The sequence below is a fragment of the Macrosteles quadrilineatus genome, unplaced genomic scaffold (genome assembly GCF_028750875.1).
Source record: "Macrosteles quadrilineatus isolate MER2022 unplaced genomic scaffold, UCM_ALF_1.0 Scaffold_1__1_contigs__length_201487025, whole genome shotgun sequence".
NCBI classification, from domain to species: domain Eukaryota; kingdom Metazoa; phylum Arthropoda; class Insecta; order Hemiptera; family Cicadellidae; genus Macrosteles; species Macrosteles quadrilineatus.
The window spans coordinates 127,931,028-128,175,371 of NW_026542594.1; the positions used below are offsets into that span (position 1 = coordinate 127,931,028).

General features: G+C 34.1%; 6 protein-coding genes across 10 annotated transcripts; 4 read left to right on the top strand and 2 right to left on the bottom strand.

Annotated features, from left to right (window-relative positions):
- Positions 1-10,612: 10,612 nt before the first annotated feature.
- LOC128984605 (plastin-2-like) lies at positions 10,613-68,784 on the top strand. Of its 2 annotated transcripts, none has more exons than XM_054403944.1 (14): positions 10,613-10,781; positions 40,237-40,404; positions 43,910-44,018; positions 45,436-45,589; positions 47,483-47,690; positions 48,189-48,343; positions 50,528-50,633; positions 51,110-51,323; positions 53,031-53,169; positions 57,052-57,191; positions 57,778-57,929; positions 60,023-60,124; positions 60,820-60,921; positions 64,500-68,784. In XM_054403944.1, the coding sequence occupies exons 1-14, from the start codon at positions 10,689-10,691 to the stop codon at positions 64,566-64,568; spliced, it is 1,911 nt and encodes a 636-aa protein (XP_054259919.1). In that variant the 5' UTR covers positions 10,613-10,688; the 3' UTR covers positions 64,569-68,784. The 2 variants fall into 2 exon arrangements, with proteins under 2 accessions (XP_054259919.1, XP_054259925.1); XM_054403950.1 differs by lacking the exon at positions 10,613-10,781 and adding an exon at positions 38,669-38,755.
- A 7,965-nt stretch (positions 68,785-76,749) lies between these two features.
- On the bottom strand, positions 76,750-107,561 carry LOC128984621 (ERI1 exoribonuclease 3-like). Its single transcript, XM_054403959.1, has 6 exons — positions 106,913-107,561; positions 93,861-94,043; positions 84,949-85,080; positions 83,311-83,520; positions 78,994-79,090; positions 76,750-77,957 (listed from the first exon to the last, which is right to left on the bottom strand). The coding sequence occupies exons 2-6, from the start codon at positions 94,017-94,019 to the stop codon at positions 77,887-77,889; spliced, it is 669 nt and encodes a 222-aa protein (XP_054259934.1). The 5' UTR covers positions 94,020-94,043; positions 106,913-107,561; the 3' UTR covers positions 76,750-77,886.
- A 4,967-nt stretch (positions 107,562-112,528) lies between these two features.
- Positions 112,529-139,645, top strand: LOC128982974 (uncharacterized). Of its 4 annotated transcripts, none has more exons than XM_054402092.1 (7): positions 112,529-112,707; positions 115,085-115,219; positions 116,028-116,120; positions 119,657-119,719; positions 135,542-135,702; positions 136,918-137,018; positions 139,084-139,645. In XM_054402092.1, exons 1-6 carry the CDS (start codon positions 112,593-112,595, stop codon positions 136,987-136,989), a joined length of 639 nt encoding a protein of 212 aa, XP_054258067.1. In that variant the 5' UTR covers positions 112,529-112,592; the 3' UTR covers positions 136,990-137,018; positions 139,084-139,645. The 4 variants fall into 4 exon arrangements, with proteins under 4 accessions (XP_054258067.1, XP_054258070.1, XP_054258069.1 ...); XM_054402095.1 differs by lacking the exon at positions 119,657-119,719 and adding an exon at positions 134,207-134,233; XM_054402094.1 differs by having other exon boundaries at positions 115,112-115,219.
- Positions 139,646-148,523: 8,878 nt separating this feature from the next.
- LOC128984632 (oxysterol-binding protein 1-like) lies at positions 148,524-201,625 on the top strand. Its single transcript, XM_054403970.1, has 14 exons — positions 148,524-148,832; positions 150,000-150,205; positions 173,130-173,377; positions 176,079-176,244; positions 182,967-183,097; positions 186,988-187,080; positions 189,224-189,326; positions 189,942-190,144; positions 190,392-190,637; positions 191,797-191,944; positions 194,921-195,090; positions 198,086-198,249; positions 199,044-199,264; positions 201,207-201,625. Exons 1-14 carry the CDS (start codon positions 148,708-148,710, stop codon positions 201,347-201,349), a joined length of 2,367 nt encoding a protein of 788 aa, XP_054259945.1. The 5' UTR covers positions 148,524-148,707; the 3' UTR covers positions 201,350-201,625.
- Positions 201,626-203,447: 1,822 nt separating this feature from the next.
- LOC129000515 (alpha-tocopherol transfer protein-like) lies at positions 203,448-212,619 on the top strand. The gene is made up of 7 exons (XM_054427480.1): positions 203,448-203,458; positions 204,462-204,586; positions 205,009-205,165; positions 206,310-206,562; positions 208,865-208,975; positions 209,480-209,588; positions 212,468-212,619. The coding sequence occupies exons 1-7, from the start codon at positions 203,448-203,450 to the stop codon at positions 212,617-212,619; spliced, it is 918 nt and encodes a 305-aa protein (XP_054283455.1).
- A 2,845-nt stretch (positions 212,620-215,464) lies between these two features.
- LOC128984642 (signal peptide peptidase-like 3) lies at positions 215,465-238,426 on the bottom strand. Its single transcript, XM_054403979.1, has 13 exons — positions 238,272-238,426; positions 235,257-235,314; positions 234,525-234,602; positions 233,164-233,276; positions 228,161-228,280; positions 227,045-227,123; positions 226,302-226,414; positions 225,520-225,671; positions 224,887-225,048; positions 223,673-223,788; positions 223,028-223,172; positions 220,899-220,993; positions 215,465-220,486 (listed from the first exon to the last, which is right to left on the bottom strand). Exons 2-12 carry the CDS (start codon positions 235,280-235,282, stop codon positions 220,925-220,927), a joined length of 1,173 nt encoding a protein of 390 aa, XP_054259954.1. The 5' UTR covers positions 235,283-235,314; positions 238,272-238,426; the 3' UTR covers positions 215,465-220,486; positions 220,899-220,924.
- Between the last annotated feature and the right edge of the window lie 5,918 nt (positions 238,427-244,344).

Here is a 244,344-nt window from a genome sequence, read left to right on the forward strand (position 1 = left end):
AATTTGTTTGGGGAAGTCATTAGTCAATAAGATGAATAGAATCGGGCCTAATACAGAGCCTTGTGGAACTCCTCTCGTCAGCTTGCTTTTTGAAGATTTGAAACTTTCTGTGACTTCATTTGATGAGTTTTTCAGTTCCACGACTTGTGAACGTCCCGTTAGGTAGCTTTTGAACCATTCTAGCGCAGAGTTTCTTATACCGAGTCTTTCAAGTTTCTTGCATATCAGGTCGTGGCCCAGGCAGTCAAAAGCCTTACTGTAATCAAGGAAGATGGCGGAAATGTATTGTTCGTTTTCTATCTGGTCTAGGACGTACTCAATTAGTGCTGTTATAGCTGAGGATGTAGATTTATTCTTCCGAAAGCCATGTTGGTTGTCAGTTAAGAGTTTGTTATGATTAAGATGTGCCATTAATCTAGCCAGAGCAATTTTTTCTATGATTTTAGAGAAACTGGAGATGAGAGAAATGGGCCTGTAGTTTTGAGCATTTTCAGTTGGTCCTTTTTTATGTTTGGGGTATATTTTACTGACTTTTATGGCGGATGGGAATTTGCCTTCTTTAAATGATTTATTTATAAGATAAACCAGAGGAGAGATGAGTTCTTGAGAGCAGTGCTTTATCATCTTAGAGGAAAACTCATCTATTCCACTTGATGTTTTGGCTTTTAGGGAGTTTATTATCGTTTTAACTTCTTTATAGGATGTTGAAGTTAGGGTAAGGTGTATTGGGCAGACTGGTTCCTCTCCACTCAGCACTGTTTCAGGGTCTATAACGATTGCTCTGTTTTGGTCAAGGGTATTTTCTGCTATATTTGAGAAGAATGTGTTGAAGTGTTCGGCCATTTCTTTTGTGTTGTTTGTGAGTTTGCCATTTATTTCTAATTCTGCAAGGGTTTTCTCTTCACATTTTCCTTTCCTTTCCTTGTTTATAACTTGCCATAGTGCTTTTGGTTTGTTGTCAGCTTGTTCTATGAAGCTAGCTGTTGAGGACATTTTTAGGTTTCTTAGTTTCATGTCGTATATCCTTTTTCTATTAATCATTTCTAATTTGTCTTCATTTCTGTTCGTTAACTCAAACTTTTGCAGAGCTTTCAAAAAGTTCTCTTTAAGGTATTTTGCTTCAGGATCGTAGTACTTCATATGTTTTTTGTTTTTAATAATTTTAGTTTTCTTTAATGGGCATGTATAATCCAGTGCTGTTTGAAGAATATTATGAAATTTGTTGTAGGAGGTTTCAAGATTGGGTGAAGAGTAAACATGTTCCCAATTTTGTAGATGGAGGTGGGCCTTCAGATTGTTTAGGTTTGTGTTGTTTAGGCTTCTTTTCATTACAAATCTTTGGGAAGTGTCTTCTTGGTGTGTTTTCAGCAGGCACAGCTGCGCAGTGTGGTCAGATAGACCAGTATGCACAACTTGTCCAGTAATATACGCACATGGTATGTTTGAGCATATACAGTCTATTGAAGTGGCTGTGTCATGGGTTATTCTGGTGGCCTCTAGAGGAAATCTCCAGATGTTTTGTGTGGTTAACTCTTCTTCCAGCATGGTGTTTTTGGAATCTTGGGTGAGCCTGTCGATATTTATGTCACCGATAAGTATTAGGTTTTTCTTGTGTACTTCTTGTAGTTCTAGCGTGTCTGATAGGAGGTCAAGGGCAATTCTTGCATTTTCGATTGGTGGTCTATAGATTCCCAGAATGTAGATATCCTTTTTCTTTGTTGTCTGCATGCGAATCATTGCTGCTTCGAAAATTAACTCCTGGCATGTGTTTGATATGTTAATAGCTGATACTGTATCAGCAAGGGATTCCTTGGAATATATTGCAACACCTCCAAGTTTATGTTCTTCTCTACTAAAGTGGGTAATTAAAGAGTAGCCGGGAATTTTTGTAGCTTCTAGCTCTGTTTTTTTCAGTCCGTGTTCAGTCAAGACTAGAATGCTTGGTTTTGTGTCATTGAGAATATGGTGTAGTCTGTTCGTCTTTGTAGCAAGTCCTCTAATATTTTGGTGCATTATTGCTACACAAGAATTATTTGGAGATTTGCAGATTTTTCTTTTGCTTTTTTCAGGCTGTTTGTTTCTAAAAAAGGGGTTATAGTATGGGGCACTGTAGAGTTATTAGATTGTTGACTTGAATTGGGTTCTTGCAGCTGCTCATGTTTCTGTTCTCCTTGAGAAGAGAGGCAGTCCATCTCGGTCATGTTTAGTCGCTTGGTGTGTGACAGAATATTCTTTTTATATAGGTCTATATTTTTCCAAAAGAAGTCTTCAATGGTCTCTCCCGGCTTAAGAAGCTTGGCGGTGATCGGGGGTTTCCCTGTGTTCTTTGGTTTAGTTGATTTGTTTGGGGGAGATATAGTGCCCTTGAAAGTAGAGCAAACTTCTTTTGGAATTTTGATGGCCTTGGGTTTTTTAATATTTTGATTTTGTGTTTGTTGTGGTTGACTTTGGTGTTCTGGTGCTTCTTTCCTCAACTTGCTTTTTGCTATTTGCAAGGAAACACTGAAATGGGTTTTCTTAGTAGTTGCCAATTTGTTTTTATTATATGAAACTCGTCTTGGTGTGTTAATTGGCTTGCAAGGAGTCTCCTTTTTCTCAGTTATTAGTTGCTGGGAATCTTCTACTGTTATTTTATCTTCTAATTTCTTCATTTTTGACTCCATATTAATCGATTCACCAACAAATTTAATCATTGTATATGGACATTTGATACAAGAATTTGCATGTCTTTTAAAATGTCCAACAACATTTGTTTTACAGAAATTACAAGTCTTGTGATTTTGTAATATATGTGATTTTAAAGCCACATTATTATCACAGATTAAATTGCAAACTTTGCACAGTTTCACATTCATTTGATGAATTACCTTGTAGTGGCGAATCAGGTTACTTTTGGTGGAGAGCGACACGGAGCAGTGTTGACAGGTGGGCCTCATGGTCCAGAATGAAATATCACCCGAATGTCACTTCTATTTATAGACTTTTCAAAAATTTCAAAATTTTTTAACCAGAAATTGTGAAATTTTCAAATTTTTTGCTAGAAATTAAAAATTTTCAAACAATTTAACTAGAAATTACTTCAACGAGAGGTCACTCACCCAAGACTTAATCAAGAGCTACCACTAGAGACGAGAAAACCAACCATGGGTCAGGAGCGGGAGCCCGGAGCATGCCCGCGCCATGAGCCGAGTTCGCGTACAAACCTCACTCGATTTTGAGAATATACATGTGAATGGATGTGGATTTGAAATAGTAATGAAGTTGTACAATGGTATTGAACATTTATATAGGCTTGTATAGGCCGAGAGCTGGATTTTTAAAAAAGTGGTCAAAAAAAGCTCACCATGTTATTCTTATGGGGAAAACGTGCCTAAAGTGGCGTTAAACCCGTATATTGCCTCTACTGCTAGCAAAAAAATATCCCCCCCAAAATCCCCTAAAAAAGTCCCCCCCCCAAAAATTCCTGTGGCGCGTTTGCACCACAGTTACCCCCCCCCCCTCTGGGCACCCCTGAAAATAAATATACGCGAAGTAGTCAAATGATTATTCGAAAAGAGAGGAATCTAATGTAGTTAAATTACGTTTTAAAAAACATCCTGAAATAGTGGGACCATGTTCTAGGTTGTATTTTATCAAGCTGGGGAATCAATTTAATTGGTAGGTATAATATGATGAGGATCTGAATGCCAATATGGAAGAGGTCTGTAATTTTCTTTTAGATTACGTAAACTCGCCAACACCAATAATGAAGTTATAAAAAAACGCTATTGTTTTACTTTTAGGTAAGCGATTACAATAATTAACTCCGTTATACGAAAGCATTTTCTCGTAAGTTCTTAAATTATTCCCAATGTAAGCCGGTTGAATACTTATAAAAGATTTCAGTTTTGGCCATCTTTCAAAATTTGGTTTAACTTTGAAGAACTAATTGAAAATAGTCCTGATTCATATTTATCCAGTCTTTTCGAACAATTTCTTTAGATTTGAATCATAACATGATGGGGACTTATTTTTTATTCAGTTGCATTAACCATCGAATGATTGGTTGTTGTGTCATCAAGAAGACAGTCCAAAAGAAATGTCTCATGGACATACGAGCGCACATACGTGACATTACGTCAGAATATTCTTTCTTAGTTTGATGTTTCTTCTTAGCTGGTTTGATCGCCATAGGTTTATGTCTTTGCTTCACTGTGCGTGATGTCTTCATCTGTCCCACCTCTTGTTGAAACTATGCTTCCATGGGGTATGCAGTCTCTTGACTCATTCTATGGGGTTTGTATAGTTCGTCATTAGATGGACATTATTCCTCCAATTCATTCTCATATCTTTCGATTATTTTCCCTTTTCCTAAGCACAATAAGTCAATTCTTGTTTTCTTTATGAGATTAAATCGACCCCTGTTATGTTTGTGTTTCTTGTCTGTCTTTTAATAGTTCTGACGGGTAGCTTTAACCTAGAACAATTCTCATCGCACAATAACAGTGTTTTCATTATAGCACACTGAGTGTTGGAGGGAATTTCCCGTACCATTCTTAGACTCTTACAGTCATTTTTATATAGGAAGCGGTCAAGTTAAAGGGACTATTTTTAACAAAGAAATTCTTTGTCTGTAGTGTGATAAAATGATCATAACTTGTCAAATGTTGAGGCAACAGACATCGGCTACATTGAAATTCAGAATTTTTTCTTTCTCTTGTTCCACAAAAATAATCTTGACCGTTAGTAAATGTTTACCGTGAAATAGAAACTCAATTCGTAATTCCAAAACTAAATGAATGCGTAGTTATCAAATTAATGTTTCCTATTCCTAAGTGGTTATTAAAAAAAAGATTAACTAACATAACCGAACCCATAAAATATTGACATTTCTTGTTAAAATTAAAACTGATGATCATTGTACTAAAAGATCAATAGGGATTTTGTTACTAATATAAAGAGAAACATGGTTCATCAGTGATTATGTTTAGTTTGAAAGCATCGTATAATGGGATTTAGGTGTTTTCTAGTAGTTATTAAAGGTTTTAAGTAAAATGTTAGAATTAAATCTCTTGAAATATACAACAGTTTAGGTCCAATTAAATAACCATGAAAAGCTAATGGATTGCAACTCGGGGAGCGAGCTGGTTTAGTTGTTAGAGCGCGGGACTTCAGTACCTGAGGTCCCGGGTTCAAATCCCGCCCAATCACCAATGGATTTTATCCAAGTGATATTGCCGCAACCCCTAGGTCTGGCCTGAAGTAATGTGAAAAACAATCCCAGGCTCGGTCCTAGCGTCTTAGGACAAAAAAAAAGGATTGCAACTAATGTTTGCAGAAAAAAATGTTTGCACTACATACTGCTTATATTGAAAAAAAAATGTTTCCCTGGCCTTATATTGACTGCTTCTGGTTGGTAACATATTTAACTGTTCTTATGCGATGCATTTTTAGTGTACCGTAACCTGGAAGTGTATTCGCATATTTAAATAATATGATTATAATCTATTTATACCTCCTTATTATAGCCAAACTTCAGTATTACAGTTATCCAGATAATCTTGATACGTTAACATGTCCAGCACTAATCTCCATGAACCCTCTGGGACAGGTTGTCCGCCCCCGCAAACATATTTTACAACTGACTCTTGGCCAGGAGACCCTGGGAAAGGTCGTAGACCTACCATTTGGTCGACCCTTGACAAAACACAGTATATCTGTTAGATGGGAGACGATGTATCATAAACCAAAGGTTAATTAATTAATAATTGCCTCATGCTAGATTTGATTTATTGTTCTGTTGTTAAACACATTTATTATTTTATAAAATATTTTGTTTTCAATTGTTTAACAAAATGTTAAGAACAATTAATTATTAGCGGTCCCGATTTTGTTTTGACTTATGACAAGGGACTCAGTAGATTATTGATTTTTGTTGAACAGTACCAGGTATAAGTAATTCATTTGTTCAAATCAAATCAAATCATATCGTTTATTGTTCTGGTTTATTGTTTTGGCTAGTTTTATGATTAATTGCAACACACTGCTGATGTCTGCCAGTGAGGTACGATAAAGCCAACACTCTCCATTTAAATTTGTTAAAGTTATATGATTCTAATGGTTGTATAACTGAGCCGTTTATGTGCTCACCTGGAAGTTACAAGGTTAGAGGTTCAATTCTGATAAAAGCCTTAATTGTTAAGGGTTCGAAACGCAGCTGTCCTTGATCAGGGGCTTTTAATTAAATGTTACTGACTAAAGAGCCAGCTGTAGACAGTAACAGAGATGTAACCTCATTCATTCAACTTTCATGTTTACCCCCGCCCCCTTTAAAATACGCGCCCTGATGAGTTGGCAAAAGCTACCTCTGAACAAACAATTGAACTTCAACTTACCCTGTGTAGGATTGTAGGCTTTGTTGTAGGCTTAGAACATACGTAGGCAAACACTGGAACAAAAATGAGGAATTTGTTAGAAATGGTTTAAGCTAAAAATACGTAGAATTCAATGAATTGAGAACAAGATATCAGTGTTGTACCTGCTACCTGGATGGTACAGATAAAATCTTTATTTTCAACTATCAATTCTATGTCTAATCTTAAGGTCGATTGATAGAAATTTCGATAAGCTAAATAAAATAAAAGTGTTTTTGACCTTTTTCTCATAAAATTTCCGTTATTTAGTACTGTAATTAAGTTTACATGTTTGGGATTTTCAAAAAGTAAATTGGTCCCGGGAAAATATTGTGCTCTTATGAAAATATAGTATCTGGAGCTGTATTATATAAAGATATACGCTTACTTGTAAATGCTTTCACTTTTTAGAAAATATTAATAATAATAATATTCGATTTTGATTATTAGTTAAAACGGGCCTTACAGCTTAGGGTGGTGTAATTTGACAAAAAGCACACTTACTTATTGTTTTTAATGACACTTCAAGAGAAACAAATTAGAATTTAGCAAGTCCTCTTTGCCTGCAGTTCATTCATTTAGTAAAATTCGAATTCACGCATTACGTATGACAGTAGGCAAAGAGTGGATTTACTAACCGATTAGTAGTCTAAGTCTAGTCACAAGTGGTGAACTATTAGCACAGCTTATAGGCCAATCTTCGGTCCCAGGTAAGGGACACGAATCACGGCCTTTTAAAAATTGAACTTTTTGAATGCGAATAAGGATAAAACAACACTTGCAGTTTACGTGGTATAGTCTTGGAGCTTCCAAAGAATCAATGCGAGTGTCAACGTATTCAGAGGCTGTATAGTTAACTAAAACCACTTTAAATTGAAAGATATTTGCCATATTTTGAATATTTAGTTTGTATTTCTTCTCAAATCACGTTTTTTTGTTTTATACTTTATAGAATTAAAATTATTTAAATATAAAAGTAAAACTACAGTGTGATAATAACAAACTGTAGACTGCAGCGCCCCTCTCGGTGACTTAGCGAACTGCTTTCGATGAATGACTCCTAGCGGCGAATAGACGAACTGTTCGTTCAGTAGTTGTAACCCCATTTCCCCACACGGCCACACGGTATCAATAGTCAACCATCGATGGTAACATCGACATCAACCATCGATGTACCGATAACATAATTGCGAAAATATCGATGTTTTCAGATTTTCGTCTGCTTTTTGAATACTCTAGTAACGGAAAAATCTACATCTCAATACTTGGCCAAAAACATCGATGTTTGACGAAAAAATCGATGTGAACAAAAACATCGGTAACCTACCATCGATGTAAAAAACATCGAACAACGATGTTTCGAAAACATCGACTATCGATGCTCATCCCTACCACACGGACAAGGCCAAAACAAATACAAGAAAATCCAGTTTATTATCATGAAAGTCCCGTTGATCCCAGATGAATTTGTTCGTTCAATCCCTAGTGTTACATGTGACGTATCTTGTTTAAATAGTTGTTTAAACATTGCTATTATATTTGATATTGTGTTAGTTTTTCTCTAAAGTTAAGTGAGTCCTCTTTACCTACAACTCATTAAGTAAAATTACAGTAAGGAAAAAGTAAATTAAGTACCGGTATTAAAAGTCCTCTTTACCGCAGCTCATTAAGTAAATTTCACAGTAAGTTTTAACCAGTTACAAAAACATACTACAGACAGCTGGTATTATTTGGCAACTGTTGCAGTAGGTGTCACCAGGGGCTCATTTCATAATAAACTACAAGTTACAAGTTACAACTTGTAACTTGTAGATTCCATTAGATTTGCATTGGGCGATCAGCTGATTTACTGATAATATTAGTTTGTACTTTATTATAAAATGGGCCCCAGGTGTAACTTTACCCGTTCCATAGTTGAAGACACTTAAATAATTGTCACTCTCAATTACCATTTTTGTAATAAAAAAAAAATACCACACTTATAGTTGATTTTTAAAAACAAAAGTCAAGTTGTGAGTTTTGAAATATGACCTCTAGTTTCATTTAAGCAGATATGTACCCAAAACACAGCCACTAGTAATCGCAATGTATAAATACCCCCTCCGCAGCAAACCTGCAGACTAAGCGAATTTCCATTTGCCTGATTGGATTTATATTAAATTTTCTCCTTAAAAATATCACATTTTTCCCTACTGTATTTAAATAGCATCAGTTTTACAAGTACTTACCCAAGTAGCAAGAAAATGTATAAACAATATTGTAAAATATATTGAATCGATATTTACCCAATATTAAAAACTATTTATTTAATATTGCAATAATATTTTACAAATATCGATTTGAAACAAAAGACATTTATCGGTAAATATTTGAGTCAATATTGAAATATATTGAAACAAGTCAAAATAAATATTGTTTAAATGTTGTTTCTTTAAGTATTTAACATGGTTTCTATATTGTTTCAATATTTCAGCCTAAACATAAAAACACAAAATAATAAAGATTTAGTATGAAAATCATTATTATCAGTTGAGTAAAGTGATTAAATAGGTCATAAAAACAAAATTTGTAAAAAAAACTAGAACAAAATTTCATTGTTCCAGGGTCTCGAACCCATGACCTGAGACCTAAGAGCCCGATTCCATAAGCCGGGTTTACACAATGCCAGTTGGCGAGACAATTGTCTTTGCCAATTGGCATCACGTGGTTTTGGAATTGTCGTAGGCCAGGCAAGTTGAACGAGAACCTGTTCACACGTGGCCAACACTTGCCCAGGCATTTTACAGTGAACCAGGGTACTACTGCTAAAAGACAAGACAGTGCTATTTTGGCCTCTACACCATTTACACGGTGCCAATTGTCACGACAACTGGGTTTTCGAGGGGTGGGGGCCTCACTGGGCCCAGCTCATTGTCCTCAGTCTACTCCCGGAGACAACTGAATTTCGGGGCAATTGGCGGGCCAATTGGCCTGAAGTGTTTACACGAAGCCAGTAATTTCAAGCCAGTCAGTTGTCTCCTGCCAATTGTCTCGCCAACTGGCATCACGTGGTTTTGGAATTGTCGTAGGCCAGGCAAGTTGAACGAGAACCTGTTCACACGTGGCCAACACTTGCCCAGGCATTTTACAGTGAACCAGGGTACTACTGCTAAAAGACAAGACAGTGCTATTGGCCTCTACACCGTTTACACGGCGCCAATTGTCACGACAACTGGGTTGTTGAGGGGTGGGGTCCTCGCTGGGCCCAGCTCATTGTCCTCAGTCTACTCCCGGAGACAACTGAATTTCGGGACAGTTGGCGGGCCAATTGGCTTGCCAATTGGCCTGAAGTGTTTACACGAAGCCAGTAATTCCAAGCCAGTCAGTTGTCTCCTGACAATTGTCTCGCCAACTGGCATCGTGTAAACCCGGCTTTATGGTGGGGGGGGGGGGCTGGTGCCTAATTGAGGGGAGGGGGGTGCGTCATGAGTCTAGGTGGGGATGGGCACCCCTGACTTCTGTGCCATCACAGACTTTTCCTGCCCCGAAATTATATTTTTGTTTATATAAAAGAGTATCAAATTAGTTGCCAGCGCTCTAGTTTAAGAGGGCTCTAAACCTATCCCGAACGGCTGAAAAACACACCTCCGTATTACTCAAATTCTGAGCTTAATTTATTGAACAATCGTGTTGGTATGTGCATGAAAGTGTACAATAAGTTGGTCAATAATGAAAACAAATATGCATCCACAAAAAATATGTATTAAAAAAAGCAGCCAGCTCTGAAGAAATTTCGTTTAAATTGACATTGAAGTTTGAGGAGTATGTTTTATCTATGATTGAAGAGTTCCCGCAACAATATGTGGTAAATTTGTACCGTAACGTTACATGTTTCCTTTTGGAGATATGTAATCAATGCTAACTCAAACCGAGCACAGTATCAACTGTTATGCACATCAATATATTTTATTTACTGAATATTTTATTTTATTCATAGAGACAAGTAAATTAATTTATGTGAGTTTGATATAGTACTGATGATCAAATTAACGGCGAATGGCGTCAAAATCAAGACAGCCCTGGGTCCGCCCACTATTCACACTTCTTATTCTTATTCATTCAACAGAATAGAGAAACAGTGAAACGAAACAGTGGGAGTGGGAGTGGAGTGAAGCAGAAACACTCAACACTGCACTGTCCTGTCACTGACGGAGTGTCACTGTCACTAAGCTTACTTTATAGTTACTTACTTTACTACACACACTAAACACAACATAGACACTAGACAGAAGACACTGAAGACAGACAAGGTCGAGCATGGCGTCAACTGTTGACAGATACAAAGTGATTTCGAACGGCAACGGTAAAATGAGTGACGAAAATTCGGAACTTAAGGAGACTTTTGATGCTGTAAGTGTTTATCTGTTTTTAAAACCAATTAACAAATGTTTTAGCTGTAGTCACAGATATGATAATGCAAGCTTTTTGCATCTCTTCTTTCGATACCTTAACCTAAACCCTAAACTTGCAGATTTGTCTCCCATGAGTATCACCAGGATCTCTTTGGACAATTCTTACGAAAAATTACCAGTTTATATCATTTGTAGGCCTAGTTTTAGATAATTACATATTTACAAGCAGTTTACTAAGAGTTATTTTCAATCGTGGATGTTTGACCAATTATTGTTATACTTAACGAAGCGGGACACCCCGATCCGGGGGGTCTGGGGATCCTCCCCCGGAAAGATTTAAAAAAAATATAGCTGTAAACTAGTGTTTTTATGCAATCTAGACGTAATAATTTTTAAAACATAAATTGTTTATTAATTGAGTTTTTATCATATTTAACCTATTTGTAAGTTCATTGGACGGAACATATCTTTACTTAGGAATCTCCTCAAAAGTGGATAGCTTCACCAAGTGCATGTAAACACCGGGAACTGAGCGAAGGACACTCACAAATGGTGGGTCACATCACTTTTGTTCGTCTCAAACTTATGTTTAATAAACGGATATTTCGCTTGTAACTCACTATGAAATGTGCATTTCCGTTTGGTCATTATCTAATGCACAATTGAACAGTAACTTACAATAATCAAATCACAAACAAACTTTCTTCGCACCGAATATTATCTAAAAGTTAGAGGTTAAGGTACTGTAAACAGCTTGACAGTTTACTGACAACAGTGACAACCTGCGTCTTTTGAGGCCGTAGCCGTAGTAGCCTACAGCGCTTCAACACTCGCGCAGAAATAAATTGTACTAGTGCCGATCGTTGACGAGTATACGAGGTTGGCAGCATTTATCAACCGCATACTTAAATGAAAGGTCTTGATGTGAATAATATCAGTTTTTGGATAAACCCTCTCCTAAATGCAAGATCCTAATTAAAGACATGCATTTTTAATCACATTTAAAATATTGGAGATACCTACATCATCTGTTGGAATTTGTTTTTGTTAAGTTCATTGTTGTACTTTTAAAAACACAGCAATTGATTTAGCTGGCAAATTTTGTGTAAGTTATTATAGTCAAGTGACACACGAACTATAGAGATTGGAAGGAGTCGTTATGTGTCTGACTGAGAAAAAAAACACATTTTCCTCGTAACATGGACATAGATAATAGTTATTTGTGCAACTAGTGAGAAAAGTGAGCAATTGACTCACTCGAGAGAAATCCTTACTCACGAGCCGTAGGCGAGTGAGGCATGGGTTCTCGAGTGAGCAATTGTACTTTGAACTCGAGTTGCACATTATACTTTTTCTACAGTTACCATAAAACAAATACATTTGTGAAGAAACATAACCAATTTTTACACAGAAGTGAACTTTTAATATAACATTTAATGTGAAGTGACAAATACAATAGTACAACAGCTGACCAGCTGATTTTTAGCCAGTGATGCCAACGTATTTCGCGCGCATACGACGTTGCCTGCATGTTACGCGCTCACTATTTCGTGCCTTCACGTTGCAAATCTGGAGTGAGACAAAAGAATTAGGTCTCACTGATGAGCGAATTGGCCACTTTGCTTTCTCAAATCAGTGAGAGAACTTGTACATTGTTAGGTAACTGTAGGAAAAACTGATTTACATAAAGAACAAGCGCTTAATAATCCAGCAGTTTTTCATTGGACGATCCAGTAAATAATCGTCATATATCTTCTCTGCGTTCTCTCCCCTTGGGGAGGCACGGGCAGAACAACTAGCTTTTAACGTTAGGTTAACGAGTACTGCCGGGCCTACATAGATTTGCTGCTACAAGGAAGAAAAAAAGTGTTTTGGGTTAAAACGTTAACAGTAGATAACTTATTGTGAAATAAATTTATTTGCCAAATTTTATCAAAATAGGCCTATATCCGTAAACAAGCAAACTACAGCCAATTACTTGTTCTCCATAAGAATAAAATGGGAATTATAAAGTTAGGCCTACAGTTTTTTAATTTTCTACGTAACCATTAATCACACAGCAACACTTCAACATACAAAATTATTTGTTTTTTAAAGCTCTATTATGATGGGTATAATGAAAATTAGACAATTTGATATTCAAAGGGTACAAATTTGTTAAGAACCTAGTCTTAATTTGAAAAAAAAAATTAAAACCCTTATGTCATCCTGTTCCGATTAGCCGATCTTCCTGACGTTGACCAGCTCTACATGAAACACATACATGCCATCAACATCGGACCGAAATTGCTCTAGTTTTCGTGTTCATCGTCACGCACACTGATATACAATGCTCGATTTGCGGGAGAATGTGGCAGAACGGAGTTCCAGTACCGGTACCTCTCTTTCAGAAAGATCAAAATATTGACATAAATAGGTACTAATCACATTAAATAGGTTTACAGTTCCAGCATCTTATTTTTTTCATATTGAGCACTGCATATATATATATTATTACCTTCTTTCCTATAGAGAGGGAAATTCGCTACAAGGTTAAATTACCTGTTGTTGCCTTATGGTCTAAGTTTCATCATAATCATGCACATTGCACATGCCATCTTCAAATCCTTAAAAGAATTAAATCTAGCCTGACGAGATGTTTCAGAAGTTAAAAAAACCCCACCGCAGCAAACCTGCAGACTAAGCGAATTTCCATTTTCCTGATACACTAAAATGTCTAGGCCTACTTAAAAATGTTTAACAAGTACTTGGTTTGGTGCATCAGGGAGGGTAAAACTGTTTTTTGTTTTTTTTTTTGCAAAAAATGTTAATAGTTAGTTTGAAATAAAAACATTTTCCAAATTTGATCAAAATATATTCGTAAACAAGCAAACTACATCAGTTTACTTGTTCTCCATAAAAATAACATGGGAATTTTAAATTTACATTTTTTTGGAATTTCCTCCGTAACCATGAGGCGCATAATAACGCTTCAATATACTAAATTATTTTTTTTTTTAAGCTTTACAAAATGGTTTGGAAAGAAATTGCTAAATTTGAGTTTTGGGTCAAAAATGGGAAAAACCTATTTTTACCCCATAAAACCCCCCCGTAAACCCCCGTTCCCAGAGTCCGATCATGCTGGTTCGTGATCTCCTTCGAATAAATGTAGGTTTACACGTTTATACCAAATTCCATCAAAATCGGATCATTTTTGCTCGAGTTATCGTGCTAACGGACACATATATATATATATAACTTATACCTATATATATATATATATATATATATATGAATTCGAACAGATGGTGTTTTTGGCCTCTAGGGACCTCAAAACGAAAAAAAATCGGTCCCGCATCCAGGTCTTACCATGAGTAGAGGTCGTACGGAACGAGGTGAAGCTTGGAGGGGAATAGTGGTGTGGTGGGGGAAGTGTCGCTATGCGAGGCGACGATCGGCTCGTCTCCTACCCCCACCATGGATTTCCCCGCTTTAGACCGTTCCCGCCGAAAATCTCAGGCTTCACCTCGTTCCGCACGACCTCTACTACGGTAATAGCTTATTCCCTAAATGGGAAATTCGCTTAAAAGTACATCAACATAAAACACTAATCGACTTATTCAACAAGCTTTTACTAGGCCTATTCTATCGTAACACAAAATGTGTAGGCCTATGCATGCACCTCTTAAGGCAAGATTAGTTCTTATAAGGATCTGATAATGATAACTTAAAAGTTTGATTAAAATAGCACAATTTTATTTTTATGTAACTTAACCCTATCGAACATGTGAAATGTACTAAATTATTTGTTAGTACAATTGAATGAAACTAATTTCTCAGTGTAAATTGGCTGAATGTATTTTAAATTCAAACTTAAATGCAAGTTCATATGAATATTTTGCTACCCTGGATTAAAATGCATAAGGAGGGATGGATACATAAATTATGAGACTGTCCCAAAAATGTAGGAAGGTTGGCTACCCTGATAATAGCTTTGGGGATAGAATTTCACTCTCAGCATTTTCCCATATAGGGAATATTGGCGAATTTCCCAAATAGGGAATGAGCTTTTACCGTAGGTCTCATGGTAAGACCTGGACCCAGAGCCGATTTACTTTTCCGTTTTGAGATCCCCAGAGGCCAAAGACACCATTCGTTCACATTCATATAACCTAAGTTAAATATATAACTCACACACATAACACCGTAGTTTTTAGCGAATTTCCCACATAGGGAATAAGCTATTACCGTAGTACTCATGGTAAGACCTGGACCCAGGACCGATTTACTTTTTTGTTTTGAGGTCCCTAGAGACCAAAAACCCCATCTGTTCAAATTCATATATATATATATATTTATATTTATATATGTGTCCGTTAGCGTGATAACTCGAGCAAAAATCATCCGATTTTCATGAAATTTGGTACAAACGTGTAAACCTACGTTTATTCGAACGAGTTCACGAACCAGCATGATCGGACTATGGAAACAGGGGTCTATGGGGGGTTTTATGGGGTAGAAATTGGTTTTTTCCCATTTTTGACCCTAAAAACTTAAAATTTAGCAACTTCTTTCCAAAAAATTTTGTAGAGCTTAAAAAACAAATAATTTAGTGTATTGAAGCGTTGTTATGCGCCTAATGGTTACGGAGAAAATTAAAAAAAACTGTTAATTTAAAATTCCCATGTTGTTCTTATGGAGAATAAATAAACTGTTGTAATTTGCTTGTTTATGAACATATTTTGATCAAATGGCAAATGGAAATTCGCTTAGTCTGCAGGTTTGCTGCGGCGGGGGTATTTTTAATTTCCTCTAAACTGATACAACACCGCTTCAATGTAGGCTACTAAGTTATTTCTTTTTTGTAAGCTATAAAAAAATGTTAGAAAGAAATTGCAAAACGTTATATTTTAAGGGTCAAAAATAGGAAAACCCATTTTTACCCCATGAAACCCCCCATAAACAGCCCCGGTCCCATAATCTGATCTTGCTGGTTCCCAAACGTATAAACGTCTTTGTTTTACACTTTTAAACCAAATTTCATCAAAATCTGATCTTTTATTGCTCGAGTTGACGTGTTAACGGGCATATATTTATATTTATATTATGAATTTGAACGGAGGGTGTTTTTGGCCTCTGGGGACCTTAAAACAAAAAAGAAATCGGTCCCGGGTCCAGGCCTTACCTTCATGATGTTATTTATACTATTAATATTAGCTTATTAATAGCTCTCTATGGGAAATATGCTAAAATTTACATGCAGTTTTATATTCCTATTTGATATGTAGACCTATATTGTAAGATGTGAATAGTTTAGGTTGTTAAAAAAAACAAATTCCCAGTTCACTGTAACTAAACTTTTTAGCGAACTTCCCATATAAGGAATAAGAATAAGAATATGTTTATTGTCTTTCAGGCTACATAAGCATTAACAAAGTCAAATTTACAGCAGAAATGCCAAGTCTCTATACTAATTAGGCCTAAGGGTAATATCACATATCATAGAAATATACAATTCATAGGAACTATACAAGAATAAAAAATTATACATAACAGATTTTAAACATTAAAATTCTATATGTTTTAATAAGAAAAACTCACTAAGTGAATAGAAAGGATTTTTAAAGGAACCACTCAAAAATTTGTTCTTAAAAACTTTAACAGTATATTTTTCTTACTAAGATTAATAACCTTATTATATACCTTAAGGGATAGTACTACATGACTAAACAGTGATTTGCTGAGCCTATTGTACTCAATTGCTGCTTTATCCCTATTACGAGTGTTGTAACTGTGCATATCCCCAGTGAGTGTAACAAGATATTACTTATAGATAAGAAGCTATTACCGTAGTACTCATGGTAAGACCTGGACCCGCGACCGATTTATTTTTTGTTTTGAGGTCCCTAGAGGCCGAAAACACCATCCGCTCAAATTCATGTGTCCGTTAGCACGATAACTCTAGCAAAAATGATCCGATTTTGATTAAATTTGGTGTAAACCTACATTTATTCGAACGAGTTCGCGAACCAGCATAATCAAACTATGGGAACGGGTTTTAAGGGGGGGGGGTTATGGGGTAAAAATTGATTTTTCCCATTTTTGATCCAAAAAACATAGAATTTAGCAATTTCTTTCCAAACCATTTTGTAGAGCTTAAAAAAACAAATAATTTAGTATATTGAATTTGTATTATGCGCCTTATGGTTACAGAGAAAATTGAAAACAAAATGTAAATTTAATATTCCCATGTTATTCTTATGGAGAATATGTAAACTGTTGTAGTTTGCTTGTTTATGAACATATTTAGATCAAATTTTGAAAATGCATTTATTTCCTTACTAAACTATTAATATTTTACAAAAAAAACTAAAAGACTTTTTTACCCTCTCTGTTGTAGCAAACCTAAGTACTCGTTAAACTAATTCTATTTAAATAGCCGGAATAAATGTGATATTTTTAAGGAGAAGATTTAGTATAAATTATATCGGGTAAAATGGAAATTCGCTTAGTCTGCAGGTTTGCTGCGGCGGGGGTATTTGATAATTCTCTCAGAGGTTTAAGGATTAGAGTGTTACATAATATCAAGCACTCTGATGATAAATATGATAAGTTTATCTATATGACAGGTGATATGACACTTTTGATGACCGAGTATGCCTTTATAAGTTGATGATTTAATGAATTGCGATAGACATATGACATACATAGTAAAAAAATACACTTGCTAACCAAGCTATCTAAATGATATTTTACTGTTTATTTGAGAACCAGATAAACATTTCCTTTGTCATTAATAAAAATTAGACATACTGTTAGTCAGTTTAGGCAGTTTAGAGGACGTGATGAAAGTATATAGACTGCAGTTTTGATAACTTAGAGATCTTTAAGAGGAAAGCATAAAATAAACTAACAGAAATTACAGGATGTAGCAAATATGTTAAAAACCAAATCGAATAATCCTTCCTACTCCACATCTAAAATTAGCATCTCAAATATTCCACTCCAGCTGTTATTAAATTTGTATTCCTAGGAGCTAAAGACGATTGAAGGTATTTCTCTTACCGGTGTATGTTGAGAGCATTTTTTAACTTTTACTACTTGTGCTTAACCATTGTTGAAATTATATTTAAATAAATTAGAAATAGTAAGGTGTTGTTTCCTGTGATATAGCCAAAGCGCAAAACCGTCAAAAGTTATACTCAATTAAAATAAGTTGATTTTACTTATATTGTCCAGACTGTGTACAGCTTCTTAAACGAATTAAGGTTTGAATCCCTATGACATCATAGTTTTGTATAACCTAACAATATATTAGAGGCTGTTTTGAGAAAATTTGAGCAACTACACAAATAAATGAATGAACAGTTAGTTAAGTTTGGACATCTCATATGAAGCGATTAAACTTTCAAGTCATCAATATTAACTAAAGCGTTTCTAATGCTTTAGGATAATAATAAAAATAATAATAATTATTATTATTATTATACCTTCTGTTGTAAATGTTTCATGACAGTTTAAAATTGTTATTTGATTACCGGTATTAAAAATTTTATTTTATTTGTAGTCCATTTTGTTTATACCAAACTTCGAACCTTTCCATGAAATGAGGGCTGGTCAAGCGGTCTTGTCGTGTAGAGCAGGGTTCAAATACAGCAATACAGCCAATAACCAATGGTGTTTTCGTGTCGTACCATCTCATCCAAAAACCTATGTTATTGTTCACTTGGCAGGTCTGCAAAAACTCGTAAAACGTTTTTACAACAGTAGCCTACCTTTATAATTTTGTATTGTGTTTATTTGCCCTTACTTTCTATCAATTGTCAATGCTAGTCTTTACCTCTTGTACCGTTCATTGGTAATCTTATAATTCATTACGACTGAGACTGTAAATTATAGTTTTTTGCCATACACCTAATTTGACTTGAACTTAAAAAATTCAGACCAGTTTTAGGGGGGGTGGGGGGGGGTTTAGTTTTAAGTTGGTCACCATATTAGAAATTCTAAATTTTAACTTTCGAATGGATACACCTCGAAAAAGAAAAGAGTAATGAAAATACAAATAACAAAAACGTTTTCAAAAACGGGTAGAACTTTAAAAACCCATTGTATTTTATGCGTTTTCCCCCCGAAATTTAAAAGTGGCTCACCATATTGTAAAATGGAGGCATTGTCAACATTATAACAATTGGCTGTGTCCATGAAAAATAAGGAGATGCTTAGAGTAACTTTAAAACATTGGAATAAAATAACGACCCCCCCCCCCCCACAGTTAGTTAGTTGTCAGTTTCTTTATGATAATGTGATTTAGAGTGAACATGCAAGTCATAGAAATGTGAAATGGAAGACATTTCATTTAATATGTATGAACATAAAATTTCGGGGATCTCTGGATTAGTAACATCCATAAACTTGGGAATTTTATTCCTTTTTTTTACGTCGAAAAGGTTCCTTTCGTGTGAATTTGCAGGAAAGAGGATGGGGGGGGGGGAATTGTATCATCATTTATGAAATGGATTGATTTGAATGCAATTTTGGTTTTGAGATGTATTCTCCTTCAGAATGTTTGAACTCATTTTCAGTGGCCTTTCACAGTCAATTTTTCACATTACTAAAAAGGTTTAATCTTTAAACACAAACCAAGTCTGGCAATGCAAAAAGTGGTATTTCGCCTTGTCAATTGGTTTGACTATTAGCTTATTTTACCAAATTATATACATTGTGTACAATATGCTGCTAATGCGTTTTCATCGTATGTACAAAAGGGAAACCATTGATTTCAGCTTATTGTTCCCACACTTCATTCCATTTTTGAATACAAAAGACACTTTTATTCAAAAACTTAAACGCCTCCTGAATGTTCTAACTGTTCTGTAGCCCTTGATATACAATTGTTTATTAGAATGTATTTTTTCTCTCTTCCTACCTAAAGTCGATTTTTAAGTCTTTGGGATTCCTTAATCACCGCCAGTAGCCACCTTGTAAAATTTTCACGTGAATCAAATGACACCAAATTAGTGTGTTTAATCAAATGTTAATATTCGGGACGAGATATCATTTGGATGAGATTGCACCAAATTGTTTGGTTGTGTGTAAATGTCGTGATATGTTGGTCCACAAATTTGAGGTCAATCTATTTAGAAAAATTAAAAGTCTTTAACGCGAGGAGAACATTCTTTACACAAAAGTCCTACATTTTGCTCTTGATCACCATTTTATCAAGTCACAGTTTGAAATTGTAAATTTCCCAATGGTTAGTCTTTTCCAAATGACTAACACGATAAATGACTAATCCTTGAATCGTGACTAAGCAATTTATCTGTGCCACTGCATTGCGATGTCATAAAACTACATGAACATTAAAAACTGAATGTTATCGTTGTAGGTTATTATTCATTGTTAGTCCATTTTAGTTTGTAAACAATAGCGAAAGAGAACTTCAGTTCCAACCATACCTCTTTGAGATATCCCTTATATGTATAAAAATCATAGATGTAAATTTTACTCACTTATTTTAGAGTGTTTTAATAATCGCGAGTCATTGGCATTTTCCCCATGCTATAGCCGTTGGCGGCACCATTGACAATTGGATACTGAAGTAGACTTCCTATCTATATGTACCATCTGTTGCCAATTTTTTACCTAAAAAGAACGTATTTGTATGAGCCAGTCACAGAATGCGCTAGTGTCTAAAATTCTATTTTATACCTCATTTTATGTTGCTGACCAGGTTGATGGGTCATAACAGTTGCTATGTCATTCTCTAAGTTTGACTCGGTAAAAAGGATTGTGTACTCGACATAATTTAGTAGTTTAGATCAGCGCAATCTGTATGTGGCTCACATCAACTACGAAAATTTGGATGAAAAGCCTGGCTATAAATGTAACATGGGGATGGAATTTCTAGTTGTAAAAGGCGGCACGGACCGATTAACTTTTTAATTTTGATGTTCCCAAAGGCCAAGACACTATTCGTTATACATAGTGTGTGTTTGTGTATGTCTGTGTGTGTATTCATGAACACGATAACTTTGCAAAGAGTCGGGGCCTTTTTCAATTTTTATTACAGCCTCCGTTTAGAGCTTAAAAAGAAACATAACGAAACATAACGTAACATAACGTATATTGAAGTGTTGTTGTAAGTTTAATGGTTATGGAGAAAATTTCCCACAAGATACTGTATTACTGTACTGTATTATTCTATATTTATTGACATTAAAAAACCCCAACACATTTTTTCCATTCCCGTAGCAGAAAACCTGAGTGTTCGTTTGAATTCAAGTTATTTAAGTGGGGGCTTTTGTAAGTTTTCTATGGGGCGCACGATTAAAAAAAACGCGAGTTTGTATGTTTTACCGGTACAAAAGTAGATCAACAATAACTAAATGAACGAGTTCACTAGAATAGCATAAATCGGGAGACGTTATATCAATTATCAGTCTTATCTCATGTTTCCTGTCGTTTTGTCGAATTTCCGGTAACATTCAAACATGTTAGACATGTTAAATAATTCGCTTTTCTACACGAAAAAAAGGTTGATTAGTTAAATTAAAATTATGGCCTATCTATATGCAAAACTTAGTTAGGTTGAACCATCGAATTATCCAACGACCCAACGTGCGAAGACCAAACTAGTGAATGACCAGAATGAGTAATTCTTTTGTTTGTTAGTTTTAACAATTTGAGATTTACTACTTTTTCTTGACCTTTTCTTACGGTGTTTAAAGTAATAATGACAAAGGATTTATGTAAAATCAGTAGGTACATAACTGGTGATTTTCTTCAATTGTCCAAGTGTTAAACGTTTTTGCTAAATTGGGATGTTTTAATGAATCCTTAAAAACTTTCGAATCAGTCAACATGTATTTCCTACTGTGTATACGTACCCCGTTCGGAGTTGAGTTATGGCAGTGAAATTCACACATAAATTAAACTTCATTTTATTGTTCAACAACTAGCCGCCAACCTCTACAAAACTGTAAAATTCGTAATCGTTATTTTATTGTTAACTACTCAGTACTCATCTACGATTTTAGCCCAGTTATATGAGTAAAAATTCGTTATAATTTTAACTACTCATAAGTATCACAACATGCTGTGTACATTTGGAAATGCTAAGAAAGTTCAACCACAGGCGTACTATAATAAGTTATTCATTAAATACACGTCTCAAAACATTTACATTATCGTGAACAAATAAATCAGTACTAATCACGAATACTAGAAAAGACCCGCTATGGATAATAAACATAAGCAAATTACGTTTTTGGCCCGAAAGTAAACCAAACCATATGTTAATCAATGCTATTAGTATAATGGTTTTGTTTACTTTCGGGCCAAAACCGTCATTTTTTTTGTTTATGATCCATACCGGGTCTTTTCTAGTATTCGTGGTACTTTAGTATTGATATATAACAATGGTATATTGATGGGTAACAATTATGTTACAGTATTTACTCGTACACATACGGGATTTCATAAAGGCATTTATTATAATTCAATCAACCATGCACATATTTTCAAAACATGCGATCTATTTGTAGGCTGATGTGTGGCCTCTAGTATTATAACAGAAAGGAAAAGCTCAAGTTCGCCAAACCTGGATTAAAAGACAGTTTGTTTGACATCAGTGTACAAGATTTTTCAAGATTTTCAAGATTTTTTATTCCAACATATAAATTAACATTAAAATTCAATTTTAGAACTAGAAACTAAATTAAATCATTTACTATAAAAAAACAAATATACAATTCAAACAAATAAGAAAAAATATGTGGTTAGGTATCTCATGAAATTAGTACATGAGATACCTAAATTGTGTTCTATAAACGTTAAACACACGTGTAAAAACGTTATACTGAATAATTAAATAACCTCTTAAGGGGAGTCGCTACTCAAATTAGTGAAAAATCTTCAAAAATTAAAAACTTTTTTTGTTCCTAAATTATTATATATATCTTTTTACATCATAAAAACCACCCAAAATCATTTTTACATACATGTACCTAGGAAAAAAAAAATAAAACAAACTGTTTTACGGTGCGACAAAGACAAGTAGGCTAATGTAAACAAAGGCTTATAAAAAGGTATGTGCATATGTTATTCCAACTTAGCTCTAAATAAATTGTAGTTTATAGCTTTTTGCATTCTTATTTGTTTGTTACCATGGCATTGTAAAAAAAACGTTACCAAAAATGGTTTTTATTAAAAAATGCCAATTATTTTGTAAAGTAAAACAAATTTGCCGGAAAACTTCCGTTTCCCGAAAGTTGTGTTTTCCATGTTTCAGCCTAAAAACTTGTATATCCCAAAAAAACTACTTGAGCTACATATCTGAAATTTTGTACACACCTTTTGCATATAAAAACCTAAAAGAACACGTATTTTGAATCCATTTGGTAAAATTGTTTTTTATATATAAATTTAAATTTTTTTTTTTAAATTAAAAATATTTTTAAAATTTGCTGTTATTTAAAAAAAGGAAATGTTTCTGTAATACAATAAAAATACGTGATATTAAAGTAAATTTAATGCTGAACAAAAGTATACCATTTCCATTTGTGTAAGGTTTATGGTTTTCTTTAAATATCAATGTTAAAAATGTTCCGAAAAAACAATAAAATCCACTTTTAGGGCCCTTAAAAAAATATTTTTTATCAAATTTTTTTTTTTTTTTTTAGGTCTTTCTTAAGTATAAAAGCCATAAAAGCCTGATACAAAGTAAAAATTAGTTAAAATAACAATTTTAGCGATTTCAGTAGCGACTCCCCTTAATTGGTTACTACTGTATTAGTTTTCAAAAATGTGGTTTATTTACTATTTACTGTATTAATTTTCACTAAAGAACCCTTAAACATTTTTTTTATTATGATCAACGACCATTATTTGAAACTATTGATTGTTACTTTAACTGAAGAGTGGGGAGCGAGCTGGTCTAGTGGTAGAGCTCGGGGCTTTGGAGCCCGAGGTCCCTGGTTCAAATCCCGCCAATCACCAATGGATTTTATCTATGTGATAATGTTGTGACCCTCTCATCGATGTATAATAGGCTACTATACACAATATTTGATCTTCCGAAAACACCATATTGAGTCTTATTCAGAATAAATTACTCAATAACACTGAAACTCATCGATAAATATGCAACAATGCATATCAGCTGTTTGACAATGAAGTAATGAAAACAGGGATTACAAAATGTGAGCTTGTTTTGTCGTTTAACGGTGTCTTGCGGTACAATTTGGGTTGCGTTAAAACACCCTGCATTGTATACATGAGTCGATATACCCAGAATTCGATCATTATTCGTTTACTGGTATCGTTTTTGATAAGTTTGAACCCGTTCTGTATTCTCACTTCCAAACTTGAATATTCGACCAAATGGCGAACTAGCCCTGATCGTCGGGAGGGGTGAGGGGAGGGGTATACTGAAACCATGAGTCACTTGCTCCACGCGACATACGACAACGTAGGTACACGTAACGCTGATGACTCAGTAACTCTGACTACACGGAAGTGTTGTATGTTTGTAGGCCGTCAGAGAAAACTGTGGAAGCCCTTTTTACTAATCGATAGGACGAATACCTGAGATCGGGACCGATGATTCATGGCGTTCTTCGTCCTGAAAACTAGTCATGTGCCGGTACCGGTTCCTGACCAAACTCTATTGTCGGTCTTCGGTGCCGTTATAAAATTAAAACAATGTGGAACCTCGATAGCAAACCACCCTTTATAACAATGTAATTTTCAAATCCCCTAGAATTTATTTTGCCCCTAATCACGTACATGTGAAATAAAATAATTTGTAAAATAAAATAAATTGCAATACATGTATTGCAAACCTCGTAGATTGATGTGGAACCTCGTAGATACAAATTGTATATTGAAAAGTACAATAGTGTATAGGCTGCGTGAACAATATTGAATAGTCTCCATGAGAGTTTTGCTATCGAGGTCCAACTGTAGTATATTTGTTTGTAAGTTACAAAAGTTGAAATATAAACAACATTATATTTGTAGTAATCATCAAAATATATAAAATCTTCATACCATCTGCCATCTGATTTGATGATTTGTGTTTTTAATGCAATGTAAATTTGGTGCTGAACTTATAAAGTGTGAATTGGAGATTTTCTTCTAAAAATTATCTCTTCTGATATTTCAATCTGTTCTATGGTAAACAAGATTATTTAACTTTTGAAATGTAAAAAATAATACAACACTTATTTATACATTGTCGGATATTTTTAGCCATAGAAACCAATTTGCAAAATCTCCTTATGTACCTACCAGATCATGTTATATCATATAACTAAAGCAAGCAATGAAAAACTATGACTCTCGAGCAACCGAGACTTTAGTATAATCCTGTTAATGTTAATACTGTGTGTACATACTTCAATAGGATTACCCACGAATACCCGATCACTAACAAGCGCAACCGTCAATATAATAAAATATTTCAATCGGCGACACTTTGAGCTGCAATGTTATTCCTCAGTACCCCATAAATAAACAAATAATTTCAGTCCTTTCAAGTTGCTGACTACTGTATGTTTTTGACACTGAGCAGAGAGCAGTATAGCACGGACTGTCACTGACATTGTATCGTCAGCAGCCCAGTGCAGGGCCTTGGTACGTTACAGCTTACATGTACAGGCTACTGACCTCAACCTTTACTGTTTTATTTGACAACATTTCCAGGGTTACGATTCTTTCAGCAATTTCCAACTACACTTGAATGTCGACTTGAAACTTGTCCTCACACCATAATTCACTCCCACAACACTACTCAATATTACTAATACTACAGCCTTGTACATAATGTATAGGTGGTTTATATTGTGTTTTCGCCATTGTTTTGAATTTGTTGTAGGGGTCAGTTCAAACCCTGGCCTTTTTACTATATCGTCGTCCTTTTGTCGAATAGCGCCGGGGTTAGAATCTCTTTTTACTTTAAATCAAACCAGCGACCTTCTAAACATACATGGATCAATGATGTCCGACCAAAATGCGTCTGTCCCTTGTGTGTGTAAAAGGGTTAGGACTGTAACCTCAATCTGAAACTAAAGTTTGAGCTAAATACCCCCCCCCCCTGCAGTAATAGTTTTGGTGATAAGGTTGCAGTGTTCATGAGGTACAGCATTGTAGTGGTGATATACTGTACTATCAGTAATGTCGCCATGTCCTGTGCCGGCGACACAGCAGTAGTAGTTGATGATAAGGTGCAGTGTTCATGAGGTACAGCATTGTAGTGGTGATATACTGTACTATCAGTTATGTTGCCATGTCCTGTGCCGGCGACACAGCAGTAGTAGTTGGTGATAAGGTGCAGTGTTCATGAGCTACAGCATTGTAGTGGTGCTATACTGTACTATCAGTAATGTCGCCATGTCCTGTGCCAGCGACACACCAGTAGTAGTTGGTGATAAGTTTGCAATGTTCATGAGCTACAGCATTGTAGTGGTGATATACTGTACTATCAGTAATGTCGCCATGTCCTGTGCCAGTGACACACCAGTAGTAGTTGGTGATAAGTTTGCAATGTTCATGAGCTACAGCATTGTAGTGGTGCTATACTGTACTATCAGTAATGTCGCCATGTCCTGTGCCAGCGACACACCAGTAGTAGTTGGTGATAAGTTTGCAATGTTCATGAGCTACAGCATTGTAGTGGTGATATACTGTACTATCAGTAATGTCGCCATGTCCTGTGCCGGCGACACACCAGTAGTAGTTGGTGATAAGTTTGCAATGTTCATGAGCTACAGCATTGTAGTGGTGATATACTGTACTATCAGTAATGTCGCCATGTCCTGTGCCGGCGACACTCCAAGGTTTTCTGCCGCAACTTAACCTTGGTAACCTTATCACACACTCATCGATTCCGCAAACGCGAACGTGACTGGTTATAGCTTCGCTCGAAATTGCGTGTCAACTCGTGTTACACTGTTTTAAACAACTTGTTTTTCTACGATTTATTGTGACATTGAACATGTTTATTACATAAATAATTGATTTGTTTTGTTTATTAATACAAACAGGATGAATAAACATTAGAAGGCAAAAGATTTATCGAGATACAATCATCGATGTATAATAACTCTTACAATATGCTAACATAGTGTTTTACGATGACTTCTTTAACAAAATAATTAAAGAATTTTTGTTCAAACAAACACAATAGTCATCGGAAAGCTAAAAAAAAGGTATCATTTAAAATGTTAACAGTTAAGAATCGCCTGCAGTATGATAACTTATCACATAATCAATAACATGTTTGAAAAAATATTAAATCATCGTCATACCTTAATTTCACTGACTATTGCATAAAAAATGTTAACAAGTGTGTACTAATGTGTAACAAATAACTTAATTCACAAAACGATATCAGCGTTATAAAATTCGCTGGTTTTATAAAAAATGTTTCGATAAACAGAATTAGCAACTTGATAACTTAATTTACTTCGTATTTATTTAAATTCAATACAAGGCCGTATCCAATTTACATTTAGGCAAATTGTTTGTGGGGCGCAATTTTAAGAATACTGTATAATCAAAATTTTGATCAAGAACAATCAAAAATCGTCAAGGTAATTATGGATGAGTGTGATTAGTGTAAATTATGCCGCACGCTTCTCTTCATTTTCTGTTGTTCAATCGTCTGAAATGCTCGAAATTATATGTGCTATGCTATGAAACTTCTGGTAGAAAATTATTCTACACATATAACTATATTTTAACAATATTCAATTGTAATAAGAAAATATATAGATTTAAATTTGTTTGGTGTCAACTTTTGTCACAACCACGAGAGAATAATTTAGTGTTTACTCCACCTAATTCAATACAGTATTATTTAAACCACCAATATTTATAAACCACTACCACTATATGTTATCTAATCGAATCTAGCCACATAATGGAGTCGGCGGTGTGTTTTAAAAGCTATCAGTTGCGGGTTTGAATTGTCGATTGGCAATTGATCGATGAACCTCTTAATCGCTCTGAGTCACTTTAGGCCAGTTTCAGATAGCGGTTTACGGGGTTTCTCGTGAGTCATTTAAGTGAGATTTTACTTGTATACATTCGAGATAACGAGGAAACATATCTGCATATTAAGCGTGAACAATAAGATTATACTTAACTGTTCTTGCAAAAGCAGCACACGTGAGTGAGAAAGTTTCTCCAAACACATATAGGCTAATTTGAAACATATCCTTTCGTTCTATGGTGAGTCCATAACGGACTGTGAGGGTAAAATCTACAGTAAAAATGCATAGATGTCTTGAGTTCGCATCCCGCTTCTGCCTCTTAAAAAGTAGCACTACACTTTATTCTTTTGCCGTTTCACATCTTGATTTACTTGACATTCAACCCACTGGCATTTGACCATGTGGATCGAGAAATTCATTTTTAGAAGAGTCGTAAGCACATGACAAAATTAACACATGTTCATAATACGTGTTTAAGATATTGTATAGCTAGGTAGTAATAGATGAATCGGTAGTTTTCCCTCCCATCTCCACTGAATCTTTACTGAATTAGCTTTGCTTTGCAGGAACCTAATTTAAGAGTATTCGTTGCAAATAATCTATGTAATGTTTCTATTTGTGAATGAAATTGAATTAATTACTCAATGATCAAAATCGCTACGAAAACTGTTTACGAATAAATAAAGCAACTCATTATACACAAAACGCAACGTAGGCTAGCAGCTATGCGGGTATTTAGCCTCTATTAGCCAGAGTGTTTATGAATTCAAGATTGTTTGCAGTTAACAGCACACTTGTTTGTGTCTCTGCAATGTGATCAGCCGGCTAAAGTGTTCAGTAGCAATAACATTGCAAGTTTGTAAACATTGCAATCAAGTCAATCGCCTTCTGTTGTGGCGACGAGTTGCGCTACGTTTGAATATAGCAAGATTGCTGTTATTCATCTATCATGTGACCTTTATATGAGGGAGTTTCCAATTTAGAAATTTTTCTCTTCAACTGAGAACCATATTTTTCATAAATGCATTGGACTTAAAAATACTATCTTGAACCGAAGCATAAGTCTTAAACAAGATCACGCCAGGAAAAGTAACGAATGGACATTTAAAATATTTTCACCTCAGTAGGAATGTTTTTAGTGAATCCGGTACTTTTCACCCAAACAGTATCATAGAAACATTTAAGTAGTAATACACAATCAATTTATCCCACAGCCATTCCATGGAAAAGTAAACCCTGGAAGTGAAATTCAGAATTTTTTTTATACTCACAGTGTATATATTACTATAAAGAGAAAGGTCTAAAATAACAAGTTCAATATAGTTTTTTTATAAATTTTGTGTTTTTCTGGTTTTATAAACGCTTAATGTTTCATGTTCCTGCAAGCCTCTCTAAATGTGAAATTAAGGTTAAGTTTTAAAAAAAAATAAGAAGAAGAATATCATAATCACCTGTTTGCTATAATTTGGAGGGAAAACCTTGTTAACCCTTCTTTTCAGTGACTTAGTTGTTTTGCTTGAAGTTTTTAGTTATAAAGGTGGAATTTAACTACTTTTTAAAGACTTCCTAGATGTCCCGTCCGTAACAAAAAAGGTAAGAAAGTTTTTATAAAAGAATATAACTATATCATACTTATGTTTAAACCAAGAATCCTGTGTTTAAAATGTATTTGGAATCTAACCTCAAAATATTATTTTTTTTGTAGTTGTATTTTGATTTATATTGCTTTTTGAAATTTGTCCCGTCCGTAACGCTTTTTCAGAAAGTCATTTGATAAAGCTCTCAAAGTATTTATCTTTATAATAAACTGATTTATTGCAACCAGTTCTGATAAATAGGCCTAGACCTACCTCTGACAGACAAAAACATATACATTTTTATATATTTCTTTATCAAATTATCAAATTTGTGTGAAAGATTGTTTATTAACAAATATTACTAAATTCACCTATGTTTAAACAATGAATCCTGTGTTTATTTAGAATATACTCAAAATCTAACCTCAAAATGCATAGTTTGCTTTGTATAGGCCTACTTTTTAAAAATTTGTATTGCATTTAGAAATTAGTCCCGTCCGTAACGCTTCTTTAGAACGTCATCTCGCAAAGGTTTCAAAGTATTTCTCTTTGCAATAAACTGATTTATTGCAACCAGTCTTGTTAAATAGGCCTAGACCTACCTCTAACAAACAAAAATACACAGGCTACATTTTATTATATTAAGTATGAACTTATCAAATTTATGTGTTTCTTTTAGATGGCTTCAAATGTGGAGAAAGAGGCTTTGGAGAGAGAAAAAGTCAGACTGCGTGTTCAAAAACACAGGAATAAATTTAAGCTTGATCAAGAAGCGTACACTAACTATTTGAAGAAAGATGCAGAGAGAAAGAAACAAGAAAGAGCTAAGCAGAAAAATGAGTTAATGACAGGTAGATCAACGAAGAGAGGTAAGATAGCAGTAGAATTAAAACGCTTAAAAGAAACTGAAAGAAAAAGAAAATATCGACAGAAAAAGAAGGAACAGAAGTCGAATAATAAAGAAGTTAACAATGTGCTAGGATCATTTTCTTCCGTTCAAAGCTTAGGAAAGGCATTTAGCCGTGTTAAAAAAGTTTTACCTAAAAGCCCATCAAAGAAACTTGCTGTAGTAAAGAAACTGGTCTATGCTACTACACAGTTACCTGAATCACAACGTAAAGCCTTATTTAATGAAGTGAGTAAAGTAAAAATCACTGCAGTTTCTAAGGAAACAGAGGAAAAAGTCCATGCTTTTTTTTGTCGAGATGACATTAGTAGGATGGCTCCTGGTAAGAGAGACTGTAAAACAGTAAAAAATAAATATTCAGGTAACAAAGAAAAAGTTCAAAAACGCCATATGGTAATGACAGTGAAAGAAGCCTACAGTCTGTTTACAGAAGAAAACCCTGCTATTTCTCTGAAAAAGAGTAAATTTTATGAACTCAGACCTAAACATGTGCTTTTAAGTACAGAAATGCCACACAATGTTTGTGTGTGTAAGCTGCATGCAAACTTTAATTTCATTACAGAAACATTGTCTAAGACTTTAACTCATTTTCCAACAACGGGCAAGGAGTTACTGATTCAGATTTGCTGTGACATAAAAAATGAGGAATGTATGACTGAAGGTTGTGAAAAATGCCAAAATAAAACTGTAGAAAGCTTATGTTTAAATGAATGTGACCTGACAAAGGAAGTTTCATGGAAGCAGTGGGGAGAAGTAAATAAACGTCCGATGTTAACCACTGTGAATGGTACGGTTGAAGAGGCAATAACAATGCTTCAAAATATGTTGCTTAAATTCAAGACTCACTGTTTTGTGAAAAATGTCCAAAGTCAATATTTTGAAGAAAAGAAGAACCGTTTGAGCAAAGGGGAAGCTGTGCTTCAAGTCGACTTTGCGGAAAATTATACCTGCGTCGCTCAAGACGAGATACAGAGCGCTCATTGGAGCAATACTCTTGTAACAATTTTTACCTGTGTAGCTTGGGTTCCTGATGGTAAGCAGTGCTATGCTATAGTCAGCAACGATTTAACTCATAACAAATTTTCAGTGTGGTGTTTTTTAAAAAAAATTATCAGTAATCTCAAGAGTGAGCATGGAGTAGAAGAAGTAACAATTTTTTCCGATGGGTGTGCTGGCCAATTTAAAAGCCGATATACTCTATCAAACCTAACATTTATTTATGAAGACTATGGAGTTACTGGAGAATGGGCATTCTTCGCCACTTCACATGGGAAGGGCGCAGTTGATGGAGTGGGCGGAACAGTGAAGAGGTTGGTCTGGGAGAAAGTAATAACCAGACGGGTTCCAAATGTGTCCTCAGCAGAAGAATTTTTCAACTGTTGCATAAATGTTTGTTCATGTGATATAAATATCATGTTCATTGATGGCCAAGAAATCAAGGAGTCTATGGAGATGCTAGAATCCCGGTGGTCATCAGTGCAGCCCATACCAGAGATACAGTCGAAGCACTACTTTCGGGCTTCTTCATGTAATGGTCGAAGCATTGTATCTGGGAGAACTGTGAATTCAGAGTTAAGTCTATCTCAACTATGGAAGGATGATGAAGAGGAGTCTCAAAACCAGTCCAACAGCGAACTCGATGAATTAGAAGACACCTCTCCTCAATCAAGTACGGCACAGCATAAGCGGGTTAGGTACTCGGAAGTATATTCAGACTCTGAGAATGAGGATCAGTTTCTTTTGGCTAAACGTGTGCCTAAGAGTGAGGTGAAGGCAAACCAATTTATTTTAATTGAACATCAGGGAAAAAAGGGAAGAAAGCAGAAATATGTCGGAATCACTCAAAGCGGGGTTGACGAAGATGACAATGTCGAGGTCATATATATGAATACTGTTTGTGGGGAAAAAAGTGAACAATTATTCAAGATAGAACACTCAAAATCCTATATTGTTTCATTTGCAGAAGTATGTGGAGTATTGAAGTCACCAGAAATAACAGATACAGGAAACAGAACATTTTATAAATTTGAAAAGCCAATCGAGTTGTAATTTGAATGAACAGACTATTTAAGTTTGAAATAATATTTTAATTGGCACACAGAGACATTTAGTTGAGCTCAAATACTGTAAAGTATTGTTAATTTTACTTTGATGATTAAAAATATTAATTATTGTACCTTTTTAATGTGTATTTTATCAATTATCCTAGGTGTCCTGTCCGTAACGTCCCGTCCGTAACATGTACCTTGTGTTAATTTATATATTTTCCCTTATTATAAAGATGCCAAAGTTTAAACCTACAGTATTACTTTGTAGATAAAGGTAAAAGTGTATCATTCACATATTTTATCAAATTTAATTTCAGTAGGTTTCACAGGAAATTTAACGTGAAGTTCATGTACTTTATCCTATGTCTCTTTTTCGTCCCGTCCGTAACGGGCCTTTAATAGTTCTTCACAGGTTTAAAAAAATGTATGTGGCATACAGGTTACTATCAGTATTTAGTAGACACTACCTATTAGCATACAAGCACAGTTAGAGTTAAAAATATCTATATGGTTTCTTTATATTTAATAGTTAATCCTTCAGGATGTCCCGTCCGTAACAATGGAATGGCTGACCAACAACAACAAAAACATGCACTCTTCAAAAGCACAAGAATGCTTTTCACATGAGAAGATTATCACAGCGAATGGGCATTCAAACGCGAACAAACATTAGATGAACACGAATACTTTGAACTTCGGGTTGTCGAAACAAATGGGCATTTAAACGTTTTTAAACATTACACGAATACGAATATTTTTCAATTTAGACTGTGGAAACGAATGTTCATCTAAACGTGACAAACACTAAACCACAAGAATGCTTTTCAAATTAGAAGATTATCGCAGCTAATGGGCATTCAAACTAGGACAAACATTAGATGAACACGGATACTTTAAACTCGGGTTTGTCGAAACGAATGGGCATTTAAATGCGTACAAACACTAGGACGTGCCCTTGGGTTGATGGGCACGATGTCATTACCATATCGGTGACTCAGGCAGGAGAGGAGCGGCATTCCTCTGCTGTGATGCGTCACGACCAGGATCAGCTGTCAGCTCCCAGGATACAGCAGCCGATACATTCTCACACTTTGCTCATAATCGATTTATTAATTATTTGTTCGTTTTTTTGCATGTTTTTGCTTCCAAATATTTTAGGTTTGAGCATGCAGCATTTTAGGTAAATAACATTTGCTTCGACATTTCGACATTAAACTTGTGTATTTAAATACCCGTATTTTACTATTCCGTTACTGAAGTGCTTACATTCCTCTCTTACAAGTACATCTACTCGGGTTTGCTAAATTAAAAACACAATTATATCTGTATTAATTTTTGTATAATTCTTTAGTCAAGTATGACAAACCTAAAACTTGCTTGTGTTGACAACCCATTGACCATTCCATCATCAACATATCTACTCTTGTTTTCGTAATTCGTGTTGTTTCTTTTTGAAGAAGCAATGTTACTTTGTCAATTGGACAATTCTGGCCGATCTTCGTCGTAGTATTTCCCATTTTATCACATTGTGATTTTGACAATTAAAAATAAATAGGTTTGGTAATATTAATCTATACGATAAAATAAATAAACCCCACGGTAATTGTTTTTGTCCTGATATAAGGACACACCATTCAAATTCAAATTCTTTATTAAGCATGTAGACATAGTTACAATGCATATGCCAAGTCAAAATTACAAAATGGCAACCAAATAAAACAATCCCTCTAAAAACTAATTATACATTTTCAAACTTATAAGTTAAAAAGGCATTTACTGAGTAATACATTTTTTCAATTAACAAACATTTCAACCTCCTCCTGAATACTGTACTACATAATCTTGAACGGATCTTAAACTTGGTGGGAGATTGTTGAAAAGAACTATTGCTGAATATTTTAAATGATGCTGAAAAAATGTGGTGGAGTGTGGCGGGATATTCATAATGCAACTGGGCTTACTTCTTGTTCCATAAGTGTGAGATGGAAGAAATTGACGAAAAAGATGGTAGTTTTTATGCAAAAATGATAAAGTTTCAAAAATATAAATCGATGGGAAGGTTAAAAGTTTGTTGGACGAGAAAAGTTTGGTACACGAGGTTCTGGATGAAACCTGAAAAATTAATCTTATAGTCTTCTTCTGAAGCCCAAACACTAATTTGGATCTGGTGCTCTCAGAGGCCCAAATTGAAACCCCATAGGATATTAGCTAGCAAAAGTTAAATACTGCATTCACTCTTTGCTTACGTCTAAATAGGCGTTGATTTCGCATGTCTGGGGCCTAATAGCCTATCATTACAGTACCGACCGGCGACCACACGCATATGACTCATAACGCATAACGCATGAGTTACGCATGATGAACACGACACATGTTGGGTTCGGCAAACTTGCAAAACCCAACGGAAATTGCTCACCTTAAGTTGGCCCTCCCTTTATGACTATTAGCACAAAATACTCTTTATTCTGCGCTAGTGTTGTTTCTAATTGCGGAAGCATGTCCCAGATAGGATGTTTATTTACTGTGGGAAAGTTTGAGATACTGTTTACATTTGCAATTACGTACCCGGTTGTAATAGGGACGGTATTGACGTTGTGTGGTATTCAAGTTCATATTTTTGGGATTTAATTTAGTTTATTTTAGTCATAAAAAGTAGAAAGCTATGATTAACCAGAGTTTACTTATAATGCATTTTCATTTATTTTACCTCTATTTTTTTATTTTTTAGATAATAATATTATTTTATTGTCAATATTATCTTGTGAGTTAAGGAAATGGATCAAAAGGTGGCGTGCACAACGGGATCCGATCGAGGTGTTTCAGTCATCGATGTATAATAACTCCCGTTTCAGTAGCCAAACTCAAATTTCTTAGAAAAACAGTATCACTTCGTCCCACTCGCTTTTACAGATGATTAAATAAGCTAATGGAGTAACATTTCGGCCCGACGAAAAATTGACAAGGGTTGAGGAACGCAGTTCAGGTAGTAAGAGGTACACGACCTGTATACTTTGCAACCACCCCCTCTGGTGGAATGTCGCCCAACCGTCACCCCTTGCATCCTCTGACCTCACATGACGGAGAATCGGTGGAATCTTACCTAACCTAACCTAACCTAACCTAACCTAACCTGTCAAATATTTTGTTGGGACGAAGTGTTACTAGTGGGCAGGTAGAGAGTTGGACCGTAGACCGTATTCCACATCTGAGGGTTTCGGGCCGAAATGTTACTGGGCCGAAGTGTTACTTGGGCCGAAGTGTTACGACACAGATAAACCCACTGGAACTGATATGGGAATTAAATGGCCCTTTTTTTAGTCAAAAGGCACAAATAAAGAGTTAAAAACTCGGGCGGCTAAGTGACTTCTGTAAACCTATATATCCTAACGCTAAATTAGGCATTGCAGTTTTCATAGGGGCGGGTGTCAAAGTTGTCTAATAAGTGCTTGGCCTATCCGACCTACTTGGTAAACGTTGTTACACAGTTGCTAGGAGATTAGCGATGGTAGGCAAACGTTTTCGAAAGTTACTCGCATTTTTCGATAAGCGAATTATTTCTTAAATGTAAAATCCATTCGACTTATGCTAAGTCTCTGTAAAGTATCAACATGCGTCATCCGAGGTTTTGAAACTTTGTTAACGTTCGTCAGAGTTCATTGCACACAGACTTCTCAGAACTAGTAATATCAGTCAATTTGTCATACCGGAATACGTAGCAGCATGCCGCGGAAATGAAGAACTCGTCATACTACAAGTAATCAACTTGAGTTACAACATGTTTACAAAAGTTGGAGTCAGAGCTAGGCCGGGATTTGCCGCTTGATTGGACGCGACTAGTCTTGACAAGACTTCTATCCTGTAGGTGCGGGTTCAAACCCCGCAAATCACTGGTTTTTATTTACGCTGTATTACCTCGACCCGATTGCTCAAAGCCCGCTGCTCAATCTAGAAGACATAAAAATGTCTCACGAGCATTTGCTCTCTATTGAAAAATCCTTCACTCAAACCCACGCTGTAATTTTACCCGCTAATTTGACTACTTGATGTTGGCAGTATGGGTAAAGTATGTTGAGCAGTAACTTTGAGTGTTTTGCTGTCCACGCACGTACCACCAGGACTGGCGGCAGTGGCAGTGGCCGGGTGCCTGGCATTGTATTGTTGACTGTTGGCATCGTGCCGTTCACTCCTACACCTACAACCTGTGCCTCCCTGTACCTCTCTCTCCCTCTCTCTCTCTCTCTCTCTCTCTCTTTCTTTAACCTACAAGCTGTCGAGTTATGACTCATTACTCAGTTGTACTTCCTGCCATCATATTGCCTGGGTTGTAGTGTTTTGAAAACACAGCCGTCTTGTATTAGAAGTAGTGGACGTTTTATACTGATGTAGTTTATTTTGCACTGCAAAAAGGAGGCGTATCTTGGAATAATGGTTTAAGAGTCCTTGGAGCCTAGACGTTATGACTCAAAAAATAATACAAAAGTAAAAGAAAATGTCTAATCCCACAGTGTACTAGATATTTAACAATAAATTGGTGTTTAAATATATTGAGATGGTTAATAACTTTTCAGCAGCTGTTTGAAATTAACAAAATTAAAACTGTTCTTATGGCGGGCAAATCCAAATGGCCGTTAACCTCCGTGGACTCCCTTGGAAAACAATTTAAAAACTACACAAAAATTCTAATCTCACATTGCACTAGATATTTAAATTACAATCACTATGGTTTTAAAATATATATATATATTTTTGGATAATAAATAACCCTTCAACAGCTGTTTGAAATATTCCAATATGGCCGCTAGCCTCCAAGAACAATCATTCATGTTATTAAAATACTTTTTTGTGATTCGTTGGTGATAGATTTGATGATTCAACGATTCAACCATTCATCATACACGTTATTTTTGCAGCAATGAATGAATTTGATTTGATTTGTAACGTTTAACTAAGAATATGATGTAAGCAAAATTACAGTATCTACAAATGCATCTTCATTGGTGTTTTTTTTTTCATAGGATTTTTTAACCTTCTGTTGTACAATACAAAATATTTATTTTTACAAATATTTAACATGAGCTGAGAATGGGTACCGTAAAGATTTTTTTTTTATTTGCCTTTGGATCATCTTAATGCCTGTTGATATGGTTTGATACAATATGAGTGGCACGTTGGACATCAAGCGTTGGGTTTTTGAACACTAATTTACACGAACACCACTATTTATATCATAGCATTGACTATATATACCTGTCAATGATCATAGTCACTGTTTGGTATGCGTTTCAGCACCGTCAATATAGAAGTGGTTAACAGTATTTTCTTTTATTTTAAATACATTGTTCAATTAATTATAATGTAGCAACTGTCGATATCAACTCTACTAAAAGCTATAAAGAATTAATTTAATTACACCTAGCAAAATTTATGAAACAAATACTATAAAAGTTATATCTTTCAATTTGAAATGCCCGACCGTTCTTCTAAGATTGCTACTGGGAATTAATGGAGCATGTTAGATAGTTATGTAGAAGGGACTGGCCGAACATTACAATTACCAGTAGGTCTGAGTGAAGAAGTGTGGACTAATGAATGAGGCTGAGATTGCAAATTACAACTGTTTCATTGTGTAGCCTGGGTCGTGGGACCGGGCCTGTTCTACATCCTCACTCACTTCTCATACTTGCCATTCCATAGGCGTAGAATCAGTTCAAAATACAATAGCTTCTTCGTTAAGTTTTGTCTTATTTCAAAGTAAAAATAAAAATCTTCATTCCACTTCTCCTGTATGATAAGATGTTTAGTAAATGATTTCAAGCATTATATTTGTTCGGCATAGGAGAAGAACTTAGCACCGTGTATAGAGAAATATATCTCTTGCACGTTTTTGAGAACTGCAATTAATCGGTGATAAATTTTTAATTATTGTTAAGGGCCAATTTTTTTACTACGTTGCTAAATAAATTCTATGATAGTGGGGAAAACAATAAATTTATACTATAAGTTTATTCCTCATGAGAGAATTGATTAAATATTGATAAACCTTTTTTTAGTTTACTAAATAGAAACAACATTAAATCTATTTTCCCCATGGCATTCCATAACCAAAGTATTCCATAAATTAGCAGCTATTTATATTTTCGTTGCTTGTACTGTACATACAATTCGATGTTGAATTGATTTAATCCAATAAGTAATCCCTTGAGAAACTCTGGAACCAAGGAACAGCTGGCACTTGTAGTATCTTTGGTTTGATAAGACAACCAGAATAGAGTTATCACCCTCATTGAAGGACAGGCTGTATTAGGTGATAAGAATGCTTATCAATAGGGAATGGTGCGGGAGTCGAGAAGTGGTTGGGGGGGGGAGGGGGGTGTTTGGTATGTCAGTTACTAGGACTTGTTCCAATGGGAAACATGAAATACTCTCAAGATGAATTTCTGGCTCAGGTTCCAGAAGCCTTTAAAAACGTGAGTCAGAGTCTCTTTGGTGCTTATCGATTAGCTTTCTTGTTGATATTATGCATTTTTTTTATATTTATGTGCTGATTTGATAGCATTTATTTCTAAGAGTATCTTTTATTTTGGGTGATTTAATATAGGCTGCTTCTATTAATTTGTTACCTACTTAATTTCTCACTCAGAGTACACATGAAATGATTATGTTTGAATTTGTTTATTAAAACATATAACTATAATATAAGGATCAGTTTACAATAAAATAATGTAGGCCCTAGTCCATGATCAATTGCTATGATCACTCCAAAAATTGAACTAAATCTTAATTAGCACATCATAATTGCTCTATGTGCCAATTAGAATAGATTTTGAATATTTTTTAAGGATTTTATTCTGTTTCAACCAAAAAATGTAGCGAAGTATGATAGTTGTGAAAAGATTTTTTAAAGGTTCTAGCGAATATCCACAGACAGTGTTTAGATATTGCTTAAACTTTTTGTTAGCACTTGACAAACCATGGCCACAATATGTTGTAATCAGTCTGCTGATAAAAGGTAATCAGACGTTTTACTTAAAAATTATCAAGTACTACTGTTCTTCATTATTAGGGAATTTACGTGTACTGGTAAATATGTTTTTTCCTAATCCTCATGGTTGGACCTATTCGTTTTGGGGTATCTAGAAGCCAAACTGTCCCATAAGACTACACTCCATTCACAAAATTTAGGCGGTTTTAGGGGAAGAAATCTATCCCCTCCACGTTTTGATCCTACCATTAAAACATAGCTCAACAGTTGAGATTTGTAAAAACGTCAATCCGATGCAACATACATGAAGCAGAAAAAAGTTGTGGGGGAACTTCCCCTCAAACCGCCTAAATTTTTTGAACGGACTAAAACCAAATGCAACAACTATTAAAATTAGTTTGCGAACCAGTCCTCGGCGGGGCCTCTTCTGTAAAAGGGGCAGGAGGGCAAGATATCTTAGGTTTGTTCGGGGTGCAAGAAAGAGAAAATTCCTTCACATGGAGAGGGAGAGGGGAGGCGCAAATATTTCTCTAGCCCATAGTGTATCATATGCAAACCACGGGCCTGGCCTTCCTACTCTGTGATCCCAAAATGACACTTTTTTACTTAAACTTAAAAAAATCTAGATTTGTTTATCATTCAAATCCCTTTGAAAACTAACAGTTTAGTTACTGTTCAGTAATATCAAAAATTGTACGCATAATTTTTGGCTTCCATGCAGCAATAAGTCAATTGCTGTAAATAGCTTGTTTATAGATATAGCTTTTGTAAAAATGTACTTTTGATAGTATAACCAAAATTCCTTCTAGTGGTTATCTAACATAGTTTGCAGGTTGGCTGAGACAGAAGTATTTTTATCCATCCTTGGCCTTCTCATCTGACTATGTACAATAAACCAAAAAAATGTTTAAAAAAATGTTAGAGAACCATTTTATTGTTTGTTGAATAACAATTTGGTTTTTTCAGATCGACACAAACGGAGATGGCTACATTGATTTGTCAGAACTCAAAAACGCCCTCGACCAATGCGGCTTCAAGATGCCCGGGTGGAAAGTCAGGAGGATGATAGAAGATTACGATGACCAAAAGAAAACACAGCACAAGGGAAGACTCACCTTCGACGAGTTTGAAAAGGTACTCCTCACATTTTGTTTCATTTATCTTTCTCTTGATGAAATATTAAAATTCAAAGAATCCTTTTTATTTTAATTACAAGTCCTTGTGTTAATTTTCCTGTTGGTTTCTTATATTAAGGACAAGGGGAAAACATCTTTACAAATACGTTTGTTATATTTTTAAAGTGAAAATTTGTACGTGTTGTTTTGTGTGAGAGTATGACTGACGATAAGATGCTAAAAACTGTTATTTCTTAAGGCAGTTTGGGGTAAAATTTGTCTTGTGCAAAATAAATTATAAACGAAAAATTCCCCTGGAATATAAAGTTGTATCATAGTTACTAATGTATATTACATATTTATTGCAATAAAAACTATATTTTTATCACAATTTTTAGGTAGTTGAAATTTCCCTAAACTATATTTTTATTCAAGATGTAGAAACTTTTTAAAAATATATATATATATATTACAAGGAAAAAGAAAGAGTATAAAAAGTTTGCCCATGTTGATCAAATTTATTATGAATTAATGCTGTTTTATAATTTATTGATAATGTGTTTAAATTAAGTCAACAAGATAACATTTTCCATTGAGTTTCAACTATTTATAACTGTAAAAATACCTTTGTAAATGCAGATCCAGTTAGTAAAATTGATGAAACGGCAAGTTTCCTGTGTCTAATCAATTATTTTTAATGAGATTACTTTTAAAGAAAATCAACGAGACTTCAAGTTTCCTCTTGGTAATTATTTGTTATAATATATTATCTTTGAGAAAAACTTATTTGATTTTATGTTCCCCAGTCTATAGTTTATTATTTGTTATAACATTGATTTTAAGAGAGGTGACTTTATATAAATTTTGTTGGTTTGGTTATTAAACTGGACACAAGTGTGAGTTACAGTGTAAGTAAACTCAAACTCTTGTTTCATCACTTTCCACGTACTGTCAACAGCTAATGGAAACACTTTTTCACCATTAGTGCTGACTGATAATGACATTTATGGAACTGTTAACTTGATTACTGACAAGTTTATAGTCATACTGACACTTTCTTTTGTAACTATTTACAATATAATATTATAAATGTGAAAGTTTGTGTGTTTCTTTGTTTGTTTGAATTCACACATTATCTACTGGTCGGATTGGTCTGAAATTTGGCATTACGATAGTTTATATTCCCGATTAACTTATAAGTCGTTTAAATCCTTTTGGGCCCCAATGACTCTGGAATTTCCCATGTTTATCTTATGAGTATTCATATTTAAAAGAAATTAAATAATTTTGACAATTGTTTCAACTTGGTCAAGTTGGTTCTGATATTCAATATCATTAAAAAGTACCAACAGGGTGCAGCAGTATTATTTTTTTGCATTTATGACAACAGACAATTTCAACTAGCAGCAACAAAAAGCTGTAATATACAATGAGAACTGTACCTGTATTAGAAGAGCCAATACAGCTAAAAGAACTATACTTTGAGAAGCTTAAGAGTCACTGCATTTTCAGTTTCAAGATTTTATGTTGTAAGATTTTCTAGTCGGAGACTAAACAAATGGTTTTTATTTATTTTTTAATTGTAAATCGCTGTAGAATTTTTTATCGTAACATGATTTTTTTTAACTGATGCAATGAATAATGATAATATCTTATTTTTATGATCGTTGCAGAAGCCACTACGGATAATTATTGTAATTATTGTTATACTCTGTTTGTTTCTTATGCTGTATAATATTTATGGTTATACCATCTCAGGGGAAGCCGCGGGTAGAAGCTAGTTTACAATGTTTCTTTATGCAATGTTTGTAAAATACTTCTACATATCTTTCTACTATATATAATGATTTAACTCATAAGGTATTTTTGCAATGACTTTCTCAAAATTAAAATAATTAATGACAAAAGCACAATTTTAAATTAGAGTGGTCATACGATCAGGATGCTTATTTACAAGAATCTGCTCATGTTAGCGTTAAGTTATTACATTTTATGTATAATCTTTCATGTAGGTCTAAAGATTTTATAACATGTAATTATCTGTTTATTTTAAAGATGCCTTCTTAATGCATTTTTACCTCACCTTTAGATCATATGTCATTACATCTTTATTCATTTTTACATCAATGATCAGTATTGTGGTTGGTTTCATTTGCAGATGAAGCGATACAGGCAATCATATTAAATCAATTGTAATATCAGGTGCTTAAAATGTTTATTTATGTTTATTTAAGACGCGATGTTAGGACTTGTAAGTCCTCTCTACCACTTAACTTCTAAAATATAAATAAATAAAAACTTATTCACTTATATAAGTAACTTAAAATAATCTAAAGTGCTACATTAATTAAGTAAACATGAAGAAATTAAATTTAGTAATCCTAAAAATCCCATTCACACAAGCCGCCAACAACCCCTCACACCAGCGCCAGAGACTCACTCAAGCCTGCTGCTCAATATAATAGATTTTTTAATCTCTTTAATATAGATTTAATCTCTTTAATATAATAGTTTTAATAATTAACTGTATGAGGTTTTTGTAGAATAACTTTTCAAGCTCTCTGGTAAATCAACCAATCCATACCAGCACAGCTCCAATAAAAGCAGTAAGCTGTAACTGACAGTGCTGCGACCTAAGAGTTGAGTTTACAACCACACTTGAGCTTTGTGTTTACCAGTGCTGAGTGGACTAAGACATTGGCTCTGGCTATAGATCAAGGGTTCAATCCCATCATTTAGTGTTCAACTCCTTTCTGTGGCAGAGCTCGGTTGTAATGCACTTGTTTGATTTTTTGCAATTTGCTTCTTGTATTTAGCTACGTTTTGACTATCCTTATTGAGTTTGTTAACCTTAAACTTTTTTAAGAATAATTTGGATTTCTGAGCACATAAAAAAGAAGAACACAATAAAAATAGTCATAGTTAAATTACTAAAATATCCCTGGAGTTTAAATGGTTGAAACTGTGCCCTATTATTTGTCAGACCGCTTAAGGATAAAAACAATGTGTAGAAACTAAATATGTTATGTATTCACAATGATGTGCCAATTTATGTCTACCTATTGGTATAATCAACAATAGTTAAACACCCGCACTCTACAATCTTGTTTTACACTCATTATTGCATATATTTTCAAGCGATAAACATTTTTTTCTAAACAATTAGAGGGGAATGTTGCTAATTAGTACCACCTGTCAAACAATTTTGTTAGTCGTGTATTAAATTAGGTACAACCTGTTCCCTTATCAATCGATTTTCAAACATCCATCCACATTCTGACATTTGTGTTTTGAATTAAATGTATATCTTAATAAATGGTTTTGTGATTTTGTTTTATTTTACATCTTTTAATTGTGCAGAAAGCAGTATCCCACTTGATGATTGTATGAGTTTCCATTAATGATCAGAACCAAAGATATTTTTTTAAAATAAATTCCTAAGTAGGTGATCTGTTCTAAAGTGTGATTTAAGGTTAGGTTATTATCAATGACAAGTCATATAATGTTGTATGTTTTGTCCACAGTTGTGTTTGGAACTGAAAGCCAATGAGGTGGGAAGCACGTTCAAACAAGTTGTCTCCAAGAAAGAGAACTTGGAAACTCTTGGAGGAATGTCTGATGCTTCCAGTGAAGGTTGGCTATCAACTGATTGTTGTATTTTCTACTACAGTATTGATGTTTATTGCAGATTTCTGGTGCAGGTGTTGGACTTAAACAGTTCCAATAATGCAAATGTGAAAATCACTAGTCAAGTCAATCACTATTGCCTTGTTCATATTAAATGAAAGTTTCAATACATTTACTTATTGAAGAGCACATTAAAGCACTTATTTGCATTGAATTTAACAATTGTATACATTTTTGTGATGGACACCATTGCTTTATTTATATTTTTGGTGAAGCCATCAATTTGATAGAAGTTTTAATTAAAATCAGCTGTCAGAAAACCTTTCATGTTATATTTTAATAGCATTGGAGAGTATAAATTTAAGCAGAATATAGTTTCACTGAACACTGATAGAATGTGCTACTGTCAACCTTTTCCAACTCTGTCCTCATGATGAAAATGTCACTCTTTACACCACACTAATCGACATCAAATCATTTAACTATGATTAAATGAGACTAATCACTATCACACGTGTGTCAGATGAGTGTAGCCGTTTGATGAAATTGAAATTATGTTTGACAAGAGTGCATTTTGTCAATGGTTTAATTCAACTACAGGAGGACCTAAGTATCTCGAAACTGAAGGGGGGCTAAAATTTGAGTTATTGAATTTTCTAATAATCTAGGTTCGAGTTATCAAGGTGTTGTACCAAAAATTTAAGATATTGAGGTGTTTAATTTTGACAATTTGTGTTAGGTCACATCCTTTGTAATCCAACTTTTACATGCTTAACCCTAATAATTCGAGCTCAAGCTCCCATTTCTCTGTTTTTTAATGGTAGAAGCAAGATAAATCGTTTATCGTGGATAACACAGTACAGTATTTATTATACAGCAATGGACATTATTAAAAGATAAATGTATGTCTAATTCTATGTACTGTACACAAAGTTAACAAGAATATTGTTCGGGACATAACAAATACAATAAAATAACACAGAACAGTTACTGGTTTGTTTAAACACTGTATGAAATACACAACAACGATTGTATGCACTTCCACAGTACTGTATTCGCTGTATAGTAATTGTGTAATTTAAGGTTGGACACAAGTCCGAATCATTTGACTTATGTCTGAATGTTCACATGCTAACTTGGCATGAATTTTTACTTTTGAATCTTTCTGGTTAGCCTAGTAAAACAAGGCTATAACTAGTGGTTATAGTGACTTATAGTTAGTTATAGTCAACTCATATTTTGTTCAAATCTGAAAGTTCAATTCTGGACCAAGATGCTGTTGGTCATTCTAGTCCATAAGTTAACAAGGCCAGGGCTTAGATAGAATTACAATTTGGCATGTGCAATAAAGATTGTTCAAATGACTATGTTGTCCAAGGGTTTAATGAGTTCAAATGAAACATGGTGTGTGGTATTTTTGCAGGAACGACACATTCTGTAAGGCTAGAGGAACAGTTGGCGTTCTCTGATTGGATTAACAGTAACCTAGGCAGTGATCCGGACCTATCCCATCTACTTCCTATAGACCCTGAGGGCAAACTTCTCTATGATAAAGTTAAAGATGGGATATTGCTGTGGTAAGAACTTTAAACTTTACAAATGCCAAACATGTATTACTTACACTTTTGAATATAACAGAATAATTGCTTTGTTTACATATAAGTTATCTATTTTACAATGTATACTTATAACAAGGGTATGAGACCATCTGTTATAAAGTTGGTGTTATTGTGTATAAGTCTATTAACCACACTTGGGAAATACATTTACTTGCTATATCATCAACTAATAATAGAAAATGCCCAGGCAATAACAAGTAGGCTTGGGTCTGCAAAAAGATTAAATTGATATTCAATTGATTTTGCATTATTGCTAGTGTTAGTTATTGGCGAAAAACTGTTTAGACAGCACTGATTAAAGATGATCATTTTATAGTATATGAATATTTAAGTGAGTGATTTTAAATATTAACATATTTTTTGTAAATCATAATAAAATAAATTATTTAAGGAAACCACTAAGAATAAACATTATTTTTATATTTACTTGGTAAAATCTTTGGACTAGAACTCTCAAACTACATTAAAATTATAATTTGAAAAATGTATGCAGCTCTTAGTTAGCAATTGAACCAATAAGCTGATGCAAGCTAGATGGGTCTATGACCTGATAATTCTGCTGAGCTATTACTCAACTATGCCTGGATCAGTAAAATCAGGTTACTTTACAATATGTATATTGATGATATTTTATCATTTACAATCTGGCAACTACAGTTTGACTTAGTCTGATTAGTGGTTTATTCTTGCAAGTAAGTGGTTAAGAAAATTTAAAATACTAGCCTATATTATAAAAAAATTGTTTCACTCCTCAGCTATAGATATACCCTCTATTAACTTATTTATTGGCATACAATGGATGCTTACTTACAGATTTAACCCTCTACAATGACTTGTGCTGTATCTTTGTACACATTTTACAGTTTTTAAAATTACTTCATAATATTTACAGTCTAACATTTTTAATTGTTGACACAAATCTTGTAGAATATTTTCTGTGATTGAGCTTTAACTCAATATACTAATATTTAGCTTTAATATTTGTTTGTAAAGTTAAGAATCATACCAAATTTGTTTTAAAACTAACTTCCGTGATGAACATATGACAAATAGTGTTTCCGCATTATATATAGGTCACCAAACATTTTTTCTATAATCAAACCTTTACTTTGCAAGTCTGAAGTACTTGAAAGCCAAAAATTGTTTTAAGTGATCCTTATAGGTTACTTTGGCAACGAAATAAAAACAAAAATCTTTAACATCAATAAGAGAATAGTTAGTACTCCCCAGTCGAGTCAAATATAACAGCTGATTATAAACATACCTTAAACCAAAGAGGTTTTTAATTTATGACTGGAGGTCAGCTCAGGTCCCCAGGTACTAGTAATAAAACTATTATATTGTACTTTACTGTGAAAGGTAAACAGCACCAAATTTGTTGCAGTAATAGATTGTTGGAAATTTATTTACATTTACACAAAGTAAAAATTGCTTGGAAACATTCCCAAAAGCCCCCTATATTTGTAATGCAGGGGTTGTAAACACCTTGTCTAAGACAAAGTCTCTTGCCATTAGACAATACTGTATATCAAGGGTTCGGATCCTGTTTCAGTCCGGTCAAGTGTGCAACCCAATATAAGTTTACCTAAGACAGAGTTTAGTAGGTAAATCCTACCTAAAATATGTGGTAGTGAAGACGGGTGGATGCTTTGTGAGTTGTACCTCAGATATTTTTCTCTTTACATTTTATTGCTGTGTGTAACTACCAATAACATTTATAAGAATTTTGAATTTTTATTTTTGTCTTCATAATATTAGGAAAAAAACATTATATAAATCGGCATAATTCAATCATTTGATACTTGGGGTTCAAAGTGTAAACCTAAGGATACATGTTATTTACTTTTTCAGCAAAGTTATCAACCATTCTTGTCCTGACACAATCGACCCACGAGCTCTCAACAGGAAGAACCTGACAGTATATAAGAAGTTGGAGAACTTAACGATGGCCCTCAACAGTAGCAGAAGTATCGGATGTAATATAGTCAACATTGATGCTCATGACCTGGCCAAGGGCAAACCTCATCTGGTGCTTGGACTGCTGTGGCAAATCATTAGGGTAAGTACTACTTGTTGTGCTGCCACTATCTTTGGTTGGTTCCAAATTGGCATCAGTCAATGAAATCTAATGGAATATTAATATAAAAAAACTACTTCCTTGTTAATGTTCTATTGGAAAAAGTGGTGTTATTGTTGTTGAGTTCGGTACAACCATTATCTTATGCTTTGGCTTATGAAAACACTTACATCCAACTCAACAACTATGACACTGTATCATGACAGCCATTGGTGTCATTGGCTTCAAGTGACAACACCATGTTGTGCCAATTTTTGTATGTATCATAGTATACACCATTGCCTTTTCTCTTTTTTAGTTTAGGAATTCAAGATATATAAACACATCACCTTTGTTTTTGACAGAAATTAAACGTAAAAAAATACAAATTCATATTTGTGAGTCAAGTCAGTTGTTGGCTCCACGACCCATGGTCCAATATCAATAGTGAATGTAGATATGCCAAAGAGCTTCATGAATTCTTGGTTCTATTCTCTACAGATAGGATTGTTCAACCAAATCAACCTGGAGAACTGTCCAGGACTCACGACTCTGTTGACTGATGGAGAGGGTATCGAGGATCTGATGAAACTCTCACCTGAAGCAATCCTATTACGATGGGTCAACCATCATCTGGAAAGAGCTGGAGTACCTAGGTGTGTACCATTCCAGTGTCTGCAAAAGATTGCTCCTTCGCTTGGAATAAAGTTAATCTTGGAGAGTTCCACTTATAAAAAATTTTGACCTTAATCCTCAAGAGGAACTCTTGTACCTAAGATTGACCTAAATCCTTGGGAAGAACTCCTCTTGTACCACAGTTTGGCCTGAATCCTTAAGAAGAACTCCTCCTGTACTACAGATTGACCTGAATCCTTGAGAAGAACTCCTCTTTTACCACAGTTTGACCTGAATCCTTAAGAAAAACTCATCTTTGAATCCTTAAGAAGAACTCCTCTTTTGCCACAGTTTGACCTGAATCCTTAAGAAGAACTCCTCCTGTACTACAGTTTAATCTGAATCCTTGAGAAAAACCTCCTTAGTACCACAGTTTGACCTGAGTACTTGAGAAGTAATTCTCTTTTACCACAAATTGACCTGAATCCTTAAGAAGAACTCCTCTTTTACCACAGTTTGACCTGAATCCTTAAAAAAAACTCCTCTTTGAACCCTTAAGATGAACTCCTCATGTACTACAGTTTGGCCTGAATCCTTAAGAAGAACTCCTCCTGTACTACAGCTTGGCCTGAATCCTTAAAAAGAACTCCTCTTGTACCACTGTTTGGCCTGAATCCTTAAGAAGAACTCCTCTTGTACCACAGTTTGACCTGAATCCTAAGGAGAAGTTGTCCTGTATTACAGTTTTGCCTGAATCCTTGAGAAGTACTTCTCACTTACCACAGATTGGCCTGAATCGTTGAGAAAAACTCCTCTTGTACCACAGTTTGGTCTGAATCCTTGAGAAGAACTCCTCCAGTACCACAATTTGGCCTGAATCCTTAAGAAGAACTCCTCTTGTTCCACTGATTGACCTGAATCCTTAAGAAGAACTCCTCCTGTACTACAGTTTGGCCTGAATCCTTAAGAAAAACTAATCTTGTACCATTGTTTGGCCTGAATACTTAAGAAGAACTCCTCCTGTACCACAGTTTGACCTGAATCATTAAAAAAACTCCTCTTGTACCACTGTTTGGCCTGAATACTTAGGAAGAACTCCTCCTTTACTACAGTTTTGCCTGAATCCTTAAGAAGAACTCCTCTTGTACCACAGTTTGACCTGAATCCTAAGGAGAACTCATCCTGTATTAAAGTTTTGCCTGAATCCTTCAGAAGTACTTCTCACTTACCACAGATTGGCCTGAATTGTTGAGAAAAACTCCTCTTGTGCCACAGTTTGGTCTGAATCCTTGAGAAGAACTCCTCTAGTACGACAGTTTGGGCTGAATCCTTAAGAAGAACTCCTCTTGTACCACTGTTTGACCTGAATCCTTAAGAAGAACTCCTCCTGTACTACAGTTTGGCCTGAATCCTTAAGAAAAACTCCTCTTGTACCACAGTTTGGTCTGAATCCTTGAGAAGAACTCCTCCAGTACCACAGTTTGGCCTGAATCCTTAAGAAGAACTCCTCTTGTACCACAGTTTGACCTGAATCCTTAAGAAGAACTCCTCCTGTACTACAGTTTGGCCTGAATCTTTAAGAAGAACTTCTCCTGTACTTCAGTTTGGCCTAAATCCTTAAAAAGAACTCCTCTTGTACCACTGTTTGACCTGAATCCTTAAGAAGAACTCCTCCTGTACTACAGTTTAATCTGAATACTTGAGAAAAACCTCCTAAGTACCACAGTTTGACCTGAGTACTTGAGATGTAATTCTCTTTTACCACAGATTGACCTGAATCCTTGAGAAAAATTCCTCCTGTATCCCAGGTTGACCTGAATCCCCCAGAAGAACACCTCTTGTACTACAATCTATCCTAAACCATCAAGAAGAATTTCTCCTGCACCAAAGTTATCCTAAACAATTGGGAAGAATTTCTCTTGCATCAAAGATTTACCTAAAATGCAAACTGGAACTCCTTACTTGCAAACTGAGCATTACACACAGTATTGTTTAAATTTAAAGTCTTATGTTTTTTTTTTTTTTTTTTTTTTTTTTTTTGGAAAGTGCTTTGATTTTGAATTAAATCAAAAAATAATTCTTGATTCTCCTTGGACCAAGGCTGTGTAATGGAAAATTCTTGCAATAATCTGTCACATAATGCAATTCTTGATGATGCTTTTAACCATTTTTGAATCCATTTCTAAAAATGTGTATGATTAATTTATATATTGATGTTTTCACAGACGATGCAATAACTTCCATGAAGACATCACAGATTCTGAAATATACTCTCACCTCATCAAACAGATTGCCCCGATTGAGAAAGGTGTCACCATGGAAGCACTTATGGTAAGAATTGACTATGATTGCACTAACTATGGTTCCACAACTAATTTTATTATTTCAACTCCTCTCTTGTGGCAAATTCTTCTATATCTTCCTCCCAGTCTCCCTCCATTTATCACCATCAACATTTTCTTAGAGATCTTTCTCTTCCCACACTCTTCTCTTATCTCGAAACTATCTTAATCTTGCTTTTTGTACTGACCCACTTCAGCTCTCTTCAGCCACCTTTCTTCTGATATCTTCATTTTTAACTCTATCCCTCTATCTGTAGTGGTGATGGTACATTAAATTTAAATATGTTTTAAACTCTAATATACAGTTATGTTCAGTTGAGAGCATAGTTGAACATAACAGAGAGGGACTGAAAGCTAAAAGTGAGAATACAGTTGGAGTTAGTACAGTATCTGAAACAGTTGGAGTTTGGGGGTGAAGTAATGAAAGTATGTATTATGTTGTCTCATCACTTCTTTTATTTGTAGGAGAAAGACTTGCTTAAGAGAGCTGAGCTGATGCTCCAGCAAGCTGGCAAGCTTGGCTGCAGAACCTTTGTGACCCCGAGTGACGTCGTCGGAGGAATCTACAAGCTTAACCTTGCGTTCGTGGCCAACCTCTTCAACTTCTATCCTGGTCTTGAACAGCCCGAGGAGAAGATAGAGGGCTTGGAAAACATTGAAGAAACACGTGAAGAGAAAAGTATGAACCAACTCTTTATTATTTCTTTCAACATAAATTACAACTTTGCGAGTTGTTAAACCTTGAGTCGCAAATTGTATTGAGATAGTTATAATTTCTCCTGACAGTTCTTCAAATAGGAGAAATCTTTATTTTACACAGTAAACTCCATTTTATTCAGAAGTTGTCTGGATTGAAAAAGTACAAAACATCAGTAGTAAACACAAAAAATTATACATTTTAAAAACATTGTATTAAATACAGTACACTCTCAATTAACTAAGGTCGTTGGGAATGGCACTACCTCGGTTACCGAGAATCCCAAATAACACTGAGGTCTCTTAGATTTTGAGGTTAGGAGTTACGTTACCACATTAGTAAGTCAAAGACTTGTAAAGTATATGTTTTAATAGTGAATACAAAATTATTATTAAATGTTATTTTTTTTTATTTATATAAGACAGTGTTTATAATAAATCAAACTACTTTAACACTTGTTAAATTGTCTTGGAAGACTGTAAATACAGTAGGCTACATATTATTAAATGATACTTAGTCAAAAATCTACAGGATTAAATAAAAACAGAATAAGGGTAGTCCCTATAGTTGTTAAAGTAAACTATTGATTTTTGTTTGAGTTTGACTTAAACTATAGGCCCTACTTGACACAATCATGACAATATTAAAACATTGTAATGACAAACACTGGCAAAAGGCTATATGAGCCGGCAATGCCCAAGCAGAAATGTCACTGCTTTTGTTGATGGTCTGCAGACGTCGCGTCCAGCTTACCAATGGTTAGCAGCCAACATAGTACTGTGTGTGATTTTCATTTTCTAGGTTACTGCAGATAATTTGTAGTATTAATTTTAAGAAATCACAAATTACTTGCTATTTTTGCTTTATTTTCAACAGAAACATTCCTTAAAAGGTAATTATTATTGTTTCCCAACCGGGAATAAAAATATATATATATTTAGGCCTAAAACGACATCAGATAACCTAAAGGTTCGGATAAATTGAGAGTGTACTGTATAGTAAATAAAAACAGCAGTAAAATGTATCAAATAGAGCTTTATGAATACGTTGTAACTTGTTTGTTTACAAGATTATTGACAAAGCAGCGAGTGAGAGAGTCATACTTAGATGGCCGACCAGGTATTTGAAGTCTGAATGGATTATAAAAAGAAGTTTACTTTACCTGGTTTTCCATATTCACCAATGCAAGTCTTATAATTTTGAAGTTAATATTTGACGGTTGTAAGTTTGTGTTACTTGAGGGTTTATTACTGCATTTTTTCATCACAATTAATCAAAAACAAGTTCTCACAACATTATGGTATCTGAAATCTGATCTTCTCCTTAGGTGAGAATCTACTAAAAACTAAAACATAACAATAATATTGCACAAGCTCAGCCAAAGTTGTAAAATCACTAAAGGAAGACCACATAGAAAACTTCATTATAACAAATAAATACAAACAAATTAAAATGTATCCATTATGAACTAACTGTGCTTACAGGCGATTGTGATTTAGTTTTGCAAGCCTGTTTTTTTATGCTTTTTAAGATTTTAATGCAGATATACTTTTAGATTTCTCTTTTTCAAAATATATAAGATCTATTTCCTTGAATTGGGTTGATTAAATAAGATGCTCGTTAGTCACAAATGTTTACTAGAACAGTTTATTATTTTTGTACCAAGACTTACCAATATTGTTTTTGCAGCATACAGAAACTGGATGAACTCCATGGGTGTAACTCCCCATGTCAACTGGTTGTACTCTGACCTTGCTGATGGCCTCATTATATTTCAACTCTATGACATAATCAAACCTGGCATTGTCAATTGGAACAGAGTACACAGGTAACTAACTATTTTCATATTATTTACATGTTTTATGTATTGTAGAAAGATTTAAATCTAAGAACAGACCTCAAAATTTCTTTTTGAGAGCAATTATAATAGGCTACTACTGGTTGGCTTCTAAACTGGTAAATTGGTCCGACTGTTTTGAATTGTTGAATGGTAAATTACTTTAACAATAGAATAAAGGTTTCAGTTTGATGACTTAATTTTCAATACACAATATGTTCATTCAATACAATAAGCTATGTTCGAATCGTACTCGTTTTTTATTTGTGTTTGTGCGACAGTTATGTTTGGGCTTTTGTCACCCTGATGCTGCTGTATTAACGGCAAAACATATGTAGGTAAATCAGCTGATCTCTACAATTGTGGATTAACTTACTTGAGAGGGTAAACTATCCCATCATATTGGCACTATACAGTAATCCAGGGGCCCTCAACATGGAATTTATTTTCAAATTAATGTACAACTACTTGAATGAATTCAATGTCCGAAAAGCTGCTTAAATTATGTTACTCTTTAAACTATGGCAACAATACTAACTTACTCACCCTAGTTATTTTCTTGAATATATTTTGAGTTCCTAGGGGAGCATATTGTGTTGACAAACTCTCCAATCATTCCACCGGTTCTTCCAGTTCTGTTGCCCATGTCTTGTTCTATCTCTATGTCTCTTTCAACAGTTTGTCCTAATGAAATTCTTAGTCCATTTCTTCTCCATCTTCTTGATTCCTGATAGGCCACTTGTGATCGTTTGATTTGTTGTTAATAGATTATGGTATTAAATCATGCAATATCAAAGTAGAACCATTAATGCAGTTTATTGCAATTTCCATATATTTCTGGAGATTTTGAGCAGGATTTAAATAGTTTTTGATTTCAAAATGGTTCCTTATCAATCTATTATTTGATTCAGGAGATCGGGTTTCATTGATTTATTTTCTATTCTTTTTTATTTATTTGTATCATTAACTTAAACGTCTTACTTGACTGTTGCTGTATGTTATTCAATATTATTGGCAGATTTTTCTGTGGTAAATTTTCATATTTGCAAGTATTAATTTTGTAAGTTTGCAACGTTTGTAGTGATATTATTAGTATAACTTGTGCATTTTAAAATAATTTGTTATTTATTTATAATTTTCAGAGTTGTTTTCTTTAGAAAATTTAGTAAGCTGGACCCATAGTAAAGATCCAAGTGTGTCCTTGTATTTTTTATAAAAAATAATATTAGTATTGCAATTCAGTTTAATTGGATTTAATTCTAAACAATTCTTTGACAGTGTTTCAGTGTTCTTTGACACAAATACAAATATTCTGTTTGGAAGAGGTTTTTTGTCTTTTTGCAGGCATTAGAATACTTCTAACTAGGCCTAAGTTAAATAAGACAATTTGAGTACCCGGTGAAAATAGTATTCTTTGGCCTCATAATATTTTCCAGATTCTAAAGAGGTTGAACGTACTAAAAGTGGTGTGTTATTTATTTCAGTATGATTTATTATTTGCTGTCAAATACAAATACAGGTATGTTAGTTGCATGCAAAGGTTGATATGAGTGGCATATTGCTTGTGATAAAAATATCCAACAGAACAGAAATAAATTTCTTCTACTGCCTGCCAAGAATAAAGTATCGGTAACCTCTATTCTGTATTTGAAACAATTGGAAAAATTGGCATTTATTTTGATTTTCAAGTTTGCCGGTACATCACTTTAATTAGACTTCCACATGCATAATAAATGCAAATAAGCACTACTTCATTGTGTTTGTCAATACTGGAAAAATAAAATATTCACCTACTTGCATTATTGTTCAATACCCTCACAAACCTTAAATATTTTTAAATATATTGATTTCTTTGCTTCGAGAAAATTTTCAAGCACGGCACTAAATAAAATTGTTATTTCACAATTTTAATACTTTCTATTTGTAAAATGCATTGCATTAACCCTCCAATGAAATGAAAGTTTCATTACTGCATAAACAGTAGTCAAAGGTACAAAACATTTGTGGTTCTCAAAACAAAATACAGTAGACCCCCTCTTAACCGACCCTAATGGGACCGGACCTAGGTCGGATAGCTCAAAAGGTCGGATAAAACGGACAATCCCTAAAATCATAACATAATGAAGTACTATTCATTTGGAATTATATAATAATTATTTTGAAGTCATACTTGCATTATTTATAAAATAAACTACTCTTATCTCCTTTTTCATATTGATAGAAAAGTCACAAATAAACACAAAACACAGTTAAGTCAAATAGGCCTACTTTCAGTGGAATATATTATTATAATACTAGGCAAGAGTCAATAAAATCCCTAATTTAATAACTTAAATACTGTAATGTATTAATTGATGCTTTCCAAATACATTGTAATACAGTACAGAACCTTTTGTCGACATTAAAGATACAAGCGACCATTTTGTTACAAAACAGGAAGTAACAGGACGTTACTTTATTTATAGCCTCTCACTGGAGGCTCCAGGCACAAAAACTATCTTGACCGTGGAGTTGTTAACCCCCTTTCCCTGCCTTCCTTACAAGTTGCGTTGTTTGTTTACTCTGGCGATAAGATAATCAGTTCTCAAAATCGTAACGCACTTTATGATGTTATAAATTTGCCGCACAGATAACAAATCAGATCAGATGTGCTCGAGCTACGAACGATGATGACAAACTGACAATAGGCTATGCTATATTTTTTGTGCTCAACACAAAATAGCTTATTGTTAGTCATATCCTGTGGAGATAAACGTATGGTTCAGTTCTCATCGCCCAGCGTGGGAGCGGAAATACCGAGATTCCTAGAAAGCGGCGGTTAAACCGAGCTGCTCTCAAATCAAGGTCGGTTAAAACGTTAAAACAAACTGTATTATTTTACGATCGAAGGCGGATAATCCGATTATCGGTTAATACGAGGTCGGTTAAGAGGGGGTCTACTGTATTTGCTCCTAGGTTTTTGGTGCCAACCGGGTACAGTGTATTGTTACCGTGTTGCACCCTACTATTTTCTGGTGAAAATGTTAAATTTTAACTTATTCATATCAACCGTGGCCTTGTTTGGACTTTACATGAACATAATAACTTACACATTCTTAATAATGATCATAATGTGCATTTTGTTGGGCCATCCTGTTTAAGGAATAGTGTTTCCTATGTTATTCTTGCCATCTTGTTACTTGTATTCAACTCTATAGCTTGCCTATGTTTGGTCCCCTTCACTTGTTAGTGTTACTAATTTGTTAAATATTTCAAGTTTTATAATATGAACTATAGCCATCCAACCTAAATTAAAATAGAGTATAAGTTATTTGTTGTTTATTCACATTAATAACAAGCAAATTACCCGTTTTTAACAATCAACGTTTTCCAAAGCATAGCTTGAACTGAATAACTTTATCAATGTTATTTTTACCTTTTTCTTACTGACCTTTTAAATCCAAATAATTGTTGTAACTCTGTTATTTTTGTTTTCATGTTCTTTCTAACATTTTATTTTTTATTTTTACCCATCATTATTTAACATAAGTTGTGAAAATGTAATATAATCAATGTAAAATGAACTTTAACTCCTTTGTTAAAATTTTTCAAAGAATAGGTTTTTATTACTTTTGTCCAAATTCTCAATAATATACCTGATATTTACTCAATTATACCTGTATGTACTAGCCTTTTAGTAAAACATATTCTTTTAAGAATAAGTAATAATTCCTATTCTCAAAATTGTTTTCCATAATTTTCTCTAAAATATGGCTCTTATGATTTTAATCATATTCACCAGCTAAAGTGAATAAGACATTAACTTTTTTATGTTTTTTTAATGTTATTTATTAACTCTATACAGGTTTAGTGACATAAATATTTTTGTTTCAGGAAATTTTCAAAACTGCGAAAGTTCATGGAAAAGTTAGAAAACTGCAACTACGCCATAGAGTTAGGAAAAGAACTTAAGTTTTCTTTAGTAGGCATTGCTGGACAAGACATCAATGATGGAAATGCCACCTTGACATTAGGTAAGGTTTTGTTGTTTCATATGGTTGCACAATTAATTGTAAAAAGACGACTATTCTTTGACAAAACACTAATTCTGTGTTGTCTTCTTACACCTTTTCAACTTTGACAATCATACAGAATTAGTATGCAAATTTAATTTACTTGACAAAATAATTTGTCCCTAATCATTAAGTTTTTAATTTTGGAATCATTTCTTAGAACAACGGGGAAATTAGGAGGGGTGTTTTCTTTAATAAAATTAATGGTAATTTGTTTGAAAGTCAAGTCAACAGATTTATATTCTCTTCAGTATTTGATTGCCTTCGCATGGCTCACTAACTCTCCTTTCTTCCATATACACTCATACTCCCCTGGAAGGGATAAGACAGTTCCTTTTATGAACTATATGAGTTTTCTTAGTGTAAAATGGTATCAAAATATAAATTTTGGGTCAGTCAACCATGAGAACTAACAGTAAGTGATTGTGGCCTGGTGCGTGCAAACACCTACATGTCTTTGGCAAGCAATCTAAAATTCAAGAGATTAGTGTATGGCTCTTCAAATTCGTAATTTGTTCTGAAACTCATGTATTATTGTTGACCGCAGCGCTGATCTGGCAGTTGATGAGAGCCTACACACTCTCCATCCTTACCCAGCTTGCCAACACTGGTAGTCCAATAGTTGAGAGAGAGATCGTCACGTGGGTCAACAACAAACTGCATTCTGCAGGCAAACCTACCACACTTAGGGGCTTCCAGGTTAGTAATAAGACATAAGCCTTTCTTGTACGTAATACGTTGTTCAGGGACCTATTATTTGTTGAAACTTTGCCAGTAGAAAGAGAATTGCATTCTATAGTTCGGCCGCTTAGAAAGCGACCTGCGCGCTAATGCTAACCAATGCTAGAGGAGGTCGCTTTCTAAGCGGTTGAATAGTTTTAACAATCAAACTAAAATTTCAAAGTGAGTAGCAAACTTACCATCATCCATAGGAATAACGATGAACCATAAGAATACCAACCCTCTGAGGCATGATAGTGTGTGTGTTAACATCTGTTGGTTAGATGAATACATATGTATGTGCGATTTACTTGGGCTCATACTTAGGACCCAAAGGACTTAACCTCCCCCCCCCTCCTATGTAGAGGGAAAGGAGGCTTAACTCCTGAACAGTGGCGTAACTAACGCCAATGCAACCAATGTGGTGCATTGGTGTGCAAGCCTTAGAGGGGCACAAAAAACTGATATTATGGAAAATGTTAAGAAAAGAAATATGTTGAAGCAAAACTCCCTGTAGCTTACCAAAAATAAACGTAAAAAAATATTTGTGGTACCTTATTCCATTACAGTCACAACAGAATGTTGGTGACCCTTTTATTTACTATTATCATTATCTCCTCCGCCGCCGACTGTACACATCTGCGCTTATGCGTTCTTATCAGAAGAATAGACAGTCTTGTTTATTTATCATTGTTAGCTACAAAAATAGATAGATAAAATCTTACAGTATTATTTTAGTAACTACGCACATGTCCCTGTCAGTCCTTGTTGAACAATCGTGCGGTTCAAACAAAGAGGGGCTTTGTCAGGGAATAGGAATTAACGTACATTGTTGTCACTATGAGCTGTAGGCAGCTCTCTGACTGTAAGAATGCATCATCTAGTAAAATTAATCAGTTTGAGAAACGGAACATGTATATTATATTTAGCTTGCGATATCATGTATGCTGTATATAGGGGACTGAATAAATATAAATAAAATTTAAAGTAAAGTAAGAAGAAGTCCCTATTTTATAATCTTAAAAAGTATGTTAATTAATTGTAAGTATGTAAAGTGATCTTTACTTCAGTTATGAATGGTGTTTGGAAATGTTTAGGAACTTAATTTTACTTTCAATCATTTTTTTTAATAATAACCATTAAAATTACTGCACATAATAAATTATATTTCTTTGAATAATCTTTCTCCAGTTAGATAGAGCTTGTACAATATCGTTGTGTAGTTGATAGTATCCAGGAAGTGTGGAAGTACGAGGTAAGGGGGGGGGGGGTAGAATGAGTCTACAAATAGGGGCGCACGTGTAATACTTGCATTGGGGCGAAGAAGACGGACTAGTTACGCTAATGCTCCTGAAAGGAAGTTATACTTTTATAAGAAAACCGTCCACACTTTTGTCCTGGCTCTGTCTAGCGTTGACATGTTGCCATAAAATATCATGAACACCTTAATATTACTGTAGTGTAATTAATTGAAGCTTCTTTATTTGTAGTCGTTTTAGATGGATCTGTGTCTGGAATTATGATTTGTAAAATTGAATTTTTGTACTTAAAAAAGAAAATAGTTATACGAGAATGTTGATTTCTTTGTTTATGTTCTCTGTATACCAACTGATGAATAGAGAACTTTCTTACCTATGTATTTAAAGTTTTTTGGCATTAACCTACCAAAAATGTTTCTTAGAACTTTTTATGCGAATTATTGGTGCATTGCTTAGCTTAGGATATAAAACATTATAAGATGCTGTCAATATGTTACATAATGTACAAGCTATTGACTGGTGTGACATCAGTAAGTCTAAATATTCGTTAGGTTTATAATTATAACCTTGTACTTGTCCTTATTTTACAAAATCAAGTATATTTTCATATTATTGCTCTCTGATTTATCAACTAGTTGTGTATTGTTGATTCTAGTAGGTGTGAAATATTTATTCTATTTATATTTAATTGTTGAATGTATCCATTTGTAATTTGTTGTATTGACTTTTTCCCTTTTTTTCAACAGAATGAGCAGACATGTTATACATTCATTTTTGCCAGTTCTTAGTTCTATAAAACATGTCATGTTTCAGGACCCAGTTATAGGAGATGCTAAAGTGCTCCTAGACCTCATGGATGCTATCAGACCAGGAAGCATCAATTATGAGAATTTCAGAGAAGGGGACACTGAAGAGGTGATTAATTACTTAGACATAAATTAATTTTACTAGTCAGTTGTGTTAATCCTTGAAAATAACCATGTAATAATTGCCACTAGAATTCAAAAGTAATATAGTAAACCCTTAAAATCCAGACCAAGGCAGATTAATGAAATATCCGTATATGACAAAATAATCTCAATATGGAGGAAAAGAAGCACTTTCCTGGGACCATTGTGTTACAATATGTCCAATATTGGTGTTGATGTATAGAATGGAAAACATTTTACAGAGAAAATATGAATAGTGTAATCTGAATTAAATATACAGACATTTATTGTGTAATGAGAAGTGAACTGGTCTAGTGGTAAAGCTTGGGACTTTGGTCCCTGAGGTCCCAGGTTGAAATTTGAAATCCTGCCAAATCACTAATTTTCGGACTAAACACGTTCTCATTTAATGTACATTACTCTTATGATAAATATTGTTAGACTGTGTGGATGAAGACTTGTCCTTGAATATCTAAATATTGTTCTAGTGACAAAAATAATTAATACAACACAGCAAAAACCTTATAATTTGTTAACTCCCTTATTATTTAGATTTAACCTAACCTAAGTGAAAGAAAGTCAATTAAGTTTCAGCATTTGTTGTTGGACAGATTCCCTTATCAACAGATGTTATTCAATAATTTGTGTTACAGAACCTAACAATATATCCTATGATTTCAGGACAAGCTTGCGAATGCCAAGTACGCCATTTCCATTGCTTGGAGGATGGGTGCAAGAGTATATGCCCTCGCAGAAGACATTGTAGAAGTTAAGCCAAAAATGGTAAGTCATGGATTGTTATATGCCAATAGCTTTTCTACAGAAACAATTATATTAAGATTAAGACAAGTTTTCGGATGGATATTATTTTTGAACAGGAGTTCAATACTATTGAACAAGTATTGTTAACATAAGGCAGCTTAGCTACATTAAAATGTAAACTTGTGTGGTATGAACTGTATAAGTAAGTAAGAGAATGTTCTCAATTTAGTTTGAGTGTTTGATATAGGTATAGTTTTAATTTATATACAGGGGGTTCACAAAAGATTAGTACAATTTCATACAGTAGCCGTGATGTTACGTTTCTACGAATTTTAAGACAGTGGTAGGAGGCCACTTTCTTTTTTTTTTGGATAGGATGTTTTTTGTGTGGTTCCCGGGAAATGTACTTGTCAATTGTTATTCCTATGAATTTAGCCAGGTTTTCCATTATAATAAATTATATCCGGCAGCCAGGTACCTCTTCTCGTCTTCTTCCTAATGCTAGCTGCCTTGTTTTTTACGTTTTTGTTATGTTTTTTATGTCTAACTTGATCACACTCGGCTGGTAAGCAAAAGAGTCCGCTGCTGCCGCGCCTCTCCCACTACTATCTGTGGGTAACGGAGCGGCCCACAACATTGAAGTAGCATTGTGACCGCCGACATATCACAATTTTTTACACCCGCTTTGCTGGCAAAATTTTAAAATTGGTTACCTTATTCGTGTTTCATATTGTATAAGTATTGTTCTATTTAGTGCAATCTATAAAATATTATTTTAAAGACCCAGAACACACCTTTAAAATTAGATTTTAAAGTCATGGATTTATAACAAAGTTTTGATGGTATGTGCATCGTTATGGACCATTGTATTCAGTCATGGTGGTTGGATAGTCCATCTGCTTACTTTAAATTTAAATTATATCACATAAAATGAATTGTTCACTTTTGAAATTTTGAGAAAACGTTGGCCAGTCCTGTGCAATACATTACAGTACTGCATTTCCTGTGTATAGCTACGCACAATGTAATGTAGAATAATCAAAGGAAATATAATTAAACAATATTTTTATTTGTGATCAAACTTTAATTTATCTAATAAACAATAAAACCTAAACATCTAAATTATTAGTCATTGCTAAACGTGACCAAACAAAATATATTTGTTTAGCTTCTGATTAACACCGAGGTTTAATTTTATGGTCTCTTCTTTGACACACTTTGGCAATATAGTTAAAAAAACATGCAAATCATTTTAATTAACATGAGGTCTTGACATTCTTCACTAAGATCTGTATTTTATTTGTGACCTCAGAACACATTACCTGCAGACATTCTTGACGCCGAAATACATATATTGTAAAAATTAATATGCTAAACTATGGTTTCATGTATTAAATATGTCTGAAAGGCTCTAAAATGTTTCTCTGTTTAAATATTTAGTAAAGGGGCTTGCATTAGCCATCGATCAATAAAAGCAAACTCTTCATATTGTAATTTACTGTTAATTAATTTACTAGTCTCGTTAGGAAAACATCACTGCTAAACAAAGGTTTTTTTATTGATATCTTTTACATCAATTATCAACTATTTAAGATGGGGACGCCACTATGTGTGTATTTTAACCCAAATATGAGTGAAGGATGAGTGTAGGATGAGTGACGCGATCTTGTAGTCTTGTTAGTGACTAAGGCTGACATGTTCCTTAGACACAGCTGTTAATTAATAGCCCATACAGCTAATGGCACCTAAGGGACCTACAGTTTATAGTGGAATCGGAACCACATTTTTTCCTTGTAATTTACGAATTGGTCTAATTATCAGGATAGTACTGCGGATAGTCGTAGTACTCACTAGTGCGGACGTTAATCCACACCAGGGAGCATCGCATCCACAGTGCATCCCTATAAATATCCACAATTCGTGACCTCCTAGTAGCTGAATTACAGGACGACACCACCCGTCCCAGTTAAATTTACATTATTTCACATAGATAGGGCATGCAGTACTGTACTGCACAAGACAAGCCTTCTTAAAATTTTAAAATATTTTTAATTAATATTATGTAATACGGTATATTTACAAGTCAAAACAGATAGACAATCTGAACTAAAATGACTGAATAGAATGATCCATAGCGACAGATACACCAGAAAACCTTAGTAGATTATAGACTACATGCAAAACTAATTTTTTAATAGTGTGTTCTGGGTCTTTATAGGCTATAATAGTCTTGATATCGAAGTAGAGAGGAAAATACATATTAACCCTTTCCACTCGGATTAGTTGACCCTCTTGTTGTCCCATACGCTTGCATTTATTGTCATGCAAAAAACATTTTTTGGGTTTTGTCTTCCTTAACTGACTAAAATAAATTATTTGTTGTACTTGAGGGCTGGATTCTTATTCAGCATAAAATTGTAAAGTAAAACATAAAATTAAAATTAATATAACAAAAAATAATTTTTTCCTACAGTCACCCGACAAAGTTGGCTTCCTTGTACCGTTTATAGTACAGAAAGCTGCTAATTACTGCATATTTATACTTTGGCACACATCAGGATTCCAATGAAACAACACAAAACAGCGTGGTTCTATTATGCAAGTAATCCGTGTACGCTTGGAAATAGGTTGGCAACACTTAAAGATAATAATACTATGAGCAGCTGATTGACTATTATAACTACGATTTAACCTGTCATTTCGTGTATATAGTTTTAGTATTTCTGAACTTTCTGGACTTTTCTTTTAAACGTTTTTAAAACATTCCTACCATCGTAATAAACAAGAAAATACCTTTAAAGCATTTTTTTTAGGCGCTGGAACCACTTCAGATTACAAAAACATACGGAACTATTTTCTCAAGTCGCGGAGCACATTGCTTGCCGAGGAAAAATAGCGGAGTGATGCGGACCGGGGACTACTTTCTCTAGGGCACCTATTTGTGTTGCCAGCTGAACCTAAAAACGTGTTGTATAGTGTTTAAAAGACTAATTATTTATATGCCTTATCGTGACTGTAGGAAAAATATAATGTGTAACACGGAGGCAAAAGGCCTTTTGCTGCACTCGAGATCATTCCGCACGAGCCGCTTGCTCTCATGTGCAGCAAAGTGCCACTTCGCCCACTAGTTACACAAATAACTATTGTGTGGTCATAATATAAAAAAAGCAAAATAAAATATACAAAATATATTTTTTTGGGGGCTTTTCAAAAAACTTAAACACATTTTCGGGATTTGTAAAACACTTTATTAACATTACATATCCAGTTTCAAATTCAAACCAACAATTACAAGAAGGGTTAGGTATATTTTTACTGAAAAATTTTATTTTCAAACTAAGGTTTTTTTGTGATTTTGGTCGTCATGGTTTCTATTGTCACTTCTTTACTCTTTACTCCACAGCAGACTAAATAACTTATAAATATTTTTTGTGCTACTAAAGACATGTAAAATGAATGATCCCAAACCAATCTTTCAAGACAGCTGTTGAGCCCACAGACCAAATTTCATGTGTCTAGCCATAACTTCCTTTAAACAAGATAACATTTTATTCGAATGAACTACATTGTTTTATGTCATGAGTGTTAATTTGTTCTAGGTTATGACCATGTTTGCCTGTCTCATGGCTATGGACTACGTTCCCAACATGGATTCCAAGCCTCAGTAACAACGATACCATTTGTAAATAACTACTAAACACGCAAAAGCTACGGTGCTTCCAGATCACTTGTATATAACGCTACCAATGCTCTTCATTATCCATTAATCTTAAGTATTTTGTAAGCTTTGTAGTCACCCTCATGAAAATTGATGTTACATCCTTTATCAGGTTTATAAATAATAAGAATTCAGCTACTGCTGCGAAGATTTGTTTGACATTTATATTTATTTTAGTGTGGTTTTCTATTTAAATATAATCAAACATTCCAAGTTAATCATTCAAATTATCAGAAAATCATCTATATGGAAATCGTTTTGTATGGGATATTAGAAAGACAATTTTTATACCAATAATCAAATGGCATTTATTTACTATCATTTTAGTTACATTCCAATAACAGTTTAGAATACCCCCCGCTGCATCAAATTTGTAGACTAAGCGAATTTCCAATTGCCTGGTTTACTGTAATTTACTCCAATATGTCAGATTGGTTGGGATATCATGTCAGATTTATTCTCTATTTAAATAGCATTAGGTTTAATGAGTATTTAAGTTTGCTGCTACAGGGAAGATGATGTTTTTAATTTGGTAAATGAAATCAAATTATTGCCAAAAATTTTCATAATATATCCATAAACAAGCTAGCTACAACAGTTGACTTACAAGAATCACATGGGAGTTTTCAATGTATTGTTTTTCCCCCTAACCTATAAGCGTGCAAACAATTTTCACCCCATAAAAATAGTCTGATCATGTTGATTTGAAAATATAGGTTTAGATGTTTGTACCAAATTTAATCAAGATCGGATCATTTTTACTCAACTTATTGTGCTAATGAACACATATATGAATCTGAACGACTAGTGTTTGTGGCTTCTGTGGACATCAAAACAAAATTTGTAAATCATTCTTGGGTGTAGTCCTTACCATGAGATCTAAGGTAATAGCTTATTGCCTTTAGGGGAAATTTGCATCATGTGAAAGTTTTTAAAAGATAATTGTTTTTAGACTATGTTTTACATTTGATAAACCAATAGTCTTAATACATTCCAACTTAAGTAATTTTGAAAGGCATTGTTTGAATATATTACTAATTTGTTTCCAAAATTATGTAAGAAACTAACAAATATCCTTACATATTGATAGTATAATGTACACTAACACAGTTCTAATAGACATAATAATTTAATAACGTCGTACTTAAAAGCTGTGTGTTTGCATTAGCAAAATTAAAAACTAGTTCAAGTAATTTTTGAGATGTTATCGTTACACGAAAAGTATTTTTGTTTTGTAACTTAGTTTGCTTAAAATGGTGCGATATGACAAAAAATGTAGTTTATCACACTAGCAAAAGTGACTTTTTTACCAGAGCTCAAGTTTTACGATGGAGTTGAAGCAGAGGTCAGAAAATGAGTGAGGATTGAAAAGATTCACTTTATGCCCTAGTGATGAAATATTTTATAATGCTGAAGTATTCTTTAACTTAACTCATAAGTAATGGTAAAAAAATCAGAAGTGAAATGTGTGAGCTATGTAACTTGTGTGTAGAACCTTCAACTACCCCCTAGTAACTTTACTTATTCTTCAACCAAGTAACTCATGGTGTAGATGTGTTTTTGTGTTACTTAATGTAAAACCTAACTGCTACAGTCTAGTACAAACTTCCATTAATACTGTGTGTGTGTGTGTGGAATCAGTGTTGTTATGAATGATAAGATTTTTTAAATTCTCGACTCAAGTATCTCTGTATAACATAATACAAATTTTGGTGTGGTGTTTTCGACATTGAGTGTTGGTATGGTAATCTTTGTAAGGGTGTATGTTACTATTAACCCGATAATAATTAAAATTGCTCACAAATAATTTTAAGATGTGGCGATACATTCAAACTCAAAGTACAATATTTATCAAGCTAGAGTTTATGGAAATCATTGTGTATTTTAATTACTTTATTGAATAACTCAGGAGTTATTTTTGTTTTTTTAGAGAAAATTTTGTTTCTTTGTGTTGGTTTGATATTTTACCAACGGCCGTTTTTTGAACTAGCAGTTTCAGTTGAGTTCTTGGAATTAAAAAGATTCACTTAACAGCATTGTTTTACTTAACCACACGAGGAGCGGACCAATGAGGTTCATGGATTGAGAGAAAAGAAGTAAATTTTTAATGCTTCAAACTCTAACTAATTAGCTGTTAAGACCGATCATTGTCAGTGGTAATGAGAGGTTATAAACGCAAACATTACCTCCCTTAAATGTTATGAGTAGTGGTTGTTAGTAATTAAAAAACGGTCGTAGGTAAAGTAGGGTACACAACTTGCATAAGTAGTGTTAACGACACTGGTAGAAGTTTTTTCACCAGGCCTTGTACCTTAAATTTCTACTTGTGTCGTTAACACTGTGATCGTTGCGTAAACTACCATCAACATTGACTTTGAATGCTACAAGTCTCATTCTAGTGTAAGGCTGAAGTCAATTTTGATGTATGTTTAATTTTGGTTATACCTATGTGTGCTGATATTGACTACATTTTTCTCCCTTATTTAAAGCCTATTTTAGGCATCTTACAATTTTTGCTTTATCCTACGGTTGTCATGCAAAAGGTCAATCAATAATTCAAAAATAGATTGTCATATCTATTTAAATATGCTTAGATAATAAGAATCAAATAGTGAATAAAAATGTGTTCTCTACTTCATTTTTAATTTGGTTAATGAACCGAACTGATACATACCTTAAAGTTGTCTTCAGCTGATCTATAAGGATGATAATTCAACAAGAGAGTATATATGTATAATGTATGTTTTGAATTAACAATGTTTATGAGTAACACAAGAGTGTGTTTTGAAATGAGCTAAGGAGAATGTTTCGGTACTGTCCAAAGTATAATGCTAAATACTATTGTGCAATTTTGAGTTTAGTTTAAGTCATAAAGGTTTTATTACATTTTTTTAAATATTCGGTATGTTATGGTTGGAATATTTTTATGCACAGTTACAATTTGTTTGTTATTTATCAGTTTGTTAAATTATAAAGTATATTTATTTTTTATTTGTGGAAAGTAGGTTTTATTTGATAAAGCGGAATTGTATAATAATAAATAAGCTTTGAGCTGCCAATTTTAAAAATTGAAAAACTTGTTTTGCTTATTACTTTTACTATTATAGTAGTGTGAACAGACTAAATCTGTTTAATGTGGACTCACAGTAGAACAATTATGATGTTCAGATTCCAAGCTTTTGTTTCTTCAGTACGGACAATAACTGGAGCTACCACACAAGTTCAGTGCATTTTCAGCCTTAGTTTGATTTTTATTTTAAGTTAGGTAATACACAGTGTGAACTAGATCTCAATTATATTGTCATACAAATACAATCTAAGGTTTATAATACAATGAATTTCAGCAGGGCCTTGAATGTCTGATTTGTCCCTCATGCAAATCTATATTTTGAATATACAAGGTTTGTCTGTTTGAAACCTGCAACTTTAAATATTTTCTCACATTCATATTTGAGTGTCTAATTATTTGGAAATATTCAAAGTTATAAAGTTTATGAACATGTTTTAACATAACTGATGATTTAGATCACCAATATATCCATTAAACAAGTTTAATGTTAAATGCTCGAGATTCCAATGTTTTGATCAGTTAAATTGATATTGCTTTTTATTTAATTGTTTTTTCACATTCTTTTTTTCTATTTGACTTTTGGATATAAAATATTTTTAACATTAATATCCCTTCACATTTTCAACATTCAATAATGTTTACTATAATAATGGAAACTATAAGAGTGTCAAAGTCTGTATTTATAAAAAGTACAATTTATAGACTTTTTAGAGGTAACTTTTATACATTTTGTAATTTAATCGGTACTGCTAAAGGATTTTAAACTTTGTAATGTTTAATTTAACTAACCAACGTGCTTCTCGACATTTGTCTGCCATAACCCTGGAGTTATTGTAATATGTTGTTTGGCCTTAGTTCAATTAAATTGTTGCTAAAAAGCTAATTTCCCATTTATTTTCTTTAGATATTTATTCTTCAAAAGCAATGTTTTTATTGTAAAGCTTCATTTTTGTGCCTAGCACTTGTAAGATATTTGTTACTATATTGTGTTTATCATTCCTGTATAACATATCTTATTTAATTAAGTTTTAATGAACATAATGTTAGTGCAAATAATTATGTTTTACAAAAATAAACTTTATAAATTTGTGGCAGACTATGTGAATGATAAAAACTTTTATTTTTCCTCCTTCATGTGAGAAAATCTGAGTAATGTGTGCTTATATAAATGGTAAGTGACTTTTATCTTTTGGTCAGTAAAAAGGAATTTTTTTCAAAAAATGGTTGGAAACACTTATTGGCTTTAAACCACCTCTTTGGTACTTCTTTTGTATATATTTTCCACAAATAAGTCAAGTTCACCCAGTCACACAAAGCGGGAGATTTTAGTGGCATATGCTGCTATCAGTTGCTTTAAAGTTTAAAGTGAGCGTTTGCTGTATTACTTCCGATGTCAAAACATGATTCCATCGGACCACTTCATGACATCAGTGTATTATGTTTTTATCTGCCAATTCAACTAGTTAGGTTGAAATATGAACATACAGACAACCTGTTAATATCCTATGACGCTGTTTTTAATAAAAAAAGTATATTGCCTAATGTTTAAGAGTTGAGAAAAAAGGAATTGCAGATTTTTTACTCAGACTAGACATGTTTCCCCAAATTGGCATTGTGTGGTACAGCAATGAGTAGACTTTTTCATTGACTACCATTGTTTTTCAAGTTGAAATTGATTAGGATATCCTAGGTATCACATCCACTAGCAATCTAAAAAGTTCACTACATCTACAACTTGACTGATTGCGCCTCTTATCAGTAACCAATAAGATAAAACCAATTACTTGCTATATTCCTGAGTAGTATAATCTGTAATATACATCATTATAGGGGATGACCAACAAGAACCAGATGATTTTTAACAAATAGTAGGTATACGTGTCACAATTACTGTCACGAGGGGTTGGGTCGTCTTTCATTGCAGGGGCGGCTCCAGGTACAATTTTTTGGTAGGCCTGACAAGGATCAAGAGAGAGTTTGATCGGAAGACGAGAGGTTTGAAGGGCTTTACCCGCAAAAAGGGGGTAATTTAAAAATTTAAATGCAAAATAATTAGTTTGAATGCTTTCCCTTTATTTACATATAATTCAGTTTCTTTTTTATAATTTTAAATATCCACCAACATTTTGGATAGGCCCACCTGGCCTGCCCTCTGGAGCCACCCCTGTTTCATTGATGTGTATCCTTCCATTTTAGTAGCCATGGAGTATTGGACAGTTCCATACCCTATGTTTGCATATGATGAGTATGTGTGAAATGGTAAACCCACGGCAGTGTAGCTATTTTCCTTGGTTAACATTCATCTTGGATGTCATGATATTGTTTACAGCCAAAATTCAATTAATTCTGAGGTGGGTTAACAATTTTTAGGCAAAGGGATCCAGAAAAAAGTAGCCTCTTGCTTGAAACAACTGTTACGATGCTGCAGAATGTTGAACCGGTGGTTAGGAAAACTTTGATTTGTAATATTTGATATGCTGGCACACTTTTAAGGTCACAGCGTTTCATAAACAATACGCTATCTTATGTATCAACAAGATTCACCGGGCACATTGCTCAGGATTCAATGGCTGTCGAAAGTACTGATTCCAGGAAGGGTTATTTCACGTTTTGGTTATATTCCTTGGCCCTAAGATCACCAGATTTGATCGTGGGGTTTTCTCAAATTTAGTGGATCTTATGAATACAATTAACCAGTGGCGACAACTAATGGTAACCGTGAATTGCTGGAACGCTGAATTACAAAACGCACAGTCGCTTAAGGTTCTTCTTTTTTAAGTCCTCTGTGAGCGCTTCAAATGCTTTCTCATAGTATCCAATAGTGGGCTTCCTAAAGTAATGAGCTTTTGTAACCAATCCATAGACTGTAGTGTGTAGAACAATCTTTAATTTGTTGACTGGTCAGGTGTTGGTTGATAAAGTCAGCCAAAGTTGGTTTGCCAAAGAAACTCTTGAAAATCACAGCGACACCTGCTGGCATGTTCTTAAGGTACCAAATATCTGCAGAGATACAATATGCAAAAGCTGTGTCTGGGTGGTTGGAGAGTTTATTTATGATTTCCACAGATGAATTGGTGCAGCACCATTATGGTCAATATCATTCAGCTGCTTGGGCCCTGTTCTCTACACACTTTATACAGCTGACTTCCCTAGCTGTGTACAAAACTCTACGGCACTTTTTATAGAAAAATAGAATAGAAATCTTTATTTGCCATTGACATTATACATGTATTAACAACAGTCAAGAATATAACTAGTCATAAGGTCATAAAATATAAAGCTTACAAGCTAAAATACAATTTTCTTCTTCTCTAAAAACTCTGAGAGGGAATAAAAGGGATTTTTCAAAAGCCTATTATAAAATTGTTTTAAAAACATTGAGTGTGTTGGATATGATTGAACAATTTTACTGAGTTTGTTATATATTACCTGTGACATCACTATGTGGCTTTTTAGAGTTAAATTTAATCTGAAAAAACTTCTTTTAATATTTAAATTGTTTCTCGTATTGTGTCTATGGATATCATTACATAAGGTTTGAAAGGGTAATTTTTTAAGGCTGTAAGCCATGATATCATATATGTACAAATTAATAGCTGTTTGGAATTCAAGTTTAATAAAAAGAGGTTTACAATGAGTATCAGGATGTTCATTACATATAATTCTAACAATATTTTTCTGAATCAGTAAAATATCCTGAATTCCTGAACTGCTTCCCCAAAATATCAAGCCATAGCGATAAATACTTTGAAAAAAGGCGAAATAAGACATTCTTACATATCTACTGTCAACAAGTGAGATCAGTCTTCTAATTAGATAAACAACGCGAGATAATCTTGTTGATAGATAATCTACGTGGGATTCCCAGCTGAGCTGGTTATCAATGTGCATACCTAGGAATTTCACACTGTGTTGTATATTATGAAACACGTGATCCGTGGGTCTTAAACTGAAAAGAATGTTTTGAGTTTTATTGTTGTTCAGAAGAAAATTATTTGACTGAAACCATGCTGAGGCATCACTCATTGCAGTTTGGGTTATTTGTTCTAATTCAATTATTGTTCTGCTCTTTGAAAAGAAAGTGCAGACGATTCTCAGTTGCACTTTTCTTTTGAGCCTGTTTTCATGAAAGAAGCAATTGACAAACTCAACGCTGACCCGGAGAGCATCGCCAAGTGGTCATTTGTCAATGGGCTCAAACTGAACCCTGATAAGTGCACTGTCTTGCATACAGCGCCTCTGGACCAAGTCCAGACCTTGAGAGATGATGGAGTGTCTGTCTGTCTCGACGGCCGGAGTCTGGTAGTGTGTGAGAAGGCAAAGACTCTTGGCGTTGTGATTGACAGATGCCTGAATTTCTCAGATCATGTCTGAAATCCCAGCGAGCCTTATAATCCAGTAACCTAACGCATTTTACCTTGCATGAAATGGGGTAGTAGGTTTCTTTTTTTTATGTTGTTTGTAATAGTACCGAGTTGCTAAATCCAAATTTTCGACCTCGGCGACCATCCGGATCACTTTCAAAAAGCTTAAAAATCGGCAGAATTACGCACTATTTTTACGTTTGTCCGATTTTGACCCTGAAGCATCACTTTTTCATCAAGAACAACAATAATCATTTTTAAAGTATATTAAATTACCTATCATATAAGACCAAAATGGTTATCACAGGCTTAATAGTTTTCAAGATATGACTCCGCAAACAACGGCTAAAATTACCAAATTTTGAATTTTTTTTAAGTTTGGCTAACGTTAACCCTTAAGCATAACTTTATCGTTATTTTTCATTAAAACAACCATAATTACTTTGAAACTGCATTAAATTACTCACAATTTAAGACCAAAACGGTAATTATAGGCCTAACACATTGAGAGATATGCCTCTTCAAGGTTCATAAAATCTTCCATAAATGTTTGTATTTTAAGATTCAAGTTGTTCAATTTGATCAAATTTTATAAAAGAACCATAATAAGAATATAAACAAATTTATTTCATTTCAACAACATATTATGCGTTTTTTTATGGAAGAAATCTATTGTAATTAAAATGTTTATACAGTACTATCAAGAGGAATTGATATAAAGAATGAAGATGCAACAGTGAAAAAAGGTTTCAACTTTGCTGTCGTTCTGCCATGCAATATATTACTTCTTTTATGCCAGGATTTACTGGCATTCCTCAGGACCTCCTGTCCTGTCTGTGCTGTATGAATTGAGCAGTAGTGGGGGGAAGGACCAACTTGTTCAAACTACAGCACTGACACTAGAAGGACATGGGTATAGGTATCCTTACATGAACCTGATAAGGAACTCTCACACTGGATCTGCCTGCCTGCATGCCTATGAATTTTCACAATTTCTTGATAAGGAATAAGATTAAACAACCTTTAGGTATGCTTTACCTTTAAGCATTAAATCAAGAGGACAAATTGTAACAAATTTCGAGAATTTAATTGAAATTAAGACCAATAATATGATTTAACGCTTCAACCCATCAGTATGGGATTAACTGCAGGATGTATATGATTCAAATATCTACAATATCTGACCAAAAAAAAAACTATATGTCATCATGAGTCATATCATGGTTGTTTGTAGGTAATAGCACAGAAAACGTACTACTATAACCCAGAATGCCAACTGCATGGTAAAAAGCATTAAGCGGTTTGAGAGAGCTTTGCCTGTCAATCCGTAGGCAGCCAACAATAGCAATAGCATAGCAACGCTGGTGGCGCTGCCTACCGATTGACAGGCAAAGCTCTCTCAAAACACTTAATGCTTTTTACCATGCGGTTGGCATTCTGGGTTATAGTAGTACGTTTTCTGTGGTAATAGTGACCACAGGTGTCCATAGTCCCCTTGGCACTGTGGGTGGTCTTTAGCTCTTTCCTATGTTAAAACTTAATTCTTGCGTAAACCATAGGTTTTTATTGGTATTTTTTAGTTTCTTACCTTGCTCCAACTAGTACTCTTTTGATATATGAGGTTTTAAAAAGTCAATCGTGAATAATTTGAAAAATATTAACAAATAATGTATGGTTTGTACAACAAAACTCGCTTAAATTCTTGTAAATCTGACTTTGTTTTTTAATTATGAAGCAAACTATTGACTTTTTATAGTCTAAATTGGTTCTATACCATTAAGTATATAGTCCTTCAGTAATAAAGCATTTTCAAGCGTTAAAAATATATGAACTGAAAGAAAATAAACAAATAAAGTAAAATGTTAGCAAAAATAATTTGAGTATTTTGTTTACGTGATGTTTTGCACTCATTAAATATGATTTTTTGTTTAAGTTAGAATTGTATTCCATTTATATACTCTTTGTGTAATTTATAATACCATTATCCTATTCAAAATTATTAAATTTAAGCTTTTTTTACCATTTTAAAGTTGAAATCAGAAAATCTGTTACGCAAAATCTGTTACGTAATGTTTTTCACCTATTAAATGAGCTTTATTTGTATACCTTTTAGTTGTATTCATTTTATACACTTTTTATGCAATTAAAAAAAACCATAATTGTATTAAAAATTATAATATTTAAGCAATTTTAAGCATTTCAAAGTTTAAGACACAAAATGTGTTAGGCCAAATTAATTAATTTACGTAATGTTTTTGACCCCTTAAATGGGGTTTATTTGGAAAAAATATGATTGTAATCCTTTTATACTTTCTTTATGCTATTACAGAAGCCATATCTGTATTCAAAATCATAGTATTTAAGCCATTATTAGGTATTTCTATGTTGTAAACAGTTTAATTTAAAATCAAAAATACGTAAAAATGAATACCGTTCGTCACAGGCCTGTCCGAGAACCAATTATTGTAACAATGTACGTGTGTGTTTATGTAGATAGATACAATAGATTTATTTCAATTTATAATAAATTAATTTTAAATTACTATTTTAAATTAATTTAAAAATAAATTGTTATAACACAATCTGTACTTGAAATGAAATAAATTTGCTTATTTATTGTTATGGTTCATTTATAAAACTTGACCAAATTGAATAAATTGAAAGTTGAATCTTAAAATACAAACATTTATGGAAGATTTTATAAACCTTGAAGAGGCATATCTCTCAATGTGTTAGGCCTATAATCACCATTTTGGTCTTAAATTGTGAGTAATTTAATGCAGTTTCAAAGTAATTATGGTTGTTTTAATGAAAAATAACGATAAAGTTATGCTTAAGGGTTAACGTTAGCCAAACTTAAAAAAAATTCAAAATTTGGTAACTTTAGCCGTTGTTTGCGGAGTCATATCTTGAAAACTATTAGGCCTGTAATAACCATTTTGGTCTTATATGATAGGTAATTTAATATACTTTAAAAATGATTATGGTTGTTCTTTATGAAAAAGTGATGCTTAAGGGTCAAAATCGGACAAACGTAAAAATAGTGCGTAATTCTGCCGATTTTTAAGCTTTTTGGAGGTGATCCGGAAGGTCGCCGAGGTCGAAAATTTGGATTTAGCAACTTGGTACTATTACAAACAACATAAAAAAAAGAAACCTACTACCCCATTTCATGCAAGGTAGACCCTGATTTTTATAACAAGGTTACTGGGTTATTAGGGAGACTAAGAGGTTTGTATAGGTTCAGAGGCTTGTGGCCTGAGGCTGCAAAACTTCAGCTCGTGCAGTCACTAATACTGTCAATATTTTACTACTGCTTCCCTGCATATGGCAACAGCATTTCCCGGGAAGACATGTATCGGTTGCAACGTCTGCAAAACTCCACAATCTGTTTCATTTTCTGTTTGAAAAAATTTGATCATGTCTCTCCCTTACGAGAAGTAGCTAGTCTGCTTCCCGTTGAAGCCATGTGCAGGTTGTTGACGTGTTGCATGACCCACAGAGCGATTCTCTTTGTCAGCCCGACTATTTACGAGAGGCTTTCTCTTCGCGACAAGGTTTCCCAGCGCAGGACATGTCATGGTGGGTGAAGAGCTTGGGAGGAAGAGCTTCTCATATTTTGGTCCCTCGTTGTACAATGGTCTACCCGACGGCCTGAAGGTTGTTGCATGTAGAAACCTTTTAAAGAAAAACTTAAAGATGTTTTTAAAAAATTTGTAATTATTGTGTAAGTTTATAATGGCCAAACAGTAGAATAAGATATTTAGCATAGTGACGAAAGTTGTTCTGAAAAGCTGGTGTACCAGAGAAACGCTTAATAAGACATTTTTATTTATTTATTTATTGTTACAAACAGTATTCAAAATATAAACACAATCATTTAAATAACAAAAACACTTTTTTTACCTCAAACACGTCCATTAGGTGTCCGAAGGATCCAAAAATATTGGTAGAAAGAAATTTGAAATTGACAGACGGACGCCGACAGAGCGACTGAGAGTACACGCCCAATGAGAGTAGATAACTGAATAGGAAATCCATTAAAGAATATTTTGGTTGACTGTGACATGACTGAACTGTGATGTACATGTGTGAATTGACTTCTCTAACTATAATCCTAAACAATAGTTATTTGTGCAACTAGTGAGAAAAGTGAGCAATTGACTCACTCGAGAGAAATCCTTACTCACGAGCCGTAGGCGAGTGAGGAATGGTTTCTCGAGTGAGGCAATTGTACTTTGAAATCGAGTTGCACATTATACTTTTCCTACAGTTACCATAAAACAAATAAATTTGTGAAGAAACATAACCTATTTTTACACAGAAGTGAACTTTTAATATAACATTTAACGTAAAGTGACAAATACAACAGTACAACAGCTGACCAGCTGATTTATAGCCAGTGCTGCAAACGTATTTCGCGCGCATACGACGTTGCCTGCATGTTACGCGCTCACTATTTCGTGCCTTCACGTTGCAAATATGGAGTGAGACAAAGTAATTAGAGTGAGACAATGTTAACATTGTCTCACTGATGAGCGAATTGGCCACTTTGCTTTCTCAAATCAGTGAGAGAACATGTACATTGTTAGGTAACTGTAGGAAAAATATTTTTTTTATGTTTTAAGGTTGAAAGGAATAGAAAAATAATCTAAATTTTTCTTTTATCAATGAAAATCCAAATTTATTTAGCCAGTTAATACTTTTAACAATATACATTGGCAGGTATGCTAAATTTATACTTAAACTAAAATTAATAGCTTAGTTTTTTTATACATACACTAAAGTCCCGCTTATCAGAGCCCTACTAAATAAAGAAATAGGCTAGAAACTTTTCAATTGTAAAATCTGAACTGAGATGGTTGAATCTGATCGGTTTACTTACAAAAAGTATATACACATAGAACACACTCATAGAATATATAGAACATATAGAATATATAGAACACACACATAGAATATATAAAAAACACATATAGAACATACAGAAAATTACTACTATAATAAACTGTATCAGCATTCTGACGCATACTTTCTCCCATAAGTTTGTCAACAACCTTTATCTATGTGTAAGCGGTGAGAGTAAATATATGGAAATGGGATTTGTAAAATTTTGTTCAGAATTTAAAGGACTATAACATATAACATTTTTATCAAAATTGTTTGGGCCAATTTTTCGGAAAATCCTATTTTTCCGTTATTTTATGGGGTTTTATGGGAAAATCCCCATTAAAAATAAAAATTTCTAAAAAATGAAAAAAGCTATCAAAATTGTAAGGACCATAACATACTACGTTAAATCAAAACCGGATTTTGTTCAAAAATCCTATTTTTCGTTGTTTTATGGGAAAATAACACAATTTACAATAACTTTTGAACCGTAATATTTACAGAAATGGGATTTGTACCATTTTGTTCAGAATGTAAAGGGCTACAACATACTAAATTTTTATCAAAACCGTTCGGGCCATTTTTGAGAAAATCCTATTTTTCCGGTTTTTTAAGGGTTTTTATGGGAAAATCCCCGTTAAAAATCAAAATTTCAAAAAAATGAAAAAACGCCTGGAGATACCATGCATTAGAACCTACATACCAAATTTAATCGAAATTGGACCACGGGTGTAGTCCCTAGCTCTGTACACATCCAGACACACACACACACAGACATCACTTCGAAAACCACTTTTTTGGGTCCAGGGGGACCCAAAACGAATATATCCACTCAAAATACAAACTCGAAAATGTTGACGATAACAATACTTTCTCCATATACTATGGTATAGGGGGGGAAAGTAAAAAATGTACAATATAATATGGTGAGAGTGTCAATTGCATTAGCTTCTCAAAAGAATCGAATGTCTAGCCTTTAAAATCCTCAAAATCTCCAAAATATTTCGGCAATCATCTGAAACATAGTTTTATTTCATTACAATCAAACAAATGGTAGATTTCAAATCAAGCAAAACAGATTAGTAAAACTTTGATTGCAAAAACACTAAGTACTCTATAAAGAAAAAGAAACAATTATTATATCCTTTGGTACATGAATATACGCCAGTTATTGAGCTTAGATAAATGGACCAAAGTTTGTTGATTTACAGGGATTGTCTGTAAATTAAGGTCACCATTGATCTCCTATCACAGTCAAGTGAGCTGGTTCAATTTATGTCCTTTACTTAATCCACTACGGTTCTTGATGGTCACTATCTCTATGTGGCGTTTGGTCTTGTAATGGTGGCTGAAAATTATATAAGGGAAAATTTGCGCTCTCGCAAGTATAACTTAAATCGTATCCTTAGGTTAGGTTTCTTTAGACATAGGCTGCAACAACTATTAAGTCCTTTGCCAGTTTGCGGACATAAATGGAGTAGAGTTTTTGGATGTATGAATGGACTTCCAAAGGTTGATCCATCTTTAAAAGAGAGCCCCCGAAGAGTGGCTAAACTATAGGTGAGAGAGTCATGTAGGGCCATCTTCAGAGAGCTGGGCCTGTTTACTTTGCCTCTCTGTATATCTTGGAAGCTGCCACATTTTCTTAACTCAAGGCCAGGACATACACATATATCCTTCTCGGGGCAGAGAACAATACAGGTTGGCCCGAAACAGGTCCCGAGCAGCTATAAGCTTGCCCTCTCAGACAAGTCACGTAGTAAATAGGCTCCTCCCTCAACTGCAGACTCTTGTGGACCGTACTGTAGATGGTCAAATGTACGGAACAAGAAAGTCCAAGGAGAAGATGGCTGCAGGATGTTGAGGAGGATTTGAGAATTCTGAGAATTGGGAATTGTAGACAGAGAGAAAGAAATAGAGAAGATTGGAGACAAATTGTGATGGAGGCCAAGGCTCATCGTAGGCTGTAGCGCCAGAGGGTAGGTAAGGTAATATTGTTTATACTGTTTTAAATTGTTGGTAAAAGTGTCGAGAAAACCCAAGATACTCACCTATGCCACTGTGTTCTCTTCCAGTAAACTTATAGTCAAGATGGTGACACATATCTTTCAGAGACTTGGGATAGTAATTAGTGTATTCATAAAATACCTGAAAAAGTACATTCAAATTCAAATTCTTTATTCACTCATAAACATCTTAAAAAGTACAACGTACAAGGATAGGAGTGTCGTCATAATAAAAAGTAAAAAAATAAATAAAAATAAAAACTATATGCCTGACTAATATATTCACACAACTCAAAATTATTACTACTGATATCAAGTAAAAGTTACAATTAAAAAAAAACAAATGAGATCAAAATCCTGCTAAAATTTATTAAAGGCATCAGGTATGTATTCAACGTGAATTTAGTTTGTAAAATTAAACTAAGCCTTGTCCGTTTAGAAAACATCAGAATAGAAATCTTCTATTTTATAATATGCCTTTTCAATTAATAACTCGTGTAATTGTTTTATGGGTATGTTTTCTGGATTGTTGGTGATTCTTTTCGGTAGTTTATTAAAAATTGTAATGTATTTTGGTGTATGTTCAAAAAGAGTGATGTACTGGGAATTGATATAAATGTTTCAGACAAGTGGAGTTATTATGTGTAAATTTGAACTCTTCGAAACTGTCTATATTGTTAACTAACCCAATGGCCTAGACTGAATATTTAGGTGTCCTGCAGTCACTGAGTTAGCCTATTAAAATTAGCCAATATGCAGGGTTTGTCTTTATAAATTTATAAAACGTTTCTTTTTGAAGATACAAGATAGCAAGTTATGTTTATTTACTCAAAATGTTATTGCCTTCAATAATTATTATATTTAAATATAATAAAGAGTAAAAAAAAATATTTTAGCCTAAAAAGATAACATTAAAAATACATTTATATTTTTTGAAAGTATGATAATTTTATTTCCCCAAAAAGCCAGTATGTATACTCTTTTGCACCTAACATGTGTTAAGAATACAATTCCCTATGCAAAAATACAAAAGAATTAAAAATTTAACATATTATGTTTTGGTAAAATACCAAAAATTATAAAATTAGCCTATTAATTTAATTTTTTTACCCTAAGCCAAAAAGACATAATTAATTGTATTTTCAAACAATTAACCTTAGTTATTATTATTTAAAAAAATTAACTAAAAATTACCAATTTAAGTGGCATTGTACTCATAGCGAAAATGTTCTGTGATACAAATTTTGAGCCCAATAGAGCCATCATGGAACAGTTCCGTGATAAAAGGCCAATAGCTTAAACCATTTAAAAAATGTACATACTTGCGATGGTTAAGATCCTTAATCTTTTAAAAAGAGGCCTACAGCTTTTTTTCATAGACACTTTAATCATGATTTGTACAATTGATTTTTTCTGCGTTAAGAAGTTTTTTTGTTTTGGAACTGGACCCCCAGATTACTATACTATACCTTTTTTTTTTTTGTGGGGGCTGGGGTAATGGCATACCCCTAGCTACTTCGGCCTGGAGACCTTTTGTAGCACCCTTTAATTCATTCTGACAGCCCTAGGCTCCTCAAGTAGCCCAGGAGCTGAAAGACACCCAGCTTCCTTATCTCTGTTGGTTCCAGGAATAACCTCCCCAGAGATGTAAGCCTTCTATGGGCCAACGCTGGACAGTCCAGCCATAAGTGTTCCGAGGTTTCTACCTCGTTCTCACAGAACCTGCACAGGTCTGTCTGTGACCTCTCTATGGTCCTGAGATGTTTCCTGATAGGATCGTGCCCTGTTAACACTCCTACTAGCAGACTAATGTCCCCTTTCTTAAGGCTCAACAAGTCTTTCCAACCTTTATCAGTGGGGTCAATTAGTAATTTGGACGTCCTCATACCTGGGTGGTTCATCCAGGCCAGAGCCTTTTGAACCTTGACCCAGTCTTGGACTTTGGCTACTCCTGAGCTTATGGGGGTACCACAGTAGGGTTCTGGTCCTGACAGTTGGTCTTCCGCACCCTTCCTGGCCAATTCATCGGCTTTTTCGTTCCCCTCATGCCCCGAATGTCCAGGAACCCAAGACAATTTGACTTGCTTTCGCTCTGCTAACTTTTTGAGGGTGTTTTTACACCCTTTTACTGTTCGTGACTGTGTCACACATGACCCCAGCGCCTTCAATGCTGCCTGGCTGTCAGAGAGAATAAGGATTTTACCCTTTCTTAGATTCTTGCTAATAATATTATTAGCACAGCACTCAATCGCCAGGACCTCTGATTGAAAAACTGTTGTTGTTCTGCCCAAGGCCAGAGATATTTTGGTTTTGTTACCATACACTCCCAGCCCTGATCTCTCATCCTTCCGACTTCCATCGGTGTAATAGACCAAGCATGCTCTGTCAATGCTGAAGTTACACTGTTGCCAGTTGTCTCTTCCCCCTATTGTAACTTGGTAAGGAATCTCGAAGTCGTATACTATACCTTATTATAGAATCAATATAGAAACAATAATATAATAATTTACATACTTCCCGAGATGTTGCCTCAATTGTAACACTTATTGCATAGCGAAAAGAAAATAATTTTTGTGTTAGATATTGAATTGGCCTATGATCTCCTCAAATTAATTTTGAATCAATTTGTATTCCTAATACTTTGTGGGAATCTGCCAGGAATAATAGGCTGCTATTTAATGAATTTGAACAGTTATCCCCCTTGAATTGCATAATTTGTGTATTTGAATTGTTTAACAATACAGTAGATCCTCTCTAATTTGGCACCCCAGCACTCCAGTAATCTGGCATCTTTTGACGGCTAAGGTCTTCTGCAATCTCGCCAAAATTTTGATTATCTCCCGTGGCCGTGTAGACATCATCCAATCCCGCAGTCACGATAGCGGCAAATCATGAACATCTCCCGCGGTCATGTAGACATTATCGTTGTCTTCCAGGGTCACGGCAAAAATCTTATCATCTCCCGCGGCCGTGTTAACATCCTTATTCGCTCCCCCGGTCACGGAAACGTCATCGTCGTCTTGCCCAATCGCAGCAAAGTCATTAACATCTAACGCGGTAATGGAAACGTTATCGTTGTCTTGCGCGATTGTGGCAAAGACATAAACATCTCCTGTGGTCACGGAAACATCATCGTCGTCATGCGCAATCACGACAAAATCATGAACATCTCCCACGGTCATGGACATTACAGTTGTCTTCCAAGGTCGCGGCAAAAATTTATCTTCTCTCGCAGCCGTGCAAACATCCTTATTCACTCCTGCAATCACGGAAACGTCACCGTTGTCTTGCGCGTTCGTGGCAAAGTCATGAACATCTCCCGCAGACGTTTAGAAACGACATCGTCGTCATGCTCGATCGCGGCAATAGCGCAATCGGAGACGTGTTTTAAGTGCATTTTAAGTGTTATTCATAACATTCCAATAATAAGGCATTTTCACTAATCTGGCAGTATAAAGGTCCTATATCTGCCGGATTACTGATATAGTCCATTTTGAGGGAACATTTTCTCTAGTTCTCTTATTGATTTCTGAACATCGATTTCCAATTGATGTATTTTTGAGACTTTTAATATAACATTTGTGTCATCTGCAAACAAGAAGAGTTCGCCTGATATATTACCGTCTATATCATTAATAAAAATTAAGAATAGTGTTTGTCCCAGATGACATAAACACATTGACTTAAAACTCTCTTTAGGCCTAAACTTAAATAACAAAAGGATTTTTTAGTTAGTGATATAGGAGTTTTTTATGTGATTATTAGAAAAATGTTTAAGTTTTTAACGTTTAGGAACTATTTTAAACTTTTTACAACGTTGAAATTGTTTTTAGATAGTCAAAATTCTAACTGTAATGAAAACTCTCCAAATTTACTATTCTATTTAAGCTCATAGATCCCTTCAAGAAAAACTTAGAAGTCTATGGTTGGAATTCAAAGGCTATTCTGGTTAAAAGACAACCGTAATTATTCACGTTATTGAAAATCTGCAACTATATACTAAAAATCAATTTCTTCAATCAATCAACAGCTGTGTCCTGTAGGTACTATAATTTCATCAAGATATGAGATCTGTGTTGTCGTCTGCTCCAGAATTACAATCTCTTAGCCAAGTCGGACCAACTACCCAGACCGTGACGAACGATTCCCATTAACTAGCTAGTTCTCTAATTGATTTAGATTTTTTATCATAAGGTTTCAGTTTGTTGGTGTGCGGTTACAAAGTGATTTACTGTGTATGGTTTTGCCTTTGAAATTAAGCAAATACATAGAACTATTGAAACTGCCATGTGCAACTTATTGTGGATATATCTTTTAGATGCTCAAACAAGCTATAGCTCAGTGATTACGTTTACAGCTTACCTTTTTTAGATTAAGCCAATGTGTCATGATTGGTGGGACAGGCAATTTAGAAAGTTTACATTGATTAGGCAGCATAACTTTCAGATCCCAGTCGCCACAGGTTATAAAGGTTTTGGTTTGTTGATTCCCAATAGTAGCCTCGGTATTCTTAATCCAAGTTAGAAACCTACTCAGCACTTGATCAAATGTTTCTTCTTTTTCAACCATTTCCTGCAACAGTTCATTTGAATTACTTTCTCCTTGAAATGTTAATATAAATAACACACAGAATTAACATTTATTTGAATAATTAATCTAGGCACTTTTTTACCACATCAACAAGAGCCTAAGTACAGAGTGAACAGCCAGCTACATGTGTGTATTGTAACACTCCAGGACATCCCCTCTGCAGTGAAAACCACATGACCAGCCAATCTCAACATCAACCTCTGGTAGCGAGAGGTTTCTAAATCCACTTGTTACCCAACACTACAAAATACCCTATCACTGCGTAGAATTGAATTATACTGATACACAAGGAAAGCTTCTGAATATTTCTTCTAAAACAAATCAGTACGTTAACTAATTAATGACAAAAATAATGTTACATTAGCTATTAATAAATATTTCAGATAACTAGTTAGATTAAAAGCTTCGATCTTAAATTTGCCTAACAGGTAGGGCCTATATTGAATATTTCAAAACCTATCTATTTATTTATTCAACAAAAAATGGGGACATGTGTGTTATACAATAGGTAAAAAAGCCATATAAGGTTTGTCTGCACCAACATGTTATGAAAATATATTTTTTAATTGGCCTAACATAAATAAAAGTTCAATCAGTAGTCAACACGGTTCTTTGAGTGTCCTACACGTTCCACTGAGAATTACCATGCATAATTTCAATTATTTATAAAATGACTGACAGTTGATTCAAAATCTCAGAAAAAAATTGATAAAATTTTATCAAGATAGGTAACTTACCTAATTTTTAACCAATAGCAAAACACTATTAGTTTACAGTTTTCCACATTACACCAAGTGTTTTATTTTCTGCTTTTGGCAAGTTGGTTTTCCTTTCAGTTTGATCTAGTTGCAATGTCCCAGCTAAATGTACTAAGATCTAAGGGTTACTAGGATGGTACGCAAAGCTTAACAGCCGCCGTCTTTCCAATTTCTAAATGTGAATCAAATTAGGGTATGTCTATTTTTCAGTCTACAATGATTCAAGGGATAAAGTTGTCTTTTTAAAACATTGACAATTTGCCAACATCAAGAAGACATAAAGATGACCGCCTAGTAGAAATTATAGCCTACACCAGACTACAGATTAAAATATTTTTTTTCAAGAGGTTGGTGGCTTTTTAATATTGTTTTTAACTGTCCATAGTCCTGTATGTGGAATCATGCAAAACAAGGGGTGAGCTGGTGTAGTACAAGAATATATTGTACACAAAAAATTTTAAGTGGTGGCAAAACACACGACATCGCGCTCAATTTTTACAGTTTGTCCCACGACCGACTGAGCTCAGATAAACAATAGGTCTACTACTATATTATCTCTGTACTACTATAGTCTTACAGTATGTGACTGACTGTTTTCTCTTCGCATATATCTTAAACATCATTAGTTAACACAGGGTTGCATAAAACTTACTTGTACAATTCCAGTTAGTTGAGTGCAAAAAGGTGTTAAAACTGGGTTGTATACAGGTTTCACATATTTGTGAAACGTTGAAACAACATTCAAATTTGAGTCCACCCAAATACAGGGAAATTCTATCACCTCCTGTAACAAAAGTTAGCTGATTAACAATCAATGATTTGACTAATTATAGAGGTTTGCATATTAGTCCTAATTGTAGTGTCAAATCGAAGTTGTTCACCTCTTGTAATTTTGAGTAGGCCTAAGTTATATATTTACCTTCTTACAGTGTACCTTTAGTCTATATTACCTTCTTACATCCCGCGGCCGTGTGGACACCATCATCATCTCCCACGGTCACGGAAAGTCATCGTCATCATGCATGATCGTGGTAAAATTGAAAACTTCCGATAAAAAGACCAAATTCACATATAATTCATGGTTTATCCCGGTTAAAAAAAAACAAACATGGGCGAATTGTCGGTTTACCAGGACGTTGGACATCCTGCAGTGAACAGTTGTGATGCAGAGGACCTGCCCGATAAATAGGTAAAATAATGCAATGCGGGAAATTACTGCACCAAAACAATCAACAGACTCGCTCGAGTCCACCAGCACCCCACACTCCAACTGGATACTGGTTACTGGTTACTGGGATACTCCAAAGGTGGATAGGTTTGTGTACCGTAATTAGATGATCAGAGCTCTGGATTATCCTACAGTATTTATTTTCATACAACCACTGACTAATAACAGCTTTTCGAGCAAGATCACTTTCTGGTACTACAGTAATAAATACCGTACTTAAGCGTGACTAGCCACCAACCTAGGAGGATTAACATTAAGGAGAGGGCACGCGAATAGGAATATAGGATACATGTTGTGGTGAAGCCAGCATTAGCAGAACACTAGAGGGACACACGGAGCCGAAGAGTGGCAAAAAGCCGCCACTACAACATAGGAGAGAGATAAGGGAAAAACACAACATGTGCTGACTTGAATTAAACTGCCGCTTAACTAAAACACCTTTGTTATTCATCGATGGTATACTTAAAGTAAATTAGATTTTCTATCGAATGGTGTTGGCCTAAATCTTTTCTGGGAAAACTAATATTTATTGATTACTATTGAAGATCAAAGTTAGATGGATTTCCCTGGAATTTGAACATATGATAGCTTTAATTACATTGAAAACAATATGATAAGTCCATAAAAATTAACAATCTATAGTTTCTCAAAATAAAAATATATATACTTATCCAAATAGATTTTTTATTTTTAAATAACTATTTATTTTTAGTTTTACAGTTTACAAACAAGCTTACAAAATTTAGGTTAAAATACAAGTTTTAATTTGGATGGTGAAATACAATTTTAAATTTAGTATACTTTATCATAGCCATTTATGTGCAACACAGGTGATTTTGAATAACCAAAGTTAAGAAAAGATCTAAAGTCGCACTTACTTTTAATACACCCACAGACGTTGCAGTTCATAAAAAGTCAAACATTTTCTTGGCCGATAAGTTCTTGATTTTTTTAATCATACGAGTCATATTTCATTGGTATGTTAAGAAATATCAAATAAATTTAGAGTAAAAATTGTAAAATTTGTGTACTTTCTCGAAAGTAACCGTTTAATTAATGGCAACCAACATGGAGTTAGGGCTAGAAAGTCGACCAAAACAGCAACTGTTCAATTTATTGAGTCCATTATTGATGCCATTGATAGGGGTGAAAAATGTATTGGACTATTCATGGACCTACAAAAGGCATTTGATAGAGTCTGTCATGGTACCATGATTAAAATGTTGACACAGTTTGGAATTAAAGGCAAAGCACTTGATCGGTTCAGATCATATCCATCCGATAGGCAACAGTTTGTTGAAATAGCTTCTACAACTAGTGGAAAACAAACAAAAATACAAAAAACACAGTGCATAAAATTTGGAGTCCCACAGGGGTCAGTATTAGGCCCATTATTCAATTAAATGGAATTAATGATATATTTGTGGATTAGAATGCCAAAAAAGTAGTTTTGTATGCTGATGATTCAAATTTGAAAGTTTCAGGTCCAACTGATGAACATATTAAAAGATCTGCAGAAGAAGAGTTAAATAACATAGTTTCATTTTTGACAAATCTAAACTTACAGATAAATTTAAATAAAATAAACTTTATAAATTGTAATACAAATAAGAACCAAAATGGTTTTTCAACAGAAATAAAATTAAATGACAACATTATTTCAGAAGTAACGGATGCAAAATTTTTGGGTTTAATTGTGGATTGCAATTTAAACTGGAATAAACATATTAACAAAGTTAAAGGAAAAATGAATTCAGGAATTTATGTCCTTAGAAGATTATCTAAATTTTGTGATTTAGCCACTTTAAAAGTAATATATTTTAGCTTGATTCACTCACATTTGGCATATAACATTTGTGTATACGGCGCAACAACTCACAAAAACTTAAAAAATATATTGAAACTCAAAAAGAAATGTATAAGAATCATGCTAGGTTTGAAGTACAAGGCTCAAGTAAAGGATAGGTTTAGTGAACTAGGAATTTTGTCAGTATTTAATTTATATGTATATGAATGTGTTATGTATGTGAAACAAAACATGAGTAACACTAATTTTCTTGGCCATAATCATACTTATAACACTAGGCACAAAAATAATTTGAAATTAGAAACACATAGATTAGAATAAAAAAAAGAGACCACATATAAGGGTGCCAAATTCTTTAATAGATTGCCCGAAAGTTTGAAAAGTGAGACTAACATTAAGAAATTCAATAAAAAATGTAAGGCTTTCATGATTGAGAACACTTGTTATTCTATTAATGAGTTTTTAAATAAAACAAGTTAAATGGCGTTGTTGGTAAAAAGGTGTAGGGTCTACTGTATTATACTTGTAAATAGTAGTGATGGTCAAAACCAAAAATTTCGAATCTCAAAACCGAAACCGAAACTTTAAAAAATCGAATCCCGAATCTCGAATCTCAAAACCTAAACGCGAAACTTTTTTACTTAGGTCAAGGTTACAAAAAAATACACATAATCATAAAATGTTAAGTATGCAATCAAAACTGAAAAAGATCGACTCCTGACCGTGACATAACATAAATATATGAATGTGACTTGTGACAGTGAATTTCAAATTTCCCGCGATATAAGTAAATCGCAGATCTGTCGTGGAGTCCAACAAGCGCCACCGTCATATCACTACCCTCCCTCTCCCCCCACCACGAGTCGGAGGGACACGGACTTCTCTAAGAGGTGACCAAGACATTCAGTGCCATACCGTCAAGCTATCGAGTAATGATTTTTCGAAGATGTGTAAGTGAGGGCAGTGTCGCTGATTACCGATCGGGGCATATTTCCAAATGGGTAAGTATCTCTTCAAAAGTCAAAAAATGTTATTTCTTTAACAATCTCATATTTTCAAAGTTTGTCTCGATTTTAATTTTTCAGTATCGAGTTCTTAAAGTATAGAACGTTCTCACTCTCGGTTAGAGACAAATGTCTCTCACCTCGAGGCTCTAAATTTTACACCATATAATCGAGCGGAGGCATATGTCTCGTCGGTTCGATTATAAAAGGCCCTCTTAATTTCAAGTAATAAATCATTTTGGTTGAGTTTTTTTGTAATGTGGAAAGTTAGTAGAAGTTTATTTCGGAGTGTACCATTTTGTTGTTTTAGAGTGTTATTTTATCATGTACTCCTCAATTAGAAGTTCCCTTTGGATTTGCGGTTCTATATTAGTGGTATTCTAATAACTCACAAAGTGTGTAATTTATTAAGTCGTGTGTATGTGTCGTGTCCCGTGTGGGGTACTTATCTCGCATGGTGACACATATACAGAGAGTGTTATTTTATCGGTAATTCTCCAATTTAAAGTCCCCTTTTGAATTGTGATCTTATTTTTGTATTTTAAAGTGCTACGAAGAGTTTATATAAAGTGTTACGTTACGCGTAATATTCCGTGTGGGGTATATGTCTGGCATAGTGATATTACCGTACGTTTGGGAATAATCTGTCTTAACAAAATCAGCTTAATAGGCGTTCAGTCGTAAGGTCGAGCTAATGTTCCTCTGTATTTTGTCTCTGAAGTGCAGAGGTCTTTTGGGTACTTTTTTACGTGTTAATCCGTGTGAGGCACATGTTTCGCGCGTCGGTAGTATATCCAAATTAATTATACCCGCCATCAAATTAATTCACGTATCAAGTCGTAAGGGGCATTTGTCTTGTACGACGTAATTTGTAAATATGATTTTATAGAATATCGGGAGGGGCATCTGTCTCTTCACAAAATCCAGTTTATCAATCATCCTGTAAATGTACCAATTCATTATGTATCGGTTATCTTGAGATATCGCATTACATGTAATAAAGTGCTACGATTCGCCCATGAGGTGTGAAGTGTGTAGTGTAGATTTGGCACGAGAAAGGAGCACGTTTCAACAAACTGTAAACCGTTGTGATTGAGTATCGTTTAAAACACATTTCTATGTATGTATTGCCGCAGTTGTAGTTCATGTAATAAATATCGATTAATTACTAGATGTGGGTAATATTTTCACCTCCTGAGGTATCTCCTTACCACCAGGCAAATTGTTACTATAAGGGTCGAACCCCCTCTGTGGGTTTATCCGAGGCAAATATAATTTACTTTGTATTGTGGGAATATTTGACAAATTAATAACGTTTACTATTACTATATTCCCATTACAGACTGATAATCTTAAAACCCAATACAACATAATTTTTCATAAACAACCAACAAACAAAAATTAAACTTCTAACACCAACATAAACATGAATATTAGATTAATTAGAACATTTAGTGGTCAATATATCTTTGTGTTTAGTAAAAATATTGATGTGAAACTGAATTGTACCAGTTATAGTATTTAAGATACCTTTTGAAGTTCAGAATAAAATTTACTTGTTTCATTACTGTTAATGGTGATGTTTGCTCTGTTTCTACCAGCTTGTTTGGAAACAGCATTAAAAACAATAACAATGGCACAAAAAAATGTCAGCAGTTTAAAAAATAAAACTGCCAAAATCTTCAATTTTGAAACTTTTGAATCTCGAAACTTGGTGATCTAGTCTCCAAATCAAAACTTTTCCTAAGTTTTGATGGTTTTGAGATTTGAGATTTGGTTTTGATACATCACATGTAAATAGATTAATTTTAATTTAGGTACTTATTTTTATTTCTCAGAAATAAGACCTGACACCATTCATTGTACATAAATTGTATATATTATGAATAAAGACATATTTGATTTGATTTGATTTAAACTTTCAGTTATTGCATCTTCTGATGCCATAGTGCTTTTATCATAGGCCTAGACATTTAAAGGACTTATTTTATTTCTCTTCACAGAAAATTGTTCAAATAGACACATTACTCATGATTTGAGTGTTGAAACCTGTAGAACGCAGTATGAGTGGAGGGAGACATAAAACGGCACTGATGGCAGCACGCGGCCACGCTGGCTTCAACGAAACTTCAAAGCGTCCCCTCCTTGAAGTTAATCCCCCTAGACACCACCTATCACCAGAATAAAAAGTCAATGGTTTTGGTGGGTACAGTAGACTCCCTCTTATCTGGACTGGCCTCGGCCCCGAGGAGGTTTTTCCGGTTAAACCGACGCCCCAAAAAACTTGTTTAAACGGACCGTTTAAATGCATACTGTATACAGTATTTGACTTAAATTTAGGAGAACAGTGTTTTTAGACACGTGATCACTGGTCTCAAATCTTTTCCACGAGAACAGTCGTTTCAGTACCGCCCACTTCCCGCCGATCTAGTCCGGTTAAACCGATGTGCTGATAAAAATTGTCCGGATAAAGAGATGTCACTTCTACCGAATCTAGTCTGGTTAAAACGAAGTCCAGTCAAAAGGTGTCTGGATAAGAGGGAGTCTACTGTAGGCCTATATATGGTAGTCACAGGATGAACTGCAGCCACGAAATACCAAATGCTGTTATGGAGAGAAGGCACCAAAGAAAATTAGTGTGCTCCCCAACTTTTAGTCGCCTCTTTATAATTTTATTCACCTCTAGCAGGGGATACTGCCGTCTATTCTAATCCTGGAGCCGCACGGCAGAATATATAGTTACTATGTTTAAACACTACCTAACAATTTTATATTATTATAGCAAAAACTGGAGAAAATGATCATGATGTTTAAATACCAGAAACAATACATTTTAATCACAGGCATGAAACCCGAAATGAAAATATATTTAGACTCCCCAGACACCGTTTGACCCTATATGAAAAATCTCCATTGTACGCTGGGCTGAGATTGTACAATGTGCTTCCGCCATGCTATAAGTCACTAAGCAAAACCAAATTTAAAGATACAATAGATAATTTTCTTATTGACAAGGCTTTTTACTTAATTGAAGATTTTTACAGAACTACAATTTAGAATTTTTTTTATTTTTTTATTTAAGTGTTTAGTTTTAAGTTAAAAGTTTTAATTTTAAATATTTTATGTATGGATTTAATTTTGACAATGCACCTATTCTAAATGTTATGACATGTATGGAATGTTTTGTGCAAATAAAGTCTATGTCTATGTCTATGTCTATGTAAACTGTTTCACGATAGTCCACAAACCTCACATCGGCTAGGCTTAGGCTCGCATCTAAGATTCAGAAAATAGGTACTTAAGGTGCATTGTCCCTGAAGCGACTCTTGCGATAGTAGCTGAGCGATAGTAGCTCAGCGATAGTAGCTGAGCACTGGTTAGCGTTGTTTCAAATGGGACCATTGTCCTTGACGCGACTGCGACTGGAGCGGCTAGCGGCTGAACACAGCGACTGTAGCGGGTCTGCTCTGAGGGCAGTCAGAGTCGCAGTCGCTGAGCGATTCGTGTTGTGTGTAGACTTGTTTTGCTCGTAATGTCTTCAAAGAAAACAAAACTGTGTTTTACCCCTAAAGAAGATATCAGATATGTACGTAATATTAAATCGCTACTATTATAAATCATAAATGAAAATACTTTTTAAAAATGCAACGTTTTTAAGCGCACTATAAAGTAAAAAATAATTTATAAATATGTGGGGAGAATAAATACTTGTAAGATTAAAAAAAAAAAACGTGGGCACATGCTGATTTACAATTATCTTTACCTATTGAACTATTATTATCTATTGCATGCACCCCACGTTTTTAGTTTTAAATATTTTAAGTATTTCCCTCCACATATTTATAAATTATTTTTTACTTTATAGTGCGTTTAAAAACGTGGCATTTAAAAAAAAGATTTTTATTTATAATTTATTTTCTACTTTTTAGTCTTTAATGTGTAAATATGTTAAATCTATTTCATATGGCCTGTTAATACATACCAAACCCTTATTATCTGAAGTGATATGTTTTATATTTCCTTTGAACTGCTTATTTTATATTTAGAATCTCTCGGGAGCAGAACCTGTACCTCTACCCAAGCTTTTCGAACTGTCGAATTTAAGTATTTACGGCTGACTTCAAAATGTAAACATGGAAAATTTGGAAGCCCATGGGGCTTAGCCCAAGGAAAATATGAAAATTAAATGTTATAGTATTACATTGTCATCCATTTGTGAGCTGTGTTCTCTAGTTTCATTTCTCTAGCTCGTCGGGAAGTTAGTTTAAAATTTATTGCAAAGTTTGTACCGGACAAAAAAGCGAGCTAGTAAAAACGTTTTAAAATTAGGAGGTGTCATGGCACTCATAGCACCAATTAACTCGAAAGTCAGCAAACTAATATACAGAATCGCTCTAGAACAATCGCTTCAGGGACAATGACATGGTTAGCTACTATCGCTCAGCTACTATCGCAAGAGTCGCTTCAGGGACAATGCACCTTTAGCCCTAGCAAGCCACAGCATTTCACGGCATGGTAGCCGTGCTGACAACCCACAGGCACTTAAATAATTGGTCAAATGTTACCTGCAAACACTAGTGTGTCATTCAGTCTTCAAACGGGAATAGGCCTACACTTTTTTATGAAATTATGGATGCCAGGTGTTTTGACAATACAAACCACTGACCAATAAGTAACAGTTTTTAAAGCAAGATCACTTTAACACGTTCGCTGCTGACCGCTAGATGCCGGGAGGGCTCCAGGAGCTGAACTAACGCTCGCCGCTGCGTAAACATTGCTGCCGATACACTGAATTACAGTAAAAACAACAGTAGTTGTACTGGATGGCAATTTTCTGCAATAAAACTGGCTTTGGACATAGTACTAAGTGATTCTGATAGATAGCAGCACTACCCAGGTTGCAGTCGGTAAAGTAGTGTCGCTATCTAGCAGGAAAGAGGTGGGACAAAGCCCTGTTCTAAACAACCCTGGTGGTGATTTTGGGAAACTACCTATATTTTTTATCGTCAGAAAAGTACGTCCCCACGAGCTGCAAAGAAATATAGGACGCTCGTGACAAGCTGGCTGCTCCATGGTAGCGTTAAACATCAATGAACGGCGCCGTGGCCCGTTTGACGTTCCGGAACGTCCGTAGCAGCGAACGTGTTAAGCATATACTTATTCTGTAACTATAAGTTAGTAATAAACTACAAAGTTTAGTTATTCACTGGTTGCAACATAAGTCACTCACAGGTAAGTTTACAATGACTTATGTAGGCTACAGTAAGTTAACTAAACATAACTTAACTTATTTGTTTTATGAAGGCCCTAGCCTTCACCACACATGACCTATTAAGTGAAAGCATTAATTAATTTGATATTATCCTATGAGCCTATAGGAGAAAATAATGAATTTAAACTGTTCCTTCAGTCCAGTGCTGCAAACATTTTGCATAACTCACGCTTAACACATTCACTAGGCCTACAGCAAATTATAACTAAATATTCTGATATGTTATTGCCATTATATTATATGGAACCCATACCTGATTTTTCAATGAAACCATGTATTCACAAGTACTTTCGAAGTCCAATATCAAATAATGGTACCTTTTTTGGAAGTTTCCAAACTTCATAGTTTTAGTAATACTACCTGATGATGGCATTTGTTTTCTCCAATGAAGCAGTGAATGATATCTCGCCATTTATCTGTATATAAGATTAAGGACCTACAAAAATGCGGAAAATTATATTCACACATTACTAGTAATGTTAAAGTAAATTTATCTATGCTGTGTTAGTGTGTTACTTAGTGAGAGCCAGGTGAGTGGTGCTAGTTCTGTTCTTCTTCATAAACAAGGCAGTGGCTATTCGCACGTCAGACTCGCGCCGCTACCACGCATGTCTGTTCCAAATGACGTCACATTACATTCCTAATCTAGTAACTGTAACAGTGAACACCTTTAAAGAGCCCTATCCACAATTGAGACCTCTCTAGCTGGATTACAAGACGCCATAATTCCAGTATAGAAGTACACATTAGACGATTCAATATAGAAATCGTAAAAAGCTTAAGCCCAGGCCTGATGTTAGTCTAATTAACAGGATAGGCCTAGTACTGCGGATAGTCGTAGTACTCACTTGTGCGGACATTACTCCATGCCAGGAAATATTGCACCCACAGTGCATGCCTTTAAATAGACCAATCCACAATTTGAAAACCTCCCTAGCTAGATTCCAGGGCGAGGCCACCATCCCATTAGAAATACACATTAATTAACAGCTGCGTCAAAGGAATATATCGGCATTAGTCACTAACAAGACTAAAAAATCGAACCACTCATCCTACACTCATCTCCTTTCATATATGGCTTAAGTAAAATAAGTAACTTACCTTACAGTAGTTGCAGCTAGTCTAGGCGCGTGCCCGCGCTAGGGCGGAGGGTGTAGAGGGGCGGGGCTATAGAATACAGGGGCTAGCTCACGTCTTTGATGTAGCACTTGCCGACACGGCCCCGCTCCCCCACCTCCTGTGACGTCACCGGGCTGACAGTCGGGCCTGTTTCCATTACGCGGCCAGCGAAAATCTCACTCTTTTACACGCTCCCCTACCGTTGTACGAACATATTTCTCATATGATACTTATATCGTTTTATTCTGCATTAACTGTAGAATCCAAATATCCAAACAGTTTTTAGTTTACCACAAGTAAATTGGTTTTATACCAACAAACGTAGAGAAACTACAATAATGAAACTTGCAAAAGTCACTAAGCGAGGAACATTTTAATTTTCGGGTTAGGCACAAACTTTCAGCGAGAGTTGTAGTCAATCAGTTCTTCCTTAGTAATTACTTAACAATTCTTAAATACCCCTAACAGTTCATTAATAAATCGTCTCAAAAGACAATTGTTACAACTGAGCGCTGGCGGGTAATTTTGCCGTTCGCCTCGCAAATTTTAGGTTGTTGTTATGGCAACACTGCATCAAATACGCGTAAAAACAAATTCGCTCTTTCATTGTTATTCGCGTCTTCCGTTTGTTTCTGAAGAAGATAGAAGAAAAATGATCAGAAGATGACGCTCTTTTACTTATTTTCTACGGATAAACAGTTTGTTTAACAGACAATATAAAATTACCTAAACCATTACACATTCCTAAAAGATGCCCAACCAAGTGTATTAGAATTATATGACAAGGGGTACCGGAATATCAAACAAGATAAAATAACATTCTAAGCCTTAAGTCTACACAATTCTTAAAATTCAGTTTTAGCACTAATTACTTGTTTCACTAATAGAAGCAGTGCAATTGTTTTAGGATCATAACATTTTTTTACTATCATGTTATAAACAGCACGATGCGGACATGTGCGGAACGATGTAATGTGATCGCCAAGTTTATAAAGCCTTACTTCCTGATAAGCAATAAACGACCCGTTGGTTTTATCGAAAATTTTCAGGCTAATTATTGAAATAGAACTATTAATGAATATTTTTCTCGCTCAAAGTTTGTTCCTATCCCAAAAATAAAAAAAATCCCCGCTTAGTGACTTTTTGTAGTTCACAGGTTTGTAATCGTTATAATTTTCCCCTTTTAAAATACATATTATTGATCATAACTAAAATATTTTTGGTCCATCAGATTCTGTAGTGAATGCAGATTACAACGATATAAGTTTTATAAGGACAATTTAATTGTGTACATTTAGGGAAGCATTTAAATGAGCGATTTGTATATGTGTCGCGCGCTAGCTAAACCCGTGGAGTCAGCGCGGTGACGTCACAGCCACACGGCAGTGGGACCACTTTGCTAGTCCACGTAAGCCAGCCCCTGTATTCTATAGCCCCGGTAGAGGGGAATGTTTATTGCTCATTTCCCAAAACATCTGACCCATACGGCTTTCTGGGGTTGTTCAGCGAGGCTGTGATGGTGAGCGAGCCGTTACTCTCAGCACGGCTAGTACACAAGGGTCCGCGCGCCCAGACTAACTGCGACTACTGTACCTACTTTGTATGGTCGCCATTTCAATGAAAAGTATTAGAAGATTCAATATAGGAATTGTAAAAAAACTTAATTCTAGGCCTGATGTTAGCCTACTTTACCAATCAAAGGCTAGAACTATAAAAGGTAGGGCCTAATTTGGGTACAGTTTCTTAATTGGGCTATGCTAATATTGATTGAAACTATACAATTGAAAATATTGATTAATAATCAATATTTTAAAATATATATATTATAAAATTATCTATCATAACTTAACCTAACCAACCAAACTTGCTGATTGTGAAAAAATTGCATGAAGGTTTACTAATCCAATCGATAGTTTCTATCCTGCAACATCAAACCTCCAGCCCTAACCCAAACCTAGAAACACCTGCCAACCCCCAACACTACCAAAGACCAACCACCTTACCAAAGATCTCTTACCCAACCAAACCTAGAATAAGATGACTGGGAGTAATGACTCTACACCACTATGTGCTATATGTAAACTAGATATAAGAAATGATGACAAAGCCATTGAATGTGACTGCTCAGTGTGGTACCACATTAAATGTGTAAATGTAACAGACAAGCAGTACAAAGGCATGATAAATGACAAACTTCTATTTAACTGGATGTGCAAGGACTGAACAACAAACTTAGACCTGCGGTGAGAAATGACAATGGACCTTGCAACTCTGGGCTAGGCCCAACCCCAGGAAAAAGTGACCTAACTCCCAACGCCTCAAGCCCACAAGAAGACACGCCTAATGAAACAAAACCTGACCAAATGGAAAAAATTGTAGAACTCCTCATGGAGGATATTAGAACACTACAAAAACAATTACGGATAAAAAAAATGGAAAATGACAAACTCTCCGATATAGTGGCCATCAAGATGGAAGTTATAATGAAGATGGAAGAGACTGTCCGAGAACTGATCAACAGCACAGCCAGCCACCTGAGCACTTACGACCATTTAAAACAACCCGATTTAAACTCTCACCCTCCAAACACTATAGACCTAATGAAGGAAATCTGTTCCACCCAACCTAACGATGCACATGAACATACTAAAAACATTAGCTGCGATACAGAAACCCGAAACAATACTAACCACCAAGAAAATAGACCTGGACTGACCAGCGACCCGATGAAAACACAGCATGAAGCACTACTTATAGGCGACTCGACCCTCAGAGCTGCAGCCAGCATCATCAAAAACAACTACAAACTAAATATCACAACAGAAATCATGCCAGGAGCACAGATAAGGGACGTAAGCAAATTTATAAGTGAGGCCAAACAAATCCCTGGGAAAGTAATAATAAACATAGGCTCCAACAACGTAGCTAGCGGAGAAACCCCAAACCATAGAATGAGACCCCTCTGGCTAACTATTGAGGCAGCCCAGAAAAAATTCCCAAACACTCAGTGGTTCGTTAACGGCCTTCTCTACAGAAGAGATGTTGGAGACAGATACATAAATGACACAAACGCTGCATATAGGTTTATGTGTGAACAATTAAGAATAATTTATATAGACACAAGCTCAGCCTGAGAAAACGACAACTACAGACCGGACGGGATCCACCCCAACAAAAAAGGAGCTACAACCCTTGCACACACCATCATAAAGAACTCCAAACTGACCTGCCCTAGGCCTATAGTGGAAATAATACAGCAACACCTCGAGTTGACACACACACAAAATGGGCCTATTCCCAAAGACAAACCAATTCATAACCACTGCTCCCTAATACAACCAACAACTGCGAAAATATAAATGTGCCCCAAATAACACATACTATGGCCACTGAATCACAAAGCAAACACAAACTTACTTTGTCCAAAGTGGGCCTACAGAGGATAAACATGAAGACGGCCACGAGACTTCAGCAACCTACCCTGAAATTACCCTGTCAAAAAACTCGCAAAAAATCATCACCATCGCTACTACTTAGACCTGGGGAGCGAGCTGGCGTAGTGGTTAGAGCGCGGGACTTCAGACCCTGAGGTCCCGGGTTCGATCCCCGCCAAGTCACCAATGGATTTTATCCACGTGATAATGCCGCAACCCCTAGGTCTAGCCTGAAGTAATGTGAAAAACAATCCCAGGCTCGTGCCTAGCGTCCTAGGAAAAAAAAACTACTTAGACCTGGAACAGGACCAGCCAAGCCAAATCAAATGCAACCAATCTGCCACAAAACCCAACAAAATTCACCACAAAAAAGAACTAACAGTACTATAGGTCTATATAAATATCCAAAGAGGCCTACAGAAAAAAATAAACCAGCTAGACATAGAACTTCACTCAATAAATCCTGATGTGCTAATAATTTCTGGACATGGCCACCTAGCTGAATGTATGGAAACCATCCACATACAGGGATACATGTTACTTAGCAACTACTCCAGAAAACAACACAGATGGGGAGGGATAGCTGCTTTCGTTAAAGAGGAAAATCAAAACAATTACTCCAAGATCAATACAGATGCCTTTTGCGAAGAACTAGTTTCTGAAATAGTAACCCTCAGCACCCAAGATCAAAAACTTATCATCATCGGAGCATATAGATCGCCATCAACAAACCTCGACAACTGCTTAAAATACATTGACGCACTTCTCTCAACATACTCAAAAAAGAAGAAGGATATTATATTTATGGGCAACCTAAACGTAAACCTACTTTAACCCCAAGAACCCGACACCATCAAACTTAAACATTTTCTACTGGAACGCAACCTGGAAGCTGGAGACATCCCCTATACAAGAATAACCCCCACCTCAATCAGTAGTAGGCCTATCGATCTCTGTGCTACAAATTTGGGACTAAAAAACCTGACCCTCAACACCCACAAATTTCCAATGTCGGATCATTTAGGGATTAAATGCAAGATGATTAACCACTCTGCTGAACAAAATAAACCAGTAAAAAAGCTCATTATACCAACCACAACAGACAGACTTGACCATCTGAAACTTAGCCTCAGAAACCAGGATTGGGAGGAAGTCTACTCTACACAAAGTGTTGAAGAGAAATACAAAAATTTCACAAGAATATTAATAATATGAGATAAATAACACCATGCCAAAAAGGTACATTACCCTAAAGCAGAAACCCAACCACGTCTTCTGGGACCAAAATCAAATCCATCTGAGGAACCTGGTAAGCACAGCTCATAACAAATTCATCAGGCCTAGACGAAATCTCAAATAAGATAATAAAACATTGCCAAGACAAACTGATTATACCCCTTCTAGATATCATAAACCCATCAATTATACAGTCAACAGTGCCTCAAGCGATGAAACAAGCTTTGGTCTACCCCAAATACAAGAAAGGAGATGACCGCCTTATGGAAAACTACCGCCCCATCTCGGTGCTGCCAGTGCTATCTAAATACCTCGAAAAAGCTATAAACCACCAACTAATCTCATTCTTGGAAGAAAACCACCTACTAAGCAGCAATCAATATGGTAATAATGGTTTAATTTACCTCTGTCAATATGGTCCTTGCGTGTAGTTTGTCACTACTGCAGTTTCGTGCTCGTGGAGCACATCATCTGGTGAAGGTAAAAAAGTTAAAACATTTTCCTCACGTGAAGGTCGTCAATTTTTGAAAACACACCGAAAAACACATAACACACGAACGGTACGAAAAAAACATTTATAAACATGGCCAATACATTAAAAACGTTACACACGGGGTCCGGCGCCGGTAGAAGACAAGTCATGACTGACGTGTGCCGTAGTCGGTAGCCCCTCCATCCTCACTTCTCTTATCAGAACCTTTTCTTTGGTCTTGTTCCAGGATGTGAATGGCGGTATTATAAATAATGTTAGACTGGAATGAGGGTTGTTCGTTTAAAATATGGTTTGGATGTACTTTAGCTGCTCGGTAAATCTCAAATTCCTCGATGGTGTCCATATATTTACTTTTATGACAAGTATGCATTACTTCTAAATTTGTTTGTATGTCGGTATAACTATGGTTTGAATCAATGATATGGTTGGCAAAAGCTGATTTGGAGTTCTTTCTAGGTAAATGTTCCTTAAATCTAGTTGCAAAAGAGCGTGATGTTTGCCCAATATAAAAACTGGGGCAATCATTACATGTTTTTTTTTTACACTCCAGTGTTGTTTAATTTGTCGCTATTGTCAGTTTGTCTTTCTTTTAAATTACTGGACAGTTTGTTTGTGGTTTTGTAAGCAACTGTGATATTGTTTTTTGCCAATTCTTTTTTGAGAACATTATTAAGTGCAATGCCATATTCCGCACTAACATATTTTTTGGGTTCTTTTGTATGTATCTGATTATCCTTTTTCTTGTTTCTTTGTTTCCTAATCAGTTTGTCTATCAGGGCACTCTCATATCCGTTAGATACTGCGATGTATTTTAATATGTCCACTTCATTGTTGTAATTTTCTGGGCTTAGTGGTATGGCAAGCAGTCTATGGACGTAGCTATTGTAGGCAGATAATTTATAATTATGGGGATGATGCGAAGTTGAATGAATTGTCTGGTCAGTGGTTGTAGGTTTCCGATAAATTTTAAAATCTAACCTGTTGTCTGCTCTTGTGATGGTAACGTCTAGGAAATTTAATGTCTTATTTTTCTCAATTTCAACTGTAAATGTCAAGTTTTTGTGAAAAGTATTAAAGTATGTGCTGAGTAGCTTTATCTGCCTTTCATTGCCCTGGAATACAATAAATGTATCGTCTACGTATCTGCTGTAATGGATGATTTTGCTCTTATAGCGATTTAAATCGGAGAATAGAAACTTGTTTTCAATTTTATTCAAAAACAGTTCTGACAGAACACTGGAAAGAGGCGATCCCATTGTCAGTCCCTCGTTTTGTTTGTAATAGGTACTTGTTATCAAACATAAAATAATTCTGTTTTAAAACACATCTTGTTAAGTTTATAATTTTGTTTTTAGCCTCGTTAGACAATGTAGAGTGTGTATTCAAATTATCTTTCAATATATCTAAAGTTTCATCGATTGGTACGTTAGTAAATAAATTTACAACATCAAATGAAGCGAGTATATAGGATCCCTTTAGTTCAATGTTAGATATTTTATTTACCAAATCAATTGTATTCTTTACACTATGGTCATTTTCTAACTTGGTTTCCCTCCTAATAATCTTATCTAATTTCTGTGCAATTTTATATGCCGGTGACGGTCTATAATTAACTAAGGGCCTAATTGGGACGTTTTGTTTATGTATCTTTGGTAACCCACGTAGAATTGGAGCTTGCGGTTTTGTCATTTTGTTTTGCATGATTTCCTCTTTAGACAAAAGGTTGGTACAGGATGAAATCATTTTATTTATATCCTTAGAATAAGATGCTGTGGGATCCTGTAACAGGAGATCGATGTTGTTGTTCTCAATGGAATCGTGGACTTTGTTTGCGTACTCCTGTCTGTCAAGGATGACAATACAATTGCCCTTATCTGCCTTCGTGATAACAGCGCTGTTCTGCTGTAGTTTGTCTCTGATACTGGCAGCAACCTGTTTCAGTGGCTTGAACCTCGACAGATACTTATTTCTAGGGATCGGATTATTATTAGTTTTTCTAACTTTATTTACAATCATTACTCTGGTTGAGTAACGAGCTTCATTAGTTTTTAACAGGGCCGGACTTAGGACTTCAGAGGCCCCGGGCGAATTTGCCGATGGGGCCCCCAGTATGATTATACGAGAACATATACGGTACACAATGTAACGCATTTACATGCACACTAATTTCAAATAGCTAATTTCAAGGTGAATTAATATGTAAACCTGTTGGAATGCTGTATTTTGCACAAACTAATTGTATGTAATATTTTAAGTCTGAAAATAGCTACAATGTACGGTGTTATTTTATGATTTGTTCTTGTTGTAATTATTGTATTTATAAAATTGTAATATACCTAGCAGGTACCTTACACATTTTTTGCAATACATTAAAATGTAATATCCTTTGCAACAAATAATGAAAACTATAGATAAAATAAAAATAAAATAACACGTACTTGTAAAAGGTTTAATTTAATTTATTTACTGTAATACACATTCTATTTGGTGCTTGAATGAAAACTCAAATGAAAAATAACTAACATTAATTAATGGAATAAGTTATATTTAAACACGTGATGTAAGTCAGAGATAATGCATAAACTTTTAAAGCTTTAATATATTTTATAACTTACTATAATTTTACTAACAAACCTTTTACTGTACTAAGTTTATAAGATACAAGTCAAAACAATTTTAAAGTTTACTTTTTATAGATTAATCATTATAAAGTTTAGAACATAGTTATTTTCCCTATAAATAAATGTCACTTCCTACTCTGATACGTTGGTCACGTTGGCATGGCAATTAAAACCTCCTGCTTTTCCTACATTTCTTGGCTGCACTAAAACTATAAAATCATAAACTATGACTTATGTTTATTTTCATAGTGGTTTTGGCATGGAATTCTCGTTTGTATAATATGTTAAAAGTCCTAGCATGAAAAGTACCATTAAGAACTTTTACGAGTTTGAGTTTTTTTCTTGACGAGTAAAATGTTACAATACAAGTCTAATAACCAATCACAAGCTAACCATTTATATGAGTGAACTGAAAGATGTTTAAATGTATTCAATATAAATTAATACAACACAAACATAACATTCAATACAACATTAATTTGTTCTTTGTAGTGTTTGCAGAATTAATAATAAAATACAACACAAATGTATGATAATGTCAACCAAAAACACACTGGGAGTGATTTAAATTGTTTTGGATTGGTGATAAGGCATTGTATGTATGTGTATGCGCGTGCGTGAGACATACAAGACTAGACAGGATCCCTTATCAGCTCATTATCATTAATTGTTGCAGCTGCTTGTTGAGCGCTTTTTTACGATAACGCTCGCCCGCTCCCAAATAATGTAATTTTTGTTAACATCAGACGACCCTAGTTGTCATAAAATGTCTATATAGATTTTTTATCCTACTGGCGCTGTATGATTTTGACTCTTTGATTTTGATTTTGATCGACTAAATTGAAGATCCGAATTTCGACGTATAGCTTAATTACTATTTTATAAAACCTTTTAATTGAATGGGTAATATAATACTTCTGCCCCTTAAAATCGTGAATGGCATATACTTAGAGGTAAAAGAATAACATCTAATAAAACAGATTTTTCAAACAATGTTTTTATTTTTCAAAAGTATTAGATCTCAATTGAATCTCCATTTAACCCCAACACAATTGTACAAGTTACGTTCTACGTTAGGACAAGAGTTTTCATATTATTTATTGTATTTTTTGCCCCAAGCGAAGGGGCCCCCTTCAACTTGATCACCACGGCCGTAGGTTTGTGTGAACGGCTTCATTGAAACTCAAACTGGTCCGTCACAGCCTAGCAGCTATGCTCGTGTAAACTAGGTCTAAGCGCGGGGCCCAGTGCAACCCTGAGGTAAAGTCCCTTAGAGTCAAGAATTTTGGTCCTAGTAATACCTTAAAGTTCATCTAACAATAACCTTAAATATAAGATAACGACAATAAAGCTGTTAAAAAAGAAGATCATTCGGTAAGTGTCTGATTAATTTTCGAAGATATTAATAAAAACTACTGTGCAAGGGGCCCCTTCGGGGCCCCCCTAGGCCCGGGGGCCCCGGGCGCTCGCCCCGTCCGCCCCTAGGTAAGTTCGGCCCTGGTTTTTAAGCATTTAACAGCTGTTTCAGCGTTAAAAATTTCTGCAACTAAACTGTTTCTCTTGTCATTAGGAAAATTAAAGTTTAGGCCTTTGTTTAGTAGATCATTTTCTGAGTTACTGAATTCGATGTTAGTATTGTTTATGACTCTTGGATGGAATGTGTGATTACATTTTATTGTTTCTTTTACTAGTTGTGAGTCTAATAAATAATTCAGTTTCTTAGTTTGTGATTTCTTTTTTATAAATATTTTCTTATTTATTTGAGAATCTAGTTCTAAGAAAACATTGTTTTGCTGGGTTGGATGCAAACTGTTGATCGACAAACTGATTAGGAAACAAAGAAACAAGAAAAAGGATAATCAGATACATACAAAAGAACCCAAAAGATATGTTAGTGCGGAATATGGCATTGTACTTAATAATGTTCTCAAAAAAGAATTGGCAAAAAACAATATCACAGTTGCTTACAAAACCACAAACAAACTGTTCAGTAATTTAAAAGAAAGACAAACTGACAATAGCGACAAATTAAACAACACTGGAGTGTAAAAAAAAACATGTAATGATTGCCCCAGTTTTTATATTGGGCAAACATCATGCTCTTTTGCAACTAGATTTAAGGAACATTTACCTAGAAAGAACTCCAAATCAGCTTTTGCCAACCATATCATTGATTCAAACCATAGTTATACCGACATACAAACAAATTTAGAAGTAATGCATACTTGTCATAAAAGTAAATATATGGACACCATCGAGGAATTTGAGATTTACCGAGCAGCTAAAGTACATCCAAACCATATTTTAAACGAACAACTCTCATTCCAGTCTAACATTATTTATAATACCGCCATTCACATCCTGGAACAAGACCAAAGAAAAGGTTCTGATAAGAGAAGTGAGGATGGAGGGGCTACCGACTACGGCACACGTCAGTCATGACTTGTCTTCTACCGGCGCCGGACCCCGTGTGTAACGTTTTTAATGTATTGGCCATGTTTATAAATGTTTTTTTCGTACCGTTCGTGTGTTATGTGTTTTTCGGTGTGTTTTCAAAAATTGACGACCTTCACGTGAGGAAAATATTTTAACTTTTTGACCTTCACCTGATGATGTGCTCCACGAGCACGAAACTGCAGTAGTGACAGACTACACGCAAGGACCATATTGACAGAGGTAAATTAAACCATTATTATTGTTGCTGTATGGTCCAGAGGCTAGGCCTACCCATCATGAAATCAATATGGCTTTAGACAAAAATGTTCTTAACACCGCTCTAAGCCAACTGTGTAACTCAATCACTGAAATTTGGGAAAAAAGCAACAAGCGAATGGTATATTTCTGGATCTCGAAAAGGCGTTTGATAGCTTGGACAGAAGCATTTTAATTGAAAACTCAAACTTATCAACATCACCGGCAATGCACTATCCTGGATCCAGAGTTACCTAACAGACAGAGAACAACTTGTAGAAATAGAATACAACTCAAAAAACATCAAAACAAAATCAAGATCCAAACTTAAAAAAACCACCACCAGAATTCCTGAAGGGTCGGTCCTTGGACCTCTTTTTTTTCTTATCTACATAAACGCTCTTCCAACACTCCTTCCTGAGGATCACACCTGTATCATGTTCGCAGATGACACAACCATCATCGTCCCTGACAAACCAACAGAAAAACAAAGAATAGATGAAACAATACAAACCGCTAGCGAAATCTGCCAAGACATCAACCTAACCATAAATAAATCCAAAACAGTCCACATTAAATTCACGACCAACAATAGAACGGACTCAGACACAAAATCAACCAAATTCCTCGGCATAATACTGGATGAAAACCTAAACTGGCAACCACACCTTGAGACCCTCCATAAAAAACTATCAACGGCCCTGTTTGCCCTGAGAAGAATCAGAGAGATCACTGATACAACAACCAACAACAAACAAAACGGCATACCATGCGCTCTTTGCATCCCACTTGAAATTTGGAAATATAGCTTGGGGAGGAGCTGGCGAAACACACCTGACACAAATTTTCCTACTTCTGAAAAAGGCAATACGACTAATAGACAAGGCTCACTACCAAGCCCACTGTAAACCGCTCTTCATTAAACACCATATCCTGACCCTGACTTCTCAATACATCCTGGACACCATAATCCACACCAAACTAAATCCGCCCCCATCCTGACATGAATGCCACAAATACAATGTCAGATCAGGGAAGAATTTAAACCTTCAACAGCATCGACCCCAAAAAACAAGCAAAACACCCTCATACATGGGAATAAAATTGTTCAACCTACTGCCAGAAAATATCAAAACCATAAACAACAATAACACATTTTCATTTTATGTTGTTTGTTGTTGTTCCGGATCGGTATGACATACAATAAAAGGTTAAATTACCTGTGTCCGCCAGTCGATCCTTATGTGCTGTGTCCTATTACACATTATAACACATTTGCTAAAACCCTCAAAACCTACCTGTTAAATAGGCCTAGACCTTATTATAACCTGAATGAATTTTATGAGGAGCATAAATATCACAACAGAAACTGAATCCAACCTAAGACACCTAACAACACCATTTAGACACTCACACACACACACACAAAATAGGCTACAACTTCCCACATCAAGAACTGACGACTCTCCAGTCTCAACGATTGTGAAGAGGAGGACCCATGGTAAATGGTAAATGGTATCGATATTAGCATAGCCCAGTTAAGAAACTGTACCCCTTAATTTTGATGGGCCTAACTTAGATAGCCCAGAAGTAGGCTAGGCTAGGCATTAAGATAAAATATTAATAAATCACCAGGCTGTCATCGGCATAAAGCTTAACATTTTACAGTGTAAGCTTACAAGTAAAATCTTAACCTTACTTAAAATCTTACTTTTGATTTGGCCGCTTTCCTGAGCTTTTACTTTTCCTTGTACCACTGTGTAGGTAGGTAGATAGGCTATGCATCTGTAGGTCAATTCATAACTTAATTATTTAAAATTATCATTTAGCCTATGTGTGTTTTGAGCATTTTTGATATCGTTATTTCATTGTGTTTCACCCACTATTTAATTGAGCAAAAACAGTCTGGAAGTAGCATAAATTAATGAGTCGGTTCATAATAACAGGTAACCTAACCTTTACCTTCCTAATCTAACCTCACTTCAAAACACTTAACACCTTTCTTTCTGGCTCCATCGATTGTTGGTCTTGAACGTTCAATCCATAACTATTTATTTGTGTTCCTCGTTTTCATTTTTTGAAATAAATTCTTCTAATGCTTCAAGATCAAGATCACAAAGTGTTGTAAAAGTACCTCCATCAGTCCATCTTGCTTGCTTGATCTCAAATGGAAACGAGTAGAAGAAATAGTTATTTGTGCAACTAGTGAGCAATTGACTCACTCGAGAGAAATACCTTGCACTTTGCACTCGAGTAGCGCATTATATTTTTCTTACAGTTACCATAAAACAAATAAATTGGTAAAGAATCCTAACATATTTTGAAGTGAAACTTTGAAAGAAGTGAACTTGAACTTTCAAACTTTGAATATGACATTTAATGATACAACTTACAACTACAACAGTACAACACAACACTAAAACAAAACAGCTGACCAGCTGTTTTACAGCCAGTGCTGCCAACGCCAACGTATTTCGCGCGCACATATGACATTCATTGTCTGCATATTACGCGCTCACTATTTCGTCATTTCATGCCTTCACGTTGCAAATCTGGAGTGAGACAAAGTAATTAGAGTGAGACAATCATTGTCTCAGTCTCACTGATGGGCGAATTGGTCACTTTGCTTGCTTTCTCAAATCAGTGAGAGAACATGTACATTGTTAGGTAACTGTAGGAAATAGTTATTTGTGTAACTAGTGAGAAAAGTGAACAATTGACTCGCTCGAGAGAAATCCTTACTCACGAGCCGTAGGCGAGTGAGGAATGGTTTCTCGAGTGAGGCAATTGTACTTTGAACTCGAGTTGCACATTATACTTTTCCTACAGTTACCATAAAACAAATAAATTGGTGAAGAAACATAACCTATTTTTACACAGAAGTGAACTTTTAATATAACATTTAATGTGGAGTGACAAATACAACAGTACAACAGCTGACCAGCTGATTTACAGCCAGTGCTGCCAACGTATTTCGCGCGCATACGACGTTTCCTGCATGTTACGCGCTCACTATCTCGTGCCTTCACGTTGCAAATCTGGAGTGAGACAAAGTAATTAGAGTGAGACAATGTTAACATTGTCTCACTCATGAGCGAATTGGCCACTTTGCTTTCTCAAATCAGTGAGAGAACATGTACATTGTTAGGTAACTGTAGGAAAAGAAAGTAGTGCAGTAGTAGTAAGTCTAGTCATTCAAAATGGCTTCAGTTCAGTAACTGAAACTGGACGTTCTGTTCTGAAACGAAAGTTCCCTTTGTATTGTTTTGTAATACTGTAACTGCTACTGAATACTGGAACTGGAGCTGGAATGAATAAAATAAAAATCCGGCGATTTAGGGTTATATAATATTCTCAAAGGAATATTTGAGTGGAAATCGAGCCAGGTAAATGAAAATTTGCATAGTCTGGTTGCTGCAGTAGGAGTATTTTTATGTTATGTTCATATATTGGTGAAGTTTGAATGTGCTGATTTCGAAATGTTTATCTCTTATTTTAAAGTAGATTTTGCTATTTGACTTTCCTATAGCCTATTCGAGTTATATTTTAGCCGACCTATATTTTCAATAACTTTGGGCTACAAATTTGTTCAGTTAGTATATTCTTAGTGCCTTGATTATACTTAAATATATAAAACCGTCAATGTAGCTAACAGCCACACTATGAGTTATCCACGCTCAGCTATCAATGCTATGCTATACCAGTTCACTATATCAAACGCGTCTCCTCGAATTGGACTTGCCTTTTATTAAAGTATTTTTAAGATTCTTTTAGCTAATAGTTTTTTTGTCTTTAAATCAGATCATAGGCAAAAGGAACAAATTCAGTTTGATTAGCCAGGTCAGTGCATAACTACTATACTATACTAAAACAATAACTAAAATAAATTATACTTTATACTTATACTTTATAGAGTTTTAAATATTCTATTCTATTTCTACAAATTGTTTTCTCTGTGAGAGGTATGAGCGAAACCATGCCAATTCGGTAGATTTTACGCCAAGATAGCTAAGGACCTCAATTAATTTGCAGTGTTCAATACTATCAAACGCCCGGGACAAGTCCAAGAAAATGCCTACAACTTTTTCACCCCTATCAATAGATTCGATGATGGATTCAACGAACTCAATACCACCTGTTATTGATGATTTGTTTGGCCTGAAACCGTGTGGTTGGTTATCCAATAACATGTTTGATTCAAGATACTTTGACAGTTGATCAAAGACAACTTTCTCAAGAATTTTAGAAAAACTGGAAGGAGTGATACAGTCCTATAGCATATAACATATAACATCTTCTGGAACGCCTTTTTTTGAAGATTGGGATCACCCTGGCAGTTTTGAATTGTTCAGGGAATACACCTGTTGATAGAGATTGATTGATGGATGACTATATATGTGTGTTAAAGGTGTACAGATGAATAGCTATGCTGCCTTGATGATTGATATCGGAATTTCATCATTACCTGATGAAGGTTTATTTTGTTTTTTATATCTCTCTCCGAAACTGTAAAAAATTTAAATGTTGTATTAAACTGAGTCATAAAATGATTGTTTGCAGGAGACACTGTGGTAATTCTAGGAACTATAAGATTTTCTACAGCATTGACAAAAAAAGTATTAAAAGTTTCACAAATATTTACAGAACCTGTCAAAAATTTACCTTCATAAAACAATTTTATGTTTACATTTGACTTTGATAATTTACCTACTTCAGTATTTATTAAGTTTCAGGTAGTTTTCACCTATTTCTAGAGTTCATCATTTTTTCCTCAAAGTATGTTTTTTTATTGTTGATAATCTCTCTATAGTTCATTTTTCTTTTCCCTAATCTGTATCTTAATGTTATTGTCTTTAAGCATTCTGAATTAAAATTTTAAATCAACTATTTCAGATTGTTTTAATTTTAATACACCATTAACCCACTTCTTTGGTTTACAAAAATTTTCTATTACATAAAGTTTAGGATAATTTACCTCAAAGTAATACTTAAATACATCCGAAACAAAAAGTTTCAGTGAAACATATTTTCAAAGATTTAAAAATATTTACAGTTATCGGCTTATACATTTATGAAACAGTAAAATTTACATTACTCAACAATAAAATTTCAATTGGCAACACAACCCATTCGTATAACACAAGAGCTCATCGTTTAGTAGAACAACACAAATTTGATTATTTTAAAAATAAACTCACTTACATGGGCAATATATGTTTTCATAACCTCCCTCAAAATATTAAATCAGAGAGAAACCATAAAAGGTTGTTAAAATTACTTAAAGAATATCTAATTAAATCAGCTTTTTACTCTCTCCAAGACTTTATCTCATAGCAACTTTATTTTTCTTGAAAATATATGATTTTAGCGAATTTCCCATATAGGGAATAAGCTATTACCACAGTACTCATGGTAGGACCTGGACCCGGGACCGATTTAATTTTGAGTTCCCTAGAGGCCAAAAACACCATCCGTTCAAATTCATATATATATATATATGTGTGTGTGTGTGTGTGTGTGTGTGTCCGTTAGCGCGATAACTCGAGCAAAAATGATCCGATTTAGATGAAATTTGGTACAAACGTGTAAACCTACGTTTATTCGAACAAGTTCGCGATCCAGCATTATCGGAGCATGGGAACGGGGGTTTGGGGGGTTTTATGGGGTAAAAATGGGGTTTTCCCGTTTTTGACCCTAAAAACAAAAAATTTTGCAATTTCTTTTCAAACCGTTTTGTAGAGTTTAAAAAAAGAAATTATTTAGTATATTGAAGCGCTGTTGTATGCCTAACGGTGACGAAGAAAATTAAAAAATAGTGTAATTTAAAATTCTTATGTTATTCTTATGGAGAAAATGAAAATTGTTGTAGTTTACTTGTTTATGGACATATATTGATAAAATTTGGCAAATTTATTTACTTCATCCTATACTATTGACGTATGGTCAACAAACACTTTTACCTTCCCCGTAGCAGCAAACCTAAGCACTCGTGAAATCTAAAGTTATTTAATAGGGAATAAATATGTCTTATTTATAAAAATATTTTAGTAAAAATTTTATCAGACAAGTTGAAATTCGCTTAGTCTGCAGGTTTGCTGCAGCAGGGGTATTTTTCCTCTCTCTTTCTCTCTGTCTCTATCCTCTTGTAGTTTTTGTAACTAATGTTTATTTTGTATCTTAAACATAATTTTTTAAATATTATGTTATATTGTATTTTAAAACTTAATTTTTATTTAAATTTTACTATGTTTACTCTATATTTTATTTCAAGGTTTCTTTTATGTAAATATTGTAAATACTGTATGATGTGGGAAACTCAGTTATACATGTGACGTAGTATGAAACTATTTTATATTATTTTACCTTATGTTAAATAACCTGTTATATTTACCTTATGTGTGTGACTCTTATTTGTAAATGTTACAAGAAACAGAATAAAGATGATATTGAATTGAATAATATGAGCTGATGTCACCTCACCTGTCTGTCATGTTGGGAAGTCTGTCACTAAACAACACCACTTGCGACGTTGCCAATTCTACCAGGCTGCGGTCTGTAGTTAAAGGTGGCCGTGGTACAATGAGTGTTAAATTTTTTTTAGGTTTATGATTTGGCAATTTAAATGATTGCACAATATGTGTATTGACTGTTAGTAGGAGAAGTTAAATTCAGAAAAATTTTGTTTCAAAAAGGTCAAAGATTCTAGAATGTAAATGGATGGTTATTATGAATTACAACAGGATAAATTATTATAAATTAACATGGTAAGGTTGTAATGAAATAAATAATTTCATATTTTTAACTTAGCTAATTAATTTTAAAGGTGGGTAGTTTTCCAAGCGAGGTAAAAACTAAGCAGCCAGTAACAAACTATACATACAAAACTCAACCATTTTATTCTCCCCCCCCCCCCTGTCACAGAATTATGACTAAATAGCATTAATAAAAAGTAAAACGTCGGCAGGAGTTGATGAAACTTCTCCTAAAATGCTGAATAAATTTGGCGAATACGTATAGACCATTGTGCCAGCTAGTAAACCACTCCTTTTTTAGGGGACATTTCCATCAGCCCTGAAAGGGGCAGAGGTTGTACCGGTTTTTAACGAAATTTGAGATACATAATCAATGATTGGAACTCTTCCCTTAAGCTTTTTGTTATACTAACTTACTCGGTTTAGTTATTATTCCGCCAAAAAGTGAAGAAGAAGAACTAGAGTATCCATTTGAGAGAGAACAGAGAACGGAGAACGAGAACACCATGCTGCATGCACCATGTTGTTAGACTAGTCGTCTCGTTCAATGCCTAATGCCTATCTTGTCTCCACATTGGGTTATAACATTGTTCTTTAACTAATTAGATTAATTTTGTAAATAGGCTAGTCACCTCAGCGATGTCGAAGCGGCAATGCCCTTTCAACGACGACCAGTCGCGTCAGTTCAAACAATTCATAACGCAGAGAATGCAAAGCATTAACTCTGACCAAGCATACATGGAACAAATCTATAGTAAGTAAAACAAACCATTTCGTTTTTTTTATTACCATAATCATTCTTTAACAATGAAAATATTACTGTCAGTTTTAGGGGTGGACTTCCATCAGATTCTGTTGCCAAAAACAACCGAAACTGTTTCAACTCAATCATTCTAGGCTAGGCCTAGGACTGTCAAGAAATTGATATGCCTCCATTGTAAGGCATAAGCCTTGTTTGGTTCTCAATTCTAGGCCTATTCTATATGTATGATATGTAGGCCTAACTTAGAGAATTCAGGATGGCTGCAAAACAATGTTTTGCTACACTTATATCTTAAGGAATAATTAGGCCTATCACAGAATACCCTAAGTTATGGTGAGAGAGCCTAGGCAAAGTTGTAGGCTTGGCTAGGCGTAGGTTTAAGTCATCTGTTCTAGGCTACTAGTTCTACCATATTTAGACAGTCATACACTTGCGCTATGGCTAATGGAGCCTACAAAGCTTATCCTATTATGGGTAGACCTATGCATTGGTAGCCTACCAAGGTAGCCTACATACTAGTCTCAGCTAAGCACAACCTGCAACTGTGTTTTACATCCCGATGTAAGTTACCTGAACCTAAATTGTGATAGGCCTTTTACCTCTGTTGGTAATTATGTCGACTTCCAGTAAACGCTTTACCCTCCGAGTGTTAAGCGACTCGTAAACATCGTTTTTTGGTTAAGGCTATAGGACTGACTGAATCGGATTGAACTGGATCGAGATTGGTATTGTTGTTTTAGGCAGATTCTAAGCTTGCTCCTGACATCTGTTTCTAGATGCTTTTCATTTTAGTTCTGATCATATTGTAACAGACAGATGACGTGCATATTTGTAAGCAAGTTGGTTAACCCATTGCCCTGGAATGGCTGGCCTCAGCTGTTTCTGAGTCAGCTTGTCATTGTTTACGCAGTGCCGTGCCTCTCAGGTCGTACGGCCAGCACTACTGGCCATTGTAGTTTTTCTGTTAGGTTGGTCACCGTTTACGTCTAATATTTTTATATTTTATTGAAAACTAATGAAATTGAATAACAAGTGAAACTAAAATGAAAGGTTACTGCTTAAATTCATACGTATCAGGTAATAAAATATTTAATTTTAAAAATTGTCAAAAGAACTACTGTTGCTATGGAAACGATGTAGGATTTCCCTTTCCCTATGAAACTAGGCCTTGAACTAGTTCATTTCTTAGCCTATATCAACAGATTAATCTAAAAACCTTTTTTAGTCATTCTACAGTTACCTAATTAATAATATTTTATCCTGGTAAATGTAACCTCACATCACAGTTTCACATGACAATAACACACTGACAGTTGAGGTTATTTTACAGTGAAAATGGCGTAATATGGACCTGTGAGGTACTGCATCGTGTAAACATGAGAAGCTAATTGGAATGTCCGTGGTTTAATAATGAAGATGGAAGTAAATAACATTTTATGTAACATTTTAATGTAACATAACATTTTACAGTTAAAAATGCCGCGGCCGATATGGACGGGACTAACATGGGACTTAGTTACATCACGGGAGCTCTGAGGAAAAGCCGGGAAAATAGGAGCGTGGTCAGGCTGTGTTGTGATTGGTCGACCACAATTGCGGCGACATCATGAACACCACTCACGGTCGTGTAGATGTCATCATTGTCTCTCGCCATCGCGGCAAAATCATGAACATCTCCCGCGGCCGTGTAGACATCATTATGGAATCCCGCAGTCACAGAAATGTCTTCATCGTCGTCTGCAATTGCGGGAAAATCATGAATATCTCGTGTGGTCATGTACATGTCATCACCGTCTTCCGGTATCGCAGTAACGTCATCATCGTCGTCTGCCATTGCGGCAAAATTATCTTCCACGGCCGTGTAAACATCATCGTTGACTCCGTTAACGTGTAGATGTCATCATCGTCTCCCGCGATAGCGGCAATATCATGAACATCTCCAGCGGTACGGAAACGTCATCGTCGTCATCCGCGATCGTGGCAAAATCATTTCCCGCAGTCACGGAAATGTCATTGTCGTCTTGCGCGATGGCGGCAATAACTTATCGGTTATTTTTCGGCATTATCGGTGTAAACCATTTCAGGGGCTAATTTTAATAAACCGTGTACAAAATGTAGGCTACGTCTTGTGAATTATTCAGCTCAAGAGTGGTGTAGTATAGTGAAAAATATAATTCATTACATGGTCAAAAAGAATCATCTGAAGAGTGCTGAAATCCATTTTGTATGGCATAAGTTGTTTAGATGATATCTGCAAAGACCTTTAAGTGGAAAAAGAATATACATATAGACATGGTGTGGGGGGGGGGGGAGCTTAAGAAGTTCTGCTCCAGGTTGTAAAAAAAAACTCAAAAAACATATGTTTTAGAAAGGACACATTCACTTCTGTTCGAAGGGGCGAGGATAGCAGCGGCTGAAGCCCAGAAGATAAAAGATGGCATGGGATCTGCAACTGATGTACCTGATGAAGATATGTGTTGCGAAGATGAAGATAGTGAAGTTGGTAAGTAACTTGCAATGATTACATTCATAATTTTAAATTTACAAATTTTTGTTTTTTGTTTAACGTGCAACTTAACAAAATAACATAGGCCTAAATAGGTTCCCTTTGAATTTTACTGCAATCTAGTTAAGTGTACAAAAGTAGTTTTGCTTGAGTAGCCTACACATTTTGCCTTCTTAGTCTTCAGAACTTTTGCATGGATTGGCTAGATATGTTGTGTAAACAATTGATCTTGTTTGCTTTCTTTGTTAGATGTCTTTTATATAGGAATAGTTTAGTTGTCGTCATGTTTTTTTTGTCACTTTTGTTTAACCACAAGTTTATAGCTTATTTTACTTTTTCTGTTCTAATATGGAGTGGTTATCCTGGTTATTTTGTCAGGACTAATAATTTCAGATGTAAAAAGGGTCTAAGCCCGATTTTTATAATTGAGTCCAATTAGGCTTAATATAAATGTTGTAGCCTAAGTAGTATTTTAAACAAATGCAGTGAATATTTCAGTTTTAAAACAATTATAAGCAAAAATACATGTGACGGTGACTTATTAGGGTGTTCGGACCTAAATTCTTTAGTACATGTTTAGCAATTCCTGTAAATTCTGTCCTCCCCTAACCAAAGTCTATGTAATATGTTGGTTCTTTTACTGTAAAAACAGAAATAATAATGTGTTTCTAAATGTTGAACTATTGGTACCGGTAACATATTTCAAAAAATCTTTTGGATGCAGTAGATTTTTGGCTATCAGGGTGGAAGTACCCCTCTTGTTAGTTTCTTGTGTTTGTTCATTATTGTGTTATATTTCCTACAGCTCAAATAACCGAAGCTAGTGGGTCAGGCACCCAGGACCCGTCACCTCCTCAGACGGTACCCTCTGATCTCAACCAAAGACCCACCACACCACGTAAATATCCTTTAATATTTCTATACCGTTAATGTTTTAACATTGAGATACTTATATCATTTGATCTAAATTCTTATAATCTCTAATTTTCACAGTTGGCTTTCAATAATATGGTTCTCATAGCTGTAGAATGTCAGACAAAAATGCGAATCTCCAAAAAAATCGTACTAAATTAAACTACAGAAAACCAACATATGGAGCTTTATTGTGTAATACTTTTGGGTATTCAAATTAATCAGTTAGGTATTCTAAAGAAACCCTATTTAGGCCTAATTTAGTTTACTAACTTATATACTCTCAACTTTTATACCATGTTTCATCGGTCTGCATATATTTTCAAGTTTAACTTAAATTCAAAGGCCTATTATTTTATTTTGCAAGTTCACATACTAAACAAATTCAGGTACTGAAGATTGAGTGACATCAAAACCTTAAGAGCACAATGTTGTAATGCAGCATCGGATTTACGATTAATGAGTGTCAGATTATTGAGAGTTAACTGTTTATCCTAATCAGACAACACTTTAGGGAATGTAACATTAGTCAAACTTCAAAGTAACTACTGTTTGTTAGTTTTGTTGATAGTGTAATAACTGTGATTGGTAGCCCTATTACGTTGTGGTAGTATTATTTTATCTGGTTTTAGTGCTTTGCTTTTCCTGTATCTTTAAGTTTTATTAATGTGGGTATGCACAGACATTTGTTGTGTTAAAATCTTACTCTGGTAAAGGTCATGTTTTAACTATCATATTTAATAAAAGCCTGATAGCTTTTATAATTTACCCTCTAAAAAATCCGTAACTTAAAAAATTATGTTTTATTTTCATCTCACATTATTCTTATTGTAGCAATTGAATACTTAATACGATTAACTGGTGATGTATTAAATTGTAACTCAGTAGATCTTTGTGTTGAATTTTCAAACTGTTCAGTTTATTTTGTCCATGATTAGCTTTAACTATAACCTCAAGCTTTCATTCATGTAGACTTCATTTTACTAACGGATAAAAAAAACTTATTTAGGGACTTGAGAAAATTATAATCCTGGGATTAAAATACAAACATAAACAGCCTCAAAGCATAGGCTAATGTTGATATTTTGTCAAACGTATAACTTTTTCAGAGAGACACAAAAAACAATGTTCTTTAAAATTTGAACGTCAGTGATCAGATGGTACCAGTGGTTGCCGTTCAAAATGTTGTCTTGTCTGTCACTGCTCACATTGCTAGCATATTACATCTAACAATTTGTTGCTTGCAACGTGAAGGGACGCTACTTTGGCTTATAAGCGTCAAATTATTCTGCATTTAATTAGCTTACACATTTAAGCTAAGGTGAGGTTTAAACATAAATTGGGAAAGAAAGAGAAAGTGTTGAATTTCTGGAGTTGGCTGGGTTGGTCCCACCTTCCAAATAGTGCACTGTATTAGTCTTGTTAATACAGATTTTTTTTTCAACACAAATAATTACAACTACCTAGAGACACTTCTTAATGACAAAGACAGCTCATATGTTGGTATCCCTGTTTTCTTTCTGATCATATAATATGCATTTGTGATATGCAGAAAACCCCCTTGCTTTTCATAGGTTATTCTGCATACGCACATGGGAGCGTAGCTTTATAGCAAACCCGAATCTTTAAACTTATTCTACTTTATGCTATGAGCTGGGTAGCTGTTCAATAAGAGAATCAGATTGTGTTCATCAAATAGGATTTTAATTTGTCTAAAGTAATCAAGCTTTAATACAGTGACAGTTACTCTTAAGTATAGCCTACTAACAAATGCCTGGTAAGAACCGCTCTGGAGGTAGCTTGAATCTTAGATTTATAATCCCCAAAAACGAAGTGAAACTATTCCCTTGTAATCTAATCAAATCAAAGTATAAATCCCCAAAAGAATTCCTTCAAAACAAAACACAAAACCCCAACTAACTTACAGTCCCCTTAAATCAAAACTTCACGTACAAAACTCCCGACTACAGGGCCTAACCCCAAGATAGAGAAACCAGTACTCACCCAACTCTCCTGGGCACCTTGCCCCGGGCAACTGACCCCTTTCTCTACCTCAGGTGGCCTATTTATTGATCTGACAGCTACTGAGTGCAAAGCCCTCAGTGTTTACAAAACACCTCCAGCACGCTTCACAGTAAGCAAGGCCTGACCACAGGTCATCAACCTAGCTTGCCCAGGCTACCCTCCTTTACACATTGTTCTATAGATTAGATATCATAGAGGTTTAGTGTTATTGAGAATTTATTGTAAATGAGACTCAACAAGGTATTTTCACAAGTTCAAATAGAGTATATATTGTAGTTCTACGTTTTTTACTTTCTCCCCCTATACCATAGTAGCCTAAATGGAAAAAGTATTGTTTTCGTCAAAATTTTGGTTTTCGAAGTGATGCTCGTGTGTCTATGTGTGCGTGTGTGTGGATGTGTACAGAGCTATAGACTACACCTGTTGTCCGATTTTGATGAAATTTTGTATGTAGGGACTAATTCGCAATATCTCCAGGGGGTTTTTTATTTTTTTTTTTAATTTTGATTTTTAATGTTAATTTTCTTATAAAATAACAAAAAAAATAATGTTCTCAAAAATGACCAGAACGATTTTGATAAAAATTGAGAATGCTGCAGCCCTTTAAATTCTGAACAAAATGGTAGAACTCCCTTTTCTGTAAAATTTACGGTTCAGTTATTGTAAATTATGTTATTTTCCCAACTAAAAACCCCATAAAATAAAAAATAAAATAATATAAAAAAATAAACAAAAAAATAAAGTACCTATGTCAAAATCCATATAATTCTAAACAACATAGTGCTACCCCCATTGCTGTAAAAATTATGGTTCAAAATGTATTATAACTTATGTTATTCTTCCATAAAAACCCTTTAAAAAAACCGAATATGGATAAAAAAAACCCGATTCTGATTGAAACTCTTCTGTTATGGTCCTTCTAATTCCAAACAAAATAGTGCATCCCTTCATTTCTGTTAAATTACTGTTCAAAAGTTAATGAAACTTTTGTGATTTTACCTATTAAATATCTTAGTTACTCTCATCGCTTATCCATGATAAAGGTTGTTACAAGCTAATGGGAGAAAGTATGTGTCAGATTGCTGATACCGTTTATTTGTTTATCAAGTTACGATTTCCTTAAGTTTTTGACAATTCAATGGAGTAGTTGATTTTTTTAGGTACTGGATTCACACATGGTAAAATAATTTCAAACTCTTCTTGGCATAAAACCAATGATTTAATTTTTAATGTACCTACTATTCATACTCTTTGAGCTTTCGGAACCCTTACTTGTTGTGAACTTGTTGAGTCTAATCCACAATAAATTCCCAATAGCTCCAAAACTCATAGATAACCATGCTACAATGCATATTAGCTGATATGCAATGAAGTAAATAAAACAGGGATACCAACCTGTGAGCTTGTTTTGTCATTAAAAGTATCTTATGGTATATATAATTTGGGCTCTGTTTTTAAAATCGGCCTATATTTGTGATTTTCTTGCATATGCTTCAGCCGAAGATCGTGAAAAACTGTGGCAAATGTATCCTGATGTGCTCCAGCGCCCATCTACTTCACGTAATTTTTTTTGTTTTATATTTTATTTAAGTTATTTAGTTTGTCTATGTACTATACATATTCTGAGCTATCGAAACCCCCATGTTGAGTCTAGTCGACTTCTCCATTACTCCAAAACTCATAGATAACCATGCAACAAAGCTTATTAGCTGATTTGTAAAGAAGTAATACCAACCATATGAGCTTGTTTTGTCAGGGTGTCCAGTGACCAGGAAAACCAGAAAGAGCGGGAACTCTACGGGATTATTATGAGGTTGGGAATTAGAGTATACAAAATTTCTGTAATTATGATATTATTTCAGTAATGAGAGGAAATTTGTCTGGTTAATTTTTCATTCTAAATATTCAACAATTATTAAGAGTCAGATAGAACACGTGTGAAATTTTTCTCGAAACGGGAAAATTTATTAGCGTAAATAGCAAAACGCAGCATGTTTTGTTGTGTGAAGACGACAGGCTACAAACACCATTTCCTCGAAGCCATCGAGCCCAGAGCCAGGATTCGTGCTACTACATCAGAAGAACTTACGGTTTCCAAACGACGACACGACGTGTGAATACAACTTTTACCTCTATGTCTAGTGGCATCTAATGTCTATTGTCTTGACTTTCTTTGACAACTCAGACAAGCGATATTGTTTTTTTTTTTTTTTTTTTTTTGTCTAACTGTTGTACAATTGTACAAAACACAAAAATATTGAATATTGTTTACAGCGAAAATGACACAAATAGTGCAGACCATATTTAATCGTTTTTTAATCAATTAGGCATAGTCTTAACTCTTCTGCCAATCTCCAATTCACATGGTATGAAAATTCTGACTAAAGTAACACTTGATGCGACACGAGGGTGAGAGCTTTGACCTTGATCCAGCGCTTCTTTTTTAGCGCAGTTTTACAATAGGCAAACAAACGGCAAGACGGACGCCGAGTGTAAGAGTATCCCTGACGACCCTGCTTAAGTAAATATAATTTACAATGCAGCAAGCTTTTAATTTTAACACATTTCTAGATTCGTTTTAACTGAAATTCACTGGAAATTATTTTTTGGAATTTCAAACCCGGTCTTAAATCATTTTGATTAGTTGGGTTTTAGTATTCAAAATAATTGTAACATAGAATTTTACTCTTTGTTGTAACTGTAGATGTGAATGGTACAGTGTAAAGTTTGCTCCAAATTGACTTATTATTGTAAATAACTCATTAATTTGTGACGTCCATCAAAATGGTGCAACAAATCACCAGCTCACCCTTAACCCACAATTCCGTGAAACTCGCCCAACTCCCAAGTGCTTTGTAATATTATTTTTGATTCATTCAATGCCAATGACCAATCTAACATGCATTTAAATACCTTTGAACCCACGTCACTAACCCTTGAAAATTCTTTAACATACCTACATGTATAAACAGCGTTGTTTATGTCATTAAAATGGTATTTTACTAATTTCTCACATTATACAAGAGTTTGCTTGTACTGAACAGGATATAAAGATAGACAAAATGTTTAAATTGCTATAACTATCCACTAAGGTTGGCAAAAAGGTGTTATTGCTTAACAGTGTAGTTTTCTGTGGAATATGTGATGTAAAAAAAAAAAAAAAAATTATAGTAGACCCCTCTTAACCGACCTTGCATTAACCGATAATCGGACTATCCGCCCTTGATCGTAAAATATTACAGTTTGTTTTAACCAACCTTGCTTTGAGAGCAGTTTGGTTTAACCGCTGCTTTCTATGAATCTCGGCATTTCCGCTCCCACGCTCGGTGATGGGAACCATACGCTTATCTCCACAGGATGTGACTAAGAGAAACATTTTGTATGTATGCATATCCAAAAAAATATTCCATATTGACAGTCTGTCAACATTGTTTGTAGCGTGAGCACATTTGATTTGTTATCTGTGTGGTAAATTTATAAAATCGTAAAGTGCGTTACGATTTTTATAACTGAATATCTTATCGCTAGAGTAAACAAACAACGCAACTTGTAGGGATGGCAGGGGGGGTTAACGACTTCAAGGTCAAGATAGTTTTCGTGACTCGAGCCTCAAGCATCAATTAATATTACAGTACTAAAGTTATTAAAATAAGAAGTTTTATTGACCTTTGCCTACAACTATAATTTATTCCACTGAAAGTATTTGACGTAACCGTGTTTTGTGTTTTTTTGTGTGACTTTTCTATCAGTACAAAAAAATGAGATAAATTTAGTTTATTTTACAAATAGTGCAAGTACAACTTCAAAATATTGATTACACAATTTCAAATGAACAGCAAATTATGTTATGTTTTTAGGGATTGCCTGTTTTAACCGACCTTTTGAGTTATCCGACCTAGGTCCGGTCCCATTAGGGTCGGTTAAGAGGGAATCTACTGTATGTTGTTAATATTTAATTCAAATACCAGCATTGATAAATTAAAGTTTCCCGCGTCATGATCTGTTTTTGCGAGTAATGTTGACATAGTAAAACCTGGCAAGCCTGGTATATGCCGTTCACAGGGTTAACCACTACGTGCTATGGCACTAATAGCCACTACCGCAGCTCATAATTTCTCACTCACGGCCACCCTTCCCCAACGGCCACCTAACCGCTACCTCAGCTAGAGGCCTTACCTCTTCTGCCACATAGATGGGCTTGTTAGTGGTGATGTGCGCATGTTTTTAAACGGTTTTGCGATTTGCATGAGTGTTAGCACCCTTTTTGTTCGTATTGCATATAAAATATATTCAATATGATAAACTTTTGCTTAATTTACCCTTAAAAAATGCCTCGGGGAAAATGGAAGTTACTCAAGAAATATGCGGGAATTCGGCCGAGCCCATTTGCTGGACGCCCTGAAAAAGTATCTTACGGTATTTAAATTTGGGTTGTGTTTTTAAAAACACCCTGTATTTGCGATTTTCTTGCATATGATAATAATACAGCTGGAGAAGGAGGCAGGCTGTGGGACATTTACTATGAAATGCTCCAGGGCCCATCCACTTCAAGTAATTTTCTTTTTATATTTTTCAACCCTTCCCGGACGGGTGACGAATATATCCGCTTATGGTTTTTGATTTTCCGGACGGGAAGCGGATATATCCGCCTTCTCTTCAGACAGACTGGCAGGTGCTTGAGCAGTAACCAGATGTTTCACACTACCAAGGCGCCACTATCCTGCTCTCTCCATGGCTGCACTCTCCCCCGCACTCCCCCCTCTCACGCGCCTACCCTCTTCCGTTCCTCACCCTCTCCCCTCGCACCACCCACATCTCCTACGCTCCCCCTCGACGTTTCACGCTCATCACTACGTTGTCTTTATTTATTGTTAACATATTTTTCTTTATTTATTGCCTAACGTTGTCATGGTCATATCTTCAAAGACGGGTGGCGGATATATCCGCTGCTTTTCTACTCATCCGCGGATGGGTAGCAGATATAGCCGCATATTTAAAAACACGTAAATAAATATTTTTACAGAATGGAGTGTTCTATTGTGTTTATTTTATGTATACTTGTATAACAAAACACAAATAAGGAAAATTATTTTTTTCCCCTATATTGTTTCCCGTCCTATATCACGATTTCACCTGTCCGGGAAGGGTTAAGTTATTCAGAATGTCTATAGCTCCGAAATATCCCCATTCTCTTGGGAAAAAGTCCCTGGAACTTTAGTTGGGTCCTGGATGTCTCTCAAAACCCACATAATTTGAGAATGTAAGATTTTTGTTACATTTTAATGATATACAGGAAGTAATAAATTGTCAAAACCCCAGATAATGTAAATCTTGTTGAGAAGATGAGCAATGAGCATAGTAACTAAGATGAAATATACTCTAGTCCTAAGCAAATCTCTCTTATCCATATGGGGCCAAAGAGGTTGATTGAATTTTTAGTTAAGTTGAAAACAGTAATAGTTTGTAATGGCGTGGCCGTAGTCCTTTTCTCCCTGAGCCTCTTAATTACTAAGATTTTTACCTCATCTATACAAAATAGCCATGATAGGTAAATTGAATATTATGTGTTATTTTCTGTGAAATCAGGAAAAATTTCAAGATCTGCCACTGTCACATAAATATTTTATAATATGATCATGTTTTATTTTTACACTTAGGGCATCTCTGAAAATCGCTTGGTAAGGTCCTCAAAATCCCCACAAACCCCCTGTGGCAAGTTCTTTAGACCTCTTGTTAATTTAGTTCCTATTTGAGCTATAAACTTGTCAAATTGAAATTGCTTGAACTGTTTTAATCTGAAATCAACATTTAGCACTCTTCTAACCTTTCAACCCTTCCAAGGCTGGACTGTTATACTTTTTAATACCCTTTTAATCAGCCACATAATCTTTCCTAAAAATATGATTTTTATCAGTGCGATATACATTATTCTTATTATTAACTAAGGATGGTTCGGTTGTTGGTTTTACCGGGTTTTAACTAAAATCTTGGTTTATCGGTTGCTGTGTAATAACATTGGTCGATCCTGGCAATCGGTCAAGAGCGCATAAAAGGTTTGTATAGATGTTTGTTTATTCCCAACTAAAAATAGGCTTTACCAGTTTGTTTATTTCCTATAATTTATTACTAGAGTAATGATGCAATTACTACAATCCTATTGTAGTTGAGTTTGAGTACTCAAGGTCATAAAAGTTCTATTAGCCTACTTTGTATAGTTTGTCACTTTATTCGGTTCCTTTACTTATTCCTAGGGTGATTATGCAATCCCACACCCATTAAACATTTAATCATGGATAACTTAAAATAACAGATTTTCAGTCTTTCAATTTATTGTCACTTGTCACAAGAATTAGTGTTTGCATTTCTTAGGTTATGTACTTGGTCTCTAATCTGCAATTGAAATTTTTTACCTTTTTCTTATATTGTTGGTTAAAGATTCAAATTGTAAGTTTGGCTTTATATGCATTTTCTTCAGTTTGGAATCAAATTGTTATTCTTTATTTCTGGGTTTTAACTATTGGCACCTAAGTAATTTTACTAGTTGATTCAAACAGTTTATTCTACTAACTAACTATTCATACATTTTTGACATCATTTATATTCTTTTTCAGTTACTTGTGTTCCCTTAAAATAAATGTTGAGTCAGTATACAAACAGACTTGAACCTGAATAAGTGAAGATTTTGGTGTTCTTAAATTAATACAACATTAATAGACAATGCTGTTGTTTCCGGCACCTATCACATATTACATTTACATAAATAAAAAATATTATTATTTGTGAGTATAACCTTGTGTGGTAAGCTTGAATTTTAAAATAACACAGTTGTGTGATATGTAAGCCTATGGGTAGGATTGAGGTTAGTTTATGTTGTGTAACCTAATCTTGCTTCGAAATGGCCTTCACATGAAGCACATGTTTATATTGCATGTGTAGTAGTTTAAAGATAAAAACTGAAAACTTTACAACCGATTTGAAGTAAAACCAAACCGATAAAATCTGCAATCGACCCATCACTAAAATTAACCATCTGAAAACATTGGGAACATATTTTAAAATATTGTTTTTGTATCAATGTGCTTGTTTCACAATTTCTGTTTGTTTATTTGCTTACTGCTTTTTAATATTTTTTAGGTGGGTTTCCTAACACTCCGGATGTGGTGGGCGTGGTCCCTGATAAGGGCTGGTCATCCTTCTCATGTAAAGTGCTTTTTTTTAGCTTTTCATTAACTTTTTACGTTGCATGTTGTACCTGAGGTCTGGCTTATGGTTTAAGCCCTGAGCCAGCCCCAGGTGGATGGAGGGTCATGAAACAGGTTCCATGATAGAGAGTATAAGCTAAATTTTATTTGAGACATACCCTCTCATTGTTTTAAAAACAATTTTGAAACCTCTATTTGATTACATTTGGCACAGTACTATCTACATGTCACATTAACCTAACTTTGCCTGTTTAAATGAATCATTTTCATTTCATAATTTTTTTCATTTCATTAAAGAAATTCAGTTAATTAAAGCTAATATTACATGTTTTTGGTCAAACATAAGGTATAATTACATCCCTAAATGTTAATGGATAAATTGACATAGAACCGTACCTTATTCGCAAGTGTTAATGCACTTTGCTTTGGTTCAAGTTTATGCTTTGGCTTATGCTTTCTGCTTAATACTTTGGCTCCTGTAATGTATGTGGATTTGTAACATGTATAAGTGGGATTGTACCAGTTTACCTGTTTGGCAATCCCAGTGTCAATACACTTCGATCCTGCAATTTTTGGTTGTTAAAAAGCTAAGTTTAAGTTGTATGACTAAACCTAAATGACTAAAAATGATTTTAACCAAAATATATAAAACATGCAGTTCATAGGTAGTTTACTATATGTCACAGGTAATCAATAGGCCTATAGAAACAACAAAAAGTAATATAAAATGAACAATTATTACATTCTTGAAATGGGCAGATAGATGTGATTTTTCTCTGCACACTATTTCCATGTTGTCCCTCCATATACAGTAAATTAATTATTCCAGTAATGATTTATTGTTAGCTTAATTTTTTAGTAAGCCTTAGATAAACAGACCTTGGTATAACGAATTTTAAGGGACCTAACTAAATATTTTTTACATCAAGGATTTCGTTAAAACAATGTTTGTTATATTGGGTTTACAAGAGCTTAGCTAATTCAGGTTGGGTACCTTGGCACAATTAAGTATCATAGGCTACTGGATCATGTAGAACCTCGACTATCTGGAGTAATATCGGGGAGGGAGGGAGACCACGGATAATGAAAACCATGGTTAATGCAACATGGCAAACAAAAAGATGACAAACCCATAAAAACACAGTAATACTGAATAAACAAGTCCATTATGTCACAATTTACATTTTTATCAATAAAATACAATGTTGCACAATTATGACATTTCAAGTCATTGACTTAGGTTCGCTTATACAAACTGTAACATTTAAAACCACGTACAGAACCAAACAGTAGAAAAAGTTTTAAGCCACTGCTCGTGATAGGCAGATTGGCTATGGGCAGGCTACCAGTATGTGCTGTATAACAACAGAGGAATGGCATAATAATAAACTAGCATTGATGTTTCCATAGTTGAAAACAAATCGGGTGTAAATCCATACCTAAAGATAATAAAAACACTCATAATTACTATTCTTTATCTTTGTTTTTCTATTGTTCCTTGGGTTTCTCTTCATCCACCAACAAGTTGCCATGGTTACTTATCACCCAATCAGAGTTTAACTAAGCATTTAGTCATCATCATTCCCCAGCTAATAAAATCTGTTGTGACAGTGCACAGTAGACAGACGAGTAAAAATGGTCGGACTATTGTCAGCGCATGCGTTGACCCCAAAACCAGAACTTTTTTGAACTCTCTGCAACGGACTTGGAAAAATCCAAAAATTTTCTGCGTGCTTACGCGGTCCGATTTGCGTGTAAATTAACCTTGTGTGTGATAGTTTTAATGAATATTTGGAAATCAATAAGTACGCTCGTATCGGTTCCAAAACGCAGCTACTGATATTACATTGAATAGTTTTGGTTTTTTTTATTCTATGCGTTCTTCCTTATGATTGATATTGACGTTGTAGCTTTCGTTTATGTAATGTATGACGTTTGTAGCGTTCCTGTTTGCAAAACAAAAAATTTTCCTGCAGAAAACAGAGTTGTCTTTCTACAGAAATATTTTCTTCAAAAATACTATTTGATTAACTTGTAATAGCCTATAGCATTTTCTTATAGAGGTTAAGTGTAAGAAAGGGCCATGTGGCCCTAACCTTGCCTGTGAAAATAAATAATTGTTCAATACCATAAAGAAAAAAAACAAAAATTCAAAACAACCAGTTGAGCAGGCTGGGCTTTCTCTAGCCCTCCTCGTCTTTTTCGCTCACTGTCGCCTGTGCTTTGGGGGTGTTGACGTTATCTTTTCATTTCATTTTCATCAAAGGAACTGCGATTTAAAAAAACAATAATGTGGGGGTTTGTTATATATTGAGAGAAAGAAGCAGATAATTCATCAAGTACCAAGTATTCACTACCATTGAGGTTCTAATAATGATAAATTATCAAAATCGTCAAAAAAAATTTTAAATCAAGGTTGTTGATATGGTTTGTTTGTTAAATAGAGGTTCTAGGAGTTAAAAATTGTTATCAGGGAATATGTTACTGTATATTGAGGTTCATTATATCAAGGTTCGTTATATCAAGGTTATTCTGTGACTATTTAAAAATGTAGATTAATGGTTCCAAAAATAATCCTTGATGTCTTTATTTGAAATTTCAACCATGAAACTTCACATTTAAAACCATTTCCAATAGTTTATGAAATCTGGTGCAAATTAGCTGTTTTGAAGTTCTCCATATCCAGCAGTTTTCATTTTTTTAAAGCTTTCCAAATGTTTTTGCATACATTTTAGTGCAGTTGAGTTGTTTAACCTCAAAGAATAATTGGTTTATTTGTATGCAACCTTTTTTATATAATATTACAACAAAACAGGATTCAAGCCAAGTGTTTTTCAACTATACAAAAATGCCTAACGCGCTCAGGGTACCACTCAAATGTGAAAACTTTAAACCTTAAACTACGAATACGGTCAACCATGAAAAACCTTGATTGAACCATGAATTTTTCCGATTCCTAATTCCTCAAAACTTTTTATACCGATGGTATTGAGGAATGTTTGATACTGTGTGACTTTGAATTCAGTGCTAGTTCCAGAATTTTCGATTGCAGGGGAATTGTGCTCAACTACGATTGAAATTAAAATGAAATAATATCATTGAAATAAATAATACTTATTACTAAAACAAACAAACAAAATTAAATAATGGATCAGTCCCCACATAGGTTATGCCTGCTTGTAGAAAAAAGATGTCACCAGTCATCCTAATACAGCCTTAGCTACTAATTATACTACCTATACAGTAATGTACTTATTAATTAATTAATCAAGAGAAAAAACAAACTGACAGTGTCACCGGGGAACCTCAGCAGGTTAACTTAAACATAACTATAAAAAGTTACTATACAAATAAAAAAAAATACCTGTAGGTGACTTTCAATTTGTCTTATTGGATTTTCAATAAAATATTTCCTTGAATATGTCAGATTCATTTTCTGTTTAAATAATTAGCTATAATTTGTGCCTTGGTTTGCTGCTACAGGGAAGGAAAAGTGTTTTTGTTGTTGTTAAATTGATAAAAGTACAACATTTAGTAAATTTGTCAAATGTGATTAAAATATATCCATAAACAAGCAAACTCCAACAGTTCACTTTCTTTCCATAAAAATAACATAGGAATTTTAAATAAACAGTTTTTTAAATTTTCTTCTAACACTTTTTGGTTCAACAACACTTTTATACATGGTGTCCATAAAAAAGGTTTCAGGACTTGGGGAAATGAATCCCCATACTAAAAGGAAGAAAAAAGTTTATGGGAAGGCATGTCCGAAAATGCATATTTACCCAGATATCCGCCATTTTGTTTTTTATACAAAAAATTTTTATCTGTGAAGTTTTTTATTCAATGATTATGAAATTTGGTAAACATGTTAACATACACAATACCTATAATATAAAAAATAACAAAGTTGATCCGATTGTAAAGTTCAAAATGGCGGCCGTTTAAATTTGTCTAACTTAAATAACTGAAAAACGGCTAATTCTATGAAAAATGTCAAGAATAAATTTTTTAGCATTTTTAATTTCCTATTAAACAATACCAAGATCAAAACGATCGGACAAAAGATAACTGAAATATAACGTTTTTTGTGTAAAAATAAGGCAAAAACTAAGTGTTCCCCGAATAACTTTGCCATATTTTTACATAAAAAACGTTATATTTCAGTTATCTTTTGTCCGATCTTTTTGATCTTGGTACTGTTTGATAGGAAATTAAAAATGCTAAAAAAATATTCTAGACATGTTTTCATAGAATTAGCCGTTTTTGAGTTATTTAAGTTAAATTAAATAAACGGCCGCCATTTTGAAATTTACTATCGGATCAACTTTGTTATTTTTTCTGTTATAGGTATTGTGTATGTTAACATGTTTACCAAATTTCATAATCATCGAATAAAAAACTTCACAGATAAAAATATTTTTGTATAAAAAACAAAATGGCGGATATCTGGGTAAATATGCATTTTCGGACATACCTTCCCATAAGCCTTTTTCTTCCTTTTAGTATGGGGATTCATTTCCCAAAGTCCTGAAACGTTTTTTATGGACACTCTGTATACAAATTTTTTTTTAAGCTCAAGCTATTCACAAAACATTAATAAAACCAGGGAATAATTATGCTAAGTAAAACTATGAAAAATACCCCTGCCGCAGCCCTAACCTAACCTACCTAACCTGCAGACTAAGCAGATTTACATTTGACCAGTTAGGTTTAAACTCAAATATTTCCTTGAAATTAACGGATTAATTTCCTATTTAAATAACATTATATCTAAGAAGTACTTAGGTTTGCTGCTACTGGCAAGGTAATAATGTATGTTATTTTTCTAAAATGTTGATTGAAATAAACAATCTTGCAAAATTCGGTCAAAATACTGAAAAATGTATGGGACTGCCACTGAGTTGCAATGACTGAATCATAACTTTTTACTTTCTCCCCCTATACCATAGTATATGGAGAAAGTATTGTTTTCGTCAAAATTTTCGAGTTTGAGTTTTGAGAGGATATATTCGTTTTGGGTCCCCCTGGACCCAAAAAAGTGGTTTTCGAAGTGATGTGTGTGTGTGTGTGTGTGTGTGTGTGTCTGTGTGTCTGGATGTGTACAGAGCTAGAGACTACACCTGTGGTCCGATTTCGATGAAATTTGGTATGTAGGTTCTAATCCATGGTATCTCCAGGCGTTTTTTTCATTTTTTTGAAATTTTGATTTTTAATGGGGATTTTCCCATAAAAACCCATAAAAAACCGGAAAAATCGGATTTTCTCAAAAATGGCCCGAACGATTTTGATTAAAATTTAGTATGTTGTAGCCCTTTAAATTCTGAACAAAATGGTACAAATCCCATTTCTGTAAAAATTACGGTTCAAAAGTTATGGTAAATTATGTTATTTTCCCATAAAAACCACATAAAATAACGAAAAATAGGATTTAAGACAAAAATCCAGTTTTGATTTAACATAGTAGGTTATGGTCCTTACAATTTTGATAGTTTTTTTTTTTATTTTTTAGAAATTTTGATTTTAAATGGGGATTTTCCCATAAAACCCCATAAAATAACGGAAAAATAGAATTTTCCCAAAAATGGCCCGAACGATTTTGATAAAAATTTAGTATGTTATAGTCCTTTATATTCTAATCAAAATGGTACAAATCCCTTTTCTGTAAAAATTACGGTTCAAAAGTTATTGTAAATTATGTTATTTCCCCATAAAAACCCCATAAAATAACGGAAAATCGGATTTCCTAAAATTGGCTCGAACATCTTTGATAAAAATTTAGTATGTTATAGTCCTTTAAATTCTGATCAAAATTGTACAAATCCCATTTCCGTATATTTACTCTCACCGTTTACACATGATAAAGGTTGTTGACAAACTTATGGGAGAAAGTATGTGTCAGAATGCTGATACCGTTTATTTAAATGACTCGATAACGCATGTTGCTCAGGTGACCACGCTCTATAACTATGGGCCCTTCCACCACCCTCAGAAGACCTGTCGCCGAACAGTGTGCTGAAGAAAATAGATTGTGTTTTTTTGTCGCTCCCTTGTATTTATAAATATATAATATAGATACACACTTGAATAGTGTTTTGGGTTACTGTGGACATCAAAATAAAAAAATAAATAAATTGGTGTTAGGTTTAGGTCTTTCCATGTCAACTACGGTAATAGCTCCTTGACATGAGAAACTCATCCGGTATTACGGTTCAACTCTGACCGGTATTATTAGATTTGCTAAAAATTGAATGATACTGTCAACCATTCTCTCTTTCCCTCTCTCTCTCTCTCTCTCACACACACACACATACTTACTTCCTAACACTACTAACCTCACTCCAGCACTCAATATATAGACACAAGATATTGTTTAATCCAGCCATAGCCGGACTAACAAACTAACAATTTGTCAGTGAGATTTCTAAATGTTTGTTAACTACAAAGCTACAAGGTTCGGGCTATATAAAACTATTATGTAATTTTGAAAACATTTTTGTGGCCAAATAATTTTAGGTATCGTATCAATAATAATCACACCTAAGTATTTGACCTCACTCACACATTTGATTACGGCCACGTAATGATCATCTGATCTACAATTTAAGATGGCATCGTGAATTTTCAAATTTACAAACAGCTTAGATATTCCAAGATTCATGTACAAAAAATAAAAAATCATTAAAATCCCTGTAGGAAAACATGAACGGCAATTTATTGTATTTTTTCAGTCCCTAACATCATTGCAAATATTCAATTAAATTTATAATAAATTGAGAGTTATTATTTGTGTATGAATCTTTTATTTCACTTTCAAATATTGTTCAGTTAATTATTTAATAGACCTGTTTGGTTGAATTGAAATTGTTTTGTTCATATCAATTTCGTATTTTAACTTGGTCAGAAATCGGAATCACATTCTATTGGGCTGGCGTCTGACTGAGTTTGGGGGACTACAGTTTTGCTGTACCCGGCCTAAGTCTTAGACCCTTATCATATTCACAAAAATATGAAATGTGGAAACTGCAAATTTCACTTTATAAGTTTGAGTGGGGACCCTGATATTCGACTCTTTTATCGGAATATATTGAAAGAAGTTACTCTTTACAATAACACTTTGTGTAACTGTGCTACACATTCACTTTTGTTGCTGATTTTCATTTTACATTTTACTGCTTTGTACATTCAGCTCCTTTGTTGTTTTTAAAGAATGGGTTTGAAAAACTTGGCTTGTATCCGTTTCTTTATTATTCTCTTAAAAATACTCTTTGCTTATGCTACCCCCCAGCTTACCAAATTACATACTAATACATTTCGTTTCCTTTTCAATATATTTTACAGCGTCCGACAGAAAGCGGTCGGAAAAAAACAACAACCCACACTCCAATGTTGAAAGTTCTTCAGACGAGGAAAATTACCCTCTTTCGATGCGTGAGGCTGGCAGGAGAAGGAGTAAATGATTTTTTACAAATACAGTAGTTATACGTTCTCATATTCTTGACATATAAGGCTCATAAATAGCCATTATAACATAAGTAAATCAACAATGAAACAGCCTTTCTCAACCTGCGGGTGGGGAAGGATTTAAGGGGGGGGGGGGGTGTGAGCACACCTAGCAAATTTGTAAAATTACATTTATTTTATCGACTTCGCCAACCAGAATTATCAGACTTAGAACAGGACTTATGGGGTCAAAATTGGCTTTTCCCATTTTTTACCCCAAAAACATAAAATTGTGCAATCTCTCAAAACCATTTTGTAGAGCTTTTAAGAAACTAATAATTTAGTATGCTAAAGCGCTTTTCTATTACGTCTGTTAGTTTCGGAGGGAATTCCCACAACTTTAACTTAAAAATTCCCATGTTATCAACAGGATAAATGGTAGAGCTGGGACTTCAGGCCTTGAAGTCCCAGGTTCAAACCCCCCAATCACCAATGGATTGATCCAAGTGACAATACCTCAACCCCTAGGTCTAGTCTCAAGTAATGTGAAAAACAATGCTGGGCTCGTGCCTAGCACCCTAGGGAAAAACCTTACCTGTGGTTGCATATCTAATTACTCATAAAAATGTATGCCATTTAAACAGGAAAAAATCTAAATAAATAAATAAATAAAATATTTTAATGAAAGTCCAACTGAGCAATTGGAAATTCGCTTCTGTGAAGGATTGTTTATGTGGGGGTATTTGTTAGATACAGGGCAAGGCAGTGAAACCACACAATTTAAAAAAATCACAAATAATTTTTGTAAAAAAAATGGATAGTTGTTTTAACATAAATTCTAAGTACTAGAGTGGTAATTAATGTTTCTCCTTAAAAATATTTTTTTTTAATACAGTGTCAGTGAAATGGCGTAGGTACTTGGTTTTGCATACTTAGTTGAATTATGAATTGTAATCAGGCCATAAAGATTTTTAGCGTTTGCAATCATATAGCGCTTTGTCGTGCTATCAGTGGATTGAAAGTCGTTTACCCAAAGGAGGATAGCTTGCCTTAATGGGGGAGACTGCGGCGTTAAACTGAACTCACAACTGAAAGTGCGCTGAGCACAAACCATTATATCCACGTTTTTGTAATATGTCTTTACAGCAAACGTGTGTTGTGCACTCATCAAACGCTCCATGGCTACTGAAATTTCCACTTGTCTAGGCGCCTATGGCCATTTCCCCAAAACTCTAATAGCCCCAAATTCCTTGTCAGCTGGTATCAAAATCATGTTGTTTCACTCCCTCACCCTGTATAATGTATTTCCAGTATTCAACTAATAAATTTTATCTTAAAATGGTGTATCACAACTAATAATACAGGGTTCTATTTCTACTAATCATAACTGTTTTCTTGCTAGCTGGACTGGCATTGATTGTCTTGCTTGGTTAGTTGAAATAAATTTCTTGCTCGTTAATCTTTCTTATGTTATTTTGTTTCTTACTCGTTAATAATTGTTCTCACGTTGCTTGTAATTACGAGTAGTTTCAACTCATTAGAGGTTTAATTTGGAGTTTGATTATTTCAGGATCTTTTATCCTAATTTGTAGTATAGATAATTGATTAGTTTGTAGTTTAGTCAGTAATGTGTAGTTTAGGCATAGAAATATCTTTATTTTTAGTTAACATTTTAATTTATTTACATTCTATTATATATGTTTTAATGTGTTTATATGTGTTTATATTTATGTGTTTTGCAATCAAATGCTTATTATCTATTCAAATTATTCATTCAGTCATTCATTTCATTTATTGTGTGAAACACAGTTAACTTAGAGCAAAGTGGGAGACGGCTTAATCTAATGTAGATTTTACTGTTTGAATTCCTGCTTTACCCCCTTTTACTGTTATTAAAACATCGAAAAAATGTAGCTTACAGCGTTAAATCGTAAATAGTTTGTGAACCAAGTTTCAAGAACAAAATTAAACTATATATACACCTTATTGGTTACTTGAGTTCTTTGATTGTCGTTTCTAATTAAAGTCTGTAAACTTTGCAGCTTATTCTTTGGAAGTCTTATGTGGAAGACTCACTAAACCTGGGATAATCTCCATTGCACTTTTTCATTAATCATTCACCCTGGCTAAATATTCATCTTAGATAATATAATACTAAACTTAGAATACTATTCACCAAGATGAATACCAAATCTTTGTTCGTATTAGTTGCTTTAGGTTGGAACATTTTTTGAATGTTTGTTCTGAAAAATATTTGTAGTAAGCTAATACATAAGGTGTCCCATGAAGAGGTAGCTATTTTTTTTATTTAATATACCAGATGCATCAAACTTGCAGCTCCATAGTAACAAAAAACACCCCTGAGCCCCACTTGATTTTTGACAATGTTACTTAAATAAAGAAAATTAAAGTAATTAAGGAGCTAGGATGTACTGATTTGGTTCATAACCTTTTTCTCCAACTGATATCTATAAATCTCTATCATGCATTTCCTTGAATCTTGCTAGCAAACTTAAATTGTTAACTTTGTTCTTATTTTGATGCTCTGCCATTTTCTTTTAATTAATCAGAATAAAATTTCAGATATCATTCATATTATTAATTTCCCTAGAGTTTCTGTAAACTTAATTTGATTTAGAATTTTTACTCAAATTTGACTTAATTTCTTTTTGTTCTGCACTGCTTTCTTATTTTGCACTTGAATATTTCATAAATATTTTGTATGTTCGTCTTTCAGATAAGTACCGAAGGTACATGCTGCATCAATCGCAAGTAAGGGAGCCAAGTCCAATACCTTCTAGGAAAGACATGTCTGAGGGGGGTTCAGTCCCCACTACTGAAAGGCCACGGACCCTCAGGCAGCTGTGCCTTGACCCGTTTTTCGTTCCTCTAATTCCTGTAAGTATAGAAACATTGTTTTTTTTAAATTCTTAGAACCTAAGCCTTCAGGATATTTAGGGCATCTAAGCTGGGAAAAACTGTTATTGGTCATAGGCTTTACTCAAAATCTAGTATTGGTTCACCATCAGTTAGTTGTTGAAGATAAAAAATTCCATTATTTTTGTGCGGTATTAATGACTCATGCATTTGGGACAGTATGAAACAAAATTAGTTAACCAAAAGGACAAAACAGTACATGTAATTTGTTGAAATTGGCTACACATCAAAATCCCGGCATTCTTTTATAATTGACAATTGAATTGGTAATGGAAAGGATCAGCTCTCTCTCTTTTCTCAAAAATGGGCTTTTTTACTTTATGAAATTTTCAATGTATAAGGGTAAACTATATGAACAAAAGAAGCATTTATTATACGTGCTTTTGGTTTTTATCAGCATTGTGGGATTTTAAAGAGGGTTGGAGGTATTTTGTCATTCCCACAACTAGTGATGTGTCCCTACTTGAAGGCATCTCTCGGTATTACCAGTTCCGGTGATAAAATGTCAGTTTTTACCACCACTCAATTTTCATAATATAAATTAAATTATTTATTTTTAAATTTTCCACAATATTCTGAGTAGATGGTGTTATGTTATTGCTAGTTTTTAACAATTGATATCCACACTATTTGGGCAGTAAGATGTGAAAGCGTGATTTTTACATGAATTAATTGTTTTCCAGTTTTTGCAAAAAATGTCATCTATTACGCCTACTCTTTTTGAAGTTTCTATATTCTTGCTGAAATTTAACTCAATGTCCATTCTTTTTTTCATCTGTGTTCTACTACTATACAGAACTTCTGTGGGCTGTTTTTTTGTTGTTTTTTCTAGTTATATTTTAAATGTGCTTTCTGAAGCGAGTGTCTGATTCCAGATCCCAAGACGTCGTGAAGACTTTGTTAATTGTATTATTGGTAGATATTCTCAATTATGACTTAGATGATGAAAGACTATCTCAGCTTTTTACGAAAATATTTAAACATAGTCATTTGCTATTGCATAACAATATGTTGCCAGCTATAAAATTGTTTTTTTTTTTTCATTTAGCATCTCCCAATTATTACAAGAAATAAATATGTGAAATCTTTTCAGTTTAAAACTGATTCATGTTTCTACTTAGGTAACTTTTATACTTTTTCTTATTTTAAAATTATAATCTTGTACACATTTTTCAGGTGGAGGAAAACTCCTGGCCACCAAGACAGGGTGAAGCAGCCTTTAATGACAGTGAGGAAATGGAGTTGTAAGACCTCCTACATCATTCTACCCAAAGAAAGTAAGTCTTTGAGGAAGTTTTAAGTGTTACAAAGAACCTTTTTGGTAACTTACATCACTAAGCATTCTCCTGGATTAGCTATTTACATTTCTTTATTCCATTAAATATTATTAACTTAAAAACTAATGACTAGTCAAATCAAACACTAATTAACAGACAATTTTCTACTATATAGGGTGTTTTACATACACATGCATACAACACAATAATTATTATATAAAATAAAAGGTTAGACAAACACACTAGTTTATAACTGCAGGCTTCTCTCTCCTTTCGTGTCTTTCCTTGCTTTTCATGTTATTAATTGCAAAGTGAATGAATCAAAGTGGCAAAGTTAATTTGAAATTAGGCTAACTGATCTGAAGTCATTTTAGGAAGTGTCAGAAGTACTTGACGTACAAATAAATTTTAGTTCAATTTTAACTTCAAGCCTTGCCATATGCTAAAGTAGATTCTACTTTCACAAATTGTATCAAGAAAATCTCTAAAAGCACTCTGTATTTTTACTGCAGAAAATTATAAATTGTATTGGTGGTCCATGTCAAGGGTCTCGAACCTACAGACCATGGGCCACATCTAGCCCTTGATCAGAATTCTTTTGGCCCACAGAAATCGAGCATTGCCTGATGAAAAAACTATTTTTTATTGTATCGCGATCGCAAAGACCGAGTGATATGGTACAAGTGTTGCCGCAATCGCGATACGATAAAAAATAGTTTTTTCATCAGGCAATGCTCGATTTCTGTGGGCCAAAAGAATTCTGATCAAGGGCTAGATGTGGCCCATGGTCTGTAGGTTCGAGACCCTTGACATGGACCATCAATACGATTTATAATTTTCTGCAGTAAAAATACAGAGTGCTTTTACAGATTTTCTTGATACAATTTGTGAAAGTAGAATCTACTTTAGCATATGGCAAGGCTTGAAGTTAAAATTGAACTAAAATTTATTTGCGATACCGTTATAACCTCTTTTGATCATGGCAACACTTCACTGGTGATCTCAATTTCCTTAAGACATTAAAAGAGAACCACTGGAACTCCGTCAATGAGTGGAGGTTCGGCCATAGGAATTGATGAAACTCTTGGGACATACCAGATTCAAGTGCAATTCACTATCTTTTTCCCGTTCTTCAAAAGTATTATGTACAATCATGTACAATTCCCAGTCTCCAGGTTGGCTAGATAATATGTTTAAATATGAGTATAGTACATGTCTCTCACTTGCAATTTTTTTTCTCAATAGGGGAAAATTAGCAGTAAACATTGTGACTTAAATTCCGTGGGTGAATAAAATGGGACTCGTAATAAGGGTACATACAGAGGGTGGCCAAATTATTAGACTAGATGTATGTACTGTAGTTTAATGCATTTTTGACTTAACTTAAAATTTGGTTAGAAAACATGTATAAACTAAAATAAAACTGCCTAATTTGGTATGGACTACAGTATAAAATCAATATATATTATGCTTGAATGTTTTTGTATTGATTCTGATGGCATTGGCAGCACTGAATCAGCTGTTGAATCAATACAAAAACATTCAAGCATAATATAAATTGGTTTTATACTGTAGTTCATACCAAATTAGGCAGTTTTATTGTAGTTTATACATGTTTTCTAACCAAATTCTAAGTTAAGTCAAAAATGCATTAAACTACAGTACATACGTCTAGTCTTATAATTTGGCCACCCTCTGTATAGGGGTCCGTCAACAAACAACAGTTTGATAGGTTGTGGGTTATGGTGGCCACTAATCTGAAATCTAAAAGAGCCCCTAATAACCTCCTAATTAGTTGACGACTTTGTGGGTTGATGGGGAAGAGGTTAGCTTTCTGCTCTGAAATATGACTGGTCTGCCTTCCCTCCAAAAAATGTACAATGTGGCCCTCGAGGAAAAAAAGTTATAGTACAATACAATACATATAATACAACAAGGGTCAAATTTAGACACTTTTTCTGAGATTTGAGTTGTAATTTAGCTAATTTAGTAGGCCTAATTTACAAAGTATTAAGTTTATATTGACATTGCTCTTAAATTTGATCTTCTGTATTGTTTTTTTCAGATGTGATAGCCTAGCCACGAAGTGCCATTACAACTAATAAAGTGTAATGATTTGTTGAATTTTCCTATTGATGCTCGAACTTAGATAAAATAAGTGAAATGTGTTTTGTTTACAAGGTTTTCTTTGGACTAGAGAGCAAGTGTTTTTGTTGTTAATTAGGTGTAAAGCCACTACACAAGCATTAGAAATGAAAGTGCCTTTTGTGCATATTGTGGCTATTTTTTATACTTTTATAATGTGTTACTATGTATAATGTTTTATGTTTTGTTATTAGTTTTAAGTTGAGATGTGCCGGTTTTGAAATTTATTGATTTTTGATACTGATACCATTGATGGAATGATAGATAACTTATCAAACAATTTACCTACAAATTCAGCCCATTAATTTTGTGACACATTGTTTTGTTGATCTTTGAAACTAAGTGTAAATGTTAGGTGCAAGTTAGGATTTTCCAAATGCTTAAAAATAAACATTTTGTTAACATTTAATGTATATTTTAGTCATTCTTTTGACAAAGCATTTAATAAATGTGATGAGGAAACCGAAAAGGGACCTCTTGTTGGCGATGCAAAACTTTCAGTACGACCGACATAAGTAAAAAAGGTCAAAAATATCGAAATTCGCCAGTTCGGTTTTATATCTATTGTTATACCTCATTTATCATAGAACTGGACAGCATCAGTTAAAATAAAGAATTGAATCCTTAAAAGGTTGAAATAAATAATTTTGTCAGCCTCTGCACGGCCTGAGAAAAGGTAGGCCTACAAGGTCGCTCAATGTTATTTCGCCATAACGACAAGAGGTCCCATTTGTAATATTCACTTTGTAAACAGACCAGTCCAAAACATGAATTGTCCTGCATTCTAGAGGAAATTTAGAGAACTACAACAAAGTTCATTGTCCGGAGAAGAAAATAAATCACAAGTTTTGCGATCCGGACAAGATTATCTTTTTTTATCTTATGGAGAAATAACATAGAGCCGACAAGAGGTCCATTTTCGGAAATGCAATTTTTACGACATGCATAAAACATTTTTTTACCTCCAAAGAGCTCATTATAAGCTTTCTTTTGATGCCAAAATCGTTTCTTAAATGCAAAAAAATCTGTTTTTTCGTTATTGAAATTTTCTAAATTGGTTTTCTCAAAACCACCCTTTTCCATAACAAAATTTTGAAGTCCTATAACTGTAACAAAAAAATCGTAGATGCATGGGACTTGCATCAAGTGATTCGGAATGTAATAAGGAATTCAAATATATATATAACTCAAAATCAAAAATTCCCGACAAGAGGTCCCTATTCACTCTCCACATCACAAATAATGATTTTGGTATAGATGGCATTAGGCCAGGGTTTAAAAAAACATTTGTAGTGGATAGGTTAAATTACAGCTTATCTTGCTGATAAATTATAATCGACACATCTCTAGTTTTAAGACTAAAATGCTCAATTGCCTAAGTCAATTAGGGTAATTTGTATTATGCTCATACAATACATGATCTATGTACTTATTAAATATTATTACCTAAAAAAATAATTTTTCATCTTCGCATTTTACATTTGAAGTATTGCTCATGTATTGTGTTCAGTAATAGTCATTTATTGTACCCAGCCATAGTGAATTTAAGAAAATGTTTTGTGTTTAGACATGTCTTTATATCTGATTCTCGATAATAGTAATTTATAACCAACTAAAAATTCAGATTTTCATCTCGACAGTAAAGATGTTAAGTAATAGTCATGTATTGTACCAAGTCATGATTAGTTTTAAGGTATGTTTTCTGTTCAGGCGTGTCTTTATATCCGATTTTCTATAATAGTAATTATAACCAACTAAAAATTCATATTTTCATCTTGACAATTGAGATGTTAAGTCATAGTATTGTGTTGTAACAAGCCATGGTGAGTTTAAAAATATGTAATATGTTCAGACATGTCTTAATCCGATTTACAATTAGTAGTTATTATTAACTAAACATTTCTATTTTCATCTTGACAGTTAAAGATGATGTATCTTAGCAAGCCATGATCAGTTTTAAATTATGTTTTGTGTGCAAACATGATAGCAAATTTTCTATAATAGTATTTTATGACCAACTAAAAATTATTATTTCCATCTTTAGTAAAGATGGAAAATAATAGTATATTGTATTGTAACAAGCCATGGTTAGTTTAAAAATATGTACTGTGTTCAGGCATGTCTTAATCTGATTATCCAATAGTAGTTATTGTTAACTAAACATTCATCTTGACAGTTAGCAAGATGTTAAGTAAAAGTAATGTATCGTACAAGCCATGGTCAGTTTTTAAATATGTATTTATTGTGTTTAGACATGTCTTTATCCGATTTTCTATAATAGTGTTTTATAACCAACTAAAAATTCTTATCATCATCTTTTACTGTTTGGATGTTAAGCAATAGTCATGTATTGTACCAAGTCATGATCGGTTTTAAGATATGTTTTGTGTTCAGACATGCATTTATATACAATTTTCTATGAATAGTAATTTATAACCAAATAAAAATTCATATTTTCATCTTGACATTTAAGATGTTAAGTAATAGTATTATTTTGTGCAGCCATGGTCAGTTTGAAAATATGTATTGTGTTCAGACAAGCCTTTATGCAATTTTTTATGATGGTTGGTAATAACCAACTAAAAGTTCATATTATCTGTTCATCTAGACAGTTTAGATTTTAAGTAATACCATGTATCGTTGAGAATATGTTCTCAGTATTGAAAAAGTTCCTATTCTGTGTTGTTTTTTTGCAGAAAATAAAAAAGTTAAAAAGCACATTGTTTTTACTTTCTCTCCTTATTCGAGTTTGAATTTTGGGTATAAATATCTGTTTTGGTCCCCCCTAAAACCCCAAAAAGTGGTTTTTGAATTGAAGCTGTGTGTGTACAGAGTGACAGACACCTGTGGTCCGATTTTGATGGGATTTTGTATATGGCTACTGACACCAAGGGATCTCAAGTTTTGTCATTTTTTTCCAACCACTGCATGGAAATGATCACATTGCCACACCTGTAACCAATACGCAAAATGGTTCATTTATACTCTAAAGCAAGAATGATCAGCTGATTTCACCATTGTTACTACATGAACCACAGCTGCAGATGAGGTACATAACCTAAAAAAGCAAACATAACCTAAATTACATTTTACATACAACTAAAAAGTTAATCTTAAAAATTGTAGGCATCCCACTTCACCAAAGAAACACTGAATATTTGTAATGTGACTCTCGATGTTGAGAAAGGGGCCAGTGGCTTTGAAATACAGTATTCAGTGTTTCTTTTATGTTATTTTAGTGAAGTAAGATGCCTACAATTTTTAAGTTACGCCTGCTTATCCTGTCCTTTTGTCTCCTTAATTCTCAGGAAATTAGCCCTTTCCAATCAAACATAAAAAGTTATTCTAATCTTGTGTGTGTGTGGGGGGGGGGGGGTGTAGCAATTTCCAAGACATTTTACAACTATGAGTATCTTCTGACAAAGTAGTATGTTAGTAATGTACATTGATCAACTACTGTTCCACAGTTGTACCATAAAAGGTGAGCTAAAGAAGCACAGCAGTGGCTAGCTAGATAGTACTTCCTCATGTGCCAAAAATAAATACAACTGAGTCATGGGTAAGACCCATTCACTGTATTCACCACCACTCTGTCATTTTTAGTTTTATTGCAGAGTAACATTGCATCCGACATGTAGGTTAACTATTAAATTAATTTCTGTATAAAAAACTATTCTGGGTTTCTACTTTGCTAGACACTATTGATTGATACTGCCAACAAAAATATTGTACATACTGTAGCTAATGATGAAAGGGAATTTTAATATACTTTCCTTCAATAATTGAGAATATTATTCCACTTCATCTTATTTACAGGCAGACAAACTACTCTAAAATATAATAGGAAGCAAAACTTTTAAAAACATTGGTAAAAGTAACTGAATATAAAGATTATTTGGGCAAACAATTTCAGACTTCTTTTATAATGCGTAAAGAAATTTGTCATTTTCTGACAGAAGTTTGTATTTATATACTCATCCTTTCCTGCCAAAAATACTCTAAATCAAATATTACCGTTATTTTTGGAGTAATATATTGCAAAGCTAAATTATTATACGATCATTTTATTTTTTGTTTACGTCTTATTTGATTTTAAAAAAAACGTAAACCATAGGTTTGACATGTTCTCACACCAAAGTGATACTTTTTAGTCATATTGTGTGTTATTTACAATACTATTATGAAAAGAATTATCTCTTTAGTTAACTGATTGTTGTCAGGAAAAATTGTTGGTGTGTTCAAAAATACATTGGAGTAATCAGTAATCTACCTGATCTACTTGAGGTTCCAAAATGTATCAATTGTTAATGTAAGTCTAGGATTAAATGAAATAATATTCATGTAAGAAAGGCAGTGGAATTCGGAGTCCATTTAAGTACCGCTGGTGAATGAAGCACCTTTAGTGAGAAAAACAAAAACTTAAATAATGAACAGTTGTTATGTGCTTAATATACACCTGCAAATTAAACGTTCTTAACTTACTGTAAGTAACTGTGTCGTACCTATCCACTTTCTAAAAACTACTGTAAAACGGCTCTCTAAATTAAGGGTCTAGATTAATGTTTGTGTGCTGTTTGAAAATTTGAACGCCAAAAATTTGTTGTTGGTAAATCTGCATTAATCTCATCACTTTTAGTTTTATCTTTGTTTCAAAGCATTACAGACATTGACAATTTTAATGTTAATGTCTTTCAAACTTTTCCTTTACGGTGATAAGCCTTTACAAAAAAACACATCATCCCCATTTGTTTTTTAAAATGTTCTATATAGGGGATTTTCATAAGCTTTACAAACATTTAGCTTTCTCTATTTTAGTGTGAAATTTTAGGTTTCATAGAGGGCAGTTAAATTCAATCTGTTACTGTACTCTTGTATAAAAACACCAGTGAGTGGCTGTCTGTCATTTACATTGCCAAACTCTATACGAATAAATCAAAATCATACTATATGCCTGGGAATGTTTTTTCATTTCTCCTTCTCAAAACAAAAATCCCCCAAGGCTCTGCCTCCATGTGGGTATGGCATTCAAAGTTTTAAAGTTAAGGTAATAATGAATGGGTGTGTTTTTATTTGACTATTTTTGGTACCTATAATAAATTACAGTACATGTTTGATTTTGAACAGTTAAAGGCATTAAAGCTGTTTTTTATATTTTTAAACTGCTGTATGTGACTAATAGTGTGGTTATGACTCAGCAAAAAGAATAATTTTGTACAAGATAAAAAATATACTATGCAAATTGTGGGTGTAAACTGTTTGCAGCGGTTTCTTCATTATTAAATTCTGTAATAATTATTTATAAATTACTCTTAGTTATCTCACTAAGAATCGTTTTCAGAAAAATATTCTTTATTTTCGTTTTATTTTGATCAATTCAACAGATTCAATATATTTTTGGTACTTACTTGAGGACCATATATTTCATTGTCTATGGGTAGCGAGTGGTTTAAGGACTCAAATTTAAAGGTCGCTGTCGCTGGTTACGTAATAAGTAAGATATACTGCAGTTACCAGACCCTGATTCCATTTGTCATTATTGGGCTATCAATTAATTAATTATTGATGCTTTTTTACAACAGGTTGACAATAGATATAGTAACAAGACCAGAGTTTGGACCATTAAAAAAGTTAATAAGTGCCACTGGCAGATAGGCACAACTATATAACCTTTATAGGCGTATTTCGTAATTTCACCTGAATTTCAAGTTGGTTGATGGGTTAGAAATTAGAAATTTTCCCTACATACTATGTATATGACTGAGAGTAAATGTGCCTTAACTGATGCCTAACATATACCCTTGTTTAATAAAGATGTAGGTAGGTACTTATCCACACCAACTTGACTCAATATTCTAAAAATAGAAGTTATAAAAACTAGCACTGACCCGAATACATGAATAAATACTGTACCCTCGCCACAGCAAACCGGCAGACTAAGCAAATTTCCATTTACCTGATTGGATTTACCCTAAAATCTCCATATATTACATTTACCCCCGTATTCCCTATTTAAATAGCATTAGATTAAGGAGTATACTTTGGTTTGCTGCAACAGGGAGGGTTAAAAAGTGTTCTTTTTAGCGAATTTCCCATATAGGGAATAAGCTATTACCGTAGTACTCATGGTAAGACCTGGACACGGGACCGATTTACTTTTTCGTTTTGAGGTCCCTAGAGACCAAAAACACCATCTGTTTAAATTCATGTATATATATTGCTAAGCTTTTAGAGAAAATTGCCAAAGACCAACTTGTTTTTTACCTCCACCAGTGCAATATTTTAAGTGAAAATCAGTATGGTTTCAGAAGTGACAAAAACATATCTGATGCTTTATTTGATATTAATAAATACATTAACGAGGCAATTTATGGCAACAAACGAAGCATGTTAATTTTCTTAGACTTGAAAAAAGCTTTTGACTCAGTGGACAGAAGTAGATTGTTGCGTAAACTTGAGCTTGTCGGGGTGCGTGGCACCTCGCTCGCTTGGTTCAGCAGCTACCTCTCTGATAGGCTGCAAACTGTCGCACTTGGTGAAGTGGCAAGCGATGTATTGCCAGTGGAGTATGGTGTAGTCCAGGGTTCGACCCTTGGTCCTGTTTTATTCCTCATTTATATTAATAATATTTCTAAAATTCAAACAGAAGGAAAATTAACATTATTTGCTGATGATACTCTAATATTTGTAACCGGAGCATCCTGGGAGGAGGTTAAAAACAAGGCAGAATCAGACCTCTGTTTACTAAAAAAATGGCTTGATCAAAATGTATTGTCCCTTAATATATCTAAAACAAAATTTATGCCAATTTCATTACGCAAGATAACCGAATACAAACTTGATAACCTAACTATTCATGTCTGTGGAAATCATTTCAATAACTCTTGTTTTTGTAGCAAAATTGAAAAAGTTGATTCATACAAATATCTTGGTATTGTTTTTGATTCAAAGATGAAATGGTCGGAACATGTTGAATACCTAAAAAATAAATTACGTAAATATATTTATGCATTTAGGCAACTTAGTGATATTCTCGAAGAGCAAGAAATTAAAATAGCATACTATGCATATGTTCAATCATTGTTGTCTTTTGGAATTATTGCTTTTGGTGGTGCTTACAAAACTATCTTGCAACCTGTTTTTGTAGTGCAGAAAACAATACTTAAAGTTGCTTTTAAAAAACACTTTAGATATTCAACTGACGATCTTTTTGTAGAATCGGGAGTTTTGACAGTCAGGCAGTTATTTTTAAAATTTATTTTAGTTCACATGTACAAAAACTTTGATAATATTTTTGTAAAAATTACTCATCCCCACAATACGCGCTTTTCTCGAAATGTTGGTGTAAGTGTTCCACAAACTTTCAAATCATTTTCAAATACGAATTGCTTTCACTTAACCCAAATCATTTATCGTAACATGTGTAACAGATATCAAAATGTCAACATTCTAAATTCACCCTCTCTCTCTCTATTTAAGAAGCATGTTGTGGGGTGGCTTGTTGGTCTGAGTACAGAGGACACCGAGGCCGTTATCGCGTTGGGCGGACCTGACCGTTGACCCTACACAATCACTGATACACCACTTTCACTGACTGACTAATACACTACACCCCACCTCTCCTCTTCAATCTTCACCAGATATTATAAATTACCTCTGTTTGCACAAAGAGTTTTTTTTTTTTTTTTTTACCGTCAATTTATCCCAGAACACTAAAAATTCAGCTTCAAGCAAGACAAAAAAAAAGGTTTAAATTATACGATTTTTTTTTTCTCCTATATATTTTTTACTTCCCATTTAAATTAATCTTTTCGCAACTCAGTCTACGCACAGGCCCTGCCTATGTAGACTTTTTCCTTTCTTATAGAATGTATTTTTTTTTTTTTAACACTTTTATTTACTTATTTCTACAGTATATAATTTTTGTTTTGTTAGCTAGTTAGTAATATTTTGCTGTTTCATATTTAAGAAAAGAAAAAAAATACAATGTACTTGTCTGTAAATAATTAATGGGAAATAAAATATTATTTCATTTCATTTCATTTCATTTCATTTCATATTTATTATTTTCTTGCATGTTTATTTTTATGTATGTGTTATTTATATTTATATATGTGTCCATTAGCGTGATAACTCAAGCAAAAATCATCCGATTTTGATGAAATTTGGTACAAACGTGTAAACCTACGTTTATTCGAACGAGTTCGCGAACCAGCATGATCGGACTATGGGAACAGGGGTTTATGGGGCAAAAATTGGTTTTTCCCATTTTTTACCCTAAAAACATAAAATTTACCATTTTCTTTCCAAACCATTTTGTAGAGCTTAAAAAAAACAAATAATTTAGTATAATGAAGCGTTATTATGCGCCTAATAGTTACGGAGAAAATTCCAAAAAACTGTAAATTTAAAATTCCCATGTTATTCTTATAGAGAATGAGTTGTTGTAGTTTGCTTGTTTATGATCATATCTTGATCAAATTTGGAAAATGTATTCATTTCATACTAAACTACTAACATTTTACAAAAAACACCTTTTTACCCTCCCTGTTGTAGCAAACCTAAGTACCCGTTAAACTAATGTTATTTAAATAGGGAATAAATGTGATATTTTTAAGGAGACATTTCAGTGTAAATCCAATCAGGCAAATGGAAATTCGCTTAGTCTGCAGGTTTACTGCGGCGGGGGTATTTGAAATTGTAATAAATAGTTTAGTATGCATTCTCCAAATTTTATCAAAATATGTTCACACACACACACACACATATATATATATCTTAATCTTTTCGAACAGATGGTGTTTTTGGCCTCTAGAGGGACCTCAGAACGAAAAAGCAAATCGGTCCCGGGTCCAGGTCTTACTATGAGTACTACGGTAATGTAATAGCTTATTCCCTACATGGGAAATTCGCTAAAATCAAACCATGCTATAGGTTTCAAGGTTTGATGAATATTTCAAAGGGCAAAGCAATAAGTGTAAGGTGTAATTGTTGGTCCACCACCATATCTTATATGTAATTAATTGAACATATATTTTTCATAAAATAAGAAAGTATCAGTGATATTTTTGTAGATTTATATTTTGTTTCACTTTGATGCAACCGATACGGTATAGCTGGTCTTCGTAATTTGCGGCAGGTAATTATATAATGACTATAACATATAATAACTTCGTGCCAGTGTTTGATCATAGATTAAAAATGTCCTTTCTTCAATGGTTTTTAAAGGCCATGACGTATTTTGTGTTGAGTGAGAACGTTTAATGCCTGCCTCTTTTTTCCTAAAAAAGTTTAAAAAAATTACAGATGATGATATTGTTGTTGATTGTTGTCTGCTTTTCTGCTGGCCTGTCACCACACCACTGTCACCTACTGCTGTTGCTAATAAGTCCAGGTTGCTCACTGCTCAGGTGGACTAGAACTAGCAGTTAATTAATAAAAAATAATCCATTCTAGTCCGTAATGATGTGTTTATTGTACAATGTCTTACTTTTAAAAAAGAGTTAGGAATTTAATTTATTTGCATATTTTTCATGAATAACTAGCCATGGCAGAAATTAGGCCTAAACAAGATGTTGAAATGAAAGGTTGGCTTATGAAGTGGACCAATTACATTAAAGGTTATCAAAGAAGATGGTTTGTTCTGTCAAATGGATTACTCTCTTATTACAGGTAATTTCATTTTCTCTAACATTGCTGTAATCGTGACATGACCGATTATTATTTAATAATAATTGACCTATCAATTTGGCTATCATTCTCTATGTTTGATAGTTACTCTGGTAGGCTAGCCTAGCCTATTTCATACGTATTCTCTGCTTAGCACTATATTAAATGAACATCCTTTAGTATGTAGGCCTAGTCTCATTTATATGATGGAGATACGTAGTGAATACACTGGTGAGTGATACGCAGGCACTCTTTTTTTCTTGTGCCCACGTCAGTGGCATTTTGAAAGAAGTCAATTCAAACGCTTTTAGGGGAAAGTGGTCCAAAGTCATCAAAGTTTTATTATTATTGCTTTTGTTAAAGTTTTTGAAGAAGTTCTATCAAATCACCAATAAACAAACTTGGTATCTGGGAGCAATCTTAAATTGAACACTTCCTTTTATCTTTTTAAGATCCATTTGGAGAAACCTGCCGGGACCAGAACCAAAAAGTAGCCTACAGCACCCTTATAAGACCATTATGAGGAGCGGTTATTTTTTTCAGTGGCTATAGTAAAGAAGTTACTAAAAACGGTTTCCTGCAATTCATTTGGAAATAAATTGTAGTAACGATCACGACTGTACACAATAAAACTATATTTTTATCATTTGACAGGCCTAGTCAAAAATAAGAAACATAGGCCTACTGCGGATCAAAGAAGCTGTGTGTGAACGCTTAGCTTACCTATCACTTAGTATATCCGTAGGTATTTGGTTAACCTTTGGAACTAAGCATTTAGTTAAAAATGCTTAGGTTAGTATCTATGCAAAATTTTGTTTGCTTTTACTGTAACTCGCTGTCATTTAGCAATATAAAAATATTGGACTAACATGCTCACCTTGCTTTTTACTCGGGTAATGATGTGATGTTGTCCGTGATAGGCTTAGGCCTACCTAGTTTCAATTGTATGATAAAAGGCTATCACATTTTGTGTCCATTGCTGTATTGTGTTGAGTCCCCTATTTTTAATGTAGTTTAGACAGATAAATTGTATTTTTTATTGCAACTCTTGATATGCTACAATAGTTGTAAATGATAACAAATGATTATGCAAAGGAACTGTGAGACAATGTAACCAGCCTATTAGAGTCATATCTAGCCCAGGCTAACTTACAGTGGATTTTATTCCAGGAATCAGGCAGAGATGGCGCACACATGTCGAGGCACCATCAGCCTGCATGGCGCTTTGATTCACACGGTGGACTCTTGTACCTTTGTCATATCTAATGGTGGCACTCAAACATTCCATATCAGAGCAGCCAATGAGGTGGAGAGACAAAGATGGGTCACGGCGCTAGAGCTGGCCAAGGCTAAGGCTATACGAGCAATGGAGTCCGGTAAGAAATTATGATTTACGTTTGAATTTTCTTTCAAGGGTGGTAAAATTTTGTAATTTGTACTGATGTTTCATGCATGAATACTCCATCATACCTGCCTACCATCCTGTAAGATCAGGTGATCAACTAATACACCAAGAAAATTTCACCCAAGAATCTTTTGTATCTTAAACTCTTCCCGGAGAGGTGATACATAAATTTTGTCGACAGGGAGTAATTGAATTTCTGTCGATTCTGTAGATAAACTTTTTGGAGTTTGTACAGTAATTTTTTCAGCTGGTTCATGCCACTGTAGTGTTACGCTCAGTAATGACTGGAATCGTGACATTATCACACTTATTGCTGTGTACACATAGTTTTTTCAGTGTTAAGATATCTTGGTAAAACATAAATTAATTGTGTGAACCTACTATATAATGTTGTTTTAGAGGAAAAATATTGTTTAAAGTTAGGAGTGTTATAAGTCGCAATCGCCACTCTTTTGTCCCGTTTCAAGTGCTAACATCGCGATCCACATTGTAGTATTGTGGCAATAAAACAGCTGTAAATTGAAACGTACTCTTAATGGATTTCAATAATTTTTGTACAGTAATAAAGCAGGATTTTTTTTCTATATATATAAGGCATTTACATATCCATTGGTTGAGATCGTACCTGTAAGCTTAGAATTTCTATGGGCATTTTGTATTGTTGCTAGTCGGCTGTTGTCTACAGATTGTCCATATTCTACCAAATTTGTTTATGGTAATGTTTCCGTTTAACATATTTTGTTAATGGTTATTTATATTGAAGTAAGTTATTAGGCTATTAGTGCATGTGTAATTGTATAATGTGTGCGTGATTGTGGTTGTTTTTGTATTGATTGCAAGGTTTTTTATTGAAATAAGTTATACAAATTAAGACTAGGCCTAAATTTTGGCATATGCAAACATTTTTCTTCACAATTAAAATGCTCTTTGATAAAAAGTGTGGATGTATTATACATTTTTCTCTTTGGCATTAAGTTCTGCATATTTTTCTTGAATTTAGAAGTTGTTATTTTTATCTTTGAAGTATTTTGAATATGTCCTAAAAAAAAAGAATTAAATTTCTACAATTATTTAACTATTTAATCAATAATATCACTCAAAAGGCAGCAGAATGTGGAAGTTGCAAGTAATTGGGTAAAATATTCATAATTTTGTGTGATTAAAATTATACAGTACATAATTGGAGTACATAATTATGATGGTGTCAACTTAGTAACAAATATTTTGGCTAAAAATAGCACTTATATGAGGATCAACACCTTACAAACCCCTTGACATTTATGGCATAAATGGCCTATTGCTTCTAGGGTTAATAAATAACCCAGCCACTTTTCATTCTTGACTTAATACTCAATGTTACTGCATAGACGGGTTGTGGGTATATCTTGCCATTTTAGCGAATTTCCCTATAGGAAGTAGCTATTAGACGAGATACTCCCTGGTTGTGGATTAACGTCCGCACTATTGAGTACTATGACGATCCGCAGTACTATCCTGATAATTAAACCTATTTGTAAATTACAAGGCAAAAATGTGGTTCAGATTCCACTATAAATTGTTGGTTCCTTAGTTGCCATTGGCTGTATGGGCTATTAATTAACAGCTGTTTCTAAGGAACCAGTGGTGGCGATAGCGGGCCCGCGGTGCGGGAGGGCCTGCGAGCTAGGGGGGCCCGTGAGCCTTGACCGGGATTTTTGGTAAATTTTACCGCGACACAGGCAAGCGACAGGCTCAGCCACACGGGTCCCCTATAATAACAATATTTATATGAGAATTAACATACATGTTTTTATGACAAAAATTTGTTCAAACCAGCAAGAGCACTAGGACAAGTAGTTTACAACAGGTAAACTGACACTATTACTTGACCGATCGATATAAATTCTCTACCAACTTAGTAAGGAATTGTCATGCAGGTTGCATCAACTGTCCCCGTGGACTGTGTGAAGGCGCTATAATAGGGCCGTATTTATGACCAATGTGGCCTCCGGCCTAGGAGTTTATAGCATTAATGTTAATCTTCTTAGCTACCAGCGTGTCACACCAGAGAGGGCCCTCTATGCTGATTCAACTAAATTAACTTGACAATTTTTTTACGATCAAAGATCGGCAAATTAACCTAGGTGGCTAGGGCACTAGCTAATAAATAATTCCATTCTTTCATTGATGCTAAGGAGGATTTTCATTTCATTTCTTACTATTAGGAGGCTGCCCTTTAGATTTGTTTACTTCGCACTTAAGATTTGTTTACTTCGATTCTGTTACTTACATAGGTAAGTATAAGGCTTATAGAAGCCTCAGGCCAAATCAGATCTGTTCAAAATTGGTTTGCTTTGAAAATGGTTGATTTTTATAATATAATGTTGATTTTCGAGCCGAGCAGAGCCTGGCCTACAAGCTTGAGAGATCAAGCACAAGTAAGAAAATCAAGCTCAAGCCGTTTTTCTCAATACTCGATACAATAAATCCAATTAAAAGTAAAAGCTTTTATTCCGCGAGGATCATGCTTACAAAATTGAAAGATAAGGCCTACGCTTTTGCCGCCATCCCGGATTTTGACGAGAACATTTCCCCGCAGGTGACGATTACGATGTCTCCACGGCCACAGGAGATGTTCAATATTTGGCTGTGATTGCGGAATACGATAATGACGTTTCTTTATCAGCGAGAGATATATCTAGGATTTTGCCGCGATTGTGGAAAAAATTATTTCCCCGTCACCACCGACGGGTTGCGGGAGATATTAGTCCGTGATATTAGATTGGACCGTGAATGTGGGGGGCGATGATGTTGCTATCTGTTGATGTCATAGGTGTGGTTACATTTGCAATCACGGTAGATAATGTTTCTTCCATGACTGCGGGAAGTATTCAAGATTTTGCTACGATCATGGAAGACGATGCTACATAAAAGACATGCCAAAATTACATAATAATTATAGCTTATGTCTTTATGCTGATGACGCTAATCTTCAAATAAATGGGCACTCTATTAAGGAGGTTGAGTTGTCATCATTTTCAAACCTGGCTCTTTTAAATCAGTTTTTACAAAATAATAGTTAAGTACTAAACTCTGCTAAAACAAATTTCATTGAATTCAAAACTTATCAAAATAATAAAAATATGCTGTCACCTACCATCATTCTAAATGAAACTGAATTAGAGAAGGTGTATGAATCTAAATTTTTAGGATTAACTATAGACAGCAACTTGTCTTGGAACAGCCATGTCAATAATCTAGTTTCTAAATTAAACTCTGGGGTATATGCACTAAGGAGGCTCTCAAAAATTTGTTCAACAGAGACTCTGAAAATAGTGTATTTCGCCTATGTTCATTCAAATATCGCCTTTGGTCTTTCAGTATATGGGGCAACTTCCATTCAAAATTTGAACAAAATACTAAAAATTCAGGAACAATCAATTCAGATTATATTTAAATTAAATTATAATGAATCGGTAAAACTCTTTTTTTCTAAAATTGGTATCATGACTGTATATGCAATGTACATTTATGAAACTATAATTTCTGTGAAAAACCGTCAGGACCAACTTCATTTTGTTGGAGATACTCATAATTATAATACAAGATTCAGGAATAGAATTGGCATTGACAAACATAAACTTGGATTTTATGAAAAAAAGCCAATGTATATGGGATCAAAATTTTATAATATGTTACCAAAAGCCATTAAATCTGAAAAAAAATATTAATAAATTCAAAAATCAACTAAAAAAATTTCTTATTGATTTAACATTATATTCTTTCACCGAATTCCCATGTACAAATTATGTGTAAAGAAAGTTTTTAGTTCTGTTTTTCTTTTCATGCATATAACTATATCTTTTGTTTTGACAGCCTTAGTATTAACCAATCTTAGTTATAATGTATCTTAGTATTAATTAATATTGACACCATTCTATGTACAGAGTACTAATATTGAATAAAGATTTTATTGATTGATTGATACGTCCGTGAATATGATAACTTGAGTAATTTTTTACGATTTCAATTAGGCCTAACTTTGGATTGAATATTAATATCATGGTCATTAATACAAGCTTATTAATGACTTTTTACAAGATTATTAATGACTTCTTACGTCATGGTCATATGAATATCCATCTTGTAAGAAGGTAAACTTGAATGAGTTCGCCAACCAGTATGATCAGTAATGGAAACATTATCATCATCATCCGCAATCGTAGCTAAATCATGAACGTCTCACGCAGTTGTGTAGACATTATCGTCATCTTCCGCGATCAAGGCAAAAGCAGTAATTTTTCAATAGCACAATCTTTGCAGATGTGTCGGGTACTGCTATAGACTTTTTTATCAACTCAAATCAAATCAAATCAAAACATCTTTATTTTCCTTACATGTACATGGGTACAAAAATAGTGTCAAGTATAAAGTACTAAACTAGCTTGGATATAAATACATTTTAAGTGTGAATATTTATTCAATGAGTTCCTCCATTGTATAAATATTTTTTTAATTTAGATTTAAATGATTTATAATTTGATTCCTCCTTTATAGAGGCAGGCAATTTCCTTAGAATTAGTGATCTAGCAAAAGTCGGGTTCTTTTTTTGGAATTCCAGCTTATAGATTGAAGTTACAATATCCTTTTTATGTCTTGTATTGTAACTATGTGGCACAACTGGCTCATATTTTAGGCTGTCTCTTTTAGCTATACATGCTATTTTAAAAGTATACGCTGCAAAAACTGTTAAAATATTTAGATTTTTAAAGTGAGATTTAACTGATTCATTTTTTTAAGGTGTAACATGGTTCTAATGGCTTTTTCTTGCATGATTGGAATTTTATTTAAATTTTTAATCGTAGTTGTCCTATATAGTCCAATGCCATAGTTTATGTGAGAATGAATATGGGCAAAATATATTTTTTTAGTGCATCTAAATTGCACAAATAAGACATTCTTTTCAATGGGTACACTCCAGAATTAAGCTTTTTTAATAATTTCTCAACGTGTTTATTCCAACTTAGATGTTCATCTACATAGAGACCTAAAAGTTTGGCTTCAGAAAGTTGTTCTATTGATTCTGAATCAATGATCAAATTGGGTTCAAGTTTCTGTTTACTTTGTTTAGTCGGAAAGGACATAAAGTTTGTTTTTGTTGTCTCAATACCAATATCCAATGACCAAGTATCTGTGGTATCGAGAATCGACACATCTTCTATTCCCAACCCTCACGAGTCAGCAAAAGTACTAGTGGGGCTTCTAGTTTAATATTTGTGAACTATAATGGACTTGTGCTTCCTGTAGGCCCATAAGGTTTCGGTTCTTGTTGTGTTGTATATTCAATGCTAGAGGTTGAAAGTTGATTTGCAGCGCCAAATTGTAGGACTCTTTTTTTGTGTCACATTCTAGGACGCTAGGTTCTAACTCGGTTCAACCTTTTTTACATATTACTTCAGGCTAGCCTTAGAGGGTTGTGGCATTATCACATGGATCAAAATCTATTGGTATGGTGATTGGCGGAATTTGAACCCTGGAGTTCAGGCACCAAAGCCCCACACTCTACCTCTAGACCAGCTCGTTCCGCTCCCCGATTGTAGGCTAGGACTCTAGGAAGGAGTTAGGGTAAATTGTAAATCGCAAGGCGGGTCTCTTGCGCATACTTCCACTACTTGATTTATCCCTATTCAATCCACTACCAATTCCAAATAACAATAACCACAAATAAAAAAAAATAGACTCGTCTGTCGGGCACCCCTCCGTCATCTACTTGAACTCATCCGGCAGACAGTCGCACATTCAGTATTTTCTTAACACGTTCGCTACCGCATTAAAAAAAAATTCATTTATATAGACCAACGAAGCACTTATATCAAAAGCTTATATCATAGATAAAACATACTCCCTTAGGACATTTCCCATCCTTATGGAACAGCTGAAGCCAATTTTATTGTTACTTCTGTACAATGCACTGCAGAAGTCGTGTTTTTTTTACAATTTGTTTCTTGTTATTCCAGTCACTTAAAACCCTGTTTAACCAAATAAAACGATATAATCATAAACAACAACTCATCCTCTAGTTATATAACCAAATAAAGCACAAATTATGAAATGAACTCTAAACTGATAGGAACACTATTTCGTCAACACTAGCAACCAGGGTCACTGGATTTTTGTGAGTGTGTTTATGTGTTTTTGTTCTTTTGTGGTTGATCACTGTTAACCAGTAAATAATATCAGAAGTCTTGGATTTTTCATTCAGGAGATTTTAATTTTTTTGGGTTAAAGAAGGTTTTTACTATTCTGTGAAATATACTTGAAATATTAGACCAATCCCATGAATGAAAATCACATAAGCCCCAAATAATTAACGTATGGCTGATTAACTCTAAAAAATGTCCAATCGTGACATCTTAGGTTGCCAGGCTCTGGCTCGGAACGGTTTTATACATTACCTCAGGTACATTACTAGGTCTAGAGGGTTGGGGCATTATCATTTATATTACAATCCATTGGAGATAGCGCGATTTGATCTCAGGACCTCAGGAAAACGCCCTGTGCCCTACCACTAGGTCAGCCTGATCCCCAATAATTACAACTGATACTAAAATACCCCTGTCACAGCAAACCTGCAGACTAAGCAAATTTCCATTTACCCAGCTTGATTTCTACTAAAATATTCCCTAAAAACTGCCAGATTTATTTCCTATTTAAATAACATTAATTTTAGTGAGTAGATAGGTTTGCTGCTACGGGAAATATATTGAGTGTGTTTTTAAATTGAAATAATGATAGCTTAGTATGAAATAAACAAAATTGGCAAATTTGATTAGAATATATCCATAAACAAGCAAACTACAACAGATTATTTATTCTCCATAAGAATAACATGAGAATTTTAAATTAAACATTTTTAGAATTTTCTCTGTAATCAATGAACATACAAAAACACAATATAAAATTTTTTTTGAGCTCTTCAAAATGGTCTAGGGAGAAATTATAAAATTTTGTGTTTTTAGGGTCAAAAATGGGGAAAAATCAATTTTTACCCCATAAAACCGCCCATAAACCCCATAAAATTTTTTGATGAAATTTGGTACAAACATGTAAACCCACGTTTATTCGAACGAATTCGCGATCCAGCATAATCGGACCATGGGAACGGGGGTTCGTTGGGTTGGGGTAAAAATGGGTTTTTCCCATTTTTGACCATAAAAACAAAAAATTTTGCAATTTCTTTCTAAACCGCTTTGTAGAGCTTAAAAAAAAATATTAAGTATATTGAAGCGCTGTTGTATGCCTAACGGTTACGGAGAAAATTTAAAAATAGTGTAATTTAAAATTCCCATGATGTTATTCTTATGGAGAAAATTAAAATTGTTGTAGTTTACTTGTTTATGGATATGTATTGATAAAATATGGCAAATTTATTTATTTCATCCTATACTATTGACGTATGGTCAAAAAACACTTTTTACCTTCCCCGTAGCAGCAAACCTAAGCACTCGTTAAATCTAATGTTATTTAAATAGGGAATAAATATGTCTTATTTATGGAAATATTTGAGTAAAAATGTAATCAGACAAGTTGAAATTCGCTTAGTCTGCAGGTTTGCTGCGGCAGGGTATTTTTTATACATGTAATGTGATAAAGGAAATAAATAAAATCCATCAAATGGCATAATTTAATCCCTATACTAATCTTTTACCAGGTAAACATTTTTGGATAAATATCCTAAATTTGTTTATAGCATTTAGCGAATTACCCATATAGGGAATAAGCTCACCATACGAATAAGCTGAACATAGGTCTCATGGTGAGACCTGGAACCGATTTATTTTTTCGTTTCCCCCTGATGCAAAAAAAACCATCCGTTCAAATTCATACATTTGTGTCTGTTAGTACACTAACTCGAGCAAAAATTATCAGATTTTGATGAAATTCCTTATAAACATGTAAACCTACATTAGTTTTGAATGAGATTGTGAACCAGCATGATCAGACTATGGTAATGGGGATTTATAGGGTAAAAATTGTGTTTTGACTATAAAATCAATAAAGTTTGAGATTTCTTTCCAAACTATTTTGTAGAGCTTAAAATACAAAATGTTTAATTGATTGAATGGTGTCGTTAATTGGTTAAGGAGAAGATAAAAAAAAAACTTAACATTAAAATTTTCCATGTTATGCTTATTCAAAGTACTATACTGTTGTAGTTGTAGTTTGCTTGTTTATGAACATATTTTGATCAAATTTGGGAAAGGTATTTATTTCATACTAAAGTATTAACATTTCAGTTAAAGAAAACTTTATTACATTCCCTGTAGCTGGAAACCCAAGTACTTGTTGTATCTATTTAAATGGGGAATAAAATAAACATGACTTGTTTATAGAAATATTTTGGTTAAAATCAAAATCCAATCATACTAATGGAAATTCAGTTAATCTGCAGGTTTGCTGTGAGAGGTATTTTTGGACTGTATCTGCTCATACTTGTGTGGTATATCACTAGCCTTATCACTTGGCAATAGTGAGTAGGAAGCGTTTGTCAAAGTCAAGATTAGAATTAGACGGAATGGTGCATTCAACTACAACTGTAATTTACACCATGTAGAAACATTGTGTGCTTTATCACTCTATATTCTTACTTAGTTTATTTTCAAATAGGGTCTACCATATGATTTATTTCCCTGGTAAACTTTCTAAAAAGTTTTTCATATGTAACAAAAAAATTACAATCATAATTTTGATTAATGTGTCAATATACAGAGTGAATAAAAAGTCAAGACACCCCTCTCTAATATTTTTCTAAGTAAATATACAGAGATTTCCTTTTGGTGGTCATGCAATCTTAGCAGGAAGTTTCATTTTATGATTTTAAAATTTTTGAGTGTCCCCCCAACCGGGGGGGATTTGGGGAGCAACTAAAATATTTTAAATGTAAACCCCCATCAAGTGACACCTCATTTTGAAGTGTTTACAAAAACTTAAATAATGCTGAAAACCAGAGTTCGCTATCTCTTCTCTATCCAAAATGGTAGCCCGTCTAAAGTTTCGTGACGTTACTGTTACATTTATTTTCTTGTGTAATAAAAAGTAATTTCCCTCCCTCTAATTTGTTTCTAAAGAATTGTGAAAACCAGAGTTCGCTATCTCTTCTCTGTCCAAAATGGTAGCCAATATTACCATTACGAACAAATATTGCCATTGATTTTCCACAACATTTGATAGGCTACCATTATGGATAGAGAAGAGATAGCGATCTCTAGTTTTCACCATTCTTTAAGTTTTTGTAAACACTTCAAAATGAGGTGTCACTTGAAGGGGGTTTACATTTAAAATATTTGAGTTGCCCCCCAAATCCCCCCTTTTCCCCAAAAGGGGAGTGTCCCCCCGGACACTCAAAAATTTCAAAATCATAAAATGAAGCTCCTGCTAAGATTGCACGACCACCAAAATGATATCTCTGTATATTTACTAAGAAAAATATTAGAGGGGGGGGGGTCTTGACTTTTTATTCACCCTGTATTATGATTGTCTTCAGACGTCCATCATCATTTTCTCAATATTCATTCATAGAGCAATGTTAAGAACATATTTCATATTTGATATTTGTACTCAAAGAAGGGAATTTAAAATGTATAAGTTTGCTTGCCACACTACTCAGTAATCAGCAATTTGGTTTCTGTACTCTTTATAGACCATAAAGTATTGTTTACATACAGGAATGGACAAAATAAATGGTATGAATACTAAGCGGGATGTGGCAAGGTAAAAGCCATAGGTTATTGGTGGGATTTGGACCCCCAGAACGGAAGTTGCACACTCTACCTCTAAACCAGCTCGTTGCTTTTTAATCTGTACAATTTACACAAAGTGTTGTTTAGTAAACGAATAAAAATTTCAACAATTAAAAAAGTAGGCCTTTACTTTTAACTGTTAAAAAAATTTAACAGTAACATGTATGCAATGAGAAATTGTTTTTGATATTGGTATAGAGTGCAAACAGAACTCTATCCACCGTAATATCTGTAATACTATTTCTCTCTTACTGTTATCTACTATTGTCGATTACAGAATGTAAAAAACTCTGGACAGTAAAACCTTAATGTCTACAAAAAGTGCAAACGTTTATTACAAGAGTAAATACCCCCACTGCAGCAAACCTGCTGACTAGCGAATTTCGCATTGCTGGAATGGGTTTATACATATGTCAGATTCTTTTCCTATTTAGAAAACCGTTATATGTTAAACAAGTACTTAGGTTTACTGATACAGGGAATGTAATAAGGTGTGTTTTTTAGTGATATTTTTATATTATAGTAAGAAACAAGTAAACTTGCCAAATTTGATGAAAATATATCCATAAATAAGCAAACTACAACAGTTTACTTATTCAACATAAAAACAACATAGGAATTCTAATTTACTGTTTTTTGTTTCTCCATAATTGTTAGGCACTTAACAACCTATTGCACAAAAATGCTTCAGTGTACTAAATTATTTGTTTTTGAGCCCTGCAAAATGGTTCATGAAGAAATTGCAAAATTTTATGTTTTGAAGCTAAAAAATTGGAAAACACAATTTTAACCCCATAAAACCAATCATTCAACCCCGTTCACAAGTTGATCATGCTGGTTCGTGAACTCATTAGAGTAAATATAGATTTACTATTTACTACCAGATTTCATCAAAATCCTACGGTCCTTGCTCAATTATCGTTCTAACAGACCCATACTTCTCCCGCGGTTTTAAAAGTTTACCAAATTGTGTACCAAATTTAATCAAAATTGGAAGATTTTTGCTCGAGTTGTCATGCTAACGGACACATATATTTTATTTATACGCATTTGAACAAATGCCGTTTGTTGGCCTCAGGACATAAAAATCAAGAAGTAAATCGGTCCCGGGTCCAGGTCTTACCATGAGACCTGCGGTAATAGATAATTTCCTATATGAGAAATTCACTAATAAAACAACATTTTCTCGTAACTGATTCAAATTCAAACGTTTGGTTATAGTTTGTTTTTTGATAAATTATACTATGAATTTCAGTAATTTTTTTATATTTTAAAGTCCATTTTGAGATTCTTGCACTTCTTTAAAAAAATTTATTTATGTACAAATTCACATATAGACCTTCTAAATTTTCTGGTTCAATTTTTACACTTTCAAAGAGAAAAAAAATTTGGTTATTCCCAAAATTTTATTTTAAATTCTTTTTCTTTTAAAATCTCCTATTTCAAGGCGACTTCTAATTTTCAACATATTTAGAGCCTACAAATGGAAGTTTAAATCGAGTGTAAATTCTGCAGATGTTTATATAGAGAAATTTAGTGTTTCCTGTTTCACTTTATAAAAAACCCTTAAAATGAGGGGTAAATCAATGGGTTCGGTACTTTCCTGTTAAAGGGAACATTCATTATTATCGATGATTTTTTTCTCGATGTATCGATATTTTTGTTTTCCGATTGTCACAAGTTGACAACTGATCTTGTTTAGGCTAAAATAGTCTATTGGATTAAGAAATGAAACTGTTCTAAGCTAACAACCAAAATTGCTGTACCAATTAAAAATTCCGTTTGATAACAGAATAGGCAAGTTAAACACGGAATGTTACACAGCAAGTTTGGTTAGTTATGTTAGGTTATTTTTTTATAACAGTTTCATTTCATTATCGTTTATTGATACTGAACAATATTTATCGTAGTTGTCAGCTGATATGTTTCAATTTGTTAAAATCGATATATCGAGAAAAAATCATCGATAATAATGAATGTTCCCTTTAACAGGAAAGTACCTTGAGTTCAATTGAATTACTGTACCTGTAAAGAGTTCAAAGAATGTATCACTTTGCCTTTAGAAATAGTCACGATTTTATCCAAAACATTTTATAAAATCGCTGATATTTGAAAATTTATTTCAATAAAGAACAATAACTTTTGCTCTTCTTTTTCTATAAATCCCTTCAAATTAAGATGTCTCTGTAGTTCACTTTTGAACATTTAGCGTTGCCCAAATATATCCTTTTTGGGGTATTGGGGAAATATGCAATCTCTCTCAAAAGGTTAACTAAACTTAATCATTCAGAAAAGTGTGTTTTATAGTTTATCTGCTTTTTTCTATTCAAAAGCTGCAAATGGGTCTAGGTATACATTTCCCTTTTTATTCATTAAAATATTTCTCATTTACAACTTCTCGATAATAATTAACGAGCAAAAGTTGCTGAAGGCTTGTGGTATTATGAATACATTAGTTATAATCAAGCCAGTATAAAAATTAAAATAAAAACATTTAAAATAGGTACTATGATTTTTAACTTGTATAGATATTAATTATAACTAATAAATATATAGAATTAATATATAAATACAATCCTCATTTACCTGTGGTTTAGTCAATGATTGCACTTCCTGGTAAATTTTCTGGTCTTCATTAGCATTACCAGGCTTCAAATCAAATCAAATCATTCTTTATTCACTATACATAAAATAACATGTATTGAATAGAGTCAAATAGGCTATAAATACGTATAACTACATGTTACAAAGTGCTTAAAGTATATTACTAAGATTTACTGTAGAGAAAAAAATAAATTGATTGATAATAATCTTTAAAAAGTTTTTGTTTTTTTCAAAGAGGTTGGCAGCCTCTTTTAACCTTGCATTTGCCCGTCCACATAGACTAAGCGCCCGTGCGTGGATCGTTTGCAGCAAAGCAAGGAGTGAGCCGGTACAGTACAAAGGTGAACTGTACTGATAAAATGTTATCGGCAGTGACCAGGATCCGAACCCACGACATCGCTGCCTTGGGCCCAAAGTCCGCGACGCTACCGACTCACTAAAGTGAAGCATTTCTAACTGAATATTTAAACAAAAATATAAGTTAACATTGATTCAATCACAATAACATGAGCAGTTAATAAAATAAAAAAAACGTACATCCATTTTTTGACCTAAAATAAAAATTAAAAATAAGAATAAATGTATTACTAATCATGGTGAAAATTTCAAATTATGGAATTCAAATTATTTTTATTTATTTATTTATTTATTTATTATCATCACATTACATCAATGATTGACAGGTGATTTGTCATCAAACTAAAATCTATTGTAACAAAACAACAATCATAATATTAAAAACAATTATACATTTGTTAGGAAATCTTCTAGTGAAAAAAATGCCTTCTCCAGAAGCCATATCTTAAGTGTTTTTTTAAATTTCAATATGCAATCAATTTCTTTTATTGTTGAAGGCAGCTTATTATAAATTTTGGGTCCCATATATTGTGGGGATAAATGAAATAATTTTAGTCTGTGTTGCATTGGCTTTATTATTTTTTTGTATCTTGTATCATGTCTGTGAGAGGGCTGACTCTCCATAAGTGTATCCAAGTTACTCTTGACCATCAAAGAAATATAATAAATATAAGAGCTGTATAAAGTGAGAATTTTGAATCGACTGAAATATTCTTGGCAATGTGTATCTGGAGGAACCTTGGCTATATGTCTAATCGCCCTTTTTTGAAGAATAAACACTTTTTTGCTTTCACTATACGATCCCCATAAAATAAGTCCGTAATTCATAATTGAAGCAAAATAAGCATGATATACTGCAATTTGTGTGTCAAAATTTGTTGGATCTCTAATTACTTGTAATACAAATACAGCTGAATTAAGTTTTTTTGATAAATTTTTAATGTGAGTTTGCCAATTTAAATGTGAGTCTATTTTTATTCCTAAATAATCAACTGAATCTTGAGAAACTATCAAATTTGAGTTTGAATTTAGGGTGATCTCATATTTTATATTGGAGGCAGAGAATTGTATCAGCTGTGTTTTTGATACATTCATGGAGAGGCCGTTGACAGCAAACCAGTCCTCAAGAGAATGGAGCTCTCTGGTGATTGTGTGAATAATGTCGACACCTTTTTGCTCTTTGCAAATGATTGCTGTATCATCTGCATACTGAAATATTGGCATTTTTGATACACTTCCTAGGTCGTTTACAAATAAAATGAATAGACATGGTCCAAGAATTGATCCTTGAGGCACTCCAAATGGAACATCCTCCCAATCTGACATGTAATTATTTTGAAATTTGTTTATTATTATCCTTTGTTTACGGTTATTCAGATAAGATGCAAACCATTGTAATGCTATATTTTTTATTCCATGTCTACTTAATTTTTCAAGAAGTATTCCATGATCAACACAGTCAAAGGCCTTGGACAAGTCACACAACACTCCCACAGTCTGCTGTGCTCCATCCAAGGCCCCAGCAATATTGTTGATCATGTCGGTTACTGCTTTTTGAGTGTTAAGGTTAGGCCGGAATCCAAATTGAGAGGGGTTGATAAGATTATTGTTTTCCAAATATTGTACTAGTTGGTTTTTGACAATTTTTTCAAAAATTTTTGAAAAGCATGGTAGCAACGCAACGGGACGATAATTAGAGGGATTATTAACATCACCTTTCTTAAATAAAGGTTTTACTTCTGCATATTTGAGTTTGTCTGGAAATACACCCCTCTCCAGGGACTGGTTTACTATTCTGCAGAATAAGTCCTCAAGGACATAAAAAACACGTTTTATCACAAAAAGAGGGATTTCATCCCACCCTGATGATCTTGTGTTACTTATGGTATTCAAAACTTTCTTAACTTCTGCAACACAGACTGTCCTAAAGTTAAATCTTGCATTATTAAGTTGAGAAATGTGTTTACTATTCTTCTCAAATAAGTTAATGGCTTTGGTTTTATTTGAATATTGATTTGAGGGATATGAGGCATTTACAAAAAAATTATTAAAATTGTTTGCAATTGATACAATATTACTCATTTTGGCATTTTCACTGTTTGTAACTTCAATAGGTGTTTCGGACGATTGCTTTTTTAATCCTAGTTCTTTTTTTACAACAGCCCATGATGCTTTAGATTTATTTTTAGATTTTTTAATGAAATCATCATTTGATTTTAGTTTTGCTAATGCAACAACTTTTTTGAACACTTTCTTATAAGTTTTTTAATAGTTCAAAAACTGAGGATTTCTGTTAAATTTAGATTCCTGGTGAAGATGTTTTTTTCTTTCTGCTGAAGTTTTTATCCCTTTTGTAATCCAATTCTTATTTATTTTGTCTTTAGTCCCTCCCAATTGAGATGTTTTTGGAAAAGCCTCATTAAATGAGTTTAAGAAAGTCAAGAGAAAATCATCATAATTTTTATCTGGGCTAGCTCTCTCATTGAAATACCAATTTGCGGACTTAAGTGCCATTTCAAACTTGTTAAGGTTTTCCTTGCTAAACTTTCGGGTGAGCTTTTTATGTTTTATCTGTCTTACTGGAGAAGACGTACAAGGTTTATTAAAAGATAGAAGCAAGAGACTATGGTCAGAAACTCCTATGTCTAAGACTATGCTACTAACATTTTTAGCTCGAACATTAGAAAAAATATTATCAATACATGTGCTTGAAAAGTTGTTAACTCGAGTGGGAATAAAAACGTTAGGAGTTAACCCAAAGCAGGTGCAAATTTCTAAAAGATTCTGAGAACTAGATTTTTCCTTAAGAATATCTATATTTGTATCCGAGGAAATGAATACATTTTTTGTCCTTGCTTCTTTAGATAGTTTATCTAATAAAATTTCAAATTTATGTAAAAATAATTTGTCAGTGTTATCCCCTGGTATTCTGTAAATGGAGGCATATACAGAGTTCCACTCCTTAACTTCTATAAAAGACCCTTCAAAACTAAAAGGTTCATTTAAAAATTTTAAATCTTCCCTTATTTTAAAGCTTACATTTTTTTCAATTAAAATACAAGATCCACCTCTTAGTTGATCCTCTCTCGCATAAAAATCAGCAATTTTAAAATCGTTAAATTGATTAAGACAACTTATGTTATTGACATTAAGCCAGTGTTCATTTAAAGAAATAATATTAACTTTCTCTTTTTGATTTTCAAGAAATAAAATAAAATCCACATAATTATGTAACTACTAATTTTTATTTTTTAGAAATTCTTCTATGGAATAAAATGGAAATTCGATTAAAAAGTCTTTTAGTGTTCTTTTAAATTTATTCAAATTGTCTTCTTTCTTTATATGAGCCGGCAGGTGTTGCAAAAAATTTAAACCAGAATAATAAGTTTTCTTTTTGAAAAATTCCAATCTATGTTGTGGAAATTAATTTTAAACCTAGTGTTATAGTCACCAGTATTGCTAGAAGTGGATGACAATTGAATTTGTTTTGCATAGACGGATGTTTCATAAATATACAGACTATATAATGTTAGGATTTGTAATTCCTTAAAATATCTCTCAGCTGAATCCTTTTTTTGCAGTTTCATCATTAGACGAATAACCCTCTTTTGTTTGATAAGGATAGAATCCAAATTGGCCTTTGTTGTTGCTCCATAAATAGATATTCCATAAGATATGTGACTATGCAGTAATGAAAAGTATATTATCCTCAAAGTGTCTATGCTGCAGATCTGAGACATCTGTCTCAAAGCACATACACCAGAAGTCAATTTTTTAACAACATGTTTTACGTGTTTGTCCCACGTAAGATTTTTGTCGATAATTAATCCAAGAAATTTAGTCTGTTCAACTTGCTCAATGCTGTCATTGTTTATACAAATTTTTGCCTCAAATTTTGTTGTTGATTGTTTGGTTGAAAAAGATATGAAGTTAGATTTATTTGCATTTATAAGAAGATTTTTTCTTTTAAAAATTCATGAGTTAGGCTACTTGAAGATTTTTTTGAATCAATTTCAGAACTATAATTTCCATTTAGCAGGATATTAGAATCATCAGCATACAGACACATGGATCCGTCACTCCCAGGAATAGTCCCAGGCAAACCTCTAATATAACAAAGAAAGAGTAGAGGGCCCGTCTGGTGCTGTGATTGAATTGTTTCTATACAGATTATTTTATAATGTTCTATGATGTCATCCACTTCAACAAACTGGTGTCTATTTTTAATATAGGATTCAAACTATTTAAGTTCTTTATCACGGACTCCATGTTCATTTAAAACCTTAATTTATTTATTGTGCGACACACTGTCAAAGGCTTTACTGAGGTCTAAGAATATTCCCACAACCTTCTTCCCTTTATGAATTGCATTTATTATAGACTCTATAAATTCTATACCAGCTGTTACTGTGGATTTTCCTTTTCGAAAGCCATGTTGCTCTTTGTCCAGTAACTGATTGATTTCTAGATTTCTAGACAGCTGAATATAAACTATACGCTCATAAATTTTGGAAAAGGCAGGTAATATTGAAATGGGACGATAGCATAATGGATCTTTAGAATTACCTTTTTTAAATATGGGAATAACTTTAGCCAACTTTAATTTTGATGAAAATATGCCTGAAATGAGAGAGGAGTTTATTAAGTGTGTTAATGGTTTTGATATGAAAAGTAGTGATTTTTTAATTAGAGTAATTGGTATTTCATCATGCCCAGAAGAAATGTTATTTTCAAATGAAAGCACGACTTTTTAAGATGGTCTTCTGTTATTGTTTCAAATTTAAAAACGTTTGTCATGGCAGTCACTTTTTTTTGAGTGAGAATGTTGTGATTCGATGTTGAATCAATGTTTGGCAAAATAAGCTTTTCAACAGCAGTTGTGAAGATATTGTTGAAAACATTACTCACAGCAACAGGATCTGATATTTGGTTATCATTTTGAACTATGATTATTTTGGAGGGATGGTTTGTTTTGATTTTAGTGAAATCTCATTTTTTATTATATTCCATTTTTGTTCTGTTCCTAGATTTTCTAAATTTATTTTGGTAAAATGTTTGTTTAGCACCGCTTGAATTTTGAACGGATCTTTCCTTTTAATTAATTTGGTATTTTATTCTAAGATAAATCACAACCCTTTCACATAGTACTGAAGGAATTTTACAACTTGAATTATCTCAGGCAACAAGCCATACAATAAATAAATATTCAATTACATAATTAACTCTTAATATACCTTTAAATCAAAGTTTTTTTTTCTAAAAACTTATTACTAATTGCATTATCATAAATTCATATTCACATTAGAGCTGCTATTTCTGTGTCCGCAATATTCAAACCTTGATTTATTTTCCCGGACACATAAATCACATATAAACCAAGAGTAAGCAACATTAAGTACGTTTACTTTCGGACATTTAATAACGCAGTAAACTGAATCCAATAGGTTTAGGAATGCAATGAACACCATTCTCAAAACCATGAGATTAACTAAGTACTAAAGACTATTCTTGATGTGGGGAAGTTTGCGAAACGTGAAACCTTACCTATTTTGCCAAACCCATTACAGCGCTGCCGCCATTGGTCATAACTCTAATACTAGGTGCAATAACAACAGTGCCACTCAATATTTAATTTTAGATACTAGTTATCGTTCCTTATGCCAAGGAAAGGTACATTGCACGTTTAGTCGCTGTTACCCTCCCGCTCATTGCACGTTTAGTCGCGTTGAGTTGCTGTTTCCCGCTCAGTACAGTTCTGCCCCGAGTGTTCTTACACGGACAACATGAGTTTCTTCACCATTTGCTTCACTAAACTTTTGAACTTTGTCTCTGTCTTCATCATTTATTGTTATATGATGGTAGACGATGATGAAGTTCCTTCAGTTTTAGATTTACTATTCAGCTTGCCTGAGGACTTTGATGAATTTGAAGGTTGGCAATTTTTAAATTACTATTTAATTTACTAACAAATGCTTTGATTTTATGGTTAAAAATATTGTTTAAACTTTTTCTGTGGTGGTATTACATTTAAAAAAAAAAAAAAATGGAATTAAACATTTCATGAAAGTAAAGCATTTCTGCCAGTACATTTATATTTTTAAAATCATTAAACATCCTTTTATGTTATTGAATAATGTTACCCGTTCAATATCCTTTGGTTTCGTGACGACGGTCACATCGTCAGGTCAATCCTCGTAGAACGATTTGTTAAACACAGTTAAAGTTAATACCAAACATAGAACACATTATATTTTTACAAAATATTTACAGTTATTTTTTTAATGAACTCTGATCCTGTTATGCTTTATCAAGATATTTACTAATTTACTAACAATCCTAAACAACTGTAGTATGCGCTTAATATGTTGAAATGTTAGTTGTTTCATAATTTGTACTAAAACAGTTTAAGATGATTTTATCACTACACAAACAAGATTTTTGAAATTGTTATTAATTTCTAAAAAATTACTTTGCTAAAGCTTATACTTTGGAAATAACAAGATATTTTTTAATTTTTTTTTTAAATAATTTACCTTCTATTGTTTTTTTTTTTTTTATTCCTTTAACTAACTTGTCAAAGAATTTGTTTCTTAATTTAGTGCTCAGCCTGTAAACGTGTATGCAAGACATAGATTTGGGATGCTTGCAACTTTCAACTCAATGGTTCCCAAAATACAACAACACTGTAAAAACACACTGTTTTTTAAAACAACACTGTATGTGTTTAGTTATTTAAACACTTCAATTGACTAGGCTAAACAAATCATGTTTGTATGGTTTGAAACTTTTATTCAAATTTGAGATGTAAACAAAAATGTCAATAATATTTGTATATTATGTCATTGTTTTCGATAGTAGGCTTTTTGTTAAGAATTCAAAAGGCTTGGTTTTAGGCTATTCTAATGTTTATGTTTGAAACTTGAATTGTTGCAGTTTTATCGGTACATTTGATTTAAGTCTTACAAACTACTTAATTTTTTTTATATCTTGATAATTTAATGTAAGGCTAAATTACTATGTAATCCCGTCACAGCAAAAAAAATTTATTAAGCTGTGACGGGATTACGTAGGTAATTCAGTCTTACATTATGTCCAACAGCTCAGGGGCTACACTCATGGATTTTAATTGATTATTTAACTAATATTACAATTTTTCCATTTCTGCCGTATTGCACCAAACCTAATAATTTCATTTTGTAAGTCATACTAAAATGTGATGAAATTGAAAATGTGATGAAATTGAAGAATCTCATTCATTAATGTAAATATATTACACAGATTCCCACAACCCCAGGTGTGATGAGACGGATGTAGGAATACAGTAGAATCTATTTTATTTACTTATTTCCAGAACAGAAAAAAGTTGAATAATCAAGGGGTAAATATGGGAATGTTATTAGGAAGCAAAAAGTAGGAGTAAGAGGAATAAAATAATTTTCTACGAGCAAATAAACTATTTTCTTTCAAAATACAATTGAAAGATACCAGGATGTACACCTATAAAATAAAAACTTGAAAATATAACTGATTCATCTAGACATTTCTTACACCTACAAGGGTAGAGCACAAATACAATGGTATGGTAACATGAAATTGGATATTCCGAGGAGTCGGATATATGAGGGTTAGTGTTAAAACTTCTAATCAGTAGTGGTTTTAATTTTGGGTAGTGGGGGGACTTGTATAAAATATTTGCTCTTGAGATTTACCTAATCTGGAAATATTTTGACTACTTTTACTAAAAAGTATGTAGATATTTTTTTGGTCAGAAATATATCCAATCTAAATAGCAAAGAATTAATACGCTAAGATTAATCGTGTCTTGTAATTTTATTAACCAACCTAAATTGTGATGTTGAATTATCTAAAATATTTTTCCTGATAAATTTTTGTTTTTAATTTCTAGGAATCTATTTCTGTGATTGCAGAAGATTTTAAGCTATAAAGTGATCAGCCTGGCGAAACGTGAGATTTTTTATGTAATAAAAGTTTGTGCAAAAATTTAAAATTGTTATCCTACAACCAGTACAACTATTGTTTGGAACAAGTTGTAAGGAAGTGTTGTGGTGGCCACATCTCATGTATGGACACAAATAATTCTAGGCGATTAATTCTGGGTATCAAGCTGGTCTAGTGGTAGAGCACGGGGCTTCGGTGCTCTAGGTCCTGGGTTCAAATCCCGCCAATCGCTAATGGATTTTATCTATGTGATAATGCCGCAACCCACTAGGACGGCTAGTTTAACCGGGCTAGAACTAGCGGCCTAGGATGTGAAGGTGGAACAAAAAAAAAATTTTTGGCGATGACTGCAGGATAGAGCGTTATCTGTAGTGTACTTTGCTCTTCTCCAGGCGTATCGCAGTGTCGAACAATGCATTTGATTGAGTGTTTACTTTGTCATTCAGTAAATTACCTGGTTCACACTGTACTGCCTTATAAATCTCAATCACCAAGTGTGGGCATAAATAGGTTTTCATTTGCAAATTATCTGAAATGGAATTGTAGTTTCCACTTTGTATGAGATGTTCTGCATAGTTTGACTTGAGGAGGCGTTCTTTAAAACGGGTTTAAAATGATTTTTCTGTTTGTCCCATGTATATTTCAACATAGTAAAATTTATTTGGTAAATCCCGCTGCTGTCAAACTTGTCATAATTGCGTTCTTTCCTGGGGTTAATAGTTTTATAAACTATAAACATTTTTATAGTTTGTAGGAGGTTCTGTAAGCAAGAGTTTTAACATACAGGGTGATTGATATAAGTGTGCCAGCTGTTTTATTCGAAAACTATAAGAGATATAAAAAAAAGTTTAATGGTAAGTGCCTTGGATTTTTTATTTTTAAATTGTAGTCTAGCCGAAAAAATATTTTAGCCGCCATTCTTCCAATATGGCCGCCAACTTTGATTTTTCTCATGGAACACCCTGTATTTTATGATGTATTCCAGTAGAAAATGTAATTTTAAGACGATTTTACACTTCTGTTTTATTTCATAAACCTAACCGTTTCAAAGATAATAATGGTTAAAGTTTTGAAATTTCGGCATGAGAAAGAGTTTCAATAAAAGCCTAAGCAAGCATGCCAGCTGTCCTATTCGAAAACTATTTGAAATTTCACAACTTTAACCATTATTATCTTTGAAACGGTTAGGTTTATGAAAAAAAAAACACAAGAGTAAAATCGTCTTAAAATTACATTTTCTACTGGAATACATCATAAAATACAGGGTGTTTCATAACAGAAATCAAAGTTGGCGGCCATATTGGAAAAATGGCGGCTAAAACTTTTTTTTCGACTTGACTACAATTTTTAAAAGAAAAATCCAAGGCACTTACCATTTAGCTTTTTTTGATATCCCTTATAGTTTTCGAATAAAACAGCTGGCACACTTATATCAATCACCCTGTATATTGTTGGTCTTGTAGTTAAGCCAATCACTGACTGTACTTTATTGTGACAAATTCCTTCTCATCTTTGGGAATTTTTGGGTCACGAGCTTTTGTTAAAGAGCCTAGTGTCCCAAGGCATTTAGTTTTAGCCTTCAAACTAGAGGTTTTTGACATGTTGACTTTAACATGGTCACCGGTCTGGCTCCCATCATAAGACCCATTAAAGTTCTGGATAGCATATGCTGAACCAAAATGTTGGCTCCGTATCCTAAGCTGGGTGTTGTTTCCTAGTGTGGCGGCAACTCTTTTATTACTGCTGCTGAGTTCAAGGTGTCTAGAGAGACTGTTAATGACAATTCATTTTGTTTTATATTATAAATTCAAATAAAACAATTTGATTTTGGTGTTTATCTAAAAATCCCTGTTAATTTTAAGAGAAGCAAATTTTTTTATATACATTAAGGAAAATAACTTATTGCCATTGGACTTCCCATTCCCCTTTAGCTTGAACCTAGTTGAGCGGCATATAAAGGACATATAATATATAATAGCGGCATATAATAAAGCACAAGACACCACAACAGTGAATAATACCTAGCTTAGGACATTTTCATTCAGCTTACGGTTTCCAGATCTATAACGTGTAGAGATCCTAACTTTGAGCTATGTTATATGTACAACTAATAAACATATTACACTGTTAGGCCTACACTTTGTGTAAAAAAATTAAACAAAGATTTTGTGATTTCTGATTTTCTGCTTGTTACAGAGGATGAAGAAGACGTAGAGTTTGATCATGCTCACAAAAGGGAGATGGAAAGTGCAATAAAGTGTCTGAACAGTAGACTGGAGGACTTGCAGACGTGCAATGAGTTGATCAACCGCCACGGAGGTACTTTGCAACGCTCTCTCTCCGAGCTGGAATGTCTAGACAACGCCCAGGACATTACCACCAAGATGAAGGCAATCAATGAGCGAGCAACCCTGTTTAGGATCTCATCCAATGCAATGATCAACGTAAGTTTAGATCATTAATAAATCATGCAAATAATTTATTTTATTCAAAGGTTTATTGTGGACATTTTCCATCACGAATGTAAAAAACAATACACAACGTTTCGGGATCTGGAATCTGATCCCGTCCTCAGGTGAAAAAAACTGAACTAACACATTACAACTAACAATACACAAACACCCAACCTAAGTTGGAATACACTACAGAGGGTAGCAGTCAAAAAATATGCACTGTATAGCAGTCAAGTCATGATACAACATGCAAATAATAACCAATCAGAAAACACTATAATCTATAAAAGGTGTAACGTAAAAAGCTTACACAATGGAACACTAATAGCACCGTTCGCAATGACTCCACCAATGAGACTGAAGTAACATGGCCGACCAATCGGAAACACGGAGACAACAGAAATGCATGTTTTACATTCGTGATGGAAAATGTCCGCAATAAACCTTTGAACAACATTAACTCACCATCACCAACAATGAACTTCAAACAAAGGATTTATTTTAGCCTATTCGTCCTGGAAGGAAGAAACAATTACTATAGGAGCACAGTAAGACCTAGACCCGAGACCTATTGACCTTTTTATATTGATGTCCCCAGACGTCAAAAAACTATTTGTTTTAATTTTCAGATATATATATTTAAACACAGAATGCATTTTTAAAACCTAAAACTCATAAAAATACATGATAAATGAGAATACTGAAGTAATCAAATAAGTCAGAAGCCGTAGTTGTGGCAAAATCCTGATATCTCGATGATGATGTGTCTGTGTGACCACGGGATTAAAGATGGGAAATGATATTACTGAGTTAACATAAAACCGATATGGTCGGTTGCGGTTGGATTAAGCGAGGAGTCAAACTAGTCGATGTCGGATTAGCGTGATTCTTGTATTCTCAATCAACAGCTGTTTTTTTATTTATAAATTTGCCAAGGTCCCTTGTTTTTTTTCTGTATATAACTTGTAATTTACTTCTGTTTGATATGTTGGTGGCTGATACGATTCCAAGGTAGGGATGTCGTGGGTTCGAGTCCTGGTGCCGCTACTAAAATCTATTTGTTTATTTCATTCTTGTACTAAACTGTCTCACATCCTGATTCATACGTTCCATCTTTGACAGTTGATAGATTAAGATATTACATCCCCATGTTAAAGTTTTTCAGTTTTATAATCAAAATGAACGTTGTTGAATTGAATCACCAATAGTTGTAAATTACTAATTTCTTTCGAATACCCCAACTTTTACACCAAGCCAAACTAATGGGATTACTTATTGTAAGCTCTTGCATTTTTCATGTCAAATCAACCACCGTATTCCAGTTACATAAACCAAATGAAAAAATAGAATTTTAGATTGTAACGCATTCTGTGAGTAGCTTATTGAACCGTGTTATTTTGAAATAAAATGTCCTTCAGCTGGTTCATATAGATGGGATGTCTACTTCAGTATTTAAAAGTCAATGGTTCCAAACACCAACAACATGCAATCACCATGGCCCAAAGCCTACGTGAGCAGGTAAATGCAAGTTTTAAAGAGACCTTCAACCTCATTAACAAGTTTTTATTACCTGTAGGGGAAAGTAGGGCAAACCGGGATACCATTATTTTTTTATTTTATTAAAAAAAGGGATTAATGAAAAATCTGAAAATGGTAGATGAAAGTGTAGTATATTTGTTATATTTCATCATATAAACACTGTTTTGAAATTTACAATACGTTATACATGTATATATATATACATTTCCTAAACCCTTACACATCCCATTTTACCCAACCATGGTTGGGTAAAACGGGATAGGAATTTCTATGTTATATGTTTATCATCAAATCTAAAAAAAATATTTTAAAAAGTAAGCGGTTATCGTTTAAAAACCAAATGAAGTTGATTTTCCTTGATCTTCTTCATCTACAGATGAGGAGGACTTTTCCTGTGCAATGGACCTTTGTATTTGTTGAACAGGGATGATTTGGTAACATTTTCTTGGTTCTTTCCTTTTGTTATCCGTTTGATTTTTTAAATTTTCTTTTTTTTATATAAAACAGTCCCTTTTTATTAGCCTTTTCTCTAATTTTAACTATTCTGGCATTTTCTTTTTCATTCCTTTCTCTTTCTTCCAGCTCCAACTCTAAAAATGCCTATCCCGTTTTGTCCAACTCAAAACCATCCCGTTTTGTCTAACCCTGACACATTTTGAATCAAATATGGCTGCTGCCAGAACTAAGCAGCAAAACTACAAGGTGATAACATAAAGATATTCGGAAATAAACAGCAAACAAAACATAATGCTACCAAAATTGCATTCTTTCACACACAGACACTATATCAAGAAGATTGTCAATCAAAAACCAACGATTTTGGCCGAAAACTCAGTACAAAACTTTGAAACATCATAACTCAAGCAAACTGAATTCTGGCCTTCCGTGTTCAACTGAGAATGCCAAGAGCTAAAACCTATGCTTTCCCGCTAGATTGTAGCACTAGTATCGCTAAAACGTAGGGTATCCCGTTTTGCCCAACCGTCCCGTTTTGTCCAACTCTCCCCTACATGGCCAAGATAGGTTGAAGGAAAACATTCTCTCATTTCTTCAAGTTCTCCATTGTGGTTTTTATTCCCTAATGACAATACAGTAATTATGACTCGTATAATTTTTGTACCATTGCTCAAGGTGCTTCGTTGATTTTCAACAGGCTTGCGCGGAATTCCTAGATTTGGCTCAATCCCAGGGTCAGAAGTGGCAGAAGATGTTGCAGCATGAACAAGACCAAAGGCAGCGCCTGGAGGAAATCATAGAACAATTAGCAAGACAACAAAACATCTTGGAGCAAGCGGCTAAAACGCATCAAATGCAAGCAAGTGAGTAACGTTGATTAAACATTCTACCTTAGAGATTTATCATCTGACAAAGAACTGAAGACAACTTTATGGTACGTCTCTGTCCAGTTCATTTTGCAAATGTTTTGAGTTAACAATTTTTTTCTTGTTATTTAACCAAATTAAAAGCTATATTAACTAAATATATTAATATATTTAACTTCTTGATCAGCATCGTACGTGTTATTAAATTACCTGAAAAAAGCAAAAATATATACGTCTAATAACACTTGTAATAATATATTTACACTTATACTGTTGACTTACAAGACGGTAAATACATATAAAAGTTGGCAAGTGGTGAACACCACTTACCAAGTTTTATATGTATTTACCGTCTTGTAAGTCAACAGTATTAGTGTAAATATATTATTACAAGTGTTATTAGACGTATATATTTTTTATTTTTCAATTAATATATTTGAAAAAGATTGCCTGTCCTCTGGTATATATAAGAGTAAAGCACAAACTGTTAAATTTGTCCTAAAAAAAAGACTCACTGTATACAGTTCCTGGTTACTCTATGTCAAAATTGTTTTTGGATAAGTTTAGATTTTTACTTCAAACACTAGAAAAAGAAATTAGATTTAAGAAAGTCGTAATTGCCTCTGACTTTAATATCAATCTTTTAAAAAAAGACAAGAGCTCTGAATACTTTCAAACAGTTGTAAATGAATTTGGCTTTGTAATCAATAACAGATATCCAACCAGAATAACTAATACCACTGTTTCTTGCATTGATAATATTCTGACTAGTGTAAATTTTGGGAAAGGCCAATTGTGTAACATCAATACCTCTTTTTCTGATCATAATGCTCTGCTGTTGTCTCTACCCAACAAACTGAATAGACAGTTCTGCACCAAAAGAATAAAAATACATGGGCTGTTTAGTCCAGGCAAATTAGATCAAATATAGGGTGTGCTGCCCAAAAAATCGTCTAAAGCTGGAAAGTGTTTTAATACCTTTTGGGGGTCCCAAATAAGACTCCTGTGAGTTTGCGACGGATTCTGACGTCTGCTTAAGTTTTGGGAGTCGAAAAACTATGAAAATTTTGCACTTTTTTCAGTTTTTCGCTTATAACTCCTAAATAACGAATCCTAAGGAAAATGTTGTTCAAAGGTGTCTTTTAGTGCGTTAAATTCCGCGTCGATTGATGTTAAATACGTCAAAATCAAGCTAGCCGTTTAGCCGCTGTAGCTTTTCAAAGGTGGGATATTTTCATCAACATGGCCAAAAGGTTGATTATTTGACCAGTTTTCGGCTTAAAACTCCTAAACGACGCATGCTGTACAAAAATGCACCTGTAGTTAGTTTGGAAAACACAAAATTCTGCGTATAATGTTTTTTTTTATTAATCAATAACGGCAATTGATTGTTACCTACTTTGTATGGACGCTATTTAATTGAAAAAAGTATTAAAGTTAAAGTTGGGAAATTTTAATAAAATTGGTAACAACATAGATCCTGTCCTTAAATGGATTATGAATTATTAGATAGTGGTTTATTCCATGATGGTCATCTAGATGTTTATCTAATACGGTGTGAAGATAGTAAGACCCCCTATGTAATTTTAAGTCTAATATTGTTGTCTGAGGTTCCGAAAATTCTAGGATTCATCCCAACCACCCATTATATACGATCTATCCCTGTATTCATCTTTCAGTTTTTGGCTTACATCTTCTAACGCATGCTATAGAAAAAATGTTCCTGTAGTTAGTTTGAAGATAATTAATTGTCGGCGTAGAATGTTTTCCAATTCATTAAGATCGGCTTCACCATTTAACCGCTATTGATTGTTAACACTAGATCAGATGCTTGTCAAGTTTAAAATCTTACCATTGAAATCTGGCAAACAACCAGCCTAATTACCAAAACCATAGGGGATATGGCAGTGAATCTATCCACTAATGTGACGTCATGGATCGTGCAGCATGGCCTATGAACAAGTAAGTGCTCATGAGAGCAACATCTTACTGTGGAGAGCTTTTTCCGAGATAGGGGAATCAATGATGTGGACCTAGCCCGATGGTTCGCTGGCAGGCCCATCGCAGTGAATGCCCATCAAGTTAAGGTATATTGTGGGATCACCTCTTCAACATATTATCAGCAAGTTGACAAGATAAACTCCATGGATACGGTGGGATCAAAAAGAAATTCATCAAATGGTTCCAGTGTCACGATCCATTTACTGAAAATAGTTCACTCATGTCAATCAGCTCAGCAGTTATCCCTTATGATAGCATCAACGCGAGATATGTATAAAGCATAATGGAAAGGCACAGCTTGCAAGAAAATCGTAAATAGGCAAGCCTATAATGACCATAAACTGTGCAGAATAAAAGGAAGTGGTGACATTAATCGCGAGCTGTGATGGCAACAGCAAAGGTTAAAGAAGAATCTGCCCCCTCAGTCAACACGTGATATTCCACATTAAATCCAAGCCTCAATTCGAATCATATTTTGGATTAAAAATAGGTCCGTGCCCACTAGCGCAGTTTGACGAAGAAAGCGTGATGTAGAAGAGTCGAAAATCTAACTATTCATGTAGCCTAAAACTACTCATGCTGTTTACTCCAATCAATTTGGATCTCACTGTGTTCTGACGGGTTACAACGCTTGGCGAAGTTGCAGAAGCAGGTTGGCCCTATACATGGTTGGGAGCAGAAAATATCCAAATCAAGTAAGGGTTGGTCTCTTCTAGAGGACACTTTCAACTAATTTTGACTTTGATTCTAACAAAAGGGGCTGCTCATCCACCAATCCTTTAGAGCTGATTTAAAATTGTACTTATAATTCAGAGAGATGGTATGGAAAATTAACGTCAATGGGTTAACTCCCATCACTACGGCTAATCCACCGGTTCGACAAGAACTTCTCAACTCCGTCTACCTATCTCGACCATCGTGTACATGTTGAAAAGGTTTACATTTTCTCGCTCCATATGAAATGCAGGGATATAATGCACTACTGTCTGTCACCGAATGTCACCATTTGTGGCAAGACAAATAAGAGCAAAGAATGAATCCTTATTCTTAAGATTCCAATGATGAGAAGTAGAAAAGTTATATGGTAAAATCTACGAAAAATCCCAATCGTTTTTTTAATAGGCTAAATACATAGTAAAACTATGTACATCCGTCCCATTATCATCTTTCGTTTATTAAGCTAAAAAATAACATTTTTTCTATATCTAATAAAATCTTTCTCGTTGTAATATCTTATTATATATTAGAATCGCTCAACATCATTCCGGAGTGTCCAGAGATGGGATCGTATAAGTGGAAGCTTAGGACGAATCCTAGAATTTTTGTAACCCCCTCAACAATATTAGATTTAAAATTGCATAGGGGGTCTTGCTACCCTTCCCTTCACACATTCTTGGATAAACCTCTGGATGATAACCATGAATTAAACCGTTTTCTAGTCATTCATAATCATAATTCTACGCAAAATTTTGTGTTTTCCAAACTAACTACAGGCGCATTTTCGTATAGCATGCGTCGTTTAGGAGTTGTAAGACGAAAACTGGTCAAATAATCAACCTTTTGGCCATGTTGATGAAAATATCCCACCTTTGAAAAGCTACAGCGGCTAAACGGCTAGCTTGATTTTGACGTATTTAACATCAATCGACGCGGAATTTAACGCACTAAAAGACACCTTTGAACAACATTTTCCTTAGGATTCGTTATTTAGGAGTTATAAGCGAAAAACTGAAAAAAATACAAATTATTCATAGTTTTTCGACTCCCAAAACTTAAGCAGACGTCAGAATACGTCGCAAACTCACAGGAGTCTTATTTGGGACCCCCAAAAGGTATTAAAACACTTTCCAGCTTTAGACGATTTTTTGGGGAGCATATGTCTAATTTGCCTGGGCTAGTTGTTAAAAGAGAAATGGGTATTCATTGTAATAAAATTAGTGAACCTATTACCTTAAAAATAAACAATAAGATAATTTCAAATCCTCAAAAAATCACTCAAAGTTTTAACAATCATTTTATTAACACTGTTGACTTATTAAAAGTTCCTAAAGCTGATTTTTCTTTTATCAAAGACAGCCCTTCATGTAAGACAAAATATTTAAGTGAATTTTCACCTGTGTCAGTGGAAGAGGTTTTTAATTGTTTTTTTCTCTGATATTGCTTCAAGATCTTCATTTAAATTTGTCTTTTTTCTAACTTCTTTGAATTGGTAACTTTCTCTCAATTGTGCTGTTCTTGTTGTATTTTGTTGTAACTTATTACTTTTAGTTTTTATAACTTATTGATTGACCATGCATCTGTTCACCATTGCCTTTGTAATGAAGAATGTTTTATGCAATAAAATACTTATGACTTATGACTTGTGATTTGAATTCATTTTAACAACGCTGAAACTGAGATATTAACATGTTTTGACAGTATGCTATTTTCAAACACCTCATTCTCAGAAGGTTTTTAAATTCTCAATGACGGACTCTAGTTCAAGTCAAATATTATTTAACACCCTACTGTTATAAAGATCAGCAAATTCCTTCCAAAATGGACATTTTCACGGTCATTTTCAAACTCCCTATCATATTGCTGCTCTTTACCCTCTATCATTGCATTAGGGCCATCTTCTTCTGTCATCTGGCAATGAATGTCTGAAGCTGACATGTTTATTGCAGTCAAAAAATCATATCACTGATCTTATATTGCATGTTGCGGCAGATTCAATAATTTTAAAAAAGTTTTATAAACTCATAGCAGAGTGTACACGTCAGCAACAGAGCTGCAAATGGCGCCGTTCTGTTAACAAAATTCCAGTAAGCGGCTAGGAGCCTTGTTGCGGCGTACATGCGAACTATGAAGTTCTACGCACAAACGGCCCTTGTATTATCAAATTAAATTTGACAGCAACGAAAACACCTGAAAAAAAGAAAACACCTGGAAAATACCTTAACACATTATGCATTGCATTTTATTTCCCCAGTGTAAAATGTAATTCACATTATGCTACAATACCTCTGTTGTTACATAACTCTGTTTTACACCAAGGACTTTTTATACTTTTTCAGTGTTTCTTGTCATTTTATTCAAGATACTTTTAGTGAATATTTAATTGTAAGTCATCTTCAATTCATATTAATATTCATACTAATTATAATATTCATGCCGAATTCCTTGATAATCCCGCTAAAACGGGCAGCCGGATTTAGGAGAAATTAAAACCATTAAGACAATTTGAATTAGTGAATTTGTGTCACAATTAAATAAGACCGTTTAATACAAGACAGATGATGTTCTTGGAAAATGTTAACATCAACAACAACAGAGCAGGTGGCGAGTACGAGTGTTTCTTGTTTTGCAACTGATTTGTTGCAGCTTGCCAGTACTGTAGTGGTGCAAGTCGGTGATTACTGTACCTACTATTAAGTGATTGTAAGCTAATTAATGCAATCTATATAATTTAATATTGAAGTGCAGTACAATTTGGTGTTGTTTAAGTATCTACTGTACTGTACTTTTGTATGAAATTACATACTTACTAATAATAAAGATATGACATTTTAGAGAGAGAATACTCTGGAGCGTACGAATTAGCAAGGGACTACTGTATACTATAAATTTAATACTGATAGATATTGTGTTTTTAAAGCTCGTTTTCACAAAGGATATTTATTTTTTTCAAGGTAAAATAGTTGGATCTCTAGTGTTTTTCCCAAGCTTGGAGACTTCGGACTTATAAGTAGAGTTGTCTAAAAGTCTAACTACATTACACTTAGGAATGGACAAGTCTCGAAATGTCGAGAAATTTTCAGGAAATTTTAAATATTGTTCTACGAAATCAGATTTTATTTTGTTTGAGATTTTTTTGAGATGAGATTGTAAAAAGACGTTAAAAACGCCTGCAGAAAGTCAGTGCAATGTCCGCAATACATAAGCGCGTTGCTGTTGCGTCTCCTTTATGAAGGTGTTCTTATTTAATTTATTTTTGCATGTAAATATTGCTTTAATTGTTTTATAATTTTTGGTTTTGATATAGAAAATAATGAAAAGTTTTGGTGTAAGCAGTATGAGACAGGTTTTACTACTGTAAACATAGCCAAAACATTCACTCCAAAATCATTCTAAAAATAACAGAATACTGAAAAATTGTTGCTTGATACTTAACTAGTAAGACTGATGTTTTAGAATGATACATTTGGTATTTTAAAAGTTCTACTATTGTAATTTAATACTTAACTAGTAAGACTTATGTTTCAGACTGTTAAATTTTGTATTTTTCAAAGTTGAACTATATCCTAACTGATATCATCCAGCATGTTTCCTATACGGAAGAGTTATTTCTAATGTTAATATTTGTTTTAATATTGACGTTTTTTATTAATGTTTTTTTATGAAAGATTAAAAATATTCTTGTCTATTATTATTTTTATTTTTGTATTTTACCAGTTGTCTGTCATAAATCAGTAGGTATTTTAAAATGTTACAACATCAGGTAAAATTGTTGAACGTGCATTTCCCGTTATGTATGAGAAGGGAAACCCCATCTTGACCTCGTTTTGAAATTTTATGAGAAATAATAATCCCGTCTCAACTCGTCTCGAACTAAAAATCCAATCTCCTCCATCCCTTATCACACTAAAATAAAATTAATAGACATATTTAATCATTGAATTTTGATAGACTGCCTTCATCTTTTAGACTTGATATAGAGTGCTTTTTTAACCATCCAGGTTTGTCAGCTTCATCAGATGAAGAGGACGAAGATGGAGCGCAATTTTTCGACGCCGAAAGTGACCAGAAACAAAACTCTCATCTTTCATTAGTTCCACCTATGGAAAAACCTACCAAACCCTTGCCTCAGGTATTTATGTGTTGTTACTTAATGTTTATAAATGTGTTATTTCACTTCAAACTTCTACATCAAGATTACAGTAATGGTATGGTTGTAAAAGATTATCTTTGAACTTTTAATCAATGTGACAAAGACTGCACATAAAAACTATTTTTAATCCAAAAAACACCTTCCCATATCTGGCTTACTGTCGGTTGATTGAAAATTTTATGGTTACATTTTAATATCATCTATATAAATACAATATTTATTAATTAAACACCATAGATTTTCAATAGGATATTTCAGAATTTCATACTTCAAATAAGTGAAATATATTAAAATCATTTAAAGCAACTCCTTGCTTTTTGATTGGGAGTACTGATTGTTGTGACTGTAAGGTACAACTGAAGTAGGAAAGCTACTATTAGAGAAACTTTAATTTTGTAATAAAAATGGTCTTAATAAAATAAAAATAATATTTTTTTAAATTTTATATAGAAAATAAAATATTATAATTCATTACAAGTACCAAAAGAGGAATTTTCTGATGCACCCTCGGATTTCATGTGTGAGGCAAAGCCAAATACAGGAACACCAAATTACACTTGCGCCTCGTGTCAGTGAATCCGATGACGGGATTAATTGGAGTGAGTGACTGAAAATCTCGTTTGATGCAAGTTATGAACGATACTTTTCATCACGACGTAATGATGCATATTTCTGTTTGCAGTTAGATTGTTCAACAATGTAAATAACTGATTCAACACGTTCGCTGGTGTTGGCGGGAGCAGCCAATGAGCTGTGTAGATGAGTGTGCAAAAATGTTTAAATTTAGTTTCATAAAATAGGAAAGGCATATTATAACATATGCTGCGTTTCAGCCATTGTGTATGTAGTTTTACAAGAACCCAACAGATATCAACACTAAAAAGAGGGCTCTCAGTATTGCAAAATGGAGGGAAAAAGCAGGGACGAAAAATCCGGATAAAAAAAATATTGCAAAAAGGTGTCAAGCACAATTTTGAGGTTAGGTAACTTCCATAAAGCTTCACTGCAGTAACTATTATCATTATTCCATTCCATTTCACTAATTCAAAGCCAAAACCCCACACTACGTTAAATTTAGAAAAATCGCTTCCACAGATAAAATAGTCATATCTGAAAACAAATTATACTGGATTGAAGTATAAAACTGCAGAATAAGCAGCAATCGGTAAAAAAATGTTCCCCGTGAGAAGCTGAGCTCACACTGAAGCAAGGTTGTTGTTATGCAAGGAGGATGACATTTCCCGCCCTGCACCAGTGGTGTCGGTACGGCGGGACGAGAATTCCCGCCCCTCGCACTAATGCATAAGTTAGAGGCAATAGAGAGCTGATTGAGAGCTAGGTGAAGTAAATTTAGAGCTTGAAAACAATTATTTTCTTTGAGCTGTTTTCGCAAACAGGGACTTTAAGTTAGTCCTGAAAAACACTTTGTTAAACTGAATTATACAATACAAACCATATAATAATGTCCCTATTTGGTGTCATAAATATTACTTTAGACAGTAGGCCTATAACAGACTTAATTTAACATAAATAAAAAAAACTCAATTTAAAGTGTTATCAAGTTGTGATGAGTGTAATATTTAAATTGCAAATATTTTTAGGAAAGCAATATATCAATTTAGGCTATAGAATTTTTTTTACACAATCCCTCCTAGGCGTCACTCCTCTGCATGTCTGGTTTATCACCACCCAGTACTGAGAATGTTTACACATTTGCTCCCAGCCGTCACTCCTCTGCATGTCTGGTTTATCACCACCCAGTACTGAGTGTGTTTACACATTCCCTCCCAGCCGTCACTCCTCTGCATGTCTGGTTTATCACCACCCAGTACTAAGTGTGTTTACACATTCCCTCCCAGCCGTCACTCCTCTGCATGTCTGGTTTATCACCACCCAGTACTGAGTGTGTTTACACAATCCCTCCTAGGAGTCACTCCTCTGCATGTCTGGTTTATCACCACCCAGTACTGAGTGTGTTTACACATTCCCTCCCAGCCGTCACTCCTCTGCATGTCTGGTTTATCACCACCCAGTACTGAGTGTGTTTACACATTCCCTCCCAGCCGTCACTCCTCTGCATGTCTGGTTTATCACGACCCAGTACTGAGTGTGTTTACACATTCCCTCCCAGCCGTCACTCCTCTGCATGTCTGGTTTATCACCACCCAGTACTGAGTGGGTTTACACATTCCCTCCCAGCCGTCACTCCTCTGTATGTCTGGTTTATCACGACCCAGTACTGAGTGTGTTTACACATTCCCTCCCAGCCATCACTCCTCTGTATATCTGGTTTATCACCACCCAGTACTGAGTGTGTTTACACATTCCCTCCCAGCCGTCACTCCTCTGCATGTCTGGTTTATCACCACCCAGTACTGAGTGTGTTTACACATTCCCTCCCAGCCGTCACTCCTCTGCATGTCTGGTTTATCACCACCCAGTACTAAGTGTGTTTACACATTCCCTCCCAGCCGTCACTCCTCTGCATGTCTGGTTTATCACCACCCAGTACTGAGTGTGTTTACACAATCCCTCCTAGGAGTCACTCCTCTGCATGTCTGGTTTATCACCACCCAGTACTGAGTGTGTTTACACATTCCCTCCCAGCCGTCACTCCTCTGCATGTCTGGTTTATCACCACCCAGTACTGAGTGTGTTTACACATTCCCTCCCAGCCGTCACTCCTCTGCATGTCTGGTTTATCACGACCCAGTACTGAGTGTGTTTACACATTCCCTCCCAGCCGTCACTCCTCTGCACGTCTGGTTTATCACCACCCAGTACTGAGTGTGTTTACACATTCCCTCCCAGCCGTCACTCCTCTGCATGTCTGGTTTATTACCACCCAGTACTGAGTGTGTTACACATTCCCTCCCAGCCGTCGCTCCTCTGTATATCTGGTTTATCACCACCCAGTACTGAGTGTGTTTACACATTCCCTCCCAGCCGTCACTCCTCTGCATGTCTGGTTTATTACCACCCAGTACTGAGTGTGTTACACATTCCCTCCCAGCCGTCGCTCCTCTGTATATCTGGTTTATCACCACCCAGTACTGAGTGTGTTTACACATTCCCTCCTAGGTGTCACTCCTCTGCATGTCTGGTTTATCACCACCCAGTACTGAGTGTGTTACACATTCCCTCCTAGGTGTCACTCCTCTGCATGTCTGGTTTATCACCACCCAGTACTGAGTGTGTTACACATTCCCTCCCAGTCGTCACTCCTCTGCATGTCTGGTTTATCACCACCCAGTACTGAGTGTGTTTACACATTCCCTCCTAGGTGTCACTCCTCTGTATATCTGGTTTATCACCACCCAGTACTGAGTGTGTTTACACATTCCCTCCTAGGTGTCACTCCTCTGTATATCTGGTTTATCACCACCCAGTACTGAGTGTGTTTACACATTCCCTCCTAGGTGTCACTCCTCTGCATGTCTGGTTTATCACCACCCAGTACTGAGTGTGTTACACATTCCCTCCCAGTCGTCACTCCTCTGCATGTCTGGTTTATCACCACCCAGTACTGAGTGTGTTACACATTCCCTCCCAGTCGTCACTCCTCTGTATGTCTGGTTTATCACCACCCAGTACTGAGTGTGTTACACATTCCCTCCCAGCCGTCACTCCTCTGCATGTCTGGTTTATCACCACCCAGTACTGAGTGTGTTACACATTCCCTCCCAGCCGTCGCTCCTCTGCATGTCTGGTTTATCACCACCCAGTACTGAGTGTGTTTACACATTCCCTCCCAGCCATCACTCCTCTGCATGTCTGGTTTATCACCACCCAGTACTGTGTGTGTTAATACATTCCTAAAATAGAAATCAAGAATTAAAAAAAAAATAAAACATCTGATGTTATTTCAGCTTCTTGACACTCAGGGGGATGAAGCATCTGGCTCGAGTAGTGACGTTGATGAACAAAATGAACAAAAGACCAATCCTGAGGCTTCTACCCAGGTATCACCATCAAACTATTATATCTCTTTTCAAGAGAATAGAATAAGAATTAATGATGTGCATTAATTTCTAAATATATCTAAAACCTGCTCTAAGGCTATCCATTCCTCCTCATACATCTTCCAAGATTCCCCTGTTGTCCTTTGGATCAACTCACTCCATCACCTCTCTGCTTCTCCGTACTGTGACCTAACTCCTTGAGTTTCAAATCCTGCCAATCACCAGTAGATTTTATCCAAGTGATAATGCTGTGACTCTCTGAGTTAATATGAAAATGGTTCCAGGCTAGTGCCTAGCTTCCTTGGATGTGAATCCCATCACTTGTATATCACTTGTTTGAACACCCCACCTTGACTCTTAACTGTAACCGTCTTGACTGTTTGCACTTCTCTACAGGTTTGCCAAATCCATGGTGTAGATGGAAATGTTACACTACACTCCCGATTATCCGAGTCCCGGTTATCCGAGCCCTCGGGATATCCGAGGTTGTTTTTTGGTCTAAATATTTATTTTTATTTTCAATATGACAATATAATTTTTTAAATTATAAAAAAAATAAAAACTTAACTGCTTTATTATAAAATGTTTCTATTCAAAGAAGAGCAAAAATAGTAATTAATTTGAGATTTATTGAAATGAATTCATTACTCGGAATAACCAATACATATTATTTTAACGCTAGAATGAACCGCAATAACCTTAAAAATTAAAATCCCACAGAACTGGGTTGGCTGGCTACCGATGGCAAACTGGACTGGACGAGCCATGCCAGCCGTCTGCAGAACATTAACAATAGCATTGTCAGTCAGTCTTCTTCATTACGATGTTTTGATGTAGACATGATTGTGTCAAGTTGGGTCAAACTTAAACAAAATGTAATTTTATGCTTTTAAAACTACAAAGATCCACTATAGGGTTTTGTTTTAACAAATTTAGTGTGTATTGGTTTATCATAATTCTAATAATAGGTTAGGCCTACTGTACTTAAAGTTTTCAAGATGATTAAAAAGTGTTTAACATATTTGTTGTGTCATTTCTTTTCTTTAACGATACTACGTTATTTGAAAAAAAGGTTACATCAAAATAAAATTATTATCATTTTTCATTTGCTATGTGTTGTTTAAAGATATATTTTACAAGTATTTGACTTCATAATAAGGTACCATAACCTAACTTTAAAATCTATGCGACCTCTGTGTTATCCGAGATTCTTGGTAACCGAGGTAGTCTCGGTCCCAACAACCTCGGTTAATCGGGAGTATACTGTACTTTAGACGGAGGATAGTTTTGGGACTTTTTGTCACAATAGTAAATAATTAGAAAGTAAGGCCAAAATCCATCGCTTCGTGTGGGCACAATGATCCTCAACAGAAAATTCAGGCATTTAATAGAAACTTCTATTTTTGGTTTTTACTATGTTTATGTTTTTTTAATAGTTTTTTCCTGGTTTTGTTCTGTACAGGGTGTTTAAAAATGAATGGGCAGATTTGATATGTTGATTGCTTGGTGCCTGTTAATCGATAATCAACCAAGTATGATCCAAATGGCATTGGATGGATTATCATTTTCGTATCAGCTGATTGCCTTTTATTACTTTCAAATACAAAGTTTTGTTTTCACTACATTCTTGTAATTGGAAAAATTACGTCTCCTCGAGAAAAATCATATTTTGTTTGGAATTAGCAAAATGAGAACCAATTATTCAAGTGAACCAACTTCTGACAATCATTTATGAGTAACCCCCGTGGCACAGACAAATTTACGAATGACATAGGAAGTTTGTGGTAAATGGTTATGTATGCAAGAAACCCATCACCCGATGACCCCGAACATCTAAAGGTAATGTCTAAAGAAAGAGACTAACAAACATAAACAAATTGCTGTGTTAAAAAAGGAAATTAGCGTATACAAAAATGTTACACAAATCGTACTTGGCCGATTAATAGGTTCCAAGTAATAAACATAATATAAAATCTGCCTTTTCGTTTGAAACACTGTTAGTGTCCTCTAACACTGAGGAATGTGTTAAGTTTTGATTTTTTGTATTCAATGGTTTTAATAATATCAGTACATTGTTATAAATTTGTATCCATATATCAAAATGTATTGGAGGTAAAAATAATATTCACAATTCTTTTTTTAGGGTAAAAAGAAACATCTTATATCAAACCTCAGGAAAACCAAAGAAAAGAAGCCATCTAAAGTAAAACAAACAGTGCCTTCACAACCAATCAAGCCTGCCAAAGGTAAATTAAACTTTGAGTTGCAAATGTATATGCATGTTTATAATTAACTATCACAAAACATTGGTTGTGCAGTAACAATGTCGCCAAATTCAATGTGAATAAATAATGAGAAATATAACAGGAAAGATGTTGAATCTGACATGAAAATAACATCATGCCAGTCTATTTGGTGTGCTAATAAATTTGACTACGTTTGACAGACAACCAAGAATCAAGAATTTATTTCAACAACAAAAATACACCATATATGGTTGACATCAATGAGAGCCTACAATTATAAGGCCTAATAAGTTACAAATAGATTAATTTAGAGCGCCCATTTTCCTTCAAATAATATAGTCAAAAACAACATTCAAAACTAGTTAACAAGAAAGCAAAGCCTGTAGTCAACTACTAACAGAAGAATAATTAAACAGATTTAAAAGGCCAATAACATAGCTAAAAGTTAACTAACAAGTTTTATAATATCCAATGCATTATTTAAGTTGAAACCCTGAGGTTTTACTTTGTTCATCTTTGAAATAAACACTGATGCAATGTTACCACATTGGCCAATGTGAGATAAAATCTTTTAGAGAGGATGGAATTTTGACGAGTTTATGTCGGGGTTTACAGAAACTTCATCTCTCCAGTTAGCTACTTACAGTTCACCCCTCCAGGAAAGCGAGGTCCTCACTGAGACCCAAGCCTTGTGTAGATCTATCGCTAGACCAGGTCATCGTAGGACCAGGGTTCCTGACCGTCCCAACAGCTCCCTCAATCTCTGGAGCATCATGAAGAATTGCATTGGGAAAGAGCTCTCCAAAATTCCTATGCCTGTAAGTGTTGTTCCGTGGTTTCAAAAGGCATGTCAATCAATCAAAAAAAAAAAAACATAATACAAAAAACAATACAAGCACAATACATATAAGCAGAATAATAAGCCTATTGATTAGCTAATTGAACAATCAATTCCATTCAAACCAAAACTGTTATTTTGTTGAGATAAATATCTCGTGTGCTTGCCATCAAACTAATTATTTAACATTGTTTTGTTTTGTTCATACTTTAATTTGGTCAACGCAGGTGAACTTCTCAGAACCGTTGTCAATGCTGCAGCGGTTGACAGAAGATTACGAGTATGCGGATGTGTTGGACAGGGCTGCGGAATGCTCAGATTCTACAGAGCAGATGGCGTATGTAGCTGCGTTCACGGTGTCCAGCTACTCCAGCACTGCGTACCGCACTGGCAAACCCTTCAACCCTCTACTGGGCGAGACGTACGAGTGTGACAGGAGGGATGATCTTGGATGGAGGGCTATTTCCGAACAAGTAAGATTCACACAAGTCCTTTGGTACTTGAGACGTTTCTTCTATAAAAACTGTTAATGAAGTAAGATAACTGTACTGAAGACATATGTGATTGCTGATTAGCAAAAAACAAACTAAACAATATTTCAGAACCTGACCAAAGTTCAGGTGGCATAGTAGTAGACTACTTGGCTTCTTCCCACCTGAAGAGATGGTCAATTTTAGATCCTGAAATGTCAAGAAGCTGGAGTTTACTTTTCCGTGAGGATAAATGTTGTGTTCGTGGTTTACACTTATAACATTAGTCCTACTTGAGTGAGCAGAATAACGACACAATTTGCATTCATACCACGATGTTTGGGTTGGACTGCTGGAAGTAGACTGTGGTGAAGAAATGGATGGACATGGATGGTGTTATGATATAGGTGGAGAGGTGATCAGGTGATGTTTTGTACCCAATACCGTTTATTGAAACATCGTATGATATTATACCGTTACATGGGGGCAAGTATTTGGCAACTAGACCAAAAATTGATACACCATTTTTCATATATATTACAGAAATTGGCTACAATAATCATTTATACTTAATGAGCCCACAACAAAAATGATTCAAACAAACAAATACTTTTTTTTGTACAGTATAAAACGACTAGATTTATAATGTTTTCATGGCTAGACCTTATTTTGTGATTACTTGTAGGAATGGAAAACAATATTTTGAATTTTATAACGGATGTCACATAACCAGACTGCCAAACTTTTCTTATTTGTTTTAGGGTGAAAACTAACAATATTTGTTTACATTTAAACTTTGTGTTTTTTTTTTATTTGTATTCAAACCCTGCAAGCTGGGAAGCTAGCTAGAAGTGTTTATGATTTGTACTCAATAGAATTTTTTGTGAATAATATCCAATCTGTGGTTGGGAATGGGGTCAGTCAGCTAGGGAAGATTGCCCAGAGGACCAGAAAGAAGTTGGGGGAGAACTGGTGACTTTATCTGTAAATACTCACATTTCCACCCCTAGATCAAGTAAACCAACCTATTTAAAGCAACTGTCTTCTGCATTTCATCACATCAACACTTCTATCCTACTCACACAACAATGCCAAAAACTTCTTCTTTACAATTTGACTCTTCGTCTCCAGCATAAGCTCTAACAGTGTATTTCTGTGTCAGGTATCCCACCACCCACCAATGGTGGCCCAGCACTGTGAGGGAAAGAAGTGGGTCTGCTGGCAAGAGTTCACAATGACATCCAAGTTCCGAGGAAAATATCTACAAGTCGTGCCTATGGGTATTGCCCATTGTTACTTTCCAGAGTCTGGTAGGTTGTAAACTATTGTGTTTAAGTATTAACATTATATACTGAAGTAAACATCATCTGAATGGTCCATCTGTGGCCAGTTGTTTTAATCAAAGTGATATAAGTTGAATCAGCCTCTCATACAGTGTGCTAATGTTTAAGTTCTGTTTTTCTTTTAGTTTTTAATACACTGATAGTTGATGAGGACAATAAACTATGCTATACTTGACAAGAAGTTGTCCTAACGGTTTAGCATGTTTAGGAAGATACCATGAAAGAAACGGTATTTTGCAGTTGCGTCATAATCACGCTATCATGGCCTCACGCAGGAGCAGCCATCGCAGGTGGCTGATATTTTCTTTCTATTCAAAACAATAATTTATCCATCAATTTTGCACTATGTATAATGTACTGTTGTGTGTTGTTCTTTAAACAGATGTTGGACTTGTCTGATATTCCTGAAATTGAGGGTATAATTTTTCCCTCAATTACAAATATTAGGTAAATTCAATACTCTTTTTACAAATGTCACTTTTGGGATCAGGAAGACCATTTTTATTTCTTATGTTGGGTCAATTGATCAAGTTGTGTCAATTGATCAAGTTGTCCCCTGTAGCCTATTGGACTCGGTATATTTCAACCATCGAAGTATATAAACTGGAACACCGGGTGGATAGGAGATGTGGGATAAAAAACGCGCCGTTTCGGCAACCTTCCCCCGCCACAAAGGGGGACTCGATGCAGATATGTCAGTTCCTCAAGCCGTGCACGCGGTTGTTAATACGCTCCTGGCCGTGCATACAATAGGTTGACTGCAATTAAAGTTATATATTCGGAATCTACATTAACTGCAGAATCTGACAGTATAAATATAATCTTATTTAAATCGTAATTTGAGTTTTAACAACTGAAAATGTTAAACAAATATCACACCTTGACATAAAAAAGTTACTAAGCGAGGATTTTTTTAAATTTTTTGATCAGAAGCAAACTTCAAGCGACAAAATTTTAGCTAATGAGATGATTTTCAGCATATAACCAAGCAATTTCAAATAAAATGTTCTAGTCGTGTGTTATGGAGTAATTAGTAACGCAAAAAGGTTCTTTATAAATCGCGCTGCGGGCCGTTCTCCCTGGTTCCGCTGACTTTTCGTTTACGGTACTCCCAGAAACGTTTTGAGTACAACCAATAGTTATATTAAATACATTTTTATTACAGGTAACATAACTAAATACTGTATTATCATCTTCTAGGTAAACTACTTACATAAAATGTTACTATAAATTAAAATATACAGGGACAGGGACTGGTAATCCCCCTTTGTTTAGTCGTAACAAGGGATCGTTTACCATCTGCTTTTTTTGGTAATCAATGAGAAATTTCAAATATTAAGATTAGAGCAAGTAATTGGTAAGGTCATAAATACTAAACCTAGGAAGTATTTAACGTAAAGGCAATAACAAAAATTGAATAATAAATTTACGAATCAAATTGTTAGTCGTTTTCCTTTGACAATAAGAGTATTTGCATAATGTTGGAAACGATTAGTGAAAGAGTGTTTTGAGTGCCATTGTTATTCTATATATGTTTTACAATTCATATCATCACACTTAAGAGAAAAGGGTTTGGTTAATATTAATAAACAGTACTTCTAAGAATATGTTTTACTGCCCACAATCGTGCTTAAATATAGTACAAAGTTTGCATTACATGTTGTGAAACAAAACAAATTTCTTCAATCTCTGCCTTACACCTAACTTATTTTTTTTACATTCATTCATAATGTTCCTAGCATTGGAGAAACAAATGGTTTTGTAAAACAGTGTCCCTAACAGTTTCATTCATGGGCGGCAGCCCGGTACCGGTATTGATATTTATCTTCTGCAAATAAATGAAATATATGATCACATCCATAGAATAGTTGTATTCTTTAACTTCTATCAACTATTAAAAAAGGTAAAAATTTATTTAGCTTTACATTGATCGAGGAGCAAAAACATAAAGAGTTGCTGGACTGAGGAGGTTTTTTTTATTTTTTTAGACGCTAGGCACGAGCCTGTAACTGAGGAGGTTGGTGCGACATAAAATCAATCTCGTTGCGCTATTAATCACTATACTACAAACAAACTACACACTTAATTGTAAATTGCTCGATCATATGTTAAAAATCATCTCTTCATCTATAACTTTGTCGCTTAAAGTTTTCTTCTGGCCCAAAAATAAAATACTTCCTCCCATACTAACTTTTTCATGTCACAATGTAAAAATTGTTGACTCTTTTTAACTATGAAAATTCTATTTCAAATCAAAAGTAAAATGTATTTATACCATTATATTCTGCATTTAATGCAGATTACGAATATATAAACATTATTGTACTTATCTTTGTTATTGAAGGCTAGGAGCGAGTTAACAACTTGGTGCACTATTCTATGAATTGGCTAAAATCGGCATGATGGTGAGGGAAGGCTGCCACAACGGTGCGCTTTCGTGAACACGTACCTAGCATTCCAGTTGTGTTATATACTTCGATGATTTCAACGCAGCTCAGGTTAATTTCATATCAGTTCCCCTAACTACTTGGAATGCCAACAGCCAGCAGTAATCAATGGCCAAATAGCATGTGTTTTAAAATATTTTTTTTTAATTTCTACTTAGTGTAGTGTTACTTAGAGAGCAACTTACAAACAAAATAATTCTGAGCTGGTGGAGAAGCCATCATTATGATGGCAGCTGGGCTAATACACAAAGAAAGGTGGCCTGTGCTACTGCCTGCAAACATTAAAGGGTCTGAAATGTTGAATGTGCAATTAAAGTTATCAGGAGTTATTCCAGATGCTTTGGGATACTATCGCTCTGGCCTTTGAAATATGCAAGATTCCACTATATTTGGGGGTCCCACGGTCCGCTAATACGATTTTTTAAATTTGCAAACTCAAAAGAAAATAGTTGATGGAAAGTTTATATAGCATTTTCTCAAACACTAAATTTTATAGGCAACCACTATACCTGGAGGAAGGTGACAACAACTGTTCACAATATCATCGTGGGTAAACTATGGCTGGACCAGCACGGAGACATGGAGATATTCAACCATAAGGATGGCACTAGGTGCAAACTGAGCTACATCCCTTACAGTTACTTCACAAGGGATGTGCAACGCAGGGTATGTCAATACTTACTCCTTTAGCTACTTGTTACTGTATGTTTGTTATTTGGGTGACGTCCTGCCTACAAAGATAGTTTCTGTCAGACAACTAACACCACAGCTCAAGTCAATACCCACGTTTAGGAATATGCTATAAAAGTGTCCTGCCATCAAGGCTATTTATACAATTGTCACTGCCATGCTTTGGTGCTGGATAGGTAGCGGTACTGAAAATATGTGGGAATGATTTGAGATCAGTCATCACGTGATTAAATTAGGGATGGACGGGTCTCAGCATTTTGAGAAATTTTCGGTGAATTTAAGATCTTGTTGTACAAAGCGAGATTTTATTTTGATTGAGATTTTTTCGAGACCAGATTATACAAAAAAATTCAAAACGCCTGCAGAAAGTCTATGCAATGCCTGCAATACAGGAGCGCGTCGTTGTTGTGTTTCCTTTGCGAAGGCGTTCTTATTTATTTGATTTTTACATGAAAATACTGCTTTAATTGTTTTATAAATTTTTGTTTTGACATCGCAAATAATCAGAAGTTGTATTAATTGTAAGAAGTGTGAGACATGTTTTACTACTGTAAACATAGCCAAAACAAGTCACTCCAAAATCGTTCAAAAAATAACACAAGACTGAAAAATGGTTAGGTTATTTTATAACTAGTAAGACTGATGTTTTAGAATGATAAATGTGGTATTTTCCAAAGTTCTACTATTGTAATTTCATACTTAACCAGTAAGACTGATGTTTCAGACTGATAAATTTGGTATTTTTCAAAGTTGAACTATATCCTAACTGATATCACCATGTTTCCTATGCGGAAGAGATATTTTTTATAAGGTTGGCCTAATTAATATTTTTTTAATACTAATGTTTTCTTTAGTAAAATATTTTAAATACTACTGTCTATAATTATTATTTTTGTGTTTAACCAGTCATATGGCATAAATCAGTAGGTATTTAAAAATGTTACAATACCAGGTAAAAATGTTACAAAATCAGGTTAAAATGTCAAACGTCCATTTCCATAATGTATCAGAAGGGAAATACCGTCTCGATCTCGTCTCAAAATTTTATTATAAATAAAAAATCCTATCTCGTCTCAAACTAAAAATCCAATCTCGTCCATCCTGAGTCCAAATAAAATACTCTCCCAAGTTTAAGTAAAATATTTGAATTAGTTTTCCAGTGATTCCGGTGGTGTGCAAGTGTATCTTTAGTCACGTTCATTCATACAGTGCATACTCTGTGGTTATTGTGAACGATTGTACTGAATTTTAAATAATAATATCTTAGAGCTGTCATGAATTGTAATGGTTATTTCTATTTGTTTGTTAAGGATTTAAAAGGTCCAAAGCCTTGACATCTTGTCTTTTGTGTGTACAGTTACTATTCCACAAAGGTGTCTAGGTTCACTAATTTGAAGTAATAATCATTGTTGGCTTATATAGTATGTCTTATACATGCCTAATTTAACGAGTTCTAGGGGGAAAACGCAGTTTAACAGTTTAACCGTGTAACCCTGTACCCAAACTGGCCTCAATCCTGAGGGGTCCCCATAAGAGCTTTTTGGAGATAGTTTAACGGAACTTAATATAAATTACAGATGTGTCAATCCCCGATAACGATTCTCACTACCACCGATTCTTGGTCATTGGTATCGGCATCCAGAATCAATCCTCAAGAGTCAAGCCAATACCAATACCCTACAGTGGATGGGAAAAATTGTAATTCAAAATGTGATAGACAAAATTTGACAATTGAATTTTCTGCAAAAATTTGCCGCATGAAAAAACACAATGAAAGCAGGGTCAGAGACATATTTGCTTGTATTATTAACACACGTGAAATACTGTAAGCGCATGAAAAATTTACTGTTAAACATTATTTCCTGTGTAACAAAATGCAGAGTTACTGAACGGTAGACAATTCAAGGTTAGGCAACCAGCGAGCATGCTGCTGGTATCAAATTATCGTACTAATTTTGGTATTGTGTACCTAGATGCATTAGCTCATGCAGAGTCAGTAAACCACCTATCTTGTTTCTGGCATGAAATATTGTGATATGGTCATCAATTTTTTCGTCATGCTCTTAATTTGTTGGCATACTGGATTAAAGATTCTATTTAAATTTACTATTTATGTCTTGCTAATCAAAATTAATATTTTCACCTTAAGATTTTGGGCCAATATTTTCAATGTTGGTATGTTTTTCCAAAAAATATTGATTGATATCCCGAAGGACAGTCAAGGTAACAAATTTCAAGGTTTGTTGGCTTTCACCCTCACTCATTGCATTAGAGCCTTAAACGTCAGTCATCTGGCGATGAATGTCTGCAGCTGATATGTTACTTGCCGTCAAAAACTATCATTGACCTTATCTCTCATTTCGGCTGGAGATTCTATAGTTTAAAAACATTTCTAGACACATAGCAAAGCGTACACATCAGCTACAGAGCTGCAAATGGCGCCATTCTGTTCACCAATAATGTTAGTAAACAGCGAGCTCCCTCAGCGGCGTACACGTGAACTACAGAGCCATACGCAAAAACAGCCCGTATTAAAAAAATTAACCCTTGTATTTATTTAATGTGTTCATAAAGGTTTAAATTAAAATAGGCTAGTTAGATTTTTAAATTGTTACTTTAATATTTTCTGTAAAACAATACACTTAATTCTCAAATATTTACTTTGTATTGTGGAACAAAGACAGTGGTTGGTGTACCAATCCGTGATGAATCGATATTGATTGAGAATAGAGTTTTCTGCCTTCTGAATTCAGAATCAGGACATCTCTACACGAAATATTTGACTATGAGTATCTTTGAGAGTAGTAGGCTGCACATACAGTAATTTTTCCCTTCTCAAAGTAAAAAAAATACTGTAGTTAAATTGAGCTACAGACAGAATGTGCTACGTTCAACTACTTAATTTTTTGTATATCAGGTGGTTTTGTTGGGATAAATTATTGATTGTTGACCAAAGTGTAAACTTTTCAAGGTAACGGGCAGTGTAAGAAACAAGCATGAAAAGTCCAAATGGCTGATCAAAGGCACTTGGGATGGCCAAATAGACATTGCACCTGTCACATCAGAAGACTTGAATGCAACACCACCTTACACAGCTGGACCATACGTCACTGCTTGGAAGAGAAATGATCCACCGTAAGTTATAAAATAACAACAATGACTGTTAGTGTGAAGTATCTTATCCACCACAGGTTATTAATTCCCCCTGCCACAACAACCCCGCAGACTAAGCAAATGCATTTGTCTACAATTCAATTGTCTGCTAATTGATGCATTTACTTACTTTTGCCACTCTCCAGTATTCAGACCAAACAACACAAAATAGTGTGCTTTTATTAGGCACTTATTACGGGTACGCTTGAAAATAAGTTGAGATACAACACTTAGATACTACCACTACGATAAGTTTTTGCAGTGTTTCCCATTTCGTTCAACGTTTGGATTTAACCTAGCCAAAAACGTGTTTTTTAGTGTTTGAAATACTAATTATTTCTATCCTCTGTTATAACTGTAGGAAAATATAATGTGGAACACCTCGACGAACTTTCCACACTCACCGCACACTATTTACACAAATAACTATTCAAAATTTGATCAACATATATCCATAACCAAGCAAGCCACAACAGTTTTCTTTTTCTCCATAAGAGTAAAATCAAAATGGGAATTGTAAATGTAAAGTTTTTATGGATTTTTTTCCGTAACCGTTATGGTTTATATCTTGTTCATTTTACAAAAACTTTAGTGCAGTAATTTCATTGCTGTTGCAGTCTGTTACTGACTCTGATCCAAAAACAGACTAAACATTTTGTAGCATTGCAATATTTTTTGGCCTAACGGCATCGAAAATAGTCTATTTTAAGTACAAACTTATTGACATAAAGTAAAACTTATTGACATAAAGTAAAACTCAATGTTGATTTTCAAAGGGTGGATCATGAGAAGTTCTACAATTTCACGCTGTTAGCTTGCCAACTGAATGAAATGGAGGAAGGCATTGCCCCAACTGACTCTAGGCTACGGCCTGACCAAAGGCTCATGGAGGAGGGTCGATGGCAGGAAGCCAACCTGATAAAACACGAGTTGGAAGAAAAACAGCGAATGGTTCGACGGCAGCGTGAGAATAACGCAGAGCAAGCCGCATCTGATGGTGAGATAACTAAACTATTGCCATTACCTCATATTTTTCTTTGTATTTCATTAGACCACTTGATGTTTGTTGAAAAACTAAAGATTGAGTTCCTTATTTGTTTTGTGCAATCTTTTGTTCAATCTGTGTTAAGAAGCATAGCCTAAATAGTGATTAGAGTGTGGTGATGGGACGGATAAAACTCCTAACCTTGCATGAGATAATACCAGGAACCCAATTGTGTAGAGCACTCAAATCTGTTAGAATTAAGAGGGTGAATAGAAAGTCAAGACCCCCTCCCTTATAATATTTAAGTAAATATATAGAGATATCCCTTTGGTGGTCGTGCAAACTTAGCAGGAAGTTTCATTTTACGATTTTGAAAACTTTGAGTGTCCCCCAAAAATGGGGGATTTTGGGGGCCATTCAAAATGTTAAAATGTAAACCCCCTTTAAGTGACTCCTTATTTTGAAGTGTTTACAAAAACTTAAAGAATGGTGAAAACCAGAGTTCGCTATCTCTTATCTAACCAAAATGGTAGCCCATCAGTTTACTAAATATTTTATTCGTTTTACAAACAGATTTAGCAAGGAAGATTAGTAATTTAATTATAAAATAAGTTGAAATAGAAAAGGTTGGTACTAGCCCTTATACATTCTAGAATCACATGCAGTGGTTGGAAAAAATATTCATGATTGTAAAAATAAAAATATTGATTAATTATGAACTGTTGACTGATAGTGTGCTGTTGACTGATGACGGACTGTAGGTAGACTGATTGTGTGCTGTTATTGACTGATGATGGACGGTTGACTGATAATGTGCTGTTGACTGATGAGGGACTGTAGGTAGACTGATTGTGTGCTGTTGTTGACTTATAATGGACGGTTGACTGTTAGTGTGCTGTTGACTGATGACGGACTGTAGGTAGACTGATTGTGTGCTGTTGTTGACTTATAATGGACGGTTGACTGTTAGTGTGCTGTTGACTGATGACGGACTGTAGGTAGACTGATTGTGTGCTGTTGTTGACTTATAATGGACGGTTGACTGTTAGTGTGCTGTTGACTGATGACGGACTGTAGGTAGACTGATTGTGTGCGGTTGACCGATGATGGACTGTAGACTGATTGTCTGCTGTTGTTGACTTATAATGGACGGTTGACTGTTAGTGTGCTGTTGACTGATGACGGACTGTAGGTAGACTGATTGTGTGCTGTTGTTGACTTATAATGGACGGTTGACTGATAATGTGCTGTTGACTGATGAGGGACTGTAGGTAGACTGATTGTGTGCTGTTGTTGACTTATAATGGACGGTTGACTGTTAGTGTGCTGTTGACTGATGAGGGACTGTAGGTAGACTGATTGTGTGCTGTTGTTGACTTATAATGGACGGTTGACTGTTAGTGTGCTGTTGACTGATGACGGACTGTAGGTAGACTGATTGTGTGCGGTTGACCGATGATGGACTGTAGACTGATTGTGTGCTGTTGTTGACTTATAATGGACGGTTGACTGTTAGTGTGCTGTTGACTGATGACGGACTGTAGGTAGACTGATTGTGTGCGGTTGACCGATGATGGACTGTAGACTGATTGTGTGCTGTTGTTGACTTATAATGGGCCGTTGACTGATAGTGTGCTGTTGACTGATGACGGACTGTAGGTAGACTGATTGTGTGCGGTTGACCGATGATGGACTGTAGACTGATTGTGTGCTGTTGTTGACTTATAATGGACGGTTGACTGTTAGTGTGCTGTTGACTGATGACAGACTGTAGGTAGACTGATTGTGTGCGGTTGACCGATGATGGACTGTAGACTGATTGTGTGCTGTTGTTGACTTATAATGGCCCGTTGACTGATAGTGTGCTGTTGACTGATGACGGATTGTGGGTAGACTGATTGTGTGCTGTTATAGACTGATGATGGACGGTTGACTGATTGTGTGCTGTTGACAGGATCCCCCTATTCTCCCTATGAGCCACTGTGGTTCAAGAAGGAGATGGAGCCTGCTACAGGCAATCTTGCCCACATCTACAAAGGAGGCTACTGGGAAGCAAAAGAGAAGCAGGATTGGTCTATGTGTCCTGATATATTTTAAACATTGTGATATTCTTTACGCTTGAGCACTGTCTTTTTGTTGTTTTAACCCTTTAAAACCACCTATAATAGTTATTTTAGCAGTATTTTTGTAGCTTGTTCTTGTTGCCATTGTTTTGTTTGTTGTTGTCCGTTTGACCTTTCCTAGTGCAATAATTTGTTTTCGTGATAACTGTGTTAAATTATTTATCTGCTTAGTACATTGGTGCTCGAGCTTGCATATAAATGTACAGAGAGTATATAGAATTGAATAAAGTTATACGTCTTTGTTCTGATATGATTGTGTTAATTATTTCCCAGTGTTTGCACTTTTAAAAGTAAGATAGCCTTTAAATTGAATGAATAAATGAATGAATGAATGAATGGATGAATGAATGAATGAATGAATGAATGAATGAATGAATTATATCTTTATTCCAACAAATTATTTACAGAAATTTGTACACAAATCCTATTTAAAGGAGAAAAACATAAGTGAATTTAAAAGAATAACATAAAATTAACCTTTGATTTACACCTTTTAATTACATCTATGTTTACAAAGCGTTCATGTTTATAAAGAATAAGCCGACATGGGCAGCGAGCCTGTGCGTCTACTGTAGTTGCATCCAAACATAACATTATTTATCAAAAACAAAATCTAAATATATAAATAACAGAAGATATGATGAGGTGAAGATATGGTCTAAATGGAGTACAAGATGGTATTGTGTGTGGTATGGTATTGTTTTGGATATTTTAAATTTTTAGTTGAATATTGAAATGCAGTTGATATTATAACAACACAAGTACTTGAATGGTATATACACTGATTATTAAAATACTTCTACTTTATAAGTTGTGACCTAAACTGTAAAATTACATTTTCCAGAAGCCTTTATTGGCTACTAGTCAGGTTAAACTAAATGTTGCTTCTCTTCATAAACCTACTAGAGTAAATACACCCGTCAGAAAAATCATATATTCATATAATGATAGCAGTAACATCTCTGTTTAAAACTACAAATCCGATATTTACAACACAATCGGAAATCTACATGATAAAATGGATTTGTTCAACCCATTGTGAACTATTTTTTTTAAACATCCACAGTTGTTACATTCAACTTGAAAATCATGTTACATATTAAAAATTTGCTTATCTTATTGTAATTATCAAGTTTTTTTAATTAAAATTTCTTATTCAAAGACTACTTTATTTATTTATTTTTACTTGGTACAGCACATATACAATGAATTTACAATAAAAAACTGCATAAGCCTTATAAAAGGCTTGTCCGCAGCGTTTCTTATACTAATTGTCTTTTCCATCTTTATCTTGATCTTGAGTCAGTGTGAACTTTTAACTGTACAAAAATATATTTCCTACTTCTTAAACAGTGACAAATTTGGCTTATAACCATTTTCATGATTACAAACAATTTAAATATTCGTACATTAAACATCAAACCTATTTCTCAAACATTATCACCACAACTGTGAATAAAAAATATATATTTTTTTATATAACGTCTATAACACTTTCAATATTTTTGCTGTTATTTTATTTAGTATTGTTGAAATGCAATCTATAAAAGTTGTCAATCATCCATATTTTATTAAATATTGATGTGCGTCTCCCCTTCCACCAATGACAAACTGGTATATTAGGTATTATTATTTAAACCTAGAGTTGTGGTTATGCTAAATAATTCTTGCTGCACACATTTTCAAAATATTACAGGAATCAGTGATTTTAAATGGTTAAATCGGGAACAAAAGTGTTTTTAATTTCTTAAAACTGATTCATTAATCCCCTCTACAATAAAAAGTCATTATTCTTACGATTTTTGTCCTAGCTTTAAAAATTCTTGTCTGAATGCGAAACATACAGCCAATTCCATATTTCAGAATATGGAAATAGTAAAACAGAAATCAGATCAAACCTGTGCGAGTAAAATGATGCAAGAAAAGAAAGGTATACAGCATCACAAACTTGCATGGCTTCCTGCTTTGGGCCAAGAGGGTTGATGAAACCATATGCTTTATAAGGGCACTAACAGGATTTCCAATCCCTCTCCCTGGCCAATCTAGCACAGATTTTATCAGTCTCTATCACCATGGCTGAAAGGTAAGGTAACAGAATCAAACCATTGTCTTGTGCTATATTATGTTTGTTAGTATTCATATTGTTTATAAATATCTATATTTATACATATCATCTACCAAAGTAGTCCACTTTTTTAGAATCCTTAAATTCCTACCATTATTAAAATTTATATTTACCATTTAATAGTAAATTTGTTAAAAAATTCAATGTTAAATTTTAAAATACTATTCATTATTATAATACCACTAATATGAACCGTACTTAAATAGATTCCCATCGATTAAGTAAAATATTGAATAGAAACATTTATTCATTTTATTACTGAAAATTTATGCCTCTCTTAAATCAATAGTTCAGATTTGGAATAAATGAGTGTCTATAATATTATGGTACAATACCTCGTCAAGTAATCCAATTGTTGATTGAGGTTAACAACCTACATGTTTCGCCGTAAATACGGCATCGTCAGGGTTACAAAAACAAAGTCATTGATGTCACACGCACACAATAAATACACGAATATGAACATTTAATTACGGAAAGTAAACATTTAATTGACATTGATGGCCTGTCACACGCACAGGAAATGGACGGTCCCGGCACAGGTAGTAGAATTTAAATGAATGTGTTCATTGTATCAGGAATTAATTAGTGTATTGATTTTATTTGAGATATACTGGGTATGGATCTTTGTAGAAAATCCATTTTGTACTATAAAAGCTAAATAACTACTTAGCCTGCAGGTTTGCTTTTTAATAAGATAATGTCAAACCAATTGATATTAACATTTGTTTATGTATTTTTTACAAGTTTACATATCTTATTCAACCTCAATTTTTTACTACGTAACCGTTTACGCAAAATTAAAGTAGCCTATACAACCAATCAAGATACTTTTTATTTTATATAGATATTTGTGTATTATTATTTCCATTAACATTTACTATAGTTTTGAGAAGGTTTGATGATATGTTTGTTTCATAAACATTTTGTTAGGTATATATTTTGAGTTATTTACTGCTAGGTGTGAAATGACATATGCCATCACCATTGAAGAGGAACTGAAGAAAAACCCAGATTTTCCTGTAAACGATCTCAAACTACTGAAAGAATGGGCTAAAGGTCAAGCCCATCTTCCACCCATCCCGGGTATGTAATTCAGACTAACAAAGGTGACTCGTGGTAGCCTCTTGCCACCACCTGTTGAGTGCCAATAAACTAAGTCAGTATCAACCCCATTCCAACCCTGTGATCAAAACACAATATTAGTTTTTTCCAAAAGTTTTTAATTAAACTATTATGACACAACTTTTTGCCTTTATGTTTTCCTTTGAGGAATCAGTTTTCTGTGTTTTGTGGGGATCTTTCAGAAAGAGTATACCTCAAGGATGATAAGTTTATGACAGTCTTTGTGTTTGCATTTTGCTAATAGAGAACTTAGAAACATTACCTCAATACTTAAAAGTAACAAATTAAGGAAAACAAATCAATTTAATAATTTTAGTCCCAAATAGATAAATAATAAATCACAGCACATTGTGATATTTCTTCCTGGATTTTACGTATTGCAGAGGAGCGTTTGGTTCTATTTCACTTCAGCTGCTGGTATGACTTGGACAAGACTAAATCCTGCATAGAGACTTACTACACTCTTCGCAGTAACACACCTGAGTTCTTTAGCAACAGAGATTTGTCTTCCAAGGCACTTCAAGCAGCAGAAAACAATGTGTGAGTTTTTGTTATTTGTTGTATGGTAGACTCCTTATCTGGACCAAACGAAATCTGAATCATCATAAGTTACTGCAAAAATGAATGGATAGTTTCAAAATCACAATGCATTTGTGCATTACTATAGTGTTATATCAAACAACATGGATGCTGTACATAGGGTTAACATAGGGGTGCACAGAAGGAGCCTCAACGAAGATTGTGACCATTACACGCTAAAAACGACATCACAATTGGGCGCACCCCGGGCAACGCTGACATCTCAGCAGCAAATCCTTCTACAACCGGAATAGAAGGTTGATAGAATAGTTGGTCTTGCACATTAGATGATCTTTTACAAGCAAATGACAAAGCCATATTGGTAGCTAATTTTTGGAAAAGCAAAGTCTGATTTTTGGACACGGAAAGTAAGTGCTGTACATATCGAACAGCACTAGACAAACATGTTGTGACTTGTTTGTTTGGGTGTCAGACAAAGTGGTGTGTATATAAATGTGAATGTGTTTGTCATGTAAGTGGCTGTTTGAACCATCTGAAGCCCAAACCTAATAAATCAAACAGAAAATGTCCACTGCATACATTTACTAAATGAGTTTTGTTACTATTTACCCCTGAGGTTTTTTACCAAGAATAAACACATAATATAGAAGGGTGTCTGGTCCATGTCATCAATCATATATTAGAAAATCATACCAATGTTCAGTATGCTAACTATGGCACTTTTCACTAGAAAGACGCCAATATTTTGTCAAAAGGAATAAAATCGCAAACATTACCATACTATATTGCTTCCTTATCCATATTGCCCTGGATACCATCAGAAACTGATATTCTTTTACTGAACTCTAAATTAATTTTAACACAACCGCTTTTACTAAATTTGTATTTAGATTGGTCTAATATTGTACTTAATTACTTACAAAATCCAAAATGTCTGTATCATCAATGAAAATGGTTATTTGGGTTTTGTAGAGGACATATTTAATATAACGATTTCAAGATGATCAAGATGATTTCAGTTTATGGAAACTTGTTAAATCCGAAACTTGATGTTAAAATGAGAGTGTGCTATTTAAACTGACTTGAATGTAAACCTCTTTGTACTCTTATATGATCATGATTTAGATTTTTACTTGCTATCCAGGACTTGTTTTGTTCTTCCAAAGAGAACTACAGATGGCTACTTGATCCTGTACCAGAAGGTAGAGAGTAGCGATGCTAGTAAATACAATTTTGATGACACCTGCAAGCTATTTTTTATGACCATGGACGCTTTTTTGAGAACTGAAGGAACCCTGCCTGGAGTAATATTTCTCTTGGACTACACAAACATACGATTTGGACATTTGGCCAAGGCAAATATCTCCAGCATCAAAAAAATGTTTCAATATGTCCAGGTAGAGTGAATTAGTTTTAAAATCTGTTGAAGAATGCAAATGACAAATATTTAATCATAATCCAGACTTAGGTTATTGATATCAGCCCCCTGTACCATATTGTTTGCTCAATAAGGATTGGGCAAAATCTGCCCAACAAATTTATAGATTATATTAAAATAAAATTAATAGTAGGCTATAATTCGTCTTCTTATTATTTTTTTACGATGATCAAATCAGCTCTCAAGTCTTCTTGAGTTATTAGAAAAAGTATGTATCGTCTAAATGTTTTGCAGCTGTAACAAGCACGTCTTTGAGTTAGTTTGTGTGAACACAAAATAACAAAAGCATTTATGTACTGGTTTATCCAAATTACTTTATACCTACTGTAATGGCACTTCACTGTCTCTAGAGTACAATTGTTTGATTATTTAGTAGATATATATACAGGGTGTCCGGTCATAAGTGTTTCAAGTTTTTTAGTAATATTTGATACCTCATCGAAACTCAGCAACTCAGAAATAAAGCTCTGAATGTTATTTAAATTTCCGTCGATATTAAAAATAATCTCTTTAACGAAGAAATTTAAATTTAATCTTTTCCATACCCTAATGATTATGTCTTATTCCTATTTAAAATTTTGTGAGGATTCTGAAAATGACATTGAAATTAAATTCATAATAAGTGCATTTTTAACAGAGTAATATAACCTTTTTCATAAAAACTATAATAATTTTTGAAAAATCGTAATTTATTTGTTATTCTCAAACGGTTGAAGTTGGAAACCTCAAATGTGCATCATTCTGTCACCATTACCATGTAGTTTGATGCAATATTTTATTTAACACTTATGACCCGACACCTGTATATTTCTCCCCCCAGTTTGAAGAACTTGAATTATATTATATTTACATTTGTTTTTGCTTGAGTTCTTGTTTATTTCACCCTATATGTGTTTCTCCAACTTATGTGGCATATTCAGGGGTCTTATTAATCACTTATCACTAGCGATACTAGTGACCGGAGTGTGTAAATGTTTTGTAAATACAGTATAGACTGTAGTGTTAGTGATAAGGGATTAAGAAGCTCCCTGAAGATGCCACACAAGGTGGAGAAATGCATAAGGTTTCTTACCTACAAGAAATCAGGCAACAACAAAGGTAAAGCTAATATATATTATTTGATTTTTTAGTCAAAAAAATAAATAAAAAAATTCCAAAAATTTAAAAAAAACTTAATGTACAAGCTGTGTCAAAATAGAATTTAATACTTCATGGCATGCACTTAAAAATTAAATGTTTACACCAAAACAAAAGTATATTTTTAGGTTGTACCAGGCACATTTTAAAAGATATCTCGCTTTAATCTATATTCTGTTAGTTGTGAGTTTCATTTACAGCCCATCAAAATTATTAGGTGGTAAGCCTGACACCTATGACATAAATATTACTCCTTTAAGACAACCCATTAGGTCAATACAGAGCTGTAATAGTGTCTTGATATGATATGTATACATCTTTATGACAAAAACGGCTTTAACCCAATCAGTGGCGTAAGTACATTGAGCGCCTCCCCGCATTTTACATGTGGCGCCCACCCTTTCTCCACCAAAACATTACCACTTTTGTTTTATTTGTTTCTCTCAGTAAAAGCCGTGATCACGGCAAAATCCAAAAACTCTCGTGGACGGTTTTGTATTGTCTCCCTCGGTCATGAAAACACCGTCATCATTTTCTGTGATCGCGGCCAAATCTTGAATATCTCCCACGTTCATATAGACATGATCATCGTCTCCCGTGGTCATTGAAACTCGTCATAGTTTTTCGTGATCGTGGCAACATCTTGTACATCATCCGGGGTCTTGAAGAAATCGCCAAAGTCTCAAAGGTTTTGTGGCAAAATCATGAATATCTTCATCGGTCTTGAAGACATCATATTCTTCTCCTGCTGTCACGGAAACAGCGTCATCTTTGTCTGCGATTGCGGCAAAATCATCAATATCTTCTTTGGTCTTGTACACATCCTCTTTGCCTCCAAACACAGTCATGGAAACGACATTCTCTTTTTCCGTGATTGCAGCAAAATAACCTTCGGTCTTGAAGACATCATCTTCGTCTCCCGCGGTTAGGGAAAATATTTAACCTTTTTTGAGATTTTGGTGAGCAGTGACAACAGACCACAGCACTCCCCCGCACTGCGGGTGTGTTATTTACGCCACTGAACCGAGCAAGATGGCCCAAACATATGTTCACATAAGACATTTAACCAATTATTTATGAGCCAAAAGTATTCTTGATTTTTCAAATCTTTTTTTCTTTTTCAGGAAGGGGCTCCGATAAGATTAAAGTCAATCCACATGGTCAACATGAACTACTTTGTTGAAAAAGTCATGACATTTGTAAAACCGTTTATGAATAAAGAGCTGAATGAACTCGTAAGTAATATTTTATGTTTCATAATGTGGCAGGAAGACTACAAGTAATGATGAATAAAATATACTTTGATTTGAAATTAATCCTTATGGTTGCAAATTTATTTATTTTAAGTAATTAACATTTTACCGAAATCACTTTATTGCCGACCAACTTAGGTACTCATTAAGCCTAATGCTATATAAATAGGGAATAAGTCTGATGCATTTAAGGAAATATTTTAGTAAAAACCCAATCAGGCAAACGTTTTCACTGAGTCTACAGGTTTGCTGCGGAAGGGGGATTAGACATTAAATGTATCTTTTATATGTATTTTTCTTGCTGAAGATTTTTAGTCCCTGAATGTGACATAAAGAATCAGTCAATTTCACAGATACAGACAGAAATATAACTTTTCAAGTAAGGGTAGATTCCTTTATAATAACTCAATGAGACTACTTATTAAAATACACTTTTCAGTTTTAGGGCTTAAAGTAGAGATATTAATATTAACCTGTTTGTTTTAGATCCACTACTATCAGGAAAGTTGTCTCAACAATGTGTACAAGTACATTCCACAAGACTGCTTGCCTTCAGACTACGGGGGAGACTTGCCCAGCTGTAGACAGTTGAAAGGTATGTCTGAAACTATTTAAAATCTTTGTTACCTTTCACTTTACTTCGTAGTTTAGCTACAATTTATAAAAATACCAAACTGAACCAACAGTTAAGGCAGAAAAATAACCGAGGACAGATAAGATACAGATTGTAAAGAAAAAAGTGTTTCCCTTATAAATTAAATATCTCTCTTTTACCCCTCTTCTTACTACATTTTTTTTACAAAACTGATGGTTCGCCCCTAGGTTGGAAGAACAAAGAGAATAAAAGACAATCAATAGAGCAATGGTAGTCAGTGGAAGCTTGATGTTAAATAAAAATTGAGTGAGCCCTGTAGAATAAAAATTATTCTCAGGGATCCTTAGGTGACACTCTTGGTACTGTTTGGATTTCTTCCAATATGTTATGGCAACCTTATAAATACACTGACTCTACTAACAACAAAAAAGTGTTGTACTCAATGGTATATCTTTTGTATCGTAATTTGTTATCTATTACCCTTGTTGAAACCTAATAGAACTTACACTATGTGATTGTGGTATAATACTGAAAGGATAAATAAAACTGAAGAGTGAAAAATAAGAATGTTTGAACAGTCGTCTAATAAAACTGAATTAGGAACTATGAATTAGTTTGCAACTATAAATGCGGTGAAGCGACCGACAATGACACCGAGGGCAGACTATTATATTATTATAGTAGAGTTTGGTATCTAACTCAAATGGACAACTGAGTAAAAAAGACCTAATATAATGGTTTTAAATACCCTCAGTCACCAGTTCAAAATAAGTCGTCTGTAGGTTTCCGGTATTTACAGAAGGACGACATTTTTGTATGTTCACCGGCCGCGACGGGTGACATCCAAGCCACAACTAACTGGAACGTTCAAGTGGTCTATCTGACCTTTGTCCTCGGTATTGTTTTGATCCATGTCTAATAGGATGCGTCAGTGTTGCTTGGGTTGGTTTCAATTATTTTGTTAAAAATTAAATTGGAGCTGTGGTGGATTTAGTCGTTCAGTGGGTTGTTGGCATCTTCTTTTAACTATTTGTAGATATGGAACTCTTCTAACGTGTCTAATAAAAATCCTTTCTTACAATAGCTGAGAATGGAAACATTCTCATCCAATTTTCCCATTCTATGGTCATTCTAAATTATATGTTTGGCGAATGTAGATTTTTGCTGGGTGAAACGAGGGTTTTGTTTGTGTTCTTTTAATCTCGTTGCAAAAGACCGACCTGTTTGGCCCGATATAATATCGTTTGCAATCACCACATTTTAACTTGTACACCCTAGTTTTATCCAGTTTCTCACTCTCACTAGAAGGTTTTTTCGCAGTTATAAGGCCTAGTTGTGGCGAAATTATTAAAAAAGACCGCTGTTTAGATATTTCTTAAATCTGTCATTTTGAATCTTTGAGCAACTGCCATTTTTTACTCAGTTGTTCTTTTAAGCTCCATTTTGTGGCATTGTATTCTACTAATAATAATAAAGGCCTTTAATGTGATGTGTATATCAACCCTTGCTTACGTTTGTGATTTTCTTCTTACTTCTAGCGGGTCCCCCCTGTGAAGGTAGTGTATAATAGCATTGCAAATTTAATCAACATACTTTGAACAACAATCAACAATCTTTGAACAGCTTTCATTTTCGTCTAGTTGTCTGTTTGAGGCAATATGCTCTACTAAGTCCTTTAACTAGATATGAAACTCAACCTATGCTGCTATTTAAGAATTTTGTCTGGCTCCTCTTGGGCTGTCCCCCTTAAGGGATAGAAAAGTTATTGGCATCCAGAGACATCAAAATGAAAAAGTAAATCGGCCCCGGGTTTAGGTCTTACTGTGCCACCTATGGTAGTAGCTACTTCCCTATAGGGAAATTCGCTAATAAGTACTGCATGACATTGCATGTATTGAGAGTAAGCCTAACCTTTTTCGCTGTATTATGAAAATTAGATATATTTGCACACCTTGATTTCTAAGGATGACTGGTGAATTTTTTAACCGTTATTTGAAATATTTTGGTGAAATGTTGACTGTTCAGGATATGTATTTCCTAGGGCTGTCTGTAAATTAAGATCTTCATCGAGCTCCTGTCGCAACCAAGCGAGCATGTTCAATTCTTCTATTTCATTCACTAAAATTCCAGCTAGTTCCCACCCCTATGCTACAATTATTTTTGTTTTGTAGTAGAAATCGATGAGGCTCTCACTAAGTATAAATCACATTCTGTGATAGAGTTAAAACATTTGCACAATAAGGCCAGCAGCCGGGGTTCATCAGTTTCCAATAAAAGTTGAAGAAACTAACTTTGCTTGCTGATCAGTAAGTTTAAGACTACCAAGGTTTACTGTATTTCTTAAAGGTAATTTTTAAATTAGAATACTAAGTTTTATGAAATAAAAATAACGCAAAAAATTATTTCTACGAATCAAGTATTTTTAGTATTTTTAGTATTTTAGGTACTTCTGATTTACGTTGACAATGTCACCCGTTTTTGTAGCTGTTGCTATGTAATGTGGAAAACGTTATGTGACAATAAAGATATATTTATTTATTTATTTTATTTATCTAAACAACGGCAGCCTGTCTATTCCGTACAAATGTTTATGGCCAAACACCAAACTCCCTCCACCCATTATGCACATTTTCTACTGATGATGGATTTCAATAGCGGTTGATGCCTTTGACTACTATACACATCGATCACTGGGAGTGTTGATTTTTTATCATGTTGTTTTCTTCTACTGTGACGAGACTAATGGTTAATATATAGTAGTGGATGAAGTAAATAACACAGCATTGGTCTCACTTTTAGCTGTGACGGGAGCTGGCTGAAGACCTTAACTGTGAATTGTCACAGACAACCCCTACTTAAAATTATCCTTTGTTTTACAGCTCAGTTCATTGACAACTTTATTAACCAGCAAGATTTCTTCTTCTCAGATGAACGATTCTTCCGTTGCAATGAGTCACTGAGACAAAGCACAAGGAAATTGAAGAGGTCACAAAGTATGCGCAGGTCTTTTAGAAAATTAGACATTGACTGAACTAAATCATTTTGTTTGTCACTGTAATAAAAATATATTACTTTAAAGCTTGTTTTGGTTTACATATTACTAGTTAGTAAAATAATTAAATAACACTCCTTGTAACAACCAAATACATTCATGACTTTATTTCTCATTTAACATTCCAAGTAAAAAAATTAGGAAGTTCCACAACGGATTATTGAGGTGGATTACTATGTTTGATAAGAACACATTTTTTCTTTAACCACATTGGGATCAACTTTTATCTTTAACCTTTATCCAAAGGTCTGCATCTTAAACGCAGCACTTAGAATAACAAATCTTCCATATAGATACAACTAACTATCACCGCATGTATAACTAAGCATAAACAGTTGTAAGTTTTAACTGACTACTTGTGCTGCGGTTTGGGAGGCAATTTTGGGCTTTTGGTTGACAAGTGTTGTGGGGTAAACTGCTAGGACTGATCAGTAGCCGAGTGGTTTAGCCAGGAGACGGCACTGGAGCTTGAGGGTTCAAATCCCATGTCTGGCATGGCTGGTGTGTTAACTAATGAGTTCACTTTTTTCACATATGTTGATGGGAAAAGCACACATAACATAAACAATTAACAGTGGACTCTTTGCAGGTAATTTAGGGATGGACGGGTTTCGAAATTTCAGGAAATTTTAAATCTCGCTCTACAAAACAAGATTCTAAGATTCTATTTTGGTCAAAATTCTTTCGAGACGAGATAAAAAAAAAACGCCTGCAGAAAGTCAATGCTCCCAATACAGGAGCGTGTTGATGTTATGTTTCCTTTGTGAAGGTGTTTAAGTTATTAATTCTTTACATGAAAATACTGCTTTATTTGTTTTATAATTTTTTTTTATATAGCAAATGATGATGTTTTGTTAGTGTTTCAAGCAGTGTGAGACATGTTTTACTACTGTTAAGTGTAAACATAGCCAAAATAAGTCACTCCAAAATCATTCTAAAAATAACACAATACAAAATTTGTCAACATCAACAGTTCTCGAGTGCTATCGGGAGACAAGCACTATCGATAACTTCATGGTATTGTTTGCTTATTTTAGATTTTTGTCTTCTATAACAGTTATACAGAAAATTAATAGGCTAAAAAAAACACTCTGTTAGGCATATTCACCATAACTATTTTATTAATGCAATGAAATACAAACTGATTAAAAAATATTAAAACTATATTATTGATGAGAGAATAATACAACTTTAGGATACAGATCAATGATAAATACAATAGAAACTTAGTTTCAAACTTTGCATTTTGCATTTGAGCGCCAAAAATGTGTACTTTGTTTGAAAAACAGATATCTGTAAAACAACATATATTTTTAAAAATGTCAAAAAATATGAGGTATACACTCCTAAATAAAAAAAAATATTATGAAAAGGGTAGCTAATCACAGGCATCTAGGTTACAGAAATAAAAAAAAAACATCCATACAACGATAATGTGATAAAACTAAAGATTCAAGTTTGATAAAAATAAGCTCCATCCTTCAACATTCACATAAAATATCAAATAAATCAATAACAGATATCACAGTATTATAACTGTAATAGATTATAAAGCTGTATAGATTGCAGATTCGTTAAGTTAAGGACAAATGAAAAATACAGAAGTTAAGGCAAATAAGACACTAACAGCATTATAAAGTAACAAAACAGATCAAAAAACAAATATCAAAGTTGAACTGTGAATTATTATGCCTTAAGAAACACAATCCATAGTTATGTACAATAAATCGAGACAAACGACTATGTACATTCTTCACAGCTTAGTTAATGCATTAACCTCATATAACAATATATTTATTATCTTTAAAATTTTATATTTACTTTTATCTACAGTTACAATAAAACCCATTTAGCTACAAAATCACTACAACCGACAGACCATTTAGGATGTTCACACTACTTAACTTTTGCATAAAGGTCCTTACTAGAGCTGCCCATGGTTTCTGAGGAGAAAGTGATTTGTTGACATCATTTTTAAATTTAAGAGGTGGGATTGTATTAAAGTAGAAATAGCTCAAAATTCTAAAAAAATCTTAAATAGAACTTTTGGTAGAATTTGAAAATAAACACAGAAGAAGATGAGGATAGGAAACAGTATAAATAAATTTAACATAAAACTTTTGCAACTTTAATATGTGAGGAGATTCAATATCATATGATCAAACAAAACATACGGACAGCCTTGGCCAATGTGTATTTCAACATGGGAAGATGCATTGTTTGGGAAATAATTTAACATTGTTATTTATTATTATTAATCTGCAAGACTCCTTGCCTTGGAATCCACATTTTATAAGAACTGAAACACTGAAACAGACTTGAATATTGCTTCACAAATACATTGATCTAATATTAGTCAATAATCTTTCAAATTATTAATATAGGTTTTTTAAAATTAAAGACAGTAAAAGGTCTTTTTAAATTTTGATAATGACGACACTCCTATCCTTGTACGTTGTACTTTTTAAGATGTTTATTCGTGAATAAAGAATTTAAATTTTTAATACCAATTTGAGATGTGGTATTGATCATCATACTTAAAAAAATTGTAAACATTGATTTAATTTTAATAGCTAACGTGTAAGCTAATGATTTTAACATTTTAATGTCAAAAGCAGTTTGCATTTCTATTCAAGTAAATACACATTGAGCCTCCTGTATTCTTCCCATGTGAAACATGTCAATGAGGCCTGTTAATATTCACAGAGCAGGAATAATACAAGTTTTAAGATGTTTTTGGGCTTTCTTGATGTGTTACCCTGTTGTAATGTCAAGGACTTGATCCCAATCATCAGCCCAGCCTAAGTATACTTTATTTTCAACATCGGCCATACAAACAATCAACTGACAGGGTGGATTAAAATCTGACATTACAAACTACATACAATACACAAGTACAATGTTATATAAAATAATTATCGTAGAAAGATGACATGTCCCATTACTGTACAGAGGTTGTTAAATCCAAATATATACAACCGTAAAAATTACTTTGTACAATTTTACCTCGGAAAGTAAAGGATAATGTAAATAAATCCATCCGATATGAAACATGTAAAAAACATGTTGTTTACATTTGAAAGATTCACATAAAAACTAAATTAACTTTTACATATAATGAATATCACAAGTGGTTTTAATGAAAGTCTTAAGTGTGAAATGATACACTGTTGATTATAATCAAACAAAACATACTGGTAGATAATATGAACATTTGATAGGATGATGTGTAACACATACAGTACAGGGAGGGTGAATTAATCACTTTTTAATGAGGTAGAAAACAGTAATAAATTCACTGAAATTCCTGTAAAGGTATGATTTAAAATATGAAATATGAGTTTTAATATCTAACAAAAACCTTGTATACATATATAATTACAAATATTTGTTCATTAATAGATTCAAGGTATTGAATCAGAAGAAAACAAATAATAGGTTTAATCACATAATAGGTTCCACAAAGTATTCCAGCGCCAAATCACAACGTAAAGATTTTAACACCTATTCATGGAAGTAAAATAAGATCTTTGCATTATTATTATACAATTTTTGTCCATTACAAATTGGGCTTTGACTGTCTAAGAAAATAATAGATTCACTCATGTTGCATTGTTTTTACAATCAAAACCCTTGAGTAGTGAAAATTTGAGTGAATTAGATCTAATAATACTAAAATTAAGGCTACTTGATAAAACAGGTTACAACACAAATCCAACGCTAAAATCGAGCATAATATTAGTTTACCTATTTTACTTTATATGTTGGTGGTATTTTAAAAGTTTGTATAAATAATGGACCAAAACTTATCTTGTTTTTGTAGATTATACCATGAAATACAGAGTTTTACAATTTTAAAGTTAGTCACCATATAGGAAGATGGCAGCCATTTATAAAACAAGGGAATTAAAATTGTTAATGTATTTTGTGATCTTTTTGGAATCTAGATGCAATTTTAAGACTTATTTATTTATTCTTGGCATTTCCTATCCAAACTTACTTGTAATGAGCTGCAGGATGCAGAATGTACACCACAAGTACTTTTTTTTTCTTTTTAAGTTTAACACACTGCAATATCATACACACTTTAGAGAGAAACTTTCAAGAAAAAAGTTTTTAAATCGTGTTTACATTCTAAAACCATCATAAAATATAGGGTGTTTCATAAGAATTTCAAAGTTAGCTTCCAATGGTGGTAATTTTTGAAAAAGTGGAATAATTCATGTTTTTTAATGTCTTAAAAAATGATTGAAGTTCTCCATTTAATGTTTTCTCTACTGTAACTGTAATAGTTTCGGAGACACCAATGGTGGCACAGGTAAGTTGGTCACCCTGTATGTTTACATCAGGAATCGGAATCCTTGGAATATTTGTGTTCTTTTTACAACTTCACAACAAAATCAGAACTGATCTGACAGAATGGATCACAATTTGGATGAATCTTTATGCATCGCACACCTGTAGTTTACCTAATATTTAGCAAGATTTATTTGGCAACACTTATTGGAATGATGGAAAAATAAAGTAAGATGTATATAAATTAAGGAAGAAGGAATGAATACACCACTAACCTATCCAAGAAAAGCGTTCCACGCAGTTAACAGCAGAAGAAATTTTATAACACAATTAATTTCATATTTAGACCCTACAACAGACTTCCTCAGAAGGAAGTAATACAAAGGCAGTCTTGTATCCATCCAGTTGATCCAATCTATCCAGTTTTGTATCCATTCCTTCTTCTTTAATGTATTCCTAAGCCAAGTGTTCTTTCCTCCGAAAACTAAATTAAGTACAGTCTAACCTTGATATAACGAAACTCGATATAACAAATTCTTTGATATAACGAATTTTTTTTAATCCCCTAGAACTCTCCATAAGACACAATGTATATTTTACCTCTACATAACGAACAAACCATAACAACGACCTTGATTTAAAAATTTTTTTGTGATTTCGGCTAAAATAAGACACCTCAATATAACAAATTTATCATTGTCAGAACCTCTACATAGTGAATTTAACCTCTGCTTAACAAATTGTCTATGTCTTTCCCTCGATATAACAAACCCCCCACCCCATTATTGTATTTGGAAAATCTGTTTCTTTATCAAAGGTGACGTCATTGCTTGCGCTAACATTCGTCTGCTCCGTTTTACACATCTTTATCTGTTGCTGCTGTCGCTGCACGCTATGTGACATACTGAGGACTGATTTGATTTAATTCACCGAGGAGAGGACTGATGACGACTTAATGTTTAGTAAGCTGTGATTGGGCGATAAGTGCCTAACTATGGTGACTTGTACAATTTTTGGATAAAGAGAAGTGCCTAAGAATGAATATAAAAATAAAAGCAAAGAGAAAGAATAGCAACATCGTTATCTTAACATTCCTTTTATGAGTGTTTTTATTATCTTTAAGTTGGCTATGATTATACACTTTTATAATGACTTATCTAATATTTTTATTGTTTTCATTACGATTTGTTTCAACTAGCAACACCAATGCTATAGCTGATGATTATTATGAGATTCCTGTTGTGATAAATCAGTACTGTACTGTAAGTAGCCTACCGGCATATCACGAGCAGTAGCTTACAAAACTCTCTACGGTTTTGTTTTGTTCTTTACGTGGTTTATGACTATACAATACAGTGTTTGGCTAGGTTTTAGGAGGGTTAGATTAAGCTGTGATGTTAAACTTACAGTTTGTAACCTGTACCAAGGTCAATGACTAGAAATGCCATGATTGTGCAATATTAAAGATCCCACCCCTTTATTACCCCAGATAATTGTGGTTCTACTTTACAATGTTAACACTGTACTGTAAAGTATTGTAGCCTATGCTATGTTAATTGTGTTTTAATGAGGTCAAATCCCGACCTATATTGACCGACACTGGTTCTGAACCTCGACTTAGCGAAATTGCTGCAAACCTAACCTCAATATAACGAACCTCGTTTTAACGAAATCCTTGATATAACGAATATTCAGTTCGGTCCCTTCAGATTCGTTATACCGAGGTTGGACTGTAATATGAGTATTTCCCATCCTAAGGTGGCAATATTACATAAGGCATCATTGTTCAAATCAAATTTGTTTTCATAATATCGAAAGGACAGATTTGATTCTTTTAACTAATTTTTCAAATATTTTTTTTTGTTGGAAAAAATGTTGACTGTCTTCCAAAGAGCTGAGATTTTCCTATCCATGTGTTTATCGTGCTTTTAATCCCTACTAGTTTTGTTTCATCTAAGAAGGATTTTTTAATTATAAGAAACAATACTTATAATTTGGAGACAACTATACACAACAGGCACCAAGCAATACACAAAACATGAAACTGATATGTTGAAAAATTATGAAAAATGCAACCAACTTTGTACTATATCAGTTTAGGACTTTTCATGAACGTTTCTTTATGACAAAGCCTCAAAAGAAAGAGTATGCCTTGGTGATTTTATGTACAAAGTGAAATAATTATCTTTTGAAAGAACAATAACTCATTTCCAAATCCTACAAAAAGTAGTTTTATTAACAACACGTTTATTTCTTATTTTCAATTATGAAATAACCATCAAGGTGTTAACTATTTAATATTTAGTGATTATAAAAATCATGTACTCTTTAGAGAAAGTTGGTTCATTCTGAGACCTGATGATAGGCAACTGAAAAGACAAGGAAAGGGATAACTGGCATATTATCAGGCCCATAAAATTTGGATAGCAACCAAAACAAGTTATTTTGACTATGTCAGATTTTCAACAATTCGATACAGAAATAGTAGCATTCAAAAAAGAACTGTTCTATGCTGAAAGGCTTGGTGTGCCTATAAGGTAGAAGTGTTTATAAAACCTTGTTTAATTCAAGATATAGACTTAAAAATAACATGTATTAACAGTAGGAGCTTTTTAAAGAGAGCTTTTGCAACCTCGTCCAAAATATTCAGTTTGCACAGCTTTTTAATCTAGTATATGTGTGTTTAACTAAATTGACAGTGAACAGTATATGAACATTTTCAGACAAGAAAATAATATCAGCACAGTTTAAAAAAAAAAAATGGATTGATTATCTAAAATCAATCCAAAATTTATTTGAATATCAGTTAATTGGATTGGGTCCTAAAAGTTTTCAATGCAAAAACTCTCCTAACCCCTTAAAATATCTGTATCTCTTTAAACACACTGTATTTAAACAGCGGGTTCAAAATGACATTGTCAAAAAGCCATAAAATTACAAATTGAGGGAACCAAAGAAAAGATTTAATACAAAACTGTTAACAAATCCTAGTTAGAAAAGTAAGTACTAAAACAAAATATGCTAAATCAGCTATGTTTGGAAAATTAAAATAATCATCATACTAGCTAAACACTACAAATAGAAAAGCTATAAAACAAAATTCTGTTCCACAAGTTTTGTGATTTACTAAATAAGTGAGCCGCATGAGAGTCAACTTAATGAAATTTCAATCGACACAATATTCGTAGAAAATTACTAAGCTTAATTTACACATATTTTACAATGACACACAACCGGCACAGCAGACATGCGAAATGCTCAGAAACTTAAATGAAACAAAGAGATGTTAGTACATTCAGTAAAAAAAGTTAAAACTTGCAAATGAAAAAAGAAACTGACAGACTCAGAGTGAAGGAAGCTCCATTACACTCGTAGGAAGTTCAAGCAACTTATAACATTTAAATGCATGTAGATGAGCCACAGCCAATATTACTAATCATTATATATAAATATAAAAAGAGTATACAAAACAAAGTGGAGTATTTAGGTGGCAGTAGTATGAGCAGCCCACACATGTGCTTCGACTAGTGTCACGTGTGTTTATGCCAACCTGTCAACAATTAAAGAAGACATTTAGATCAGATAGATACGACTCCGACACGCAAGGATGCAAATTTGATGACAAAGATGTGTGAAGCATGAGTGCTGAATGGATAAGGTGAAGCTTGGGATCATTAGCCAGGATCATTTATCTCAATCCCAATTGACACTAGTTAGTGTACATACAATTTAGACAATGACAGTTGAGTCCAGCTTTGAACCATAAAAAAGCTAGTGATTGTATTATTTAAAAAAGATGTTGACATAAATAAATGACTAAATTTTGAAGAAAACCTTTTTCATGGGACAATTTTGAAGAATTTTTAATAATTACAAAATATCCTCAACGGTGAATGAGAACCGTAGGAAAAATTTGTTTAAGAGTATAAATCTTAAAATAAAGTATCCTACATGTGACTTACTTTAAAATAACTGGCCAATACTTTAGTCAGACTTCTAGGTGTTTGGAGGGTGGATGAATGATAAAAGGTTCACTCCACATTCGTCTCAGATCACCCTGGAAACACAAAACCAATGTAACTAGGGATGGACGGGATTGTATTTTTAGTTCGGGACGGGACGGGACGGGATTTTTATTTCCTTCCCAATTTTCGGGACGGGATTTTTTTCTGTGCATAAAAAGAAAGTACTGTATTGCAGTTAGACATACGAAATCAATTTTTACCATTTGTGGCACTGATCTATAAAAGCCAAAAAATTGGTAACAATTTACAGGTACCTATAGTAACTTGTGACTCGCGGGTCACGGGGTGATCGTCTGTATGACTCAAGGTCACGGCGCGATCGTCGTCATGACTCACGGTCACGGCGCGATCGTCGTCATGACTCACGGTCACGGCGCGATCGTCGTCATGACTCGCGGTCATGGCGCGATCGTCGGTATGACTCTGCGGTCACGGGGTTATCGTCGGTATGACTCCTCGGTCACGGGGTTATCGTCAGTATGACTCCGCGGTCACGGGGTTATCGTCGGTATGACTCCGCGGTCACGGCGCGATCGTCGGTATGACTCGCGATCACGGCTCGATCGTCAGCATGACTCCGCGGTCACGGGGTTATCGTCGGTATGACTGGTGGTCACGGCGCGATCGTCGGTATGACTCGCGATCACGGCTCGATCGTTAGCATGACTCCGCGGTCACGGCGCGATCGTCGTCATGACTCGCGGTCACGGCGCGATCGTCGGTATGACTCGCGGTCACGGGGTTATCGTCGGTAGGACTCCGCGGTCACGGCGCGATCGTCGGTATGACTTCGTCTCCTGCGTTCGCGGACCTATCGCTCGCAATAACGGCGTTATCGGCACTCGCGAAGCGGAAAAATCGCCGACGATCGGACCAAATCCCGTCCCGAAAAATTCCCGAGTCAAATGTAATCCCGTCTCGATAATCGGGAATATTTTTTTCCCGAAAAATTCCCGAAATTTCGGGACCCGTCCATCCCTAAATGTAACACTTTAACATTTAAATACTAAACAATTTTTGTAATTTGGTGCAGGGATTTTTTTAATACGTTGAATCATTCAAGTTTGGAACCCTGGCATCCAGCAATATTAAACGGGCTGCATCCTTCCAAAATGATTGGGATTTTAACAGGATGGAAATTAATTCATTTTATTTAAAACTTTTTCCAAATACACACAAAAAACTTGGTTTACTACATCTTAAATTAATTTTTTTTAATAATTAATTAAATACAGTAGAACCTCGATCAACCGGGAGTGGATCAACCGTGCGTGGATCAACCGGGCGGCGGATCAACCATGGTCAAATTGATGCCTCTTAAATTGTGTTACATAAGCTTAAAAATCCCCAAAACATTTCATAAATTGCGTTTTTCCAGTCTAATATTTTGAAATGAACTATACATTTAAATTTCTGGCCATTTTTATATGCAGTAGGTTTCCCCATTATTGTGTTTGAAACATCACAGTTTATTTGAAAAAAATAAAATGGAAGCAAGACAGAGAAATATACATCAATAGCTTCAAGGTCAAGCTATCCTTGCACTGACGGACTGACAATCTTGCACTGACACTCATAGACTAACAATCTTGCATTGACTCTAACAGACTGACATCACTGTCGGCCGGCCCATCACTATTTCGAATACATGTTTATAGCGTGTTAGATTAACCGTGGTTTTAAGTTACCCGAGGTGTCCCTCCCCCCCCATTACCCCAGATAATCGAGGTTCTACTGTAAATAAATTGTTCCAATGATTTTCCTTACAAATACATATAATCCACTTTGTGTAAATAGTTTTTCTTTTCATATGAGATTTTATTAATAATATATTTTAACCGACGTAAAACCTCTATTACCTGAAAAACCAAAGGCACCAAGACAGTAACGGAAATTCTTCTATAAATGAATTACACATCGAACGATTTAATTTACATTGATACACTGTATACTACATATTAACAAATTGTGACAAAGCTAAAATCTACAGTAAAAAGAGCAAAATACAAATTTTTGAGGTGATCAAGATTCCACTTGGTATGGTCTTAAGAAGTGTTATCACTGACCTTGAGATAAGCCATGGTGAGCAGAGGCAGGAGGGTGAAGGGTACAAGGTACAGCAATGCAGGCTGAGCTGCCTTGAACACCTCGGACGACACTGTCGCCGTCAGCAATCCCAGGAAATAGCCAATCAACGAGCAGTGGAAGTAACTGCAACCACAAAAAATACACTAACAGACTTGTAGGATAATATAGGGTATGCTATATTTTTAAGGTTGCTTCTAGCTCTTGTACATGGTGAGGTCCAATAAGTCGTTACCGATATCCTCAAGTTGAAGGAAAAATAATTTTTTAGATGTATGACGTATTAAAGGGCAATCAAAATTAAGTGCAGCAGAAATTAATTCTAACTTACATTGGAGCTGACTTTAGGCTGTCCAGGGACACACATTTTTTATCAAGAATCAAAATAATTAACTTAATTGTCATCAATAAATTACAGATAAAAATACTGTTGCCGTAACAAAGCTGCAGAGTACGAACGCACGAATAAAACACTCGATACAATAATTTTTTGCTTTTGTCCCTTGAGATTTGTTATATCAAGGTTACACTGTATTATCAATAAAATCTGCAACCATCTACTCTTTTTAAAATCTGAAATACCTCTGGCCAAATGGCCATGGTCATTCATAATCATTGGTACTGACCTTAATTTGTTTAGGTGTTTGGGTGGTGGTACTCCAGTTTCTCCCAGGTGTAACAACTGAGATTTTTTATATGCGTCATATCTAAGTACAAAGCATAACAACAGTCCTGGCATTACCTGAAAAATAAAAATGCAGCTATATAAGCTAATCCTTTATATCATTATTCATTACTAATTGTTATAAGAATGGTTAATTAGTGGAATAATAGATAAAGAATGCAACAGTATTAGCCTGTTAGAAACAATGAGTAGTTTAGTAAATCAATATTATGACCATATATTGGGAAAAATATATTTTTGGCAAACGACATTTTTAATAAATTGCCAGTAGTCTTTGATTTTTAGTAAATTTACCAAGTCAAAGACGGATTGATACCAAATTTCAAGCTACACTAGTTAGTTACACAGCTGCAAGGAAACTTAGTTAGATTTAAAAAATCTAGATTGAAAGGCTCTGAAGTGATACATTTACACTTTTTTTAAGAAATGTTCCAAATTATGGTTTCCCTAAAGGTTCCAAATAAAGATTTCATTTCAAAGGGATTTAAAAAAGTGTTTGGTAATATATGGACGCTTATCGCCCATTAATATCAAAAGATTTGATATTAAGGTTCAGTTTATATTTTTTGTCAGGTCGATAATCCATTTGACTTTAGTTGTTTGTGCAACTAGTGAGGCAATTGTACTTTGAACTCGAGTTGCACATTATACTTTTCCTACAGTTGCCATAAAACAAATAAATTGGTGAAGAAACATAACCTATTTTTACACAGAAGTGAACTTTTAATATAACATTTAACGTGAAGTGACAAATACAACAGTACAACAGCTGACCAGCTGATTTACAGCCAGTGCTGCCAACGTATTTCGCGCGCATACGACGTTGCCTGCATGTTACGCGCTCACTATTTCGTGCCTTCACGTTGCAAATCTGGAGTGAGACAAAGTAATTAGAGTGAGACAATGTTAACATTGTCTCACTGATGAGCGAATTGGCCACTTTGCTTTCTCAAATCAGTGAGAGAACATGTACATTGTTAGGTAACTGTAGGAAAAAATTTTAGCTCTCTTTCAATAGAGAATGTTGAGAATGTTTTTGGATTATCTTGTGGATTCTTTCTCATCATTAAAAAGCTAAATACTTAAACCAAAATTATGATTATATATAATTTGGAGGAAGTTAATTCTTTCAGCCTCGTAAGGCAGTGCACTTACAATATCTCCGAGTCCAAGCATTGAGAAGTGTCCACTATTGTGTAGACTAGGAAAAACAAGTTTTCCTGGCAAAGAGAGTTTGGGAGCCTCCTTCACAACTCCACCAATATGTAGTTTGCGGGCCACAAGTCCGACTGGATTTTCAGCTGGCCGCGTGGCGACCTGAAAGTGTATTCACTTAGTTCTTTCTGCCTGAGACACCTATCTCTTAGTGAACCTAAAGCTTCAAACCACTGGGTGATTGGCAGGATTTCACTAGAACCTCTAACCCCTAGACTAGCCGCTCCCTACATAAGTGTCACAGCTATACTATGATGTATCTTATCACAAAATCATCATATGATAAAAAAACATAAGTGCAATACCTCGGAATTTGTCACTTCCATTTCAGCAATTTGTTAAGTTTATAAAATAAAACTACTTTAAAGTAATATTCATGTCTCATTGAGATTCTACAATTTTGGTTTAGACATTTGCTAATACGATTAAGCTTTTAACAACCCAAAACAATCAATGAACACGAGATGAAATTTGGAATACCACAGATGGCATAAGAGAGGGAATTATTGTAAACCTTATTCACGTACATGTGGTGTAACAAATTTTATTTGACAAGTTGAAGGATTAGCATACCTTGACCATGACGTTAGTGTTGAATATGTATGATGAGAAGAAGACCCAGAAGACATCATATATGAGTAGTCCTGTGAGTAGCAATGTTGACACTTTGAGGCTTGGCAGGCGGACAAATGCAATAAATGCTACACACAACCCCATGCCCATTGCTATACAAGACAAACAAAATCAATATTAGTATCAAACCAAATAAGAGGAACATTCATAACCCATACTGCTCTTCAACACTTTAGTGTGGACAAATTACAGTGTAACTGTAATTCAAGCGTCAAGCGAACATAAAAAAATATCATTAGACAAGTTTAGTAATAAAAAGTTTAAAAATGAAAAGACCACATTTTACGATTCAACAAAGTATTAGGAAAAATGATCTCGAATAAAATACTTGTAGGTTCGTTTAGACTTTGAAGTCAACATTGTTGCTTTACGTTCACAATGTAAACAGTATCTAAACTTGAGCATAGAACTTGAAACCCGAACATGACAACAGTGGAAGAGCTTGCAGGATGTTTAGAGACATTGTGACTAATAGACTGATCGACAGTAAAGTAGGCCTACAAAATAAGGATATTGTTAAGCTTATTTACAATGCAGTAACTATTACTTAAAACTTTGATTACTGTAGGGTAAATAAGTGTTTGAGAAACAATACCCCACTAAATGGCAAAAGGTATATTCATATTGCATAAAACGATATCTTGAATGAAGCAAACCAAAGTTTTACAAAATATATACATTTTAGTTTTAAGTTTGTGAAATTCTTAAAATTTCTAAATTACCGTCCATGAGGAGCCAATGGCCTGTCAGCACCCAGATGCAAACGATGAACAAAGCAAGTGAGAATGAGAATAACTCAGCACCGGTGAAACGACCACAAATGCCGAATGATATTCTGAAACAATAATCATTGCAATACAATACTGTTGAATTAGAGACTCTAATCCTTAGTCGATACCCTGATTCAACAATCTGCCGCTCTTGTTGTTAGAGCCAGTGGACTTGAAATTTCAGAAGTTATATTTAATACATGCATTGCAATTTGGAAGATATTTGATTTATTGGCATGAAACTAACCACACCTGAGAAAAAGTTATACAGAAAAGAAAAATAAAGCTGACCCTCTTTACTAAAATGCAATAAAGAGTAAATGTCTTATGGTACGTAATAGATCACTCCCTTTTTTTTATTTACCTCGATTAACTAACACAGCACAAACAAAGACAAAGGTTGGTTTATCAACTCTGAATTTCGAAATTGGTGGGTTTAGCTAATCTTATCTAAGAACCATGAGACTTCTGCTCATATCCTTATCGCAATAACAAAATAGAATTGTGTGTGCAAAGGTCTACTTTTGTTATGAAAATAAATTTCAAACCCCGATTGTGCATAATCAGTCTCAAAGACCTATATATGGTGGATACATGTTATGGCTTTTATAACTTACGAATCTAATTACGGTATACAGTAAACATTATTTCTACCGGTTCAACTAACTCAGTAAAAGATGTTAATGGCAACTTACTTATTTCCATCTGAGCAGGGTCGTATGATGTACTGACACATTGGTAGAAGGAGAAATGCCAATGCCACTGTGGCAATTACTGAAAACAAATTTATTGATTACTATAAATTTTGAACTTGTAAATAAGATATCAAAAATTAATTTATGCCTGTTTATTACCACCTATAATAGCACTTATTTATATATTTACATCGGTGGAGAGGTTTAGTTTAAGGTAATGTAAAAGCACGTGACAACAGTGTTTACATTACCTTCCGCACGTTTTACATTACCTTCATCGACTAGTTCAAAGATTGATAAACAATCAGTTGACTCAGCTTGCATGTTTTTTTTTTGTTTTTTTTTTTGTGAAAGCAATATTTTTAAAGCTACAACTACGTCCTCACACATAATTAAGACACACACAATATTCAAAAGTACAATGTATATATAAACATTTAAATAGCAAATCATGACTGTTACTGACTCCACGCTGCACTAGACCCACAAGCATGGTAGCACTGTCTAAATTTTTTTTCACAAGTTCTATTTTTATGTTTGTGTTGTGGATATATCTTAATTATGTGTTTGACAAAGTTGCAAGCCTTAAAAATGTATTCTACAAAACGTGATTCAACTAGCCTAAATAATCGTTGGACCATCTTACTTTTGTCAAATATTTAATACTTATGTCAACAGTAAAAAATTATGATTTAATGATTACCATAAATTTTTACCTAAATAGTGTTTAGTTTTAACCCAAATAAAAGCTGAGACTAAAATCTAAAACCAATCTTTATGTAAAAGTACAAGTAGCCTAGTCTTTAATTTATGGTAATTTAAAACCTAGTAAAAATTAAGATAGTAACAATAGGCTACATTGTACATTATGGTGACCTAGTTGGCAACAGTAGGATTACAACGGTTTTAAATTTTACCTAAATTTTTCACAATTCCTTTCTCTGAAAAAGTCCTTCCCATGGACAAAACATTAGTTTTATAATGCATGCACCTTTATACACATCTTCCCTGCACTAACATCCTCAGTTAAAAAAAACAAAAATTATACTTTCTCAAATTAAATAGCTTCCTTTACGTTCCCTGGATTGTATTCCTATCTAGACATATTATACTTACTTGCTGTGCATATTGCGAACAGCATCTGCATTGAATCAAAAAAGAAGAACATTACAAGAAGAGAGATGGAAGCTCCAAGTGGTAAGCACAAAGCTTGCATTGTGTCTAAAGTTTGAACATCTGAAACAAAGTAATGTATGTAATAGTATAACAATATGCTACAAGGCAAGGAAGTATATGTGTTTACGTTACGAGCCGTCCCTAGCATGGCTTGCTATTGGCTTGCATGGGATTTCATGTGAGTACCGTAAACACCTTCCTGGGTGAGATGCGTACAATACTTTCTGTCACACTACGAGCACCAAGTTTTTACAATTTTGTTGTTATTGCTCATTTGGACATGTAGACTTACATAACACCACAATTTCAATCGTTTTGAAAACATAGAATACTTGAACTCATACTTGATTTTGGATTCATCAGGCAGCAGATTTGAGTTCATGCCTTTTGACTAAATGTGGCATTTCACAATCTTAGAAATTGTAATGCATCTTCTGTAATAAATTAACTCGTAAATTATTACAAGACTACACTATGGCGGTCGTGAATGGAAGTTATTCAAACTTTTGCAATGTTGCAGAGGGCGAGTTTATTACGCAGAGGGGAGGTAGCATTGTTGTGGTAGAGGAGGTAACATCGTTTAAAGCCTATTGCAATACCACCTGGTAAGTTTAGTGTACTCCAACTGACTTTACTGGTCCCATTTCGTAAACGACTTTCTGGTCTAAAGAAGGTACAAAAACCAACTACTTTTTGAGTAGTGTGGAAAAATTTGTTTATATCCAATGTAAAATGACTAATTTAAGTACGCTATTGTGTTGAACAAGTTTACTACTTTCTAAAAACCTATAAATTGTGACCTTTACCCGTCTTGAAAAAATAACTATAGCTGTAAGTATTTAGTATAAGCTGCAGTCAAATGGATGTCTAATCAAGAAAAGTTCTCATCTACTACCCGTAGAACAAGTCCGCATATATTATAAATATAAAATATTTTATGTTCTATTTTTTAAGAGGGATATCTGATATAATATTTGCTACTGAGAGCATAGTCCTTGACAATTTTTCTATGCATCTGTTCACAAATTACAGCTGTGCAGGTATATTTCTTTCTTCTATCTCACTTTAATAGTAGTTTACACAACGATTGTGTAAAGATAGTGTTAACCACACGAGTAGAAAATTTAAGGTACGAGCCTTGGCGAGTGCCTTAAAAACTTCTTTGAGTGTCGTTAACTTTATTCACATGAGATGCATTCACTACTTTACCAACTACAGTGTTTTAATTACTAACAATCACTACTCATAACTTCATAAGAGAGGTTAAATGTTTTTGTTTATAACCTCTCATTGCCACTGACAGTGATGCAAAGAAACATCGTACCAATCACTAATTGCACCACTCAACAATTAAATTGGCAAAAAAGAAGTGTTCCACGCAGTTAACAGCAGAAAAAATGCATAACACAATTAATTTAATATTTGGCCCCTACAAGAGACTTCCTCAGAAGGAAGTAATATGAAGGGAGTCTTATATCCATCCAATCCAGTTGATCCAATCTATCCAGTTTTGTATCCATTCCTTCTTCCTAATGTATTACTAAGCCAAGTGTTCTTTCCTCCGAAAACTAAATTAAGTCATATGAGTATTTCCCATCCTAAGATGGCAATATTACATAATGCATCATTGTTCAAATCAAATTTGTTTTCATAATATCCAAAGGACAGATTCGATTCTTTTAACTAATTTCAAATAATTTTAAGTAGGGAAAATTTTGATTGCCTTGTATAGCAATTTTGCCTATAGGCCTAGCTGAGATATTCCTATCCATGTGCTTATCATGCTTTTAATCCCTACTAGCTTTTTTTCTTTTAACAAGGATTTTTTAAATATAAGAAACGATACTTATAATTTTGAGTTAACTATACACAACAAGTACCAAGCAATACACAAAACATGAAACTGATGTGTTGAAAAATTATGAAAACAATTAAAACAAAAACACTCGACAATTAAATTGGCCTGAACAGATGATTAGTTGGAGTTCAAATCATTTCAATTTTGACTTCTACTCTCTCAATACTTGAACCTCATTGGTCCGTTACCCGTGTTGTGATGAGTAAAACTATGCTGTTATGAAAGTAAACAATGCTGTTAAGTGAAACTTTTCAATTCTAAGAACTGAACTGAAATTGCTACTTTAAAAAACGGTTGTAGGTAAAACTATTTTCATTTCTTTATTGCTATGGATTTAAAGAATGACAATGACAACAGTCCTAATAGCCTGTAGCACCGGAAAAAAAATCAAAATCAAATGTAACACCAAAATTATGAATTGTAAACTTAAAACATTTTGGATAAAATGCCTAACTGGCGTCATTTAACTGTATCATAATGTTCATGCCAAAAGTCCTTAAATGCCATATTTTCAATAAGGGTGGTCACTTAGACGATTTAGGGGTTCGTCATTTATTAGATGAAATAGAATTTACACACTCACAAGTGTTAAATTGTAGTTTCAATTTTGTTAAGCAAAACTGTCATTGTCAACAACATTTGTTAATCTGTCATAATCATAAGAAGGGGAAGGGGCTCTAAAGTACCTGAAATGTAGTGTGAAATAACACAACTCAGTTCCAGAACACCAAATAATTTTGAAGAAGTTGAGAAACACCCATACTCTTTTCCTTATTAGATTTATCTGTTTACATATTGATTGGCTACTTGTGACGGGGTAAAATAGTTGCCCTTTGCCTCTAATTTATAAATGATAAGTACAGTAGGTTGTGTTTTTAAATTAAAAACTAATTACTCATTTAAAAGTTTAAATTATATTTTTTTAATTAAAACTACACACTATTAACACTTTATTATTTTAAACTGCTATTCAGTAAAAAGATAAGTTTGTCAAAAATGTCTTTATTTGGTTAATTGTTAGAGATTTGTTCAATTGCAAACCAGGCTTGAATGAGTTCTGAGTTATATCCTAGGAATTAGGGTGACAATAATAATCTCCTTATCTGTATAAATCCATTAAAAAGATAAAGGGTGATAAAGAGACAGTGATAAGGCACCATTGACCATTTAGGCATTCACAAGTAATCTTGAGCTATAACTTACAGCATGGTGATAACCAGCAATTACTAAATTATTTATCTCATAGATTGTAGCTGTATTTAGGTTTCTGATACTCGGCATGAATTGTTTATATGCTTATGACTTTTTGAGCATGAGACGTTCTAGAAATATGTATAGGTAATATCTTTATAATCCATAATATAATATGGCCATGGGAGTAAGAGTAAGAGTAATATCTTTATATTGGGCATAATATATAGATTTATTTCAAAATCTGTAATTTAAATCATCCGTCTAACAAAATGAGACTTAAGTATTATACGGAGACAACTAATTTTAGAGGTTTTTTTTTATTACAGACACCCAAAAACATTAGGCCGCAACATTAGCCTAGATGGTTCAGAAGTTAATTATTATTTTTTACCAATTGAGATAAGGGGACGCCAGCTAGGTGCGTATTTAAACCCAAAAACGAGTCAAGGATGAGTGTAGAATAAAGCGATGATCCGTGTAGCTTTGTTACTGACTGAGATCAGATGTTTCATAGCCAGGACAACTTATTTTAAGCCAGAAGATCAGGTGGACAGTTGGGTCCAGTTTTGAACCTTCAAAAATTGACTTACTGAGTCTACTACAACAGTTGTTTTTTTGTGCCTCTCGCTGTAGGTGGGAATTAAGTTGAACATGTTGTCGTCAAAAATAGCCACTTCTGATCGCGATCATTTACACAAAATTTTTTGTGGACAATAAGTGTCTTTCTTGAAACAAATAAACACTTAATTCTTCAGTAAAAAATCTCAAAACAGAGTTCAATCACTCATGACAAAACACTGCCACAACCCACGACTCAGTCAACACCCTGCCCATGAGCTATTTAGAGGGGATTTTGCCTCCTGACATATGACTCATTGGTTACTGTTTAAACTGCAATGAGATAATAGGCAAACCACAAGTAACACATCTATTACAATCAAAACTAAACCAGCCTAAAAAGTGGCCTAGGTATAAAATGTAAGGTTCTAAGTTCTAACAAATTGTTAAATACAGGGTGCGGAAAAACCATCTATTTTCTGCAGCTTACTGTTCAGCAACAGGTCATCTAAGGGTGGTGAGGGTAGGCTCGTTGGTACGCCTACACACACCCACTAACTGTAGTCATAAACAGTGGTTGTATGAGAAACGCACGTTTGTTATTGAGTCTTATTTAAAAAGCAATAGTTCAACCATTAGGCCTACTAGTCAGCGGAATTTACGTGCATTCCAATTCGGTCGACATGGAGAGGTTCCTCCGACGATAGCACAATCACGCAGTGGGTTACTAACTCTATTAGAATGGCGTTGAAAAAGAAGCTAACTGGCCATCCAAAGTCAGATCGGACGCCAGACAACTGACATTCGATAGAGTTTGTGCTGCTGTTGAAAATAGTCCTCGTTGTCTCACGCAAAAAAAAAGCGGCTGCTTTGAACATGTCTGACCGCTCAGATACACTAATTTTGAGGTTCGATTTTGATTATTTTCAACTAACAAATTGTAATTAATCTCACTAATCTAATCAAAACTACAAATACATTTTAATTAATCTGTTTAAATTATTTGAGTATCCAGACAGATTATTACGACGGAGTCTCTGCAAGTCCACCTAATTAAAAGAGTGCACGGAACTGCCGCTGAGTTGCAATGACTGAATCATTACTTTTTTTAAACGACTTTATGACAAACGCACGTAGCTCTGACAATCATTCTTCTATGATTACAAATAATGGAATTGTGTAGGCTTTCCAACGAACCTACTCCCACCACTCTCAGACGACCTGTCGCTGAACAATGTGTAGCAGAAAATTATTGTTTTTTTTTTTTTTTGCCGCACCCTGTACTACGTTATTTTACGGAAGTATAATATAATGAAACCTAATGTTAACTTACTGTTGTCACAACCTGAGCTAGTAGAGGTGGTTAAGCCAGTTAAAAGACCTTTGGCTCTTTCCTTTTCTCTCTCCTTTTCTCTTTCTCTAGCTTCTTGTTCCATGTTCAAAGACCTGAGGTACAAAAAAAATCTCAAGGACTAATTCAATTGCCTTTATCGCAGGGCTTAAATCCGGTACTCTTTCTTATTACCGTGGGTACATATAAAATTTAACAATTAAAAAAACCATAAGCTTAAAACTTTTTTGTAAAAGGGGGAAACTGGGGTTATGAATATACAAAATAAATTTTAATACAACAAAATATTTTCAAGCAAACTCATGTTAGAATAACACTAATTTAAATGTTGCTAACATAAGAAATTCATCATGTAATGTTTTTTGTAGATTTAATGTGAAATTCATTAAATATTACAAACCTTAGAAAATATAAACATTGTTCTACTCTTTAAAAAAAATTTAACATTATAATTGTGTGTTTATTTGGTTGAAATATCAATTAATTACACTGTTCTTATGTGAACCACAGGCTTTAAGTACAGTGTATGTTATGTGAACAATTAATCAATTTCTTTACACTCCTTAGAGCTTAAAGTCTATAAGCATCTAACACTAACAATTTTACGGAAAGAGTTTTGAAATACATCTAAAAGTCTATGTTGCAAACTTGAAATGCTAAGCACAGATTAATAGCCTATGTTAATCATGAAAATTTAATTTCAAAATAAACAAAAATCCTTAAGTAGGCTAAATTATAGGCTATCAATTGAAAAAGCATAATTTATTATTATAATCATTCATTTAATCAGGTCATTAGTTTGTATTAAAATTTAAGATTTATAAAATTACTTTATTACAACTCAAGGATGGAATTCTGTAAAAAAAAATCAATGGAGTAAAATAAGTTTTTAGTAAAATCAGGAAACAACCATTGCAAACAAATATTTAAGAAAATTCATCATGTGTTATAAATGTTAAAAGAATAAAAGGGTAGAATATATCACAAGGTTATAAAGGAAAATAATTTCTTTGGTTACACTTATCAAGAAAAGGGTCAGCAAAAAAAAAAAAAAAAAAAAAAAAAAAAAAAAAAAACTGAGCGTGAGTTAATGAAGATAATTTTATAGCATTTTCTAGTCTTTTATGAAAACCATAGTTAAGGGCAAATAAATAGTTAAATATTATTTTATGTAAATTTTAGGTTAATGTGCTAAATACCAATAACTAAAATCAATTTTTGCTGAGAGTAATTTTGTGCCCAGGTTGCATAAATAACTTATAATTTACAATTAAATAAATGCCCAGATATTTATAAATTTCTGGCCTTTGGCACAACTTCTAAATGCCCGGGTGTTCTCCTACCTGAAACTTCCATAAACTATGAGGAGGATCGAGATGAGAAACGTGGACACCCGTGAAGAATCCATGATGGAATAGGCCCTGTAAAAGATATCCATAAACTTATAGCAGGGTTTTAGCTCAAAAGTTTATTTTTCTAAAAATACTAAATGGTACCAAATAACTGTAGCAGACATAAGTTACAGCAGTGCTGAAGAGGTATTAGTAAGAGAGAATATTTGTCACACCAAAGTTGTGAAAAGAGTTCAAGTCGAGCTTAAGCATATGAATGTGCCGTAATGTCATAAGTTGATCTGTCACAATTATTTTCAAAACTGCGTTTTAAAATTGAAGACACCTATGAGGGTTTAAAAGTAGCTAGGGCTATAGTTTTAGCTAGGTATATACTGTAAAGTCTTCTGAACATTGATGCTTTTAGAAAGATAGTGATAAATAACCGTAAATTTTCTTCAAGAAGAACTGGTAATATTGGAATGAATACAAATTTGAAATAAAAACTTCACCAATATTTTAAGAATTTTTAATTTTATGAGGCCTTTTGTCAGCTATGCTGGCATCATCAGGCACATCACAAAACTGAAGGTTATGTTTTGTTGATGTGTCCGATGATGTCCATAGCAGGCGAAAGGCCTCATAAAATTAAAAATTCTTAAAATATTGGTGAAGTTTTTATTTCAAATTTATAACCGTAAATTTAATTAGAAAAGTATCAGGTGCAGTAAGACAAAAACATACCATTGATAATCCACTGGAGATGCCATGGTGAAGCACCTCTTTCAAGTTTTATGCAACCCTGAAAAAATAAAACATGTGAACCTAAGTTTTAGATTTTTATAGTAACTTATAGTAAGTCTAGCCTAAGTTATCTCTTAAATTTGTAAATTAAGTATTTTTCATGAATGCAAACTATTAAAAACTAAGAAATAGAGACAAAACTACTATATGCTATAAAAACATTTTTTTTAACAAAGATGTTGTCTATGTTCTAATATTGAAATGTTAAGCTATATGTAGTAGGTCTACATTAAGGCCCCTTATTACGGGTTGGAATAATACAGGGTTATTCTAAATGATGGACCCATTTTTAATGCTTTATAATTTTTATACTATTAAACTTACCGCTATAAAATACACATCAAACAAAAAAGCAACTCAAAGAGTTTATGCCTACCAAAGACACATCATTTAACAAAATCGATCCAACAGAACTATAGATTTAATTGTTCAAAGTTAAAAAGTAATTGTAAGTAATAAAAAGTAACGCATATCTTGAAAATACTCAATAAATGTAGCCTAAATTTGGCTTAAAATAAAAAAGTGTGAAATTTAATGTTTGCTATGTTTATTGTCTACGTTGAAGACGGGGATTTTCAATTTTTTTCATTTTGAGGCAATTTTTGGTACCTTTCTTGAGTATTTTCAAAAAATGCCTAATAGTAGATTGTAGGAAATTTTATTCTCTTTCGGAATAATACCTTCCACTTTGGTCGATTTCCTCACCATTTAAAAGTTATTTGCAACGTCAAGTAACCTCCATATTTCTAGTGGTAAAAATGTTGGAGATTACTTTTTAACTTTGTACAATTAAATCTATAGTTCTGTTGGATCGATTTTGTTAAATGATGTGTCTTTGGTAGGCATAAACTCTTTGAGTTGCTTTTTCGTTTGATGTGTATTTTATAGCCGTAAGTTTAATAGTATAAAAATTATAAAGCATTAAAAATGGGTCCATCATTTAGAATAACTCTGTATAGGCCTATTGGACATTGGTGTTAAAAGCCTCATTGAAAATTGCCTAGTGACTAATAGCAACAGGTTCCAGAATGAATGCTTTTCAGAAGCGACCCGCCAACTTTCAGATTCACTTAACAAGCCTAATTCCTTCTTCCTTGACCCAAGAATTCAATTGTCCAGGTAGAATTCAAAATTATTTACACAATAAACACTTAAGACTTATTTATATTTAGAGATACACATAATAATTAAAAGACTTTTGTTGGATGTGACATTGAGGTAGAAACATTGGGGGTAGTTAAGTTCCTGCAGACTAAAGTGGTCCATTTTAAAGGTGTCCCTTTCATGTTGAACTTGAAATCTTGACTTTCAGCTACTGAGGCACCTACCCTAGACATATTATCTGAACAACTGTGTAACCTTTTTTTTATAAAAAAAAAATGTACAGTAGTTGAATGAGCCACTAACAAGAGTCTCAAGCTAAAGTCTAAAATTATATTTTATACTTTAAAGTCTTTGTTAGGTACCGAAATAGTTTATATTACACAAAAGATGCTATAACTAAGTTACCTAGAAGTCTTCCTCTCAGTTTTACTTGGTTAAAAATTTGGCGTATCCCAACCAATAGGCTACTAAAGTTTAAACAGCACACTGTCCGCGGTTCAATAATTTGGCATATTATATAACCAACCAATACCATAGTTTAAACAGCATACTGTCGGTGGTTCAATTTAACTAGACGTCGAAACGTGGTGACAGCTTTAAGAGGATGTATTTAATTCAATCTAGCTTAAATTTAGGATATGTCCATGTCACAAGAACTTCATAGCGCTTAATGTGTTAAAAATTCTACCTGAACTACCTACTTATCTTATCTTATCTAACAGGGGCAGGTCGAGACCTTAAAGCACTTCATCCGAAATTGAATTATTGCGCACCCCAGACAATTGTTTTCTTGTTGACCTTACAAGTTCAGGCACCCAATGAATGCCTATAGCTTCCCAATTAGCCTAGTTCATCCTCAGGAAGATATCTTCCTCTAGCCATATTCCCAAGAGTTATCAGTCTAGCGTCAGAAAGCTCGTTACAATCAAAGAGTAAGTGATCAGCTGTCTCTTCTGACCTATCACAGTATCTAAAGATCGGTTCACCATCATATATGTCCATCCGTTGTAAATGTTTACTTACTTGAATACTTAAGTATTCTTAATCCTTGACTGACAATGTCAGATAGATCGTGTTTCCTGAGTCGCCCATGACCAGCTAAGACAATCTCTCATAATATTAATTAACTTATTAGCAATGATGAGCTGTAGTGTGTCTGATAACCTGAGAAATCATTAAGAGTGATACGGTACTTAAAAAGCTCTAAACAATGTCTTATGGTTAGGATAGGCTAAGCTGCAAATTCCAATTAGGCCTACCAGTTTGATTAACTGAAGTTATGAATTGACCAAAATACAATGCGTAGTTACTCAGTTTGCAGAGGTGACCCAAAATTCCTTTGAAAAACAAACAAGTTAAGAGTAAAAGGTAGGATCTCAGAGTTTACATGATGGTTGTTTAGAAATAAAGCTTTCTCTCCCCTACTATAGGCAAATGGCTTCACATGAAGAATGTAAATCTTAAAAGTAAGCAAGTAGGTTGAGCCTTATTGTCATAGGGCAAACAAAAATGAAGTCTTTACTACTATGAGGCTATAAAATCAAAACTTGAATAGGTTAATAATGTAATTGTTACATAAAATTAGAGGGCAGTCAAGATTACACTATCCATTCTAGGCTATTTCATTTTTATGTGCAAGAGCAGATTACAGTACTCAAAAGTTGTTAATCAAACTGTAAGGGGTCACATTATAACTTAACATATTGTTTAAGTCGTTTGCTGGAATAAAAAGAATGTTTTATGGAGATAATCATCAATAGGATGTTTCAACTACGGGACAACATATTGTGTCACTCTCACGCCACAGCAAAGAACAAGGAACTAATGTTAAGTCATTTCTAAACAACTTGCCTTCTTAAGTGCGCTCTCTCCATGTAATAAACTATTATCACCTGAAAATTATACTTTCAGAAACACTCCGACTTGATTCGGTCATTATAGCTATAGTTGGCAATTACACTGACGAATAATTGATATTTATTACTTTGAAAATAATGTACGACAGCTCCTAGAATTCGTCTGTCGCCATTTTCATCTTCATTACAATATTCTTCCTACAGTAAACATAGTCACGTGACAAGTAGTTTTTACTAAAAGGCAGGACAAGAGCAAAGAAAATATCCCCTGGGTTCCAGATGACCGAAAGCCCAAAGTGTCGACAGTGTGTAACATTAACATATCAAATCAAATCGTTTATTGCTAAAACACAATATATTGTATAAAAACGTCAAGGTAACAGTTTAAAAACTATTTTAATGAATTTAATGCAATTAAATTATCTAAAAGTGTGTTACATACAAACACACATGTAAGAATCAAGAACTTCTTGACAAGAAGATTTTAATTGCCATAAATAACAGATCGTTTCAATAGGCATCGTCAGTGCAAAAGTACATCACAGTCAGTCTTTAATAGAAGCATTCTTTTAGCATTTAAAAACTCTTCTACTCTGTAGAAAGAGGAACCCTTACTATTTAACCATTTTATAACAACGTCATTAAATTTTTCATTAGGTAACAGAAAACAACATCAGCTGGCAGTCTATTGAAGAACAAGAACTGTTTGTATTTATGCCTCTTAAAATACTTGTGCAATCTAATATTATGCTCAACGAGACTACCTACATTTCTTGTATTATGGTCATTAACTGAAAACTGTTGACTAAAAAGTTCAATGTTACATTTAACAAAACAAGATAATCGGGAATGTAAATACAGGCACATGTAAAGACAAAGGGTAAAATAAAAATAAAATAAACATATATTGTAAATTATAAAGAATGTGACATGTAACGTGACAAATTTGGTTTCCTTGATAACAATTTAAATCTACGGAACTTGACGGAGAGGATGGTCTTCAAAAGTTCCAAAATCGGAAGATCCAAAGAATATATTGCCGATCGGAAGTTCCAAAATCGAAAGATCCAACGTTTATATTGCCGATCGGATCTTCCAAAATCGGAATTTCCAAAGGTTATTTAGCGGATCGGAAGATCCAAAATCAAAAGATCCAAAGAAAATATTGCCGATCGGAAGTTCCAAAATCGTAAGATCCAAAAGTACAGTCATAACTAGAAGTACAAATTTATTTCTTAAAGTAAACTTATGAAATAGGCTGTCCTTTTCACTTTGGATCTTGCGATCGTATGTCGGGTCGGAATTTCCAAAACGCTACTAGTCAGATCGGAACATCCAAAATGCTAGAACTGTTGCGTCTCTCAGATTGAAGGCGATGAACGCCGTAACCAGCCGCGTTGCTAATGTCAGGGGAAAAGTTTAGACACTCGAGTTTAGATCTGTATAGAAAAGTAACCAAACTACTTATTTGGTGTGTGTATTTTTTGTCCAAAAACCATTTCAACATCATATTTAAGACGTATATTCAGACAATGTTTAAAAACAACATTTTAATTCGCTCTATGTTAGATAAATATTGTCACATAAATTAGCCATTAAGTATAACGGAGTTTTTAATTAATATTAGTTTTGTTCTAATTTATATCACGTAAAGGCAATTACTAAAATACTGTTTGTATTTTATCAATGGAGTATCAAAATGCCCTTTGAAGCACTCTTTGTATAGTTTTACAATTCTCTTAGCGTATGTATTGGCCTTCAATATATGCTATGATAATTTTTTTTACATCTCCTTTTTTAAATTTAACCATCATGACAACAATATTATCAAACATAGATGGAATGAAATACTCCTAATAGAAGAGTTAATCTTCTGAGAATACTCTCAGTAGGCTAACATTTTATTTTTTGCTATTAGAACATAGAATTGAGTATTATGGAACAAATAGGTAGTTTACTTTGTGGTTTATACTGTATTTATCTGAAGTAACTTATCTTTTTATAAAGTAAAATATGTATCTAGATAACAGCCCAATTTGTTTAGGAAATCTTAATTTTCCTCATACAGTTTCCAACTCCCGTATTTGTCAAATACTGCTTGCCTCACTGTGGTATATATAGATTCTAACTCTGTATTTATACTTTTTAATTTGTGAGTTCGTCGACTTTTCTGTTTTCGGAATTTTTATCCACAAAGTTTGCTTCCGGATTTCTAGACTTTTGCAATATCTTGCTACTAACTCACGATGAGGAATGTATGGTTAGTCAACTACTACCTAACTATTCACTGGCTACTCGACGACCTTTTTAAAAATAGCAATATACACATAGTTTGTAGGAAGAACATTTATCTACACAGATCGGCATTTGTTTTCAAACTACGTATTATCTCGTCACATTATTGGTGTTTTGTAAGTGCCGTTTGCAACTGAGCTTTGAATAAAACGTAGAGCATAAGATTTAAAATATAGATTTTAGATTTGGATTGTTTTATATAACAAATCTTTCAACTAACGACTAACGACTATATAAAATAAATTCAAGAACACATAGTTTTAACAACAGCGGAACCTTAGTTGTACATGAATAATTAAAGAGGTTATCTTTACCACGTAAAAACGATATTTAGGTTGGAAATTGGAGGTCAGTCACACTCTCGCAATCACACGAAAGTGAACTAACCCGAGTGACCCGACATTCCAATGTACTGGTATGGCCTGTTTTAAACATTATATTAAACAATTTAGGTCGAATACTTTGTACCAGAAGCCTGGACTAAATTTTACAGCAGACATTTCGTTCACCTTCCCAGTATAGCTATTCATGGTAAGTTCCTAAATCAAAATTAAGGCATTTTATTGGCGTAGCCAGGTTTTCAGGTTTACCACCCCTCTCCAAAATTGAACCCCATAAATATATAACCTAGGATACTTTATTTCCCTCTTAGTGGTATTCGTTGATAAACACTTAAACCACATCGTTCAACGTATGTATATTTTCAATTAACAATAAATTACAAATTATTGCATAATAGTATGATGACGGTAGTAAATAATATATTTCGAAACTCTATCATAACTGTTTTTAGGCAGACTCTAAAGATAATAAGACATTGACAGTAGAAATACTGGTGAATTTATTGCTATGTGATGAAGGGGCTGCCGCGAGACAGTGGTGATCGTCTGTAGAGGCAGAACCGAGTGCAAACTGCTGAGTGACAACTTGGTGTACATCCATAGTTTGTTAGTACATAACTAGTCATGTTGGTACAGCTTCCTTTTTACTTCTCATATTATTTATAAAGCAGTTAGGTTCAAAATGCAGTTCACACACTAAACGTGAATCTAAAGCAGTGTCGGGAAGGCCTTTCCGTTTTTTGATTGCCGTGTTTGCCATTTATCACATACACTCGGCTTAATACTACTGGTATTGTCCATGAAAATATCCACATCATAATACAATTGTAATTCACTACACATATTAATAACACTTCTTCACTCTTGCTAATCCATCTTCTAATAAACTTCATGTTACTTACATAAGCAAACAATCACAAATAAAGGTTAACCATAACAATAAATAAAAACAAAAATACGTAAATAACAGCTGGTCATGTCGGCAATGAAGTCTTAGGTTGTGAAGACATTCGCTAGGCTTCGCATGGAAATTGATATCACAAAAATGGCTTGGCTGCAATATCTATTTTGCGTAGCATATGTAATCTTTGGTAATACTATAGTATACTGTAAATTTATAGAAGCAAATTTTATCAACATGTGTCCTCCCCCATTGCAAGTTCCAAGTTTGAGTTCAATATAACTGCAATAAGCATTTTTTTACTTATATGTCAACCCCGTATACGAAGGACGGGTACTCTGCTAGTAATTAATATAGCAATTGAAAGTTCTATAGCAAATAAGTTGTCACAAAAGTAAGTATATTTCATATTTCGTCTATCGTATTACCTTTAATGCGGCCAATGACGATATATGACGATATAGCGATAGTTAGCAACCATAATCAATGGGAGTACAATAAATGTTATGGGCATAAAAGTAAAAAATTGAGTCATTAGAAACCAAAGATCCACATTAATTGTAGGTAACATTTGTAAGTTTATTTGTTGTGAAAAATTAACTACAGCTTTACTATACTTCCACAGTCTACCACTGTAGGCCTACCGTTACTGTAGTTTTGTGAAGGTTCACTTTAGTTATCGAACACAAATGATTCTACATACTGTACAGTCTTCAGCACCTTCCAGTACTAATTCCTGTGTAACACTTATTTTTCTGTTTACTGTTTGGATCCTTCACAGTTCAAAGAGACTTATAACGAAATATCACACTCTTTACAATATCAACAAATTACTGGGCTGCGTATTCTTCATTAAATTTACCTTTACACGAACCCTCTTCTACAATACTTTCATTTTTTTATTTTATACCTACATGGCAGGACAATAAGAGCAAGTAAATTTGCATTTAGACAATTAGACTTCTAATAAATGTTTTTAAATTGTAGAAAATAATATACCTTAAACAAAAATAAATGAATATTAAACTAAAAGATAGTAACGGGTGACTAATCCTTGCTGAGTTTGGTTAATTACATTTAATTGTTAAAGAAATATACTACACAGACATGTTTTATTACAATACAAATATAATTCTATTAAATACCATAGAAATTTCATCGCAGAACTAATAACAACTTGAATAAGGTATGCAATTAAAAAAGGAATATTTAAGATCCTACTCCAGTTTTTTTAAACATTTATCATGCAAAATACGATTATTTTTATAGGTAAGGGGCATAATTTATCTCTCGGTACCGGTACCACACTAGACTTTTCGTTGATTAGTTTAAGCCGAAAACTGGTAAGTCCTATTGGAGCATAAATCTTTTACTGGAAAGATTATTATAATGAAATAATTAATTTAAATAATTATGTAACTAATTAGACCTGTCCATATTTTGTTTCAACTATAAAAAATAGTGTTTACAATTTGTACAATCTACCATTAAATACGGGTGAAACATTGAGTTGACGCCTGTGCACTCAAACGACACCAACTGGAAACACATTTATTGAAAATAATTGTTGTGCATTTGATAACAATATATCACTATTATTTAAACAAATTAAATGCTAAATTGATTCGTTTACGATAGCATACTTTTAATAAGCGGATTTAAAACAATTGATTTATTTACACAATATTCGTCAATTAATAATCTGAGCCCTATCTATAATTACAGTGCCTTGTGATTCAGAACGCAACCCATATACATCACAGTTACGCAAACAGTATTTGAATAGTAAAGGGAGTTAATGTACAAATGTTGGTCAGTCGAACGCACGGGAATCGAGTAGTCAATTTTTTAAACAGTTTAATTCAGAACAGCTATTTACACATATAAAGACCAAAAAACTATGTCGTATAAGTCAATTCTCATATCTTCAACGATTAAGCGATAGTTTGCAGAACAATAAGTATTTTCAAACATGACTTAAAATTGTTACAACAAAACCTTTTACTTAGGTACACAAATTGAATCTCCAACAAAACTTGATTAGACGCAAATGTTTGATATACAGTTGAACATTTTACATTTTTTGATAAAACACATTCTTTGTAAGGAAAAAATTAAATTTCACTTGAATTAGGTTACAGCAGACATTCGCTAGTTGTGGGGAAAACTAAATATAATTTAACGTTACAATTTCAATTTAATTAAATTTGAAACTACCTGTTTGTTACAACAACCGGAAACAACTTCAAATATTTAGCGTTGGTTACTAGTACACTATTACAACTTAATAGTTCAGCTCAAATAAACCACGACAAATTCATTATCTTTTCATTTTTCAAATGATTTATTCGGGATTCTCTTACGGAGTAAACAAAAATTGTCATAAGCTATAAAAATAAGTTATTATTTGTTTAAGACGTTTGCCAGATAATTTAGTATTGTTATTGTCAAGGTTAATACTTAAACCATCTTTTAAGAATAAAAATAAACACGTTATTTTACTTTTGAAAATAAATAGTAAACAATACCAA

What these genes read in the sequence shown, in the direction of transcription:
- LOC128982974 (XM_054402092.1), top strand. Translation starts at nt 112,593, where the DNA reads ATGTCGAAGCGGCAATGCCCTTTCAACGACGACCAGTCGCGTCAGTTC. An exon ending in CCAAAGACCCACCACACCAC is followed by an intron (nt 116,121 to 119,656) that starts GTAAATATCCTT and finishes CATATGCTTCAG; the next exon opens with CCGAAGATCGTGAAAAACTG. An exon ending in TTTTCGTTCCTCTAATTCCT is followed by an intron (nt 135,703 to 136,917) that starts GTAAGTATAGAA and finishes CACATTTTTCAG; the next exon opens with GTGGAGGAAAACTCCTGGCC.
- LOC128984605 (XM_054403944.1), top strand. Translation starts at nt 10,689, where the DNA reads ATGGCGTCAACTGTTGACAGATACAAAGTGATTTCGAACGGCAACGGT. An exon ending in TTAAGGAGACTTTTGATGCT is followed by an intron (nt 10,782 to 40,236) that starts GTAAGTGTTTAT and finishes TGGTTTTTTCAG; the next exon opens with ATCGACACAAACGGAGATGG. An exon ending in CCACACTTAGGGGCTTCCAG is followed by an intron (nt 57,930 to 60,022) that starts GTTAGTAATAAG and finishes GTCATGTTTCAG; the next exon opens with GACCCAGTTATAGGAGATGC.
- LOC129000515 (XM_054427480.1), top strand. An exon ending in CCATCTTCCACCCATCCCGG is followed by an intron (nt 204,587 to 205,008) that starts GTATGTAATTCA and finishes TACGTATTGCAG; the next exon opens with AGGAGCGTTTGGTTCTATTT. An exon ending in CAAGCAGCAGAAAACAATGT is followed by an intron (nt 205,166 to 206,309) that starts GTGAGTTTTTGT and finishes CTTGCTATCCAG; the next exon opens with GACTTGTTTTGTTCTTCCAA.
- LOC128984621 (XM_054403959.1), bottom strand. Translation starts at nt 94,019, where the DNA reads ATGGCGAGATATCATTCACTGCTTCATTGGAGAAAACAAATGCCATCA. An exon ending in AACTAACTGGAATTGTACAA is followed by an intron (nt 83,521 to 84,948) that starts GTAAGTTTTATG and finishes GAACTGTTGCAG; the next exon opens with GAAATGGTTGAAAAAGAAGA. An exon ending in AAGAGAACACAGTGGCATAG is followed by an intron (nt 77,958 to 78,993) that starts GTGAGTATCTTG and finishes ACTATGTTTCAG; the next exon opens with ATGATTGCCGAAATATTTTG.
- LOC128984642 (XM_054403979.1), bottom strand. Translation starts at nt 235,282, where the DNA reads ATGGCATCTCCAGTGGATTATCAATG. An exon ending in CCCTGCTCAGATGGAAATAA is followed by an intron (nt 226,415 to 227,044) that starts GTAAGTTGCCAT and finishes TTATTGTTTCAG; the next exon opens with AATATCATTCGGCATTTGTG. An exon ending in TCACCATGGCTTATCTCAAG is followed by an intron (nt 220,994 to 223,027) that starts GTCAGTGATAAC and finishes TTGTGTTTCCAG; the next exon opens with GGTGATCTGAGACGAATGTG.
- LOC128984632 (XM_054403970.1), top strand. Translation starts at nt 148,708, where the DNA reads ATGGCAGAAATTAGGCCTAAACAAGATGTTGAAATGAAAGGTTGGCTT. An exon ending in GGATTACTCTCTTATTACAG is followed by an intron (nt 148,833 to 149,999) that starts GTAATTTCATTT and finishes ATTTTATTCCAG; the next exon opens with GAATCAGGCAGAGATGGCGC. An exon ending in CTACCAAACCCTTGCCTCAG is followed by an intron (nt 183,098 to 186,987) that starts GTATTTATGTGT and finishes ATGTTATTTCAG; the next exon opens with CTTCTTGACACTCAGGGGGA.